The sequence below is a fragment of the Rhinoderma darwinii genome, chromosome 7 (genome assembly GCF_050947455.1).
Source record: "Rhinoderma darwinii isolate aRhiDar2 chromosome 7, aRhiDar2.hap1, whole genome shotgun sequence".
Classification (NCBI taxonomy): Eukaryota; Metazoa; Chordata; class Amphibia; order Anura; family Rhinodermatidae; genus Rhinoderma; species Rhinoderma darwinii.
Genome location: NC_134693.1, coordinates 9714217 through 10002574, shown reverse-complemented (window position 1 = coordinate 10002574; position 288358 = coordinate 9714217). Strand labels below are relative to the sequence as shown.

The 288358-nt window shown below is 41.1% G+C and overlaps 1 protein-coding gene across 1 annotated transcript; it reads left to right on the top strand.

Annotated features, from left to right (window-relative positions):
- The first annotated feature begins 122884 nt into the window (after positions 1-122884).
- On the top strand, positions 122885-266934 carry LOC142657032 (FRAS1-related extracellular matrix protein 1-like). Its single transcript, XM_075832081.1, has 34 exons — positions 122885-123124; positions 123534-123628; positions 126499-126806; positions 127995-128194; positions 132735-133058; positions 133255-133363; positions 134159-134290; positions 135649-135993; positions 136561-136703; positions 138592-138788; positions 139836-139926; positions 141070-141237; positions 142665-142873; positions 147489-147582; positions 148324-148576; positions 152009-152203; positions 153298-153483; positions 154907-155103; positions 160722-160926; positions 162504-162648; positions 164984-165125; positions 168400-168595; positions 178561-178825; positions 194789-195203; positions 222700-222901; positions 223541-223688; positions 224235-224364; positions 245860-245932; positions 260623-260772; positions 262323-262576; positions 263678-263824; positions 264416-264531; positions 266146-266231; positions 266320-266934. The coding sequence occupies exons 1-34, from the start codon at positions 122885-122887 to the stop codon at positions 266511-266513; spliced, it is 6354 nt and encodes a 2117-aa protein (XP_075688196.1). The 3' UTR covers positions 266514-266934.
- Positions 266935-288358: the final 21424 nt, after the last annotated feature.

Here is a 288358-nt window from a genome sequence, read left to right as displayed (position 1 = left end):
GATATGGTCGGCACTTCTATATGGACACTATGGCTGGTATTATTATTTAGGTGATATGGTTGGCCCTTGTATATGGACACTATGGCTGGTATTATTATTTAGGTGATATGGTCGGCACTTCTATATGGACACTATGACTGGTATTATTATTTAGGTGATATGGTTGGCACTTCTATGTGGACACTATGGCTGGTATTATTATTTAGGTGATATGGTTGGCACTTCTATATGGGCACTATGGCTGGTATTATTATTTAGGTGATATGGTCAGGACTACTATATGGACACTATGGCTGGTATTATTATTTAGGTGATATAATCGGCACTTCTATATGGACACTATGGCTGGTATTATTATTTAGGTGATATGGTTGGCATGTCTATATGGACACTATGGCTGGTATTATTATTTAGGTGATATAATCGGCACTTCTATATGGACACTATGGCTGGTATTATTATTTAGGTGATATGGTTGGCATGTCTATATGGACACTATGGCTGGTATTATTATTTAGGTGACATAATCGGCACTTCTATATGGACACTATGGCTGGTATTATTATTTAGGTGATATAATCGGCACTTCTATATGGACACTATGGCTGGTATTATTATTTAGGTGATATGGTTGGCACTTGTATATGGACACTATGGCTGGTATTATTATTTAGATGATATGGTCGGCACTTCTATATGGACACTATGGCTGGTATTATTATTTAGGTGATATGGTTGGCACTTCTATGTGGACACTATGGCTGGTATTATTATTTAGGTGATATGGTTGGCACTTCTATATGGGCACTATGGCTGGTATTATTATTTAGGTGATATAATCGGCACTTCTATATGGACACTATGGCTGGTATTATTATTTAGGTGATATGGTTGGCATGTCTATATGGACACTATGGCTGGTATTATTATTTAGGTGATATAATCGGCACTTCTATATGGACACTATGGTTGGTATTATTATTTAGGTGATATGATCGGCACTTCTATATGGACACTATGGTTGGTATTATTATTTAGGTGATATAATCGGCACTTCTATATGGACACTATGGCTGGTATTATTATTTAGGTGATATAATCGGCACTTCTATATGGACACTATGGCTGGTATTATTATTTAGGTGATATGGTTGGCACTTGTATATGGACACTATGGCTGGTATTATTATTTAGATGATATGGTCGGCACTTCTATATGGACACTATGGCTGGTATTATTATTTAGGTGATATGGTTGGCACTTCTATGTGGACACTATGGCTGGTATTATTATTTAGGTGATATGGTTGGCACTTCTATATGGGCACTATGGCTGGTATTATTATTTAGGTGATATGGTCAGGACTACTATATGGACACTATGGCTGGTATTATTATTTAGGTGATATAATCGGCACTTCTATATGGACACTATGGTTGGTATTATTATTTAGGTGATATAATCGGCACTTCTATATGGACACTATGGCTGGTATTATTATTTAGGTGATATAATCGGCACTTCTATATGGACACTATGGTTGGTATTATTATTTAGGTGATATGATCGGCACTTCTATATGGACACTATGGCTGGTATTATTTAGGTGATATTGTCGGCACTTCTATATGGACACTATGGCTGGTATTATTATTTAGGTGATATAGTCGGCACTTCTATATGGACACTATGGCTGGTATTATTATTTAGGTGACATGGTTGGCACGTCTATATGGACACTATGGCTGGTATTATTATTTAGGTGATATAATCGGCACTTCTATATGGACACTATGGCTGGTATTATTATTTAGGTGATATGGTTGGCACTTGTATATGGACACTATGGCTGGTATTATTATTTAGATGATATGGTCGGCACTTCTATATGGACACTATGTCTGGTATTATTATTTAGGTGATATGGTTGGCACTTCTATGTGGACACTATGGCTGGTATTATTATTTAGGTGATATGGTTGGCACTTCTATATGGACACTATGGCTGGTATTATTATTTAGGTGATATGGTTGGCACTTCTATATGGGCACTATGGCTGGTATTATTATTTAGGTGATATGGTCAGGACTACTATATGGACACTATGGCTGGTATTATTATTTAGGTGATATAATCGGCACTTCTATATGGACACTATGGCTGGTATTATTATTTAGGTGATATGGTTGGCATGTCTATATGGACACTATGGCTGGTATTATTATTTAGGTGATATAATCGGCACTTCTATATGGACACTATGGTTGGTATTATTATTTAGGTGATATGATCGGCACTTCTATATGGACACTATGGTTGGTATTATTATTTAGGTGATATGGTCGGCACTTCTATATGGACACTATAGCTGGTATTATTATTTAGGTGATATGGTCGGCACTTCTATATGGACACTGAGGCTAACATCTTTGCTGCACCCCTCCCCCACATTTCTGTAGTATAAGTATATAACAAGTCATGTTGATTTATATTCCGGAGTCTCCAGTATATTCTGTAGTTTTGTATAATTATTCCAGTTTTCAATAAGTAATTTTAATGGGTTAACAGCAACTCGAGCAGAAAGAAGTCATCGACCAAGGGGCGTTATTCCGGCAGCTCAATTGCAAATTTCAAAGTGTACAGTGCAAGGAGGCCGATTATATTTCAAAAACTTGGAGAAAAATAAATGTGTTTTCAATTATTGGATACGTGCAGACAATTTCCTGTCTGCAGCAGGTGTGCTGATAATTAAATATATGTGCGCCTGCCAGGACCACAGTGTTTACACAATGGCAGGTTACTCGTATTTTACTCTAGTCAATGTTGATGTCATTCAAAGATTTACCTATTACTTCATGCGCAATACTAGAAAGTGTCTAATATAGCAGAGCTGCCGGTGCAAGGCCGCGCATACCGTAAAGGAAGACCATGCGGCTACTATGGGGCCCTTGGTGAATGGGAGCCCATCCATGGACGGTCCAATCCCCTTTGCTACTGGGTTGTAATTCGCAGTCACCAAAAGAGCGAGACTAATAACGGTTCATTTGTTACTTACAGAAGAAGGCACTGTAATTGGAGAGGCTATTGCCAGGGAAGGAAATTCATCCCGGACAGGATATGGGTGTGGGAAGTGTTTCCAGTCAGTGCAAGTGTGGGGAGAACTGTTCCAGAATTGGCCTGTGTGAGTTGTCCGCAGAGTAGCTGTGTGCAGGGAAGCTGAGTGCAGAGGAGCTGTGTGCAGGGAAGCTGAGTGCAGAGGAGCAGGCCAGTGAGTACCATGAGTGGAACCACCGTTGGTGCTGAGGAGACAAGGTGGCCAGATACAGGGAATCTGAGTGGGGGGTCAGCAAAAAAGTGAGGTCTCTAACAAAATAGTGGCAGCATCGCAGATCAACCAGAAAGGGCCATCCATATAGAAAGAGTACATAGTGTCCGGAGAACGTAATACAAAGGGAGGTAAAGACAGCGACCTTCCAGACTATAATGTGAGTTGTCCTGTTGGACTATTGTGATTTTATCTCCAGTTTAAAGTGTAACTAAAAGTTTGACAAACTTCTGACATGTCATAGTGTCATGTCAGAAGTTTGGATTGGTGGGGGTCCGAGCACTGAGACCCCCACCAATCGCTAGAACGAAGCAGCAGAAGTGCTTGTGGGAGCGCTCAACCGCTTCGTGTCTGTTCGGCTTTTTCCGGAAATAAATGTATCGTGTACGGAATCAATAGAAAGTCTATGAGCCCGCACTCCGATACATCGGCTTTCCGGAAAAAGCCGAACAGACATAAAGCGCCTCAGCACTCACACCAGCACTTATGCTGCTCCGTTCTAGCGATTGGTGGGAGTCTCAGTGCTCGGACCCCCACCAATCCAAACTTCTGACATGTCACTATGACATGTCAGAAGTTTGTCAAACGTTTTGCTGCACTTTAGTTAAAAGAGACTGTACTAATATAAAGTTAGACTACCCAAATCATTGCAGTGTCCTGGCTGTCACCGATGCCAGTGACGGACTGACTAGATATATATTCATACTGTTGCTGCCGCACGCTTAAAGTTAATTTGCTGCATATTTGGCCCCGTCCGCCTGCACCTTACAGAGTGGCAGGAACCTGTGCATGACGCTCCTCTAAAGAAACTGCACTGTCAGCAAACAAGAGGGTGGGAAATTGGCCCAAGGGTATAAAAGAGTAAAAAAAACATTGGGCCCTTCTATCCTGTGTGGCAAAACCCAGCAGCATACTGAGGGGTAGAGGAGTAACTTGACGCTCCTGGGCCCCAATGCAAAATCTGTAACAGCGCCCTCAACTACCATGTGCCATTTATAATACTGGGGTCTTCTAATGTGTCTTCATTGAGCCCCCCTGAGGTACCAGGTCTTGGGTGGGACTGCTACCCCTGCACCACAATATCTATGCCTGTTTTTAGCGGTCAACTTTGAACTTTGCTATGGAGCCCGCTTTTGGAAATTATAATTCAGGATATATCTACGTATGATGTTGATTAACTACTTTACTTATATTGAGTTACATTAGGACTCTAGTCACATCCAGAGCTGCATTCAAAACTTGTCTCTTGTTAGCTATCAAGCTTTAAGGCCCTGTTCACACTATTTTTTGCAGGCGGAAAAATCTGCCTCCAAATTCCCGCAGATTTTAACCTGCCTGCACTCTTTGCAGCGTCTTTCGCTGCGTTTTTCGGCCGCGGCCATTGAGCGCCGCGGGCAAAAGGCGCAGCGAAAAACCGCTTTCTCTGCCTCCCATTGATGTCAATGAGGGGGGGGGGGGTCAGAGACAGAAACCGCCAAAGATAGGGCCTGTCGCTCTTTTTTCCCCAAGACCGGTTTTTACCGCTCGCGGGAAAAAACGTCTCCCATTGATATTAGTTGTCACTCAACTTTCTCAGATGCAGATAAACTTATATTAAGCTGCAAGGAATTTTTAGCAACTTGACAGAGGCGGACGCAAGGGTTCACATACTTTACAGTCATGTTTTTGCTTTTAAAGTAGAAGTCTCTTTAATAAAAAAAAACATTATATAAATTTCGAACGAGCAAAGGAAAATCCACAAACCCCCCCCTCTGCCGGCAAAGCAGCAATTTTAGTATAAAGACGCCAAATGTATCCCCTGTTGTTACGTAATAAATACAGCGGATAAAGTGTTTATTATATAATAGATCAGGTTATTTAAAATTCAAGTACAAGCCGCGGCTAATAAGAAGCATGTTCTCATTATCCGTGACAAGCGAAACGACGCACCTGGTCGCGGCCAGCGAGATTTGTATAATTTAATATTACCCCAGTAGCTATTTAATTATACAATAAATACTGCAAATGTGGCCGGGGCCGCAGACGAAACTTCATCTCTGGGACTTAACTTGCACCCGGCTCTATTTATTTAAAGACACCGCGGCGAAGGGTTCAGCTGCCGGCCTGGCAGCGCTGACGATATGTGCGCTGATATTAAGTCAGGCTGCAATGCATAAGGTGGTCAGAAAACACTCCATCATTAGGACTTGCTGTTTTCCTTACGGCTTTTGCTTTTCAACGTGGCCCTGGGGTATAAGAAACCAAAAGTTCTGCAGACTTTAAATTAAAAAAAAAAAGAAAAAGAATTGTAAGTCATATAATACATATAATAGTCCCTTTCATGCAGTGAGGCCGGACTCCTATAATAGATCCCAAGACAAAGTAGTCGTGTTCCCTGGTTAGTGGCCTGACTGGGAATTGTGCCCTGGTGGGAAAAAGGGCTCAAAAAGAAAACAAAAATGACAACGGAAAGATTTAAAGAGAACTCGTGCCCTTTACGGAAAATGTTTTTGTAGGATGTAATAATAGTCTACGGGTCAATGGGAGGCAGCTGGATTTCGGCAAGATCCCTCCTGTAATAGACTTTTAATATCGTGATTTTGGCCGAAACGGCACAGGTCAAAAAGATGCATGGAAAATTGCTCCAAATTTTCAACATTTGTCGTCTCTCTCTTCAAAAGTGGGCGGGGTCATAGCAGGCGGTAAAAATGCTGCAAGGCGAACGACGCTGCCAAATGTGAGGCTGAAGAAGTCTCCAATGAACAATTACCACCCGGGTTACTGCTGGAGTTTCCCTTAGGGTATGTTCACTCACACGGGCTAGTTTCCGTAAACGGACGGAAAAATGGCTCCACACCTGTCCACAGGTTGTATGTGATATTGCTGCTGCCAAACTCCATTTACTTCATGGAGCCGATCTGTAGTACCACAACCAACCTATGGACAGGTGTGGCGCTGTTTCTGGAGGAAAGCAGTTATGTTTTTCTAATTCTGTATAATCTTAGGTTTATGTTTAGCACATGGTTAAAGGACTATCTAAATATGAAGCTTTACAAGCAGCTAAGAACACGGGTCCCTCAGGGGCTACATAAAGGCAGCAATATATAAGACCTCGGTATGGTAATATACCCTCCTACCTGCGCAGGAAACATCATCTTATAGATCTTCATTGAATCTTTTAGTAACATTCTCCATTAGGGACACATAACTCAGACATGGCGACGGACGTTCCCCCCTTTGTGTTTTACACGTATATTGTGTACGGAACCAACGTCAATGGAATATTTTATAGACTTTGAATTATCCAGACCAGACGAGCAAGTTATCTATTCATACTGTGTCCACCAGGATTAGGGGTGACCTGATATTAGGGGTGTCTTTCTGCTAATAACTATTCTCATAACAGTTGACATTTTAGGATTGACCTGATTATTGGTCCCAATAGGGACACGGTGTACCTCAATAATAATGGGGTTTTGGATGAATTATTTGTTGGCAGGGCAAATGTCAGGTCATACTGAGCTTGAGGAGGGCCATCGCAATCTGGTTGGAACATGTTTTACATTTGTTAAGTCAAGACTGGGGTAGACAGGTAGGCACACCTACACATGAAGAACAGGTACACCTGAAGAAAACAACACCTGAAGAGCACGTACACCTGAAGAACAGGTACACCTGAAGAAAACAACACCTGAAGAGCACATACACCTGAAGAACACGTACACCTGAAGAAAACAACACCTGAAGAGCACGTACACCTGAAGAACACGTACACCTGAAGAACACAACACCTGAAGAGCACGTACACCTGAAGAACACGTAATCCTGAAGAGCGCGTACACCTGAAGAACACAACACCTGAAGAACACGTACACCTGAAGAAGACAACACCTGAAGAAGACAACACCTGAAGAAAACGTACACCTGAAGAACACAACACCTGAAGAAGACAACACCTGAAGAGCACAACACCTGAAGAACACAACACCTGAAGAACACGTACACCTGAAGAACACAACACCTGAAGAAGACAACACCTGAAGAGCACGTACACCTGAAGAAGACAACACCTGAAGAGCACGTACACCTGAAGAACACAACACCTGAAGAACACAACACCTGAAGAACACAACACCTGAAGAACACGTACACCTGAAGAACACAACACCTGAAGAACACAACACCTGAAGAACACAACACCTGAAGAAGACAACACCTGAAGAGCACAACACCTGAAGAACACAACACCTGAAGAAGACAACACCTGAAGAGCACAACACCTGAAGAACACAACACCTGAAGAAGACAACACCTGAAGAGCACAACACCTGAAGAACACAACACCTGAAGAAAACGTACACCTGAAGAACACAACACCTGAAGAAAACGTACACCTGAAGAACACAACACCTGAAGAAGACAACACCTGAAGAGCACAACACCTGAAGAACACAACACCTGAAGAAAACGTACACCTGAAGAACACAACACCTGAAGAAGACAACACCTGAAGAGCACGTACACCTGAAGAAGACAACACCTGAAGAGCACGTACACCTGAAGAACACAACACCTGAAGAACACAACACCTGAAGAACACGTACACCTGAAGAACACAACACCTGAAGAAAACGTACACCTGAAGAACACAACACCTGAAGAACACGTACACCTGAAGAACACGTACACCTGAAGAAGACAACACCTGAAGAGCACGTACACCTGAAGAACACGTACACCTGAAGAACACGTACACCTGAAGAACACGTACACCTGAAGAAGACAACACCTGAAGAACACGTACACCTGAAGAACACAACACCTGAAGAACACGTACACCTGAAGAAGACAACACCTGAAGAACACAACACCTGAAGAACACAACACCTGAAGAACACGTACACCTGAAGACAACACCTGAAGAACACAACACCTGAAGAACACGTACTCCTGAAGAGCACAACACCTGAAGAAGACAACACCTGAAGAACACGTACTCCTGAAGAGCACAACACCTGAAGAGCACAACACCTGTTTATTAGATTTTTCTCTATCATTGATCTGACCCGTAATGTACAAGTATTAATACAATGTCTTAAAAATCTAAGTCAGTGCATCCTCAGATAGTTGAGCTTCTAGATTTAGCGCCCAACTTGCAAATTAATGCACCCAAACCCTCGCGCCAATTATAGAGTAGTCCATTGGGCCTATCCAATCACTAAGTACCTTGTAATGTATTTACAAAGTGATTCAACTTTTTATGTAGCTTAAATCTATAAGTAACTTTTTTGTTTGGGGAACTATGGGGGTCCCGGCCCACAGACTGACAAGTATATGACACGTCAGAAGATAAATGTAAGTGGAATTATTCTTCATATTGATGCCGCTCTGACTCCCGGGACCCCCAGCAAATAGATGATTCTGTCGGGGAGGAGCCCTCTGTGTCCGGACAGATGAAAGGTCATACACGGACGGCTCGAGTTCACCAGAACGGGAACGGCTCTCCATTTTGGCTCATACAGGAGGGTCCCGAGCGAGTGACAGGGGGTGTCTCCATGAGATAACCGCTGTAATGTCTGCAGGATCTATACCGCTCTGTGTGATAATAATAATAATATAGAAAACTACGGATATAAAATAAGAACAGTCTGGGTTTCGCTCTTCTGCGGCATTGGACGGACATTTTCAGAGTTGTTCTCAGTCTGAACCTCCCCACAGTTCAGCGCTGTCACAGTCCGTTAATTCAGTATAAATACTTGTGACATTTCGCCTCCTCTGCCACATGGATATCGCTATTGGGCAGCGCACGCTCATGGAAAGTTTGATCTGTTTGCTCAGTCAGGATCCATGGTGCAGCTGTGCAGCGCGGCCCCCGTCATGTGCGCCCCCGTCATGTGCGCCCCAGTGTCATGCCCACAGCCGGCTCCTGCCTATTAATGGCATCTGATGCTGATCCCTGCGCTGCACAATTATAGGAACATTAATAGAAGAGAATTGATGTGTCGGCTTTTATTGTACATAATCCTGACGTTACACTGACTGTATATTCTCCGCACACACTTGTATGAATGGACGCCATGTGTCCGGCCGGGACAGAGAAGAACTGCTCCCCCCTCTGTGATACTCTATGCTTATATCCTGCTCCCCCCTCTGTGATACTCTATGCTTATATCCTGCTCCCCCCTCTGTGATACTCTGTGCTTATATCCTGCTCCCCCCTCTGTGATACTCTATGCTTATATCCTGCTCCCCCCTCTGTGATACTCTGTGCTTATATCCTGCTCCCTCCTCTGTGATAGTCTATGCTTATATCCTGCTCCCCCCTCTGTGATACTCTATGCTTATATCCTGCTCCCTCCTCTGTGATAGTCTATGCTTATATCCTGCTCCCCCCTCTGTGATACTCTATGCTTATATCCTGCTCCCCCCTCTGTGATACTCTATGCTTATATCCTGCTCCCCCCTCTGTGATACTCTGTGCTTATATCCTGCTCCCTCCTCTGTGATACTCTGTGCTTATATCCTGCTCCCTCCTCTGTGATACTCTATGCTTATATCCTGCTCCCTCCTCTGTGATACTCTATGCTTATATCCTGCTCCCTCCTCTGTGATACTCTATGCTTATATCCTGCTCCCTCCTCTGTGATACTCTATGCTTATATCCTGCTCCCTCCTCTGTGATACTCTATGCTTATATCCTGCTCCCTCCTCTGTGATACTCTATGCTTATATCCTGCTCCCTCCTCTGTGATACTCTATGCTTATATCCTGCTCCCCCCTCTGTGATACTCTATGCTTATATCCTGCTCCCCCCTCTGTGATACTCTATGCTTATATCCTGCTCCCCCCTCTGTGATACTCTGTGCTTATATCCTGCTCCCCCCTCTGTGATACTCTATGCTTATATCCTGCTCCCCCCTCTGTGATACTCTGTGCTTATATCCTGCTCCCTCCTCTGTGATACTCTATGCTTATATCCTGCTCCCCCCTCTGTGATACTCTGTGCTTATATCCTGCTCCCTCCTCTGTGATACTCTATGCTTATATCCTGCTCCCCCCTCTGTGATACTCTATGCTTATATCCTGCTCCCCCCTCTGTGATACTCTGTGCTTATATCCTGCTCCCCCCTCTGTGATACTCTATGCTTATATCCTGCTCCCCCCTCTGTGATACTCTATGCTTATATCCTGCTCCCCCCTCTGTGATACTCTATGCTTATATCCTGCTCCCCCCTCTGTGATACTCTATGCTTATATCCTGCTCCCCCCTCTGTGATACTCTATGCTTATATCCTGCTCCCCCCTCTGTGATACTCTATGCTTATATCCTGCTCCCTCCTCTGTGATACTCTATGCTTATATCCTGCTCCCCCCTCTGTGATACTCTATGCTTATATCCTGCTCCCTCCTCTGTGATACTCTATGCTTATATCCTGCTCCCCCCTCTGTGATACTCTATGCTTATATCCTGCTCCCTCCTCTGTGATACTCTATGCTTATATCCTGCTCCCTCCTCTGTGATACTCTGTGCTTATATCCTGCTCCCCCCTCTGTGATACTCTATGCTTATATCCTGCTCCCCCCTCTGTGATACTCTGTGCTTATATCCTGCTCCCTCCTCTGTGATACTCTATGCTTATATCCTGCTCCCCCCTCTGTGATACTCTATGCTTATATCCTGCTCCCCCCTCTGTGATACTCTATGCTTATATCCTGCTCCCTCCTCTGTGATACTCTGTGCTTATATCCTGCTCCCCCCTCTGTGATACTCTGTGCTTATATCCTGCTCCCCCCTCTGTGATACTCTGTGCTTATATCCTGCTCCCTCCTCTGTGATACTCTATGCTTATATCCTGCTCCCTCCTCTGTGATACTCTATGCTTATATCCTGCTCCCCCTCTGTGATACTCTATGCTTATATCCTGCTCCCCCCTCTGTGATACTCTATGCTTATATCCTGCTCCCCCCTCTGTGATACTCTGCTTATATCCTGCTCCCTCTCTGTGATACTCTGTGCTTATATCCTGCTCCCCCCTCTGTGATACTCTATGCTTATATCCTGCTCCTTCCTCTGTGATACTCTATGCTTATATCCTGCTCCTTCCTCTGTGATACTCTGTGCTTATATCCTGCTCCCCCCTCTGTGATACTCTATGCTTATATCCTGCTCCCCCCTCTGTGATACTCTGTGCTTATATCCTGCTCCCCCCTCTGTGATACTCTATGCTTATATCCTGCTCCCCCCTCTGTGATACTCTGTGCTTATATCCTGCTCCCCCCTCTGTGATACTCTATGCTTATATCCTGCTCCCTCCTCTGTGATACTCTGTGCTTATATCCTGCTCCCTCCTCTGTGATACTCTATGCTTATATCCTGCTCCCCCCTCTGTGATACTCTATGCTTATATCCTGCTCCCTCCTCTGTGATACTCTATGCTTATATCCTGCTCCCCCCTCTGTGATACTCTATGCTTATATCCTGCTCCCCCCTCTGTGATACTCTATGCTTATATCCTGCTCCCTCCTCTGTGATACTCTATGCTTATATCCTGCTCCCCCTCTGTGATACTCTATGCTTATATCCTGCTCCCCCCTCTGTGATACTCTATGCTTATATCCTGCTCCCCCCTCTGTGATACTCTATGCTTATATCCTGCTCCCCCCTCTGTGATACTCTATGCTTATATCCTGCTCCCCCCTCTGTGATACTCTATGCTTATATCCTGCTCCCCCCTCTGTGATACTCTGTGCTTATATCCTGCTCCCTCCTCTGTGATACTCTATGCTTATATCCTGCTCCCCCCTCTGTGATACTCTATGCTTATATCCTGCTCCCCCTCTGTGATACTCTATGCTTATATCCTGCTCCCCCCTCTGTGATACTCTATGCTTATATCCTGCTCCCCCCTCTGTGATACTCTATGCTTATATCCTGCTCCCCCCTCTGTGATACTCTATGCTTATATCCTGCTCCCCCCTCTGTGATACTCTATGCTTATATCCTGCTCCCTCCTCTGTGATACTCTATGCTTATATCCTGCTCCCCCCTCTGTGATACTCTATGCTTATATCCTGCTCCCTCCTCTGTGATACTCTATGCTTATATCCTGCTCCCCCCTCTGTGATACTCTATGCTTATATCCTGCTCCCTCCTCTGTGATACTCTGTGCTTATATCCTGCTCCCTCCTCTGTGATACTCTATGCTTATATCCTGCTCCCCCCTCTGTGATACTCTATGCTTATATCCTGCTCCCTCCTCTGTGATACTCTATGCTTATATCCTGCTCCCCCTCTGTGATACTCTATGCTTATATCCTGCTCCCCCCTCTGTGATACTCTATGCTTATATCCTGCTCCCCCCTCTGTGATACTCTATGCTTATATCCTGCTCCCCCCTCTGTGATACTCTATGCTTATATCCTGCTCCCCCCTCTGTGATACTCTATGCTTATATCCTGCTCCCCCCTCTGTGATACTCTGTGCTTATATCCTGCTCCCTCCTCTGTGATACTCTATGCTTATATCCTGCTCCCCCCTCTGTGATACTCTATGCTTATATCCTGCTCCCTCCTCTGTGATACTCTATGCTTATATCCTGCTCCCTCCTCTGTGATACTCTATGCTTATATCCTGCTCCCCCCTCTGTGATACTCTATGCTTATATCCTGCTCCCCCCTCTGTGATACTCTGTGCTTATATCCTGCTCCCCCCTCTGTGATACTCTGTGCTTATATCCTGCTCCCTCCTCTGTGATACTCTATGCTTATATCCTGCTCCCCCCTCTGTGATACTCTGTGCTTATATCCTGCTCCCCCCTCTGTGATACTCTATGCTTATATCCTGCTCCCCCCTCTGTGATACTCTGTGCTTATATCCTGCTCCCCCCTCTGTGATACTCTATGCTTATATCCTGCTCCCCCCTCTGTGATACTCTATGCTTATATCCTGCTCCCCCCTCTGTGATACTCTGTGCTTATATCCTGCTCCCCCCTCTGTGATACTCTGTGCTTATATCCTGCTCCCCCCTCTGTGATACTCTATGCTTATATCCTGCTCCCCCCTCTGTGATACTCTGTGCTTATATCCTGCCCCCCCCTCTGTGATACTCTATGCTTATATCCTGCTCCCCCCTCTGTGATACTCTGTGCTTATATCCTGCTCCCTCCTCTGTGATACTCTATGCTTATATCCTGCTCCCCCCTCTGTGATACTCTGTGCTTATATCCTGCTCCCCCCTCTGTGATACTCTGTGCTTATATCCTGCTCCCCCCTCTGTGATACTCTATGCTTATATCCTGCTCCCCCCTCTGTGATACTCTATGCTTATATCCTGCTCCCTCCTCTGTGATACTCTATGCTTATATCCTGCTCCCCCCTCTGTGATACTCTATGCTTATATCCTGCTCCCCCCTCTGTGATACTCTATGCTTATATCCTGCTCCCCCCTCTGTGATACTCTATGCTTATATCCTGCTCCCCCCTCTGTGATACTCTGTGCTTATATCCTGCTCCCCCCTCTTTGATACTCTATGCTTATATCCTGCTCCCCCCTCTGTGATACTCTATGCTTATATCCTGCTCCCCCCTCTGTGATACTCTGTGCTTATATCCTGCTCCCCCCTCTGTGATACTCTATGCTTATATCCTGCTCCCCCCTCTGTGATACTCTGTGCTTATATCCTGCTCCCCCCTCTGTGATACTCTATGCTTATATCCTGCTCCCCCCTCTGTGATACTCTGTGCTTATATCCTGCTCCCCCCTCTGTGATACCCTATGCTTATATCCTGCTCCCCCCTCTGTGATACCCTATGCTTATATCCTGCTCCCCCCTCTGTGATACTCTATGCTTATATCCTGCTCCCCCCTCTGTGATACTCTGTGCTTATATCCTGCTCCCCCCTCTGTGATACTCTATGCTTATATCCTGCTCCCTCCTCTGTGATACTCTATGCTTATATCCTGCTCCCCCCTCTGTGATACTCTATGCTTATATCCTGCTCCCTCCTCTGTGATACTCTGTGCTTATATCCTGCTCCCCCCTCTGTGATACTCTATGCTTATATCCTGCTCCCCCCTCTGTGATACTCTGTGCTTATATCCTGCTCCCCCCTCTGTGATACTCTGTGCTTATATCCTGCTCCCTCCTCTGTGATACTCTGTGCTTATATCCTGCTCCCCCCTCTGTGATACTCTATGCTTATATCCTGCTCCCCCCTCTGTGATACTCTATGCTTATATCCTGCTCCCTCCTCTGTGATACTCTATGCTTATATCCTGCTCCCCCCTCTGTGATACTCTGTGCTTATATCCTGCTCCCCCCTCTGTGATACTCTGTGCTTATATCCTGCTCCCTCCTCTGTGATACTCTGTGCTTATATCCTGCTCCCTCCTCTGTGATACTCTATGCTTATATCCTGCTCCCCCCTCTGTGATACTCTATGCTTATATCCTGCTCCCTCCTCTGTGATACTCTATGCTTATATCCTGCTCCCCCCTCTGTGATACTCTATGCTTATATCCTGCTCCCCCCTCTGTGATACTCTGTGCTTATATCCTGCTCCCCCCTCTGTGATACTCTATGCTTATATCCTGCTCCCCCCTCTGTGATACTCTGTGCTTATATCCTGCTCCCCCCTCTGTGATACTCTATGCTTATATCCTGCTCCCTCCTCTGTGATACTCTATGCTTATATCCTGCTCCCCCCTCTGTGATACTCTATGCTTATATCCTGCTCCCCCCTCTGTGATACTCTGTGCTTATATCCTGCTCCCCCCTCTGTGATACTCTATGCTTATATCCTGCTCCCTCCTCTGTGATACTCTATGCTTATATCCTGCTCCCCCCTCTGTGATACTCTATGCTTATATCCTGCTCCCCCCTCTGTGATACTCTGTGCTTATATCCTGCCCCCCCCTCTGTGATACTCTGTGCTTATATCCTGCTCCCCCCTCTGTGATAGTCTATGCTTATATCCTGCTCCCCCCTCTGTGATACTCTATGCTTATATCCTGCTCCCCCCTCTGTGATACTCTGTGCTTATATCCTGCTCCCCCCTCTGTGATACTCTATGCTTATATCCTGCTCCCCCCTCTGTGATACTCTGTGCTTATATCCTGCTCCCCCCTCTGTGATACTCTATGCTTATATCCTGCTCCCTCCTCTGTGATACTCTATGCTTATATCCTGCTCCCCCCTCTGTGATACTCTATGCTTATATCCTGCTCCCCCCTCTGTGATACTCTGTGCTTATATCCTGCTCCCCCCTCTGTGATACTCTATGCTTATATCCTGCTCCCCCCTCTGTGATACTCTATGCTTATATCCTGCTCCCCCCTCTGTGATACTCTATGCTTATATCCTGCTCCCCCCTCTGTGATATTCTGTGCTTATATCCTGCTCCCCCCTCTGTGATACTCTATGCTTATATCCTGCTCCCCCCTCTGTGATACTCTGTGCTTATATCCTGCTCCCCCCTCTGTGATACTCTGTGCTTATATCCTGCTCCCCCCTCTGTGATACTCTATGCTTATATCCTGCTCCCCCCTCTGTGATACTCTGTGCTTATATCCTGCTCCCCCCTCTGTGATACTCTGTGCTTATATCCTGCTCCCCCCTCTGTGATACTCTATGCTTATATCCTGCTCCCTCCTCTGTGATACTCTATGCTTATATCCTGCTCCCCCCTCTGTGATACTCTATGCTTATATCCTGCTCCCCCCTCTGTGATACTCTATGCTTATATCCTGCTCCCTCCTCTGTGATACTCTATGCTTATATCCTGCTCCCCCCTCTGTGATACTCTATGCTTATATCCTGCTCCCCCCTCTGTGATACTCTATGCTTATATCCTGCTCCCCCCTCTGTGATACTCTGTGCTTATATCCTGCTCCCCCCTCTGTGATACTCTGTGCTTATATCCTGCTCCCCCCTCTGTGATACTCTGTGCTTATATCCTGCTCCCTCCTCTGTGATACTCTATGCTTATATCCTGCTCCCCCCTCTGTGATACTCTGTGCTTATATCCTGCTCCCCCCTCTGTGATACTCTATGCTTATATCCTGCTCCCCCCTCTGTGATACTCTGTGCTTATATCCTGCTCCCCCCTCTGTGATACTCTATGCTTATATCCTGCTCCCTCCTCTGTGATACTCTATGCTTATATCCTGCTCCCCCCTCTGTGATACTCTATGCTTATATCCTGCTCCCCCCTCTGTGATACTCTGTGCTTATATCCTGCTCCCCCCTCTGTGATACTCTATGCTTATATCCTGCTCCCCCCTCTGTGATACTCTATGCTTATATCCTGCTCCCTCCTCTGTGATACTCTATGCTTATATCCTGCTCCCCCCTCTGTGATACTCTATGCTTATATCCTGCTCCCTCCTCTGTGATACTCTATGCTTATATCCTGCTCCCTCCTCTGTGATACTCTGTGCTTATATCCTGCTCCCCCCTCTGTGATACTCTATGCTTATATCCTGCTCCCCCCTCTGTGATACTCTGTGCTTATATCCTGCTCCCCCCTCTGTGATACTCTGTGCTTATATCCTGCTCCCTCCTCTGTGATACTCTATGCTTATATCCTGCTCCCCCCTCTGTGATACTCTATGCTTATATCCTGCTCCCCCCTCTGTGATACTCTGTGCTTATATCCTGCTCCCCCCTCTGTGATACTCTATGCTTATATCCTGCTCCCCCCTCTGTGATACTCTGTGCTTATATCCTGCTCCCTCCTCTGTGATACTCTATGCTTATATCCTGCTCCCCCCTCTGTGATACTCTATGCTTATATCCTGCTCCCCCTCCACAATGTGATACTCTGCTTAATTATATACAAAATATGAACGTAATAAATTCAGAACATTTTACAATAAGGAATGTAGAACGGTGCGATTGTCTGAGACTCTACATCACACATCAAACATAGCAGGCTTAGATACACAGCTCAGCAGACAGTATCACACATGATAGGCTTAGATACACAGCTCAGCAGACAGTATCACACATGATAGGCTTAGATACACAGCTCAGCAGACAGAATCACACATGATAGGCTTAGATACACAGCGCAGCAGACAGTATCACACATGATAGGATTAGATACACAGCTCAGCAGGCAGTATCACACATGATAGGATTAGATACAGCTGCTCAGCAGGCAGTATCACACATAATAGGATTAGATACACAGCTCAGCAGACAGTATCACACATGATAGGATTAGATACAGCAGCTCAGCAGACAGTATCACACATGACAGGATTAGATACATGGCTCAGCAGACAGTATCACACATGATAGAATTAGATACATTGGCTCAGCAGACAGTATCACACATGATAGGATTAGATACACTGGCTCAGCACACAGTATCACTGATGATAGGATTAGATACACTGGCTCAGCAGACAGTATCACACATGATAGGATTAGATACAGCAGCTCAGCAGACAGTATCACACATGATAGGATTAGATACAGCAGCTCAGCAGACAGTATCACACATGATAGGATTAGATACAGCAGCTCAGCAGACAGTATCACACATGATAGGATTAGATACAGCAGCTCAGCAGACAGTATCACACATGATAGGATTAGATACAGCAGCTCAGCAGACAGTATCACACATGATAGGCTTAGATACACAGCTCAGCAGACAGTATCACACATGATAGGATTAGATACAGCAGCTCAGCAGACAGTATCACACATGATAGGCTTAGATACACAGCTCAGCAGACAGTATCACACATGAGAACCCATGAACGGAATCCAACCTGAAACAAACGGAAGCCATAGGTTTCCGTTTGCATCACCATTGATTTTAATGGTGATCAATCCGGTGCAAATGGTTTCCATTTGTCGCCGTTGTGTAAGGGTTGCGTCATTTTGACAGAATTAATAGCGCAGTCGACTACGGTATTGATCCGATCAAAACGACGGAGCCCTTGAACAACGGAGACAAACTGAAATCATTTGCACCAAATCCGTCACCATTGAAATCAATGACGATGCAAACCTATGGCTTCCGTTTGTTTCAGTTTGGATTCCGTTCATGGGTTCCCCTGACACAGATGTGAACGAAGACTTTACTATTAATCTTCATCCTTTATTCCTCACTTCTCAGCGCTACAATGGATACAATGTATCATATAAACCTATTATTTATCTTGGATACATTCCATCTATTAAACATATTAATATGTTGCACTACATTTCAGAGCCTAATGATCTGGGCCTTGGCTGGCATCGCTGATTCCACGTCCATTAGTTTATACTTCTCTCTAAAGCTTCGCACGTCACGCAGTCCATAAAACATTGATAATGGCTGAGACGTTATAACGACACACGAGCCATTCGACAATTATAGATTCCCTGTACGAGCAGCTATAGGCCTGGCATCCTCTAAAGGCAATTGAACCATATGGATGGAAGCATTGGGTGCAATGAGCCCCAGGGTCCCTTTAGCCAGTTCACTTGAAATGTAGAGTCTGTCCTGTCCTATCACCCAGCAGCAATAGAACGATGAATTCCGGAGGGGCCGGCGTTCTGCCAGCAGCAGGTGTTGGTCTGTCCTCTGGGATATAGGCAGCAGGCATGGGCACTGATGTGTGCCCACGACAAGATGTTTCAAATCTGCTCTCATTGCGACGGTTCCAGCATCTGGGAGAGCGCTGTGAGTCACCCAACTGCAACCACCAAAAACCAGTTGCCTTCCTTTCTATAATAATAAATTAAAATATCACTTTGAACTGAGCTGGTTTCATTGGGGAAGAAAAAAAACTTTTATTTGAAACCATATGTTATCAGCAGGACTGTCTATACAAAGAAGGACATGAAGATCAGGAGCCTTGATTATTCCTTGTATAATGACACACTGACACTTGGGGTACAGGATAATGACACACTGACACTTGGGGTACAGGATAATGACACTGACACTTTGGGTACAGGATAATGATACACTGGCACTTGGGGTACAGGATAATGACTCTGACACTTGGGGTACAGGATAATGACACTGACACTTGGGGTACAGGATATTGATACACTGACACTTGGGGTAAAGGATAATGAAACTGACACTTGGGGTACAGGATAGTGACACTAACACTTTGGGTACAGGATAATGACATGGATACTTGGGGTACAGGATAATGACACACTGACACTTGGGGTACAGGATAATGATACACTGACACTTGGGGTACAGGATAATAACACTGACACTTGGGGTACAGGATAATGATACACTGACACTTGAGGTACAGGATTATGCCACTTGGGGTACAGGATAATGATACACTGACACTTGGGGTAAAGGATAATGATACACTGACACTTGGGGTACAGGATAATGATACACTGACACTTGGGGTACAGGATAATGATACACTGACACTTGGGGTACAGGATAATAACACAGTGACACTTGGGGTACAGGATAATGATACACTGACACTTGGGGTACAGGATATTGATACACTGACACTTGGGGTACAGGATAATGATACACTGACACTTGGGGTACAGGATATTGATACACTGACACTTGGGGTACAGGATAATGATACACTGACACTTGGGGTACAGGATAATAACACAGTGACACTTGGGGTACAGGATAATGATACACTGACACTCGGGGTACAGGATAATGATACACTGACACTTGGGGTACAGGATAATCATACACTGACACTTGGGGTACAGGATATTGATACACTGACACTTGGGTTACATAGTAATGACACTGACACTTGGGGTACAGGATAGTGATACACTGACACTTGGGGTACAGGATAGTGATACACTGACACTTGGGGGTATCTGAGGTCATATTACTTATGCTTTTATGAATTTAGCCCGATCCTCACCGATTGTCACATATATTTTGTACAGTAATCGTTTCCAGTCTTTTCTTCGTTTTCATGACTCTCTACAAATCTGAGCTGTGTCCGCATTATGGAAATGAGATTGCAAGCTCCAAGGACCAGAGCCCGTGTGGATGAGTGAAGCCTCTGTCCAGCTCTGCATAATATGTCATGCGGTATAAATAAAGCATAATCATAATGAAATACATTTCCTCTCGATAATAGTTTTACTCCATAATACGTTGGAGAGGAGGATGAGCAATGTGGTCACGGCTGAATAGATAACCCTGGTTTCACGCTTCATTGACTGAACAGCAAATTCAGTCTCTACTCAATCTTGATGCGTTACACAATTTATAAGCAAAATCTGCAAAGAAGCCGTGTAAACGTAGCTTAACCTTTTATCGCATGGAATCGCTGGCGCTGACTGGAGCTTCGCCGTAATATCCACATTCATGTCCTGTTATTTTTTAATGTTCTACATCTTGTGTCTTTGTCTGATGTCCTAATGTTTAGACTTCTTAAACTCCTTGTCATAGTCATTTATTCATTTCGTTGTTTCACATTGTAATTTAATGCCGGAGAATCAAGATACTCGAGAAAATAAATTTATTTTTAATCAGGAAAGTGAAGTTCCTGGCTTTTTCTTTTATTTGGAATTGAATTAAAAAGGGTTAGTAAAAAAAAAAAAAAGTTGTCAGATGTTTGGATAAAGTATAAAAAAAAAGTACAAAAAAAGTACAAAAAGTAACTGGACTCCTGGAGATGGATGATGGTCCATTGATTGTGGGATGTCATCTACTGACCGGCATCTCATAAAATGTGGGAGACAGCCAAAACTTTCTTTCTTAGACATAATAGTTCCAGAGCATCCCCTCCCCCCTTAAAATAAAAATAATAATAAAAAAAAGCAATAAATATAAGTAAATTCTTCCAAAATCTGGGTGAGTGCCAATATGGCCACGCCTGGGGTTATCACAAGAAGCGGCATTGTGGTTGGTGCTGATATATGGGTATTGTTAGGGTACCTAGACAACCTGGAAAAATGGGCAAAAACATGACAGATTAATTTTAATGTTGATGAATATAAAGTTTTGCACTTAGGACGCATATTATAGTATGAATTCATATACATTAAATGGAATAAAACTGGGGATACCAGAACAAGAGAAGGAGCGGGGTATTCTGGTAACAAATAAGCTAAGCAGCACTCAATGTCAGGCAGCAGCTGCAAAAGCAAATAAGAATTTATGGTGTATAAAAAGAGAGATAAAATCCTGTGATTTAAATGTAATATTACCCCCAATAAAAATCCCTTGTAAGGCCACATTTTTTGGGCTCCATGTTGTAAAAAGGATACAGGAGAACTGGAGAGGGTTCAAAGGCGAGCAACTAGATTATTAAATGGGATGGGAGGTGTCTCGAAAAATTTGACTTGTTCAGCATGAAAAAGAGAGGCCTTAGGCTTCATTCACTTCTACGTCAGGGCTTTGTTCTGGTGTTCCGTCAGAGCTTCTCTTCAGAACGGAGCCCTGACTGAAACAAACCGAAACCATAGGTTTCCGTTTCCATTACCATTGATTTCAACGGTGAAGGATCCGGTGCAAATGATTTCCGTTTGTCTCTGTTGTGCAAGGGTTCCGTCGTTTTGACGGAATCAATACCGTAGTTATCAATGGTGATGCAAATGGAAACCTATGGTTTCCGTTTGTTTCAGTCAGGGTTCCGTTCTGACGGGAAGCTCTGACGGAACGTCAGAACGGAACCGTGACGCAGATGTAAACGAAGAGGTGATCACTGTCACAGATCCGGCCGAAAATACCGGAAACAATAGCGTGGCACGCTGCTATTCTGGACATTCCGATGGAAACCCGACGAAACCCATTAAATCAGTCAATGTGTCCCGTCGGCCGCCGCTGGTGTCCATCGTACAACTGAATCGGCGCTGCCAGTATTTTCGTTGTTCAGCTCCTCTGACTGATTAGAACAATGGAAAGACCAATGCAGATGTGAATGTGTGGTCAATACGGAGAACTAGCACATAGTCTGTACTTTCCAAGGACTTTAAAAAGGATCAGGGGGCATTCATTGCGTCTGGACGATCGGCTTTTAAGACATCAATACAGGAAAGGGTTCTTTACAGTTAGAGTAGTCCAAACTATGGAATGCCCGACCCCAAGAGATACTAATGGCAGATACTATGTCAGCATTTACGATAGGGCGAGTTGATTATTTACTGACGAATGGCATTGAGGATTAGGACTAAGCTAGCAATGAAGGACGTGTAATTGATTAAAAAATAGTTGAACTTGATGGACTTGTGTCTTTTTGCAACCTAAGTAACGATGTATATATGGCACTATTATATGTCTCTATATCTATACACTATGGACACTATTATTAGGCAGCCACCTAGAGGGATGGGGCATCGTTTATATATGAAACAAACAAAGACATTGCTCTACTTTTACATTGGAAGTCTGTATGATAAATAAGAATTCTGGGAATTAGTGGGGGACGGGGACGGGGGGCAATTCAATGAATAATTGGCCACCTATTTATTGTGCTCACCTTGAGGGGCTGAGGGTGCATTCTAAGATTCTGACCTGGGAAACAAGAGAGCTTGTCCTACCTCTGGTGCATGGGGTACTATATGGGGAGGGGGAATGTGCCCTTTGCCTGGTTTGCATGAAGGTATTTCAGGTGTTTTATAGTTGTATAAATGAATTAATTATAATAACTTTTTCAGCATTTGAAATTTTGTGATACGTAGATGGACAATTAAAAAACCTTAAATCAAAAATGTCATATGAATATTTCTGTATTTGCAGGGGCTGCTGCAGTCCAGCTATTAAAGGTAACTAAAAACTTTTAAAAAACTTTTGACACGTCATAGTGATATGTCCAAAGTTTTGATCGGTCGGGGTCCGAGCACTAAGACCCCCACCGGTCGCTAAAACGAAGTGGCAAAAAGCCTGGGTGAGTGCTGTGCTGCATCGTTTCTGATCGGGTTTACTCGTAGCGGTGTAGAGGGTCAATAGAGAGTCTATAGATCTGTGCACCACTCGTTAGGCTTTCCGGGGAAAACCGATCAGAAAGTGGCGCAGTGCTCACCCGAGCGTTCTGCCACTTAGTTTTAGCGATCGGTGGGGGTCTCAGTGCTCAGACCCCCACCGATCAAAGCTAAGACATGTCAAAAGTTTTTTAAAAGTTTAGTTACACTTTAATGTCCCATGTAGAGGCTGCAGTTCTGCTATGGGGGGACTGTGGTTGAACTTTATCTCATGTCAATGTGGCTTGTATTGTTCTGGTAAACAATACCTGGATTCTAGGATCTAGGGGTACTGTGGCTGGCACTGCTATGGGAGCACTGCGGCGTGTACTGTTGTGTCGGGACTGTGGCTGGCATTGCTCTAGGGCACTGTGGCTGGAATCACTTTTGGGGCACTATGCCTGGCATCACTCTAGGGGCACTCACTGTGGCTGGCACTGCTATGGGAGCACTGCCGCGAGTCCTGTTGTGTCGGGACTGCGGCTGACATTGCTCTAGGGCACTGTGGCTGGAATCACTTTTGGGGCACTATGCCTGGCATCACTCTAGGGGCACTGTGGCTGGCACTGCTATGGGAGCACTGCCGCGAGTCCTGTTGTGTTGGGACTGCGGCTGACATTGCTTTAGGGCACTGTGGCTGGAATCGCTTTGGGGCACTGTGCCTGGCATCACTCTAGGGGCACTGTGGCTGGCACTGCTATGGGAGCACTGCCGCGAGTCCTGTTGTGTCGGGACTGTGGCTGACATTGCTCTAGGGCACTGTGGCTGGAATCGCTTTGGGGCACTATGCCTGGCATCACTCTAGGGGCACCGTGGCTGGCACTGCTGCAAAGCAAAATTGGCATCATCAACGTCTTTACTATATAACAAATTGATGTTTTATTATTCATTCATGAAAATGTACGAGCAATTTCAGCTGCATGAATATTGCCTCATTATTAGTTACTATTATTATTATTATTGTTGTTATTATTTTTGTGCATTCAATTTCCTGTTTGCAAAAAAATGTGAATAATTAAAATAACCAAATGTTTAATAAAAAAAAAAATTCTGGCCGAAGTTCAGTATCTGGCTTCAGAACATTTGTTTCTTGATATTTGAGATATGTACAACATGTTCACAGAGAATTCTCCAACAGAAAACACTAAAGTTCAGACCAAGTCAATTAATTCACAGATTGAATGGATACGAGCCCAGAATCCGGTACCTCGTGGAGGCCTCTCCGAATCCACTGCCAAGAGATATGTTTATAAATTCAGTAGACGTAACTATTGGGTACTTATGGCTCCTGTAACCTTATGTGATCTTACAATGTTACGGTTCCTCATAGATAATTAAGATGGTTTTTTTGTTGTTTTTTTAAGACCATAAGACCGTGTTAGACCTTGTTCACACTTGCGGCAGGACAGCATATAGTGTATTTTACAGCAAGTGTAAAGAAAGTATTATTAAGCTTTTTTATTTTATTATAACTATATGGAACCTACATCCTACTGTGTGTGATGTGGTTGGGATTATCTGCCCTGGTCACATGATCTTAGTATGGATGTAAAGTCATCAAGAGAGAGGAGAATACGTGAGAGGAGTGTATCAGAAGTTTATTATGTTACTACGTGCCTTCTTTGCACCAATTTTTCAGACACATGACCGACCCCTAATAAATAGGCCACACCCACAATGACCCTTGAATAATAAAAGGTGTGCATGGACTGTACTGGAACACATGGACTGTTGTCTTTATGCAGGGCACAACACCTAAGTTATCAGCACCCCAGACTTTGCCAACTTCACAGACCTTACCAGTTTTATAATTCCAAAAGTGTAAATCCTCAAAATTGGGACATTTAAAACCCGCAAGCTTTCTGCCCAGTAATGTCACCAAAACAGCTGAAAATGTAAATTTGCATCAATTTGGTTGCTTTTGAGAGCCAGTTCGCTGGATTATCCCTCCAAATTCAGGACTGCTGGTAAGTATGCGGCTCCCCAGAATTTACCATCATGTATATACGCAGTGTCTCCACCAGCAGAATAGTGAGTGCAGCTCTGGAGTATAATACAGGATGTAACTCAAGATCAGTACAGGATAAGTAATGTAATGTATATACACAGTGACTCCATCAGTAGAATAGTGAGTGCAGCTCTGGAGTACAATACAAGATGTAACTCAGGATCAGTACAGGATAAGTAATGTAATGTATGTACACAGTGACTCCACCAGCAGAATAGTGAGTGCAGCTCTGGAGTATAATACAGGCTGTAACTCAGGATCAGTACAGGATAAGTAATATAATGTATGTACACAGTGACTCCACCAGCAGAATAGTTAGTGCAGCTCTGGAGTATAATACAGGATGTAACTCAAGATCAGTACAGGATAAGTAATGTAATGTATATACACAGTGACTCCATCAGTAGAATAGTGAGTGCAGCTCTGGAGTATAATACAGGATATAACACAGGATCAGTACAGGATAAGTAATGTAATGTATGTACACAGTGACTCCACTAGCAGAATAGTGAGTGCAGCTCTGGAGTTTAATACAGGATGTAACTCAAGATCAGTACAGGATAAGTAATGTAATGTATATACACAGTGACTCCATCAGAAGAATAGTGAGTGCAGCTCTGGAGTATAATACAGGATATAACACAGGATCAGTACAGGATAAGTAATGTAATGTATGTACACAGTGACTCCACTAGCAGAATAGTGAGTGCAGCTCTGGAGTATAATACAGGATGTAACTCAGGATCACTACAGGATAAGTAATGTAATGTATATACACAGTGACTCCACCAGCAGAATAGTGAGTGCAGCTCTGGAATATAATACAGGATATAACTCAGGATCAGTACAGTATAAGTAATGTAATGTATGTACACAGTGACTCCACCAGCAGAATAGTGAGTGCAGCTCTGGAGTATAATACAGGATGTAACTCAGGATCAGTACAGGATAAGTAATGTAATGTATGTACACAGTGACTCCATCAGCAGAATAGTGAGTGCAGCTCTGGAGTATAATACAGGATGTAACTCAGGATCAGTACAGGAGAAGTAATGTAATGTATATACACAGTGACTCTACCAGCAAAATAGTGAGTGCAGTTCTGGAGTATAAAACAGGATGTAACTCAGGATCAGTACAGGATAAGTAATGTAATGTATGTACACAGTGACTCTACCAGCAGAATAGTGAGTGCAGCTCTGGAATATAATACAGGATATAACTCAGGATCAGTACAGGATAAGTAATGTATGTATGTACACAGTGACTCCACCAGCAGAATAGTGAGTGCAGCTCTGGAGTATAATACAGGATGTAACTCAGGATCAGTACAGAAGAAGTAACGTAATGTATGTACACAGTGACTCCACCAGCAGAATAGTCAGTGCAGCTCTGGAGTGGGTGGAGCAGGACGTGTGGAGAGAGCTGCTGAGACATCCGTGAAGGCCTTGGAACTAGGGACTTTCCTTATCCTAACTGCCCAGGCCTCATAACTTCTGCCTGGGCTTGGAAAGTACCCTGAGGGGGGTTCCATCCTAGGATGGAGCCTCAGACCTCTACCTCCCGGAGCATGCTGGCTGGGAATATGCAAATGGTCTCGGGGGTGAGGAGATCATCTCGGGGCAAGGCTGTCCTGGCTCCACCCGAGGCTGGAACCCTGGATAAGGGTATGGAGACGCAGTCTGGCAGGGTGATAGAGATGTAGCCTGGAGAAGGACCAGCACTATCCAGACATTTGGATGCCAGTCTAATGGGGGATTGGGGACAGCTGAGGACCGGAGAGATGGTGCAGAATTTCAGCTCCCGTCTGGCCATGCGGTTGGAGGAGTATCGGGACCTCAGGAAGTCGCTGCAACGGCTCCGAGCGGACTTGGCAGTCGCCAGAGAAAGGGCTGCAAAGGCCTCAGGAGGTAAGAGGTCCCAGTACCGTTTACAAATTAAATCTTTGTTGGAGGAAATAAAAGAAGTGGAAGAGACGTGAAGAGATTGTGTCTGGGAAGAAAAAACGTACACACCACCACATGGTGCAAGATAAACCTGATAGGTAGGTTAATTAGTAGTGGTGGTAAGTTATAGCACTCACCTAAAGAAGTTTGTACTGGCAGGTACAACTTAGGGATGTAGGCAGTAGTAAAAATAGGTTGCAGCTTTCAATATCCAGAAGCCGGCATCAATTGTATTGTGCCGCAAGAAAAGCCATTTAAAAAAGTAAAAATGACTCATTTTTTGGCCTGATGAAGAAGCAGGTTCTGCGTTGAAACGCGTTGCCCTTGTTTGCAAAATAAATCCATCTATTGTTACTTCTTTGTGTGGCGCTTTCCTATATCCATTTTGAATACATATTTTTTTCTGAAAAATATATACTTTTTAAGTGAAGAGATTGTGGCAGGCGGAGGGGTGTTTGGAGAAAAATTTAAAAATGAAGAGAGGTTTGCCGAGATGGCAGCACCTATAAAAATAGAATGTATGGAGAAAGACAGCAGAGCCCCAGAAACAGCAAAGAAAAATGTGCGGGAGAAAATGGAGAGTGAAACAGTAAAGTCCAGAGAAGACACAGACTCTGAGGCATCGAGAAGCAGTGAGGAGGAGGAGGGTGGACGCACAGCTGGGAGAGCTAACGAGAGCTGTGAAACTGACAGTGAGCGGCCTCCAGGATTACTTACACAGATCCGTAATGTGGAGTCGCCGGTATCCTTCCAGGGATTTTGTTTCGGTGCGGAGTTACCCGCAGAGGAGGAAAAGAAAAAGAAAAAAAAATTTAAGAAGAAAAAAAAGGAAAAGGAAAAAAAAATCTGCTAAAGGTTCATATAAAATGGTGTACACAGCAAGGTCTTTCCTGTGCTCTGAGCCAGATGAAAGTCAGGATCGGGGCACAGGTCCCGCAAGACCCCCAGCTCCAGCCTCTGCAGTGGGGCTGGAGCAGGAATGCGGGGAGAGTGTTACAAGTCCGGCAGTAAAACACGTGGTGGTCAAAATGGCGCCGGACGCCAACCCCTGCAAAGGGGGCAGTGATGGTGGCCTGGTGACGCCAGGGGGGTGTGTCCCCGTGTCCGGTGGATAGCGAGCCCGGGAAACTGGTCTGTGATGCGAGTCAGGGGTCGGGAGAACAGGTAAACTGAAAACCGGATGTGGTGTCTGAAAGCCGGAAGTCTATCGGTGTCGCAGTAAAACCGGCAGACGTTCCGGACAAGGGCGGTCACAGAGGAGGCTCCGGCTCTGTTGGCCACTCCTCTGTGGGAGGGGCGAGTGGTCCGGCACCGGAGGTGGCTCCAGTGACGTCAGTGGCTCCTTCATCCGCATCGCTGCAAAGCGGTGTAGGCGAGAAGGGAGCTGCTGGCGTCGGGGACAATGGTGGCCCCTCTCCCAAAAATCTTCCTTACATAGAACAGATGGAGGTTAATGAGGCAGAGGGCACTGCGGGGACACCGCTTATAACATCTGGTGGCGTCCCTGCAAAGGTGCCTGATGATGCGGAGACTGAAGCAATGTCTAGCCACACAAAATGTAAAGCAAAAATATATAATATAGAACCAGGCCTGGCCGGAAGGATGACTGCAGGGGGACCTGGTGGGTTAAATAAAAAAGTTGCGGCTGTTGATGTGGAAACTGCTGGGGGTATGCAGGTGTCTGTAAATAAAGTTGCTGGAGTGTCTGCTGGTAATGGGGTGTTGAGTGCTGTGTCTGTAGGTGGTGAGGTGGTAGGTGGAGGGGATGGGATATCAACCAGGGTCAATGGGCCTGGCGCTCCTCTTGCTTTGACATCCGGTAGGTCTTATGCTGGTGTCGCAGCGGGGGAACAGCGGGCCCACCCATCTTCATCCTCAAAGGTCCGGGGATGGTAACTTGCAACAACGTCTTTTGGACGCTTTAAGAGAGGGAAAGCAAACCCTAACCATAGGGGGAGTGAAGAAGGACCTGTCTTTCTGGATAGACAGATATGGTCTAAATGCCTTCCGAGAGCAACGTGGAGATCAGTGGTCGCTCCCAACAGCCGGGCAGGCTGTAGCCAGGAGGAATGTGGTCCGTCTCCAGTGGCGTGGCACTGATGCGGGCCCTCCCAGAAAGAGGGTGGTGGAGCTGCTGCTGGGGATGAGTTTCAAGGCGAGTGACATGTTTGCCTTGATAAATCCTCATGGCTCTGTCGAGTTCGACATCAGCTTTGTTCACCTAGGGGGCCTTGAGGTCTTCTGGGGGAACTACGAACTGATGAAGGATGAGCCCGGCTGGCGAGACTTTGTTGCACAAGCAATTTCTCTCCAAAGTGGACCCAAGAGAGTGACCGTTCTTACCCGTAACGAGTCACTCTCTTGTATTGATATCATGACCTGGTTGGGAAGGTACAGAGAGGTAGTAAAGATGCCACAGAAGAACTTAGATGAGTTTGCCATCTGGTCAGGGGCCTGGACGTTCATGGTAAAACTAAGGCGTCTGGGACAGACGGTGTTCCACATACCATCGTCTGCTTTCCTGGGAAGAGATCGGATCCTTGTCTTCTACCAGGGGCAGCCGAAGCTGTGTCACCGGTGTGGCAACCCCTCACATTTGAGTGCATGCTGCAAGGTGCAGAAGTGTGCTCATTGTGGGGGGATGGGTCATTGTGTGACCAGATTTGCTGCAACCTGTGTGGTGACTTAGGTCACTTGTTCAGTCGGTGTCCTCGCACGTTCGTCAATGCTTGTTCCAAACCTGCGGAGGATGAAAGGAGGGAGGCCTCCATGGGTGAGGGTTCGGGCAGAGATGATGGGGCACAGGGGCAGGGGAAGAACGTGAAGAGTGGTCCCCCTTCTCACCAGAGAAGGGCGGAGAAGCGAAGGAAGGAGAGGGAGCGGAAGGTGCTCCAGGAAACTGGGACGACCTCTGATTCGGATCTGGATGCCCCCCCCTGAAGCTGATGCCCCTGGGGAGGCCGAATTGAACGAGGAGATGAGGAGGATCCAAAGGGAGCAGAGGGCTGGGGACTCTCAGTCCTCCCACTATGAAAGTGTGGGGGAAGAGGAGAGGACTCAGCCTACAGCAAAAGGGACACCGGGAAAAAGCCAAGGGCCAAGTACATCTGGCCCCGCCTTGGCCCAGGATGGTAAATCCTGTACCCCCTGGTGCGCTCTACTGATCGATACCATGCTCTCGTGGACGTTCCAGCCTCTCATACTAAGACGGAGGGCATGGTAGGGCGCCTTAGAGTCGTTGAGCCTCCCCTGCTGCAGGGGCCGTTGTCCCCAGAAGGGGAGGTTGACCAGGAACTTGGGGATGAAGATGGGAATAGGGTGGTGAGTATGGACTCCTCAATTTGCAAAAAGTGAGGCAAAGAAGGGGGGGGGGTCCTCGTCAGATAAAGGGGGGGTGGGAAGAAGAAAGCCGTCTAACTCAAACATCCATAATGGAGGCACCCACTCCGTTGACGCTGGCATCAATTAACGTTGCCAGCATTAAGTCAGATAGGGCGAGATTTGCAGCCTTTGATTTTCTTGGCTGAGTTAAAGCCGACATTTTGTTTTTGCAGGAGACCAGGCTGTCACTTTTGGCAGACGTAGTTAAATCTAGGAGGGAGTGGCGACGCGGGCCCTCCTACTGGTCTCTTGCGGCTGAGCCCTATAGCGGAGTGGCGGTCCTTTTCACCGCACCGGTAACATGCCGACGGATGATTGAGTTAGAAATGGGGAGGTGCTTGATCTTAGATGTCCTCATGAGGGGACAGGAATTAAGATTAATCAATATATACGGACCCCAGAGCAAATGGGACCGTAAAAGTCTCTTCATGAGGATTAAGCCTTTCCTTTTTTCAGGTCGACAAGTTATCTTTGGAGGGGACTTCAATACTGTCGTGAGGCCCCGAGATAGAGGAGGTTCCGGAGATAAAAAATTTACCTATGATAGTGTAGCATTAAAAAGTAAAGTTAGCAATGCTCGCCTGGTGGCTATCCACATCAGGCATACATCAGGCATACCCCAGGCCACTCGGGTTTCACCTATCAAAGAGGTAGTTGTAGGTCTAGGATAGACAGGTTTTTTTTGAAGGAGGAAGCCATCTCTTCACCAGTGTCCGTTGTTGAGGTGGAGTTCTCCGATCACTGTATGATTATTTTCTCTTTGAACATTGCAGAGTCCCTCCAGATGGGAAGAGGTATATGGAGGCTGAATTCTACTCTCTTGGAAGAAACGGAGATAAGACAGGACTTTGAGGATGTTCTTCAGAGCCAGGTACCTGTGTTGGATCTAAGTAGTACTAAGTCTGAGTGGTGGGAGTTGTTTAAAGGCCGGCTGGCAGGATTTTTATGCAGGCTCTCGAGCCTCAGGACCATGAGTAGGTACCACCTATATCAGGAACTGAGGAAGAAACTCGAACATCTGGTCTCAACCGGGGGTAGTGGGGAGGAGATCTCCGGGGTGAAAGCTTTGCTCAGGAGGTGTCAGTTAGATAGGCACGCATCTTTAGTTCTTGAGAGGGATTTCGGGAGGTACCGCTCACCCGACCCCTAAAGGAACTGTAAAATGTCAGTGAGTTGTAAGGTTGTGACGGGACAGATTGATAGTACAGGATCTCTGAAATCAGGGATCTTGAAGGTCATCAGATCCTTTCACTCGCACCTCTTGGGGAAGAAAGATCCAAACCGAGACGAGATGTCGGCTTTCCTGGCTGAAACCATCCCTGAGCCCGGGGTAGACCCCTCTCTTGGTGTTTTGATGGATTCAATCAACGAGGAGGAAGTGGGACTGGCGAGTGATGGGCTTGCCCTCAAAAAATCACCAGGGTCGGATGGCTTAACATCCGAGTTCTATAAAACCTTCAAGGGAACCCTAGTTCCCCTCTTGACTGAGGTGTTTAATGAGTGCCTTTCCTCGGGTACTTTGCCAATGTCAATGAGGAGATCGGCCTTGATCATTTTATCAAAGGTTAAAGACTCGACCTGTATTGAGAATTGGCGTCCCATAGCGCTTCTCAATACAGACAGAAAGGTTCTTGCAAAAGTACTGTTTAATCGGCTGGTGAAGTTTGCATCCCGGCTACTTTCACCGGGCCAGCATTGCTCTGTTGCAGGCCGCAGCACATTTAGTGCTGTCCTCAGTGTCAGAGAAGCAGTGGAGCAGGGAAATTCTGGTCGGTGGGAGGGGTACATTCTGTCCTTTGACCAAGCTAAAGCTTTTGACTGGGTGAATCATGAGTACCTTTGGTCGGTCCTTCTGTGCTACGGCCTACCAGAAGGGTTTGTAAATTGGCTCCAGACCCTATATGCTGGGGCAGAGACTTTTGCGCTAGTGAGCGGTTGGGTTAAAACCCCCTTTGAGGTTGGGTCTGGTGTCCGCCAGGGTTGTCCCTTGAGCCCTTTGCTATATGTGTTCGCTATCGAGCCTTTTCTCAGAAGGATTGATCGTGGACCATTGGCGGGAGTCAGGGCTAGCCTGGTAGGGCCAGAGGCCGCTCAGAGGGTTGTTGCGTACGCGGACGACATCTCCATCTTTGTCTCCTCGAAAGGGGAGCCAGAATGGGTGATGTCTGAAGTGGAACGTTACTCGTTGGCATCTGGGTCCAAGATCAACCGGGATAATTACAAAAGTCTCTGGCTGGGAGGAGGGGGTCCTGGTTTTGGCCTCCTGGACACCCTTCCAGAGCCTCAAGGGTCTGCTAAAATTTTAGGAGTGGAATTTGTCCTAGGTGATTACCCCAAGAAAAACTGGGAGGGTAGGCTGACTCTAGTTGCCCAGAAGGTCGACCAATGGAAGGGTTGGTCCTTAACCCTGAGGGAAAGGGTTCACTTGGCAAGGCCTACCTGGTGCCCATGTTGCTTTACCTGGGCAGTGTGTGCGTTCTGCCAGAACCTCTCTGGACTCGGGTCTACAGCCGGTTCTTCCAGCTGTTATGGGCGGAACAGGCTTAACCTAATCAAGAGGGAGGTTACCTACCTACCAAGGAAACTAGGCGGGTTAGGTATGGTTAACCCGGTGGTGTTCCTAGTGAACACCTTTATTAAGATCAACCTGGCAAACCTCTGGCAATAGAGGCCTCCTTGGTGGATATCCTCCTGCAGGGGGTGGTTTCGGCCCTTCTTCCAGGAATGGGAGACAGGAGGGCAAATGAAAGACCTGCGCACACCCCATGGACATCTCCCAGATTATGCCACCTTGGTTCTGAAGGTTGTTCGTTGGTGGGGTTTGGGAGTGTGGGAGATCAGGACCATGTCGAGAAAATTTATTGACAGTAGGGTCCTGATGACCCACTTCCAGAAGCCCCTGGCGCTCAAAGACTGCCCAAGTAGTGACCTCGAGGTGGGATTGATACTTTTGAATTCGAAGAGGATTCCCCAGAACTTTGGGGATCTGGCTTGGCGTTGCTTCCATGGGAGACTGTATGTGAGGGGCAATCTAAAATGCAGGAACTCTGATGATAGGGGTTGCCCCAGGGAGGAGTGCAGCGGAATGCTGGAAAGCATGGAGCATTTTCTGCTTCATTGCCCTTTTAATACAGAGGTACGCAAAAGGGTAGGGGCCTCCATAGGTTGGCCTGGCCTAACCAGCCTCTCTTTTGCTGGTTGGGCCTATGGGGTGTTCAGAGACCTTGTTGGAAGGGACCGGTGCACTATGTTTTTAGTTAGCATAGTAGTTAGGCACTTTATATGCTTATATGTTATAGGTGCTTAGTTTCAATGCAGCAAAAAATCCTTCTCAAGGAAGAGGTCGTTAGCAACATCCTGGGTGACCTGGTGAAGGTTAAATCTTTGGAGGTCGGCAGATTGGGTGCATCTAGAGCCTCTCGCCTGTGGAGGGGCTTCTCCTTTACGGTGCCCTAATGTGTCGGTTTCCATGAGGGGAGGGGGATTGTCGCCCGTGCTCCGCTGGTGGTAGGGGTCTGCGTTCCTCCGGGGCATCTTAAAGTAAGCAATAGGGTCAGGATAGGGAAAGGGAGGGTCAGCATAGCGTTAGTTTTTCTGCAAGGCAAGATGGAGGGCTAGCAGTAGGGCAAGGCGATAGGGCAAGCGATAGGGATGGTGCGTCGGTGGGCAAGGACCTCGGTCTCTGGGGGGGTGCTGGGGGGGCTCTCCCCTTCTCTCTCTCTGGTGGTGGGCTGGCATGAAACAGCAGAATTTTTGTTTTGTTTTGAGTTGACAGGAAGAAAGGCTTACAAGCGGCCAAACTTGGTGCTTTTGGGTATGGATTGGATAGGAGTGCTGTGGTAAATTGTATATATTTGTGGTGACTGTAGTTTTTGTATATAATAAAAACTGTTAGATTAGGGTTATATGGGGGGGGGGAAACAGGTTGGGAGGGGGGTTGGGGGGGGGGGGTGTGCCCGGCCCAACCCTAGACTATGCAGACATGAGGAAGACATGGGGCGAGATGCTGGCTAGGGTGGTGAGGGGTAGATAAGGATGGTTAGGGAGAATCTGCCGATGCTGCTGCAGAATCAACTGTAGGCTCTGGTGCCGATGTGTCCTCGCTCGTCTGACACGATGCAGGACCTGGGGAAGTGACGTCACAGCGTGATCTGCCAGAAGCTGGGCGTTCTGAAGAGAAGTGGATGACACTTCTATACACAACGCCCAGCTAGTAATAGTAGTAAACACGCTCCGATGTACGCACATAATACACGCCCACTTGGACTTTTACTTTTAAACACGCCCACTTGGACTTTTGCAAGCCTCATTTGCATAAATACAAAAATGGTCATAACTTGGCCAAAAATGCTCGTTTTTTAAAAATAAAAACGTTACTCTTATCTACATTGCAGCGCCGATCTGCTGCAATAGCAGATAGGGGTTGCAAAATCTGGTGACAGAGCCTCTTTAAGGAGCCCTAGGGTTTCCGGACATCACAGATGGAATTATTCTGCTCAAGACCCCCCTATATCAACTTAGGCGACCCATCTAAGGGTATGTTCACACGGCAGCGTCCGTAACGGCTGAAATCACGGAGCTGTTTTCAGGAGAAAATGGCTCCATTTACGTCTGAAGAAGTGACAGGCACTTCTTTGACGCGGGCGTCTTTTTTACGCGCCGTCTTTTGACAGCGGCGCGTAAAAAAAATTACCGTCGGCACAGAACATCGTAAGACCCATTCAAATGAATGGGCAGATGTTTGCCGACGCTTTTGAGCCGCATTTTCGGATGTAATTCGGGGCTAAAACGCCCGAATTACGTCCGCAAATAGTGTGTGTGAACCCAGCCTAATACTTATTCATATAAATGGCCACACATTACTTCTATTGCAGGGGATATTTCTGCTGCGGCTTCCTTCTGCAAAACAGTGGTTTACTTAGAGTATTTAGAGTCACAGTGATCAGCTGATCGCTACGGCTACTCCCATATTAAAGTGATCTGTCATAAGACTATCCCTTTAAGGCTAATATCTTGTCATTTAATGATTTGTATTTGGCAATGTAAAGCCTAGCGCATCCCACATTTGCTCATCTTTACTTGTCAGCCGAAAGAGTTAATTATCTAGTGACCTGATATATTTGTGTTGAGCATTGAAGAATTCTTGCTTCGTATTTCCCTGGATAGATTGGGCCTATAAACAGTAACGAGAAATGTTTTCTCTGCTTTGGACAAAAAACTGAAGTGAAATCTCCCAGGAGAGAGGCTTGTGGGCGGCTTTGTACTGCAGTCGCCCTGCTACTCATCCAAGTTCCTTTTATCTCCCGGAATCTCTGCTGTTGTCTACACTGACCAGAGCTGAACTCGAGGTTGTGCTGCCAAGAGGTAGGGAAGGTAGACGCAACATGTAGTTTTAATTTTAACATTAAAGTTACTGCTGAAGTCATGTTTTACCGGAGGCGTTTGTGTTATTTAGATTAATTCAGCCAGCACAAACCAGTCCTTTGACATTCCAAATCCTCCAGTCCTCAGCAGCTGCTCCTGGCATAAAGCCGAAAAACTTCTTGACTTGGCTTGCGCCAAACCATATCCAGTCTATACTCTTCTGTTGGCTGCGACTACTTGTTTGGACACTGAGCACTGAAAAATACACAGCAAGAACATTCCTTGCAATAAGTAGGATCTATTTTATAATTTCCCGTTATAACAGTCCTGTATATTATATCTTGTGGTGCAACAGAAGCGAAGTTATTACAAGATCAGCACAGTTGATTTTCCGTCATCAAAACATATATGTGTTATAACGCCATGAGCAGGGGGTTTATTATGTACGGTAATAACTTACTTGAATTGGATAGATGGTCCTCGGTGGCAGTGGCGTAACTTGAAGCTCCTGAGACCCAATTCAATATATATCACCGGGCCCCCCACCTACCATTTATAATACTGGTGTCTCCTTATGTGGTAGAGGGGTTTCTGGGACACCCTGCAACTGCTACTACTGCACCTCCTATAGTTCTGGGCGATGCCTTTTCATCTATGGCTTGTCCGTAAGTCCATCTATCATGGAAGACAGACGCCATTGTTCTTGTACAGTGAAATTATAAACTTCCCTGCAGGTTATAAAGTAATGTATTCTATATAACTTGAATCGTAATATGTATAGCAGGTGTCTTGTATTAATTCAGCAGATTGACTTGCATATAAAACATTGAAATATGCTGGAGAAAGACATGGGGTCCAGCGGAAGCATAAAAGGGGAAAAAAGGGAGAAAAGGCACTAGATCATAATATATACCTTACTTACACACCGACATCAATGCCATAGGCTGAAACGTAAACGCCTGTCTTAAACTTTGACCTATTCACACTGAGTTTGTTGGCGCTGTTCACACTGAGTTTGTTGGCACTGATTTTGATGCGGAAACTGCGTCGGAATCAGTGCAAAAAACGTGCGAAATTGCCCTCCATTGATTTCAGTGGGAAGCAGAGGCTTTTCTTTTTCCCAAGCGGTTTTTGTTCACTTGGTTTAACTCGCAGAAAAACCTGCGACGCTCGTTTCTTAGCATTTTTCACAGCGTTTTTTCCCCCGCGATCCTTGCATTAGCTTCAATAGCCGTGAGCGAAAAACGCTGAAAAAAAAAGAGGAAAAATATGTGCAGGCAGTTCAAAATCTGCCTTAAAAATTCCTGAAGAAATTCTGAGGCACATTTTTTTCTGCCTGCAAAAAACGCTGTATGAACAGGGCCTTGGATTGTAAGGGTTCACCTGACCATAGGAGTTCAGTATGAGGTTCCTTCCCATATTTATCCCTCATGACATAGTTACAAGGATGAAGGGAGAAAACTCAAGGAATAGGTAAAAACAGACCCGAGGTCAGCACAGGCAGCAAAGAATTCAAAATAGGGATGAGGTCAGGACAGGCAGCACAGTGTTAAGAATGAACAGAGATCAGGACAGGCAGCTAGCTGTTCAGAATAGACCCGACCTTAGGACAGGCATCACAGTGTTGAGAATAGACCCAAAGTCAGCACAGGCATCACATTGTTGATATTGGGCACTTGAACAGGACAGGAACCCCAGTGTTAAGAATGAAACTGAGGTCAGGACAGGCAGAAAATTGTTCAGAATAGACCCAAAGTCAGGACAGGCACCACAGTGTTGAGAAATAATCCAATGCCAGGACAGGCAGCACATTGTTTAGAATGGACCAGATATCAGAACAGGCAGCATGGTGTTGAAAATAAATCATAGACCAGGACAGGCAGCACAATGTTAAGAATAAATCAGTGGTCAGGACAGGCAGCAAAATGGTAAGAATAAATCATATTCCAGGACAGGCAGCAAAATGGTAAGAATAAATCATATTCCAGGACAGGCAGCACAATGTTAAGAATAAATCAGAGGTGAGGACAGGTAGCACAATGTTGACAATGGACCAAGGACAGCACAGGCAGCACAATATTTAGAATAAATCAGAGGTCGGGACAGGCAGCACAATGTTAAAGTGTAACTAAACGTTTAACAAACTTCGGACATGTCATAGTGACATGTCAGAAGTTTTGATTGGTGGGGGTCCGAGCACTGAGACCCTCATTAATTGCTAAAATGAAGGAGCTGGAGCGCTCGGGTGAGCGCTCAGCCACTTCGTGTCTGTTCTGCTCTTTCCGGAAATTAATGTATCGGTGTCCGGGCTCATAGACTTTCTATTCAGTCCGTACTCCGATACATTCACTTCCGGAAAAAGCCGAACAGACACGATTGGTGGGGGTTTCAGTGGTCAGTTTCAGTGGTCGGACCCCCACCAATCAAAACTTCTGACATGTTTCTACGACATGTCAGAAGTTTGTTAAACGTTTAGTTACCCTTTAAGAATAAATCAGAGGTCAGGACAGGCAGCACAATGTTGACAATCGACCAAGGACAGGACAGGCAGCACAATGTTGACAATGGACCAAGGACAGGACAGGCAGCACAATGTTGACAATGGACAAGGTCAGGACAGGCAGCATAATGTTAGGAATGAACCAGATGTCAGGCAGTATAATGTTGAAAAATCAGAAAAAGAAATGTCGACAGCCCACTGCGAACACTAATGCCACCTAAGCCACTAAATATAAATAAATAAATATGCACTAAAGCTAAATCTACTTATAATAGGGAGGTTCTTAGTGCACATTTTGATCAAAAAGTGTTTGCCCACCTGCCACGACAAGGCGACCTCTGTAAGGTGAGGACCTACGCTGCACATACACCCAGACAGGCAGTATAATGTTGACATTGGGCCAAGGTCAGGACTGGACCCGAGGATAGGACAGGCAGCATGGTGTATAAAACAGACATAATTCTGAACAGGCAGCAAAGCTTCAAAGTCTGAATACAGTCCTAAAGTTGCTGAGGCTCCGAGACTAAGGGTATGTGCACACGATGAGAGGCTTTTACGGCTGAAATGACAGACTGTTTTCAGGAGAAAACAGCTGCCTCGTTTCAGCCGTAATTCCTCCTCCTCGCATTTTGCGAGGCTTCTCTGACAGCCGTAAATTTTGAGCTGTGCTTCATTGAGTTCAATGAAGTTCGGCTCAAATTACGTCTGAAAGAAGTGTCCTGCATATAATGTATATAATTGTCCTGCATATAATGTATATAAGTGTCCTGCATATAATGTATATAAGTGTCCTGCATATAATGTATATAAGTGTCCCGCATATAATGTATATAAGTGTCCTGCATATAATGTATATAAGTGTCCTGCATATAATGTATATAAGTGCCCTGCATATAATGTATATAAGTGTCCCGCATATAATGTATATAAGTGTCCCGCATATAATGTATATAAGTGTCCCGCATATAATGTATATAAGTGTCCTGCATATAATGTATATAAGTGTCCTGCATATAATGTATATAAGTGTCCTGCATATAATGTATATAAGTGCCCTGCATATAATGTATATAAGTGTCCCGCATATAATGTATATAAGTGTCCCGCATATAATGTATATAAGTGTCCCGCATATAATGTATATAAGTGTCCTGCATATAATGTATATAAGTGTCCTGCATATAATGTATATAAGTGTCCCGCATATAATGTATATAAGTGTCCCGCATATAATGTATATAAGTGTCCCACATATAATGTATATAAGTGTCCCGCATATAATGTATATAAGTGTCCCGCATATAATGTATATAAGTGTCCTGCATATAATGTATATAAGTGTCCTGCATATAATGAATATAAGTGCCCTGCATATAATGTATATAAGTGTCCTGCATATAATGTATATAAGTGTCCTGCATATAATGTACATAAGTGTCCCGCATATAATGTATATAAGTGTCCCGCATATAATGTATATAAGTGTCCCGCATATAATGTATATAAGTGCCCTGCATATAATGTATATAAGTGTCCCGCATATAATGTATATAAGTGTCCTGCATATAATGTATATAAGTGGCCCGCATATAATGTATATAAGTGTCCTGCATATAATGTATACAAGTGTCCCGCATATAATGTATATAAGTGTCCTGCATATAATGTATATAAGTGCCCTGCATATAATGTATATAAGTGTCCTGCATATAATGTATACAAGTGTCCTGCATATAATGTATATAAGTGTCCCGCATATAATGTATATAAGTGTCCCGCATATAATGTATATAAGTGTCCCGCATATAATGTATATAAGTGTCTCGCATATAATGTATATAAGTGTCCTGCATATAATGTATATAAGTGTCCTGCATATAATGTATATAAGTGTCCTGCATATAATGTATATAAGTGTCCCGCATACAATGTATATAAGTGTCCCGCATATAATGTATATAAGTGTCCCGCATATAATGTATATAAGTGTCCCGCATATAATGTATATAAGTGTCCCGCATATAATGTATATAAGTGTCCCGCATATAATGTATATAAGTGTCCCGCATATAATGTATATAAGTGTCCCGCATATAATGTATATAAGTGTCCTGCATATAATGTATATAAGTGTCCCGCATATAATGTATATAAGTGTCCCGCATATAATGTATAGAAGTGTCCCGCATATAATGTATATAAGTGTCCCGCATATAATGTATATAAGTGTCCCGCATATAATGTATATAAGTGTCCCGCATATAATGTATATAAGTGTCCCGCATATAATGTATATAAGTGTCCCGCATATAATGTATATAAGTGTCCCGCATATAATGTATATAAGTGTCCCGCATATAATGTATATAAGTGTCCCGCATATAATGTATATAATTGTCCCGCATATAATGTATATAAGTGTCCCGCATATAATGTATATAAGTGTCCCGCATATAATGTATATAAGTGTCCCGCATATAATGTATATAAGTGTCCTGCATATAATGTATATAAGTGTCCCGCATATAATGTATAGAAGTGTCCTGCATATAATGTATAGAAGTGTCCCGCATATAATGTATATAAGTGTCCTGCATATAATGTATAGAAGTGTCCCGCATATAATGTATATAAGTGTCCCGCATATAATGTATATAAGTGTCCTGCATATAATGTATATAAGTGTCCCGCATATAATGTATATAAGTGTCCCGCATATAATGTATATAAGTGTCCTGCATATAATGTATATAAGTGTCCCGCATATAATGTATATAAGTGTCCCGCATATAATGTATATAAGTGTCCCGCATATAATGTATATAAGTGTCCCGCATATAATGTATATAAGTGTCCCGCATATAATGTATATAAGTGTCCCGCATATAATGTATATAAGTGTCCCACATATAATGTATATAAGTGTCCCGCATATAATGTATATAAGTGCCCTGCATATAATGTATATAAGTGTCCCGCATATAATGTATATAAGTGCCCTGCACTTCTTTTGCTGAGGCTGTATTTTTACGCGTCGTCGTTTGACAGCTGTAAATGACAGGTCGTCTGCACAGTACGTCGGCAAACCCATTCAAATGAATGGGCAGATGTTTGCCGATGTATTGTAGCCCTATTTTCAGACGTAAAACGAGGCATAATACGCCTCGTTTACGTCTGAAAATAGATCGTGTGAACCCAGCCTAAAGCTGGCCATAGAGATCAGATGTCAAGGGGGCAAAAGATTCCCGACCGGTTGATACCATTGCAAAAATTTACACTTAAAGAGGCTCTGTCACCAGATTTTGCAACCCCTATCTGCTATTGCAGCAGATCGGCGCTGCAATATAGATTACAGTAACGTTTTTATTTTTAAAAAACGAGCATTTTTGACCATTTTTGTATCACGCTGTCCTGCATCACAGGTCCTGCATCGTGTCGGACGAGCGAGGACACATCGGCACCAGAGGCTAGTTGATTCTGCAGCAGCATCAGCGTTTGCAGGTAAGTAGCTACATCGACTTACCTGCAAACGCCGATGCTGCTGCAGAATCAACTGAAGCCTCTGGTGCCGATGTGTCCTCGCTCGTCTGACACGATGCAGGACCTGTGAGTGACGTCACAGCGTGATCTCTCGAGAACACGGCTGTGTCTGCACTGCCAGAAGCTGGGCGTTCTGAAGAGAAGTGGATAATACTTCTCGTCAGAACGCCCAGCTAGTAAAAGAAGTAAAAACGCCCCGATGTACGCACATAATACACGCCCAGTTGTACTTTTACTTTTAAACACGCCCAGTTGTACTTTTGCAAGCCTCATTTGCATAAATACAAAAATGGTCATAACTTGGCCAAAAATGCTCGTTTTTTAAAAATAAAAACATTACTCTTATCTACATTGCAGCGCCGATCTGCTGCAATAGCAGATAGGGGTTGCAAAATCTGGTGACAGAGCCTCTTTAAGTATCTCTAGATACAACAGGGAGAAGAAACAAGGCTGAAAAAGATGAATATAGCAGATTGTTTGTTGGTTATTCGTAACTTGCATAAAAATCCTGAATAATGAAGGGACAATGATTAGGTACAACTTCTATTTTGGCTGATGTTTATCCTATTGTGCGGGGTCGGTCTAAGCAGAACAAGGAACGAATCCGATCCGGTTTCTGACATTCCAAGCAAAATTGCCAAGTTGGGTGATGATGCGAGGGTGTCAGTCTCAGAAATGGCAGCCCTAGTGGATACTAATCTCCCTAACAGCCGGGAGAACAGCCCAGCTAGTAGTCGGCGGGATGGTAATGCAGGTAAGCCAAGACAATTGATAGTTGTAGGGGATTCTATAATCAGGAAGACGGATAGAATAATTTGTCGCCAAGACCGCCTCAACCGAATGGTTTGCTGTCTCCCTGGTGCCAGGGTTCGGCATGTGGTGGAACGGGTGGACAAATTGCTGGGAGGGGCTTGTGATGATCCAGCTGTTGTGGTCCATGTCGGTACCAATGACAGAATAAATGGTAGGTGGAGGAGCCTTAAGAATAATTTTAAAGAACTAGGCTACAAGCTGAAGGGAAGGACCTCCAAAGTAGTATTCTCAGGAATACTGCCTGTGCCATGCGCATCACAGGAAAGACAGCGGGAGCTCAGGGAGTTAAATGCATGGCTGAAGTCTTGGTGTAGAGGAGAAGGATTTGGGTTCCTAGAGCACTGGGCTGACTTTTCATTGGAGTACAAACTGTATTCTGCAGATGATTTGCACCTAAATGGAAGGGGGTCCGCTGTGCTGGGGGAGAGAATTCTAGCTGGGGTGGCGGAGTATTTAAACTAGGGCTGAGGAGGGAGGTCAATGTAGAAAAAAAAGGGGTAGTTAGGTTAGAGAGGGGTCGGACTATATTGGTGGGGGGAGAAACAGACGGTGGGGAGAGGACTAGACAACAAGATAAGGAGATCCTTTCGTTACAAAACAGCAGTGAAAATAAAAAGGCCCAAATGTCAAATAATCACATTTCTGATACTGAAAGTGAAACATTTAAAGGCAAGTTAAAGTGTATGTTCACAAATGCCAGAAGTCTGGCAAGCAAAATGGGGGAGCTGGAGGCCTTGATACTGGAAGAAGATATAGATATAGTTGGTGTTGGTGAGACATGGCTGGACTCTTCACATGATTGGGCTGTAAATCTACAGGGTTTTACACTGTTTCGGAAAGACCGGACGTATAGGAAAGGTGGTGGTGTATGTCTGTATGTGAGAAGTGATATGAAGGCAGTGGTGTATGTGAGAAGTGATATGAAGGTGAGTGTGAATGAGACAATAGTGGGTGAATACTGTGAGGAGGTTGAAACCTTGTGGGTGGAACTAGAAAGGGAGGTAAACACTGAATTACTTTTGGTGTAATCTATAGACCCCCCAATATAACTGAAGAGATAGAAGGTCAAATATATAAACAGATGGAGCGAGCTGCACAGGCGGGCACTGTAGTGATAATGGGAGATTTTAATTTCCGGGATATTAATTGGTGTCATGGTTCAGCTTCAACTGCAAAGGGGAGACATTTCCTCAACCTGTTGCAGGAAAATGTTATGGGCCAGTTTGTGGAAGACCCGACTAGAGGTGAAGCTCTGTTGGATCTGGTAATTTCTAATAATGCAGATCTTGTTGGGAATGTCAATGTTTGTGAAAACCTCGGAAACAGTGATCATAATATAGTTAAATTTTACCTATACTGTAAAAAACAAACACAGGCTGGGAGGACAAAAACACTTAATTTTAAGAAAGCCAATTTCCCCAGGATGAGGGCTGCAATTCAGGATATGGACTGGGAAGAACTAATGTCAAATAATGGGACAAATGATAAATGGGAGATTTTCACATCTACTTTGAGTTATTATAGTGCAAAATTTATTCCTACAGGTAACAAGTATAAACGACTAAAATTAATCCCCACATGGCTTACACCTTCTGTGAAAAGGGCAATACACGACAAAAAAAGGGCATTTAAAAAATACAAATCTGAGGGTACAGCTGTAGCCTTTGTAAAATATAAAGAGCTTAATAAAATCTGTAAAAAGATAATAAAATCAGCAAAAATACAAAATGAAAGGCAGGTGGCCAAGGATAGTAAAACAAATCCCAAGAAATTCTTCAAGCATATAAATGCAAAATAGCCAAGGTCTGAACATGTAGGACCCCTAGATAGTGGTAATGGGGAGTTGGTCACAGGGGATCAAGAGAAGGCAGAGTTACTAAATGGGTTCTTCCGCTCTGTATATACAACAGAAGAAAGAGCAGCTGATGTAGCTGGTGCCAGTGCTGTTAATATATCAGTTGATATACTGAATTGGATGAATGTAGATATGGTGCAAGCTAAATTAAATAAAATAAATGTGCACAAGGCCCCGGGACCAGATGGGTTACACCCTAGAGTTCTTAAGGAGCTTAGTTCAGTTATTTCTGTCCCCCTCTTCATAATATTTAGAGAGTATCTCATGACTGGTATAGTGCCAAGGGACTGGCGCAGGGCAAATGTGGTGCCTATTTTCAAAAAGGGCTCTAGGTCTTCGCCGGGTAATTATAGACCAGTAAGCTTAACATCAATTGTGGGGAAAATGTTTGAGGGGCTATTGAGGGACTATATACAGAATTATGTGACAATAAATAGTATTATAAGTGACAGCCAGCACGGTTTTACAAAGGACAGAAGCTGTCAAACCAACCTGATTTGTTTTTATGAAGAGATAAGCAGAAGCCTAGACAGAGGGGCCGCTGTGGATTTAGTGTTTTTGGACTTTGCAAAGGCATTTGACACTGTCCCCAATAGACGTCTAATGGGTAAATTAAGGACTATAGGTTTAGAAAGTATAGTTTGTAATTGGATTGAGAATTGGCTCAAGGACCGTATCCAGAGAGTTGTGGTCAATGATTCCTACTCTGAATGGTCCCCGGTTATAAGCGGTGACCACAGGGTTCAGTGCTGGGACCACTATTATTCAACTTATTTATTAATGATATAGAGGATGGGATTAATAGCACTATTTCTATTTTTGCAGATGACACCAAGCTATGCAATATAGTTCAGACTATGGAAGATGTTTGTGAATTGCAGGCAGATTTAAACAAACTAAGTGTTTGGGCGTCCACTTGGCAAATGAAGTTTAATGTAGATAAATGTAAAGTTATGCATCTGGGTGTAATAATCTGCAGCATCATATGTCCTAGGGGGAGCTACACTGGGGGAGTCACTTGTTGAGAAGGATCTGGGTGTACTTGTAAATTATAAACTAAATAACTGCATGCAGTGTCAATCAGCTGCTTCAAAGGCCAGCAAAATATTGTCGTGTATCAAAAGAGGCCTGGACTCGCGGGACAGGGATGTAACATTACCACTTTACAAAGCATTAGTGAGGCCTCATCTAGAATATGCAGTTCAGTTCTGGGCTCCAGTTCATAGAAAGGATGCCCTGGAGTTGGAAAAAATACAAAGAAGAGCAACGAAGCTAATTAGGGACATGGAGAATCTAAGTTATGAGGAAAGATTAAAAGAACTAAACCTATTTAGCCTTGAAAAAAGACGACTAAGGGGGGACATGATTAACTTATATAAATATATGAATGGCACATACAAAAAATATGGTGAAATCCTGTTCCTTGTAAAACCCCCTCAAAAAAAAAGGGGGCACTCCGTCCGTCTGGAAAAAGAAAGGTTCAACCTGCAGAGGCGACAAGGCTTCTTTACCGTGAGAACTGTGAATCTATGGAATAGTCACCGCAGGAGCCGTCACAGCAGGGACAGTAGATGGCTTTAAAATAGGCTTAGATAATTTCCTAGAACAAAAAAATATTAGCTCCTATGTGTAGAAGTTTTTTACTCCCCCTTTCCCATCCCTTGGTTGAACTTGATGGACATGTGTCTTTTTTCAACCGTACAAACTATGTAACTATGTAACTATGAAACCTCTGATCGCGTTTATAGCCCCGATTCCTGGTGGAAATCCAGAGTTGAAAATTCTCCTCCGTTGTATAATCTTCCACATACAAGTGGAGGCTGAAGGCATCTCTGACCCTTGTAGGAGCAATGACTGATCAATGATGTGCCCTAACGTCAAAAAGACGGCTACAGAAGCTTCGTGTTAAGAGTCCAGAAAACAGTAAAAAGTCACATGGCGCAGGGCTAAGTGTGTGTGGGTGGGCATTTGCCCCCTGTTGCTTTTCCTTGTACATCAGAATCAGAATCATAAAATGTGATAGCTACTTGTCTTGCAGTCTTTCCATGACAACCAGTTACTGACAGGCCAGTGTTGTACCTAGATCAAAATGGGCCCCTCAATACGGTGCCAGGTTTTGCACCCAGGACAGAAGGGCCTGGTTTTAGTTTCCACCATCATGCCCAGTTCCTCTGGAGAGGGTAACCCTGCGCAGGTTCTCACTACCCCGTAGCCAAAGGGATGGGACCAAGAAAGACATGCTCTATGTTCAAGGGCCCCATAGCAGCCAAATGGCCTATCTCTATGGTAAGGACAAAAGAGACCAAGCTAGGACTCGAAGTCTCATTCAGCCAACCACAAACCTGACATAAATCCCGGTCCTCTACCCTGGGCACGTTCCTCATCATTACCGTCAAGTATAAATCTTTCTGCCAATTTGATTAATGTCACCGGTTGCTGCATATTTTGCCAGATTGAGAACATGACAGGTTCATTATTATTATTATTATTATTGTTTTTGGCGCCTCGTAGCTTTAAGAGCAGCGGAATTCAGCTCAATTCTCACTGGGACAAATCTATTAGTGGCAATATTTTAGACATGACACAAAATAGCCCCGTGTGTGGTCTCCGTCTGCTGGAGAGTAAATCTTCACGTCAGCTTAGACTCCGAGACGAACCTCCAAATGCAGAGCGCTCTATCTTTTATTCATTGGCAGCCACGGAGCTCTAGGAGGTATGTAAATCACACTTTTATTTAAACAAACACAGCTGGATCTGCGCCTCTTCATGTTACTGTTCTCTAATGAGACATAGCAACACAGTGTCCAGACATTTTATTATATAACTCTCAAGCTCCCAAAATGAGAAGATTGGCTGTTGTCTTTGATGTACATATGTTCTGGAGTCCTCGCACTACCGCGGCTGATAGGAAATTATTAAGAGCAGGGAGATTTGTTAGAAAGGGCGAATTGAAACACAGCAGAAATACCGGTTAGCGCAATCAATCAATTATTTAAAGGGGGTTTCCACCTAAAACTTAAAGGGGTAAGCCAGGATTAGAAAAACATGGCGGCCTTCTTCCAAAAACAGAGCCGGACCTGTTCACAGGTTGTGTGTGGTATTGCTGCTTACTCCCATCCTGCAATACCTGGCACAACCCATGAACAGGTGTGACAGGTGTGGTGCTATTTCTAGAAGAAAGTAGCCATGATTTTTTAATTTTGTACAAACTGTCCTGAGAGCCGCAATTGGTTTGTTGCAGGCTAATGTGGGGATTGGAGTCTAAGGAATCTTCCCATACTTCATCCTTAACCCTCACAAAAAGGTATGGACTTTTGCCGGAGGGATCTGCAGGTCGTGATCCCCAGAGTAGTCACCGTTTGGCAGTAGGTGCACTGAGGAAAGCTGAAGCATAGTCAGGAACGGAGCCAAGGGTTGTCATCAGAAGAGCGATGTGACAAGCCGGTGACAAGATGAGGGACAGAACCAGGAGTAGAACAACAGGTGCCAGGCGACAATTCAGAAGGAGCGAGACGGGAGCCGATTCCAGCCGTGGATGCAAGCCAGCAATGGATGGGGAGTTTGGTTGCACAGCAAGAAAGTCCTTTTTTTGTTGACTGAGACTAATATATTTCTATGGAGCGAGAAAAGTCTATAATGTAGCAGTCCTTTTCAGATGAATGACATCAATGTACCTCTATATCAGAAGAATGGTCTATAATGTAGCAGTCCTTTTCAGATGAATGACATCAATGTATCTTTATATCAGAAGAATGGTCTATAACGTAGCAGTCCTTTTCAGCTAAATGACATCAATGTATCTCTATATCAGAAGAATGGTCTATAATGTAGCAGTCCTTTTCAGCTGAATGACATCAATGTATTTCTATATCAGAAGAATGGTCTATAATGTAGCAGTCCTTTTCAGATGAATGACATCAATGTATCTTTATATCAGAAGAATGGTCTATAACGTAGCAGTCCTTTTCAGCTGAATGACATCAATGTATCTCTATATCAGAAGAATGGTCTATAATGTAGCAGTCCTTTTCAGCTGAATGACATCAATGTATCTCTATATCAGAAGAATGGTCTATAATGTAGCAGTCCTTTTCAGATGAATGACATCAATGTATCTCTATATCAGAAGAATGGTCTATAACGTAGCAGTCCTTTTCAGCTGAATGACATCAATGTATCTTTATATCAGAAGAATGGTCTATAACGTAGCAGTCCTTTTCAGCTGAATGACATCAATGTATCTCTATATCAGAAGAATGGTCTATAATGTAGCAGTCCTTTTCAGCTGAATGACATCAATGTATTTCTATATCAGAAGAATGGTCTATAATGTAGCAGTCCTTTTCAGCTGAATGACATCAATGTATTTCTATATCAGAAGAATGGTCTATAATGTAGCAGTCCTTTTCAGCTGAATGACATCAATGTATCTCTATATCAGAAGAATGGTCTATAACGTAGCAGTCCTTTTCAGATGAATGACATCAATGTATCTCTATATCAGAAGAATGGTCTATAATGTAGCAGTCCTTTTCAGATGAATGACATCAATGTATCTTTACATCAGAAGAATGGTCTATAACGTAGCAGTCCTTTTCAGCTGAATGACATCAATGTATCTCTATATCAGAAGAATGGTCTATAATGTAGCAGTCCTTTTCAGCTGAATGACATCAATGTATCTCTATATCAGAAGAATGGTCTATAATGTAGCAGTCCTTTTCAGATGAATGACATCAATGTATTTCTATATCAGAAGAATGGTCTATAATGTAGCAGTCCTTTTCAGATGAATGACATCAATGTATCTTTATATCAGAAGAATGGTCTATAACGTAGCAGTCCTTTTCAGCTGAATGACATCAATGTATCTCTATATCAGAAGAATGGTCTATAATGTAGCAGTCCTTTTCAGCTGAATGACATCAATGTATCTCTATATCAGAAGAATGGTCTATAATGTAGCAGTCCTTTTCAGATGAATGACATCAATGTATCTCTATATCAGAAGAATGGTCTATAACGTAGCAGTCCTTTTCAGCTGAATGACATCAATGTATCTTTATATCAGAAGAATGGTCTATAACGTAGCAGTCCTTTTCAGCTGAATGACATCAATGTATTTCTATATCAGAAGAATGGTCTATAATGTAGCAGTCCTTTTCAGCTGAATGACATCAATGTATTTCTATATCAGAAGAATGGTCTATAATGTAGCAGTCCTTTTCAGCTGAATGACATCAATGTATCTCTATATCAGAAGAATGGTCTATAACGTAGCAGTCCTTTTCAGATGAATGACATCAATGTATCTCTATATCAGAAGAATGGTCTATAATGTAGCAGTCCTTTTCAGATGAATGACATCAATGTATCTTTACATCAGAAGAATGGTCTATAACGTAGCAGTCCTTTTCAGCTGAATGACATCAATGTATCTCTATATCAGAAGAATGGTCTATAATGTAGCAGTCCTTTTCAGCTGAATGACATCAATGTATCTCTATATCAGAAGAATGGTCTATAATGTAGCAGTCCTTTTCAGATGAATGACATCAATGTATTTCTATATCAGAAGAATGGTCTATAATGTAGCAGTCCTTTTCAGATGAATGACATCAATGTATCTTTATATCAGAAGAATGGTCTATAACGTAGCAGTCCTTTTCAGCTGAATGACATCAATGTATCTCTATATCAGAAGAATGGTCTATAATGTAGCAGTCCTTTTCAGCTGAATGACATCAATGTATCTCTATATCAGAAGAATGGTCTATAATGTAGCAGTCCTTTTCAGATGAATGACATCAATGTATCTCTATATCAGAAGAATGGTCTATAACGTAGCAGTCCTTTTCAGCTGAATGACATCAATGTATCTTTATATCAGAAGAATGGTCTATAACGTAGCAGTCCTTTTCAGCTGAATGACATCAATGTATCTCTATATCAGAAGAATGGTCTATAATGTAGCAGTCCTTTTCAGCTGAATGACATCAATGTATTTCTATATCAGAAGAATGGTCTATAACGTAGCAGTCCTTTTCAGATGAATGACATCAATGTATCTCTATATCAGAAGAATGGTCTATAATGTAGCAGTCCTTTTCAGATGAATGACATCAATGTATCTTTATATCAGAAGAATGGTCTATAACGTAGCAGTCCTTTTCAGCTGAATGACATCAATGTATCTCTATATCAGAAGAATGGTCTATAATGTAGCAGTCCTTTTCAGCTGAATGACATCAATGTATCTCTATATCAGAAGAATGGTCTATAATGTAGCAGTCCTTTTCAGATGAATGACATCAATGTATCTCTATATCAGAAGAATGGTCTATAACGTAGCAGTCCTTTTCAGGTGAATGACATCAATGTATCTTTATATCAGAAGAATGGTCTATAACGTAGCAGTCCTTTTCAGCTGAATGACATCAATGTATCTCTATATCAGAAGAATGGTCTATAATGTAGCAGTCCTTTTCAGCTGAATGACATCAATGTATTTCTATATCAGAAGAATGGTCTATAATGTAGCAGTCCTTTTCAGCTGAATGACATCAATGTATTTCTATATCAGAAGAATGGTCTATAATGTAGCAGTCCTTTTCAGCTGAATGACATCAATGTATTTCTATATCAGAAGAATGGTCTATAATGTAGCAGTCCTTTTCAGCTGAATGACATCAATGTATTTCCATATCAGAAGAATGGTCTATAATGTAGCAGTCCTTTTCAGCTGAATGACATCAATGTATTTCTATATCAGAAGAATGGTCTATAATGTAGCAGTCCTTTTCAGCTGAATGACATCAATGTATCTTTATATCAGAAGAATGGTCTATAACGTAGCAGTCCTTTTCAGCTGAATGACATCAATGTATTTCTATATCAGAAGAATGGTCTATAATGTAGCAGTCCTTTTCAGCTGAATGACATCAATGTATTTCTATATCAGAAGAATGGTCTATAATGTAGCAGTCCTTTTCAGCTGAATGACATCAATGTATTTCTATATCAGAAGAATGGTCTATAATGTAGCAGTCCTTTTCAGCTGAATGACATCAATGCATTTCTATTTTAGAAGAATGGTCTATAACGTAGCAGTCCTTTTCAGCTGAATGACAGCAATGTATTTCCATATCAGAAGAATGGTCTATAATGTAGCAGTCCTTTTCAGCTGAATGACATCAGTGAATCTCTATATCAGAAGAATGGTCTATAACGTAGCAGTCCTTTTCAGCTGAATGGCATCAATGTATCTCTATATCAGAAGAATGGTCTATAAAGTAGCAGTCTGTAAAGGATCTGCCAGGCACAGCTTCGGGGTTAACTCCCATAGGTAATCAGTCGGCACCTGAGTCTATGTCTCTGAGACTGACTCCAGCTTCCACCACTCAGGCTGGCAGGCTTAGGAGTGGGAGAGCCTATCGCAGCCTGGCCAGACTCAGCTAGCTCCCGCTCTCGGTCTATTTATACCTGCCTTTCCTGTTCCTCCTTTGCTTGTGATTCTTCTCGTGTGGTTTCCTGGCCTTGCTACAGCTTCTGACTATTTGATCCTGCTCCATACTGACCCTGACTTTCTGACTACTCTCCTGCTCTGCGTTTGGTACCTCGTACACTCATGGTTTGACTCGGCTTGTTCACCTCTCTTGTTGCTCACGGTGTTGCCGTGGGCAACTGCCCCATTTCCCTTAGCTTTGTGTACCCTTGTCTATTTGTCTCGTGCACTTACTGAGCGTAGGGACCGCCGCCCAGTTGTACCCCGTCACCTAGGGCGGGTCGTGGCAAGTAGGCAGGGACAGAGTGGCGGGTAGATTAAGGCTCACTTGTCCGTTTCCCTACCCCTATCATTACATAATCACAAGCACCTTATGTAATGATAGGGGTAGGGAAACGGACAAGTGAGCCCTAATCTACCCGCCACTCTGTCCCTGCCTACTTGCAACGACCCGCCCTAGGCGACGGGGTACAACTGGGCGGCGGTCCCTACGCTCAGTAAGTGCACGAGACAAACAGACAAGGATACACAAAGCTAAGGGAAATGGGGCAGTTGCCCACGGCAACACCGTGAGCAACAAGAGAGGTGAACGAGCCGAGTCAAACCAGGAGTGTACGAGGTACCAAACGCAGAGCAGGAGAGTAGTCAGAAAGCCAGGGTCAGTATGGAGCAGGATCAAATAGTCAGAAGCTGTAGCAAGGCCAGGAAACCACACGAGAAGAATCACAAGCAAGAAGGAACAGGAAAGGCAGGTATAAATAGACAGAGGGCGGGAGCTAGCTGAGTCTGGCCAGGCTGCGATAGGCTCTCCCACTCCTAAGCCTGCCAGCCTGAGTGGTGGAAGCTGGAGTCAGTCTCAGAGACATAGACTCAGGTGCCGACTGATTACCTATGGGAGTTAACCCCGAAGCTGTGCCTGGCAGATCCTTTACACAGTCTTTTTCAGCTGAATGACATCAATGTATTTCTATATCAGCAGAATGGTCTCTAACGTAGCAGTACTTTTCCGCTGAATGGCATCAATGTATCTCTATATCAGAAGAATGGTCTATAATGTAGCAGTGCTTTTCAGATGAATGAAATCAATGTATTTCTATATCAGAAGAATGGTCTATAACGTAGCAGTCCTTTCTAGCTGAATGACATAAATGTATTTCTATATCAGGAGAATGGTCTATAATGTAGCAGTCCTTTTCAGCTGAATGACATCAATGTATTTCTATATCAGAAGAATGGTCTATAATGTAGCAGTCCTTTTCAGCTGAATGACATCAATGTATCTCTATATCAGAAGAATAGTCTATAATGTAGCAGTCCTTTTCAGCTGAATAACATCAATGTATTTCTATATCAGAAGAATGGTCTTTTAAATAGTTTTTTATCTGCCTGACGAAGACGCCGGTCCGGCGTTGAAACGCGTTGCAGCCCACATATATTTTATTCTTTTATGTTTCACAGTTGTCACTCACGTTATGTGAAAATAAAAAATATTTTTATCAAAAAATGGGGTCTAGAGTGAACGAAAATCCTGCTACACAGAAGCGCCCGAAACAAGGAGCTTTTTTCTATATCCCGAAAAACAAATCAATGTATCTCTATATCAGAAGAATGGTCTATAACGTAGCAGTCCTTTTCAGCTGAATGGCATCAATGTATCTCTATATCAGAAGAATGGTCTATAACGTAGCAGTCCTTTTCAGCTGAATGACATCAATGTATCTCTATATCAGAAAAATGGTCTATAATAATGTAGCAGTCCTTTCTAGCAGAATGACATCAATATAATAAGCGTATACAAGAACCTCCAGGACATCAGAAGCAAATTAGATACATAGTAAGTAGCATCACCAAGTCATGATGACCTAAATTCCCCTCCAGACAATTATGCTCCATGAAGGTGTAAAAGCAGAATGTGAGACTCCAGCCATATGAGTATGACTACAAGTATGTTGGCCAGATACAGCAATGTCTGTAAATCCTATTACAGTCCATATGTGTGGAGGGTTGTAGGTCAGAATCCTTCGGGTTTCCAGCTAACATCAAACATCTTCATGGAGTCATAACTTTCAACAAAGTGTCTCATTAATAGGAGAAAGCTTATTTTACATGTTACCCTCTTCCTGCCCACCCACTATGTGTACACACCCTAGTCATTCAAATACCGGGACGTGTACATGAGTCATCCTTCTGCTAGAACGGATCATGCCATGCTCTCGCCTGTTAAACGGAACAGGGTTATGATTGGCAGCTCTAGGTTCTGCAATGGCTGGAGGTGCTTCTGGCAGGTAGATCAGAGTTGGGTACTTGGAAATGGATTTTGTGTATTCTGCTGCCCAATACCCATGGCCAATTCCTCTGAATTTTGCAAAACCCGCAGTTTTGATCATGCTAATTCATATATACAATATGTTCTTGTAAAGAAAGACTGCATATATATGTAGGGTGCTTTATATCACCAGTTTTCCCAGGCCAGCAGATAGGTCGGACTCCACCCCCTTATTTTATTTTCCTTTTCTTACAAAGGCTTCAATTAGTAGGTATGCACAGTCATGTCAGTTATATATGATGCATTATGGGAGATTATACATATTTTTATGCCTGTGCACACAGCTGAGAGTCTGTTACAATGTATTAGTGTAGGTAATCATTTGTGAGTTAAACATAGCAGAAGCCCAAATCTCTTTTTCTGCCTTGGACTCCAGGTTGATTGGTCCTACTTAGACTGATACAATGTAACAAATCTATCAGCTGTGTGAGCAAGGCTGGGTTTCATTCACTTGCAGCAGGCAAAGTTCTTAGAAATGGTGAGATATTTTGTCAAATGCTTAGTAAAATAGAATTATTTAAACAAAAAATAAAATGTTTGAGGAGCATGCAAAAAGCGGAGATGGCTGCATTACACAAATCAAAATGGAGTGGGTTCAAGCCCCCAACCTTCCCAAATCCCAAAACAGCCAAAGTCCATCACCCCCCATGGGAAGGGTGAGGTGCTGTGACCATTGGGATACGCTTGTTCCAACCTGAACTGCCATCCTATCATAGGCCTCATATTAGCCTCAAGTTAGGGACGTAACTGGGCGGGCTACCGAGCATATGCCACATGGGCGCCAACAAGCCATTTTTGCCTTCGCCAGGATTTGTAGATGTAGGGATGGTGGCAGCAAACTGAACCTTTGTCCTTGGTTATAAGAAGCCTAGCTTCAGCTCTGTTTAGGTGGATCTCTTCATGGAACGTATGTCTCTGACAGTTCGGATGATGTATCTTGACCATGACCAAGTCCATTACCTCCAATTCTCAAAAATGTTGGGATGTTTTTGAAATCCCTACTAAAATCTAAATGGTAAACCTTTCTCTCAAATACATTGCTTGGCCATTCAAGCCACCTATCGCCAGATAAACATGCGTAGGTTTATCTAGACAGATTTCTTGTATTTTGGTTGACGTTTAACCCCACTTATGCCATCTGAGAGGTCTGTGTGAGATTACAAGCACTGAAGAATGAACCCGGCTGCTTTAATCAGTGCAGCTGGTAAGCATATTATTAGCGCAGAGATTACGAGGGTCTGGTTGAGTGGTGACGCATTGAGGGAGGCAGCAGACGTGTTGAGTAGGAGAGATACTGGGTGAAATCAAAGGGTGGAACTGAGAAGGCTTAGGAAGAACAGAGAATGAAATGATTGTATTGGAAGAGGTCTGATAAAGGGCTTATAGAAAACCTTGTGAGAGAACCCAGTGAACTGATAGAAGCAATAAATGATTTGGAGAGGATCGAGGAAGGCTCAGAAGAGCTCCATGCAAGAGTAGGTCAGACCCCAGGCCTACACATGTGCTCACTCATCCTAACGTTCCTCTGTGAATCTTCCTAAATCTGCACACTGCTATACAAAGGTTAACAAATACAAAGGCCTCAGTGTTTTCTGGAAACTTTGGATAAAATAAATATTAAAAAATGACTGCGCTGGGAATGGCATCTGCTTAGGATCTGTGTCCACAAAGCCTTCCCTGCCGGAGGGTCTTCTCTTATTTACTGACACAAGAGAAGCAATGAGATATAGATATATCTACCTGGGAAATGGTTAAACAAGCAAAAATTAAGATATCAACAAAATATTCATGTTTTTTAATTAGGATGGGAAAATATTTAGATGCAATTACAGTCACAACTGGAACTTTACATCAATAGCACAGTGATCATTCCTAGTTAAATAGTAAAGACTCCTTCCTATATACAAGAATATAACTACTATAATACTGCCCCATATATACAAGAATATAACTACTATAATACTGCTCCTATATACAAGAATATAACTACTATAATACTGCCCCCTATATACAAGAATATAACTACTATAATACTTCTCCCTATATACAAGAATATAACTACTATAATACTGCCCCTATATACAAGAATATAACTACTATAATACTGCTCCTATATACAAGAATATAACTTCTATAATACTGCCTCCTATATACAAGAATATAACTACTATAATACTGCTCCTATATACAAGAATATAACTACTATAATACTGCTGCTATATACAAGAATATAACTACTATAATACTGCCCCCTATATACAAGAATATAACTAATATAATACCGACCCCTATATACAAGAATATAACTACTATAATACCGCCCCCTATATACAAGAATATAACTACTATAATACTGCCCCTATATACAAGAATATAACTACTATAATACTGCTCCTATATACAAGAATATAACTACTATAATACTGCCCCTATATACAAGAATATAACTACTATAATACTGCCCCCTATATACAAGAATATAACTACTATAATACTGCCCCTATATACAAGAATATAACTACTATAATACTGCCCCCTATATACAAGAATATAACTACTATAATACTGCCCCTATATACAAGAATATAACTACTATAATACTGCTCCTATATACAAGAATATAACTTCTATAATACTGCCTCTATACACAAGAATATAACTTATAATACTGCCCCTATATACAAGAATATAACTACTATAATACTGCCCCTATATACAAGAATATAACTACTATAATACTGCCCCTATATACAAGAATATAACTACTATAATACTGCCGCCTATATACAAGAATATAACTTATAACACTGCCCCTATATACAAGAATATAACTACTATAATACTGCCCCTATATACAAGAATATAACTACTATAATACTGCCCCCTATATACAAGAATATAACTACTATAATACTGCCTCTATATACAAGAATATAACTTATAATACTGCCCCTATATACAAGAATATAACTACTATAATACTGCCCCCTATATACAAGAATATAACTACTATAATACTGCCCCCTATATACAAGAATATAACTACTATAATACTGCTCCTATATACAAGAATATAACTACTATAATACTTCCCCTATATACAAGAGTATAACTGGTATAATACTGCCCCCTATATACAAGAATATAACTACTATAATACTGCTCCTATATACAAGAATATAACTACTATAATACTGCCCCCTATATACAAGAATATAACTACTGTAATACTGCTCCTATATACAAGAATATAACTACTATAATACTGCTCCTATATACAAGAATATAACTATTATAATACTGCCCCTATATACAAGAATATAATTACTATAATACTGCCCCAATATAGAAGAATATAACTACTATAATACTGCCCCTATATACAAGAATATAACTACTATAATACTGCCCCCTATATACAAGAATATAACTACTATAATACTGCTCCTATATACAAGAATATAACTACTATAATACTGCCCCCTATATACAAGAATATAACTACTATAATACTGCTCCTATATACAAGAATATAACTACTATAATACTGCTCTCTATATACAAGAATATAACTACTATAATACTGCCCCTATATACAAGAATATATCTACTATAATACTGCCCCCTATATAGAAGAATATAACTACTATAATACTGCTCCTATATACAAGAATATAACTACTATAATACTGCTCCTATATACAAGAATATAACTACTATAATACTGTCCCTATATACAAGAATATAATTACTATAATACTGCCCCTATATACAAGAATATAACTAGTATAATACTGCCCCTATATACAAGAATATAAGTACTATAATACTGCCACTATATACAAGAATATAACTACTATAATACTGCTCCTATATACAAGAATATAACTACTATAACAATGCTCCCTATATACCAGAATATAACTACTATAACAATGCTCCCTATATACCAGAATATAACTACTATAATACTGCTCCTATATACAAGAATATAACTACTATAATACTGCCCCTATATACAAGAATATAACTACTATAATACTGCCCCTATATACAAGAATATAACTACTATAATACTGCTCCTATATACAAGAATATAACTACTATAATACTGCTCCTATATACAAGAATATAACTACTATAATACTGCCCCTATATACAAGAATATAATTACTATAATACTGCCCCAATATACAAGAATATAACTACTATAATACTGCCCCTATATACAAGAATATAACTACTATAATACTGCTCCTATATACAAGAATATAACTACTATAATAATGCTCCCTATATACAAGAATATAACTACTATAATACTGCCTCCTATATACAAGAATATAACTACTATAATACTGCTCCTATATACAAGAATATAACTACTATAATACTGCTCCTATATACAAGAATATAACTACTATAATACTGCCCCTATATACAAGAATATAATTACTATAATACTGCCCCTATATACAAGAATATAACTACTATAATACTGCCCCTATATACAAGAATATAACTACTATAATACTGCTCCTATATACAAGAATATAACTACTATAATAATGCTCCCTATATACAAGAATATAACTACTATAATACTGCCTCCTATATACAAGAATATAACTACTATAATACTGCCCCCTATGTACAAGAATATAACTACTATAATACTGCCCCTATATACAAGAATATAACTACTATAATACTGCCCCTATATACAAGAATATAACTACTATAATACTGACCCCTATATACAAGAATATAACTACTATAATACTGCCCCTATATACAAGAATATAACTACTATAATACTGCCCCTATATACAAGAATATACTACTATAATACTGCCCCTATATACAAGAATATAACTACTATAATACTGCTCCTATATACAAGAATATAACTACTATAATAATGCTCCCTATATACAAGAATATAACTACTATAATACTGCCTCCTATATACAAGAATATAACTACTATAATACTGCCCCCTATATACAAGAATATAACTACTATAATACTGCCTCCTATATACAAGAATATAACTACTATAATACTGCACCCTATGTACAAGAATATAACTACTATAATACTGCCCCCTATATACAAGAATATAATTACTATAATACTGCCCCTATATACAAGAATATAACTACTATAATACTGCCCCCTATGTACAAGAATATAACTACTATAATACTGCCCCTATATACAAGAATATAACTACTATAATACTGCCCCTATATACAAGAATATAACTACTATAATACTGCCCCCTATATACAAGAATATAACTACTATAACACTGCTCCTATATACAAGAATATAACTACTATAATACTGCCCCTATATACAAGAATATAACTACTATAATACTGCCTCCTATATACAAGAATATAACTACTATAATACTGCCCCTATATACAAGAATATAACTACTATAATACTGCCCCTATATACAAGAATATAACTACTATAATACTGCCCCTATATACAAGAATATAACTACTATAATACTGCCCCCTATATACAAGAATATAACTACTATAATACTGCCCCCTATATACAAGAATATAACTACTATAATACTGCCCCTATATACAAGAATATAACTACTATAATACTGCCCCTATATACAAGAATATAACTACTATAATACTGCCCCCTATGTACAAGAATATAACTACTGTAAGGGTACGTTCACACAGGGCGGATACGCTGCGTAGCAGTACACATCGTATTCACCCTGGTGGCCGCAGGGAATTCTGGCTGAATAACTGCATGAGAAACAAAAAAAGGGTGGGCATCGGGGGGAGAAGTAAATAAGGAAAAACCCTGGTAGAAAAGGAGGCACTCGGCTCGACACTAGTATAAAAATTATGGAAATAGTTTATTAGCAAAAATTAAATAAAAGAAAAAGTATCACTGTGTGTGATCCTGAATCCAAAAACAACAAACGTGGAAATCACAAGCCCGGCCGGGTAAAATAATTCACAAAACACAAGTAAAAAAATGTCACCTGCATATACATATACTACGCACATAAATATATGCTACGCATAAAGTGTGTCTTGCACAAACACTAAATATTAGTAATCACATATATATAAAGCATATTAGCAATGGGATTTAATAATATTAATAGACATAAATCCAGCGATGGGAAATTGGGGGTAATCAGTCTGAATAGTGTAATACCATAAAGAATGAAAATATACAGATAGTATCAGCCGCAATTCTCAAGGGACACAAGCTGTATAGAATAGAAGGCAAATCTACATGGTATCCGTTATATAGCAAAAACTGGTATTTTTCAGTCGTTGTTCATAAAACCAGTTCAACGGTCAACTGCATATCAAAAGGACTAAATATTCCGACAGCAACATAAGTCAATCAGACCATATACTTATCGCCATGATGACGCCTTATCAACAGCTGGCTTGACATGAGTTGTGGGTAATCATCCAATAAGTCCAGCCAGTAAGTTGAAATAATAGCCAAGTTTAAGGCCAAATGCAATGAGCGTACGCGGCATATGTGTCCATCAATGCTTGAATTTTTTTTTCCACAACAATAGGTAATGGTTGCCAAGTTAAGGCCAAGAATACGGCAGATCCAGTGATCACAAACAGTATTTGTGTCCATCGAGCCGGCTACAGCTGATACCACGAGTTCCCGGCTTGTGACGTCAGAGCATAGACGGCACGCTGACGCGTTTCGTCACTATGTGACTTCCTCTGGGTGTGCATAGCAACACTAGCATTGAGAACCTAGTTAATTACACCAACGGCCAATCAGTGGCCGACAGTGAAATACAATTCAATTCGATCCATTTCAACCCTAAGGCTGGGTTCACACGACCTATTTTCAGGCGTAAACGCGGCGTATTATGCCTCGATTTACGCCTGAAAATACGGCTCCAATACGTTGGCAAACATCTGCCCATTCATTTGAATGGGTTTGCCGACGTACTGTGCAGACGACCTGTTATTTACGCGTCGTCGTTTGACAGCTGTCAAACGACGACGCGTAAAAATACAGCCTCGTCAAAAGAAGTGCAGGACACTTCTTTGGACGTTTTTGGAGCTGTTTTCTCATAGACTCCAATGAAAACAGCTCCAAAAACGGACGTAAAAAACGCAGCGAAAACGGCGCGAAAAACGCCGCGAAAAATGCGAGTTGGTCAAAAAACGTCTGAAAAGCAGGGTCTGTTTTCCCTTGAAAACAGCTCTGGATTTTCAGACGTTTTTGTTGACTACGTGTGAACATACCCTAAGTTAGTAAAATAGACTCAGGTCAGTGCATACAATGGTATTCAACTTAGATTATAAAATATAAAACACATATTATAGAATCGTCCCTGGTTGGATATCACATGTTGAGAAAAAAAAGGGAAAGAGAATTAGAATTAATGATTAAAGAATAAAAATAAGAAATGAACTAAAAAAGAAGAAAGAAAAGGAAAAAAAAAGAAAAATAATTAAATTAAAGAAAACAGATGAAGAGAGAAAATAGATGCGGACTGGGTCCCAGGAGTCGGACCACACACTGGATACAGTCACGTGGGCAAAGTCCTGGGACCCGGGTCGCACCAAATTGTGGTGCAGTTTTTGTCCGAAGTGTCTACTGCGGAAAACAGTAGTGAAAAAAAATAAAAACGCCCATACTTACCCTCTTCCATCCTGCAGACCGTCCTCCTGGGATGACGTTTCATCCCGTCTGACCACTGCAGCCTGTGATTGGCTGGAATGAAACGTCATCAATTCTGGGTAAGTATATATATATATTTTTTTGTGAGTTGCGATTTTTATGACGGAATCGCTGCTTTTCAACTGCAAAAATCTCAACATTTGCTATTTCTTGTGCCCTTTACCCCCCCCCCCTGCATTGAATTCAATAGGAAAAAAACGCAACAAAAAAGTAGCGGTTACGCAAATACAATTGACATGCTGCGGATTGAAAACCTGCTGCTAAATTTGAGCGTTTTTTTTTCTGCTTAGCATTTACGCAGCGTGTGGATGAGATTTTTTTTCAAGTCTCATCCACTCTGCTGCTACTGCCTTATGCGTCTGATTTTCTACAATGAAATACATTGCGGAAAATCTGCTGTATTTACGCTACGTGTGAATTGACCCTAAGGCCCTGTTTACACTGAGTTTTTTGCAGGCAGAAAATCTGCCTCAAAATTCCCTTTGGAATTTTGAGGCAGACTTTGATCTGCCTGCACTCCGTTTGCCGCTTTTTTCGCTGCGTTTTTCGCTCACACCCATTGGGTGCCACGGGCAAAAATGCCACAAAATACGCTTTCTCTGCCTCCCATTGATGTCAATGGAAAGTCAGAGATGTAAACGCCCAAAGATAGGGCATGTCGCTTCTTTTTACCGCAAGCGATTTTTACCGCTCGCGGTAAAAAAAACGCATCTACCTCCCATTGAAATCAATGGGAGGCATTTTCGGCCGTTTTTTGGCCCGTTTTCCGACGCGGTTTCCGCGTCAAAAAACGTGTGAAAAAAACTCTGTGTGCACAGGGCCTAATACTGTCTCATATTTATCTTAAAGGGGGTGTCTTTCTGTAATCGTTTAGTATTTTATAATTAATTCCTGTTTGTATTTCTAATTTTATAAAATGTTACCACATGAAGTGTTGACACTTTGTGTATCTTTGTCATTGTGGAATTTGATTCTTTTTACAATGTTATATTTTGGGTCTCCAAAAAGTTACACTTTTAAAGTCCATTTCTGGACTGGGAAATGAAGCAGCAGAGTTGAGAAGTTTCCTGAATTCTCTGATTATGCAGCGTGGGGAATATGGGAGATTTTTTGCCATGAAGAACATATTCTGTCCAAACTTGTAAGTTATGAAATGCATTTTTTATCAAAGGCCGGAGTGAGACTTGTGCAGATAAAATTAGCAATGAAATCCATTCTGCATTATCTTAAGAAGACGCCTGGCACTTCGTGAGCAGCCGCTGACCGCTACGTCTATTCCCAAAGGGAGGCCCCTCGACTTTACCCAGTTACATATCACCTGCTTCTGTATGCATATTCTGTACCAAGGATGGATCCGACATATGCTTTGAATGTGAAATGGAAGGCTGGGACTCGGGGTTCGCAGCCAGACCTGTCAGGTGTTATAGTTGGAAGCAAATCACTTGAACATTATTCCTTTTGATGTTAAAACAAAGGCTTCATGTTCTGCCTCTTAAAGAATGAAACTAGCAAAAATGCAAAAGTCACAAAACACACCAAGTAAAAGTAACATTGTTTCCCAATATTCCGTTTGAGAGTAAATTTACTGTCAGTTTAAGTGACAGGGGAAACTTGTGGTGAGAAGAGCATATTTCCTGACATGAATGGCTCCGCGGGGGTGGGACAAGCTCTTCTGGAATCAAGATAGGACTTTCAGAATGATTGTGCTGCCCCTCGGTCCCAAGTGTTATAGGCGCCTCAGTGTAGAAATCTTGTTCTGGGCGAAAAACTGCATCACAGTTTGGTGCGACCACCAGGGCGGATACCACATACCGCGGCCCAGTACCAAATAATCCACGTATTGGTCCGCTGCCTGGTGGTTGGGGATCACTAGTCTAAAGGATTATACAAGGAATATCTGGCACAAGTTGCTTTAAAAAGTGGCAGACATGGCAAGTGCCAGATTTATTATGTGTTGTGGACACTTTTTGATCCTTCCTTCACATGCTAAAAGGTGTAAAAAAAACAAACGTATTAAAATGTATTAAAGTATTACAATACATTGGTGTAAAGAACACCCCCCACCAAAAAGACAACCTAGTCTGCCATCTACTCTTTCTACCCCTCGTTCCGCCCCTGAGGATCTAGCAGCAAAAGCCACAGCAGATCTAGGCTCTGGAGAACTGCATACTCCTAATGAAATCTACAAATACCTATTGATTTTCGTTAAAGTCCTCAAATGCCCCCAATTCCTTCAGAAGTGCTCAAAAGAGACAAACCAGAGAAGCGACACACAAAATCATTCCCACCACTCCCTAATCTCAACTACAATATAATAGCTTCTATCCCCCATCTTGACTGTAGAAATCACTATCTGCAGGCAGTAGGTTTGGTAACTACATGTCCCTTGATGCCAGGCATCAGATACAGAGGTATGACCAGATGACATCTAGCAGGAACTATATTTAGATGTAGATCATTGCAAATTGTGAGTAAAATACTGGTGAGCTGCAGGTGCAGGAAAAGGCACAGGAGAGGCTGCAAACTGTGCCCTGTGCAGCAGCATGCATTTCACAGGCACTGTGCAAATTAAAGTCTGCTGCTTGAAGGGGCAGAGAAAATTGGTTAGCAATAGCCTTACATCATCTAGCATGGAGGTGACAACAGCAGAATACACACAGCTACCAAGATTTGTGGCTGTCATCTAGTGCAAGCCTGGCTTATTTCCATGCAGTGGCCTAGACCCATTCTTCCTGTTATTTTACTATTTGGATATATAAGACATCATGATTACTGATGAGAATTCTCATGGAAGACAATGATTTTCACCAGGGTGCTGAATTAATAAATTTTCTGTATTATCAGATATAAAATCTACATGTAAGAATAGAGAACGTTCCGGACGGGAGCCTAAAATAAATGCTAACAGAAAATCTGCTGGTGCCTATGTGTTTAATCTCGGTTAAATCTCCTAATTCTGGACTAACGGAATTTCTGGACTATCGGATGCCAGATTAAAAGTATGATACCAAACCTATGAATGCTATGCAAAAATTGAAAACTTTTTGGAAGTTACAACATTCATCTCTATTCGAACCTCTTGTATAAATGAGGTCTTGGAAGAAGCTCCACTCCTCCAGCCGTCCACATACAGAGACACATTACTTATATCTGACCATGTTGTGTATCCCACTTAACTGACAGGTAGAGGGCAAATTAGCATAATGAACTATTTACATATTCATTTTTAAGAGCGCTTAGAGGCATTCTTTGTCCTCCCCAGCTTCCGCCACTACTGACCCTATAGAAAGAAGCCTCGATTGTCATATCCAATTAGGCCGGTGGTTCATTTCCAGACAGTGATGTTCATCTTTTTGATTCTTTCAACAACTCTGGGATAACTTGCTGTGACAAGATGCAGCTCAGATATGAGAAGTGAGTCACTTCCCCGCTGCCGCCACTGTCATGAGTCCATGAAACAGAGCTGCAAGGTAAAAATTGTTGGGTCACTTGAAATGTATGCAAATTTGACATTTCCCTGCTGTTTAGCATATCCGCACATCAAACTTTTCTATGCATCTTCCATTCCTATTGGTACAAAAGGCTTAAGGTCAGCGGCAAATTTTTGAGATTTGACGAGACAAGATTGTCGGTTTACTGTGAAAACATATCGCTAAATATCAGCCCCTCTTGGGTCTTGGCAGATACTCAAGTGAAGTTGAGGAACATCATGAAGGGGGACATGTTACCTACACTCATGATGGAAATGCCATCACACAAGACAAGGGGGTGACGAGAGTTAGAAAAAGTCAATTTCCTTTGAAAGTTCAGAAATTCATGAAACTGAATCTGAGGTGAATTTTAGGTTAGCGGAACCAATTGGAAAGGAAATCTGTGAAGTTCTGCTAAAGCAGAAAGTTTATCTGGAATCGTAAGGTGAAGGCTATACGGAAACTTTGGACAAAATATATATCAATAGCCTCCAACCTAAAGTATAACTCCCCTGCACCCAATCTTTCCTGACGACTGACATGTAATGTTAAACAAGACCATGTCCATGGGGAATGAACACAGGCTGTTAGGGTGGGATTGGAGTTACTCTTGTACATAGGGGGAAGTATTATAGTAGTTATATTCTTGTATATAGGGGCAGTATTATAGTAGTTATATTCTTGTATCTAGGGGCAGTATTATAGTAGATATATTCTTGTATATAGGGGGAAGTATTATAGTAGTTATATTCTTGTATATAGGGGGCAGTATTATAGTAGTTATATTCTTGTATATAGGGAGCAGTATTATAGTAGTTATATTCTTGTATATAGGGGCAGTATTATAGTAGTTATATTCTTGTACATAGGAGACAGTATTATAGTAGTTATATTCTTGTATATAGGGAGCAGTGTTATAGTAGTTATATTCTTGTACATAGGAGGCAGTATTATAGTAGTTATATTCTTGTATATAAGGGCAGTATTATAGTAGTTATATTCTTGTATATAAGAGCAGTATTATAGTAGTTATATTCTTGTATATAGGAGCAGTATTATAGTAGTTATATTCTTGTATATAGGGGGCAGTATTATAGTAGTTATATTCTTGTATATAGGGAGCAGTATTATAGTAGTTATATTCTTGTATATAGGGAGCAGTATTATAGTAGTTATATTCTTGTATATAGGGGCAGTATTATAGTAGTTATATTCTTGTATATAGGGGCAGTATTATAGTAGTTATATTCTTGTATATAGGGGGCAGTATTATAGTAGTTATATTCTTGTATATAGGAGCAGTATTATAGTAGTTATATTCTTGTATATTGGGGCAGTATTATAGTAGTTATATTCTTGTATATAGGGGGCAGTATTATAGTAGTTATATTCTTGTATATAGGGGGCAGTAATATAGTAGTTATATTCTTGTATATAGGGGCAGTATTATAGTAGTTATATTCTTGTATATAGGGGCAGTATTATAGTAGTTATATTCTTATATATAGGGGCAGTATTATAGTAGTTATATTGTATATAGGGGGCAGTATTATAGTAGTTATATTCTTGTATATAGGGGCAGTATTATAGTAGTTATATTCTTGTATATAGGAGCAGTATTATAGTAGTTATATTCTTGTATATATGGGGCAGTATTATAGTAGTTATATTCTTGTATATATGGGGCAGTATTATAGTAGTTATATTCCTGTATATAGGAGGCAGTATTATAGCAGTTATATTCTTGTATATAGGGGCAGTATTATAGTAGTTATATTCTTGTACATAGGAGAAGTATTATAGTAGTTATATTCTTGTATATAGGGGGCAGTATTATAGTAGTTATATTCTTGTATTTAGGAGCAGTATTATAGTAGTTATATTCTTGTATATAGGTGGCAGTATTATAGTAGTTATATTCTTGTATATAGGAGCAGTATTATAGTAATTATATTCTTGTATATAGGGAGCAGTATTATAGTAGTTATATTCTTGCATATAGGGGGCAGTATTATAGTAGTTATATTCTTGTATATAGGGAGCAGCATTATAGTAGTTATATTCTTGTATATAGGGGCAGTATTATAGTAGTTATATTCTTGTATATAGGGGGCAGTATTATAGTAGTTATATTCTTGTATATAGGGGCAGTATTACAGTAGTTATATTCCTGTATATAGTAGCAGTATTATAGTAGTTATATTCTTGTATATAGCGGGCAGTATTATAGTAGTTATATTCTTGTATATAGGAGCAGTGTTATAGTAGTTATATTCTTGTATATAGGGGCAGTATTATAGTAGTTATATTCTTGTATATAGGGGCAGTATTATGGTAGTTATATTCTTGTATATAGGGGGCAGTATTATAGTAGTTATATTCTTGTATATAGGGGCAGTATTATAGTAGTTATGTTCTTGTACATAGGGGCAGTATTATACCGGTAGTAGTTATATTATTGTATATAGGAGCAGTATTATAGTAGTTATATTCTTGTATATAGGGGCAGTATTATAGTAGTTATATTCTTGTATATAGGGGGCAGTATTATAGCAGTTATATTCTTGTATATAGGGGCAGTATTATAGTAGTTATATTCTTGTATATAGGGGCAGTATTATAGTAGTTATATTCTTGTATATAGGGGAAGTATTATAGTAGTTATATTCTTGTATATTGGAGCAGTATTATAGTAGTTATATTCTTGTATATAGAGGCAGTATTATAGTAGTTATATTCTTGTATATAGGAGCAGTATTATAGTAGTTATATTCTTGTATATAGGAGAACTATTATGGTAGGTATATTCTTGTATAAAGGAGCAGTATTATAGTAGTTATATTCTTGCATATAGGGGGCAGTATTACAGTAGTTATATTCTTGTATATAGAGAGCAGTATTATAGTAGTTGTATTCTTGTATATAGGGGCAGTATTATAGTAGTTGTATTCTTGTACATAGTGGGCAGTATTATAGTAGTTATATTCTTGTATATAGGGGGCAGTATTCTAGTAGTTATATTCCTGTACATAGGGGGCAGTATTATAGTAGTTATATTCTTGTATATAGGGGCAGTATTATAGTAGTTATATTCTTGCCTATAGGAGCAGTATTATAGTAGTTATATTCTTGTATATAGGGGCAGTGTTATAGTAGTTATATTCTTGTATATAGGGGCAGTATTATAGTAGTTATATTCTTGTATATAGGGGGCAGTATTATAGTAGATATATTCTTGTATATAGCGGGCAGTATTATAGTAGTTATATTCTTGTATATAGGAGCAGTATTATAGTAGTTATATTCTTGTATATAGAGGGCAGTATTATAGTAGTTATATTCTTGTATATAAGGAGCAGTATTATAATAGTTATATTCCTGTATATCGGAGCAGTATTATAGTAGTTATATTCTTGTATATAGGGGCAGTATTATAGTAGTTATATTCTTGTATATAGGGGCAGTATTATAGTAGTTATATTCTTGTATATAGGGAGCAGTATTATAGTAGTTACATTCTTGTACATAGGAGCAGGGCTGGCTCCAGTTTTATGTGGGCCCTTGGGTGACACAGACTTAGTGGGCCCCTTTGCGAGGAAACCCACGGCGGCAGTAAAACAGCAGAAAACATCAGTTTGTGCCCCATGTAGAAGTTAAGCCCTGTTTATGCCCCCTTCATAGGTAGTGCCACACAGCCCCCATCTAGGTAGTGCCACACAGCCCCCCTCTCAGGTAGTGCCACACAGCCCCCCTGGTAGTTAGTGCCACAAAGCCCCCCTCATTGGTTGTGCCATGCAGGCCCTTCCAGGTAGTGCCACACAGCCCCCCTCATGGGTAGCGCCACAAAGCCCCCCTCGTAGGTAGTGCCACACAGCACCCCTCCCTGGTAGTGCCACACAGCTCCCCTCCCTGTAGATAGCACCATTATGGCTCCCTCTAGGAGTGGAATTTCCAGCCAGAGCATTCTCGATGCTCTGGCCTGTGATTCTTCTCCTGGAGGAGCCCCAGACGTCACTGTCCATATAAGGACAGTGACGTCAGGGGCTCCCTCTGGGTATGGAATCCCCGGCCAAAGCATCGGCAACGCTCTGGCCAGGGGACTCGGCTCCTAGGGGGAGCCCCAATGGACAACCACTTTTGAGAGGCACAAATATGCTCAGAGCATTAGTCACTTTCCTTCCCCCACTCTTCTTGACAGCTCATACAAAGTGCATGATCGTCGCTCGTTTTCATGGCCCATATTGGCCGGTATAAATGGAGCTTAATTTTGCAGCTCCTAATCTGTGATCCACTCCGAGGGACGATGAGAGGAACATTTAGAATAAATATAAACAGTTTTAGGTTACATCCATGTTATGTCTTTGTTTTGTAACATTCTGCACTGTAGAGTTCAGTTACTTTGTATCAATAGTTACAGTTATTGGTTTTTAATACAAATGAACCGAACAGATTTATTTCTATATCATTAAATGTAAAGACAAATATTTCTGATGCTCAGTGCACAAGCTGCTCAGGTCTCCTTCATGTTGCAGCACAAATGTAGAAAGTCACCAATATTTTGACACTTTGCCTGCCCGGCTCTGATACCAGCTGGCTGTGACTTCCCATCTGCATTTTCCTTCTGTATTTTAAAGACTGGTTTGATGCCAATGCACTGGACCTCATCCATTTACTCCTTTTTAAAACTCAAGTTTTAGCCAACTCTAACGGCCATTTTTCATGGGGATGGAGAAGCCGCCGCTGCTCTAACAAGGTTACTGCATAAAAGGAATTCATACATTAGCTAAAGAGGAAAGAGCAAATTACATTGAAATGATCTGACTGCTTCACATGAGGTTCACTATTTAATAAATGTGCCCATTTGAGCAACAGTTTATTTACAAATAGATATATTTATTATGTTACCATGTTTTTAAAAAAAATATTATTATTATTATTATCTTCAGCAATATTTTTTATTATATTAATAATAATGATAATAATAATTCTGATAATAAAAACATCATAAAATAAATATAATAATAAACATAATACAAAGGGTAGGTTCAGATGCAGCAGAATATTTCAGCTATTTTCATTGTATAGAGTTAAAGGGGTTGTCCAGGCTGGGGGCTGTTTTTTATACTGATGACCTATCCATAGGATAGGTCATCAGTATATGGGTGGTGGGGGTCAGACACCCGGACCCTACACCGATCAGCAGTTTCGGGCGCGGGAGGCTATGCTGTGGTCGCTGCTGGAAACAGATGGTCCGGTCACAGTATAGCGTCCAGTATAGGTCCAGTGAATTGGATCAGGGCTGCAGTAACCCAGCACGGCCGCTATACAGTGACCGGAGCCATCTGCTTCCGGCACCGACCACTTAATAGCTTCCAGTGCCTGGAGGTAGCGGGAAACAGCTGATTGGTGCAGGGTTTTGGTGTGGGACCCCCACTGATCCTATACTGATGACCAATCCTGTGGTTAAGTCATCAGTATAAAAAGCCTGGACAACCCCTTTAAATCCACTGGGTAAATAATTTCTGCAACATAATGGGCATGCTGTAGATTTGAAAATCTGTACCTTGCATTAAAATCCTGGTTGATCTTATCCACTACTTGTGGATTGGGCTTAGGTAACCCCGTCCACATGTTTTGTAGTGTAAATTATCCCGTTAATGCTGCAATGTCTCAACATAACCTGAAAATAATAATAATAATAATAATAATAATAATATAATGATGATCTAATAAACATAAAAATATGATATCAAATAATAGTTTGTGTATGCGGAGAGCAGCTGCAAAGAGCGTCTCCCACTCTGGAGGACCCAGAACATCCATTCATCAGTCTATTATTTTCAGTAGAAACTGTGTCATCCTTCATTTCTCCTATGGTGGCGCTGCAGGAAATTGAAACACTTGCTGCCGCAGATCACAGATGATCGCTGGGGCTCCAGCACTTACTAAATTTTAGGGGACCCTTAAAACAAAAAGTGATTGTGCAAACAACAGAACCCCTTTAATTTAGCTAAAAGTTTCAGTCCAAACTATTAAACCCGACATGACACAGACAGACATAATGCGAGTCACTTATCATCTCGGCTTGGGGTGGTTGATGGTTGCAGCAGCAGCAATGGGGGCACAACTATTATTTATTCTGCCCTGTATACCGCTCCTGTATTGTCGTTGACTTGGATATTAATCAAGCGTGCCCGGAAAGTGCCCCCCAGCACACAATGGATTGGACCACCGTTGCAATTCAACCCTCTGGCTGCAAGCTCGCTGATTAAAAAGCAAACAGCCAGCAGTCCTGCGCCATCGCCGTCCAAGCGCCGGCATCGGGTTTAATTTTCATGATTGTTCCATTCACTATTCATGAGTTGTATAATATTCCAAACTGTAATTTCCACAGATTAATTCTTGATAATTATGCAGCATATGAACCCACGCACGAGATTTCTTCTTCCGTACGCTCCGTCCTGAGGCAGGGAAGGCAACGTCGAAGCTTTTTCTGATTTCAACTGGAAAACAAACTAATTATGTGGAAATATGTTAATACGTTGTGCTGCGGGGAGCGGCCCTGTCTGTGAAGAAATGTTTCTTGTGTTGGGCGCTCTCTGTTATTTCTTCCAGGAGGAGCTGCCCTTTCTTAATGCATGAACATTATTGACTGGCCCATGATTCTTTACATCAAATAAAGGCCATTTGCATAATTTGGTATTACTTCCGTCTGGTGAGAATGTGCAGGATACCCTGAGAACAGGCAGGACCGGCGGCCCCCGATGATCGGGGCAGACAACGCTTGTGTCAGGGCGCAGGAGCCTGTTCACTTGGATTTACGTCCCCTGTCGTCTTAGGCTTTTATGTAGTAATTGTGTCTGTGCTATTAGTATATTACTGATTATGTGCATCTCATTAGGACGTCTTATGTGTCACCGCGATATCATTAGTGAGGAGCGAATATAATGTCTACGAAGCCAAGCAACAAATTACTGTCAATGCCAATTATCTATCTATCTCATATCTATCTATCTATCTATCTATCTATCTCATATCTATCTATCTATCTATCTATCTATCTATCTATCTATCTATCTATCTATCTATCTATCTATCTATCTATCTATCTATCTCATATCTATCTATCTCATATCTATCTATCTATCTATCTATCTATCTATCTATCTATCTATCTATCTATCTATCTATCTATCTATCTATCTATCTATCTATCTATCTATCTATCTATCTATCTATCTATCTATCTCATATCTATCTATCTCATATCTATCTATCTCATATCTATCTATCTATCTATCTATCTATCTATCTATCTATCTATCTATCTATCTATCTATCTATCTATCTATCTATCTATCTATCTATCTATCTATCTATCTATCTATCTATCTATCTCATATCTATCTATCTATCTATCTATCTATCTATCTATCTATCTATCTATCTATCTATCTATCTATCTATCTATCTATCTATCTATCTATCTATCTATCTATCTATCTATCTAATATCTATCTATCTAATATCTATCTATCTAATATCTATCTCATATCTATCTATCTATCTATCTATCTATCTATCTATCTATCTATCTATCTATCTATCTATCTATCTATCTATCTATCTATCTATCTATCTATCTATCTATCTATCTATCTATCTATCTATCTATCTATCTATCATAGCTAGCCCAATGTGTCTGCTGCACCCCAGCATTAATGTTACTCTGCTACTGTCATGCAGTAATACAGACCCAACAATGTAAGGTAAGTTTCACACAAGTATAATACAGGGGCATTATTAGACAAAAATGTGCCCATATTACATTCATGTGAAATGGACCCAACAGTGCAGAGCCAATGTAGAAGTTCAGCGGAATTACTGTCAAAACTGCCATTGACCAAGAATGAGCCGCTAAAGAGATTTCTTATTTTCTGCCGGATAATCATGATGACTGGACCATTGGGTATCAGATTATGTCAATTTCCTTTAGTCAGACAACATTCAGCACAACAGACGAGTCAGTTTTAGTCCAGAATATTCAGTGTCATCTAAAAAAATTCTCGTAATTCTAGACCTAACAGAAATCTGCGCTTGGATGATGGGTGTTGCAGTGAATATACTAAAAGTAAAGTTACACTCCAGGATCTGTACCCCACTGCCCAGCACCCCCAATCACACGCTAGTCCTGCTCGAGGGTGGTGTGTGGACTCAAGGTATATGTCAGGGTTGATGTGGATGGAGTCCATACGAGCTGCTTTGTTTTTTAGCTGACTGAAGATGTTGACATTGACGTGGACTGTGATTTTGGATATACACAATGTCCCTGTGACAACACTGAACAGTCAGCATACAGGACAAGAAGTGCAGTCATAGGGGCAGTCAAGCATTAGAGGTGAAACCATCAGACCTGTCAATTTAATCATGAATGTCTCTAGGAATAGGGTAGTAAAATAGGTTCGAAATTTCTCTGAGCTGGCTGTTCTAGGCGAAGACAGAAAAAACTCACCCCCTCCTGACCAATTTTGCCTCATGGATGGCTTTATGGATCAAAGGCTTTGCAGCAGTGAGGAAATCAAATTCTTCATTGGTGCCCTGCGAAATTGTCTGCAGACGCCAGGCTGCCATTTATGGCTGTCTGTATCTTACCGAAAGAGCAACAGACACAGGGTGTCCTAAAACAGTCCATACATGCGGACAGGCTGCAGGCAAAACAGCTCTGTTATAGCAGCTCATAATGGTGATTTCAATATTAGGTGTATATATATATATGGGAATTGCTGTATATGCCGTACCTTAAAAGGTGAGTGAAGCCCCAACAAAAAGTTAATTTTTTTTTTAGATTCTAAAAATTATAATTCTAAAGTGAATATTATGCAAAAATGACAACTGCTGTTTATTTGGAAGAATAGCCCAAGTAGTAGACATGTAATTTTCATGGAGGGGTCACGGGTGATGTCACACAGGGGCGGACAAATATTTTGGTCACAGCTCAGCTTATATTAAGACTTGAAGTGTTTTGCTTTGATCTTGGTGCTGAGTTGAGGGAACGTATTCTGCAGATATTAGGAAACAAACGCCGGCTATTATATCTCCAACACGCCATATTGCTCCAAGGACGCATCTGCGATATATAACACCTCCTTTAGGAAAAATGCTGCACTCCCATATGTCAGCCAAAACTAAAAACAGCAAACAGACCCTTATCCTGCAGGTTGTATGTCTATAAATGTTACAACATGAAAGCGTGCATAAATAATTCAATGCAAGTGTCTTCATATTAATCCTATATATTCCGGGGGAAGGGGTGGGCTGCATTGTAAAATATGTTATATCATCATCATCATCGATATTTTTGCTAATTAAATTAGAAATATTAAAGTTTTGGGGGAATTTTGGGCATCGATTGTGCTAATTTTTGCATAAAATAATTAATTCCACTCAGTGGAGGACGTGCCCCATATATAACTTAAAGGGGTTACCCTAACATCATCTAATCAGTGGTGGTCCGATATCCAGCGTCCCCTGGCTGTGTCTGGTATGAGAAATACGAACAATTAAACACAGAATTCGCACGCTCATCTCAATGAAGCGTTTTCTCCCGCACTTGCAGAGTGTAGGCAATCCTGAACTCAAGATCGATATATCTTACCTGTACTGAGACATTGTAACAAACTACCAGGACAAGAGAGACATTTCATAATGCATTTAGCTCACAGAGGAATAGACTGCATACTATTGTAACAAACTCCCAAATTTGCAATGTGTTAGGCTTCGTTCACATCTGTGGCAGGGCTCCGTTCCGTCGGACCTTTCTGTCGAAACGAAGCCCTGACTAACACAAACGGAAACCAGAGGTTTCTGTTTCCATCACCAATGGTTTCCGTTTGTCTCAGTTGTGCAAGGGTTTTGTCGGGTTCCGTTGTTTTGATGGAATCAATAGCGTAGTCGACATGGCACAATTTGGTGGCGGGCAACTTACCTTATGGCAGATACATCACTGATTTTACCTATTTTGTAAATTCACTCTGCACTGTATGCACTAGGTGCTGATTATGAACTTCAGGGCAGGTACAACCATTTACCAATACATTTTTGTCGTTCTCACCTATTTAAACATGAAAAGATTACAAATTATACTTCCTTGAACCTTTTGGGGGTAAATACCTCCTTGTGGCAGTTGCACATCTATGAACGTCTATAATTTGTAATTTCCCAAACTTTATTGTGCAATATCACAATATGTTATCAGTAAAAACTAGAGTCACTGTGTACATACATTACATTACTTATCCTGCATTGTTCCTGAGTTATATCCTGTATTATACTCCAGAGCTGTACTCACTATTCTGCTGGTGGAGTCACTGTGTACATACATTACATTACTTATCTTGTACTGATCCTGAGTTACATCCTATATTATACTCCAGAGCTGCACTCACTATTCTGCTGGTGTAGTCACTGTGTACATACATTACATTACTTATCCTGTACTGATCCTGAGTTACATCCTGTATTATACTCCAGAGCTGCACTCACTATTCTGCTGGTGTAGTCACTGTGTACATACATTACATTACTTATCCTGCACTGATCCTGAGTTACATCCTGTATTATACTCCAGAGCTGCACTCACTATTCTGCTGGTGGAGTCACTGTGTACATACATTACATTACTTATCCTGTACTGATCCTGAGTTACATCCTATATTATACTCCAGAGCTGCACTCACTATTCTGCTGGTGGAGTCACTGTGTACACAGATTACATATCCTGTACTGATCCTGAGTTATAGCCTGTATTATACTCCAGAACTGCACTCACTATTCTGCTGGTGGAGTCACTGTATACATTACATTACTTATCCTGTATTATACTCCAGAGCTGCACTCACTATTCTGCTGGTGGAGTCACAGTGTACATACAGTACATTACTTATCCTGTACTGATCCTGAGTTACATCCTGTATTATACTCCAGAACTGCACTCACTTTTCTGTTGGTGGAGTCACTGTGAACATACTCAGGGCCGGCCTTAGGGGTGTGTGACCTGTGCCATTGCACAGGACGCATCACTCAAGCTGGTGGAAGGGGGCGCTGCGCTGGCTCCCTTCCCCTGCTTGTTTCAGAAGTGCCCGGACCCGGCGAGTCTGCAGATGCCTTTCCGCCCCGGCGCTTCTTGTCTCAGTGGCGTCGCTACCACTGTAGCAGCCGTAGTGGCTGCTAGCAGCGACACCGGTCAAGACCTTCTTCTGGAGTGGAATCCCTGGTCACAGCGTTGGCAAAGCTGTGGACGGGGATTCCGCTTCAGGAGTTGCCCCTGATGTCACTGTCCATATATGGACAGAGACATCAAGCACTCTGTCCAGGAGCAGAATCCCCGGCCACAGGGGATTTTCGCTCTTTCAGGGAGCTACAGTGGCGCTATCTACAGGAAGGGGGGTGTGTGCTTTCTACAAGGGGGCTGTGTGGCACTACCTACAGGGGGTCTGTGTGGCACTACCTGCAAGAGGTTTGTGTGGCACTACCTACAACGGGGTTGTGTGGCACTACCTACAAGGGGCTGTGTGACACTGCCTACAAGGGGGCTGTGTGGCACTACCTACAAGGGGGCTGTGTCTCACTACCTACAAGGGGGCTGTGTGGCACTACCTACAAGAGGGCTGTGTGGCACTACCTACAGGGGGCTGTGCGGCCCTACCTACAAAGGGTTAGTGTGGCACTACCTACAAGGGGGTGTCTGGCCCTACCTACAAGGGGGCTGTGTAGCACTGCCTACAAGTGGGCTACGTGGCACTACCTATAAGGGGGCTGTGTGGCACTACCTACAATGGGGCTGTGTGGCATTACTGATTCTGAGTTACATCCTGTATTATACTCCAGAACTGCACTCACTATTCTGCTGGTGGGGTCACTATGTACATACATTACATTACTTATCATATACTGATCCTGAGTTACATCCTGTATTATACTCCAGAGCTGCACTCACTATTCTGCTGGTGGAGTCACTGTGTACATACATTACATTACTTCTCCTGTACTAATCCTGAATTACATCCTGTATTATACTCCAGAGCTATACTCACTATTCTGCTGGTGGAGTCACTGTGTACATACATTACATTACTTATCCTGTACTGATCCTGAGTTACATCCTGTATTATACTCCAGAGCTGTACTCACTATTCTGCTGGTGGAGTCACTGTGTACATACATTACATTACTTATCCTGTACTGATCCTGAGTTACATCCTGTATTATACTCCAGAGCTGCACTCACTATTCTGCTGGTGGAGTCACTGTGTACATACATTACATTACTTATCCTGTACTGATCCTGAGTTACATCCTGTATTATACTCCAGAGCTGCACTCACTATTCTGCTGGTGGAGTCACTGTGTACATACATTACATTACTTATCCTGTACTGATCCTGAGTTACATCCTGTATTATACTCCAGAGCTGCACTCACTATTCTGCTGGTGGAGTCACTGTGTACATACATTACATTACTTATCCTGTACTGATCCTGAGTTATATCCTGTATTATACTCCAGAGCTGCACTCACTATTCTGCTGGTGGAGTCACTGTGTACATACATTACATTACTTATCCTGTACTGATCCTGAGTTACATACTGTATTATACTCCAGAGCTGTACTCACTATTCTGCTGGTGGTCACTGTGTTCATACATTAAATTACTTATCCTGTACTGATCCTGAGTTACACCCTGTATTATACTCCAGAGCTGCACTCACTATTTTAAGTACCAATATGGCAGAACTGGGGGCCTTCATTAGGCACCCGTTTACCCAATTTAACCCATCATCTGTCCGTGATCACATTGCTGGGGGCCAATAATCGGCTGCATCAGGTGCAGCTCCTTACCCCGCTCTATACTCCCTCCTCCCAAATTCATGGTGAACATCATGTCATTGTGTTAGGAGTTGTATAATAATGAGTTGTGTAGGGGAATGGCTCCGTGGTTTTCTACTGTTGTCTTGCAGCACTGGGTCCCGGCTGTGCATCCAACCAGGGGCCACAAATACATGGACTTTGTTCTCTGTTGTCCTTGTGAGATTCCTTCAGGATCTTTGGTTTTACTCTGGACTCCTATGGTGATTGCCGCGTTATTCCCTGCTAGACCAGTAATCTGTAAATACCTATAATCTGACACTTTTCTGCAGAGGTGAAGCTTGTGTGTCCAGATCCAAAGCTTTACATACACCCCCCCCCCCCCCCCCCCCCCAATGACATTTCACTATATGGGGTATTATCCATTGTAAATTAGAAGGATTCCATCACTGTTCATAGGACGACATAACGTCAGTACAATGTCCAGTATAAAATTAAGGGACCATTTACAAGACTAACATGGGAATACACAACAACGCTCAGGCAAGTAGGGAAAGGGCAGAGCCATTTTTATAGTTCAGGGTGATCTGGGAATAATGAATTAATTATTTACATGTGCGCGTGCTGGCCCTTTAAATCCGGGAACGAGCGTGCGCATCCTAGTGGTCACTGCAGGGCATGCGTCTCCGGTGAGGGAGACATCGTCAGGAAGAGAGAGGTCTGCGGTCGCAGCTGTCAGCAGGTAAGGGGAGGCGGCAGTCCGCGACCGCGGCCATTACAGGTAGTGGCAACTGTGCGGCTAAGGTGCGCCCATTATGTTGTCGAAAAGCTCCATATCGCGCTTGCTCTTTGGCCGGACAGGAGCCGCTACATGTGTCCGTAACCTTAGCCTAAAAAAACGGTTAGTAGCAACTTTTACTATTTTTTTGGAGCCAAAATAACAAACCTTCTTAATGAGCCGGATCCTCTGTATGTAGTTCAGCACCTCAGACACCGTGGGGAGCGACGGGAATATTTTATGTTATTATTTTCTCTGTACGTCTTGAGTTTATTGCTACATTTACTAAATAAAACTTATGATTTGTTGGAAAGTTTACGAGGAGGGGGGTTGACTCTGGGGTACCACGGAAAAAGACTTATATAGGCCAAAGTCTACCCAGACGTATTAAGCTTGTTATAATGTTGACTTTGCTGAGGTCATATTTTCTTTCCCATCCTGACGAAGTGCGTGTGTAAATCCTGACTCCATTTCTCCCGGCAGTTCCCAGCTCAGTGTATTTGATCGCTGTAAACATTACTGGAATGACACAACACGACGATAAAGCTCAGTCATGTTACAGTAAAGCTGATTTTGTCAGATGCAGCAGTGCTGAGTTTGTCCCTTGGCAAAGCTCATTGTGACATTCAGTGGCGGATTAAGTAGACAACAGGCTCTGGGCTGCTCCCCTATACTCCACCGCCGCTCTGACGTTCTTTGTCTATAGTCAACACCATATTTATGTGAGAAACGGGTGTTACGATTCCCCTTGTCAAAGGGCTGTGCCCATACATACTGACAGTTTCCATCCATGGCTGACAGTATCATACTGTGTAGGGACACATCCGCCTGACAATGGGAATGGTAACACCCATTTGTCTATTAGTCCTGGGCTACACAAAGGCTTTTTGTGGAATACAGGGATTTCCTACAACAGACATGTCAGGAGAGGTGATAGCTCTTCTACAAATCCAGTGACTCACAGGTGACATCTTCTCTAATGGGAGTTGTTCTCTTATCTTATCTTCTCCATCTGACAACGAACCATTATGGCGACTTATCCTGATGATTGCAGAGTTTCCTTTCAAGACATCTTTGCTCCTCGATTCTGCAGCCATTTGCAGTTTCTATAAAAACACAAAAAATCAGATACCAAACCCCCTAAATTGTTCCATACACCAGACCAGATCCCTAAGTAAATTCAGACCCCAACACATTAACTCAGACTAATAAATTTGTATCCCAGACCTGACCCTAGGATACATACAGGCCATAGATATTCTAAACTATTGCAGACCCCCCTAAACTAATAAAGACCCCAGAACAAGCACCCTAAATAAATACACACTGTAGACCACACCCCCTGAGTACAGACCCCGGACCTGACCCTCTAAACTAATACAGATCCCAGACCCATGAATACAGAACCCAGACCCCCTAAATTAAGATGGACCCCAGACCCCCTAAATACAGACCCCTAAACTAATACAGACCCCAGACCTGACCCCCTAATCTAATAATGACCTCAGACCTGACTGCCTAAACTAATACACACTCAGACCCCTAAATACAGACCCCAGACCCACTAAACTAATAGACCCGCTAAATACAGACCCCTAAACTAATACAGACCCCAGACCCCTAAATACAGACCCCTAAATACAGATCCCTAAACTAATACAGACCCCAGACCAGACCCCTAAACAGACCCCCTAAATAAACTGATAGGGCACATTCAGACGTGGCGGAATTGCTGTTGAATTCCTCTCTGGACAGTCCGCACTGGAATTCTGCAGCAGCCGTTTTTTACATTTCTTTCTATACATTTTTAGGAAAGTTAGTTCAGACGTTGCGGAAAATAACTGTGCGGAATTTGGCCTGTGTTGCAGAATTTCCCCTCCGCAGCATGCACTGTCTGTTGTGGAGAAGAAGCGGAATTTCACTGCGGATTTCAACCTCTGCAATACAAAAGCTGAAATCTGTGGCAAGTCCGCTGTGATATCTGCAGCGTCTGAATTACCTGTCAAATATGCAAATGTTGGTGCATATTCATTGCGTAATTGCCCCAAATCTGCATCAAAATTTGCAACGGAAAAATTCCGCCACGTCTGAACATGGCTATACAGACTCCAGACTCCCTAAATACTGACCCTTAAACTAATACAGACCCTATACCAGGCCCCAGAATACAAACCCCCAGACCTGACCCCCCTAAACGAATAATGACTCACTAAACTAATACAGACCCAAGACCTCCTAAATACAGACCCCCAAAATTAAACAGACCCCAGACCCCCTAAACTAATAGACTCCAGACCCCCTAAATACAGATCCCTTAACTAATACAGACCCCAAACCCCTACAGACCGCCTAAACTCATACATACCCAAGACCTACTAAATATAGACTCCTAAATACAGACCCCTAGACTAATACAGACCCCAGATCCCTGAATACTAACCCCTTATAAGTACATAGCAGCCCACAGTCTTCTCTATAGAGTCTTGCTGCTGTTCTAGGACCCGTGGTCATGTGACCTTATGTCTGCAGGTCCTTTTACAGGACATACACAATGCAGTTTTGTCACGGCCATGGCCCCACAGGAGCCTCGGTCGGCCGCCTCAAATGCCCCTATGATGATCCGCCACTAGTGACATGTGTGACCGTGGAGTACACAATAGAAAGGGGGCCACATAGCAAAGATCAAACTTGGTCCCCCCCATTATGGTGCTGGATTTTTCCACTCTGGACCTATGGGCCTGGTGCTTATTTGCCCCTTAACCCTTTCTACAACCCCTGGACCAAGTCCGACTGGGGAGGGGAGTGCTAACAAAGGAGATGACACCAACCAGGGCTGGGCTCCATAGCAGCCACATGGTCTTGCTCTATGGTACATATGCCCTTGTGTGTGGCTTTACATAGGACTGCTGCATTACCTTAAGTGTAATCACAAAGTACAAACACAACAGCTGAATGTAAAACTCCACAGAGGTAGCAGAGCCGAGTTTCGCATGCCACAACTCAAAATGATGTCTGATTTTACACAGGACTACAGATAAAGTTGCTGTATTATGGTTTTTTTCATTCACATATTTTTAGACAGATGTAGCAGCGCCGAGTTTCACAGATGTAGAAAAGCTGAGTTTGACATGAAGCGCCTCATAGGGGTGTCATAGTGTATTTACATAGGACTGCAGTTACAATTTATAAGACGTACTCCCGAATAGTTACATGTCAAATTCGACATTGCTTCATCACTATACAAAAGAAGAAACACTCTTTTTGCAATGATACAAAATATCAATCTGTTTTAGTTCCCAGCCCAGATGGTTATAGCGTTTAATGCTTAGACCCTGGAAGTTTTTCATTTTCCTTCCATAAGAAGTGAGGCAGCCCCCTCTAGCACCGAATTTTGGCTTGCGCCACTACGGACGACACAAATCACGAGCAATATCAACCTCTGGAGGAGTCCTAGGGCCTCATCTCCTGCGCTGACGACGTTACCGTCTCTTTTTCTCTGATTTTTATTATTTTATTTTTTTCTAAATTTAATCACAGACCCAACTGGCAGTCCTGCCTAACAAAATGAGAATCCAAGGGGAGGAGGCTCTGAAATATTAAGTCCAACAGAAGCTAATTAGCATTTACTAGCAGCCAACCATTTCTAAGAGGCAGCACAGCTGCGCCACCAAACAGGGCATGCTGACTTGCATATTTGCTGTGCCACCTGAGGTGCCCAGGGGCTGACACCTGCTACTTGGCTCCGTCCACAGCTCGGCTTCCCCCCTTCTTCATATAAAAAGAACTGATTTCAGAGCCCTCATTTCTATGGTCTTCACAGTCAGGATATCGTTGAAATAACACACAGGAAGAAAAGATTCAATAATGTCCCAGATTTCAGGAGAGAGGAAAATTAGCTGGAACCAGAATAATTAGGAAAATCACAAATCTCCTACCCACCTGATATCCGGCTATTAACATACATATTATAAAATGTATAAAAACAGGAAAAAAACATCTATAAATGTAATTTTATATTATAATACAACACAACACATAACAATACAACTAATAATAATAACAAACATAATATAATAACAATCATATTATCATAGTAGGAACACAATAGACACAAATACAATACAATATGAACAAGCTGTAGTAACCATTAGGGCACGGCCACATGTGGCGGAATTGCAGTGGAATTCTCCAGCGGCCGTTTTTTACATTTGTTTCCATACATTTTTAGACAAGTTACTTCAGAAGTTGCGAAAAACTCCGCTGCGGACCATTGGCTGCAGTGCAGAATTTTCCCTCCGCAGCATGCACTGTCTGTTGCGGAGAAGAAGAAGAATTTAACTGCGGATTTCAACCTCTGCAATGCAAAAACTGAAATCTGTGGCAAGTCCGCTGTGATATCTGCAACGTTTGAATTACCTGTCAAATATGCAAATGTTGCTGCAGATTCGTTGTGTAATTGCCCCAAATCTGCACCAACATTTGCAGCGGAAAAACGTGCCCTTACTGTATTTAATTCTGAATGTAACTCCTGTCATGCTCTGGACAGAGCAAAGATCTAATAGTTTCTTCTGGGCTCATTGTCGCCCCCTGCTGAGTAATGAGAGGTAAGGATATCATTTCACCCTTACATATTATAACAATGATTCCTATGTACAAGAATATAACTACTATAATACTGCTCCTATATACAAGAATATAACTACTATAATACTGCTCCCTATATACAAGAATATAACTACTATAATACTGCCCCCTATATACAAGAATATAACTACTATAATACTGCTCCCTATATACAAGAACATAACTACTATAATACTGCCCCTATATACAAGAATATAACTACTATAATACTGCTCCCTATATACAAGAATATAACTACTATAATACTGCCCCCTACATACAGGAATATAACTACTATAATACTGTCCCTATATACAAGAATATAACTAATATAATACTGCCCCTATATACAAGAATATAACTACTATAATACTGACCTCCATATACAAGAATATAACTACTATAATACTGTCCCTATATACAAGAATATAACTACTATAATACTGCCTCCTATATACAAGAATATAACTACTGTAATACTGCTCCTATATACAAGAATATAAATACTATAATACTGCCCCTATATACAAGAATATAACTACTATAATACTGCCCCCTATATACAGGAATATAACTACTATAATACTGCCCCTATATACAAGAATATAACTAATATAATACTGCCCCCTATATACAAGAATATAACTACTATAATACTGCTCATATATACAAGAATATAACTACTATAATACTGCCCCCTATATACAAGAATATAACTACTATAATACTGCTCCTATATACAAGAATATAACTACTATAATACTGCTCCTATATACAAGAATATAACTACTATAATACTGCCCCCTATATACAAGAATATAACTACTATAATACTGCCCCTATATACAAGAATATAACTACTATAATACTGCCCCTATATACAAGAATATAACTACTATAACACTGCCCCTATATACAAGAATATAACTACTATAATACTGCCCCTATATACAAGAATATAACTACTATAATACTGCCCCTATATACAAGAATATAATTACTATAATACTGCCTCCTATATACAAGAATATAACTACTATAATACTGCTCCTATATACAAGAATATAACTACTATAATACTGCCCCCATATACAAGAATATAACTACTATAATACTGCCCCTATATACAAGAATATAACTACTATAATACTGCCCCTATATACAAGAATATAACTACTATAATACTGCCCCTATATACAAGAATATAACTACTATAATACTGCTCCTATATACAAGAAGATAACTACTATAATACTGCCCCCTATATACAAGAATATAACTACTATAATACTGCCCCCTATATACAAGAATATAACTACTATAATACTGCCCCTATATACAAGAATATAACTACTATAATACTGCTCCTATATACAAGAATATAACTACTATAATACTGCCCCCATATACAAGAATATAACTACTATAATACTGCCCCTATATACAAGAATATAACTACTATAATACTGCCCCTATATACAAGAATATAACTACTATAATACTGCCCCTATATACAAGAATATAACTACTATAATACTGCTCCTATATACAAGAAGATAACTACTATAATACTGCCCCCTATATACAAGAATATAACTACTATAATACTGCCCTTTATATACAAGAATATAACTACTATAATACTGCCCCTATATACAAGAATATAATTACTATAATACTGCCCCCTATATACAAGACTATAACTACTATAATACTGCCCTCTATATACAAGAATATAACTACTATAATACTGCCTCCTATATACAAGAATATAACTACTATAATACTGCCCCTATATACAAGAATATAACTACTATAATACTGCTTCTATATACAGAAATATAACTACTATAATACTGACCCCTATATACAAGAATATAACTACTATAATACTGCCCTCTATATACAAGAATATAACTACTATAATACTGCCCTCTATATACAAGAATATAACTACTATAATACTGCCCCCTATGTACAAGAATATAACTACTATAACACTGCCCCCTATATACAAGAATATAACTACTATAACACTGCCCCCTATATACAAGAATATAACTACTATAATACTGCCCCCTATATACAAGAATATAACTACTATAATACTGCTCCTATATACAAGAATATAACTACTATAATACTGCTTCTATATACAGAAATATAACTACTATAATACTGCCCCCTATATACAAGAATATAACTACTATAATACTGCCCTCTATATACAAGAATATAACTACTATAATACTGCTTCTATATACAGAAATATAACTACTATAATACTGCCCCCTATGTACAAGAATATAACTACTATAACACTGCCCCCTATATACAAGAATGTAACTACTATAACACTGCCCCCTATATACAAGAATATAACTACTATAATACTGCCCCCTATATACAAGAATATAACTACTATAATACTACCCCTATATACAAGAATATAACTACTATAATACTACTCCCTATATACAAGAATATAACTACTATAATACTGCCCCCTATATACAAGAATATAACTACTATAATACTGCTCCTATATACAAGAATATAACTACTATAATACTGCTTCTATATACAGAAATATAACTACTATAATACTGCCCCCTATATACAAGAATATAACTACTATAACACTGCCCTATATACAATAATATAACTACTATAATACTGCCCATATATACAAGAATATAACTACTATAATACTGCCCTCTATATACAAGAATATAACTACTATAAGGGCAAAGCCACACGTGGCGGAATTCCTCTTGAATTCCGCTGCGGACACTGCGCAGCGTTAATCCGCAGCGGAGCCGTTTCTCCATTGACTTCCACTTCTTTTTAGTAGGCTTCGTTTAGACGAGGCTGAAAATTCCGCTGCGGAGCATAGGCTGCGGAGCGGAATTTGGTGTCCGCAGCATGCAAGGGATGTTGCGGAGTTGTGGCGGACTGGTTGCGGACTCATGGCGGAATTTCTCCATTGACTTCAATGGAGATTCTAAATTCCGCAATGAAGTCCGCAGATGTCATGCACATGTTATGTGTGCTGCGGATGCGTCTTGCTTTTTTAACATGACATTTCTTCATTCTGGCTGGACCTATGTATTTCTAGGTCTACAGCCAGACTGAGGAAGTCAATGGGACTCCCGTAATTACGGGAGCGTTGCTCTGAGACGTCAGTAAATAGTCACTGTCCAGGGTGCTGAAAGAGTTAAGCGATCGGCAGTAACTGTTTCTGCACCCTGGACAGTGACTACCGATCCCAATATACAGCAACCTGTAAAAAAATAGAAGTTCATACTTACCGAGAACTCCCTGCTTCTGTCTCCAGTCCGGCTTCCCAGGATGACGTTTCAGTCTAAGTGACGGCTGCAGCCAATCACAGGCTGCAGCGGTCACATGGACTGCCGCGTCATCCAGGGAGGTAGGGCTGGATGCCGAAAGAGGGACGCGTCACCAAGACAACGGCCGGTAAGTATGAAATTTGTTTACTTTCACTAGGGAAAGTGCTGTCCCTTCTCTCTATCCTGCACTGATAGAGAGAAGGGAAGCACTTTTCCCGCAGTCCGCAGCAGCTAGTCCGCATCAATTTACTGCACATTTTGGGCAGATCCGTGCGGCATTGATGCGGACAGTTGCGGAGGAAATCCGCCACGTGTGGGCATGCCCTAATACTGCCCCCTATATACAAGAATATAACTACTATAATACTCCCCCTATATACAATAATATAACTACTATAATACTGCCCCCTATATACAAGAATATAACTACTATAATACTGCCCCTATATACAAGAATATAACTACTATAATACTGCCCCTATATACAAGTAAATAACTACTATAATACTGCTCCTATATACAGGAATATAACTACTATAATACTGCTCCTATATACAAGAATATACTACTATAAGGGCATGCCCCCACGTGGCGGAATTCCTCCGCAACTGTCCGCATCAATGCCGCACCTAATCCGGGTTGCGGATTACGGCTGCGGATCTGCCCAAAATGTGCAGTAAATTGATGCGGACTAGCTGCTGCGGACTGCGGTAAAAGTGCTTCCCTTCTCTCTATTATCAGTGCAGGATAGAGAGAAAGGACAGCACTTTCCCTAGTGAAAGTAAACGAATTTCATACTTACCGGCCGTTGTCTTGGTGACGCGTCCCTCTTTCGGCATCCAGCCCTACCTCCCTGGATGACGCGGCAGTCCATGTGACTGTCAAGTCAATGGAGAAATTCCGCCATGAGTCCGCAACCAGTCCGCCACTGCTCCGCAACAGACAGAGCATGCTGCGGACACCAAATTCCGCTCCGCAGCCTATGCTCCGCAGCGGAATTTTACGCATCGTCTAAACGAACACTTCTAAATTTAAGTGGAAGTCAATGGAGAAACGGCTCCGCTGCGGATTAACGCTGCAGAGTGTCCGCAGCGGAATTCAAGTGAAATTCCGCCACGTGTGAACCCAGCCTAATACTGCCCCCTATATACAAGAATATAACTACTATAATACTGCCTCCTATATACAAGTAAATAACTACTATAATACTGCTCCTATATACAGGAATATAACTACTATAATACTGCACCTATATACAAGAATATAACTACTATAATACTGCTCCTATATACAAGAATATAACTACTATAATACTGCCCCCTATATACAAGAATATAACTACTATAAGGGCATGACCACACATGGCGGAATTCCTCCGCAACTGTCCGCATCCATGCCGCACAGAATCTGCGTTGCAGATTCTGCTGCGGATATGCACAAAATGTGCATATCATTGATGCGGACTAGCTGCTGCGGACTGCGGGAAAAGTGCTTCCCTTCTCCCTATCAGTGCAGGATAGAGAGAAGGGACAGCACTTTCCCTAGTGAAAGTAAACGACTTTCATACTTACCGGCCGTTGTCTTGGTGACGCGTCCCTCTTTCGGCATCCAGCCCGACCTCCCTGGATGACGCGCCAGTCCATGTGACCGCTGCAGCCTGTGCTTGGCCTGTGATTGGCTGCAGCCGTCACTTACACTGAATCGTCATCCTGGGAGGCCGGACTGGAGACAGACGCAGGGAGTTCTCGGTAAGTATGAACTTATATATTTTTTTACAGATACATGTATATTGAGATCGGTAGTCACTGTCCCGGGTGCAGAAACAGTTACTGCCGATCGCTTAACTCTTTCAGCACCCTGGACAGTGACTATTTACAGACGTCTCCTAGCAACGCTCCCGTCATTACGGGAGCCCCATTGACTTCCTCAGTCTGGCTGTAGACCTAGAAATACATAGGTCCAGCCAGAATGAAGAAATGTCAAGTTAAAAAAGCAAGACGCATCCGCAGCACACATGACATGTGCATGACAGCTGCGGACTTCATTGCGGAACTTTGAATCTCCATTGAAGTCAATGGAGAAATTCCGCCATGAGTCCGCCACTGGTCCGCAACAGACAGAGCATGCTGCGGACACCAAATTCCGCTCCGCAGCCTATGCTCCGCAGCGGAATTGTACGCATCGTGTAAACGAACACTGCTAAATTAAAGTGAAAGTCAATGGAGAAACGGCTCCGCTGCGGATTAACGCTGCGGAGTGTCCGCAGCGGAATTTAAGTGAAATTCCGCCATGTGTGAACCCGCCCTAATACTGCTTCTATATACAGGAATATAACTACTATAATACTGCTGCCTATATACAAGAATATAACTACTATAATACTGCTCCTATATACAAGAATATAACTACTATAATACTGCCCCCATTATACAAGAATATAACTACTATAATACTGCTCCTATATAAAAGAATATAACTACTATAATACTGCCCCTATATACAAGAATATAACTACTATAATACTGCCCCCTATATACAAGAATATAACTACTATAATACTGCTTCTATATACAGGAATATAACTACTATAATACTGCTGCCTATATACAAGAATATAACTACTATAATACTGCTCCTATATACAAGAATATAACTACTATAATACTGCCTCCTATATACAAGTAAATAACTACTATAATACTGCTCCTATATACAGGAATATAACTACTATAATACTGCTCCTATATACAAGAATATAACTACTATAATACTGCCCCCTATATACAAGAATATAACTACTATAATACTGCTTCTATATACAGGAATATAACTACTATAATACTGCTGCCTATATACAAGAATATAACTACTATAATACTGCTCCTATATACAAGAATATAACTACTATAATACTGCCCCCATTATACAAGAATATAACTACTATAATACTGCTCCTATATAAAAGAATATAACTACTATAATACTGCCCCTATATACAAGAATATAACTACTATAATACTGTTCCCAATATACAAGAATATAACTACTATAATACTGCCACTATATACAAGAATATAACTACTATAATACTGCTCCTATATACAAGAGTATAACTACTATAATACTGCCCCTATATACAAGAATATAACTACTATAATACTGCCCCTATATACAAGAATATAACTACTATAATACTGCCCCCTATATACAAGAATATAACTACTATAATACTGCTTCTATATACAGGAATATAACTACTATAATACTGCTGCCTATATACAAGAATATAACTACTATAATACTGCTCCTACATACAAGAATATAACTACTATAATACTGCCCCTATATACAAGAATATAACTACTATAATACTGCCCCAATATACAAGAATATAACTACTATAATACTGCTGCCTATATACAAGAATATAACTACTATAATACTGCTCCTATATACAAGAATATAACTACTATAATACTGCTGCCTATATACAAGAATATAACTACTATAATACTGCTCCTATATACAAGAATATAACTACTATAATACTGCCTTTATATACAAGAATATAACTACTATAATACTGACCCTATATACAAGAATATATCTACTATAATACTGCCCCTATATACAAGAATATATCTACTATAATACTGCCCCTATATACAAGAATATAACTACTATAATACTGCCCCCTATATACAAGAATATAAGTACTATAATACTGCCCCCTATATACAAGAATATAAGTACTATAATACTGCCCCTATATACAAGAATATAACTACTATAATAATGTCCCTATATACAAGAATATATCTACTATAATACTGCCCCTATATACAAGAATATACCTACTATAATACTGCCCCCTATATACAAGAATATAACTACTATAATACTGCCCCCTATATACAAGAATATAACTACTATAATACTGCTCCTATATACAAGAATATAACTACTATAATACTGCTCCTATATACAAGAATATAACTACTATAATAGTGCCCCTATATACAAGAATATAACTACTATAATACTGCCCCCTATATACAAGAATATAACTACTATAATACTGCCCCCTATATACAAGAATATACACTACCGTTCAAAAGTTTAGGGTCACTCAGAAATTTCCTTATTTTTGCAAGAAAAGCACAGTTTTTTTCAATGAAGATAACATTAAATTAATCACAAAATACACTCTATACATTGTTAATGTGCTAAATGACTATTCTAGCTGCAAACGTCTGGTTTTTAATGCAATATCTACATAGGTGTATAGAGGCCCATTTCCAGCAACCATCACTCCAGTGTTCTAATGGTACATTGTGTTTGCTAACTGTGTTAGAAGGCTAATGGATGATTAGAAAACACTTGAAAACCCTTGTGCAATTATGTTAGCACCACTGTAAACAGTTTTGCTGTTTAGAGGATCTATAAAACTGACCTTCCTTTGAGCTAGTTGAGAATCTGGAGCATTACATTTGTGGGTTCGATTAAACTCTCAAAATGGCTAGAAAAAGAGAGCTTTCATTTGAAACTCGACAGTCTATTCTTGTTCTTAGAAATGAAGGCTATTCCTTGCAAGAAATTGACAAGAAACTGAAGATTTCCTACAACGGTGTGTACTACTCCCTTCAGAGGACAGCACAAACAGGCTCTAACCAGAGTAGAAAGAGAAGTGGGAGGCCCCGCTGCACAACTGAGCAACAAGACAAGTACATTAGAGTCTCTAGTTTGAGAAATAGACGCCTCACAGGTCCTCAACTGGTAGCTTCATTAAATAGTGCCAGCAAAACGCCAGTGTCAACGTCTGCAGTGAAGAGGTGACTCCAGGATGCTGACCTTCAGGGCAGAGTGGCAAAGAAAAAGCCATATCTGAGACTGGCTAATAAAAGGAAAAGATTAATATGGGCAAAAGCACACAGACATTGGACAGAGGAAGATTGGAAAAAAGTGTTATGGACAGACGAATTGAAGTTTGAGGTGTTTGGATCACACAGAAGAACATTTGTGAGATGCAGAACAACTGAAAAGATGCTGGAAGAGTGCCTGACGCCATCTGTCAAGCATGGTGGAGGTCATGTGATGGTCTGGGGTTGCTTTGGTGCTGGTAAAGTGGTAGATTTGTACAAGGGAAAAGGGATTTTGAATAAGGAAGCCTATCACTCCATTTTGCAACGCCATGCCATACCCTGTGGACAGCGCTTGATTGTAGCCAATTTCATCCTACAGCAGGACAATGACCCAAAGCACCTCCAAATTATGCAAGAACTATTTAGGGAAGAAGCAGGCAGCTGGTATTCTATCTGTAATGGAGTGGCCAGCGCAGTCACCAGATCTCAACCCCATAGAGCTGTTGTGGGAGTAGCTTGACCGTATGGTACGCAAGAAGTGCCCATCAAGCCAATCCAACTTGTGGGAGGGGCTTCTGGAAGCATGGGGGGAAATTTCTCCCGATTACCTCAGCAAATTAACAGCTAGAATGCCAAAGGTCTGCAATGCTGTAATTGCTGCAAATGGAGCATTCCAAGACCAAAGCAAAGTCTGAAGGAGAAAATCATTATTTCAAATAAAAATCATTATTTCTAATCTTGTCAATGTCTTGACTATATTTTCTAGTCATTTTGCAACTCATTTGATAATTATAAGTGTGAGTTTTCATGGAAAACACAAAATTGTCTGGGTGACCCCAAACTTTTGAACGGTAGTGTAAGTACTATAATACTGCCCCTATATACAAGAATATAACTACTATAATAATGTCCCTATATACAAGAATATAACTACTATAATACTGCCTCCTATATACAAGTAAATAACTACTATAATACTGCCCCTATATACAAGAATATAACTACTATAATACTGCTCCCCTATATACAAGAATATAACTACTATAATACTGCCCCCTATATACAAGAATATAACTACTATAATACTGCTGATATATACAAGAATATAACTACTATAATACTGCCCCCTATAGACAAGAATATAACTACTATAAAACTGCCCACATATACAAGAATATAACTACTATAATACTGCCCCCTATATACAAGAATATAACTACTATAATACTGCTCCTATATACAAGAATATAACTACTATAATACTGCCCCCTATAGACAAGAATATAACTACTATAAAACTGCCCACATATACAAGAATATAACTACTATAATACTGCCCCCTCTATATAAGAATATAACTACTATAATAATTCCCCAATATACAAGAATATAACTACTATAATACTGCCCCCTATATACAAGAATAGAACTACTATAATACTGCCCCCTATATACAAGAATATAACTACTATAATACTGCCCCCTCTATATAAGAATATAACTATTATAATAATTCCCCTATATACAAGAATATAACTACTATGATACTGCTCCTATATACAAGAATATATCGATTATAATACTGCTCCCTATATACAAGAATATAGCTACTATAATACTGCCTCCTATGTACAAGAATATAACTACTATAATACTGCTCCTATATACAAGAATATAACTACTATAATACTGCTCCTATATAAAAGAATATAACTACTATAATACTGGTCCTATAAAAAAAAAAAAATAACTACTATAATACTGCCCCTACATACAAGAATATAACTACTATAATACTGCCCCTATATACAAGAATATAAGTGCTATAATACTGCCCCCTATATACAAGAATATAACTACTATAATTCTGCCACTATATACAAGAATATAACTACTATAATACTGCCCCTATGTACAAGAATATAACTACTATAATACTGCTCCTATATACAAGAATATAACTACTATAATACTGCTCCTATATACAAGAATATAACTACTATAATACTGCCCCTATGTACAAGAATATAACTACTATAATACTGCTCCTATATACAAGAATATAACTACTATAATACTGCTCCTATATACAAGAATATAACTACTATAATACTGCTCCTATATACAAGAATATAACTGCTATAATAGTGCCCCTATATACAAGAATATAACTACTATAATGCTGCTCCTATATACAAGAATATAATTACTATAATACTGCTCCTATATACAAGAATATAACTACTATAATACTGCCTCCTATATAAAAGAATATAACTACTATAATACTGCTCCTATATACAAGAATATAACTACTATAATACTGCCCCCAATATACAAGAATATAACTTCTATAATACTGCTCCTATATACAAGAATATAACTACTATAATACTGCCCCAATATACAAGAATATAACTACTATAATACTGCCCCTATGTACAAGAATATAACTACTATAATACTGTCCCTATATACAAGAATATAACGACTATAATACTGGTCCTATATACAAAAAAAATAACTACTATAATACTGCCCCTACATACAAGAATATAACTACTATAATACTGCCCCTATATACAAGAATATAAGTACTATAATACTGCCCCCTATATACAAGAATATAACTACTATAATACTGCCCCTATATACAAGAATATAACTACTATAATACTGCCACTATATACAAGAATATAACTACTATAATACTGCCCCTATGTACAAGAATATACCTACTATAATACTACCCCTATATACAAGAATATAACTACTATAATACTGCCCCCCATGTACACGAAAATAACTACTATAACACTGCCCCCTATATACAAGAATATGATGACTATGATACTGGTCCTATATACAAGAATATGATGACTATAATACTGGTCCTATATACAAGAATATAACTACTAGACTACTGCCTCCTATATACAAGAATATAACTACTATAATAATGCCCCTATGTACGAGAATATAACTACTATAGTACTGCCTCCTATATACAAGTATATAACTACTATAATACTGCCCCCTATATACAAGAATATAACTACTATAATACTGCTCATATCTACAAGAATATAACTACTATAATACTGCCCCATATACAAGAATATAACTACTATAATACTGCCCCATATACAAGAATATAACTACTATAATACTGCCCCCTATTTACAAGAATATAACTACTATAATACTGCCCCCTATGTACAAGAATATAACTACTATAATACTGCCCCTATATACAAGAACATAATGATTATAATACTGGTCCTATATACAAGAATATAACTACTATAATACTGCCCCTACATACAAGAATATAACTACTATAATACTGCCCCTATATATAAGAATATAATTACTATAATACTGCCCCCTATATACAAGAATATAACTACTATAATACTGCCCCCTATATAAAAGAGTATAACTACTATAATACTGCACCCTATGTACAAGAATATAACTACTATAATACTGCTCCCTATATACAAGAATATAACTACTATAATACTGCCCCCATATACAAGAATATAATTACTATAATACTGCTCCCTATATGCAAGAATATAACTACTATAATACTGCCCCCTATATACAAGAATATAACTACTATAATACTGCACCCTATGTACAAGAATATAACTACTATAATACTGCTCCCTATATACAAGAATATAACTACTATAATACTGCCCCCTATATACAAGAATATAATTACTATAATACTGCCCCTATATACAAGAATATAACTACTATAATACTGCTCCTATATACAAGAATATAACTACTATAATACTGTCCCCTATATACAAGAATATAACTACTATAATACTGCTCATATCTACAAGAATATAACTACTATAATACTACCCCATATACAAGAATATAACTACTATAATACTGCCCCTATATACAAGAATATAACTACTATAATACTGCTCATATCTACAAGAATATAACTACTATAATACTGCCCCCTATATACAAGAATATAACTACTATAATACTGCCCCCTATATACAAGAATATAACTACTATAATAATGCTCCTATATACAGGAATATAACTACTATAATACTGCCCCTATATAGAAGATTATAACTACTATCATACTGCCCCTATGTACAAGAATATAACTACTATAATATTGCCCCCTATATATAAGAATATAACTACTATAATACTGCCTCCTATATACAAGAATATAACTTCTATAATACTGCCTCCTATATACAAGAATATAACTACTATAATACTGCTCCTATATACAAGAATATAACTACTATAATACTGCTCCTATATACAAGAATATAACTACTATAATACTGCTCATATATACAAGAATATAACTACTATAATACTGCCTCCTATATACAAGAATATAACTACTATAATACTGCCCTTATATACCAGAATATAACTACTATAATATTGCCCCCTATATACAAGAATATAACTACTATAATACTGCCCCTATATACAAGAATATAACTACTATAATATTGCCCCCTATATACGAGAATATAACTACTATAATACTGCTCCTATATACAAGAATATAACTACTATAATACTGCTCCTATATAAGGGAATATAACTACTATAATACTGCCCCCTATATACAAGAATATAACTACTATAATATTGCCCCCTATATACAAGAATATAACTACTATAATACTGCCCCATATACAAGAATATAACTACTATAATACTGCTCCTATATACAAGAATATAACTACTATAATACTGCTCCTATATAAGGGAATATAACTACTATAATACTGCCCCCTATGTACAAGAATATAACTACTGTAAGAATATATTTAGCATTGTGGGTAATTTTCTTTTAATTCTTTATTTATTAGCAGATGAATATTGTTGTATCTAGTGAGGATTATTATATTATAAATTATAATATTTGGACTTTTCGGTTGTGTCCATTTCCTGGCGCAGTTACTAACAGTTGGATTTGCCGCATTTCCACTCTTGTGGTTATTTTTCCTCTGTCTGCAGGGTGGCAGCGCGCTTTCTGATATATTGCTGGATTGCATGTCTTGTCACGGTAAGGAAATCCTTCTCATTGTATTTCTCTCTAACACCATTATAATTTATTACTCACCATTTTTTGGCCAAAACCATTCCCATATTTCCTGTAGCCCCAGGTGTTGTGTGCACTCAGTCTAATCTACAGTCTAACGTTTTCTGTTTTGGTGCGACAGCCAAGATTCACGCTGGCTCCAGTTTCCCACAGAAGTGTTTTAAAGGGACTGTAACCTGAAAAAGAAACCACGCTTAATTGTGTCTAATACAGAGGAATGTATATGCGAGACATACCTACTGGCTGCCATCTGTGTAGGGAAAGTTGTGGCTGACACCTGATCCTGCTCAATGTAATATTTCCTCCAGACCTGACTACAAACTAGTGACGTCAAACATCTGTAAGATTATGTCACGTGTAAATGGTTGAGAGTACCCTTTACAGTCTATATTATACTCCAGAGCTGCACTCACTGTTCTGATTCATGGAAACAGTCAGCAAGCTTGTATCCATAAGACTCCCAACAGCTTAGCAGATTTCCATTAATGCAGTTGGAAGATTTTTCTACCTCAGATTAATATACAGTATGTACTGTATATCATGAAGGAAAGCTGTGTGAAGACACTGTACAAGCCGGGAATTTTGTGAGATTTAATCTCTGAAGCCTGCAGAATTGTAAGCACAGCTCTGGAGTATTATACAGGATGTAACTCAGGATCAGTACAGGATAAGTAATGTAATGTATGTACACAGTGACTCCACCAGCAGAATAGTGAGTACAGCTCTGGAGTATAATACAGGATGTAACTCAGGATCAGTACAGGATAAGTAATGTAATGTATGTACACAGTGACTGCACCAGCAGAATAGTGAGTGCAGCTCTGGAGTATAATACAGGATGTAACTCAGGATCAGTACAGGATAAGTAATGTATGTATGTGCACAGTGACTCCACCAGCAGAATAGTGAGTGCAGCTCTGGAGTATTATACAGGATGTAACTCAGGATCAGTACAGGATAAGTAATGTAATGTATGTACACAGTGACTCCACCAGCAGAATAGTGAGTACAGCTCTGGAGTATAATACAGGATATAACTGAGGATCAGTACAGGATAAGTAATGTAATGTATGTACACAGTGACTCCACCAGCAGAATAATGAGTACAGCTCTGGAGTATTATACAAGATGTAACTCAGGATCAGTACAAGATAAGTAATGTATTGTATGTACACAGTGACTCCACCAGCAGAATAATGAGTACAGCTCTGGAGTATTATACAGGATGTAACTCAGGATCAGTACAAGATAAGTAATGTAATGTATGTACACAGTGACTCCACCAGCAGAATAGTGAGTGCAGCTCTGGAGTATAATACAGGATGTAACTCAGGATTAGTACAGGATAAGTAATGTAATGTATGTACACAGTGACTCCACCAGCAGAATAGCGAATGCAGCTCTGGAGTAGAATACAGGATATAACTCAGGGTAAGTTCAGTCATATATTTACAAGGTGATACTGTACAGTAGTAGTAGTAGTAGTAGTAGTAGTAGTAGTAGTAGTAGTAGCAGAACAATCCATATTACAATCCAATATATTATAGGACCTCGGCTATTATTTAAGCAGTCATTTTTCTTGCTGCGTTGTAACTAAACCCCCCTCATGCACTATCATGGCTTGTAAGGAGTTGCAATCTCACCACAGCAGGAGAGCCATAGGTTGCCAACTTCTTCTTTAAGGTTTGTGTTAGTCAGTAAAGTGCTGACAGTGTCCAAGTAGCCAAATGATTATGGAAAGAGACTACAAACAATGGCAACTTTACTGAAAGCTGAATCTCCATGCAGACTTTCCTCCTCCATCAAAGATACTTGTGCAATGTCTTCTTTTATATTTATCATTGGGGTTGTGTCATTTTGAGAATAATTTGTCTTCTAGAGAGTTGTGATATAAATGGATGATACACTCAGTAGGTGCTGAGCCTTTTCTATTCCGATGCTGCTGCGGGGAGTTCTGGTTATCTAACACCAGCGGATATGAGAAAAGACTTGACGAGAATTTGATAACAATTTGCAAGAACTGCTGGAGACCCCTGAAAACAATCATCCAGCGCTTTGCACCTGCATCAGTATTTTGGCAATGTGCATTTGGAGGCCGTGATAAAACCTTTCATCTGTGTCTTGTCTCTTTGCTTACATGACCTCTAAGCGCGTCGTGTTTGAGAGGAAGTTGTCAGATGGGTGAAGTCACGCCATATTGTTCTATACTGACGTGCCATGGAGGTCACCACCTGGTCCATCATGGGAAGTGAAGCAGAGGACCTTGCGGAGAACATCTGTGCTTTCATTGAGCTGCACAAGAATCCCGGTGTCATGTAAGGATAATGGATTATTCCAACATGGAAACAATTCCCGGCGATTCACACTAGGCTTGGACGTAGCTTGGATTATACAATAATAACATAATCATTTATGACAAGGTGTAAATTATTGTTGCCTTGAAAAGGAACCAGTCATCAGGTAGGTTCCCTTCAAATTAGGATGTCATTATGATGTCTGTAGCCAGTGTGCACATTTCTGACCACTAAATGACCACCCAAAGTTACAGCTAAAAAAAGCAAATCCTCTGCATAGACAGAGATAATTGATACAATTCTTGCTGCCTTGAGTCACCAGTAGGGGGAGCTCACTGCATACTGTTTTATTATAAAGTGCAATGTATAAACAGCATGCAGCATGCAGTGAGCTCCCTCTAGTGGTGGCTACAGGCAGCTAGAAATTTTTCATTTAACTCTAAGTCTATGCAGAGGATTTGGAGCTTAGTTTCAGGAAAAAAAACCTCAGACCGCTATAAAGATATGTTAAGAAATGAGTTAGCACAGAATTTTTAATTTCTTTCGTTAAAACAAAAATTGTGTATAAGGTTAGACCTTAACTTAAAGGAATGTATGAGGAATACACATTCAAACTACCCTCTTCATTCAGTTAGCATCCTTGGGTCAAGTGAATGGGTCGCCGGGTGGTCAGCAGCGTCGCTGTGCAGGGAAAACATAGAAGGGGATGCATCGCTGTGGTCCCTTCATTATGTGGATTAATGCGGGTCCCACAGGTCGGACTCCCACTGATCATATAATCCTAGCAATATGCCATCACTTTATAAGATAGTAATACCCTTTAAGGGGTTAAATGGGTCATCTTATGAAAACAACCCTTGTGCATAAGTCCTAAAAGACGTCATGGATGTGCAGTGTGAGCCACAATATAGAGCGGTCTTCACCAATCCATGTATTACATGGATGGCCTTTGATCTGAACGGTGTCCATGTAATACTACATTTCCCCTGCAGGGGAGGTTGCAGAGGAGATGTCGTCCTCCGCCATTTTTAAAATCTTTCCACCATGGGCTGTGTTACGTATGACAAAAAGTAATTTACATAACAGGGTGGAGTCTGACGTATCAGCTGGTACGGGTGTCATGGAGATAATGACCATGAACTGCTACAATGTAGAAACCATAGTGTAACAATGAATACAGGGGGCAATGAATACAGGGGGCAAGGAATACAGGGGATACAAATCGTGCACACTGTGCAGATGAGGAGTACACACAGACTCTAGGTGGGATCAAATGTTTCATGTTTGGTTGGAGTTCTCCTTTAATCTTCATCTCGTTCTGTTCTGAGACTCTTTTATCGTTTATACTTTTCACTTCCCAAAAGCAATGACCTGGACGGAACTCTGTGAACTCGTGAAGTTGTTTTCTTTTATCAATTATTCACCTCATCTCAGATCCCTGCAGCGGGAAAAAACAGGAGCAACACAGAATTAACCTGCAGTGATCAGCCCTGAAAAAATTGTAAAAATTGCATCCATAATAAGCTATAAAATTAGGCACATAAAAACATTGCCTCCCATTACCCGCTGCCCTAAACTTAACGTCCACCCTTGAATACTTTTTTTTACTATGGAAATAAGTTTAAAATTCTGTGCAGATTCATTTCCTAACATATCTTCATAACGGTCGGAGGTCAGTTTTTCCCATACAGGGCTCCAAATCACCAGCAGACGTAGAGTTAAATGATAAATTCTGTCTGCCTGCAGCCGCCACTAGGGGGAGCTCACTGCATACTGTGTTATTATTGACTTCAATGTATAAACAGTATGCAGCAAACTCCTAAGCTCCCCCTAGTGGTGGCTGCAGGTAGAATTAATTTTATAATTTAACTCTATGTTAATGCAGGTGGTGTTGGGGCTTTGTACCCAAAAAACAAAGTTTTGAACCTGTTTATCTTAAAAGAAAAGTGTTACTTAAGGTTGGACGTTAAATCTTGGGTGAGCAGCAATGGGATGCAATGTCTTTACGTGGACACATTTGTAGTGGCGGTCCACAGTATACAGTTTCCTCACATGAATCTTCCCGGAATCATCTTGATGACCTTCATTAGCCTTCGTTATTCTTCGTGGGTTTGACTAATCATCGCCCCCTCGTTAAGTGGATATTATTTGCATAGAAGATGGAATTTTTCTTACTATGTTGATTTATCATAAAATGTCTTGTCAGGGTCTTTAACATAAAGGGGTCACAGTCACATCTGTTTTACTATAGGAGTCTTCAGTGAGAAACAAAACATATTGGAGTGATAAGCCTCATTACATGATATCAGGAACAGCGGCCAACACCGGAGGAAATATTCTACATATAGAAGAAAAAGCACACACCAAGGAAATAACAAAATATGTCCGTCCGTCCGTCTATCTATCCATCCATCCATCCATCTATCCATCTATCTATCTATCTATCTATCTATCTATCTATCTATCTATCTATCTATCTATCTATCTATCTATCTATCTATCTATCTATCTATCTATCTATCTATCTATCTATCTCATATCTATCTATCTATCTATCTATCTATCTATCTATCTATCTATCTATCTATCTATCTATCTATCTATCTATCTATCTATCTATCTATCTATCTATCTATCTATCTATCGCATATCTATCTATCTATCTATCTATCTATCTATCTATCTATCTATCTATCTATCTATCTATCTATCTATCTATCTATCGCATATCTATCTATCTATCTATCTATCTATCTATCTATCTATCTATCTATCTATCTATCTATCTATCTATCTATTATCTATCTATCTATCTATCTATCGCATATCTATCTATCTATCTATCTATCTATCTATCTATCTATCTATCTATCTATCTATCGCATATCTATCTATCTATCTATCTATCTATCTATCTATCTATCTATCTATCTATCTATCTATCTATCTATCTATCTATCCTGTACCCCAAGTGTCAGTGTGTCATTATCCTGCACCCCTAGTGTCAGTGTCATTATCCTGTCCCCCCAAGTGTCAGTGTATCATTATCCTGTACCCCAAGTGTCAGTGTGTCATTATCCTGTCCCCCAAGTGTCAGTGTATCATTATCCTGTCCCCAAGTGTCAGTGTATCATTATCCTGTACCCCAAGTGTCAGTGTATCATTATCCTGTACCCCACGTGTCACTGTGTTATTATCCTGTACCCCGAGTGTCAGTGTGTCATTATCCTGTACCTCAAGTGTCAGTGTGTCATTATCCTCTACCCCAAGTGTCAGTGTATCATTATCCTGTACCCCAAGTGTCAGTGTATAATTATACTGTACCCAACCCAAGTGTCAGTGTGTCATTATCCTGTACCCCAAGTGTCAGTGTGTCATTATCCTGCACCCCAAGTGTCAGTGTGTCATTATCCTGTCCCCCAAGTGTCAGTGTTTCACTATCCTGTACCCCGAGTGTCAGTGTGTCATTATCTTGTACCTCAAGTGTCAGTGTCTCATTATCCTGTACCCCAAGTGTCAGTGTGTCATTATCCTGTACCCCAAGTGTCAGTGTGTCATTATCCTGTACCCCAAGTGTCAGTGTGTCATTATCCTGTACTCCAAGTGTCAGTGTGTCATTATCCTGTACCCCAAGTGTCAGTGTATCATCATCCTGTACCCCAAGTGTCAGTGTGTCATTATCCTGTACCCCAAGTGTCAGTGTATCATTATCCTGTACCCGAGTGTCAGAGTCATTATCCTGCACCCCAAGGGTCAGTGTATCATTATCCTGTACCCCAAGGGTCAGTGTGTCATTATCTTGTACCCCAAGGGTCAGTGTGTCATTATCCAGTACCCCAAGGGTCAGTGTGTCATTATCTTGTACCCCAAGGGTCAGTGTGTCATTATCCTGTACCCCAAGTGTCAGTGTGTCATTATCCTGTACCCCAAGTGTCAGTGTATCATTATCCTGTACCCTAAGTGTCAGTGTATCATTATCCTGTACCCCAAGGGTCAGTGTGTCATTATCTTGTACCCCAAACGCAAAAAATGTATCACCAATTACATGTGTTTATTACTAGTTTATTTGGCTCGTGTTTCATCTTTGGGAGGAACATATTTTACTTCTAATCTCTGGGATACAAGTTGTGTCTCCAGATCTCACAAAGATAAAAGGGGGAAAAAAACAAATAAAATCAACACGAAGGGCAAACATCCAGCGGAGGAGGAAAATCTGCAGGTGTTTGTTTCTGTTTTTCTTGCTGAATGTTTCTTCTTGTACAATTAGCGACATCTTAGATGTAGAAGACACAGTAAGAATGTCAGAATGTGATAATCGCCCTGGACTGTAATAAACTGGAGGTCCTGGGTGGGATTTGAGCCTCCAGCGTTACATTCTCCTACAGGATCAAAATCGCTGAAGATCATGAAGTCTTCCAGCGTTACCCGCAGTCGGCTGAATATGAAACGCGTAGCCCAAAAATGCCCTGGAGCACTGAGCAGAGTCACAGCGAGCTGAGCTTGTCTGATAGCAGGTAACATTGTAGACGCCCTTGTTGCATTCCTCCTGTGTGATTGATCACCGCCACTTCTTCCATTTTTTTATTCTCATAAATAGTTAAACAAAATAATTTTTGTGGCACAAACAAAACTAACGTTCAGTTGTGCCCTTTAAATAAGAACTTTACATCTTCCTGCAAAAAGTTTCAAAACAATTTCTGATTTAAAAAACCCTTTGCAAATATCATTTTTCGGGGGGCAGTGTCCCCATTCTTGACTCCTACCTATTGGCTTGAGTGAGGAGTAACTGCAAAGAGTATCTCTTGATCTGGAGGACTCAGCACATCCACGCCTTACATGAACAGCCCATTTTATAAGAATGGGCACTGTGTGGTGCCTCATTTCCCCTGTGGTGGCGCTGCAGGGTAATTGAACACTTGTTCCCAGGTTCCTCTGTGGATTACAGCTGATCGCTCGTGGTTCCAGAAGCAGGACAAGCTGTGATCAGCCTATTTAGGGGGGACCTTTCTAACAAAAAGGAATTGTGAAAAGCGGAGAACCCCTTTAACATTATTTTAAATCAACCAGTAGAAATTTGTTGCTAATAAATTAGTTGGGTTTGCCAAACCACTGAATGTTTTCTTATGTCCAGGCAAAATACAGGAAACATTTTCAGAGATATGACGTGATATTGTGATGCCAAGGTATCACTTTAATAAAAAAATAAAAAAAAGTCCAGTCATTTAACCCCTGTAATGCCACAATCAATAGCTATCGGGGCACCACAAGGGAGCGGGGCTCCCCTTTTCTCCACAATCATCAGAAAAAAAATAGTAAATGTAAGACTGAGTTCAGACGTGGCAGATTTCTTGCTGATATTTAATGCAAATTCTGCACCAAACAGACTTTAGGCTAAAAGTCCATTGTGGGACAAATAAGGGCGGGTTCACACATGGCGGAATTGCACTTAAATTCCGCTGCGGACACTCCGCAGCGTTAATCCGCAGCGGAGCCGTTTCTACATTGACTTTCACTTTAATTTAGCAGTGTTCGTTTACACGATGCGTACAATTCCGCTGCGGAGCATAGGCTGCGGAGCGGAATTTGGTGTCCGCAGCATGCTCTGTCTGTTGCGGAGCAGTGGCGGACTCATGGCGGAATTTCTCCATTGACTTCAATGGAGATTCAAAGTTCCGCAATGAAGTCCGCAGCTGTCATGCACATGTCATGTGTGCTGCGGATGCGTCTTGCTTTTTTTACTTGACATTTCTTCATTCTGGCTGGACCTATGTATTTCTAGGTCTACAGCCAGACTGAGGAAGTCAATGGGGCTCCCGTAATGACGGGAGCGTTGCTAGGAGACGTCAGTAAATAGTCACTGTCCAGGGTGCTGAAAGAGTTACGCGATCGGCAGTAACTGTTTCTGCACCCGGGACAGTGACTACCGATCTCAATATACATGTATCTGTAAAAAAACATATAAGTTCATACTTACCGAGAACTCCCTTCGTCTGTCTCCAGTCCGGCCTCCCAGGATGACGTTTCAGTGTAAGTGACGGCTGCAGCCAATCACAGGCCAAGCACAGGCTGCAGCGGTCACATGGACTGGCGCGTCATCCAGGGAGGTCGGGCTGGATGCCGAAGGAGGGACGCGTCATAAAGACAACGGGCGGTAAGTATGAATTTCTTTTACTTTCACTAGGGAAAGTGCTGTCCCTTCTCTCTATCCTGCACTGATAGGGAGAAGGGAAGCACTTTTCCCGCAGTCCGCAGCAGCTAGTCCGCATCAATGTACTGCACATTTTGTGCAGATCCGCAGCCGTAATCCGCAACCCGGATTAGGTGCGGCATTGATGCGGACAGTTGCGGAGGAATTCCGCCATGTGTGGTCATGCCCTAAGAGAGAAAAATTTGATAAAACAATAAGGTAAAAAAAATGACATATTAGGTATCCCCTTAATTATTACAATCTATAAAGAAAAATGTAAATGCAAACAAAAAAAGCCACTAAAAACCAATGGTGGAAAAACATTAAAATAAATAAAAATAAAAAAAAACAATAAAAAAAGAATTAAGAAAATAAAAAAATAAATATAGAAAAAAAAAAAAACACTACGGACAGCAACGTCAGCAAAAAACTAAAATGGTTATAACGGTGAGGTAAAAAAAAAATGTTTAATACTTTTCTATGACCGTCCAATAATCCAGAATATTTGATAATCCGGCAGCTATCAGATCCCATATATGTCGGATTAAAATAATTTTAATGTCTATTAAAAAGCAAAAACCCAGCCCCCGCACCACATGTCTGTAATCCCCCCGTCTTGGTAGGATCTCTCTCTGATAAGTCGCATCGTTCCTGCCGACAACCTGGACTAAGTTTGTAAACTAATATCAAGACGTGAATTCCTTATTTTCTGACTTGGGGTCGGTTAGAGGAGCGAGAGTTTCCTATCTGATGGAATGAGTAACATCTGTGACTCCAGGGCAGGGGGATGAATACTTGGAGGGTGACTCTCATTTCCTCCTTTGTTTTGGGTTCTTTGTCTCAGAAGTTGTAGACAATTCCACGGAATGTGCGCGGTTCCTCAGTTTACAGTGTGCAGTGAGTCCTGGAATCAGTCCTGGCTCAGACATGTGACCGGGAATCTCGCTCCTCAGGTACGTCCATGCTGTTATTTTCCTATTTTGGCTGAACTTTTCCTTCTTGATAGTAAATAGGGGGGGGGGGGGTGTAGCTCCCGGCGAGAGGCCGGATATGGGGGTTTGAGAATTTTTTATTCTTTTTGCACTGGCAGAAGAAAGAGAACTATTTTCAAAGCTCATTCAAACCTCTTCCAGCGCTGCACCATGTACTGGCAGGATCACTACTTTGCTGATATCTTACCCGTAGGGTTCTCAAAGGCGATACCCATAAGTAGCCAGAATGGACGACAAATTGATAATATTATTATTACGCCTCTGAGTTGTAATATTGCACCTATAGAAGTCTATAGGAACTACTGTACCTCCGTTTGTCTCCAATTTCATATTAAGGCATGCTCAGTCGTATCTCCATAATATGGCGCCCGACTTGGGCACTATATGACGGCACAATAAGAAACTCCATGTGCTCCCGTATCCCGGCTCTTGCACCATCTCTGCCGTGTACACGCAGCCCCTGCGATCAGGGTTTGCTATCAAAATATCTATATAGGCATATGCAGGGGTGTGCCAGGCGTGACCAGACACACCCCAAAGCCGCACACCAGAGGAGCTGCCTGTGCACAGGGGCCTCCCATCCACAGGGCCTTGTTCACACGATGCATTTTATTGTGGGGTTTTAAACAGTTGTTATATATAAGTGAATACGATTTGAACAAGTGCTGCCAAGTCTGAGGGTAAGGTAACATGTAGCGGACGGCTGACACACCGGGATAGCGGACATTAGCATTTTATAGCAACTGGGCGCACTTTTTGAATAATTGTTAATATCTTCGGGATTTTTGCAGGTTGAAATTCTGTTGACCTAGAAAAATGTGCCGACATGAACAAATATTCAAACGGCACGACTTATTGCTTTTATACCTTATTGGCTATTAAAATAGACATCTGGATTTTTATGTTTGAAAATAAAAAATAAAAAAAATAAAAAATAAAAAAATAAAAATAAATAAAATAAAAAATATATATATATATAAAAATTCAAAAGCCACTTTACAAAAATGTAATACAAATTTTTCATGAACAGTGTGTTAACTCAATATTAGTAATACTTCACTGATGATTCAAATATTCATAGTCATGCATAAAACAATAAACAATTAAAAACAATTTTTAAAAAATTAAGTAAAGCAAAGTAAAAAAGTCGAGAAACAAATACATAAAATAAAATAAATGAATGTCCAATTTTATTGCATTGTAAAATCATTAGTAAATAGTATAGAATCGTTTATTTGTATTATATGAAAAAAATATGTATAAATATTGTTGTCACTTGAATTTTCCAACATGTTAATATTTGACATCTTCTACAAAAAATTCTCTGAAATTGATTTATAAAAGTTGCGTCTCTTTGGCTGTACGCGCGCTGCTTCCTGTCGCACCCATTGATATTATGATGGATAAAGACGTTCTTCAATGCCAACGTTATAGACTAAAATAGAGAAACCTCTCCAAGTGCCGTCTGGGCAAATGACTGGCGCGCAGGCAGACGACTCTGAAATCTGTTGCTTTAATATTGAGATTCGTTTTTTGGCAGGTGGCGCGCTGCTGTTTTATATAACAAATGCCTGGCAGTTACTTTGATGGCAGTATTGATAATCTGAATAATCCATTCACTTAATGTTCTCTGATTGAAAAGGCGGCGTAACGCTCCGCGATCGGGTTTCAGCGCAGACACACCTGCATGCTCCAGGCTGTCAGGTGCTGAGGAATTTCAGGCATTGTGCGGTCATGCAGCCTTATCTCTGGAATCCGGGGCCCATTAACATCTTAGGGTATGTTCACACGCAAGGGAAAACAGCTCCTGATTTTCAGACGTTTTTTAAGCCACTCGCGATTTTCACGGCATTTTCACAGCGTTTTTTTACGGCCGTTTTTGGAGCTTTTTTCGATAGAGTTAATGAAAAACGCCTCCAAAAACGTTCCAAGAAGTGACCTGCACTTCTTTTCCGCGGCAGTTTTTTTCCGCGTATATAGGGGGCAGTATATAGTAGTTATTTGCGGCCCGAAAAACGTACGAAAATAGGTCGTGTGAACATACCCTAAGGCTGGGTTCACACGTGGCGGAATTTCACTTAAATTCCGCTGCGGACACTCCGCAGCGTTAATCCGCAGCGGAGCCGTTTGTCCATTGACTTCCACTTTAATTTAGCAGTGTTCGTTTAGACGATGCGTAACATTCCGCTGCGGAGCATAGGCTGCGGAGCGGAATTTGGTGTCCGCAGCATGCTCTGTCTGTTGCGGAGCAGTGGCGGACTCATGGCGGAATTTCTCCATTGACTTCAATGGAGATTCTAATTTCCGCAATGAAGTCCGCAGCTGTCATGCACATGTCATGTGTGCTGCGGATGCGTCTTGCTTTTTTAACTTGACATTTCTTCATTCTGGCTGGACCTATGTATTTCTAGGTCTACAGCCAGACTGAGGAAGTCAATGGGGCTCCCGTAATGACGGGAGCGTTGCTAGGAGACGTCAGTAAATAGTCACTGTCCAGGGTGCTGAAAGAGTTAAGCGATCGGCAGTAACTGTTTCTGCACCCGGGACAGTGACTACCGATCCCAATATACATGTATCTGTAAAAAAAAATGAAGTTCATACTTACCGAGAACTCCCTGCTTCTGTCTCCAGTCCGGCCTCCCAGGATGACGTTTCAGTCTAAGTGACGGCTGCAGCCAATCACAGGCTAATAACAGGCTGCAGCGGTCACATGGACTGCCGCGTCATCCAGGGAGATCGGGCTGGATGCCGAAGGAGGGACGCGTCACCAAGACAACGGGCGGTAAGTATGAATTTCTTTGACTTTCACAAGGGAAAGTGCTGTCCCTTCTCTCTATCCTGCACTGATAGGGAGAAGGGAAGTACTTTTACCGCAGTCCGCAGCAGCTAGTCCGCATCAATTTACTGCACATTTTGTGCAGATCCGCAGCAGAATCTGCAACGCAGATTCTGTGCGGCATTGATGCGGACAGTTGCGGAGGAAATCCGCCACGTGTGGTCATGCCCTAATACTCTACCTCTCCTCAAATAGAGAAACTGGAGTCACGTGACTATTTCTCTATACAATCTGCCAACTACACCCACCATCATTTCACATTACTCCAACATTGCGCAGCTGAGATCTGAGACTGCTAATAATAAAATGACACAGATGCCTCATTTCCCTTTGCACCAGTCTAAAGATGATTCTGCAAAACTGGATCTCAAGGTTATTGCAGCAGATAATTACAGAACATTACGGCCGTGCGGGTGATTGCGGCACAGCTGGCTGCCGATGGCCGCGGACAGCCACCCGCATTTTGGGCCCGTGCTCCCGTACAAGGTATGGGAGCACGGTCTGTAAACAGCAAAAGATAGGACGCGTCCTATCTTTTGCGGCGGCTTTCTACTGCACGGACAGCTTCCCGTAAATAAACAGGCAGGTGTCCGTGGACAATAGAAGTGAATGGGTCCATAATAGCTGATGACTAAGGATATTTATCCGAAACGCGTAAGCGAAACCTGTGTTCCTTGGTAATGATGTGGGTGTTTTAAATGTTGAAATGAAGAAGCAAATATTTTATACATTGCAGTGGATTTGTATCGCTGGATTTTCTCCCACCAACCCTGTGTGTATCCCGCTCTGGACTTATCCGTGCCTGATACTGTCATGTGTTAATTGTGGATCAGTGGTTTGTTTGCAGATAAGCTGGTTATTTACCATCTTGGCAGTATTATAGTAGTTATATTCTTATATATAGGGGGCAGTATTATAGTAGATATATTCTTGTATATAGGCGGCAGTATTTTAGTAGTTATATTCTTGTATATAGGGGCAGTATTATAGTAGTTATATTCTTGTATATAGGAGCAGTATTATAGTAGTTATATTCTTGTATATAGGAGCAGTATTATAGTAGTTATATTCTTGTATATAGGGGGCAGTATTATAGTAGTTATATTCCTGTATATAGGGGGTAGTATTATAGTAGTTATATTCTTGTATATAGGAGCAGTATTATAGTAGTTATATTCTTGTATATAGGGGGCAGTATTATAGTAGTTATATTCCTGTATATAGGGGGTAGTATTATAGTAGTTATATTCTTGTATATAGGAGCAGTATTATAGTAGTTATATTCTTGTATATAGGGGGCAGTATTATAGTAGTTATATTCCTGTATATAGGGGGCAGTATTATAGTAGTTATATTCTTGTATATAGGAGCAGTATTATAGTAGTTATATTCTTGTATATAGGAGCAGTATTATAGTAGTTATATTCTTGTATATAGGGGCAGTATTATAGTAGTTATATTCTTGTATATAGGGGCAGTATTATAGTAGTTATATTCTTGTATATAGGAGCAGTATTATAGTAGTTATATTCTTATATATAAGGGCAGTATTATAGTAGTTATATTCTTGTATATAGGGGCAGTATTATAGTAGTTATATTCTTGTATATAGGGGCAGTATTATAGTAGTTATATTCTTGTATATAGGAGCAGTATTATAGTAGTTATATTCTTGTATATAGGAGCAGTATTATAGTAGTTGTATTCTTGTATATAGGAGCAGTATTATAGTAGTTATATTCTTGTATATAGGAGCAGTATTATAGTAGTTATATTCTTGTATATAGGAGCAGTATTATAGTAGTTATAGTCTTGTATATAGGAGCAGTATTATAGTAGTTATATTCTTGTATATAGGAGCAGTATTATAGTAGTTATATTCTTGTATATAGGGGGCAGTATTATAGTAGTTATATTCTTGTATATAGGGGCAGTATTATAGTAGTTATATTCTTGTATATAGGAGCAGTATTATAGTAGTTATATTCTTATATATAAGGGCAGTATTATAGTAGTTATATTCTTGTATATAGGGGCAGTATTATAGTAGTTATATTCTTGTATATAGGGGCAGTATTATAGTAGTTATATTCTTGTATATAGGAGCAGTATTATAGTAGTTATATTCTTGTATAAAGGGGGCAGTATTATAGTAGTTATATTCTTGTATATAGGCGGCAGTATTTTAGTAGTTATATTCTTGTATATAGGGGCAGTATTATAGTAGATATATTCTTGTATATAGGCGGCAGTATTTTAGTAGTTATATTCTTGTATATAGGGGCAGTATTATAGTAGTTATATTCTTGTATATAGGAGCAGTATTATAGTAGTTATATTCTTGTATATAGGGGCAGTATTATAGTAGTTATATTCTTGTATATAGGGGCAGTATTATAGTAGTTATATTCTTGTATATAGCGGCAGTATTATAGTAGTTATATTCTTGTATAAAGGGGGCAGTATTATAGTAGTTATATTCTTGTATATAGGAGCAGTATTATAGTAGTTATATTCTTGTACATAGGGGGCAGTATTATAGTTGTTATATTCTTGTATATAGGGGGCCGTATTATAGTAGTTATATTCTTGTATATAGGAGCAGTATTATAGTAGTTATATTCTTGTATATAGGAGCAGTATTATAGTAGTTATATTCTTGTATATAGAGGGCAGTATTATAGTAGTTATATTCTTGTATATAGGAGCAGTATTATAGTAGTTATATTCTTGTGTATAGGGGGCAGTATTATAGTAGTTATAGTCTTGTATATAGGAGGCAGTATTATAGTAGTTATATTCTTGTATGTAGGGGTAGTATTATAGTAGTTATATTCTTGTATATAGGGGCAGTATTATAGTAGTTATATTCTTGTATATAGGAGCAGTATTATAGTAGTTATATTCTTGTATATAGGGGGCAGTATTATAGTAGTTATATTCTTGTATATAGGGGCAGTATTATAGTAGTTATATTCTTGTATATAGGGGGCAGTATTATAGTAGTTATATTCTTGTATATAGGAGCAGTATTATAGTAGTTATATTCTTGTATATAGGGGGCAGTATTATAGTAGTTATATTCTTGTATATAGGGGCAGTATTATAGTAGTTATATTCTTGTATATAGGAGCAGTATTATAGTAGTTATATTCTTGTATATAGAGGACAGTATTATAGTAGTTATATTCTTGTATATAGAGGACAGTATTATAGTAGTTATATTCTTGTATATAAAGGACAGTATTATAGTAGTTATATTCTTTTATATAGGGGCAGTATTATAGTAGTTATATTCTTGTATATAGGGGGGAATATTATAGTAGTTATATTCTTGTATATAGGAGCAGTATTATAGTAGTTATATTCTTGTATATAGGGGCAGTATTATAGTAGTTATATTCTTGTATATAGGGGGCAGTATTATAGTCGTTATATTCTTGTATATAGGGGCAGTATTATAGTAGTTATATTCTTGTATATAGGGGGCAGTATTATAGTAGTTATATTCTTGTATATAGGAGCAGTATTATAGTAGTTATATTCTTGTATATAGGAGCAGTATTATAGTAGTTATATTCTTGTATATAGGAGCAGTATTATAGTAGTTATATTCTTGTATATAGGGGGCAGTATTATAGTAGTTATATTCTTGTATATAGGAGCAGTATTATAGTAGTTATATTCTTGTATATAGAGGCAGTATTATAGTGGTTATATTCTTGTATATTGGGGCAGTATTATAGTAGTTATATTCTTGTATATAGGAGCAGTATTATAGTAGTTATATTCTTGTATATAGGAGCAGTATTATAGTAGTTATATTCTTGTATATAGGAGGCAGTATTATAGTAGATATATTCTTGTATATAAGGGGCCGTATTATAGTAGTTATATTCTTATATATAGGGAGCAGTATTATAGTAGTTATATTCTTGTATATAGGGGGCAGTATTATAGTAGTTCTATTTTTGTATGTGGGGGGCAGTATTATAGTAGTTATATTCTTGTATATGGGGGGCAGTATTATAGTAGTTATATTCTTGTATATGGGGGGCAGTATTATAGTAGTTATATTCTTGTATATAGGGGGCAGTATTATAGTAGTTATATTCTTGTATATAGGGGGCAGTATTATAGTAGTTATATTCTTGTATATAGGGGTCAGGGCAGTATTATAGCAGTTATATTCTTGTATACAGGGGCAGTGTTATAATAGTTATATTCTTGTATATATAGGCAGTATTATAGTAGTATATTCTTGTATATAGGAGCAGTATTATAGTAGTTATAGTCTTGTATATAGGGGAAAGTATTATAGTAGTTCTATTTTTGTATATGGGGGGCAGTATTATAGTAGTTATAGTCTTGTATATAGGGGAAAGTATTATAGTAGTTCTATTTTTGTATATGGGGAGCAGTATTATAGTAGTTATAGTCTTGTATATAGGGGAAAGTATTATAGTAGTTCTATTTTTGTATATCGGGGGCAGTATTATAGTAGTTATATTCTTGTATATGGGGGCAGTATTATAGTAGTTATATTCTTGTATATGGGGGGCAGTATTATAGTAGTTATATTCTTGTATATAGGGGGCAGTATTATAGTAGTTATATTCTTGTATATAGGGGTCGGGGCAGTATTATAGCAGTTATATTCTTGTATACAGGGGCAGTGTTATAATAGTTATATTCTTGTATATATAGGCAGTATTATAGTAGTATATTCTTGTATATAGAGGCAGTATTATAGTAGTTATATTCTTGTATATAGGAGCAGTATTATAGTATTTATATTCCTGTATATAGGGCAGTATTATTGTAGTTATATTCTTGTATATAGGGGCAGTATTATAGTAGTTATATTCTTGTATATAGGGAGCAGTATTATAGTAGTTATATTCTTGGATATAGGGGCAGTGTTATAGTCGTTATATTCTTGTATATAGGGAGCAGTATTACAGTAGTTATATTCTTGTATATAGGAGGCAGTATTATAGTAGTTATATTCTTGTATATAGGAGCATTATTATAGTAGTTATATTCTTGTATATAGGAGCAGTATCATAGTAGTTATAGTCTTGTATACAGGGGCAGTATTATAGTAGTTATATTCTTGTATATAGGGGGCAGTATTATAGTAGTTATATTCTTGTATATAGGGGCAGTATTATAGTAGTTATATTCTTGTATATAGGGGGCAGTATTATAGTAGTTATATTCTTGTATATAGGGGCAGTATTATAGTAGTTATATTCTTGTATATAGGAGGAGTATTATAGTAGTTATATTCTTGTATATAGGAGCAGTATTATAGTAGTTATATTCTTGTATATAGGGGCAGTATTATAGTAGTTATATTCTTGTATATAGGAGCAGTATTATAGTAGTTATATTCTTGTATATAGGAGGCAGTATTATAGTAGTTATATTCTTGTATATAGGGAGCAGTATTATAGTAGTTATATTCTTGTATATAGGAGCAGTATTATAGTAGTTATATTCTTGTATATAGGGGCAGTATTATAGTAGTTATATTCTTGTACATAGGAGGCAGTATTATAGTAGTTATATTCTTGTATATAGGAGCAGTATTATAGTAGTTATATTCTTGTATATAGGAGCAGTATTATAGTAGTTATATTCTTGTATATAGGGGCAGTATTATAGTAGTTATATTCTTGTATATAGGAGCAGTATTATAGTAGTTATATTCTTGTATATAGGAGCAGTATTACAGTCGTTATATTCTTGTACATAGGAGGCAGTATTATAATAGTTATATTTTTGTGCAATGGTTGCAGTATATAGAAGTTAGTGATATTATGAATATCAGTAACATTATTAGACTAGATAATCAGCTTCCTACCCTTGACATCACTGGGCTTCCAGGGTTTGTTCCCTAGATCTCATGCTGTACATCTCCAACCAGTACGATCATTGTCATTTCCACATTGGTGATTCAATGAGCAAGTAGCGTGGATGGTTGTTTTTTCACTTCTGTCTACATTATAGTTTGGGTTTGTGTTTTTATGTTCATGCCTTCTCAAATGCCAGGACTACAGAATTAAAAGAGTGTCACGTGCCCCAGTAAAGAGCAGGGGCATGTGGCTTTTCTGTTGCGTCACTTACGTGGCACTATGGCTGTACATTTACAGGGCACTGTGGCTGGTCTCATAACATCCCATACATTCTACTCATTTATTTGCAGCGGTGCAATCCCAAAATTTGAGAATTAACTCGCTACCCTGGTCCCCGAGTAGTGGCATTACCCGTCTCTATGATTAGTAGGTGTCTTACTATCTATTTCGTCTTCTATGGTCATTACCTCGCTGCTTCTACGTACTCCTTTAAATTCTTCTCTTTCCTTGTATCTGATCAGAGTTAATTCTCGGTTCTACCGGCTCTGCCACTTTGTCTTAACTGAACCTTAGCTTTAAGAATACGCATTCTGAGTTTGTCCAATGGACGTCTCTGTTTTGCATTGAACAACTATAAGTTAAAACTCAGCACAGGACTTGGCAGAGAACACGGAGATGGCAAGTAATTTCATTAGCCCCAATTATTTTTATTGTGCCTTGGACACACAGCCAAAGAACTTGCTGCCATCTTGGCTCCAAACTGCGCCATGAATTGCAAGTGAAGCGTTTTGGTGGGAGTCAAAGAGACTTATAACCGATTAAGAAATATTAAAATGACAAGCAATTAACTGGATCACGGGGAGAGAGAATGAGGCAGTAAAATAAGTAAAGAAAGGCATATTTATTTACCCATTAATCTGACCCTCTGCCGCACAGTCAGTCTGCTACTCATAAAACAAGGTCCCAATCAGCCCCCCCTCCTGGAACGCTGGTCACAAGTGCATTTACTGTACCTGACAGATGAGCGGCTTATTATAATGTTATTACTGATTAATGTTTGGCTTGGAAAAGCCGGAGACAAGATTTAAGATTCAAAGGTAAATTATTTAATTTTGCTAATAAATGGTGAATTAATGCAAAAACATAAAGTCTGAGATGACACAATGGAGGCACCTCCAAAAAATGAGACTGGAGTGTATTTCACTAATCTGATACTAAATGCACTCGGTTTCTCTATTGCTGCAAAGGAAAATGGATTCTGTGCAGAAGAAATCAGTGGAGTGAATGAGGGGCCGACTTGTGGTGGGTCCCACTGGCCCCACGATCATCTCCAAGCTAATGGCAGGGCCCAGCATTGCATTTTCCACTGAACTGGTGACCCAGGGCCATCTTATGCCTGCCCAGATTCTGTGTCTTTTATGTGGCACCTCAATGGGAAACTTCACTGTAGCAGCATTGTGTCCATGGATGGAATGGTCCAAAATTATAGCTTTTGCCAATCCAGCAATTGTGATCCGGTCAGATTGATAGGAAGATGCTTATTGTTTTAAGGTAATATATTGTGAAGGAGAAATGTTGTTACAATGTAACATTTTCGTACTAAAGGTACACAGATAATGTTAATTGCTGTTTTAATGCAATTTGGAGCATTTCCAGCATTAAAAAAAAATTACCTTTCTCATCTTATTTTGCTTCCCTGTGTCCCCCTTTGTGCTGCTGCTAATCTGTGCTACTGGGGAGGGGCTCTGAGCAGAATCAATCTTTTTTCTCCCTCTAGCAGCTGACATTATAGTCCCTTCTTATCTTCCCTGCAGATAGTTAACACTGGATCCAGAGTAGTGAAGGTATATACTGTGTGACATCCACAGTATGCTCTCCCTTAGAAAGCAGTGAAAAAATAATGAAATAAAACAATAATAACTGAGTGAGTATGTGCAGGGTATATATCAGTTCACAGGATGAAGAGCTTTACAGTCCTAACAAGCTGAGAAGCAGTCTCCCCAGCTATATTACCATGCTACTGAAGAGGCTCTGCTCCTTCCCTGACAAGCAGGCCAGAAAGACATTACTATTGGCTGCTCTGCACTGAACAGAGGATCACTATTCAGAGACCTAGCTGTGAGGAGAGTGACGGAACTTGCGTATCCACCAAAACTCAGCACATTAGGTGGACTTGGGAATTGCTGGTGACGCCATACTATGCAAGCAAATGCCATTACTCTTCACTGGATTGTTTTTTAACATCATGTTTATGGCAAACATTGTTTTTATGATCTATACAATGTATACAATGAATATGATATTTAATGGTGGGACAACCCCTTTAAATCTTTCATTCTATACAGTGCTATAAATGCACTCACTTCTGAACACCATTGTACAGTTTATATATAGAAATAATTTACATAGAAAGTTGAAAAAATTTGTAAATACATACATTACTTACCTTGTACTGATGATGAACTACAGCTTGTATTATACTCCAGAGCTGCACTCACTATTCTGCTGGTGGAGTCACTGTGTACATACAGTACATTACATTACTTATCCTGTACTGATCCTGAGTTACATCCTGTATTATACTCCAGAGCTGCACTCACTATTCCGCTGGTGGAGTCACTGTGTACATACATGACATTACTTATCCTGTACTGATCCTGAGTTACATCCTGTATTATACTCCAGAGCTGCACTCACTATTCCGCTGGTGGAGTCACTGTGTACATACATGACATTACTTATCCTGTACTGATCCTGAGTTACATCCAGTATTATACTCCAGAGCTGTGCTCACTATTCTGCTGGTGGAGTCACTGTGTACATACATTACCTTACTTATCCTGTACTGATCCTGAGTTACATCCTGTATTATACTCCAGAGCTGCGCTCACTATTCTGCTGGTAGAGTCACTGTGTACATACATTACATTACTTATCCTGTACTGATCCTGAGTTACATCCTGTATTATACTCCAGAGCTGCACTCACTATTCTGCTGGTGGAGTCCCTGTGTACATACATTACATTACTTCTCCTGTACTGACCCTGAGTTACATCCTGTATTATACTCCAAAGCTGCACTCTCTATTCTGCTGGTGGAGTCACTGTGTGCATACATGACATTACTTCTCCTGTACTGATCCTGAGTTACATCCTGCATTATACTCCAGAGCTGCACTCACTATTCTGCTGTGGAGTCACTGTGTACATACATTATATTACTTATCCTGTACTGGTCCTGTGTTACATCCTGTAGTATACTCCAGAGCTGCACTCACTATTCCGCTGGTGGAGTCACTGTGTACATACATGACATTACTTATCCTGCACTGATCCTGAGTTACATCCTGTGTTATACTCCAGAGCTGCACTCACTATTCTGCTGGTGGAGTCACTGTGTACATACATTACTTATCCTGTACTGATCCTGAGTCACATCCTGTATTATACTCCAGAGCTGTACTCACTATTCTGCTGGTGGAGTCACTGTGTACATACATTACATTACTTATCCTGTACTGATCCTGAGTTACATCCTGTATTATACTCCAGAGCTGCACTGACTATTCTGCTGGTGGTGTCACTGTGTACATAGATTATATCACTTATCCTGTACTGATCCTGAGTTACATCCTGTATTATACTCCAGAGCTGCACTGACTATTCTGCTGGTGGAGTCACTGTGTACGTACATTACATTACTTATCCTGTACTGATCCTGAGTTACATCCTGTATTATGCTCCAGAGCTGCACTCACTATTCTGCTGGTGGAGTCACTGTGTACATACATTACATTACTTATCCGGTACTGATCCTGAGTTACATCCTGTATTATACTCCAGAGCTGCACTCACTATTCTGCTGGTGGAGTCACTGTGTACATACATTACATTACTTATCCTGTACTGATCCTGAGTTATATCCTGTATTATACACCAGAGCTGCACTCCCTATTCTGCTGGTGGAGTCACTGTGTACATACATTACATTACTTATCCTGTACTGATCCTGAGTTACATCCTGTATTATACTCCAGAGCTGCACTCACTATTCTGCTGGTGGAGTCACTGTGTACATACATTACATTACTTATCCTGTACTGATCCTGAGTTATATCCTGTATTATACTCCAGAGCTGCACTCACTATTCTGCTGGTGGAGTCACTGTGTACATACATTACATTACTTATCCTGTACTGATCCTGAGTCACATCCTGTATTATACTCCAGAGCTGTACTCACTATTCTGCTGGTGGAGTCACTGTGTACATACATTACATTACTTATCCTGTACTGATCCTGAGTTACATCCTGTATTATACTCCAGAGCTGCACTGACTATTCTGCTGGTGGTGTCACTGTGTACATAGATTATATCACTTATCCTGTACTGATCCTGAGTTACATCCTGTATTATACTCCAGAGCTGCACTGACTATTCTGCTGGTGGAGTCACTGTGTACGTACATTACATTACTTATCCTGTACTGATCCTGAGTTACATCCTGTATTATGCTCCAGAGCTGCACTCACTATTCTGCTGGTGGAGTCACTGTGTACATACATTACATTACTTATCCGGTACTGATCCTGAGTTACATCCTGTATTATACTCCAGAGCTGCACTCACTATTCTGCTGGTGGAGTCACTGTGTACATACATTACATTACTTATCCTGTACTGATCCTGAGTTATATCCTGTATTATACACCAGAGCTGCACTCCCTATTCTGCTGGTGGAGTCACTGTGTACATACATTACATTACTTATCCTGTACTGATCCTGAGTTACATCCTATATTATACTCCAGAGCTGTACTCACTATTCTGCTGGTGGAGTCACTGTGTACATACATTACATTACTTATCCTGTACTGATCCTGAGTTATATCCTGTATTATACTCCAGAGCTGCACTCACTATTCTGCTGGTGGAGTCACTGTGTACATACATTACATTACTTATCCTGTACTGATCCTGAGTTACATCCTGTATTATACTCCAGAGCTGCACTCACTATTCTGCTGGTGGAGTCACTGTGTACATACATTACATTACTTATCCTGTACTGATCCTGAGTTATATCCTGTATTATACACCAGAGCTGCACTCCCTATTCTGCTGGTGGAGTCACTGTGTACATACATTACATTACTTATCCTGTACTGATCCTGAGTCACATCCTGTATTATACTCCAGAGCTGTACTCACTATTCAACACAGAATTTTGGACCTAAAAATGACATGATGATAAAAGGTGAAGATTGGCTTCAAAGATGAGAAATAAAGATATTAGTAAACCGAACATCTGAGAATATGTATAATGGGTGGAGTTCCCTTTTAAGAATGTTGCGTCTGCTCATTCACATCCTTAGTTGACCCCCTCTGCCAGATGCGGATGTTCTGCACTGTACGGCCATTACATTATTCATCTTATTAATGGAGTGTTAGTCATCTATAGATGACATTTGTGGTTACTTTTTACTGCGCAGACGCCTGACCGCTGATCTACGGGTGAGTGTAACAGATTTCACAGCATACAACAAGCCCTGATGCCTCTTTATAAATACCAGGGATTCCACTCATCCAAGCAAATAGGTTGCATTAAATAATTCATTGTGCTGACTTCAGTTAGTTGGGTTGTGGGTTCAAGAGAATACCTACTAACACTACACCGAACTGCGGTGAAAAATCAAGGAGCCGTGGTAGCGGCTGGTAATAAATAAATTATTAGTGCATATTTCCAGTGAAATTCTGCGCTGGGACAGGAGCGGGCAGCGCGTGCCAATAAAGGATGTACTGGTTTCCATTCCAGCTGATAATGTAACTCTGTCTGAATTATTCCATAATTGCTGGCGTCTTGGGAACGCAACGGTCTTCAGAGCCGACTCCGTCAGCGCGGAGCGTCTTGTTTTAGGCTTTAACCCAATACACTTCAAACACAACTTAATAAGAACCCCCCAAGAAGAAAAACTTAAGGATCTAGGACTTCGAGTCGTCCTCTCAAGTCTTGTTACCAGTTTCTTAGTTATATATGTATATTGGTGACATAGTGCTCCAATATGGATTGTCACCCAACTTTCCTGAAGTCCTGAATGGCTAATCTGCCTCGTTATTACTGGAAAGGTTGAAGTATCATTGCATAACCAGGCTAGTTTGTCATTCAGGGTCTTGGGAAAGTGGAGTGATAACCCCTATGGAAGCTGTCTGGGCATTGCATAGGCCGTCTATTGGTTTCAAGGGGCATTATGTAATTCTTCATTTCACCTCTGGTGGCACTGTAGGAGAATTGAACACTTGCTCCCAAGTTTCCCTACAGATTATATCCGATCACAAGGGGTCTCAGTAGCGGGACAGCCTATGTTCAGATTATTTTCAAGGGATCCCTTAAAAAAAGAAAAAAAAAAAGAAAAAAAAAAGCCCCTTTAAGTTTAAGGGTATGTTCACACACTAAACTAAAAACGGCTGTAAAATACGGAGCTGTCTTCAAGAGAAAACAGCCTCTAATTTTCAGCCGTTTTTTATGCTTCAGCCGTTTTTGGAGTTGTTTTTCCCATTGAAGTCAATGGGCAGATGTTTGGCGGCGTTCAACCCCGTATTTTCTGCCGTTTTTCGGGGCGTTTACGGCTGAAAATAAGCCGTGTGAACAAACCCTTAGTTTGAGACAAATTATAAGGATATTAAAGACTGTACAGCTGTGAAATGTTCTTTTTTTTAAAAAATAAAAATGTGTTTCCGTGTGATTGATGCAACTTTTTAAATACTTTTTATTAGAAATTATTTTAACTTTTTGAGATGCAGCTGCTTTGTATCCTGTATAAAGAGCAGCTGTATCTAGCGCTGAGACCTATCCCCGTTCCCACGACGGGTGGAGGATCCTTCTCCTTCTCTGAACTGTGCTGTGAGTGACGGCGCAGACAGGCGCGATGACGTCACTACATCGTGCCTGTCTGCGCAGAGCCGCTGGCCGCACAGTGAATGCTGTAGCAAGTCTCCAGCATTGAACCCAACTGAATGTGCGTCCTGATAGAAGCGGGACCAGCGCTGTGTCAACAGGGGGCACTGCGAGCCCCCCAGGCTTAGTGACCGGTCACAGTTTCGACCCCTATAGCTACGCCACTGATATACAGGAAACAAAGCAGCTGTATCTCAAAAAGTTCAAATAATTTTTAATAAAAAGTATTTCGAAAGTTGCACCAATCACACGGATACATTGTTTTATAAGAAAAAATAATGTCAAAAGTGCACATAGCCTATAAATAGTTATTATGGGTCGGACGTCTCTCCATATGTAAAGTTGCCGGTGCCTGACGTATAAGCACCAACTCCAGGTGCCAGTTATATCTCGTGATCCTTTGGCGCCATATATGTTATTTCAGTTGTAATGTTCTGTGACGGTGTTTCCTTTTCTTATTTTCTATAGGAAAACTAAGCCTCATACAAATCACTGAAGATGATCTGCGTTGAACACCTGTGGAAAGTTTTTGTCTTCCTTCACCTATGGACTCGGGAACTGGTAGAAACCTCCAGCCTTGTCCTGACCAACAATGGTCTCCGGGTCGGAAGAGGTCAAACTGTTTACATCACCGAAAATGACTTGAGTTTCAATATCCCACGTGATAAAGATTCCTGCAGAGTAGAAGTGGTTCTGAATGAGCCAACAACACAAAGAGTAGGGACCCTGTCTCCTCAGGTCGGTGTCCCGTTTTAGCAATACCATATGTACCAAAGAGAGCGCCCCCTACAGTTGTTATAGGGCCCATGTAGAGTCGGGATCCCAGTTCACCGTGGCTCCATCTTTCTTCTATCCATCAACTTTGTCTCCACCGGAGCCACAACATTAGCAAGAAAGGGAAGGGGGACCAGTCCAGGGACATGTTGTCCTTACACCAAGAAACAAATGGGGGGTAAAATAATTGTTGGTCCATCATGTCAGGGGATGTGGAGTGAACCGTAACCAGATGAGGGTCTCCATTTGATTTTTACTATAGGACCCTCTCCGCTTTATGTGCACCCCTAAACGACACCATGAAATGTAGAAGTGACTTACTCCGGAGCATTTGTCTGAACTGATAAGATTATTATCCGTCATTTATTTACAGGGATTTGATTGCCATTTCCTCCCGGACGAGGTGAAGTATTCGCACAATGGCTCCCCAATCCTGGACGAGGATCATGTCATACTCAGGGTGTACAGGTAATGTGCGGGCATCTATCTATCTATCTATATATCTATCTATCTATCTATCTATCTCATATCTATCTATCTATCTATCTATCTATCTATCTATCTATCTATCTATCTATCTATCTATCTATCTCATATCTATCTATCTATCTATCTATCTATCTATCTATCTATCTATCTATCTATCTATCTATCTATCTATCTATCTATCTATCTATCTATCTATCTCATATCTATCTATCTATCTATCTATCTATCTATCTATCTAACTATCTATCTATCTATCTATCTATCTATCTATCTATCTATCTATCTATCTATCTATCTATCTATCTATCTATCTATCTATCTATCTATCTCTCTCATATCTATCTATCTATCTCATATCTATCTATCTATCTATCTATCTATCTATCTATCTATCTATCTATCTATCTATCTATCTATCTATCTATCTATCTATCTATCTATCTATCTATCTATCTATCTATCTATCTATCTATCTCATATCTATCTATCTCATATCTATCTATCTCATATCTATCTATCTATCTATCTATCTATCTATCTATCTATCTATCTATCTATCTATCTATCTATCTATCTATCTATCTATCTATCTATCTCATATCTATCTATCTATCTATCTATCTATCTATCTATCTATCTATCTATCTATCTATCTATCTATCTATCTATCTATCTATCTATCTATCTCATATCTATCTATCTATCTATCTATCTATCTATCTATCTATCTATCTATCTATCTATCTATCTATCTATCTATCTATCTATCTATCTATCTATCTATCTATCTATCTATCTATCTATCTATCTATCTATCTATCTATCATCTCATATCTATCTATCTATCTATCTATCTATCTCATATCTATCTATCTATCTATCTATCTATCTATCTATCTATCTATCTATCTATCTATCTATCTATCTATCTATCTATCTATCTATCTATCTATCTATCTATCTATCTATCTATCTATCTATCTATCTATCTATCTATGTCCTTTCTTTCTTTCTTTCTTTCTTTCTTTCTTTCTTTCTTTCTTTCTGTTCTATGTTCAGTTCAGTAGAACTGTGGGGGGGGGGGGGTCTGATGGGGTACAGTCGGGGGGTATATATTAAGCAGCTGTATTACAGCCGTCTGACACCAGCCATAGTATAATTCCCGTCCTTAGAGATTGGGGGATCATGGTTGGAAGTTGTATTCTAATAATACCTGGAAACCCTCATTTCACAAATGACTTTATTTCTTAACCTGACTTTCTATTTGATGTTAAATGACAAAAATGTCGCTGGAGCCGTTGAAAACTGTAAAGAAAAAAAAAAGTGAATTGTTTGTACAGCGAGCAAAGCGATCTCACTTTAAAGCCGATCCAGGATGTTTAAATAAAAGTGTTTCCGTTCTATCAAAGCTGTTTAATTTCCTCCAGGCAGTCGCCCAAGAGATTGGCGCTGAATGGCTCTGCTTGTCATGCAGGTATTTATGCGGAGCGTCTTAGATCTCGTGCTGAAAGGAAAGCTTTTATGAGCCACTAATGTAAAAGGTTTAGAAGAGAAAGGTGTTTACTAAAGATAGGAAGACGCGGATTGTAAATGAAAGTTATCGCGTGACGTCTCGCGCCGACTCCACATGAAAGTCGTCGCATTGAAAGCTGTTCTCTTACTCGCAAATCTAGTCCGAAAAAATAATTTTTACAATTAAGTTGGAGCCTTTTAACGGAATGCGCCATTTTATTATATGACTGTATATTGAAGCAGAGGAGCAGCTATAGGTGGTGCAGAGGTAGCAGTCACACCTGGGCCATATTGGGGCGCCCTCTGCCACATAAAAATGGCACATGATATCGATTTTGCGTTGGAGCCCAAGTGCTTTAAGTTACACCTCTGTATTGAAGGTAGAGTCCAGGTTTACGCTTTTCCATCACATCTCCCAATTTAATTCAACATATAATATTGGGTCACTTTTCTTTACACATCTTGATTTGATGTTGGATGACATCATATTTTCTACTCCAGGCACAACCAAAGCTGCATTTAATATTCTGCTGGTTTCCAGTTAACTCTCAGGCTATGCATCTCTCTGCTGCACCCTGCTGGTTGAAATCTGTACAGAGCATGCTCTATTATATTACATTTTAAGAGATGTAGTCTTCGCAGCATGCACTGGAGAGTAGTCTGATGTACAAAAACCTCTGTATCATGTAATTCACTAATAGATATGTTTCACGTGCCCCCTGCAACTGCTTACCTCTAGGGGAAAAATCGGACTTTTTGGATTCTTGATGGCTTTTCGGACCTTTGAGCGTCTGGCCAGGCCCCATAGAATATAGATTTCTGTGGCGCCAGTCATAATTGGCGGTATCTGACATAAATCTCTCATCTCTTTGGTGAGCATTAAGACTGGACCAGCAAAGTCAATCAAGACTGTGATATATATTTTTGGTTGTTCACCTTAGTAGGGTTAGGGACACTTACATTTTTTTGAAATAACAACCTGTAGGCCATGCTGATGTTATAGGGCCAATAAAGGAAAGAGGACATGGCCCCTGCCATGTATCAATTCCATGTTCCTTTTACTACCTGAAGCAAAAATGTCTATGGTGGTAGATAAGCAGCTGCCAAACACTAGTGGCACCGCTTATCTGGCGATGATACAAGGAATCAGACATGTGCTCTTTGAGGACCATCTGGCGATCCCATTGAACATTGGTGGAATTCATCAAAAAACAAAAAATAATCCCATGACTCTGGCCAACTTTAGAGTTGACATCTTGAGAGTGTATTTTATATTATACTAAAATTTAAATTTAGATACAATATATTTTTTTACCATATATTTTCCTTTATTTTAGGTTTTCTGAGCAAGAGACCATTGTGGAAAGTTTTATACTTGAAATAAAAGTTAGTGAACCCCTGGCCAGTATTGCGCTGGTACAAAACTCCTTAGAAGTTCCAGAGTTTTATGGGATTTCATCCAAACCACTGGATAAGAACATTCTCTTATTTAAGATGAACTCTGATAGACCTAGAACGAGTTGTGTGGTCAGGACCCTTGGGTCTGACTTAAATCTTCCAGCCTATGGTCAAGTTGTGATAGATGAACCGAAACGGGACGGTAGACTTGCATCGGGGTCTCCAGAGAACCTACGAGTGAGGAGCTGTGAGTACAACATTCCCCGTAACAATATCCCCTTAAACGGTCACTTATATATGTGGAGCCTACTAGACAGGTAAGCCAAGAAGGCCAAAGGTGGTCCACTGAAGACCACTGTGCCCATCCAAGGTAGAAATCCAATATTTATTGTAAGAATGGTGTCAAGATCAACCAAGACGTGGCTAGCTCTCAAGTCATGGACACACGTGAGTCATTTTTTTACTCCTGACTTCAACCACCTACGTAGTAGTCATTCTCATCGTAGACATTAATTGTCCACTACCAATGAGTTCTACACTTTATAGATTGATTGAACTATTAAAATTACTCATGGCGCTTAATAGCCTTATTCCCAGATCAGGCAGTGTTCACACAGAGTTTGACCTGCCTGAGCTTTTTTGCCGCAGTTTTCGCAGCATTTTTCATCATGTTTTTCGGCCGCGGCCATTGAAGCTAATGCAAGGACCGCGGGCAAAAAATGCTGCGAAAAACGCTTGGAAACGAGCGCCGCAGGTTTTTCTTCCTCCTGTTGATGTCATGCTGCTTTTTTTCCCCCGCGAGAGGCTGTATGCCTCCTGGGAGTAAAAACGCCTCTGCCTCCCATTGAAATCAATGGGAGGCCATTTCTGACACTTTCTGGCACTGATTCCGACGCGGTTCCCACGTGAAAATCAGCGCCAAAATATTTTGTGTGGACAAGGCCTTAAGGTAGCTGTAGGCAAATATTGCGCCCCATTGGTCCAAATAAACAATTTGATCACATTAACACAAAGACAATCACTTTGATGACTCATTACTGGTTTTATCAAAACCATGACAACCAAAATCCCTTAAAGGGGCTTAAAAGGGTTGTCTAATTTAGAAAACCTATTTTTAAATACCCTAGTGGTGCATTCTGAAATAATAAAGTAAGAACTCACTCAATAAGCTGGAACAGAGAGCAGCTGCTGAGAGAATCTCCATAGACATTTTAATAGGAACATGTAATACTGCATTTGCCCTGTGGTGGCGCTGTAGAATAATTGAACACTTGCTGCCATGTTTCCACGCAGATCACACCTGATCGCTGGGGATCCTTAGCATACTGAATCCAGCAGTTTGGCATTGAAGCTGATTCATGGGGACTGGTAGCAGCCATTCCCATTCATGTTCCTAACATACCTTGTTTTTTCATATTGTATTTATTCCACTCAGACAGACAAGAACGAGTGCGGTGTCCTGGGAATAAGGGATGCCATCCTGGATTAAAGGAAATGAAACTGCTAAAAACCAACTGTGCTGATTTTTTGGAGATGGGAATCAAGTATGAACATCTGAGTCCTCCCTCTCCTGACGTGGATTATATCCCTCTCCAGATAGAATATCGCCGTCAGGACAACAGCAAACAACTGCAGGTCAGATGTGGAGAAACATTAATGATCAAGGAACATGTGAAACAATGAAGGGAACCTCTGCTTCCTCTTCTCCTTATTTACTATTTTTATCTTCTTTCTCATCTTCTTCTACTTCTTCCATGTTTTCTTTTGCTTTTTTTTTTCTTCTTCCTCATCTTTTTCTCCTTTTCCATCCTTTTCTTTCTCCTTTTCTTCTTCTTCATCTTTCATGTTTCCTTTTGCCTCATTTTCCTCTTCCTCTCCTTCCTCCTCTTCCCCTTTGTTATCTTTCATGTTTCCTCTTGCCTCATTTTCTTCCTCTCCTTCCTCATCTTCCTCCTCTTGCTCTTTTTCATCTTTCATGTTTCCTTTTGCCTAATGTTCCTTTCCACTCTTTCTACCTCATCTTCCTCTTTTTCATCTTTCATGTTTCCTCTTGCCTCATTTTCCTCTTCCTCTCCTTATCTTCCTCCTCTTGCTCTTGCTCTTTTTCATCTTTCATGTTTCCTCTTGCCTAATTTTAATTTTCAACTCCTTCTGCCTCATCTTCCTCTTTTTCATCTTTCATGTTTGCTTTCTGTTCTTTTTCCGCTTCCTCTTCTTCTTCCTCTTTTTCATCTTTCATGTTTGCTTTCTGTTCTTTTTCCGCTTCCTCTTCTTCTTCCTATTTTTCATATTTGCTTTCTGTTTTTTTCCCGCTTCCTCTTCTTTTTCCTCTTTTTCATCTTTCATGTTTGCTTTCTCTTCTTTTTCCGCTTCCTCTTTTTCATCTTTCATATTTGCTTTCTGTTCTTTTTCCGCTTCCTCTTCTTCTTCCTCTTTTTCATCTTTCATGTTTGCTTTCTGTTCTTTTTCTGCTTCCGATTCTTCTTCCTCTTTTTCATCTTTCATGTTTGCTTTCTCTTCTTTTTCCGCTTCCTCTTCTTCTTCCTCTTTTTCATCTTTCATATTTGCTTTCTGTTCTTTTTCCGCTTCCTCTTCTTCTTCCTCTTTTTCATATTTGCTTTCTGTTTTTTTCCCGCTTCCTCTTCTTTTTCCTCTTTTTCATCTTTCATGTTTGCTTTCTGTTCTTTTTTCGCTTCCTCTTTTTCATCTTTCATATTTGCTTTCTGTTCTTTTTCCGCTTCCTCTTCTTCTTCCTCTTTTTCATCTTTCATGTTTGCTTTCTGTTCTTTTTCTGCTTCCCCTTCTTCTTCCTCTTTTTCATCTTTCATGTTTGCTTTCTGTTCTTTTTCCGCTTCCTCTTCTTCTTCCTATTTTTCATCTTTCATGTTTGCTTTCTGTTATTTTTCCGCTTCCTCTTCTTCTTCCTCTTTTTCATCTTTCATGTTTGCTTTCTGTTCTTTTCCCGCTTCCTCTTCTTCCTCCTCTTTTTCATCTTTCATGTTTGCTTTCTGTTATTTTTCCGCTTCCTCTTCTTCTTCCTCTTTTTCATCTTTTATGTTTGCTTTCTGTTCTTTTCCCGCTTCCTCTTCTTCCTCCTCTTTTTCATCTTTCATGTTTGTTTTCTGTTATTTTTCCGCTTCCTCTTCTTCTTCCTCTTTTTCATCTTTTATGTTTGCTTTCTGTTCTTTTTCCAGTTCCTCTTCTTCTTCCTCTTTTTCATCTTTCATGTTTGCTTTCTGTTATTTTTCCGCTTTCTCTTCTTCTCCCTCTTTTTCATCTTTTATGTTTGCTTTCTGTTCTTTTTCCAGTTCCTCTTCTTCTTCCTCTTTTTCATCTTTCATGTTTGCTTTCTGTTATTTTTCCGCTTCCTCTTCTTCTTCCTCTTTTTCATCTTTCATGTTTGCTTTCTGTTATTTTTCCGCTTCCTCTTCTTCTTCCTCTTTTTCATCTTTTATGTTTGCTTTCTGTTCTTTTTCCAGTTCCTCTTCTTCTGCCTCCTCTTTTTCATCTTTCATGTTTGCTTTCTCTTCTTTTTCCGCTTCCTCTTCTTCTTCCTCTTTTTCATCTTTCATATTTGCTTTCTGTTCTTTTTCCGCTTCCTCTTCTTCTTCCTCTTTTTCATATTTGCTTTCTGTTTTTTTCCCGCTTCCTCTTCTTTTTCCTCTTTTTCATCTTTCATGTTTGCTTTCTGTTCTTTTTCCGCTTCCTCTTCTTCTTCCTCTTTTTCATCTTTCATGTTTGCTTTCTGTTCTTTTTTTGCTTCCCCTTCTTCTTCCTCTTTTTCATCTTTCATGTTTGCTTTCTGTTCTTTTTCCGCTTCCTCTTCTTCTTCCTCGTTTTCATCTTTTATGTTTGCTTTCTGTTCTTTTCCCGCTTCCTCTTCTTCCTCCTCTTTTTCATCTTTCATGTTTGTTTTCTGTTATTTTTCCGCTTCCTCTTCTTCTTCCTCTTTTTCATCTTTTATGTTTGCTTTCTGTTCTTTTTCCAGTTCCTCTTCTTCTTCCTCTTTTTCATCTTTCATGTTTGCTTTCTGTTATTTTTCCGCTTTCTCTTCTTCTCCCTCTTTTTCATCTTTTATGTTTGCTTTCTGTTCTTTTTCCAGTTCCTCTTCTTCTTCCTCTTTTTCATCTTTCATGTTTGCTTTCTGTTATTTTTCCGCTTCCTCTTCTTCTTCCTCTTTTTCATCTTTCATGTTTGCTTTCTGTTATTTTTCCGCTTCCTCTTCTTCTTCCTCTTTTTCATCTTTTATGTTTGCTTTCTGTTCTTTTTCCAGTTCCTCTTCTTCTGCCTCCTCTTTTTCATCTTTCATGTTTGCTTTCTCTTCTTTTTCCGCTTCCTCTTCTTCTTCCTCTTTTTCATCTTTCATATTTGCTTTCTGTTCTTTTTCCGCTTCCTCTTCTTCTTCCTCTTTTTCATATTTGCTTTCTGTTTTTTTCCCGCTTCCTCTTCTTTTTCCTCTTTTTCATCTTTCATGTTTGCTTTCTGTTCTTTTTTCGCTTCCTCTTTTTCATCTTTCATATTTGCTTTCTGTTCTTTTTCCGCTTCCTCTTCTTCTTCCTCTTTTTCATCTTTCATGTTTGCTTTCTGTTCTTTTTCTGCTTCCCCTTCTTCTTCCTCTTTTTCATCTTTCATGTTTGCTTTCTGTTCTTTTTCCGCTTCCTCTTCTTCTTCCTATTTTTCATCTTTCATGTTTGCTTTCTGTTATTTTTCCGCTTCCTCTTCTTCTTCCTCTTTTTCATCTTTCATGTTTGCTTTCTGTTCTTTTCCCGCTTCCTCTTCTTCCTCCTCTTTTTCATCTTTCATGTTTGCTTTCTGTTATTTTTCCGCTTCCTCTTCTTCTTCCTCTTTTTCATCTTTTATGTTTGCTTTCTGTTCTTTTCCCGCTTCCTCTTCTTCCTCCTCTTTTTCATCTTTCATGTTTGTTTTCTGTTATTTTTCCGCTTCCTCTTCTTCTTCCTCTTTTTCATCTTTTATGTTTGCTTTCTGTTCTTTTTCCAGCTCCTCTTCTTCTTCCTCTTTTTCATCTTTCATGTTTGCTTTCTGTTATTTTTCCGCTTTCTCTTCTTCTCCCTCTTTTTCATCTTTTATGTTTGCTTTCTGTTCTTTTTCCAGTTCCTCTTCTTCTTCCTCTTTTTCATCTTTCATGTTTGCTTTCTGTTATTTTTCCGCTTTCTCTTCTTCTCCCTCTTTTTCATCTTTCATGTTTGCTTACTGTTATTTTTCCGCTTCCTCTTCTTCCTCTTTTTCAACTTTTATGTTGGCTTTCTGTTCTTTTTGCTCTTTCTCTTCTTTTTCTTTTGCTTTTGTTTCCTCTTCCTCTTCTTCTACCTTGTCTTCTTCATCCCAATCTTTTTCATCTTCCAAGTTTGCATTTTCTTCTGTTTCCTCTTCCTATTTCTTCCTTATATTTTTCTAATTTTCCTCATTTTCTGCTTTTGCATCATCTTTTTTTCCCCCTCTCCTTCTTCCTCCTCTCCCTCTTATTCATTTTTCATGTTGGCTTTCTGTTATTTTTCCTCTTCTTCTTCCTCGTTTTTTCTCAGATTCCATCTTCTTTATTTTCTGCTTTTCCATTTCCTTCTTTTCCAACAACTTCTTCCTGATCTTCCAATTTTTTTCCCCATCTTCCTTTCTTTTAACATTTCCTTTCTTCTATTTCATCTTCTGTTTTTTTTCTCAATTTCCTCATCTTCCTCTTTATCTTTTTTGTTTTCTTTATTTTCTTTACACTTTTTCACTTCTGTCTTGTTTCTTTCTGCCTTTCAATCTTATTTTTTTCCTATTTCTTCCTTGTCTTCTTCCTTAGCTTCTACTTTTTCATCTCCAATGGTTTTTTTCTCTTCTTTCATGTTGACTTTCTGTCCTTTTTCCTCTTCCTTTTCTTCTACCTCATCTTCATTGTTTTCTTATTTTTCCTCATCTTCATCTTCTTAATCTTTTAATCTTAATCCTAGCTTTATTTTTCATTTTTTACTTATTTTTCTATTTTATTTTCTTCCACTTTTTCATAATTTTCCTTTTTTTATCTTCTATGCATTCTCTATTTCTTTCTTTTTTTTCTCTCTTTCTTTGTCTTCTACCCCTCCACTGACCCTTGCAGAGTGATAAATATTTCATAATAAATTGCTTAAATTAAATTCAACATTAATCATCTGACCACAAAATTTTCTTCCAGTCTCAAAATATATGGATTCCTGTAAAAATCGCTGGAGCTGTCCCCAACATGCCGCCCCGTGCGGCCTTCATGCCATCTTTTATTTTGGAAATTGACCAGTTTATACTAACACCATTAACCACAGCGACACTCGACGCCGAAGATGATGAGACTCCTAAGAGCAAGCTTGTGTTTAAGATTAGTAAGGCACCGCCACAGGGTTATATCACCCACCTTGATGATCAAACAAAAAAAATTACATCTTTCACGTGGCAGGATCTTTATGAATTGAAAATAGCCTATCAGCCACCGTACACCCCGAACCTGGAGAGACGGAACTATGAGGTGAGACAAAATGTATCCATCAGAACGGGAATACAAGGGTATATGTAAATGTATATGTCCATGGGCCTATGAAAGGAAGAAGAGGCCAAATTCTGGTTGGCATCATCCCCTTCTAACATTGGTGTGACACTTCTTAACTGGGAGGAACTGGTCTAGGAATCTTACCAGCCATATGTAACTTCATTCTTCTTTTTAGGTTGAATTCCAAGCAATTGATAGTCACTTTCTAAGCAGTCCCCCAATAATGGTCCATTTCTCCATAAGAACCACAGAAACAAATGCTCCTCGAGTGTCTTGGAATATGGGTTAGTAGCGAAAGAATATATGATTCCTGAAAGATTTTTGTACCATATCGACTTATATTTTCCTTTTTCAGATGATGGATACTGGGAATGTAGAGTAATAGCAAAAATCTGGTATTTCGACTGATCATTGCAGCAGGAGAGGAGTGTGATGATCTTGTAGGAGGCAGTGACCTGTCCACTCCTGTGATGATGTTGGTCTGGACAGGGCTGCATCAGACAAGGCTAATAGGAAGAGGGGTATGGAGCAAAGTGGTAGATTACAGACTGAGACTTACATAGTGGAAGGATATCCCAGAAGCACAGAGTATTTAATGAATATGCTGATCTTGTGTGACCTGTCCACTCCTGTAATGAATACAGTGGGGACAGGTTTGCTTGTAATAGAGGGAGATTAGTGACTAATAGTTAAATAATGGAAGGGGTACGGTCCCCAAGCAGCACAGAGTATTTCAGTAAAGAAGTGTGCTAATCTTGTGGAAAGTAGTGATCTTTCCACTCCAGAAGAAAACTGGGTAAAGCAAACTGAGGGCGGTCTATGGTTTTGGTATACAAATTCCCTATACAATATTTAGTTCACACTTTAGTCGCCATTTCTATGAAGCTGTGATATCGGAGGTCATTGTATTATTTTACTGGGCACAATTGTTACCTAGTGCATAGATGACATATACAGGTCACTACCTCTGCTGCTGTCAGTCCCATTATCAGACTAGATAGATTTCTTTGCACAGAGCTGCAGTTTGATGTTTCCCCGTAGATTTTGATGATGATTATCAGCAATGAAATGCTCCGCAGGTCTGAACTTACTGGAGGGGCAGTCGCGGCCCATAACCTGGGATGTGCTCCAGATTGTGGATAATGATAATATTCATGCTGTCCGGCTGGTAACTGTGGATGGATTACATCATGGACGTCTAACGCTTAAAGGTAAAGGATTTGTCATTTTCAACTTGTGTTTGCCTGAGACTATTGTTATGCTGGCCAATCATCCGCTTCTCCAAGAGTATAGAGTGTGAAAGGATCAGGGTAATCAGCAGCACAGAGTATTTCAGAAGAGGACTGAGCAGATCTTGTAGGAGGCAGTGAGTTGTCCACTCATGTGATGATGTTAGTGAGGACAGGGCTGCATGTGACAGTGTCATGATGGGAGGAGGGGAAATGGAGACAAGTGGTAGGTCACATCAGCACAGAGTATTTCAGGAGACCAGTGTGGACCTCTATAAGACACTCATGGACCTCTATATGACAGCTCTTGGACCTCTATATGACATTCATGGATCTCTATATGACATTCATGGACCTCTATATGACATTCATGGACCTCTATATGACATTCATGGACCTCTATATGACAGTTCATGGACCTCTATATGACAGCTCTTGGACCTCTATATGACATTCATGGACCTCTATATGACATTCATGGATCTCTATATGACATCTCATGGACCTCTATATGACATTCATGGACCTCTATATGACATTCATGGACCTCTATGTGACAGTTCATGGACCTCTATATGACAGTTCATGGACCTCTATATGACATTCATGGACCTCTATATGACAGTTCATGGACCTCTATATGACAGCTCATGGACCTCTATATGACAGTTCATGGACCTCTATATGACGTTCATGGACCTCTATATGACATTCATGGACCTCTATATGACATTCATGGACCTCTATATGACAGCTCATGGACCTCTATATGACATTCATGGACCTCTATATGACAGTTCATGGACCTCTATATGACAGCTCATGGACCTCTATATGACAGTTCATGGACCTCTATATGACATTCATGGACCTCTATATGACAGTTCATGGACCTCTATATGACATTCATGGACCTCTATATGACAGTTCATGGACCTCTATATGACAGCTCATGGACCTCTATATGACAGTTCATGGACCTCTATATGACATTCATGGACCTCTATATGACAGCTCATGGACCTCTATATGACATTCATGGACCTCTATATGACAGCTCATGGACCTCTATATGACATTCATGGACCTCTATATGACAGTTCATGGACCTCTATATGACATTCATGGACCTCTATATGACATTCATGGACCTCTATATGACATTCATGGACCTCTATATGACATTCATGGACCTCTATATGACATTCATGGACCTCTATATGACAGTTCATGGACCTCTATATAATAGTTCATGAGTTCATGCATTCTACAAAGCTGTATATCTCGATGAGGTCTGATCTCTCATCGCTTTTGTGGCTTCTTTGTGCTGTTTCCTAAAGGATTGAAGGCTTTTATATTCACTGTGCAAGACATCAGGGATGGAGTTGTCCGTTACCATCATGATGACAGCGACACAACTAAGGACTACATTGTGTTCCGTATTTTCGATGGCAGACACAATATTCGCCACAAGTTTCCCATAAACATCCTTCCTAAAGATGACAGTCCACCATTTTTAATCAACAACATTGGGTTTGAAGCCCTTGAAGGTGGCGCCATTGCTGTAGAAAGAGACATGTTAATGGCGTCAGATTTGGACTCCAGTGATGACCATATTCTGTACAATATCACAAGACCACCTAAAACTGGAGAGCTGGTGAGGAGATATTCCACTGAAAGTCCAGGTAAATGAACAATGTTTAGCTATTTGGCAAGAACCTTCTACCCACCCAACCCTGATACCAATGAATATGATAGGGTATGTACATTTTTGCAACTAATTACATTTTCTATTGGTCTTATGCATTTAAAACAAAAAAAAAAGCTACTGTGTAAATAGTCTTGATTAAAAAATAAATCCCCTACCGTTTTGTGTATGCAGCTCTTATACAAACCCTTCTTTCCATGGTTACAGACTCCAAACAAATCCTATGTCTAGTCTGATCCTGCAGTCATGATAATCTGCAGATAAAAGAGAACAATACATGACTGCAGGATCAGACTACACAGGGTTTGTTTGTAGTCTGTAACCATGGAGACACATAGATCAGAATAGGGGCAGCATACACAAAATGATAAGAGATTTTTCATCAAGATTATTTGCAGAGTTGATTTATTTTCAATTTTAGATGCATTGAAAAAAAATGGCTGCACAAGTGTTCATACCCTTTACTGTAAGACGGATAAGACATTATCTTAACATTTTGGTTTTTAAACAATCTTTTTTTTTAATGTGCTCCTTATTAATCTAGGGGTTCCTGTCGAAACGTTCCTGCAGAGAGATCTGTTCCGTGGTCTGATTTATTACAGGCACTTTGGGGGAGAAATATTCCAAGACACCTTTCAATTTGTGTTATCCGACAGTCACGAACCTCCAAACTATTCGGAGAGACAAGTGAGTATAATATTAACTATTGAAGCTTCCGTGAGACAAGAAAACATCCTCTTAATGTTGTAATGACTGAAAAAATAAGACTGTGTTGTCAACTTAAAGGGAACCTGTCATGTTAGAAATGTCATTAGATCTGCAGGCTGCGTGTTATAGAGCAGGAGGAGCAGGGAAGATTGATATATAGAGTGTAGGAAAAGATTCAGTAGAACTTGTAATTTATTCATTTATATCTCTGCTCATGCTGTGTTAAGGAGTCCAGTGGGCGGTCCTAATCACTGATTGACAGCCCTCCCTGTATAAGTGAGCAAAGATAGCTGTCAATCACTGACTCCTAAGTCCAAAATGAGCAGAGGTTTACATCAATAAATTACAAGTTCTACTGAATCTTTACCACAAAACTATATAAAAAAAATCTGCTCTGCTCCACCTGCTCTATAACAGGCTTGTTGGACCTCATTTTCAATGTGACAAGTTGCCTTTAAGGCCCGGGCTACATTTTTTGTAGCGCTACTGACTTATTTTTATGAGGACTGGCTAATATGAATGAGGACTGACTCATATTCATGAGGAGGACTAAGAAATATTCATGAGGAGGACTGACTAATATTCATGAGAAGGACTGACTAATATTAATGAAGACTGACTATTATTCGTGAGGAGGACTGACTAATATTCGTGAGGAGGACTGACTAATATTCATGAGGACTGACTGATATTCATGAGGAGGACTGACTAATATTCATGAGGACTGACTAATGTGAATGAGGACTGACTAATGTGAATGAGGACTGACTAATGTGAATGAGGACTGACTAATATTAATGAGGACTGACTATTATTCGTGAGGAGGACTGACTAATATTAATGAGGAGGACTGACTGATATTCATGAGGAGGACAAAGAAATATTCATGAGGAGGACTGAATAATATTCATGAGGACTGACTAATATTCATGTGGAGGACTGACTAATATTCACGAAGAGGACTTGACTAGTATTAATGAGGACTGATTAATATTAATGAGGAGGACTGACTAATATTCATGAAGAGGAATTGACTAGTATTAACGTGGACTGACTAATATTAATAATGACTGACTAATATTAATGAGGACTGATTAATATTAATGAGGAGGACTGAATAATCATGAGAAGGACTGACTAATATTCATGTGGAGGACTGACTAATATTCACGAAGAGGACTTGACTAGTATTAATGAGGACTGATTAATATTAATGAGGAGGACTGACTAATATTCATGAAGAGGAATTGACTAGTATTAACGTGGACTGACTAATATTAATAATGACTGACTATTATTAATGAGGACTGATTAATATTAATGAGGAGGACTGAATAATCATGAGAAGGACTGACTAATATTCATGTGGAGGACTGACTAATATTCACGAAGAGGACTTGACTAGTATTAATGAGGACTGATTAATATTAATGAGGAGGACTGAATAATCATGAGCAGGACTGACTAATATTCATGAGGAGGACTGACTAATATTCATGAGGAGGACTGACTAATATTCATGAGGAGGACTGACTAATATTCATGAGGAGGACTGACTAATATTCATGAGGAGGACTGACTAATATTCATGAGGAGGACTGACTAATATTCATGAGGAGGACTGATTAATATTCATGAGGAGGACTGACTAATATTCATGAGGAGGACTGATTAATATTCATGAGGACTGACTAATATTCATAAGGACTGACTAATATTAATTAAGAGGACTGATTAATATTCATAAGGGTTAACTAATACTCATAAGGGGGACTGACTAATATTTATGAAAACTAACTAATTATTATGACTGACTAGATTAGGGGTCCACATTCCACCACTGAGTACATGGTCGTCCTTTTCCTAGACTGTTGTCATTCACATCGCTCCGGTAAAGGATCAGCTCCCTAAAGAGACTGTTGGAACAATCCGACATATTTCGGTGAAGGAGAATGAGACCACCCGGATCACCAGACGACATCTTCATTTCACCGATACAGAATCTCCGGACAGTCAGCTCGTCTACACCGTCAGCAAGTCGTGCTACTCCGCCACATCCCCAGGGTGCGCAATGTTCAGTGTCTATTATGGATTATACCATCAATGTAATCAGCCCATAAAGAGTTAAACTATTCGGATTTTCTGACATTTTTGTAACATTTTTACTGTTTTACTCCATTTTTACCTCTAACATTCCGCATCATAATGACACAGCAGCATCAAGTTATATCTATAAAGATTATATATGGTTTTTTTCCCCAGATTTAAAATTTTCTGCTTGTTGTCAGAAAATGGAAACAATGGGGAGCTGTGTGTTAAAATTGTGGTGAAAAAAATTGCAAATTTTGGCGCCTGTGACCTTTTAGTTGTTGTGGGTGGGGCTTAGCGCAAGGGGCGGGACCTTTAAAGGCCCGACACATTTAATTTCAGAGGTGTGCGTCTCTTAATATATTAGGTGCATTTTACCTCAGAGACTCTATTATAAGTCTGACAGAAAACAATAATGGGAGGAATTTATTAAGAGACGGAAAACTTGTCCTGACCTAGTTCTACTTTCACGCAGCAGCAGTTCGTCACAGTGTAGGGAGCAGCTATCAGCCTGGAGTTCAAGACGGGAGAGAGATCTGTGGTTTTAGTGTTTACCTCACTGTGGCATGACGAAACTGATACATTGTAACAAAAGCTCAACAATGATTAGTATTAGGACTGTACAAGTTTTCCGTCTCTGGATGTCTACAATAATGTTCACATTCACTTAAAGAAAGCAGAGGTCTTAAAATGGTGAGGAATCAAAATTCAAAGCATATTAGAAAGTTGATTAACATTTTATTAAACAATGATTAAAGGGGATGTCCAGGATTAGAGGAAACAGGCTCCTTTCTTCCAAAAACAGCACCACTCCTGTCCACAGGTTGTGTGGGGTATTGCAGCTCAGCTCCATTTACTTTAATAGCTCTGAGCTGCAATACCAGACACAACCTATGGACAGGTGTGGCACTGTTTCTGGGGAAAAAAAGCCACCACGTTTTTCTAATCCTGGACAACCCCTCTAAGGCAAGAAGCCATTGACCGTCATAATTAATATACCCTTCTTCTTCCTTACTCTAGTAGCTTACAAGATGCTGGAAAATTAATTTTTGTAGACGCCTCAAGTCTTTTAGAAAAGGATCCATCAATTTCTATGCTCAGATCCTTCACCCAGGTAAATGTATGAGGTTTGTCTCTGACACAAGTATCTGCCTTCATCCATTGTCGGAACACATTGTATTGTGTGTATTTAGTTAGGGGGTCTGGGGTGTATTTTCACGGTCTAGTCTGGGGTCTGTGTCTAGGTGGTTTGGTCTGGGATCTGTATATATTTAGGAGGTCTGGAGTCTGTATTTGATTAGGGGGCCTGGGGGGTCTATATTTATTTAGGGGTCTTGTCTGGGGTCTGTATTCATTTTGAGATTTGATGGGGGTGTTTGTTAATTAAAAGCTTTGTTTTGGGTCTGACCTATATAAATGGGTGGGGTATAATGGAAACATTTTTAGACTTTTCTCTAATTCTCCCTGATGACCAGTCTCAAATATTGGCATGTATGATTCTTACGCATATAAATTTAAGCTCCCATCTACCAAAAAACACCTAATGGGATTGTCTCATGAACACAACCCCTTTTCTGATTGAAGTCGAGCCGATTGAAGCAGTATATGGAAGCAGGTCCAGCTTGAGAAACGCCCAGCAATCAGCTGTGATCGCCAGCCATACATTTCTTCTGCAGCAGCCTCTACAGGGGAAATGTAGTATTACATGCCAGTCAGTCAAATGAATGGTAATCTAACTAATATAAGAATGGGCTGAGTTGGTCAGGGCAAGAGCTGTTTTTTGTTGACGGTTCTCTTCTTTGGCTAATAAAGGGGGACTCCACCTAAAACATTCGATTGTGCTTTCTACTTTATCATTTTCTTCCTGACTCATTTGTATTCTTACATTTACTTGAGACACCAATGAGATTTACACACCTTATACTGATATTCCAGCTATAAGGGATGACCATACCCCCCAACTGTCCTCAACAGACCACCAAATGGCGCAGAGTATGCCCAAAAGAAGAGAGGGTTTTGTGGGCAGAGCCTAAAATTGGCCCGTGAATGGGGAATCAACTATTGGGAGGTAACATTTGGAAGCTCCGCCCCATCATTAACATAAATAAAAAGACTAAATGGTTGGATACATATATTTTATACTGAATATAGTCCAGATATGTGGCAAGAGGGCGGTGGAAAAGCTACAAATGTCTTCTCATGTATTTCTGCTAGTTACATTGTATTTCTCTCTTATATCCATGTCCCCCCTCCCCAGCACGCTGTGAACCATATGAAGGTGGCGTACATGCCTCCAGTACAGGATATCGGTCCTGATCCGCTCTGGGTCCAGTTTGAGTTTTCGGTTAGTGACCAGCATGGAGGGCGGCTGACCGGACTCATATTCAACATTACAGTCATTCCAGTGGATGATCAAACACCAAAGGTAAAAGCACGAGAACTCCTAGAAGAGATTATAATGTTATTATTGTCCAGGCAAAGTGCAACGTGGGGAAACTTAGTGGTCGCTACGTGGAACTAAAGGGGTTTTCTGGCTTTATGAAGATAAGAAGTTGTAAGAGATCTCTTAGAAGGGGGAAATACGTTTTCATTCACTGCTGCACACGTTATACAGTAGTGAGTGAGTACCGTGAGATCTATAGGTGCTGTACATCCATATATAATAGCGGTGCACACATTATATAGTAGTGAGTGAGTACTGTGAGATCTATAGGTGCCGCACCTCCATATATAATAGAGGTGAACACATTATACAGTAGTGCGTGAGTACACTGAGATCTATAAGTGCTGTACATCCATATATAATAGAGGTGAACACGTTATACAGTAGTGAGTGAGTACACTGAGATCTATAAGTGCTGTACATCCATATATAATAGAGGTGAACACATTATACAGTAGTGCGTGAGTACACTGAGATCTATAAGTGCTGTACATCCATATATAATAGCGGTGCACACATTATACAGTAGTGAGTGAGTACCGTGAGATCTATAGGTGCCGCACATCCATATATAATAGCGGTGCACACTATACAGTAGTGAGTGAGTACCGTGAGATCTATAGGTGCCGCACATCCATATACAATAGCGGTGCACACATTATATAGTAGTGAGTGAGTACTGTTTGATCTATAGGTGCCACACCTCCATATATAATAAAGGTGAACACGTTATACAGTAGTGAGTGAGTACACTGAGATCTATAGGTACCACACATCCATATATAATAGAGGTGCACATATTATACAGTAGTGAGTGAGTACCGTGAGATCTATAGGTGCCACACCTCCATATATAATAGAGGTGCACACATTATACAGTAGTGAGTGAGTACACTGAGATCTATAGGTGCCGCGGAGCCATATATAATAGAGGTGCACACATTATACAGTAGTGAGTGAGTACACTGAGATCTATAGGTGCTGCACATCCATATATTATAGAGGTCTGCACATTATACAGTAGTGAGTGAGTACACTGAGATCTATAGGTGCTACACATCCATATATAATAGAGGTGCACACATTATAGAGTAGTGAGCACATTGAGATCTATAGGTGCCGCACATCCATATATAATAGAGGTGCACACATTATACAGTAGTGAGTGAGTACACTGAGATCTATAGGTTCCGCGGAGCCATATATAATAGAGGTGCGCACATTATATAGTAGTGAGTGAGTACACTGAGATCTATAGGTGCCACACATCCATATATATAATAGAGGTGCACACATTATACAGTGTGATCCAACATACATAGTGCTGAGAGTGGCGAATTCCAGTGAACCCCGAGAATCTAAGATCATAAAAACCAACCCAATGTGGTGAGGATTTTTTTTGTCTTCAGATCTTCACCCACCCTGTGAGGACGGAGGAGGGAGCGAGTTGTCTCATTACTGGGGAGAGTCTTGTCATTTCTGATGAGGACACTAAAAGTGAGAATCTGAGAATCGTAATGAAATCTGGACCCCAGCACGGAAACGTGGAGCTTCATGGAGTCAGAATAACTGAGGGGAGCACGTTCAGCCTGGAAGAGCTGCGAACCCTAAAAGTCAGGTACAAAACCAGCACAAAATACACAATGGAGTCATCACAAATTACACCAGAACTACTCAACCTCTCAAAGTGTCAGTGTCCTGTACCCCAAGTGTCAGTGTGTCATTATCCTGCACCCCAAGTGTCAGTGTGTCATTATCCTGTACCCCAAGTGTCAGTTTGTCATTATCCTGTACCCCAAGTGTCAGTGTATCATTATCCTGCACCCCAATTGTCAGTGTAGCATTATCCTGTACCTCAAGTGTGTGTCATTACTCTGTACCCCAAGTGTGAGTGTCATTACTCTGTACCCCAAGTGTCAGTGTCATTACTCTGTACCCCAAGTGTCAGTGTCATTATCCTGTATCCCAAGTGTCAGTGTGTCATTATCCTGTACCCCAAGTGTCAGTGTCATTATCCTGTACCCCAAGTGTCAGTGTGTCATTATCCTGTACCCCAAGTGTCAGTGTATCATTATCCTGTACCCCAAGTGTCAGTGTGTCATTATCCTGTACCCCAAGTGTCAGTGTCATTACTCTGTACCCCAAGTGTCAGTGTCATTATCCTGTATCCCAAGTGTCAGTGTGTCATTATCCTGTACCCCAAGTGTCAGTGTCATTATCCTGTACCCCAAGTGTCAGTGTGTCATTATCCTGTACCCCAAGTGTCAGTGTCATTACTCTGTACCCCAAGTGTCAGTGTCATTATCCTGTATCCCAAGTGTCAGTGTGTCATTATCCTGTACCCCAAGTGTCAGTGTCATTATCCTGTACCCCAAGTGTCAGTGTGTCATTATCCTGTACCCCAAGTGTCAGTGTATCATTATCCTGTACCCCAAGTGTCAGTGTGTCATTATCCTGTACCCCAAGTGTCAGTGTCATTACTCTGTACCCCAAGTGTCAGTGTGTCATTATCCTGCACCCCAAGTGTCATTATCCTGCACCCCAAGTGTATATTTTATGTTATTAACTAATGGAGAATAAGCACGACATTCAATTCGCCCTTTCAGAATTTCCGCATTATCACCCAACAAACCCGTCACTTTACAATTTAAAGGGGAAGTCCAGAGAAAGTGATAAGTCATAGATACAGGTGAATTCTGATTCCAAGAATCTTATGATCTTCTTTTTCAGTGTTTCCAATTCCATAACAGTTGTTATTACTTACCCTCCAATTGTATGGAATTTGACAGTGAAGTAACGAACTTCTGTTTCCACCACAATAATTGCAATACTACCTTCACCTATACGGCTGAATTTTAAAAAATGGGACACGGAGAAGCCCCGCGATATTGACGGACTGTAAGACGGCATCTCTGTCACTATATGGGGCTCTTTGGCACTGTATATGGGCATCTCTATGGCAGGCACTGTATGGGCACATCTCTGTGGCAGGAACTCTGGGGGGGCATGTGAGGTTTAGCAGGGACTTATGGGGGCATCTAAGGCTGGTTCACATTTCTAAAGAAACCTCAGTGGCTTATTCTCATAAAATTTGGAGGGTATAAATATTGATATAGCCGATACATTCAGGTCAATGTTATCATTGTGCCCGTCTATTTATATGGAGAATTTACTGCCCCCTGTAGGAGAGGAGAGTCCCTGTAAGAAGTCTCCAGACTTGCTGCTTTATTAAGGTGGACTATTTCCTAATAAATCCCACCATACAACGACTGATACGTTTCCCATTATGGCAGTAGAATAACGTACTTAACACTTTATTTTTTTTCTTTACAAAAATATTTTTCTTATTGTATCAAAAAACAATTCATTCCCCATCAGTGAGGCATAAATAGTTACATTTATCCAGAAAGTGCTAGAAAGGTTCTTAGAGATTCCAGATGGATTTCAGTCCATGGATTGTGGATCTTGTGCGGAGACTCCACGTGGAGGGAAGATTGGCGCCTTGCTACGCCGGTGTGACGTTTCGGTGTTCCGCTCCCTATCTCGAGTTTCCCGATATCAAACATGACGACTTTATCAGTCGTTACACAATAGCCGGAGTAATAAAATGCTGCGGAGATGCGCTGGGATAAAACACACACTGCATTATAGAAGATTACAATAATCTTCCATCTCTGGAGACGGAGAACATATTGTTTGCACTGATTGGACAGAAGGGTCTCCTTATCCATTATCAGGGACCACCAGAAAAGCGCAGCCGTGGAAGAATAGAAATTCCCATAGGTTCTTCCATATTAAGGCACCGAGGACAGAGGGAGTAAAACCCCCCCTGAGACCAAGACCGGAAAATAAGGAAAAACATCCCACCCTTAAGACATGCCGGGGGCCAAGCTGATCCCTGTATCTGACTGATAGAGAAACACTTTGCCCTGTATTCACCAGGACTGAAAGTCAATAAGACATAGAGAGGACTGTGATCTGTATACGAGGACTGTGATCTGTATACGAGGACTGTGATCTGTATACGAGGACTGTGATCTGTATACGAGGACTGTGATCTGTATACGAGGACTGTGATCTGTATACGAGGACTGAGATCTGTATACGAGGACTGTGATCTGTATACGAGGACTGTGATCTGTATACGAGGACTGAGATCTGTATACGAGGACTGTGATCTGTATACGAGGACTGTGATCTGTTTACGAGGACTGAGATCTGTATACGAGGACTGAGATCTGTATATGAGGACTGTGATCTGTATACGAGGACTGAGATCTGTATACGAGAACTGAGATCTGTATACGAGGACTGTGATCTGTATACGAGGACTGAGATATGTATACGAGGACTGAGATATGTATACGAGGACTGAGATATGTATACGAGGACTGTGATCTGTATAGGAGGACTGTGATCTGTATAGGAGGACTGAGATATGTATACGAGGACTGTGATCTGTATACGAGGACTGTGATCTGTATAGGAGGACTGTGATCTGTATAGGAGGACTGTGATCTGTATAGGAGGACTGAGATATGTATACGAGGACTGAGATCTGTATACGAGGACTGTGATCTGTATACGAGGACTGTGATCTGTATACGAGGACTGTGATCTGTATACGAGGACTGAGATCTGTATACGAGGACTGAGATCTGTATACGAGGACTGAGATCTGTATACGAGGACTGAGATCTGTATACGAAGACTGTGATATGTATAAGAGGACTGTGATATGTATATGAGGACTGTGATATGTATATGAGGACTGTGATCTGTATACAAAAACTGAGATCTGTATACGAGCACTGTGATCTGTATGCGAGCACTGTGATCTGTATACGAGGACTGTGGTCTGTATACGAGGACTGTGATCTATATACGAGGACTGTGATCTGTATACGAGGACTGTGATCTGTATACGAGGACTGTGATCTGTATACGAGGACTGTGATCTGTATACGAGGACTGTGATCTGTATACGAGGACTGTGATCTGTATAAGAGGACTGTGATCTGTATACGAGGACTGTGATCTGTATATGAGGACTGAGATTTATATACGATAGCTGGATCTGCTGGAGCGATGACAAAAACCTCAAAGCGAGGAGCGGAAACATTCCCCCACTGGAAGACTAATAGAAGGCACTTTGGAGACTTGATACACGACATCTTAGGAGAGTAACTTTGCTACTTAGAATACTCAGTAACCAATAGGAACTAGATATCAATTTTGCTATTTCACCACTAGGGGCACTGTTCTATTGATCTAAAGCTCAGCACAGATCTAGTGTTAGGCCAGATCACATCTCATTCTTCTCCTATGTTTAGTATGTATGCCAGGAAAACGCCCGACGTACGTACTAAACATGTCCATAGGTGTCCATTAGCCTGACGGAGGCCAACAGAGTGTCCTTTTGGCTTCGGCGGTATGTACTGGCTTCTACTAGCTAATATACCACTATACATTCTAGCTTTTTTTTTTTTTTAAGAATGGAATAGTGTAGGAGACTGCGCTATTCCATAAATCCGCGCATTTACGCTTTTTAACATGGTATCCTATGGGTCAAATATACCACTGTGTGCATATGTCACAGGTATACGCTTAATAGCCTATGCGTGACAGATGGCATCCGTCACCTATAGGTTATAATGGTATGCTTTTAACCGATACCTCATGAAAGGGTCAGGAGAATTAATGATGTATATGTTTAACGTATACCACTATAGCCTCACTGGCGCTTTCCGATGCATACATATAACGTATACCTGTGACAGATGCCATACAGTGCCATACAGTGGCATCCATCACCCAGGCTACCGTGTTAAAAAAAAGTGTACTGCGCGGTATCCGATTTTTGCGGGATCCCTCTGGATGGTATAGTGTAGTCTACTACGCTGCTCCATCCTTCAAATAAAAGGTAAACCGACCTATATCAGCCCGCGGAGGTTATAATGACGCTCTTATGGCTTCTGTCGGGCTGATGGAGCCCTATGGACACGTTTAGCGTTTTCATCGGGAGCTTCTTAACATACACGATAAACATAGGGCAGAAACATGATCTGTAGAGGGTCTTAGGCATCCGTCACAGCCAGTATGGAATTCTGCGCCTATAGAAATCCTCTGTTTATATTGCTCATGATCTATTATATCGATTCCAAAATGTTACTAATATTAATTTATAGTGGAAATGACGGAACCGATATAGAAGTCCCAGTTTTTGTTTGCAGGTATCAGCACGATGACTCGGAGTCGTTGGAAGACGTGATCGTCTTTGCAGTGACCGATGGAATTAACATCGCGGACGGAGAATTAAAAATCCAGGTGATTTTATGTTAAACTTAAAGGAAGATGTTTTTTAGGAAACCCCTCCGCTATCAAGCAAGCCCTGGATGTAGAGACCTGCATCAAAACCCATTTGCTGTGTAGGTAAATATCTATTGCTCCCTGTTATCAGCCAGTTCAGGCAGGAAGTGGTTGACTGTAATGTTCTTCAATGGGTTCATTGGCAGGAGGAGCAGATGAGTAGCAAACATTATAAGAGGAGGCAGTGGAGTGACCGCAGACTACACAGGGTTTGTTTGTGGTCTGTAATCATGGAGACACATAGATCTGCATAGGAGCTGTATACACAAAGCAGAAGATTTTTAATCAGGACTATTTGCTTCATGGATTGAGACAATGAAAAAAAAAATGTTTCAAAAATGTACAAAGGGTTGTTCAGGATCAAAAAAAGGTGGTTGCCTCCTCTTCAGAAACAGCGCCACGTCTGTCCTTGGGCTGTATCTGGTATTGCAGCTTATTCAAGCAAATAAGGCTAGACTGCAATACCAAACACAACCCATGGACAGATGTGGCGCTGGTTCAGGAATAGAAGCAAACATTTTTTTTCGGAATCTGGACAACCCCTTTAAACGTTGTTTTCATCCGAGAACATTTAGAAGGGTTCCGTATATAAAGAGCCATTGTTGTATATAACAAGTGCACCTAAAGAATAAATATTTCCATAGTTGGTAAGTTTACCTGAAGATTGAATCTCCTTTTTCTGTCTTATTTGGTCCTCAGATCTCCCCTGTAAACGATGAACCCCCAGAGTTGCGGTCTGGCCTGAAGTCCACCCTGTTTTGTCCTGAGGGGGGTCACATCTACATAACTACTGAAAATCTGTACGCAACTGATCCAGACAGCGACGACACGAGGCTCACGTACATGATCGCTCGCACTCCCCTGCATGGAATGATCCAGAGAGAAGGCGTTATAGTGGAAAAATTCACTCAGATTGATGTCATTCGAGGGTTAATCTCCTACAGACATACAGGTAACGTGTTTGTCTTCTGTCCGAAAATCTCAATGTCTTCAGTTTTCTTCTTCTTGTATACGACGTCATGTGTGTTAAGCTGGCTGGAAATAGAACTGTCTGTAGTCTATCAAATCATGGGACTGATAGCAGCGGGAAAGGAGTGTGCTGACCTTGTGGGGGAAAGTAACTTGTGATGATATTGGTGAGGACAGATCTGCATGTGACAGGGGCAGTGTCATGATGTGAGGAGGAGAATGGAGACAAGCAGGAGGTCACAGGCTGAGAGTTATATAGGGGAAGAAGCAGGGCCACCAGCAGCACAGAGTATTTCAGGGTAAGAGTCTGCTGATCATGTGGGGGAAAGTGACCTGTCCACTCAGGTGATAATGTTAGTAGGGATTAATCTGCATGAGAGAGGGGAAGGGCCATGATGTGACTGAGGAGGGAATGGAGACAAGTGGGAGGTCACAGGCTGAGAGTTATATAGGGAAAGAAGCAGAGCCACCAGCAGCACAGAGTATTAACAGAAGTGCTGACCGCATCCCGATATATGACCCATTGTGCTGGTCATTAACCATTGTACTGATGGAGGATTATTTAACCGTTTATGTGTAGCTGTTCGGCTTGCGCTGTATTTCATTCTCCCGTCACCATCTTACTTGCTGACGCACCTGTCAAGACTGATATTCCAAAATGATCTTCCAAAAATAGTTATGATTTACAAACTTTCCTTCGTTCCCTGCCTGGAAGCGCCGAGCAGATGCCTCATAAAGCCGGGTAAATGGTATAAAAAAAGATTTGACTTGATATTTATACTTCGTACAGCGCATAAGGTAAGAGGTCCTAAAGTGTCCCAGCAATGGCATTCTCCTGCCTAGCCTGACGTCGGGCACAGTAGGGCTGGTGTACCCTGGGCAGTGCCCAGATGCCCAGAGAGGTGCTATTCTCATCAATAAAACCTGCGCATGATACTCTCCAGGTAGCATACGGTTGCCATGTCAACTGTACTGTCCAGCGTGCAATAACGTCACTCCACACTGATGTCAGATCAGGAAGAGAATGGAATTGGAGCGACACTTAAAGGAGACCGGCACCTGTTCTGTGTAGCTGGATGATAGGCCCTTAGTCTTATCTCCATTGGTGAGTTTAAGGGGGTTTTGTGATTTTATGTTAATAAAGCTTAATTTCTATATAAATAAAAAGTTTTACAACTTTCTAATGTAATTTGTATTTCCAGTCCTCACCATTTTCAAGATGTCTGCTTGCTGTCAGTGAATGAGTACACTATTGTTTACATTCAGAGGCAACAAACCTGTACATTGCTAGTCCTGCTCTCAGCTGAGAAGTGGATACATTTGTTTCCAGTCTAGACAATGCTCTGTGAACTAAACAGCCTGGACTCCAGACTGATACATTGTAGCAAACTAGCAGAGATATGGGTGCAGCTGTGAAGTAGATACAATTGTATCCAGTCTAGGCAATGCTCTGTGAGCTGAGAGAAGGACTGTCTGTGTATGTGCTTACAGCCCATGAATGTAAAGAGAATTATCTTAGGCCGCATGCCCATGACCGTGCAATTGCGTCCGCATACCACAATCACGGATAGTATAGGACACGTTGTATCCTATGGGCCAATACACACGACCGCGGTTTCCACAGTCCGTACATTGCCAGGAGCGTCGAGCGCAGAAAAAAATAGGACAAGTCATTTTAGGCCTAATTCACACGAACGTGTCCGTTTTGCGCGCGTTGCCGTTCCGTTTGACATCAGTGTTTGGTGCGTGGCTGCGTTATTTTTGCGCGTATTCCATCCTTATGTCACGCGGTTTTGACGTTTACAAAATGAAATGAAGGAGGTGTTTTACTTTTTCTCATCATTTCTTGAGCAACTGTTGCGTGAATCACGCACAGCACACGAATGTGCGTCCGTGTGATGTCCGTGATTTTCACACACCCATTGACTTCAATGGGTGCGTGATGCGCAAAAAACGCTAAAGTATAGGACATGCAGTGAGTTTCACGCAGCGGACACACCATTGACTTGCATAGGTTCGTGCGACGTGCGTGATTTTCACGCGCGTATCATGGACGCGAAATCCGCTCATGTAAATAAGGCCTTACGGACCGTGCTCATTAAACTCAATGCACTCTTGTGTGTGTACGGTCCGAGATTGAGGACGGCCTGCGGATGTCACTCCTCGAGCCGCCCGTGCCGTAATCACGGACCGTACACATCGCTACACACGGCCTTATTCACTGACAGCAAACTAATATCTGAGAAATAATGAAGAATTGAAGCAAAGTATATTCGAAAGATGTAACACATTTTATATATAAGGGGATTAAGCTTTAATAATCTAAAAGCAAGAAACTCTTTAGGGCTCATTCACACGAACGTGAATCTCGTCCGTGTGACGGCCATTAAAACAACAGCCGTCACACGGACTCATGTATTTCAATGGCGCCGTTCACACGACCGTTGTTTCAACGGAGCGTGTGAACGATCCGTTGAAAAATAGGACATGTCCTATTTTACCGCGTGTCACGTATCTCTCCATAGAGGGATCCATGACAACGCGTCCCGCACGAGTCCACCTCCGACGTGGAAAACGGCAGTTTTTCACGTCCGAGATGGACTATGTTCGTGTGAATGTAGCCTTAAGGTAGTCCAGCCCAACCCTGATTAGGACTTAGATATGATCAGTGACATTTAGGGTACGGCCACATGGAGCGGCGCTGATACGGTCGCAACGCGGCCAACAACCGGGCTGGCACTATGTAGGAGCGGCTGTCAAATACCTCGTTAAGGGGTATTCCGGTTACATGGCTCATGCGCACTGCCGCTCCATTCATTCTCTATGGGAGTGCTGGAGATAGCCGAGTGCAGTGTTCGGCTTTTTCCGGCGCTGCCATAGAGAAGGAATAGGGGTTAAATTGTTGTAATTTGCAAAATCGTGCGGCCATAAAGGGTGTATTAATTCATGGCTGCTCGATTTTGCAGATAAAGGGACGGTTTATCCGCATTAACGTGCGGCCACTAACAGGCTGTTTGACAGCCGCACCGAACATGGTGCCGGCGCGGTTGTTAGCCGCATTGTGACCGTGTCAGGGCCGCTCCGTGTGGCCTTACCCGTAACACAATTGTCTATTGGAGTTTACAGTATTCAAAAACCACCTGCTAGACTGCAAAGCTTCTTCTCCTTCCCTCTTCCATGCTTTATACTGCAGCTCTGCTTGTTCAGATTGGTTTATGTACATGAGCTGAAAATCAATAGGACATGGAGAAGAGCGTAAACTTCAAACAGATATGAAGCCATTTACAATCATACATTTTGATCACAGTGTGTAAAGCCTTTCTGTACACCGGAGACCAGTGGTGGGGCGCAGGGCAGAGCTCACGTAAAGTTGGTAGAATTCCTTGGTACTTATCATGTTGTCCTCGTCTTTCAGGAGGGGAGATCGGTGCCTATGTAAGAATGGATACAGTTACACTCATCGTCTCAGATGGGGAATCCGTCTCAGCCGACACCTGTTGCATTGAGGGTCCTCGTCCCCCGCCGATTCCACTTCATGCCAGCCTTCCCGTCTATGATCTTAATATTACCCTCATGCCCATCAATAATCAGCTGCCGGTGATAATCATTGGTAAGTCCAGTGTGACTAATGCGAGTGCAGATCATGGAGCATTTCTCACAATCACTTCAGATACAAGTGCGATTTACCATATGTTCTATAAGGGGGCAAAAATATCACCGCAAATGGCCGCTGGACTGAGCAGCGCGGGCCTGGCCGATATAATGACGGTGCCGCGTCAATATATTATACCACATTACATAATAACTATAGCACATATGAAAAATTGTTAGCTCCGCGGTCCAGTCTTCTGTAAATAGAGCTTAATCATTGTATAATATAAAATTCTGCAACTTTCTAATATACTTTGTGTTTCAATTCTTCATCATCAACAAGATCTCTGCTTGCTGTCAGTGAATGTGAACATTCTGGTTTAGAGGATAAAATCCGGTTCTGATCTAAAACATCTCACAGCTCTAGATTTGCTACAACTGTATTCAGTCTAGACAATTCTTTGTGAAAACACACGATCAGCACAAATCTCTCGCCTTTCCTGATAGTTTGTTACAATGTATCAGTGAAGTCCGGTTTGTTTATCTCACCGAAAACTGTCTAGACTGGATGCAATTACAGAAAAACCCCAGGCCTTATTATTGTTAATATCTGTGCTGCACCCCTAGGCTGAAAACCTTGTCTTGCTAATCGCTGAGGGATTGTTACAATGTATCATTATAGACAATCCCCTGTGAGCAAAACGCAGCCTCTACACAGATCTCTTTCCTGTCCTGGCGTCCAGGCTGATTGCTCTAACCTGCGCTGATACATTGTAAGAACAAACAAGAATAATTATTTTAGGATGGATGGTTTTTTTTGCTTTTGAATTTATCCATTCACTGACAGCAATCAGAGATTTTGAAATAGATAATAAATTGAAACACAAATCATATTAGAAATTTTCAGAACTTTTCATGATATAATGATAAAGCTTTATTTACATAAGACTGGATACTGCCGCGTTAGTGAGGAGGGTACAGAACGTAGGGGGCACCAGACCGGCAGAAGCAGCTGCACTTTCCTGTCCTAGAACAACTTCCATTATTTCCAGGTTCCTGCACATCTGATATTATTCATGGGAGACGGATTTACAAATAATATGCACATTGCAGGAGACGTCTTCGTTGTTGATGAAGGCTTTTCGTCTCCTCTATCTGTAAATCATCTGAATGCATCGGATGTGGACACTCTGGATGATGATTTAATATTCCTTATGGAGACGAGTCCACAGTTTGGATACCTTGAGACCACAATACCCTCTCCGGGGTCAGAGAAGACCATCCCCGAGAGCAAAATCAGTAAGTTATCTTCTATATGTGTATTGGGACCTTCAAGGGAAAATATTTAGTTTTAGTTTTAGCGAAATAGGTCCAAAATTCTGTGCTAATTAATATTATAATATATCTTATAGTCACAGCTCAGTTTTTCTGACACAGAGCTCCAGATCCTCTGCAAAATTGTTCAATTATACAATTCTGACCGCCTGCAGCCACCACTAGGGGGAGCTTCGGAGCTCACTGCATACTGTGTATATGAAATCAATAATAAATACAATAAGCTCCCCCTAGTGGTGGCTGCAGGCACTCATCATTTTATAAATTAGCTTTATAGCTGGGCAGCAGATTTGCAGCTCTGTAACAAAAAAAGTGGAACGCCGACCCCTATAATGACAGAATAACAAATGAATCAGCAATAGAATATGCTAAAAATGATATCTGGTTAAAAGGTGGAGCAGTGATACAGGGAACACAGATAATAACAATTTCTGATAATGACCCCCCCCCCCCCCGACCCCCCGTAAACTGTAGTCTAAAACTGGCCGTGGACAATAGATTTCTATTGATGGATCCTGTGAATTTTCGAATGTCAGAGCCGAACTGTCCACAATGTTTCCCAATGGGGAAATCAAGGATCTGGTTTACGTTAATAAAGCCAAATATTCAATGTTTGCATATATCTTAGCGCCCGCAGAGTTCTGCTGCTGCTGCCTCTTTGGATTGTTTGCTGTTGCAGTGCTGTCGCAGCAGTTTTGCACCTGCCAATTTATTTCCCTTTGTTAGGAGGCGCTGAAAAACGTAATTTCTTTGTAAATAAAGCTTAATAATTGCATCATGAATAGTTCTGCAACTTGCTAATATACTTTGTGTTTCAATTCTTCACCATCTTCAAAATCTCTGCTTGCTATCAGTGAATGTGGCCATTCTTGTTTAGATCCAGAGGCTTAAATCCTGTTCTGACCTAAAACGTCTCACAGCTAAGGTTTGCTACAATTGTATTCAGTCTAAACAATTCTTTGTGAAAACACATGATCGGCACAAATCTCTCTCCTTTCCTGATAGTTTGTTACAGTGTATCAGTGAACTCCAGGCTGTTTAGCTCGCAGAAAACTGTCGAGACTGGACAATCCTTTGTGAGCTAGACAGTCTTAACTCAGGACTGTTACATTGTACCTGCACTGATACATTGTAACAAATTATCAGGACAAAATAAAGATTTATGCGGCTGATGTGTTTAGTTCACAGAGGATTGTGTAGACTGGATATAACTGTAACAAACCCTCAGATGTGAGAAGTATTAGTTCAGGATAGGTTGTTGGCCTCTGTATGTAAACAAGAATGTTTCTATTCACTGACAACAAACAGAGATCTTTAAAATGAAGAGAAATTGAAAGAGACCTATAAGTGTAACTAACAGAGACAAATTTTCCATGTCCCTATCCAGGTTCGTTCAGCCTCCAGCACGTCAGCTCAGGTCACGTCCGCTATGTCCAGTCACATCATCAGCGCATTGAGCCAATATCTGATTTCTTCATGATCTCGGTCACCGATTCTCTCCATAAATCAATGATTGTCCCGTTCTACATCATCATCAAACCCATAAACGATGAGGATCCTCAACTGCATGTCAGGAACATAACGGTAAAGCTCAGTCCCTTGTCCTAGTTATTGTATTATCTATTGTTATTTATAATGGTCACAGCTCATTTTTACTGATACAGAGCTCCAAATCCCCTGCATAGACATAGAGCTAAATGGTAAAATTAGATTAGCCAGCAGCCACCACTAGAGGGAGCTTAGGAGTTTACTGCAGACATTGAATTCAAGCTCCTAAGCTCCCCCTAGTGGAAGCTGCAGGCAGGCAGAATTGAATTATGTATATCTAAGTTTATGCAGGGGATTTGGAGCTCTGTATCAGAAGAACTGAATCAGCCTTGAATGTTCTATAACAGAGTGGACATTCACAATATTGGACCAGGGGCATTTATTTTTTTTATTTACACACATGATTTCTACATTTTTGTCATAACAGATTGCACTCTTATACATTTTATTTTGTAGAAAAAAAAACATTTTAACTATTTTTTATTCCAATCCTTCGGGGGACTTTATTAGTTTTTCGTACTGTACTTCTCCCATATAAGATTCTGCCACGGGGAAACTTAGACATTCACGATTAGACCTAGAAGCTCCACCCTGCAAAATTGGATCCTGGCGATCCGAAGATCAGTCACGTGACCACTTTGACCAATAGAATCAGAGGCAAAAATAACATTTCTCTCTAGTCTTGTTCCATTGTTTTAGATGCTCAGGGCTAATTTTAGGGTTGGCAAACTAGGCATTTGCCCAGGACCCTTCTTTCCTAGTGGCCTCCCAACCAGAGAGTGGAGCATCAGGCTGTGTTCACACGGTAAAGTTAAAACGGATATAAAATACTAAGCTGTTTTCAAGGGAAAACAGCCTCTGATTTTCAGACGTTTTTAAAGCATCAAACACTTTTTTATGCGTTTTTTGGAGCATTTTTTTTACCTGTTTTTCTATTGACACAATGAAAAACGGCTGCAAAAATGTCTGAAGGAGTGACCTGCGCTTCTTTTTATGGGACGTCTTTTTACGTGCTGTTTTTTGAAACTTTCACTGCCCTTGAACACCAGGGATTTTTCCATGAACCCATTTACTGCCCTTAGCCCCCAGGGACTTTATCATTAACCCCTCCTCTATGTGGGCACTGTATGGCGCTATTATGTGGTTACTGAATGGCAGTATTGTGCCGGTCATATATAGCCGTGTTAGGTGGGCACTATATGGTAGTATTTGGATATTGTATGGAGGTATTTTTTTAGACATTAAATGACAAAGTGCGCATGTTTCTGTGTTTATATTAATATTGCATTTTTGACTTTGTAAACATGGTGAGCAGGGAGCCTACTTTACTATGGTTTCCTTTTCTATAAAACCGGCCGTGCAGATGCTTTCAGTTGAGGTCACAGGGGGAGAAGTTGCCTTCACATCTCAGGTCATTGAACGGCGTAGTGTGACCAGTGCTGCAAACACCTGCTGAGTGGGCACAGGATTATCCGCGGGACAGCTGCTAATGATTAGATGACTTTTTTTAGGAAGTGACTTCAAGGCTAAAAATATCTAATGCCGCAAAGTAGCTGAATGGTGGAGTCCACACAGAACATGAACACTTCACAGACTGCCGAATGCGCAGGACTTACAGAATTAATGTAAAGCGATTATAGGGCACTTCCCCTTTAAATAAAAATCCATTAGGACCTGTTCACACAGAGTTTTTTTGTTGTAGGCAGAAAAAATTTGCCTCCGTATTCATTCAGGAATTTTGAAGGCAGATTTTGAACTGTCTGCACGTACTTTTCCACGTTTTTTCGCTGCATTTCTCGTGGGTAAAATACACTGCAAAAAACGCTCAGAAACTGACGTTTTTTCTTCCTGACACTTATTCAATGGGAAGTCAGAGGCGGAAACAGCGTGAGTGGCCAAAAGCCGTCCGGGGGAAAAAAACGCCTCTGCCTCCGAATGAATTCAATGGGGGCGATTTCGGCCATTTTTTGGCGCGTCAAAATCAGCACCAAAGAACTCTGTGTGAACAGGGCCTTAAACTTCCTTCACAAACTTTTTGTTTCCTTTTTTTAGTAAGGCCCCAAGTTTTTTAATAAAATGAGAAATGCGTTTTTAGTGGCATTGTTATGTAATGTATGTACACAGTGACTGCACCACCAGCATATTGAGTGCAGCTCTGGAGTATAATACAGGATGTAACTCAGGATCAGTACTGGATAAGTAATGTAATGTATGTACACAGTGACTCCACCAGCAGAACAGTGAGTACAGGTCTGGAGTATAATACAGGATATAACTCAGGATCAGTACAGGATAAGTAATGTAATGTATGTACACAGTGACTCCACCAGCAGAATAGTGAGTGCAGCTCTGGAGTATAATACAGGATATAACTCAGGATCAGTACAGGATAAGTAATGTAATGTATGTACATATTGACTCCACCAGCAGAATAGTGAGTGCAGCTCTGGAGTGTAATACAAGATATAACTCAGGATCAGTACAGGATAAGTAATGTAATGTATGTACACAGTGACTCCACCTGCAGAATAGTGAGTGCAGCTCTGGAGTATAATACAGAATGTAACTCAGGATCAGTACAGAATAAGTAATGTAATGTATGTACACAGTGACTCCACCAGCAGAATAGTGAGTGCAGCTCTGGTGTATAATACAGGATATAACTCAGGATCAGTACAGGATAAGTAATGTAATGTATGTACACAGTGACTCCACCAGCAGAATAGTGAGTGCAGCTCTGGAGTATAATACAGAATGTAACTCAGGATCAGTACAGGATAAGTAATGTAATGTATGTGCACAGTGACTCCACCAGCAGAATAGTGAGTGCAGCTCTGGAGTATAATATAGGATGTAACTCAGGATCAGTACAGAATAAGTAATGTAATGTATATACACAGTGACTCCACCAGCAGAATAGTGAGTGCAGCTCTGGAGTATAATATAGGATGTAACTCAGGATCAGTACAGAATAAGTAATGTAATGTATATACACAGTGACTCCACCAGCAGAATAGAGAGTGCAGCTCTGGAGTATAATACACGATGTAACTCAGGATCAGTACAGGATAAGTAATGTAATGTATATACACAGTGACTCCACCAGCAGAATAGTGAGTGCAGCTCTGGAGTATAATACACGATGTAACTCAGGATCAGTACAGGATAAGTAATGTAATGTATGTACACAGTGACTCCACCAGCAGAATAGTGAGTGCAGCTCTGGAGTATAATACAGGATGTAACTCAGGATCAGTACAGGATAAGTAATGTATGTACACAGTGACTCCACCAGCAGAATAGTGAGTGCAGCTCTGGAGTATAATACAGGATATAACTCAGGATCAGTACAGGATAAGTAATGTAATGTATGTACACAGTGACTCCACCAGCAGAATAGTGAGTGCAGCTCTGGAGTATAATACAGGATGTAACTCAGGATCAGTACAGGATAAGTAATGTATGTATGTACACAGTGACTCCACCAGCAGAATAGTGAGTGCAGCTCTGGAGTATAATGCAGGATGTAACTCAGGATCAGTACAGGATAAGTAATGTCATGTATGTACACAGTGACTCCACCAGCAGAATAGTGAGCCCAGCTCTGGAGTATAATACAGGATGTAACTCAGGATCAGTACAGGATAAGTAATGTAATGTATGAACACAGTGACTCCGCCAGCAGAATAGTGAGTGCAGCTCTGGAGTATAATACAGGATGTAACTCAGGATCAGTACAGGATAAGTAATGTAATGTATGTACACAGTGACTCCACCAGCAGAATAGTGAGTGCAGCTCTGGAGTATAATGCAGGATGTAACTCAGGATTAGTACAGGATTAGTAATGTATGTACACAGTGACTTTATATGTAGAGTAATTCTATATATAAACTGTACAATGGAGGTTAAAGGTCGGCATATTCTTCTTATAACTTCTCCAATCACCGCAAAGGTTACACGTTACAAAAAAAAGGAAGGAGAAGAAGAAGAAGAAGCAGGATCCGTCTCCGGCGGCCGGTTCTGAAGATGAATGAAGTGTGGAGAAGTGAGGGGAGGCCGAGAGACGCCTTATTGGCAGGTCTGGGGATGGAGTTGCATTTGATCATCACTAGTCCCCTGTGAACTGTGCAGACCACAAAGTGTAAACTGAAGAGAATAGTCCGTGTCTTACGACAGACGCACATGGCACAGGATAAAGGCTCGGTAAATCCCAACTTCCATGTGTGGTTCTCAGCTGGTGTAAATCCCAACCGAGGACGCGAGTGCCACACACAGAGACGCTATATTTAGGATATAACATGTTTATAGAGGAGCGGGGGATCCGGGAAGAGGCCGCTCCGCTCCGTGGGTAGTTTCGGGCAGTTTGGGACAATCATTGTTTGCCTTCTCTTCTGTACATAGACCGTCTATGAGCCGAGTGCTACCATGTCACCCGTCTGTCACACCCCGGGCTCGTTGGGTTGGCAGCAATGTTCTCCATTCAACCCAAGGTCTTACATTCGAGTCCAGCTACATCCGAGCGCGATCCTGCCGCAATCGCCATCCAAGTCTTAGGGTTCAACCAGAGTTCATGCAAATAATTTGGGTCTATTTTTCACCAAAATCGGCAAAAAATAAAACCCTATAATTATCCCTCAGTTGTCTTCAATGCTATAACCACTCCTACAGCTCCCTAAGGGGTCAGTATCCAGCTTTTCCAGACCCTGAATGACACAACTGTCTTGTTATCTAGCGATGCATCGCACCATTCTAGCATCATTTGGCACATTTGTCATTCAGGGGTCTGGGAAAGCTGGGTGGCTGACAAGCTCTATCTGAGCAGTAATGATGGCAAATTAAGTTGTCAACCAGATACAACTTTAGCTGTCAGTGAATGGAAACGTTTTTGTTAACTTTTAAAAGTTGAAACCCTATACAGACCTTAAACTTCTCACAGTTGAGGGTTTGTTACAATTGTATCCAGTCTAGACAATCCTCTGCGAGAAAATACATCAGCAGCAAAAATTACTCTACTGTTCTGAAAGTTTGTTACAATGTATCAGCGTGGGAAGGGTTTAGTCACACTGCTCTCAGTGTATGCCGGAGCTATAATCAGAGGATTTTCTGACGTATACATCCAGCGCCGCCTATCGGCTTCCATTGCAGAAAACGTATACCGTGCGGTATGGAATAGCAGAGTAGATTATGCTATACAGCTCTAAAAAGATATCCTGACGTATACCAGCCTGATGCATGCCAAACGGACACCCTGTTGGCATCTGTTGGGGGTGAATAGGGCCCTATGGATACGTTCTGGGTAAAGATAGTGTGAATAGACCCTAAAATGTATCAGTCTGCAGCCCAGGCGGTAAATCTCACAGAGCATTGTCTAGACTGGATACAATTGTAACAAACTCTCAGCTGTGAGAAGTATTAGCCTGTGGAAGTAAAGTAAATTAGTAAATGGCCCTATTCACTGACAGCAAGCAGAGATTTAAAAACGTTACAGCATTTTAATACAAAGTATATTAGAAAGTTGCTGAACTTTTCACGATTACGCTTGATTTGCATAAAACCTATTTATGTCTTTGGCCTCTTTAAGAAATTTTTGGGATTTTTTTATTTTTTGTATTGAAAGTAAGTGACCCCCGGCTTTGTCTCCTCTCTCCCTTAGATAATTGAAGGGGGAAGCTGCGAGATAGGCCCAGCAACATTAAGCGCAGAAGACCTGGATGTGCCCCCAGATATATTACGCTTCTCCATCGTAGTCCCCCCAGCGCACGGCTTATTATTAAAGGGCCGGCGTGCTACAGATATCAGTTCTGAGATGCCCAGAGACGCCCTGATGGACTCCTTCACCTTGGACGCACTGAAGCGAGGTCTGTCACCTATGTATCACCTGCACATGAGCTCATTTATATAGATATAATGGTCTCGGGGGTGTACGTGCTCCCTCCCCGTGTCCTGTGGGGCAGATGAGATTTCTGGGATCCGTTCTGTGTTTTTGAATCTTTTTTAATTCCTTCTTGTCCGGGATCCAGTGGAATAAAAGCTCCTCGTCCTGTTCGGTGTAATATACGGGCCGTTATTGTCCTCTGCTGGCACCCGGAGGTTACTGCAGGCCCCGGGATTCTTTTTGGGGTCAAGAAAACATTTCCAAAAAGAAAAAAAACAAAGTGACTGATGACACGATTTACCATCTGGATGTGGTAGAAAGTCATGAAGGGCGCGAGAAAAGAAAGACGAAGAACCAAACGGCAAACCGGCCATCAGAAAAAATTATTTTTGTTTTTGTACTTTGTTCCAATAGCAAATTTACAAAAATTTCCAGCAGAGATCGGCTTCAGGGGCCCATATTTATCAATTCCTCAGGTGCATGTGGGCCATCATGTGGCCGGACCTATATCAGGGCAAGGGCTCATTCCGCTTCCGTATGTCGGATCCATTTTTTTATTGAAAAAAAGGGTCCAATGATTTTTTTCACACTTCCGTTTTTCTGTAAACACATTTTTTTTATCCGCATGCCGTTTTTTTTTCCAATACGCAGCACGTTCCGGCGGGTCCGTATGGGTGACATTTTCAACCCATAGAAGCCATTGGGTTTATTTTAGAACGCATGTTCCGTTTTTGTATGGTTCACATGTGCGGATTTGTTCCTTTTATTTTACATTCGTATCTTAGCAACATTACAAAAACAACACAAAAATAAAATAATACCGATGAAAAACGGACAATTCATAGCAAAATGCGGGACAAAAACAGACGCAATGCGGAAACAAGGACGGACAAATCTCATCCACATTGATCAATCTCATCAAATTGCGTAATTTTTTTTAATTCGCAGCACGTCCGTTTATGCTGCGTAATGGCTGTTTTTCCGTTGCGGGTGTTCTCGATTGAATTTGATGGGAAGATAAAACCTGTAACAAAAAGCAGGCGTTGCAATCTTTGCGGCGGAAAAGCTGCGATTCCGCCGCAAAAATCGCAACTCAGAAAAAAAAAGTCTTATACTTACCCAGATCTTTATGCTCCTGCGCCCAGCCCGGCTATATGGGATGACACTTCATCCCATGTGACTGCTGCAGCCAATCACAGGCTGCGGCGGTCACATGGGATGAAACGTTACCCCAGGAGGCCGGGCTGCAGGACGCCAGAGGGACGCGTCGCCATGGTTACTACTATGTCTAGATTATTTTATTTTTTACCTGCTAGTTTCCGCAGCGGACATTCCAGCCGAAAAACCGTACCACAATTTGGTGCGGTTTTTCGTCCGGAATTACCTGCGGGCTCCAGGGCGAATACGCTGTGTACCTATGCGCCGCGTATCTGAACACAGCCTAAAGCGAGATAATACTTATTACTGCCGGGCTCCTGGACAATTACTATACAGCGCTGAACTTCTGTTGCAGTGCGTCCGTTCCTGCGAGGGATAAATTAATGACTTGTTTTCCGATAGGAATGACCATCGTGTACGCGCACGATGATACGGAGACTCGGCAGGACCGCTTTATAGTGCAGCTAACCGATGGCAAACACACCGTCCAGGAGACGCTGCATCTTCATATCACGCCAATCAATGACGAAAAACCGCAGCTCATCAGGTGACAATAACCAAAATAATAATTCTTCATGTTTTTGTCAATAAAATCGGGCATCAAGTATCAAATTGCGCAAGAATGCCGAATAATCAGATGTAGCAGAGTTGAGTTTGTCTTATGCAGGATGCACACTTTAATGTGACCCCAGTAGGTGGTTCGGGTTAGAACAATTTTACTTCATTTCTCATGCAGACGAGGCTGTTCTTACAGAAGTAGTGGAGCTGAATTGGTCATATGTAGCAGAGCTGAGTTTGTCAGATGTTGCATGGCTGAGTTTATTGGACGTAGTAGGGATGAGTTTATTGGACGTAGTAGGGATGAGTTTATTGGATGTAGTAGGGATGAGTTTATTGGATGTAGTAGGGATGAGTTTGTCAGATGTATTAGGACTTAGGATGTAGTCTGTCTGACTGTCAAATGTAGAAAAAGTAAGTTTGTTCGATGTAGTAGATTTCAGTTTTCCGCAAGCCTGAGACTTAGTTTATCAGACGTAGCAGAATTTATTGTACATAGTAAGGCTGCGTTTGTTAGATGTAGCAGGGTTGAGATTGGCATATGAGGATGTAGTTGAGCTAAGTTTGTCAAATGTAGTGGTATCTAAATTTGTGGGATGTAGAAGAACTGAGTCTGTTAGATGTAGTAGCTATGAGTTTGTCAAATGTAGGATGAAGTTGAGTTTCACAGAACTACTGTAGCATGATTACAATTTCCTGATGTAGCAGAGCTGAGTTGGTCAGATTAAGCAGTGCTGAGTTTGCCAGATGAAGAAGATCTGAGTCTGTTAGATGTAGTAGGTATTAGTTTGTCAGCTGTAGGGTGAAGTTGAGTTTGACAGAACTACTGTAGCATGGTTACAATTTTCTGATGTAGCAGAGCTAAATTGGTCAGATTAAGTAGTGCTGAGTTTGCAAGATGTTGGGTTAAGTCGGTCAGTATATGACACAACAATTGCGTGCACCCCCTGAACACAGGTAAAGCGGGCGGACAGATGACGCCTGGTCTAATCACATAATCGTCCAGAGGTAATAAAGGGACTATTGGCATAACATTCCTTAATGATTTTGTTTGCTCATTGGACTATAACACCCAGCAAGTCCCCGCTGAGAAGATTTGTATTTAATATAATGGTGAACGTAGAGATAAGGACCCAGACAAGACGCTCCAGGACTCCAGGGGGCAATTGCCCTTCAGGCTAGTGAGATGTTAATGATTTGGACCACCATGGGAGGGCACTTGTCTGCCACAGACGCCTGGGCACTGAAGTCCGCAGCTGCCACTCAATCCCATAGGACGAGCAGCCGTCAATCACCATTGTGCTTCACAAACTGGGAACAGGCACAAGAATCAAGACCAGGATTTGGTTTCCCAAGAGGCTCTGCAGCAGCTGAGGCCATTCAGTTAACCTCTAGATTGGAGAGGTCTGGACGGGATTCCAGATCTGATAAAAAGTCTTGTCGCTTTCTATAATTAACTTCTAATCTGCTACACATTAGGAATGCCGACCACAAGTGCGTGTGAAATGCGACAATCTGCGTCTCGCGGTTCTCACGTGGAATGTGCGCAGTGCTGCGTTCACCGCTTATCTGCAGGTTAACGGGCATTTACCCCGAAAAAACAAAAATGGGTTCCCAACTAAATCACAACAAAAATGTCCACTAGTGCAGCTCCCACAAGGGTTGTCACCCAGCTTTCCTAGAATCCTGAATGGTATGTTTGCCGAGATATGCAGTGATATGAGATCAGGACATATACATCTATAACTAAGAAGCTTTGACATTCAGGAGTCTGGGAAAGCAGGGTGAAGCCATTTCTGAGCTGTGAAAACTGCCACAGCAGCTCTTATAAGGGTTGTCATCCAGCTTTCCAAGACTTCAGAATGGTATACAATCATAAGAGAGAAGGTGATATATTTGCATAAATAAGTGGTGACACCTTTAAGACGTCTGGGAAAGCTGGGTGACAACCCATAGAAGAAGTAACAATGCAAATGCCATTATGGTACTCATGGAAACTGTCACCCAACTTTCCTATGATCCTGAATGTTATATCTGTCTAGTTATGCAGTGCGATGCGATCAGGGAATATTTCACTGTTTGACCAGGCAGCTTGTGACGGATGACTGCCAGTACGGCTCTCACATGCGCTGTCACCCAGCTTTCCTAGAGCCCTGCTAGTTATACAGTGATATGAGGATTGGGGGTATATACAGTATATATATATTGTATAGCTGGGACGCTTTGTCATCCAGGAGTCAGTGATCGTGCGGTGCTTTCTGTATTGGCGGTATTATTGGTTGTCACCCAGCTCGTAACGTCTTTTGTTCGTCTTTCACGCTTAGAAATGGCGGACTGGAGGTCGATGTGGCCGACAATAAAGTCATCTCCGGCCTGGCATTGGAAGCTGAGGATAAAGATTCGCCGAGGACATCAATTTACTACATTATTAACAACACCCCAACATTCGGGGAGCTGAAAAAAAAGGTTAGTGGGGTGTCGATTTACAGCAAAAGTACCCCCATAACTGTGCCAGTCACAGCACCCACATAACAGAGCCAGTCAAAATGTTCTTATAACAATGCCAGTCACAGTACCACAATAACACTGCTATACACAGTGCCCCATAACATGACCAGCCACAGTGCCCCTTAACATGACCAGCCACAGTGCCCCTTAACATGACCAGCCACAGTGCCCCATAACATGGCCAATCACTGTTTCATATAACATAACTAGTCACAGTGCCCTCATAACAGTGATTTTGTGTGTATCAGTGTGTGTGTGTGTGTGTGTGTGTGTGTGTGTGTGTGTTGCATGACTCTCTATTTCTATATATGTGTAGGTCTTGTGTGTATGTGGTTTTTGTGTCTGTGTATGTATTTGTGCATATATGTGTGTGTGTGTGTGTGTGTGTGTGTGTGTGTGTCTGTGTGTGTTGCATGTCTCTGTATATGTGTGTAGGTCTTGTGTGTGTGTGTGTATCAGTGTATGTGTGTGTGTGTATCAGTGTGTGTGTGTGTGTATCTATCAGTTTATGTGTGTTTGTATTTGTGTGTTTTTGTGTGTGTATCTATCAGTGTATATATATGTGTGTGTGTTGTATGTCTCTGTATTTGTATATATGTGTAGGCTTGTGTGTATGTGGTTTTTGTGTCTGTGTATATGTGTGCAGGTCGTGTGTGTGTGTGTGTGTGTGTGTGTGTGTGTGTGTATCTATCAGTGTATATATATGTGTGTGTGTGTGGGTTGTATGTCTCTGTATTTGTATATATGTGTAGGTCTTGTGTGTATGTGGTTTTTGTGTCTGTGTATGTGTGTAGGTGTTGTGTGTGTGTGTATCAGTGTGTGTGCGTGCGTGTGTGTGTGTGTGCGTGTTGTGTGTCTGTATTTGTATATATTTGTAGGTCTTGTGTGTGTGTGTGTGTGTGTGTGTTGCATGTCTCTGTATTTGTGTGTGTGTGTGTGTGTGTGTGTGTATGTGTTGTATGTCTCTGTATTTGTATATATGTGTAGGCTTGTGTGTATGTGGTTTTTGTGTCTGTGTATATGTGTGTAGGTGTTGTGCGTGTGTGTGTGTGCGTGTTGTGTGTCTGTATTTGTATATATTTGTAGGTCTTGTGTGTGTGTGTGTGTGTTGTATGTCTCTGTATTTGTATATATGTGTAGGTCTTGTGTGTATGTGGTTTTTGTGTCTGTGTATATGTGTGTAGGTGTTGTGTATCAGTGTGTGTGTGTGTTGTGTGTCTGTATTTGTATATATTTGTAGGTCTTGTGTGTGTGTATCTATCAGTGTATATATGTGTGTGTGTGTGTGTGTGTGTGTGTGTTGCATGTCTCTGTATTTGTGTGTGTGTGTGTGTGTGTTGTATGTCTCTGTATTTGTATATATGTGTAGGCTTGTGTGTATGTGGTTTTTGTGTCTGTGTATATGTGTGCAGGTCTTTTGTGTGTGTGTTGTGTGTCTCTGTATTTGTATATATTTGTAGGTGTGTGTGTGTGTGTGTTTGTGTATCAGTGTATGTATTTGTGTATATGTGTGTGTGTTGTATGTCTCTGTATTTGTATGTGTGTGTGTATCTATCGGTGTATATATAGTGTGTGTGTGTGTGTGTGTGTGTGTGTGTGTGTGTGTGTGGGTTGTATGTCTCTGTATTTGTATATATGTGTAGGTCTTGTGTGTCTCTGTATTTGTGTGTGTGTGTGTGTGTGTGTGTATCAGTGTATGTATTTGTGTATATGTGTGTGTGTTGTATGTCTCTGTATTTGTATGTGTGTGTGTGTGTGTGTGTGTGTGTGTGTATATATCGGTGTATATATAGTGTGTGTGGGGGGTTATATGTCTCTGTATTTGTATATATGTATAGGTCTTGTGTGTCTGTGTATTTGTATGTATGTGTGTGTGTATCTATCGGTGTGTATATATTGTGTGTGTGTGTGGGGGGGGTTGTATGTCTCTGTATTTGTATATATGTGTAGGTCTTGTGTGTCTGTGCATTTGTGTGAGATGCTGCATGAATTCCCATGGAATATTTTGGTATTTCAGTTCCCATACTCCCCCCAGGCCCATATGAAGGGTCCCCATTACACAGACTGCATTGTATATAGGGTATTAGCCATACGGCAGGGACAGATGTCCGGCTTTTATAGATGTGTCAGTTGATATATCTGCATTTTTATAGGTTTGGGAATAAAGTAAAAACCTCTGAGATGGGAACGTTCTCTCGTATCTTCACTTTTCTTACCCGTAGAGGAATAAACGGCCGGGAACGAGCTGAGAAAAATATTTCAGTAGAACTCAAAAATCTTCTGTTCAAGGGGAATGTCCGGTTTTAGCAATAAAGGTTTTTCTGTGTACAATAAAAAGACACAATTTCTCAATATATTTTCTGTATCAATTCCTCAAGGTTTTCAAAATCTCTGCTTGCTGTAATTCACTAGGAATGCCATCCTGACAACCTCTGTCTATATGCCCATTTAGTGTATACAGTAGGTACATCATAGAGGGGTCATAAGAGTGGGGGACTCGGCTCCGGTGGACTTGAGTCATGTCTGTGATAAATTATTGAAAGTGACAACCACTATTTTTGATCCGGATTTGTGCTCAGAGCAGTTGTCACTTCCCTTCCCCCACTCTTCTTGGCCTCTCATTAATAAACTCAATATAACACCAGATTAAAGACAATCTGGAATCTGTGCTCGATACTGATATATTCTGGGGGTGACTGTAAATAATTTATTTTGCAAAAATTATTTTTTAAGGACATATCCACCTTCGCAACCATTTTTTTTTATTGCGCCGATCACCTCGAATTAAAAAATAAATCAATATTGCAAAAAGTCTTGATTAAAAATCTCCTACCGTTTTAGGTCCACAGCTCCAATGCAGACCTATGTTTTTTATGGTTACAGACCACAACCAAACCCTGCGCCTTCTGATCCTGAAGCCATTCTCCGTCTGTCCTCTACTTCTCGCAGCGAGAGAACGATGGAGAGGAATAACGCATGACTGCGGTATCAGACAACACAAGGTTTGTATGTAGTCTGTAACCATGGAAACACATAGTTCTGCCTATGCGCTGTAGACACGAAACGGTAAGAGATTTTTAATCAAGACTCTTTACAAAATTGCTTTCTTTTTTTATTTTAGATGCCTAACAAAAACTGTTTGCAAAAGTATTCATACCCCTAGATGTATTTTTAACCATTTAACAGGCTCCATTGATTCTAATTCCACTTTTATTGGGTTCCGGTTCTCTAGGTTGGTTCCGCCTGGGTCACCCTGTATACTGGCATGAGTTTCACGCAGGAAGATATAGACATGAATCATATCTGGTATTTTCACACCATAATCCTCGGTTCCAAGGGACATGACAGTTTCCGATTTTACGTAACAGACGGAGAACACAATATGGCGCCACAAACTTTTTTTATCTCCATTTTAAACATAGAAAAAGGTAAGTTTTATGTGTTGGGGTGTAATATGGGCATATAGCAGAGTCAGACGGCGATCATTCGATATTATTCCAGGATACAAAGCAATTCTATGTCTCTTCTGAGTGGAACAAATAACCCGGGATCCGTCAAAAACATTTGTGCTCTGCAGACATGCAAATTAACATGGCATCCATTATCCGCGTGGCGGAGTCAAGTTTACAAGACGGGCGACAATTGAGTGTCTGTTTTCAATGACCATTCCGACGGGCCATCTGTAGCGATGTCAATTCTATGGCAACCAGTCACCGAGTCCAATTATTTCAATAATAGCAAAAAATGTTCCCACGTGCGGGGCGAGGTCCCGTTCTGTATTTCCTATTATTTAGCCAATGTCTTGAAAAATGGAATTAGGGGGGGAGAAAAATCATTCAATTGGGTTCATTTCAAACGAAATTAGTTGTAAATTAAATCTTAGAATAAAAAAAGTCAAAGATTTATAGATATAAAATGGTAAAAAAAAAAGTAGCAAATAATAAATGATTCCAAATTGTATTAAAATGAATTATTTAAAAAAAAAATATTAGGGCTGTTTTTTAAAATATATTTAAAAAATAATTAGAAAATGAAAAACAAAAACATTCACTTTTTTAAAAACACGCCGAATTTGGTGGCACAACATCGTGTCACATACGAGTCACGCGACCCAAAATATGTCTGATTTGTCTTTTGCATTAGGGTGCGATTTTAGGATTTGCAACACCCAATGGAAATGCACGTTTTTTTGCGACCGTTGCATCGCGTGTGGTAGCACAACCACGTTAAAAATCATTATTTGTTATGTAGCAATGCAACATCCGATCTTCATGTCGCGCGACCGATGTCACTGGCCTAAACCTGTATTTTTTTTTTTTACCTAATTAGTATATTTTCTCAACACTAAAAGGTGTATGATTTTCTTTTTGGATATTTTATAATTTTTATTTTTATTTTTTTTTACATAAAAAGTGAAATATTGCAAAAATATTATTAGTGAATTAAAAGCTAATTTAATTAGTGACTTAGACTAAATTTTGGATTTTTGTATCAAGTTTTTCACAAAAATTCACTAACATTAAAAAAAAATTTTAATTTTTCGAAAGTTAATTTGGAATTGAATTCCGTAAAATGAAGTCAACCTTTAGATAGTTCATAGATGTTGTGCACATGATACTTGCTGCGGTTAAGGCCTGGAACCAAAATAACATTCAAAACTAAAATATAAAATTTTTGTAAATCTACGCCAGGCGTCTTTATGTGTTTGTGAAATTACTTTTGTTGCCAGTTGAGAGATTGGCAAGAGAGAATCAGACACTGCTAATTCCCAGAGGGGGTCTCTGGCAAAAACAAACAAAAAAAAAAATTTCCCCCCATTCATCAACAATGCGAATTGAGCTTAAAACCACTAAGAATCATCAGCGCCATCTGCAAACTGCGATTCCTAAACACTTTGTCAGGGTGCCATGCTCCCCGACATCATAGAAAAAAAACAAAAAACAAGACACAACATTGTAATAAAGAGAGGTGCTTGTTCTGCCCGGCAATTCATTGCATCTCATTTATTTTCCTTACAGCTGAGGCTTTATTTATTAGTAAACAGCTGCATCGGTAACTTTTTGTTTTTCGTGTTTTTTTGTGTTTCTTTTGGCTAGATGATTGCCAACTGGTGCTCCAGATAATCCATTAATCATCGTGCTGTTCTATGCAGGGTAAAAAAAAAAATTGCAAAATGTAAAAGGTCAACAAATTAGAATCCAAAAATAAAGAAATAACAAAAAGTTAGGATGAAAAAAATATTTAATGGTAATTGAAGGTTTGAAAATTGCCACAATTTTTTCCGCATTGGGGATTATGGGTAATTAGGCACGCTACTTCACTTGTTTTTGTTCTTTTTGATTTTTTTATAAACCAATAAGTGGGAATTACCAACTGAGTACCAAAAAGTGCACCCATCGTCTTATTATATCTGATTTTCAATCCATTAGTAAATACTCTTTGTCCGTCCCTTTCCAAAGCTTTTTATTCCTTAATTGTCAATTGTAATGTCTTTATCTATGGGCTACGATTATACTTTGTTTTGTTTAGATGCCTCGTCCATATAGTCCGCTATATGGGTGCGTCTCATACATTAATCATGTGGTCTTTAAAGTGAATTGCTTGGGTACGGTATTCAACATACAATCTTCCCCGTGCCGTTATGAACATATTTATTGCTGATCTCATCTTGTCAACCCCTATTTATATACCTATTAGGGCATACAAACATAATAAAGCTGGTGCCCCCTACCCCGGATACCCCTCTACGAATTTGAAAGACCCATAAAATACTACAATTGCCCTGTAGTGGCCGCTACACTCGCCAGCCGCATCTTTTCCCAGTAAAATCAGCTGTTTGATGGGTTTCTCAAGAGCCAAAGTCGTGGCTTTAACTTCAGGCGCCACTTATCACAAAGAGGACAAAGAGGATCAGCGGAAAAAAATCTGACATCACCGATTTTCTTATGTCTCATAAGGACAGGAACTGCCAGTAAAACTCTAATGTCTATGGTCAGCTCAGGGACATGCATAGCAAAAAGGCCCCTCTAGCAAAATCAATATGCGGCAACCTTGCTGTCAGAACATCCTATCATGCCAGGACAGGAATGGAAATCCTTTTCAACCCCGTTCCCTTCCTTGTAGGACAAATTAAGGGCATGACCCTATGGCCATGTTCCACACACCCCATCAGACAGTGTAATAGGATTGGCCTCTGCTAGACCCTCTTCCTCTCATTGGTCTCATAGTAACTGCATGGTCGGCCTCTCTGGTGTGTATTCCCCTGGGGAAGCTTTACTATGACTCCAGAACAGATCAGTTTGTTGTCATGATGACTACCTATTGGCAACAGTAAATTTTTAATGTTTTGGCCAATTACCATATTACATTTAGACATACAGTATGGTGCCCAATAACAGTGAAAAAAGTGAAAAAGTTTACCAAATAAAACTTTCATACAGTTCCCTAAATAACAATGCCACTGCCATAAACTGCTAAGAAAGAAACTGTACAGTGCCTAAGTAGTAGTGACACAAGATAACTAAATACCGCCAGACAGTGCTCAAATAATACCACCATACAGTGCTCAAATAATACCATCATACAGTGCTGAAATAATACCACCATACAGTGTTCAAATAATACCAACATACAGTTCTTAAATACCACCATACAGTGCTCAACTAATACCACTATACAAGGCTGAAATAATACTGCCATACAGTACTGAAATAATACTTCCATACAGTGCTCAAATAATACCACCATACAGTGCTCAAATAATACCACTATACAGTGCTGAAATAATACTTCGATACAGTGCCCAAATAATACCATCATACAGGGCTCAAATAATACCGCCATATAGTGCTCAAATAATACCGCCAGACAGTGCTCAAATAATACCACTATACAAGGCTCAAATAATACCACCATACAGTGCTGAAATAATACTTCGATACATTGCTCAAATAATACCATCATACAGTGCTCATATAATACCACCATACAGTGCTCAAATAATACCACCATACAGTGCTCAAATAATACCACCATACAGTGCTCAAATAATACCACCATACAGTGCTCAAATAATACCACCATACAGTGCTCAAATAATACCACCATACAGTGCTCAAATAATACCACTATACAAGGCTCAAATAATACCACCATACAGTGCTGAAATAATACTTCGATACAGTGCTCAAATAATACCATCATACAGTGCTCATATAATACCACCATACAGTGCTCAAATAATACCACCATACAGTGCTCAAATAATACCACCATACAGTGCTCAAATAATACCGCCATACAGTGCTGAAATAATACCACTATACAGTGCTCAAATAATACCACCATACAGTGCTCAAATAATACCACTATACAAGGCTCAAATAATACCACCATACAGTGCTGAAATAATACTTCGATACAGTGCTCAAATAATACCATCATACAGTGCTCATATAATACCACCATACAGTGCTCAAATAATACCAACATACAGTGCTCAAATAATACCGCCATACAGTGCTGAAATAATACCACTATACAGTGCTCAAATAATACCACCATACAGTGCTCAAATAATACCACCATACAGAACTGAAATAATACTACCATATAGTGCTCAAATAATACCAACATATAATGCTCAAATAATACTACCATACAGAACTGAAATAATACTACCATACAGGACCCAAATAATACTGCCATACAGTGCTCATATAATAACGCCATACTGTTCTCAAATAAAATCGCCATACAAGGCTCAAATAATACCGCCATACAGTAATCAACTAATAGCTCCATGCAGTGCTCAAATAATACCACCATACAGTGACCACATAACAGCTTCATACAGAAAGTGAATATTGTTGGGGTAAAGCTTTGGATTGCCTTATCATCCGGTGCAACTAACTGGCCATTTCTTCAGCAGAGCATTGTGTTGTCTTGCTGGTCTGTCTGCAGGAAATCTGAAAGGGGTATTTCCATCTTAGACACGTATGACGTATCCACAGGACATGCCATAAATGTATTATAGATGCAGGTCCCAGCTCTGACTCTCGCATCTTTCTCCAGAACCGGAGTCCCCCTCCCCCACTCCTGCGGCCGACACTTTAAGGCTACATTCTGACGAGCGTCGGCGACCTCAGACGTGAAAAACTAACGTTTTTCACGTCCAAAGTGCACCCGTGCGGGACTCGTTGTCACGGATGCCCCATAGACTAGAGTCTATGGTGGGATGCGGGACATGCAGTAAAATAGGACATGTCCTATATTTTCACGGACCCTTCACACGCTCCGTTGAAACAACGGTCATGTGAATGGCCCCATTGAAATACATGAGTCCGTGTGGCAGCCGTTGTTTCAACAGCCATCACACGGACGTGATACGCGCTCGTCTGAATGAGCCCTAAAGGTGGGAATGAATGGAGAGGTGGTCATGTATGAGCGCAGCTCTCTCCATTCACCTCTATGGGAATTATGGAAATAGGTTGAGAATAACTAGTAGGTTGAGAATAACTAGTAGGTTGAGAATAACTAGTAGGTTGAGAATAACTAGTAGGTTGAGTAGTGATGATTTCAGATGGGGAGTTGTGTTTTCAGGGCTCAGTAAGAACATAGACATTGCCGATATTAATGACACATTGTCCGACTCTGATATACCGTGTATCATCCTTATGACTCCCTATGTCACGCATGTCAAGTCTCCACACGTCAATGACACATGTTTCGATCGGGCCCCTGTGATCCGGTAGGAGCTGATCTCCGCGGCGCGCACCTCCAGGCTCCTCTCCATACCGTATGTCTCATTGTGGCCATGCATTCAAATTGGTTTCAAAGGTTTTACAGCAGAGAATTTAGCCAAACACAGCTTGTTGCTCCCTAAGTTCTTTGTCCGTCATCACTTTTAATATAATTAGGAATCCTTTGCCAAAACCAATAAGCTGCGCGACATAATAAAGCCTGTATCTGCTTAACAACATCCAGGCTGGAAGCAAAAGCATTTAACACATTCTGTTCCTTTTCAAGTGCTCACAATGTAGACGCTGAATCATAAGAGCCAACAGGATAAAACCACAGCAATCACTCTTCTGATTTGTTTTGTGATAAAAGAAATAAATGCCAAAGAGAGAGAGGAAAATATATATATACACAGTCCAAATAAAGATTAACACGGCCCTCCCTATAAAACAGAAAAATCAGGCCATGTGCACGTCACCAAACGGAGAATGAATCAATTCCCCAACTTTATTGCATAGAAGGAACCATAGGACAAGTATCAGCACCAGGACCTCAGAATCGATGATAAACGGTTGGTTTAATCACCACCAGGTGAGCGATGTTTCGGTTCACATCTTGACAAAGGTTCAGATGCGAACCGAAACGTCGCTCACGTGATTAAACCAACCGTTTATCATCGATTCTGAAGTCCTGGTGCTGTTACTTGTCCTATGGTTGCCTATCTATCTATCTATCTATCTATCTATCTATCTATCTATCTATCTATCTATCTATCGTCTGGACCATGTTATTATCATACAGTAACTTATAGAGGGTGAACATGTTTTGGCAACTTTAAAAAGTTCCAATAGACCTTGTCCCTTCATTTAATGGAAACAGTTGCAAATAAATATCTAATGTATTCTACATAATAAGTTGAGACAGTTTGTAAATACATCAGCTTGCTGATTGTTTCTAATAACACCCAAGATTAATTGTGAGTGCAGCTCTGGAGTATAAGGGCATGACCACACGTGGCGGATTTCCTCCGCAACTGTCCGCATCAATGCCGCACAGAATCTGCGTTGCAGATTCTGCTGCGGATCTGCACAAAATGTGCAGTAAATTGATGCGGACTAGCTGCTGCGAACTGCGGGAAAAGTGCTTCCCTTCTCTCTATCAGTGCAGGATAGAGAGAAGGGACAGCACTTTCCCTAGTGAAAGTAAAAGAATTTCATACTTACCGGCCGTTGTCTTGGTGACGCGTCCCTCTTTCGGCATCCAGCCCGACCTCCCTGGATGACGCGCCAGTCCATGTGACCGCTGCAGCCTGTGCTTGGCCTGTGATTGGCTGCAGCCGTCACTTAGACTGAAACGTCATCCTGGGAGGCCGGACTGGAGACAGAAGCAGGGAGTTCTCGGTAAGTATGAACTTAATTTTTTTTTACAGGTTGCTGTATATTGGGATCGGTAGTCACTGTCCCGGGTGCAGAAACAGTTACTGCCGATCGCTTAACTCTTTCAGCACCCTGGACAGTGACTATTTACAGACGTCTCCTAGCAACGCTCCCATCATTACGGGAGCCCCATTGACTTCCTCAAGTCTGGCTGTAGACCTAGAAATACATAGGTCCAGCCAGAATGAAGAAATGTCATGGCAAAAAAGCAAGACGCATCCGCAGCACACATAACATGTGCATGACAGCTGCGGACTTCATTGCGGAACTTAGAATCTCCATTGAAGTCAATGGAGAAATTCCGCCATGAGTCCGCCACTGCTCCGCAACAGACAGAGCATGCTGCGGACACCAAATTCCGCTCCGCAGCCTATGCTCCGCAGCGGAATGTTACGCATCGTCTAAACGAACACTTCTAAATAGAAGTGGAAGTCAATGCAGAAACGGCTCCGCTGCGGATTAACGCTGCGGAGTGTCCGCAGCGGAATTTAAGTGAAATTCCGCCACGTGTGAACAGGATATAACTCAGGATCAGTACAAGATATGTAATGTCATGTATGTACACAGTGACTCCACCAGCAGAATAGTGAGTGCAGCTCTGGAGTATAATACAGGCTATAACTCAGGATCAGTACAGGATAAGTAATATAATGTATGTACACAGTGACTCCACCAGCAGAATAGTGAGTGCAGCTCTGGAGTATAATACAGGATGTAACTCAGGATCAGTACAGGATAAGTAATGTCATGTATGTACACAGTGACTCCACCAGCAGAATAGTGAGTGCAGCTCTGGCGTATAAGGGTATGTTCACACACACTATTTACGGACGTAATTCGGGCGTTTTTGCCCCGAATTACGTCCGAAATAGCGGCTCAATAGCGTCGGCAAACATCTGCCCATTCATTAGAATGGGTCTTACGATGTACTGTGCAGACGTTCAAAGAAGCGCTTGTCACTTCTTCAGACGTAAATGGAGCCATTTTCCATGAACTCCATGGAAAACCAGCTCCATTTAACGTCCGTAATGGACGCAGCAAAAAGCGCCTCAACATGCCATTACGGATGAAATTACGGTGCTGTATCTCCTGAAAACAGCCCCGTCATTTCAGCCGTTACGGACGCTGCCGTGTGAACATACCCTAATACAGGATATAACTCAGGATCAGTGCAGGATAAGTAATGTAATGTATGTATACAGTGACTCCACCAGCAGAATAGTGAGTACAGCTCTGGAGTATAATACAGGATATAACTCAGGATCAGTACAGGATAAGCAATGTAATGTATGTACACAGTGACTCCACAAGCAGAATTGTGAGTGCAGCTCTGGAGTATAATACAGGATATAACTCAGGATCAGTACAGGATAAGCAATGTAATGTATGTACACAGTGACTCCACCAGCAGAATAGTGAGTGCAGCTCTGGAGTATAATACAGGATATAACTCAGGATCAGTACAGGATAAGTAATGTAATGTATGTACACAGTGACTCCACCAGCAGAATAGTGAGTGCAGCTCTGGAGTATAATACTGGATGTAACTCAGGATCAGTACAGGATAAGCAATGTAACGTATGTACACAGTGACTCCACCAGCAGAATAGTGAGTGCAACTCTGGAGTATAATACAGGATATAACTCAGGATCAGTACAGGAGAAGTAATGTAATGTATGTACACAGTGACTCCACCAGCAGAATAGTGAGTGCAGCTCTGGAGTATAATACAGGATGTAACTCAGGATCAGTACAGGATAAGTAATGTAATGTATGTACACAGTGACTCCACCAGCAGAATAGTGAGTGCAGCTCTGGAGTATAATACAGGATGTAACTCAGAATCAGTACAGGATATGTAATGTATGTACACATTGACTCCACCAGTAGAATAGTGAGTGCAGCTCTGGAGTATAATACAGAATGTAACTCCAGATCCGTACAGGAGAAGTAATATAATGTATGTACACAGTGACTCCACCAGCAGAATAGTGAGTGCAGCTCTGGAGTATAATACAGGATATAACTCAGGATCAGTACAGGAGAAGTAATGTATGTACACAGTGACTCCACCAGCAGAATAGTGAGTACAGCTCTGGAGTATAATACAGGATGTAACTCAGGATCAGTACAGGATAAGTACACAGTGACTCCACCAGCAGAATAGTGAGTGCAGCTCTGGAGTATAATACAGGATGTAACTCAGGATCAGTACAGGATAAATAATGTAATGTATGTACACAGTGACTCCACCAGCAGAATAGAGAGTGCAGCTCTGTAGTATAATACGGGATGTATCTCAGGATCAGTACAGGATAAGTAATGTAATGTATCTACACAGTGACTCAAACAGCAGAATAGTGAATACAGCTCTGGAGTATAATACAAGCTGTAACTCAGGATCACCCTGTAGACCCCTGTGGTATCTGTAAGTGTACATTAACACGTGACATTTTTGCAGTTTACGCCACAGATTTGTTCTGTTTTTTTGCGGGGACTTTTTTTGGTTAAAATGTCAGGCACATATTTCTATTTTGTTTTTACAAAAAAAAAAATTAAAAAAAGAATGCAACTAAATCTGTGCCGGAAATGCCATAGAAACACAGCTTGTAAACATAATAGCAACCACTGTGAATGTATGGGATCTTTCTACTGGGAGAAAATGGTTTTTTTAAAAACATTTATTTTAGGGAAAAATGTAAGAGAAATAGAGAATATTATTATTTATCCTATTAATAATAATAATAATAATAATAAAAATAATAATTCATTCATGTTTGGTTTTTATTTCAGTATACACTTTACTTTATCCTCATGTTCAATGTTCTTTTTTAGTAAAAAAAAAAATATATATAAAAAAAAAAAAAAGATCAAGTGAATAATTGAATAAAATAATTTCTTAATAAGACGAGATTTTTATGAATGAATAAAAATAAAATTTCCTGAACAAAATGAATCATTTCACAAGTGAAAGGAATCCCCCTCCCCCCAGATAACGGAGATTCTCTGCATTGCACACTGGAGTCCTTAATTAAACAGATGCCTTATTATACATGAGATATGGCAGGGAAATAATAATAATTATCTGTAATCCGTCAATCCTATAGGAACGCTGCAGCTCTGCCAATGATACACAATAATATACAATGTTGTTCCCCATCATTTCTGATCCTTTTGTGCATTCCCTTATCCTCTGCTCCCCGTTTTCTTTCCATAGGTGACATTGTTTTACTCACCAGCCCTGTAACTTTAACAGAGGGTGACAGGGTGACCTTGATGACAGATGTTCTTATGGCAACAGATGGCACGGGAAAACCAGAGAAGCTGCTGTACGCCGTTTCTGTGCCACCTGTTCATGGTCAGATTGAGTACATCAATTTTCCTGGCGTGCCCATTTCCAGTTTCAGCCAGTTGGATGTGGTGGCTCAGAAGGTTCGTTACGTCCACGACAACAGCCGTGAGGCTGGCAAGGACTCATTCAGGTGAGAAGGATTTGCTAAGCAGCGGCTATCGGCAAGTCAGAAAGGGTTAAACATGTTGTAATGCCATCATATGCTGAATGGAATACCAGTCACGTAAAGGAACAAAAATATATATATATGGATGATTCCACTATCTGGGGTGTTGTAGTATCAAGGAATTCTTTGGAGAATGATGTGAGAATTTTCGAAAAATTTCACTTGAGTTCGACTCGACACAAAAACATTCTGTTATTTGTCCTCAATTTAATTTGTGGGAAATTTTTGCAAATATTTTACATATTGGTGTGGTTATTTGCATTGACCCGAATAGTTTATTTTTAGAAGAATTGACAATCTAATGTCTATCGGGCTTCCCAACTCAACACCATCTACCCATGTCGGGTGAAAGCCCTGATGTTGCCCCTGAGATACAGCAATCGGCACTGGAGACCTTTGGCAGCCTCATATCTCAAATGCTTCCTTAGAATTACTGAATGTTATTGAAGACTAAGACATCTTAATTGTCTATCAAAGATTCTTTTGGCCACCAGTTTTCGGACGTCTTTGGCCATCTTTAGGCTAGTCCTACGTGGTGCCAGCAGTCTCGCCTTGCCACGTTACCACCGTCCATTGATTGGGCGTTCTCTTGCCTTGATATCTCGAACCATCATATCTCTTCTATAATGTATTACATCTTATAGCAGACTGGGAACACAATGCATTGACATTCCGTCCTAACACAGGGAAGATCGGTCTTTGTAGCCTTAGACCTGAGATTTTTGGGGATCTGTTAACAAGCTCGTGTCTATAAGAAGAGCTTGAAAGACTTCAAGCATCTTCTATTAGGGGAAACAGTGATTGGACAGGTTATTCGTCCACATGACTAATCCAGTTGTTTCCCTTAAGATAAGGGGCACCAGATGTTTCTGGCAGCCACTTTTCTCCCTACCACTATAGAAATAATATACACGTTTGAGAGTTCCCCTTTCCCATCTAACACGTTGGTACCCGTGGAGAAATGACTACAGCAAAATTCTATCCATTGTGTTTTTGTTGTGGTTTTTCTCCATTGACTTCGATGTGGAAGGCAATTTTTTACACGCCCCATCACAATGTCCTTTTTGGTGGAAGCAATCTCTAGAACCACTTTCCAAAACTGCTTCAATAAGCCATAAACGAATTGGGCATATGTGTACGCCCTCAACCAGAGCTATTCCCCGTATGCCCTGGCGATGGCACAGACACAGCATTTGTGCCTACACAACCACCAGCCGTAGGGCAACCGCCATATTCTCACACCAATGGCCAGCGTTGGAGGAATCCTCTCTCTCCCCAACTTTTAACTCTTCTCTGATCACCATGTTAATAAATGGAAAGAATCTAAACCCTTGAAAAAAATGTCCCGCAAAAAACAAAGCCTTAAATAGCCGCGTAGACTGACGGAAACCAAGGAGGTAAAAACGGGAAAAAATGTTGGCGATCCTAACGGCTAAAACTGGCTTTGCCATTTAGGGGTTAAAAAAAATAAATATGGCTGCAACTGGCACCAAAATGGTAGACAAAATGGCATGTGTGAACCCGGTCTTATACTTCTTACGGTATAAAATACGCATAGGCTCTACTGTAGATATAGTCTGTATACATTTATTGTGACATTGTGGTATACAAGCACTGTCAGCACTGGGAGGTGAGACTTGAGACGTAGTATCCCAGATGGCGGCGGCGGCGTTGTCTCGGAAATTAACATATGTCGTCTATTATTTCGCCTAAACACCATAGTCAACAATGTAAATAGATTTTCTCATAAAGTATCGGCTCCTCTCCAGTCTTCTCATGTGTCCGTATAAACTGACGAAAGACGGCAGAAGAGTCACAGTCTGGGAGAAGGAAGAATTGCTATAGAGGCTGGAGATGCCTCTCACCGGGCAGCGCCGGCTGGGATTGCCCCTCCACAAGTGCCGTGTCACATCTAGGGAAGGTGTCTGACTGCCTCTCAAGGAGCAGAGTTAGGAAGCTCGAAGCTCCAACAAACCCAAAACTGGGGAGACCAAGAGCATATACCGGCAATGGGAGGGGGGGGGGACCTATTCCCTATTTTTTGCCTTCAGGCCATACTATTCTTTAGATGTGGTTTATATACTGTACATTTTGTCAGAACCAAAATTAATTTTGTACAAAAACAAAATGGATTTTGTAAACACGAAATACACAAAAGGATTAGACTTTTACCAAAGTAAATTCTGTCACCAGAGTGATATGACAAGGCACAAAATATTAGGCTCTGTTCACACGCTTAGCAAAAAACGTCTGAAAATACGGAGCAGTTTTCAAGGGAAAACCACTCCTGATTTCCAGACTTTTTTTTTAGCAACTCGCGTTTTTCGCTGCGTTTTTTACGGCCGTTTTTGGAACTGTTTTTCTATAGAGTCAATGAAAAAAGGCTCGAAAAACCGCTTAAGACTTGACATGCACTTCTTCTTCGTGGGCGTTTTTTTTTTACGCGGTCGTAAGAAAATTCCCCATCGGAACAGAACGCCATTTTTCCCATTGAAATCAATGGGCAGATGTTTGGAGGCGTTCTGCTTACGATTTTTCAGCCTGTATTCAGCCGTTTACAGTTCGAAAATAAGCAGTGTGCACATACCCTCACTCTTAATGCAACAAAATAACATTGTGTGTCACAAAAACTGAACAAAATTGCATTCTGTGCCCTAAAAAAGTATTTTGTGTCACACAAAGTTATTCTAGGGGACAGAAGTTTGTTACAAAATGACAATATTTGCCACATAATTGTGTGGTATCCTGTGTCAATTCCCAATATATTGCAACAATAGTTGCAACGAATCACCGCTCCTTAAGTCGTCCTCTTTTGTTCATCGAAATTCTTTTCAGTTTTACCTTTTTTGGGGAAAACTGGGGGACAACCAATGTTCCCTCAATTAAAGCTCCAAATTGCTGCCACCCAGCTTTCCTAGAATCCTGTATATAAGTAATATTGTAGGATTATCTATTTTGTTGACATAGTATCTTATTTCTGCATGGAATGTATCTATTACATATAATGTATCTTTTTGCAAAGCAGCTTTTTGTTTTTTATTTGCTGTTTTTGCAATTTTGCCAGCCCACAATCATAAAAATACTGCCCCCCCCTCCCCCCACTTCCCATGTTCTACTACACAGTGTGTCATAGATTAATTTAATATTGACTAAGCCCTGATCTTAGCATCGGACTCTGCATGCCTTCCATGTAAGCAGACAAGGAACATGAAAGAGATTACGTGTTAAGTATCTGCCAGAGACGGTACCATCTGCGCCGCTCGTCCAACACCCTAAGAACCAGTTATATTAACTTCTGCAAAAACATCCCACTCTCCCGAGCAGCAGCAGCTAAGGTGTGTGCCTGTCAACCCTCACGTCAACCAGATGCCAAAATTCAGATTACTGATAGTCAGGGAAGCATAAAGAAGACGGGTCTTTCTTAAATTCATTTCTTGGGGGGGGGTAATCTTTATTGGGTTAAATAACGCCTCGTTATTCTTCTCCGCAGCTGAGGTTTTTCTCAAAGTGTTTATCTTGTATTGTAACCGGTACCTTCTGGTGGAGAGCGGTGCCAGCTTCCCCTGCCGCTCCCCTCTATATTTCATTCCCACTATTTTTGGAATTGAGCTTCTGGTTCCAGGTGATTTAATCATTATTTTTTCTATTTTTTTGTCATTTTTTTTTTGCGCTTCTTTTAAAACGAACCCATCTGCTCGACACCTGCCAAACTCCTGATCTGCAAGTATTTGGTGACAAACAGCCTGCCAGCCCTAAACAGCAATGTTAATATTTACTATTATAGGATTTCAGCCAGTTTCAACCTTACTATGTAATATGGCCGCATTTTAAACTCTATTACAGCCACAAACGTACCGCGGTTCTTCTGAACTGGATTTATGCTGTGAACATGACAATGTAGTAAATAGTCAGCCATTCTTTGAATAAGTGTCAAGTAATACCACATTTCTCCTGTAGTGGCCGCTGCAGGACAAATGTGCAGCCGGTAGAAGATTCCCTGACAATCACTGGTGATCTATGTGCGTTTCAGCCACGGGACTCAATCGATTACCTGATCGCCAGTGGGTCCTCAGTTAAAGAAAAGATCGTTCACAAGAGAGAAAGACCTTCTGCTCTGCTATTTCTTAGTTATATCTGTTTCTGGGAAGGTTAGATGACAACCAACTTTGCTAGTCCTGTGACTCCCATAAAGAATGTCCTAAAGTCCTGAATGGAAAATCGGGCTAGTTCTCAAGCAGTTTCCTACTGAAGACTGTATTTTCTCTTTCATTTTACTAGATCCGGTTGCATACTGTGCTCTTCTTAGGGTCGGCTAATATTGCAGCGAGCTTGTATTTTGTCTTCTGCCAGGTTAGGCAGCCCATTACCCTCAGATGACATGATTTCTCTGCAGAGGGACAGATGATCACCGAGGGAGAGGGAAGCTGGACGTGCGGCTTATAGACGCTCTCATATAATACGATTTTTAGATCTTAATGAAACAAAAGTATATTTTACTAACTTCAAGGCCGTGTAAGCCAGACAAGACTCATAACACCGTGGAGACACAGCGCGCTGCAAAGTGAAAGGATCCTGTGTCCTAAGAAGAACTTGTCTTTTAAAGGGCAATTCTTGTTAGTGGAAAATCAGCTTCATTACTAAACAAATGTAAAACTTTTATGTTGTGAGGTTATAAATTCCTGATTATACACTTTATACAGCAGCTACAGCCACAAGTGAAAATACATCTTACCATTTATATCCTTATACTTATCACAGTAGTGTAGCTAGTAGGGAGGCAGGGGGAGGGGCGGTGACCCCGGGCCCACTGAGATGGTGGAGTCCACCGGGACCACCCATGCCTGTCTGAGGGGGCGGCAGCGCAGCTGAAACCAGCCACCGTCCCCCTGCACTCATTGTACCTGCGTCTATAGGACTTAAAAGTGTGAGTGGCATTATTTACAGAGGGGGCTATATGTTGGACACCATCTAAAGGGGGAGCTATATGTGGGGTGCTATATGTGGTGCACTATCTACAGGGGGGGCTATATGTAGAGCGCTATATACAGGGGGGCTATATGTAGAGTACTATCTACACAGGGCTATATGTGGGACACTATAGAGGGGCTATATGTAGGGCACTATCTACAGGAGGACTATATGTGGGTACTATTTACAGGGAGATCTATGGAGTGCACTATCTACAGGGGGCATGGTGTGTGTGTGGGACACAGTGTATGGTGCTATTATAATCAGGGACACAGTGTATGGTGCTATTATAATCAGGGACACAGTGCATTGTGCTATTATATTTAGGGGCGTTGAGTGTGGCACCATGAGAATTTTATCTTCGTTTATAGGTGCAGAAATGTTTGGAAAGTAAGACGCTGATGACATATGAGCGGAAAACAGCAGAAATGGGCCCTGGCCGGGAGCAGTCATCATTTAGGTCTGGACCGGATGGAGAAGAAAAGAGAAAAAGAACAACTACAATCTGAAAAGACGTCACGGGTAAGTCACTTAATGTAAATGTTTATTGTGCCTCTAATCAGCACTGTAGTCACTGTATGATCTGCAGTGAGATGATGGGTGGTATGATTTTTTTTGTGAAACAGCAACTCCCAGCATATCCTTACCATTGTTCGGGTCATGCTGGTAGCTGTAGTTTTACACTGTACAAACCTATACGGCAGGGTAGCCTGACTGGTATATGCAGGGATGATGGTTGTTATATACAGGGATTATGGTTGTTATATACAGGGATGATGGTTGTTATATACAGGGATGAAGGGTAGTCCAGCCATCATCCTCGCATTAACCCCCATCATCCATGTGTATACCAGCCATCATCCCCTTATATAACACTCATCATCCCTGTATATAACCCCCATCATCCCTGTATATACCAGCCTGGGACTCTTTGCCTATTATCTGGAACACATTACATGCCTCTTGGGTTTATATATTTCATACACTATGTAGAGCACTGAATGTGCTTTCATGGTTGCAGTTACTCCCAGCCTTACTCATGATACTGTAAAGGATCTGCCAGGCACAGCTTCGGGGTTAACTCCCTTAATTAATCAGTCAGCACCTGAATCTACATCCCTGAGACTGACTCCAGCTTCCACCACTCAGGCTGGCAGGCTTAGGAGTGGGAGAGCCTATCGCAGCCTGGCCAGACTCAGCTAGCTCCCGCCCTCTGTCTATTTATACCTGCATTTCCTGTTCCTCCTTGCTTGTTATTCTTTTTCGTGTGGTTTCCTAGCCCAGCTACAGCTCCTTCTACTTTGTTCCTGCTCCATACAGACCCTGGCTTACTGACTACTCTTCTGCTCTTCGTTTGGTACCTCGCACACTCCTGGCTTGACTCGGCTCGTTCACCTCTCTGGTTGCTCACGGTGTTGCCGTGGGCAACTGCCCCTTTCCCTTGCTTGTATTCCCTTGTATGTTTGTCGTGTTTGTCGTGCACTTACTGAGTGCAGGGACCGCCGCCCAGTTGTACCCCGTCGCCTAGGGCGGGTCGTTGCAAGTAGGCAGGGACAGAGTGGCGGGTAGATTAGGGCTCACTTGTCCGTTTCCCTACCCCCTGGTCATTACATAATAACAAGCCCATACCTAGTCTACCCTGGTCCCTGACACCACTATGGACCCCCGTGAGACCCTGGCTCAGCAAATGCAGGGTCTCTCCCTACAGGTCCAGGCCCTGGCTCAGAGGGTCAACCAGCCTGATGCTACCTTGGTAGTTCCCCTCACCGCACCTCTTGAACCCCACCTCAAGTTGCCCGACCGGTTCTCAGGGGACCGGAGGGCTTTTCTCTCCTTTCGGGAGAGCTGTAGGCTTTACTTTCGTTTAAAGCCTCATTCCTCAGGTTCTGAGAGCCAGCGGGTGGGTATAATTATGTCCCGGCTCCAGGAAGGGCCCCAAGAGTGGGCCTTCTCCTTGGCTCCTGACGCCCCTGAACTTTCCTCCGTTGATTGTTTCTTTTCTGCTCTCGGACTTATTTATGACGAGACTGACAGGACTGCCTTTGCCGAGAGTCAGCTGGTGAACTTACGTCAGGGTAAGAGACCTGTTGAGGAGTATTGCTCTGACTTTAGGAAGTGGTGTGTAGCTTCTCGGTGGAATGACCCTGCATTAAGGTGCCAGTTTAGGTTGGGTCTGTCGAATGCCCTGAAAGACCTGCTAGTTAGCTATCCCTCTTCTGACTCCCTAGACCAGGCTATGGCTTTAGCGGTACGACTTGACCGACGTCTCAGGGAACGACAACATGAACGTTTATGTGTTTTCTCCTCCGACTCCCCCATGATGCCTCCCGAAGTTTCGTTGCTTCGTTCCTCCAGGAAAGACTCAGAGATACCTATGCAACTCGGGGCCTCCGTGTCCCCCCAACAACGTAGAGAATTCCGCAGGAAGAATGGTCTCTGCTTCTACTGTGGGGATGACAAGCATCAAGTGAACAACTGTCCTAAGCGTAAAAATGCAGCCAGAGAACTTCCGCGCCTAAGTGATCATCGGGGAGGTCACTTGGGCGCACAGGTATTTCCAGTAAATAGGAAACGTACTAAGATCTTGCTTCCCTTTCAGGTCTCTTTTGGTGGTAGGTCTGCTACCGGCAGTGCCTTCGTGGATTCAGGGTCCTCTACTAATATTATGTCTGTGGAATTTGCTATGTCTCTTGCTATGCCTCTGATTGATTTGCCTAAACTTGTCCCGGTAGTGGGTATCGACTCCACTCCTCTTGCTAATGGTTATTTTACACAGCATACCCCTGATTTTGAACTCCTTGTTGGCTCCATGCATTTGGAGCAATGCTCTGTACTGTTGATGCAGGGATTATCGTACGATTTGGTTCTAGGCCTTCCCTGGTTGCAGTTGCATAATCCCACGTTTGACTGGAATACTGGGGAGCTAACCAAATGGGGTAATGAATGTTGTACGTCATGTTTTTCTGTTAATTCTATTTCTCCCCCTGAGGAGGCGAATACGCTACCCGAGTTTGTTCAGGACTTCGCTGATGTTTTCTCTAGGGAGGCCTCCGAAGTGTTACCTCCTCATAGAGAATACGATTGCGCTATCGAATTGGTACCAGGAGCTAAGCTTCCTAAGGGTAGGATATTTAATCTTTCTTGTCCCGAACGTGAAGCCATGAGAGAGTATATCCAGGAATCCCTGGCCAAGGCTTACATTCGTCCCTCTTCTTCTCCGGTAGGTGCTGGCTTCTTCTTCGTGGGGAAGAAGGATGGTGGTCTTAGGCCATGCATTGACTACCGTAGCCTGAATAAGGTCACGGTAAGGAACCAGTATCCCCTTCCTTTGATTCCTGATCTCTTTAATCAGGTTCAGGGGGCCCAATGGTTCTCTAAATTGGATCTAAGGGGGGCGTATAACCTTATTCGCATCAAAGAGGGGGATGAGTGGAAGACTGCGTTTAACACGCCCGAAGGCCATTTCGAATACCTCGTCATGCCCTTTGGGTTGTGTAATGCCCCTGCGGTCTTCCAGAATTTCATAAATGAGATTTTGAGAAATTACCTGGGGATATTTCTTGTAGTGTACCTTGATGACATACTGGTGTTTTCCAAGGACTGGTCCTCCCACATTGAGCATGTCAGGAAGGTGCTCCAGGTCCTTCGGGAAAACAAACTGTTTGCCAAAACCGAAAAATGTGTGTTTGGGGTACAGGAGATACCATTTTTGGGTCAAATCCTCACTCCTCATGAATTCCGCATGGACCCCGCCAAGGTTCAGGCTGTGGCGGAATGGGTCCAACCTGCCTCCCTGAAGGCGTTACAGTGTTTTTTGGGGTTCGCTAATTATTACAGGAGATTTATTGCTAACTTCTCGGTCATCGCTAAGCCTCTTACGGACCTCACTCGCAAAGGTGCTGATCTCCTCCACTGGCCTCCTGAGGCTGTCCAGGCTTTTGAGGTCCTTAAGAAGTACTTTATCTCGGCCCCGGTGCTGGTTCAGCCCAACCAAATGGAGCCATTTATCGTGGAAGTTGACGCATCTGAGGTGGGAGTGGGGGCTGTCTTGTCCCAGGGTACCAGGTCTCTCACCCATCTCCGCCCCTGTGCCTACTTCTCCAGGAAGTTTTCGCCAACTGAGAGTAACTATGATATTGGCAACCGCGAACTCTTAGCCATTAAATGGGCATTTGAAGAGTGGCGCCACTTCCTGGAGGGGGCTAGACACCAGGTAACGGTCCTTACCGACCACAAGAATCTGGTTTTCCTAGAATCTGCCCGGAGGCTAAACCCGAGACAAGCTTGATGGGCGTTATTTTTTACCAGATTCAATTTTTTGGTTACCTATAGGGCTGGGTCTAAAAATATTAAGGCTGATGCACTGTCGCGTAGCTTCATGGCCAGCCCTCCTTCGGAGGAAGATCCTGCTTGTATTTTGCCTCCAGGTATAATCATTTCCTCGATCGATTCTGATTTAGTCTCTGAAATTGCTGCTGCTCAAGGTTCAGCTCCCGGGAACCTTCCTGAGAACAAGCTGTTTGTTCCCCTGCAATTCCGGCTAAGGGTACTTAGGGAAAATCATGACTCCGCAGTATCTGGTCATCCAGGCATCCTGGGTACCAAACACCTCATTACCAGAAATTATTGGTGGCCTGGGTTGCCTAAAGACGTTAAGGCCTACGTCGCCGCTTGTGAGGTTTGTGCTAGGTCCAAGACTCCCAGGTCCCGACCAGCGGGCTTACTGCGTTCGTTGCCCATTCCCCAGAGACCTTGGACACATATCTCCATGGATTTTATCACCGATTTGCCTCCATCCCAAGGCAAGTCGGTGGTGTGGGTGGTGGTAGACCGCTTCAGTAAGATGTGCCACTTTGTGCCCCTCAAGAAACTACCCAACGCCAAGACGTTGGCTACCTTGTTTGTCAAACACATCCTGTGTCTCCATGGGGTCCCTGTCAATATTGTTTCGGACAGAGGGGTACAATTTGTTTCATTGTTTTGGAGAGCCTTCTGTATGAAGTTGGGGATTGATCTGTCCTTCTCCTCTGCCTTCCATCCTGAAACCTTAATAACCGGGTCAGTAACTCGTCAGGGGTCTCTCCCTTTTTCTGTAATTTTGGGTTTAATCCACGGTTCTCCTCCGTTTCACCTGGTAGTTCCAACAATCCCGAGGTAGAGGTCGTTCATCGGGAACTGTGCACAGTCTGGGCCCAGGTTCAGAAGAACCTAGAGGCGTCCCAGAGCGTACAAAAAACTCAGGCTGATAGAAAACGTTCTGCTAACCCCCTGTTTATGGTCGGGGATCTGGTGTGGTTGTCGTCTAGGAACTTGCGTCTCAAGGTTCCGTCCAAGAAGTTTGCTCCCCGGTTTATTGGGCCGTATAAGGTCATTGAGGTCCTCAATCCTGTCTCCTTCCGGCTGGAGTTACCCCGTCTTTTCGTATACACGACGTGTTTCATGCCTCCCTCCTTAAACGCTGCTCCCCGTCCTTGGCTCCCTCGAGGAGACCTCCTGTTCCCATCCTCACCCCTGAGGGGGTGGAATTCGAGGTGGCCAGGATTGTGGACAGCAAGATGGTCCAAGGCTCCCTCCAGTACCTGGTCCATTGGAGAGGTTACGGGCCCGAGGAGAGGACTTGGGTACCCGCCCGGGATGTTCACGCTGGGGTATTGGTCAGGAGGTTCCACCTGCGTTTCCCCAGTAAGCCAGGTCCACTTAGAAAGGGTCCGGTGGCCCCTCATAAAAGGGGGGGTACTGTAAAGGATCTGCCAGGCACAGCTTCGGGGTTAACTCCCTTAATTAATCAGTCAGCACCTGAATCTACATCCCTGAGACTGACTCCAGCTTCCACCACTCAGGCTGGCAGGCTTAGGAGTGGGAGAGCCTATCGCAGCCTGGCCAGACTCAGCTAGCTCCCGCCCTCTGTCTATTTATACCTGCATTTCCTGTTCCTCCTTGCTTGTTATTCTTTTTCGTGTGGTTTCCTGGCCCAGCTACAGCTCCTTCTACTTTGTTCCTGCTCCATACAGACCCTGGCTTACTGACTACTCTTCTGCTCTTCGTTTGGTACCTCGCACACTCCTGGCTTGACTCGGCTCGTTCACCTCTCTGGTTGCTCACGGTGTTGCCGTGGGCAACTGCCCCTTTCCCTTGCTTGTATTCCCTTGTATGTTTGTCGTGTTTGTCGTGCACTTACTGAGTGCAGGGACCGCCGCCCAGTTGTACCCCGTCGCCTAGGGCGGGTTGTTGCAAGTAGGCAGGGACAGAGTGGCGGGTAGATTAGGGCTCACTTGTCCGTTTCCCTACCCCCCGGTCATTACAGATACTTCCAAAACACATATATATCTATATTTATTATCCAACTATTGACAACTGTCTGGCCTCATCTGCTTCACACTGTGGTAAACATCTTTGATTTTAATGTGTGTGTTTTTTATCTTTTGTACCAATAAAATTATATATTTTATCAGTATAAGCATGGTTTTGACTCTATTTTTAGGTTTTTATTCAGCCATCATACCTGTTTATAACCCCCATCTTAACTGTATACACTAGCCAGGCTGGTATATACAGAGATAATAGGGGTTATATACAGGGATGATGACTGGTATATACAGGGATAATGTCTGGTATATACAGGGATGATGGGGGTTATATACAGGGATGATGGGGGTTATATACAGCGATGATGGGGGTTATATACAGCGATGATGGCTGGTATATAATTTAGAATGCACCTCTTCAGTTGTAAACATGCGTTAGGGGGGCCCACTGGATTGGGGCCCACTCAGATATGTTTTGCCCCCCCCCCCCCATGTGCTAAACGCCTAGCTACGCCTGTGACTTGTCCATAAGGGCAGTGTTATAGTAGTTATATTCTTGTTCATAGGAGCAGTATTATAGTAGTTATATTCTTGTTCATAGGAGCAGTATTATAGTAGTTATATTCTTGTATATAATAGGCAGTATTATAGTAGTTATATTCTTCTATATAGGGGCAGTATTATAGTAGTTATATTCTTCTATATAGGGGCAGTATTATAGTAGTTATATTCTTGTATATAGGGGCAGTATTATAGTAGTTATATTCTTGTATATAGGGGCAGTATTATAGTAGTTATATTCTTGTATATAGGGAGCAGTATTATAGTAGTTATATTCTTGTATATAGGGGCAGTATTATAGTAGTTATATTCTTGCATATAGGGGGTAGTATTATAGTAGATATATTCTTGCATATAGGGGGTAGTATTATAGTAGATATATTCTTGTATATAGGGGGTAGTATTATAGTTGTTATATTCTTGTATATAGGGGACAGCATTATAGTAGTTATATTCTTGTATATAGGGGCAGTATTATAGTAGTTATATTCTTGCATATAGGAGCAGTATTATAGTAGTTATATTCTTGTATATAGGGAGCAGTATTACAGTAGTTATAATCTTGTATATAGGGGCAGTATTATAGTAGTTCTATTCTTGTGTATAGGGGCAGTGTTATAGTTGTTATATTCTTCTATATAGGTGGCAGTATTATAGTAGTTATATTCTTGTATATAGGAGCAGTATTATAGTAGTTATATTCTTGTATATAGGGGGGAGTATTATAGTAGTTATATTCTTGTATATAGGGGCAGTATTATAGTAGTTATATTCTTGTATATAGGGGCAGTATTATAGTAGTTATATTCTTGTATATAGGGGGCAGTATTATAGTAGTTATATTCTTGTATATAGGGGGCAGTATTATAGTAGTTATATTCTTGTATATAGGGGGCAGTATTATAGTAGTTATATTCTTGTATATAGGGAGCAGTATTACAGTAGTTATAATCTTGTATATAGGGGCAGTATTATAGTAGTTCTATTCTTGTGTATAGGGGCAGTGTTATAGTTGTTATATTCTTCTATATAGGTGGCAGTATTATAGTAGTTATATTCTTGTATATAGGAGCAGTATTATAGTAGTTATATTCTTGTATATAGGGGGGAGTATTATAGTAGTTATATTCTTGTATATAGGGGCAGTATTATAGTAGTTATATTCTTGTATATAGGGGCAGTATTATAGTAGTTATATTCTTGTATATAGGGGGCAGTATTATAGTAGTTATATTCTTGTATATAGGGGGCAGTATTATAGTAGTTATATTCTTATATATAGGGGCAGTATTATAGTAGTTATATTCTTGTATATAGGGGGCAGTATTATAGTAGTTATATTCTTGTATATAGGGGGCAGTATTATAGTAGTTATATTCTTGTATATAGGGGGCAGTATTATAGTAGTTCTATTCTTGTATATAGGGGCAGTATTATAGTAGTTATATTCTTGTATATAGGGGCAGTATTATAGTAGTTATATTCTTGTATATAGGGGGCAGTATTATAGTAGTTATATTCTTGTATATAGGGGCAGTATTATAGTAGTTATATTCTTGTATATAGGGGCAGTATTATAGTAGTTATATTCTTGTATATAGGGGGCAGTATTATAGTAGTTATATTCTTGTATATTGAGCAGTATTATAGTAGTTATATTCTTGTATATAGGAGCAGTATTATAGTAGTTATATTCTTGTATATAGGGGGCAGTATAATAGTAGTTATATTCTTGTATATAGGGGGCAGTGTTATAGTAGTTATATTCTTGTATATAGTGGGCAGTATTATAGTAGTTATATTCTTGTATATAGGGGGCAGTATTATAGCAGTTATATTCTTGTATATAGGGGGCAGTATTATAGTAGTTATATTCTTGTATATAGGGGGCAGTATTATAGTAGTTATATTCTTGTATATAGGAGCAGTATTATAGTAGTTATATTCTTGTATATAGGAGCAGTATTATAGTAGTTATATTCATGTATATAGGGGCAGTATTGTAGTAGTTATATTCTTGTATATAGGAGCAGTATTATAGTAGTTATATTCTTGTATATAGGAGCAGTATTATAGTAGTTATATTCTTGTACATAGGGGGCAGTGTTATAGTAATTATATTCTTGTATATAGGGGCAGTATTATAGTAGTTATATTATTCTGCATAGGGGGCAGTATTATAGTAGTTATATTCTTGTATATATGAGCAGTATTATAGTAGTTATATTCTTGTATATAGGGGCAGTATTATTGTAGTTATATTCTTGTATATAGGGGGCAGTATTATAGTAGTTATATTCTTGTATAAAGGGAGCAGTAATATAGTAGTTATATCCTTGTATATAGGGGGCAGTATTATAGTAGTTATATTCTTGTATAAAGGGAGCAGTAATATAGTAGGTATATTCTTGTATATAGGGTGCAGTATTATAGTAGTTATATTCTAGTATATAGGGGCAGTATTATAGTAGTTCTATTATTGTACGTAGGGGTCAGTATTATAATGGTTATATTCTTGTGTATAGGGGCAGTATTATAGTAGTTATATTCCTGTATATAGGTGGCAGTATTAGGGTATGTTCACACGAGGTCATTACGTCCGTAATTGACGGACGTATTTCGGCCGCAAGTCCCGGACCGAAAACAGTGCAGGGAGCCGGGCTCCTAGCATCATACTTATGTACGACGCTAGGAGTCCCTGCCTCGCTGCCGGACAACTGTCCCGTACTGAAAACATGATTACAGTACGGGACAGTTGTCCGGCAGCGAGGCAGGGACTCCTAGCGTCGTACATAACTATGATGCTAGGAGCCCGGCCCCCTGCACTGTGTTTGGTCCGGTACTTGCGGCCGAAATACGTCCGTCAATTACGGACGTAATGACCTCATGTGAACATACCCTTATAGTAGTTATATTCTTGTATATAGGGAGCAGTATTATAGTAGTTATATTCTTATATATAGGGGGCAGTATTATAGTAGTTATATTCTTGTATATAGGAACAGTATTATAGTAGTTATATTTTTGTATATAGGAGGCAGTATTATAGTAGTTATATTCTTTTATATAGGAGCAGTATTATAGTAGTTATATTCTTGTATATAGGGGCAGTATTATTGTAGTTATATTCTTGTATATAGGGAGCAGTATTATAGTATTTATATTCTTGTATATAGGGGCAGTATTATAGTAGTTATATTCTTGTATATAGGGGCAGTATTATAGTAGTTCTATTCTTGTATATAGGGGGCAGTATTATAGTAGTTATATTCTTGTATATAGGGGCAGTATTATAGTAGTTATATTCTTGTATATTGAGCAGTATTATAGTAGTTATATTCTTGTATATAGGAGCAGTATTATAGTAGTTATATTCTTGTATATAGGGGGCAGTATAATAGTAGTTATATTCTTGTATATAAGGGGCAGTATTATAGTAGTTATATTCTTGTATATAGGGGGCAGTATTATAGTAGTTATATTCTTGTATATAGGGGGCAGTATTATAGCAGTTATATTCTTGTATATAGGGGGCAGTATTATAGTAGTTATATTCTTGTATATAGGGGGCAGTATTATAGTAGTTATATTCTTGTATATAGGAGCAGTATTATAGTAGTTATATTCTTGTATATAGGAGCAGTATTATAGTAGTTATATTCATGTATATAGGGGCAGTATTATAGTAGTTATATTCTTGTATATAGGAGCAGTATTATAGTAGTTATATTCTTGTACATAGGGGGCAGTATTATAGTAGTTATATTCTTGTATATAGGGGGCAGTATTATAGTAGTTATATTCTTGTATATAGGGAGCAGTATTATAGTAGTTGTATTCTTGTATATAGGAGCAGTGTTATAGTAATTATATTCTTGTATATAGGAGCAGTATTATAGTAGTTATATTCTTGTATATAGGAGCAGTATTATAGTAGTTATATTCTTGTATATAGGGGACAGTATTATAGTAGTTATATTCTTGGACATAGGGGGCAGTATTATAGTTTTTTTCTGCCAACTTATTTAACAAACTAGGTAAACACATTTGGTATTTCAAACATTTTGATTTTTGTTCTATTAATTTTGAATAGTTTTACGGTGAGCAATGGATTGAAGGCAAGAGATGGATCATTAGAATTTATCATAGCACAGACGGACAGGATTCCTCCAACTCTCCTGATTAATAAAGGGCTACAGATCTTAGACGGAGCAGCCATTGTTATTACCTCAGATGTTCTGCAGATAATGGACCCCGACAGCCCACTGGAGAAGTTGACTTACACGATTACTGAATATCCACAACATGGTCAATTGTACCTGAGCGGCGCCGTCCTGCAGCAGAACCATTTCACACAGACTGACATCAATAATTTATACCTGTCTTACCGACACTATGGTGGGCCGGCAGAACTAGACCGCTTCTCCTTCACACCCACAGATGATACCAATGTTGGATTTTTGCTTAGCGGCCAATTAAAGAAGGAATCCGCAGTGTTTGTAATACAAGTAAGTAAAATTCTATGGGTTTTCCCATCTTGGACATTTATGGCAAATCCACAGCTCTAACCTCAGCGTAGCATGGCGAGTTACATTCCCAAGTTCCGCAAACAGTGTAGCTCGCCATGCTTCGCTGTTTTTCCGTAACTTCCATTCTCTTCTATGGGAGTTACGGAAACAGTGTAGTTCACCGAGCTCAGCTGTTTCTGTACTCCCGATCACCTCGTCAGACAGTGGCTGGGGAGCCGGACAAGGTAGGACGTGGGAGTCAGAGTGCCCCAGAGTGTAATAAATGTCCAAGAGTGGGACTCGCATTTATCGTACATTTATGGCATATCCTGTGGATATGAAAATAATGTCCAAGATGGAAACACCCGATGTGTATCAGCAACATATGCCCCATAAGGCTGGGTTCACACGTGGCGGAATTTCACTTAAATTCCGCTGCGGACACTCCGCAGCGTTAATCCGCAGCGGAGCCGTTTCTCCATTGACTTCCACTTTAATTTAGCAGTGTTCGTTTAGACGATGCATAAAATTCCGCTGCGGAGCATAGGCTGCGGAGCAGAATTTGGTGTCCGCAGCATGCTCTGTCTGTTGCGGAGCAGTGGCGGACTGGTTGCGGACTCATGGCGGAATTTCTCCATTGACTTCAATGGAGATTCTAATTTCCGCAATGATGTCCGCAGCTGTCATGCACATGTTATGTGTGCTGCGGATGCGTCTTGGTTTTTTAACTTGACATTTCTTCATTCTGGCTGGACCTATGTATTTCTAGGTCTACAGCCAGACTGAGGAAGTCAATGGGGCTCCCGTAATGACGGGAGCGTTGCTAGGAGACGTCAGTAAATAGTCACTGTCCAGGGTGCTGAAAGAGTTAAGCGATCGGCAGTAACTGTTTCTGCACCCGGGACAGTGACTACCGATCCCAATATACAGCTACCTGTAAAAAATATTGAAGTTCATACTTACCGAGAACTCCCTGCTTCTGTCTCCAGTCCGGCCTCCCAGGATGACGTTTCAGTCTAAGTGATGGCTGCAGCCAATCACAGGCCAATAACAGGCTGCAGCGGTCACATGGACTGCCGCGTCATCCAGGGAGATCGGGCTGGATGCCGAAGGAGGGACGCGTCACCAAGACAACGGCCGGTAAGTATGAATTTCTTTGACTTTCACAAGGGAAAGTGCTGTCCCTTCTCTCTATCCTGCACTGATAGGGAGAAGGGAAGTACTTTTACCGCAGTCCGCAGCAGCTAGTCCGCATCAATTTACTGCACATTTTGGGCAGATCCGCAGCAGAATCTGCAACGCAGATTCTGTGCGGCATTGATGCGGACAGTTGCGGAGGAAATCCGCCACGTGGGGGCATGCCCTAACAGTGTGTCATCCACAGATGTCTTCATAACAGTACCGGTAAAAACACAGGGACATATACAAAAACACAGAAAAAGGCCATACTTACAAATGGACACAGCCAGGCCAGAAATGCTGATGAAAGGGCGAGCAGGTGCTTTAAATAATAATAGCCACTCCCACTGGTCTTGAGGGGAGTGGTGTGTGTGGTGCATGGGATGTGTAGTAAGAAATAATAAATGAATAGTGTGTGTGCAAGTGTAATACTATAAGTGAAATATAGGGGGCAGTAATGAGTGAAGTGCCTCAATAGAAATAAATGGATAATGGGGTGCAAGTGAGTGAAACATGGAGGGATAGTGTGTACGTCATGAGGCACAACGTGTATAGCCAGGTAGAAGCCTATTTGTGACGCCTTGATAATTCATAGAGCGGGCTACCCTGCTTGCTATGCCAAACAACAACACACCATGCTCTCCCAGCATCAAAGACCCGGCTGTGTCCAAGAGAAGTGAATATACATAATAATGAAAAATACCTAGGGTATTGGTAATCATTTTGGCCAAAAGGACGCAAGCTCGCAATCCACGACAAGGATCCCCAGACTTGGTGTGTTGTTGTTTGGCATCGCAAGCAGGGTAGCCCGCTCTATGAATTATCAAGGCGTCACAAATAGGCTTCTACCTGGCTATACACGTTGTGCCTCATGACGTACACACTATCCCTCCATGTTTCACACACTTGCACCCCATTATCCATTTATTTCTATTGAGGCACTTCATTTATTACTGCCCCCTATATTTCACTTATAGTATTACACTTGCACACACGCTATTCATTTATTATTTCTTACTACACATCCCATGCACCACACACACCACTCCCCTCAAGACCAGTGGGAGTGGCTATTATTATTTACTACACATCCCATGCACCACACACCACTCCCCTCAAGACTAGTGGGAGTGGCTATTATTATTTAAAGCACCTGCTCGCCCTTTCATCAGCATTTCTGACCTGGCTGTGTCCATTTGTAAGTATGGCCTTTTTCGGTGTCTTCATAACAGTGTATTATCCACAGATATCCCCATAACAGTGTGTCATCCACAGATATCCCCATAACAGTGTATCATCCACAGATGTCCCCATAACAGTGTATCATCCACAGATGTCCTCATAACAGTGTATCACCCACAGATGTCTCCATAACAGTGTATCACCCGCAGATCTCCCCATAACAGTGTATCACCCACAGATGTTCCCATAACAGTGTATCACCCACAGATGTCCCCATAACAGTGTATCACCCACAGATGTCCCCATAACAGTGTATCACCCACAGATATCCCCATAACAGTGTAACTCTTTTTTATTTTATAGAAAAGTACAAAACATAAACTGAAAACAAATACATAACTAATTCCATATAACCAAAAAGTCACAACCAAATTCTTATAAACAAATTTTCTTATATACATCTCTGTATATGAGAAGAGAAAACGATACCAGACCCGGCCACATACACCCAACTCTTATATACTTACATCCAGGGGCGTAACTAGGAAAGACTGGGCCCCATAGCAAACTTTTGACTGGGGCCCCCCCTCCCCTGGGTGTCACACAAACCCCCCCTTGTAGATAGTGCCTTTTTTACAGCCCCCCTGTAGATAACGCCATACAGCCCCCTCTGTAGATAACACCATACAGCCCCCCCTGTAGATAACGCCATACAGCCCCCCTGTAGATATTGCCATACAGCCCCCCCTGTAGATAGCGCCATTCAGCCCCCTCTGTAGATAGCGCCATTCAGCCCCCTTGTAGATAACGCCATACAGCCCCCCTGTAGATAACGCCATACAGCCCCCCTGTAGATAACGCCATACAGCCCCCCTGTAGATAGCGCCATACAGCCCCCCTGTAGATAACGCCATACAGCCCCCTCTGTAGATAGCGCCATACAGCCCCCCCTGTAGACAGCGCCATACAGCCCCCTCTGTAGATAGCGCCATACAGCCCCTTCTGTAGATAGCGCCATACAGCCCCCTTGTAGATAACGCCATACAGCCCTCCCCCTGTAGATAACACCATACAGCCCCCCTGTAGATAGCGCCATACAGCCCCCCTGTAGATAGCGCCATACAGCCCTCCACCTGTAGATAACGCCATACAGTCCCCCCTGTAGATAACACCATACAGCCCCCCCTGTAGATAACGCCATACAGCCCCCCTGTAGATAGCGCAATACAGCCCCCCTGTAGATAGCGCCATGTTTAAATTTTTATGTGATTCAGAGAAGTAAGATTATCAGATCACGATCTGTAAATGTTCTTTTTACTTCTGTATTTGTTTTTATCCTTAATTTGTTAGTTGCATATTTGTTATGTTCCATTTATTCATGTTTGCCCCTTTTATGCTTAGTCTACATTTTTTTTCCAATGACTATTGTATTAGTTATTCCGGATTTAATTAGTACCATAAGATCCAAGATTTGTTTAGTACAAACCGGGAAATACAAGCAGTATAACAGTGCTTTAGTTTGCACAAATTTAGTTGATACTTAAACTTAAACTCACTGTGCTATACTTAATAACACAAAGATACTCCTCCCGTTTTTAACCTATGGGTTAAATTTTCCACCTGTGGAAGATAAGCATCAATCAGTGTCAGCCTATGCCGACCTCTGAACGGCAGCTCGCTTTGTATATCAAGTAGACACAGCATTGGGGGCACTCATATTCTCTTTGCCATGATTAAGAGCAACATGCTTGCTCGAAACGCGTAGGCTAAGGCCATCTAGCCCGCTATATACATACTCCTTGAGACTGCGTCTCCTGCAATTTTTAACCATTTTCCTTAATAAATTTGGGAACGGATTTCCTTTTTAACAAAACACAGCGCCGGATCACTTTCTTCTTTTTCCTGATCTACTCACCGCCGGCCGTAGCGGGGATCCGTGCGAGGTGTTCGGAGACGGAATTACTGGTGAGCTGGAGGTTTCCTCCTTTTTTTTCTTACTACAATCAAGTTCACGGCACATACCTCCGTGCCCACCGGACTATCTTTTACCTTTATTTGAATAATATTTCATGCATTATCGGAAGGATTTACACCAGGAATTCGACTGGATATATTAATCACCAGATGAATATTGTGAATTACGCATGAAATAATTGGAATACGTATTAAGGTGTCTCAAGGAGTTTATATTTGACATCTATTCAACTATTGCAATATATATAACTTAAATATGGCTTGTTTTTAACCACTATATGACCGACCAAATATATACTTGTACGAGTTATTTCTTTTTCAACAAATACTAGAACTGGTTTTCCCAGGTGTAACTATGCCAATACTACCGAATCCCCAACGTTCCAGGGCTGAAATGGTTGCATTAGTATTTGGGGAACCTGGACACACAGATTTGTCCAGCCCCAACTTAAGTAGCAACTTCAAGGAATTGGAGAAACTCTCCTCGCATGAAACCAGGTTATGGTGGGATCTCACCACCTTACGAAACTATATATCAAAGAACATGATCCCAAGAGGTCTCAGACTACGTAAAATGCCAACCAACAAGTACTCAGAAGAATTCACAACTGATTGGAACAAAATTCTATCAGAATGTTCTATCAACCTCATGGTACTCATCACCAAACATGAGGAAATCAAGTTGTCCCAAATCCAAAATGACATTTCCAAAATCAAGGAAGAATTAAATCTACACACCAGCTCACCAGATTTTTTGACCTTACAAAGAAGAACTGACGAACACCTTGCACAATTGGAAAAATCGATTGCGGACATCAAAAAATCAAAATTCTTGAGAGACAGTCAAGACTACAATAATGACGAGGTCTATACTTGGAACAAAGTCAGCTACCACAAACGTAGCAACAAGTCCATTCTCAAAAATCGCAACCATCCACGAAGATTCAACTCCAGCTCACACAGGGTGAGTTTTAGCTCCACAGAGCTGGAAACCACGGATGGGGCAGAGGAAGAGTCTGATCAAGATTTCCCTCAGGGTCAACGTAAACTTAGATCCAACTATGATGTCAACCCTGGTCCGTCAAAAAACGGGGGAAGAGGGGGGGCAAGAAACACAAGCACCCCGGAGAACGCACAATCACGGAGATTAAGGAACCACAGATAATCAAACATCTTGATGTGGTGAACCTATCCTCAGTGCCACTTTCCGCCGCACAAACGAAGGTCCTCTCATTAGGACTCAACTTTGTACCCAACCAGGACTTTGATATATTCAAAACCCTTTTGGACATAAACAAATTTGTCCGAAATTTAACGGTCAAAAGGCATTTTTTAACATCACAGCCTGAAAGTCCAATACATTCTGAGGAGACATCTACTACATCGGATGAAAATCATTATAGGCGACTCATGTTTGTGGAACAACAGACATTATTGCATCTAGAAGACCTTGCTGAGGAACACACTGAAGTTGCCATTAGCAACCAGTCAACCAAGTTCATAACCAAAAATCCTTATTACTATCCAGTACAGTCCCGTACAGAGTCCATGGACCGATTCCAATACATCATGGAAAGAGAGTTACACAGAATTAAAGATGGGACCAAAAATAACGCTCCTACCCACAACCTTACCTTGGCAGAAAAACACGCATTAAAATCTCTACAGGACAATGAAGATATCATCATAAAAATGGCAGACAAGGGTGGTTCCATCACCGTCATGGATAAGGACATATATATTGATCAAATCAACATACTATTAAGTGATACAAACACCTACACTAAATTACAACTAAACCCCACAAAGGTTTTTTCTTTGGAGTTGAATAAATTATTGGATAGGGGTTTAAATGGGGGCATACTTACCAAGAAACAATATGATTATTTGTTAGTGGAATCTCCCAGAATACCTATACTCCATGCCTTACCCAAGACACACAAGGGTACAAACCCCCCTCCTATGAGACCTATAGTCTCAGGTATAGGGTCTCTCACTGAGAAAACATCCGAATGGCTGGATTCTTTTTTACAGCCATTCGTATCCAGGGTACCGGGTCATTTGAGGGACACCAAGGATGTTCTATCCATCTTCCACAACAAAGTTTGGAAACACAACCATACTTGGCTAACCTGTGATGTGGTGTCTTTATACACCAGCATTCCCCATCCAGTTGCCATTACAGCTCTCACCCATCACCTTCACAAATATAGCTCATTTGATGAAACACTACAAGAATTTTTGATAGAAATAACCTATTTCCTAATGACACACAACTATTTCAACTTTGCAGGTACCTTTTACTTACAACAACGTGGGGTGTCCATGGGAGCTAAATTTTCTCCATCTTTGGCAAACTTGGTTATGGCATGGTGGGAAGAGTCCTTTCTCTTTTCCCCCATCAATATGTATGCGGACAAAATCCACTGGTATGGCAGATACATCGATGACCTTCTATTCATTTGGGAGGGAGATGTATCTGCCATTCCTACATTTCTGGAATTTCTAAATGGTAATGATCTCAACCTAAGATTCACCTACACGTTCAATCAAAATACCATCAATTTTCTTGACATAAAATTCATATCTACTGTAGGTTCCTACATTGATACAGAAATCTTCCATAAACCCATCTCAGGGAACACTATCCTCCATGCCACTAGTTGCCATCCAAAACATACCATCATGGCAATACCTGTAGGTGAACTAACGCGTGCAAAAAGGAATTGTAGTACAGAGATGGGTTATGCTAAAGAGGAATCTGAGATGTGTCACAAATTACAAGCCAGAGGTTATAAACACTGGATATTAGACAGAGGTAAAAAAATTGTGGGTACCAAGACAAGAGATTCCCTGTTGGAGGTTGATAATAATAAAAAAACTACCAAGTTGGTTGAATCTAATTCCAACATGCCGACCTTGGTACTGGAATACAGTAATCAATTTAATTTAATTAAAGAAACAGTGCTGAAATATATTCCGCTTCTATTCGAAGATTCCAAATTAGAACAAGTTTTGCAAAATGGGTGTAGAGTGGTATCCCGTAGAGGAACCACCTTAGGCAATAAATTGTCCCCGTCACTTCTAACATGTAGTGACACTAAACCTACTTGGTTAACACACAAGGGCTTTTTTAAATGTGGAACACATCCTTGCAAAACATGTAACATGTCCAAAACCATCAAACATTTTTCTAATTCTAAAGAAGATACAAAGTTTCAAATTAAATCATATATCAACTGCAACAGTACGAACGTGGTCTATATTATCGAATGTACCACATGTAAACTAAAATATGTAGGATGCACAACAAGGAAACTTAAAATACGCATATTAGAACATTTGGGCTATATTAGGAACCCCAATATAACCAATATATCCAACGCTGCCAGACATTTTATATCTTGTCATAACAGAAATATAGACTCTTTTAATACATATGCAATAGAGAAAATTAGGGGTACTACAAGGGGAGGAGACCTCAAACATCTTCTGTTGACCAGAGAGGCTTTCTGGATATACAATCTACAGACACGTTTCCCAGCAGGCTTGAATCTCAAAAAAGAGCTCATGTTTCATTATTAAACATGTCACTTGGTTAACTAACTCTATATAGTTATAGTTTTAACACATGTCATCTCACCAACAAACTCTATATAATTTTTAGAGTCCCCGAGTGTCCATAAAATCCATAGGTTTCAAATACTAAGATAAATTATATTGCATAGATTTATACCTGACTAACCAGATTACAACCATTAGTGTATATAAAACATATCAGACGGAATTCTTACACAAGTTCGTTTAGAAATCGGGTACATTACGAGAGATCATGAATTAGTATGGATCATACTCATCCAGTGCACACAATTCTGGCAGTTAGGATCGAAATATAGATCAAACATTCTTGAACTATTGTTCAATAAAGATATATAAATCAAGTCCCATAGAGCTAGGGGAACAATCCAAGTTTTACGGGACTCAGCGAATCTTCTGGTTAACTAATATATTTGTTAGAACATTCTTGTAACAATTGTTTAACATAGCCGCAGGATGGGAGGTATCCACCTATTTTACATCAAAAACATTCATTCACCTTGACAAGGTGAATCTTGCACTCGAAAAATCTTCATGAATACGCTCTATATTCTTATTTACCTATAAACATTCAGTTTTATAGTAAATTTACAAACTTAAATAAAATATAATATAAAAATGTAGAGAGGAATTGTACTCACTGTTCACACGGAGCGTTTGTCGGACCGCTTCTCGGGCTGCTCAAGGCGGGACTGTGTCCTCAACAAGCTTTTGACTAAGCAAGCCCATTGTCCAGCTAGGGCTGTGCCACATATATTAAAGGCTTGCGGAGGCGATGGGGGTTCTAGTACGAACCATTATGGCAGGTTCCATTCCTAAATATTAGAACATCAGTTCATTTTTTATGCCAAGTACAAATTTTTAAAGAATAACAATAAACCCAAAATGAGGAATTCAAAGAACTATTCATATGTACACCTGAAATATATGCCAGTAAGACATCAAAAATATACTCTTATGACTTGTAGTCTACAAACATACGGAATAAATTATATTAATATGATACTTTCATTCATACGAAACCATGCATGTCTGATTCCCTTAATACAACATAAACATACCTATAAGAGGAACATGATTTTTCATATTTCATACATGCGCGTATATGTTGAATTCCTAAACTCTAAGCCGAATTGGTCATAGTGGCAGGGGGTGGAAAAAATTATTTTTATATTTTTTCCTTTTTTTTCTCTTTCCCCTTATTAATTCTATCTGTAATGACATTTGCCACCATAATGCTTGGTTCATATATCCAGATTTTTTGTTGTATATGTTTAAATTTTTATGTGATTCAGAGAAGTAAGATTATCAGATCACGATCTGTAAATGTTCTTTTTACTTCTGTATTTGTTTTTATCCTTAATTTGTTAGTTGCATATTTGTTATGTTCCATTTATTCATGTTTGCCCCTTTTATGCTTAGTCTACATTTTTTTTCCAATGACTATTGTATTAGTTATTCCGGATTTAATTAGTACCATAAGATCCAAGATTTGTTTAGTACAAACCGGGAAATACAAGCAGTATAACAGTGCTTTAGTTTGCACAAATTTAGTTGATACTTAAACTTAAACTCACTGTGCTATACTTAATAACACAAAGATACTCCTCCCGTTTTTAACCTATGGGTTAAATTTTCCACCTGTGGAAGATAAGCATCAATCAGTGTCAGCCTATGCCGACCTCTGAACGGCAGCTCGCTTTGTATATCAAGTAGACACAGCATTGGGGGCACTCATATTCTCTTTGCCATGATTAAGAGCAACATGCTTGCTCGAAACGCGTAGGCTAAGGCCATCTAGCCCGCTATATACATACTCCTTGAGACTGCGTCTCCTGCAATTTTTAACCATTTTCCTTAATAAATTTGGGAACGGATTTCCTTTTTAACAAAACACAGCGCCGGATCACTTTCTTCTTTTTCCTGATCTACTCACCGCCGGCCGTAGCGGGGATCCGTGCGAGGTGTTCGGAGACGGAATTACTGGTGAGCTGGAGGTTTCCTCCTTTTTTTTCTTACTACAGCCCCCTCTGTAGGTAGCGCCATACAGCCCGCTTGTAGATAACGCCATAAAGCCCCCCTGTAGATTACGCCATACAGCCCCCCTGTAGATAACGCTATACAGCCCCCCCTGTAGATAACGCCATACAGCCCCCCTGTAGATAGCACCATACAGCCCCCCCTATAGATAGCGCCATACAGCCCCCCTGTAGATAGCGCCATACAGCCCTCCCCCTGTAGATAGCGCCATACAGTCCCCTTTGTAGATATCTACAGGGGGGACTGTATGGCGTTATGTACAGGGGGGACTGTATGGCGTTATCTACAGAGGGGGCTGTATGGCGTTATCTACAAAGGGGGCTCTATGGCGTTATCTACAGGGGGGCTGTATGGCGTTATCTACAGGGGGAGGGCTGTATGGCGTTATCTACAGGGGGGACTGTATGGCGTTATCTACAGAGGGGAATGTATGGCGCTAACGCCATAGAGAACGCCATAAAGCCCCCCCTGTAGGGAACGCCATACAGCGTCCCCAACCCCCCAAAAAAATGCGACCTACAGTGTGTCCTACAAAAGACATGTATCCTCTCTCCACAGGATAGGGGATACATGTGTGATCGCTGGCATTGATAGGGAGAACGGGGGACCGAAAATCCCTCCAAGTTCTCCATGACTAACCTCTGCCTTCCGGCGTCTGCGCAGTTCAATAGAAATGAAAGGAGCGCTGGTCACGCATGCGCACAAGCGCGACTGTCGCTCCATTAATTTGTACGGAGCTGCCGACACAGACCCCGGAAGTCCGAGATTTGTGATGGAGAACTTCAGGGGACTTTCCGTTCTCCCTATCGCTGCCAGTGATCACACATGTATCCCCTATCCTGTGGATAGGGGATACATGTCTTTTGTTCAATGGCAGAGCGGGGAGATACCTCCCTGCTCTGCCGTAGTGTTCGGTGGCGTCGCACTGTAGCAGCCATAGCGGCTGCTAGCGGAGCCTCCGGCCATGGTGGGGGCCTGTGCCGGCGGGCGACACGGCTCCCTCATGCCGCGGGCCCCGTAGCAGCCGCTACGGCGGTAGTTACGCCACTGCTTACATCTACACCTCATCTAAAACAAAAACAATAACTAGAACATATACAAACATCATATAAACAATCACTGCATCAACCAAAGGCCTAAAAGAAACATAATAAAAATAATATTGATAATAATAAACAAAACAACATAATAATAGCAAATAAATTATAATAATCCCCATAACAGTGTCATCCACAGATGTCCCCAAAGATTTCGCCATATCAATGTATCATCCAAAAATGTCCCCATAACAGTGTATCATCCACAGATGTCCTCATAACAGTGTATCATCCAAAAATGTCCCCATAACAGTGTATCATCCACAGATGTCCTCATAACAGTGTATCATCCACAGATGTCCCCATAACAATGTATCATCCAAAAATGTCCCCATAACAGTGTATCATCCACAGATGTCCTCATAACAGTGTATCATCCACAGATGTCCCCATAACAGTGTATCATCCACAGATGTCCCCATAACAGTGTATCATCCACAGATGTCCCCATAACAGTGTATCATCCACAGATGTCCCCATAACAGTGTATCATCCATAGATGTCCTCATAACAGTGTATCATCCACAGATGTCCCCATAACAGTGTATCATCCATAGATGTCCTCATAACAGTGTGTTAGTCACACATGTTCCTTAAAGAGGCTCTGTCACCAGATTATTATACATAATGTGATCGGCGCTGTAATGTAGATAACAGTGGTTTTTATTTTGAAAAACGATAAATTTTGAGCAAGTTATGAGCAATTTTAGATTTATGCTAACTAGTTTCTTAATAGACAACTGGGCGTGTTTTTACTTTTTACCAACTGGGCGTTGTGAAGAGAAGTGTATGACGCTGACCAATCAGTGACCAATCAGCGTCATACACTTCTCTCCATTCATTTTTAGCAGTACTCGCAGCACAGCGTGAACTCATTCACAGCGTGATCTCATGAGATCACGCTGTGCTATGATTAAGTCCCACAGAGACTTTACCGAAGTGTCCTGGCTGGCGGTGATGTCTACTCACTCTCAAAACACTTCGGTAAAGTTAATGTGGGAATATGAGACTGCACAGCGTGATCTCGCGAGATCACGCTGTGCTGTGAGTACTGCTAAAAATGAATTGAGAGAAGTATATGATGCTGATTGGTCACTGATTGGTCAGCGTCATTCACTTCTCTTCACAACGCCCAGTTGGTAAAAAGGTAAAAACACGCCCAGTTCGTCATTAAGAAACGAATTAGCATAAATCTAAACGAGCTCATAACTTGCTCAAAAATGATCGTTTTTCAAAATAAAAACCACTGTTGTTATCTACATTACAGCGCCGATCATATTATGTAGGAGACAGGGCACTTTAAGAACACTGTTATGATGGACATTAATGGTTGTCCCCCACATCTGTTACCTGTGTAGAAGAATAACATAACTCGAAGAAGTCTGAATAGTAGATTAAAGTAATCCACACAAGAGGACGGCTCCAGCCATTGTATTTCCAGACATTTTTTTTATTTATTTTCTGAGGGTGAAATGTTCTTTGATTGGCATCTTTATGTCTGGGAAATAATAATGTGACCCCAGAGAGGCGCTATTCTGCCGAAAATCAACCTAATCTTCAATTTCACATGGATGAAAAACCAAAGATAAAATATTTTCCTGTGTGCAGAGAAGTCAAGTATGAAACAAACCTTCCTTGTAAACCGAGGTCAATTTCCCCATAAGTTCCGCTTCTTTACCAGAAACCATGTACGTATTTCCTAAAGGAAATTAAATCTTAAGTACACATATTATTATTTGTGAAGTGGGTTATATTAAGCCTCGTGTCACTCTCTACTGTATATTACTTGACCACTAGAGCGACCAGTAGACTAGACCAGTTATTAAGTTGTGGGTTCCAGGCCTTTTAAGTAAAATATACGAGAAACCATCATTTTCCTGCCATATGTTGGCAGAGATGCGGATCTCTTATATTATATCCTGAGTGTTGAATAGTTTTGAGCTTGAAACGCCTTTCATCATAATCCTGCTGGGACACTATTGTAAAAACTGATCTCCTAAGACTTCTCCAGAATCTTTACCAATGTAGTACACACAATAAAAACCTTCCTGCAAATAAATCACAAACACAAAATTGCTAAGCTCTATTGTGTTACTATAATACTGCCCCCTATATACAAGAATATAACTACTGTAACACTGCTCCCTATATACAAGAATATAACTACTATAATACTGCCCCCTATATACAAGACTATAACTACTATAATACTGCCCCCTATATACAAGAATATAACTACTATAATACTGCCTCCTATATACAAGAATATAACAACTATAATACTGCCCCTATATACAAGAATATAACTACTATAATACTGCCTCCTATATACAAGAATATAACTACTATAATACTGCCCCTATATACAAGAATATAACTACTATAATACTGCCCCTATATACAAGAATATAACTACTATAATACTGCCCCCTATATACAAGAATATAACTTCTATAATACTGGCACCTATATACAAGAATATAACTACTATAATACTGCTCCTATATACAAGAATATAACTACTATAATACTGCCCCCTATATACAAGAATATAACTACTATAATACTGGCACTATATACAAGAATATAACTACTATAATACTGCCCCCTATATACAAGAATATAACTACTATAATACTGCCCCTATATACAAGAATATAACTACTATAATACTGCCCCCTACATACAAGAATATAACTACTATAATACTGCTCCTATATACAAGAATATAGCTACTGTAATACTGCTCCCTATATACAAGAATATAACTACTATAATACTGCCCCCTATATACAAGAATATAACTACTGTAACACTGCTCCCTATATACAAGAATATAACTACTATAATACTGTCCCCTATATACAAGAATATAACTACTATAATACTGCTCCCTATATACAAGACTATAACTACTATAATACTGCCCCCTATATACAAGAATATAACTACTATAATACTGCCCCCTATATACAAGAATATAACTACTATAATACTGCCCCCTATATACAAGACTATAACTACTATAATACTGCCCCCTATATACAAGAATATAACTACTATAATACTGCCTCCTATATACAAGAATATAACAACTATAATACTGCCCCTATATACAAGAATATAACTACTATAATACTGCCTCCTATATACAAGAATATAACTACTATAATACTGCCCCTATATACAAGAATATAACTACTATAATACTGCCCCCTACATACAAGAATATAACTACTATAATACTGCTCCTATATACAAGAATATAGCTACTGTAATACTGCTCCTATATACAAGAATATAACTACTATAATACTGCCCCCTATATACAAGAATATAACTACTATAATACTGCCCCCTATATACAAGAATATAACTACTAGAATACTGCTCCCTATATACAAGAATATAACTACTATAATACTGTCCCCTATATACAAGAATATAACTACTATAATACTGCTCCTATATACAAGAATATAACTACTATAATACTGCCCCCTATATACAAGAATATAACTACTATAATACTGGCACTATATACAAGAATATAACTACTATAATACTGCCCCCTATATACAAGAATATAACTACTATAATACTGCCCCTATATACAAGAATATAACTACTATAATACTGCCCCCTACATACAAGAATATAACTACTATAATACTGCTCCTATATACAAGAATATAGCTACTGTAATACTGCTCCCTATATACAAGAATATAACTACTATAATACTGCCCCCTATATACAAGAATATAACTACTGTAACACTGCTCCCTATATACAAGAATATAACTACTATAATACTGCCCCCTATATACAAGACTATAACTACTATAATACTGCCCCCTATATACAAGAATATAACTACTATAATACTGCCTCCTATATACAAGAATATAACAACTATAATACTGCCCCTATATACAAGAATATAACTACTATAATACTGCCTCCTATATACAAGAATATAACTACTATAATACTGCCCCTATATACAAGAATATAACTACTATAATACTGCCCCCTACATACAAGAATATAATTACTATAATACTGCTCCTATATACAAGAATATAGCTACTGTAATACTGCTCCCTATATACAAGAATATAACTACTATAATACTGCCCCCTATATACAAGAATATAACTACTATAATACTGCTCCTATATACAAGAATATAACTACTATAATACTGCCCCCTATATACAAGACTATAACTACTATAATACTGCCCCCTATATACAAGAATATAACTACTAGAATACTGCTCCCTATATACAAGAATATAACTACTATAATACTGTCCCCTATATACAAGAATATAACTACTATAATACTGCTCCTATATACAAGAATATAACTACTATAATACTGCTCCTATGTATAAGAATATAACTACTATAATACTGTCCCCTATATACAAGAATATAACTACTATAATACTGCTCCTATATACAAGAATATAACTACTATAATACTGCTCCTATATACAAGAATATAACTACTATAATACTGCTCCTATATACAAGAATATAACTACTATAATACTGCACCCTATGTACAAGAATATAACTACTATAACACTGCCCCTATATACAAGAATATAACTACTATAATACTACTCCTGTATACAAGAATATAACTACTATAATACTGTCCTTTATATACAAGAATATAACTACTATAATACTGCCCCTATATGCAAGAATATAACTACTATAATACTGCTCCCTATATACAAGAATATAACTACTATAATACTGTCCCCTATATGCAAGAATATAACTACTATAATACTGCTCCCTATATACAAGAATATAACTACTATAATACTGTCCCCTATATACAAGAATATAACTACTATAATACTGCTCCTATATACAAGAATATAACTACTATAATACTGCTCCTATGTATAAGAATATAACTACTATAATACTGCCCCCTGTATACAAGAATATAACTAATATAATACTGCTCCCTATGTACAAGAATATAACTACTATAACACTGCTCCCTATATACAAGAATATAACTACTATAATACTGCCTCTATATACAAGAATATAACTACTATAATACTGCCCCCTATATACAAGAATATAACTACTATAATACTGCCTCTATATACAAGAATATAACTACTATAATACTGCTCCTATATACAAGAATATAACTACTATAATACTGCCGCCTATGTACAAGAAAATAACTAGTATAATACATACAGTACTGACCTCTGAAAAGAGAGGAACTGTCTCTTTAAGGGCATGCCCAGACATGGCGGAATTCTTCCGCTACTGTCCGCATCAATGCCGCTCAGAATCTGCGTTGCAGATTCTGTTGCGGCTCTGCCCAAAATGTGCAGTAAATTGATGTGGACTGGCCGTTGCGTATTGCGGTGAAAGTACTTCCCTTCTCTCTATCAGTGCAGGATAGAGAGAAGGGACAGCACTTTCCCTAGTGAAAGTAAACAAATTTCATACTTACCGGCCGTTGTCTTGGTGACGCGTCCCTCTTTCGGCATCCAGCCCGACCTCCCTGGATGACGCGGCAGTCCATGTGACCGCTGCAGCCTGTGATTGGCCTGTGATTGGCTGCAGCCTGTGATTGGCCTGTGATTGGCTGCAGCCTGTGCTTGGCCTGTGATTGGCTGCAGCCGTCACTTCGACTGGAACATCATCCTGGGAAGCCGGACTGGAGGAAGAAGCAGGGAGTTCTCGGTAAGTATGAACTTCTATTTTTTTGACAGGTTGCTGTATATTGGGATCGGTAGTCACTGTCCAGGGTGCAGAAACAGTTACTGCCGATCGTTTAACTCTTTCAGCACCCTGGACAGTGACTATTTACTGACGTCGCCTAGCAACGCTCCCATAATTACGGGAGCCCCATTGACTTCCTCAGTCTGGCTGTAGACCTAGAAATACATAATTCCAGCCAGAATGAAGAAATGTCATGTTAGTAAAACCAATACGCTCCGCAGCACACAAAACATCTACATAACATGTGCATGACAGCTGCGGACTTCATTGCGGAATTTTGACTCTCCATTGAAGTCAATGGAGAAATTCCGCAATGAGTCCGCAACAAGTCCGCTACACGTCTGCAACAACCATTGTATGCTGCGGACACCAAATTCCACACCGCAGCCTATGCTCCGCAGCGGAATTGTCCGTAACGTGTAAACGAACCCAACCACAAAGCTGTGGAAGGCAATGGAGAAACGTGTACGCTGCGGATTTCCAGAGCAATTCCGCCACGTCTGGCCATGCCCTAAGAGTATCTCTATCACCTTCGTGTCATCCCCTTTTTTACATGTCCATAAAATGTAGTACCGGTTGTGAATTATAGAATAGGTTGTCTATGTAATGCAGGACAGGACAGGTTCCCCAGAGCGAGAGACGCTTTTTATAACCCTTTAAAGGGACCCGGTCACTAGGTTTGGAGCCAAAAAATCACCAGCATGTCTTATTGCAGCTGGGGCTTAGTGTTTCGAAACTGCCCAGGTCGAAAACCAGTCATTTCAGCAATTGTTAGTAAAATAACTGAGATCAGTATGGGAGCGGCATCGGGCACATCCGTCTAGCGCAGACGACAGTACACTGCACATGCTCAGTGAAGCAAGGTGTGCTGTTATCAGATTCATGTGCGCAATGCTCTTGCCCCGAGTCCTCTCAGTATCTAGTAACTATTGCCTAAATGTCTGGTTTTATTGCGGGCAGATTTGAAAAACACCCAGCGGCAACGACATTCTGGTGGTTTAGTGGCTCCAAACCTAGTGACAGATTCCAGTTAACTGCTATTGTGCGTCCCCATGAAATGTCTAGAGTGCTATCCTTGTCCTAAAAGATTCAAGATACCAACCCAAAAACGAAAAAAATGTAACAGTCAACAAAATTGTATTTTCGACCAGAGTTGAATCCCTGTCGCTCAAATTAGTTTGGAGCTTTGCATTCCCATAAATAATCATGAGTTTGTACTGTGCGGAATTTGTTAGCGTTGGGTCGGGAATGGTCCAAGGTGGTGGTTGAGTGAGGAAGGGGGGTGTACTGGGGTTTGAGATTTGATGGGATAAAAAATAATGCCATTGGATTTGGAGGAGCCGAGCTGACCCTGTGGGATTTTGTACAAGCCGAACATTGTGACCAGGGTTGTAAAGTTGTCCTGTTGTGCACCAGGGTGTCGGATAGACCCCAGCATTCATGTAATAAGACATGTTCAAATAACACATCTTCAACTTTTCAAATTTATGACCTTTGGATCTTGCAGCCTTCTTGTTTTAAGTTCCTGTGGCTCACCAGGGGTAAATATGAGGGTTGGCATTTTGGACGAACCTCAAATCTGCATTCATTGGGGATGGAAGGTGTTGCAGCATTTACTGGTCTCACTGCTCTGGGTTATTATTTCTGTAATGTTGTGTGTGCATTAAGATTTGTGCTCACTAGTAATGAATTTTAGTAAATGACCCCGGGGACTCGTTAATAGTAAATGATTTATTTGCAGTGCATTTCTTAAGGTAATTAGATTAGGTAAAAAAAAAATATTTATTGTCGTCATTTTAACGAGTCTCATCTGTTACATGTTTGCATCACAAATCCATAAATATCTTCATCACTAATTCTTCTACTGGAGCATCCTCTGCCTTCCCGGTATTGGGATCTTATAGGTTCCATCTCATCCATTTTTTCTGAATGTTATTTTTTCTTTGGTTAAATATAACAACATTAATTTCGACTTCTGGTGACAATATAAAAAAACATCCAGTATTTATTTTTGGGTCTATAAGCTTCTCAAGTATATGTACAGGAGTTCTGAGATTGTCTTCACCCATGCCGTAAACAGTATAAGGGCACGGCCAGACATGGCGGACAGTCCGCATTGGAATTCTGCAGCAGCCGGTTTTTACATTTGTTTCTACACATTTTTAGGAAACTTAGTTCAGACGTTGCAGAAAATAACTGTGCAGAATTTAGGCTGCGGTGCAGAATTTTCCCTCCGCAGCAGCTCATGACATTGCGGAGAAGAAGCGGAATTTCACTGCGGATTTCAACCTTTGCAATGCAAAAACTGAAATCTGTGGCAAGTCCGCTGTGATATCTGCAACGTCTGAATTACCTGTCAAATATGCAAATGTTAAACAACCTAAGCAAAAACCTCACACCAAAAATGGCATATACTGGGGTCCCTTGTAGTATATAGACCTAAAAACGAACCAAAATGGGACATAACCCTTAGACAAGTAATGTACTCCAAAGATAAAAGTACAAAAAATCTTTATTAAATATTATGACAATGACAAATAGTACGAAAAGAGATATGATACAATTAACACGGAGACATATGCAACAGGGTCAGATGAAAAAAGACCAAGACCAACAGAATCAACCGTCCACTGAAGACCTATCACATGCTAAGGTATACGTAAATAGTTAGTAAGCCCGGGGGTATGGGGTGGTGAGTCCCATACATAGTGCCATGCTATCAGCTAAGATAACAACGTATAGAGTATATAAATATACGTAGCCTGCAAGTATATAGTACATGTAGTAGTACGTACAAAATCTACACAGTATATATGGTAGTACGTAAAAAGTGCAACTGAAGACGTATGCAGATAATATGACGGCTCAAATAACCAAGAAAAATATGACTGCCACGACTAAATGGAATAGCACAATAATGTGGAGGCTACAAAAAGCTGAAGAAACCTATGCACATACCCAGAGGCTCGACGAAGCCGGTCACAGGGCGAAACGCACGTCGAGGCGCTTGTTCACCCATCCACTCCATTGATCTCCCACGCTCTTCATCATGACTCCTGCAGGGGAAATGCAGTATTACATGGCGGCCATTCAGAGCGGCTCCCCGTTCTGGCTCATATTTTATATATATATATATATATATATATAGCCCTAGAAATCTGATACTTACAGACCCTAAGCCGTCAGGTTTATTGGGTACAGAAGGGGTTAACAGGACTCGCAGGCGAAAGTGCTTATTTCTTAAATTCATGGCCTAGTTTACTAATCAGATGTCACAAGACGTCAGGTAGGGAGCCATCATTTAAGAAACACAGAATGCAGTAAGTGAAGCAACTAATTATCTGACCCTGTTGCATATGTCTACGTGTTAATTGTATCATATCTCTTTTCGTACTATTTGTCATTGTCATAATATTTAATAAAGATTTTTTGTACTTTTATCTTTGGAGTACATTACTTGTCTAAGGGTTATGTCCCAAATATGCAAATGTTGCTGCAGATTCGCAACAAATCGGCAGCAACATTTTCAGTGGAAAAATTCTGCCACGTCTGAACATGGCCTAATAGTAGTTATATTCTTGTACATAGGGGGCAGTATTATAGTAGTTATATTCTTGTATATAGGAGCAGTACTATAGTAGTTATATTCTTGTATATAGCAGGCAGTATTATAGTAGTTATATTCTTGTATATAGAGGGCAGTATTATAGTAGTTATATTCTTGTATATAGGGGCAGTATTATAGTAGTTATATTCTTGTATATAGGGGCAGTATTATAGTAGTTATATTCTTGTATATAGGGAGCAGTATTATAGTAGTTATATTCTTGTACATAGGGAGCAGTATTATAGTAGTTATATTCTTGTATATAGGGAGCAGTATTATAGTAGTTATATTCTTGTATATAGGGAGCAGTATTATAGTAGTTATATTCTTGTATATAGGGGGCAGTATTATAGTAGTTATATTCTTGTACATAGGGGAAGTATTATAGTACCTATATTCTTGCATATAGGGGGCAGTATTATAGTAGTTATATTCTTGTATATAGGAGGCAGTATTATAGTAGTTATATTCTTGTATATAGGGAGCAGTATTATAGTAGTTATATTCTTGTATATAGGGAGCAGTATTATAGTAGTTATATTCTTGTATATAGGGAGCAGTATTATAGTAGTTATATTCTTGTATATAGGGGCAGCATTATAGTAGTTATATTCTTGTATATAGGAGCAGTATTATAGTAGTTATATTCTTGTATATAGGAGCAGTATTATAGTAGTTATATTCTTGTATATAGGAGCAGTATGATAGTAGTTATATTCTTGTATATAGGGGGCAGTATTATAGTAGTTATATTCTTGTATATAGGGGAAGTATTATAGTACCTATATTCTTGCATATAGGGGGCAGTATTATAGTAGTTATATTCTTGTATATAGGGGGCAGTATTATAGTAGTTATATTCTTGTATATAGGGAGCAGTATTATAGTAGTTATATTCTTGTATATAGGGAGCAGTATTATAGTAGTTATATTCTTGTATATAGGGGCAGTATTATAGTAGTTATATTCTTGTATATGGGGGCAGTATTATAGTAGTTATATTCTTGTATATAGGGGCAGTATTATAGTAGTTATATTCTTGTGTATAGGGAGCAGTATTATAGTAGTTATATTCTTGTATATAGGGGGCAGTATTATAGTAGTTATATTCCTGTATATAGGAGTAGTATTATAGTAGTTATATTCTTGTATATAGGTGCAGTATTATAGTCGTTATATTCTTGTATATAGGAGCAGTATTATAGTAGTTATATTCTTGTATATAGGGGGCAGTATTATAGTAGTTATATTCTTGTATATAGGGGGCAGTATTATAGTAATTATATTCTTGTATATAGGAGGCAGTATTATAGTAGTTATATTCTTGTATATAGGAGCAGTATTATAGTAGTTATATTCTTGTATATAGGAGCAGTATTATAGTAGTTATATTCTTGTATATAGGGGGCAGTATTATAGTAGTTATATTCTTGTATATAGGAGCAGTAGTATAGTAGTTATATTCTTGTATATAGGGAGCAGTATTATAGTAGTTATATTCTTGTATATAGGGGCAGTATTATAGTAGTTATATTCTTGTATATAGGAGCAGTATTATAGTAGTTATATTCTTGTATATAGGAGCAGTATTATAGTAGTTATATTCTTGTATATAGGGGCAGTATTATAGTAGTTATATTCTTGTATATTGAGGCAGTATTAGGGCATGACCACACGTGGCGGATTTCCTCGGCAACTGTCCGCATCAATGCCGCACAGAATCTGCGTTGCAGATTCTGCAGCGGATCTGCACAAAATGTGCAGTACATTGATGCGGACTAGCTGCTGCAGACTGCGGGAAAAGTGCTTCCCTTCTCCCTATCAGTGCAGGATAGAGAGAAGGGACAGCACTTTCCCTAGTGAAAGTAAACGATTTTCATACTTACCGGCCGTTGTCTTGGTGACGCGTCCCTCTTTCGGCATCCAGCCCGACCTCCCTGGATGACGCGCCAGTCCATGTGACCGCTGCAGCCTGTGCTTGGCCTGTGATTGGCTGCAGCCGTCACTTACACTGAAACGTCATCCTGGGAGGCCGGACTGGAGACAGACGCAGGGAGTTCTCGGTAAGTATGAACTTATATGTTTTTTTACAGATACATCTATATTGAGATCGGTAGTCACTGTCCCGGGTGCAGAAACAGTTACTGCCGATCGCTTAACTCTTTCAGCACCCTGGACAGTGACTATTTACAGACGTCTCCTAGCAACGCTCCCGTCATTACGGGAGCCCCATTGACTTCCTCAGTCTGGCTGTAGACCTAGAAATACATAGGTCCAGCCAGAATGAAGAAATGTCAAGTTAAAAAAGCAAGACGCATCCGCAGCACACATAACATGTGCATGACAGCTGCGGACTTCATTGCGGAACTTTGAATCTCCATTGAAGTCAATGGAGAAATTCCGCCATGAGTCCGCCACTGCTCCGCAACAGACAGAGCATGCTGCGGACACCAAATTCCGCTCCGCAGCCTATGCTCCGCAGCGGAATTGTACGCATCGTGTAAACGAACACTGCTAAATTAAAGTGAAAGTCAATGGAGAAACGGCTCCGCTGCGGATTAACGCTGCGGAGTGTCCGCAGCGGAATTTAAGTGAAATTCCGCCACGTGTGAACGTGCCCTAATAGTAGTTATATTCTTGTATATAGAGGCAGTATTATAGTAGTTATATTCTTGTATATATGGGCAGTATTATAGTAGTTATATTCTTGTATATAGGGGCAGTATTATAGTAGTTATTTTCTTGTATATAGGGAGCAGTATCATGTAGTTATATTCTTGTATATAGGAGCAGTATTATAGTAGTTATATTCTTGTATATAGGGGGCAGTATTATAGTAGTTATATTCTTGTATATAGGGAGCAGTATTATAGTAGTTATATTCTTGTATATAGGGGGCAGTATTATAGTAGTTAGATTCTTGTATATAGGGGCAGTATTATAGTAGTTATATTCTTGTATATAGGGGCAGTATTATAGCAGTTATATTCTTGTATATAGGGGAAGTATTATAGTAGTTATAATCTTGTATATAGGGGCAGTATTAGTAGTTATATTCTTGTATATAGGAGGCAGTATTATAGTAGTTATATTCTTGTATATAGGGGGCAGTATTATAGTAGTTATATTCTTGTATATAGGGGCCAGTATTATAGTAATTATATTCTTGTATATAGGAGGCAGTATTATAGTAGTTATATTCTTGTATATAGGAGCAGTATTATAGTAGTTATATTCTTGTATATAGGAGCAGTATTATAGTAGTTATATTCTTGTATATAGGGGGCAGTATTATAGTAGTTATATTCTTGTATATAGGAGCAGTAGTATAGTAGTTATATTCTTGTATATAGGGAGCAGTATTATAGTAGTTATATTCTTGTATATAGGGGCAGTATTATAGTAGTTATATTCTTGTATATAGGAGCAGTATTATAGTAGTTATATTCTTGTATATAGGAACAGTATTATAGTAGTTATATTCTTGTATATAGGAGCAGTATTATAGTAGTTATATTCTTGTATATAGGGGGCAGTATTATAGTAGTTATATTCTTGTATATAGAGGCAGTATTATAGTAGTTATATTCTTGTATATAGAGGCAGTATTATAGTAGTTATATTCTTGTATATATGGGCAGTATTATAGTAGTTATATTCTTGTATATAGGGGCAGTATTATAGTAGTTATTTTCTTGTATGTAGGGGGCAGTATTATAGTAGTTATATTCTTGTATATAGGGAGCAGTATTATAGTAGTTATATTCTTGTATATAGGGGGCAGTATTATAGTAGTTAGATTCTTGTATATAGGGGCAGTATTATAGTAGTTATATTCTTGTATATAGGGGCAGTATTATAGCAGTTATATTCTTGTATATAGGGGAAGTATTATAGTAGTTATAATCTTGTATATAGGGGCAGTATTAGTAGTTATATTCTTGTATATAGGAGGCAGTATTATAGTAGTTATATTCTTGTATATAGGGGGCAGTATTATTGTAGTTATATTCTTGTATATAGGGGCAGTATTATAGTAGTTATATTCTTGTATATAGGAGGCAGTATTATAGTAGTTATATTCTTGTATATAGGGAGCAGTATTATAGTAGTTATATTCTTGTATATAGGGGCAGTATTACAGTAGTTATATTCTTGTATATAGGAGCAGTATTATAGTAGTTATATTCTTGTATATAGGAGGCAGTATTATAGTAGTTATATTCTTGTATATATGGGCAGTATTATAGTAGTTATATTCTTGTATATAGGGGCAGTATTATAGTAGTTATATTCTTGTATATAGGGGCAGTATTATAGTAGTTATATTCTGGTATATAGGGAGCAGTATTATAGTAGTTATATTCTTGTATATAGGGGCAGTATTACAGTAGTTATATTCTTGTATATAGGAGCAGTATTATAGTAGTTATATTCTTGTATATAGGAGGCAGTATTATAGTAGTTATATTCTTGTATATAGGGGGCAGTATTATAGTAGTTATATTCTTGTATATAGGGGGCAGTATTATAGTAGTTATATTCTTGTATATAGGAGCAGTATTATAGTAGTTATATTCTTGTATATAGGGGGCAGTATTATAGTAGTTATATTCTTGTACATAGGGGGCAGTATTATAGCAATTATTTTCTTGTATATAGTTGGCAGTGTTTACTGAACTCTTGATGTTTGGTAACATCTGTTCTGGATGTCTCTTTAGGGCTCTATTTACATCACGTTTGAGTCTTCTGTCAGACATATACATCGAGGCTCCTATGTTAAAAAAAAAGATACATATTTTTGCCTAATGCCTCTGCATAGTAAAGTTTAGAATACGCTTTTCTATATAACAAAAAAAAAAGTATATCGACATACAGCAGCTGGACAGAGGTCAGAGTTTACTTTTTCAGCCTGTTGTGTGAATGGAGCCCTATGGATACGTAAGGTGTATACGCCGGGAGTTTTTTCTGGTGTATACACCAAACAAAGAGCTGAAATATAATGTGAGCAGAGCCTAAAACATTATTTTTTTTAAGATGCATTGAATAGTTTTTGGCCCTCAGACACAGTTGTAACATGTTGATGTCCCTGTTCATGGAAATGCTTGGACAGCAGGCTTGATGAGAGACACGGTGCAGCCTCCAGGTAGCCTCCAGCATAAATAATGTAAGGACTTATAAGTGCTGCGTCTTTATATTTCTCCTGTCCTATGATTTACTGCACATACTAAACTGCTTGCGGAGAACTGACAGTTATAACATGTCGGGTAATTCTGCATTCAGAGTCACCGGGGAGAGATACCTCTGGCAAAAGTTCAGGAGTCAGTGTTTTGGAAAGATTTGTATGCCCAGATCCCTTGTGGATGTAAGTCCCATGGACGTGGAACCTTAAAGAAGTTAACTCTTAAAACCTATAGTAATGTTTACTGTGAAATTGAAATCACATTTGACCTTTGGTGTCATTTTTTTTTTTTGCCTTTTATTACATCTAAATTGGGATTTAATACTTGATATGACTTATCGCGGGAAAACAGCTGATTTTGTTGGGGGAAGTCGCAGCCAACCAGCCACTTACCTTGCAGCGACTCCTGCAGAGGAAATGCAGTATTACATGGCGGCCATTCAGAGCGGCTCCCCGTTCTGGCTCATATTTTATATATATATATATATATATATATATATATATAGCCCTAGAAATCTGATACTTACAGACCCTAAGCCGTCAGGTTTATTGGGTACAGAAGGGGTTAACAGGACTCGCAGGCGAAAGTGCTTATTTCTTAAATTCATGGCCTAGTTTACTAATCAGATGTCACAAGACGTCAGGTAGGGAGCCATCATTTAAGAAACACAGAATGCAGTAAGTGAAGCAACTAATTATCTGGACAGAGGCATGAAGGTGAGCGTCTCCCGGGGCCCTGCAAATTATCCAGACAGGTGAAAAAAGAAAATAGTTTTCCCACTCGCAATCTCCGTGGTATAAAATTCAGATTGTTTCTACCTCACAAATGAGTTGCAAAAAATAAGTAAAAGAATGTTTTCTCTTCTCCCCCCTCCGTCACATACAGCGTGCGTCACTGTCGTTAGTTTGGCAAAGTTTTTGTCTGTCTGGTTCACTTTTCTTCTGCATGACTTTAAAATAGTATTAGGCCCTGTTCACATTTGCGTTGGAGGCTCCGTTGCAAATTCTGTCAGATTCGACGGGAAGAATAGCGTTGTGTATCGGGAGGAAGATTTATTACGGCTTTGTTCACACTTGCTTCCATTCAGAAACAGAACCCCCTACCTTTGACAAGGGTAATCCACTACCCGTCACGATATAGCTGTTATCATAAGGAATAATAATAAAAAGTGCGGGCCCTATTTCCACCAACGTCCTCCCACCCCTGACATGACTCCCTACATAACACAAGCCCCACCAAACTATCCAGCCTTAAAGGGGCTTTCCCATAATCATCATTTATCCCCTATTTACAGGATAGGGGATAAATGTTTGATCTGTGGGGGTCCAACCGCTGGGGTCCCCACTGATCCCGAGAGCGAGCGTCCAGGAGTCCCCTATGTGAATGGAGTGGTATTGCACATGGTGCTTCATTCATGGTCTATGGGGCTGCCGGTGATATTCGAGCCGATGATTATGGGAAAAATCCTTTAAGTTAACCTCTCAATAAGTGTTGATGGGCCTTAAAAATGTTTGTTGACCTATAAAGGAGGGAGCCAGGCTTGAGGAGCACCACTTCTTACATTATAATGTATGACATTTATTTTAGTGGGCACCTTAACTTCTCTCATCTGCTAACATTTGACTGGGCGGGTCGGGGCGTAGTTGGGGGTTTACCGGTGCATGAGGTGCTGGAGGGGTGACAAAAAGCTACTTTGCCATGGCCAGGATATTTCGTTACAGGGATAGGGCAGCAAACGTAATCTTTTTCTCAAGGTGATGGAAAGTCGAGCTACGGCTCTGGGGATGGTGGGGGTGTTTGTCCTAGCAGGAATAATATGTAATATATCAATAGAATTACAATTTCCCAGCTTTTCTTTAGGTGAATCATGTGGATAAAATACCTCCAAAAATACTGAACAAGGAGAATCCATCCACTGTAGAGAAGCTGAAAGATGGAAGATCCGCCATTCAGATCACATCCGGGAACCTGAGGGCTTCGGACATTAATAGCGCAGATGAAGACCTTCTATATGTTGTATTGAGATCCCCACTTTTTGGACATCTGGAAAATCCAAAAACAGGTACAGACAATGTGACTTATGTATTCTATATTAACAGTATATTATGAATATTGTCATCAAGCTGGTTTCCAGTCCTATCTCAATACTGTTCTCCATATTTGGTCTTCGATTTGGGTCTTCAGCCTCTTCGATGACTGTGTTGAAGATCTCTTTGATTGTCTACATACATCTTCTTATTGGTGGATCTCCTCTTCCTCCCTGTTCCTCAACTCTTCTGAGCCTAATTGTCTTTATCAATGAGCTGGATCTTCTCATAATATATCCATGATAAGATAAAGCTTTGTTCTGGCCATTGGTGCCTCCATTGGATGGTTGGGCTTCACGAGATCCAGGATCCATGATTTGTTTTCCTGGCACTCTATGGGATTCTCAAAAGTCTTGACACAAGATGTAAATAATAATACTTTTTCTTGTCCTCCTTTATTGCCCACCCTTCACATCCATAGCCTGGACCACAATCACCAAGTTTTACTTCTACTGATGGATTATTGTGGTTTCTTCTGTCCACCTAAGTCCTTCTCAAATGTAGACTTGTCCCAGTGATATTTTATTTTTCTGATGTTCTAAGACGCTCATGAAGCTTCCAAGACTTGGGTGTATAACATATCGGTGTTGTGTTTGTAACTCTCTATTTTGTAGGAGATCATATTGGACGAACATTTACCCAAAGAGAAGTAAATCAGAGAAAGATTTGTTACATCATAAACCCCTCGCATGAAGAAGTGAATTCAGATAGCTTTGAATTTGAAATCTCTGATCCAGCCGGGAATAAGATTCCTCCAGAAACGTAAGAGATCTATCTATCTCATATCTCTCTATCTATCTCATATCTATCTCTCTATCTATCTCATATCTATCTCTCTATCTATCTCATATCTATCTATCTATCTATCTCATATCTCTCTATCTATCTCATATCTATCTCTCTATCTATCTCATATCTATCTCTCTATCTATCTCATATCTATCTATCTATCTATCTCATATCTATCTATCTCATATCTATCTATCTCATATCTATCTATCTATCTATCTCATATCTATCTATCTATCTATCTATCTCATATCTATCTATCTATCTATCTCATATCTATCTATCTATCTCATATCTATCTATCTATCTCATATCTATCTATCTCATATCTATCTATCTATCTATCTATCTATCTATCTATCTATCTATCTATCTATCTATCTATCTATCTATCTATCTATCTCATATCTATCTATCTCTCATATCTATCTAATATTTCATATCTATCTAATATCTCATATCTATCTAATATCTCATATCTATCTAATATCTCATATCTATCATTGTTAATATTTTCAGACTTGAACTGAAATGGTCTGTATTAGAACTGGCTGAATCATATTATCATATTTGTGAGAATGCTGGGACTCTTGCACTGAAAGTCATTAGACGAGGGAGCGGTAAAGATCCAGCGTTTGTTGCAATAAAGGTAAATCTTCATCTTTTGATGGGAAGTGTTTTAGTTTTGTATGTAATTAAATATTGCCGTTATTTGGCAGTATAATATTAAATGGATATTACGTAAACCATTATAGACCAAATTTATATAGTTTTATATCATTTGTTTATGTTTTACTACTTTTACAAAATAAAAACATTTTGTTAAAAAAAAATAGTTTTGTGTCGCCATGTGAGATCCCTAACCTTTTTATTTTTTCATTGATCGAGCGGTGTAAGTGTTTGTTTTATTGCGGGGTGAGATATCGTTTTTATTGGTACAATTTTGAGGTGCATGCAATTTTTTGATCACCTTCTATTCCATTTTGTTTTGGAGACAATGTTATTAAAAAGCAGAAAAAAATATCAATATCAATGTATTGTAATAGTTTGGACTTATGGATGCGGTGATAGCAATTATATTTTTATTTGTTTGTTTTTGTTATTTTACAGGTAAAATGTTAAAATGTGTTTATACATTGTTCAAAACTTTATTAAATTTATTGTTAAATTTTTTTTATGTCCCACTAGGGTACTTGAACTTGCAATCATCTGATCACCGTACTTAAAAAAAAGTCACCTCTTAATAGAAGGACTAAGATAACAGAACTGGGGACCTTCAGAAAGACACCGGCTGCCATGACAATGCATCGGCAACCCGCGATTGCATCACATGGGCTCCCCTGTGCATCAGAAGGGGCTCCCCTGGGGCTTAAATGCTGCTGTTACTAGTGACCGCAGCATCTAAGTGGCAGGGATCTCAGTTATCCCCAATTCAAGATGTTGAGGCGAGGTGTCATCTGTAATACACAGCTGACACCACCAGCGTATGGTGCGGGTTCAGTGTGTGAGCCCGCTGCATACTCACCCCTTGCTGAGACGTACCAATAGGTCATGGTGCAGGTAGGGTTTACCTCCCCTACCCTCTAATGATAATGAAATTACTCTGCTTATCTTGTCCCAGTCTATATAGTCGAGCTGAAAAGCAAGCTGCAGAAAACAGAAAGTGTCAGCCTATTATGTGTGCTCTACTGGCCAGTGTGGAAACTGCATGATTTATTCTTTTCAAAGGGGTTGGCTCATCAGAAACAATCCCTTTCAGATAGAAGCTTTCACAGGTCCAGCTCACGACACCCTTAGCTAACTGCTGAATTTGCTGGCAGATGCCACAGCCAGCCACGCACTTCCCCAGCAGTGAAGTGGCCGCTGGAAGGGGAAATGTAGTATTACATAGATGGCTGAAGTCCGCCAGTGCAGAACCTCCCTCTATGACCTCCATAGGTAAGAGGGTTTATGGACATGAGACGACCAGCAATATAACAGATAGGACACATTCACATGGCAGTATTTTGGTCAGTATTTTGCTTCAGTATTCGGAATCTAAAACCAAGAATGGGTCCAAAACATAGAAGAGGTACAAATCTCTCCTATACTTTTTGTATTTATAGTCCACTCCTGATTTTGGCTTCCAAATACTGATGCAAAAAACTCACCAAAACACTGCAATGTGAAAGAGACCTAATACTCATATCAGTCTTCACAATGGTGAGTACCTAGAAGATGCAAAAAGTATTTCACTGACAGTGACAGTAAAGGCCTAAATATGTCCTTTGTGAGATGTTTAGTATTTAGGCTGGTTTTGCATGACTAAAAAGACAGTAAGATGCCAAGAAAAATGGGAAAGTCTCCAAGAATACAAACTTAAAAAATTCTTCAAGTCATACCAAGCCTTGTACAATAAAGATACATTTACTGTGAAGCTGTGACTGCATCTGCTGTGCATAATGTATAGAAGACGCTGATTTTTCTCAAGAGTTTCTCCCAGCCGGAGGGGATTTAAGAATTAACAGGAGGTGCCATAGGTTATAGCCATGGATGCAACATTGCTTTTTGAAGATAAACACATTTTGTTTTTAAATAAACAAATAGCTTTTTGTATGTTCTCTTACAAATAATTACACTACAGGTCTCTACCTGCTGCTTGCACCATACCTATTACAATATTCATCCAGAGCTTTCTGGTTCATAAATTGGAGAAGTTATCAGATCTACTGTGTGGTGTAGTATAGAGGATCTGTCAGTTATCCTGTGTGGTGTAGTATAGGGGATCGGTCAGCTGTCCTGTGTGGTGCAGTATAGAGGATCTGTCAGCTCTCCTGTGTGGTGTAGTATACAGGAGCTATCAGCTCTCCTGTGTGGTGTAGTATACAGGATCTGTCAGCTCTCCTGTGTGGTGTAGTATACAGGATCTGTCAGTTCTCCTGTGTGGTGTAGTATAGAGGAGCTGTCAGCTCTCCTGTGTGGTGTAGTATAGAGGAGCTGTCAGCTCTTCTGTGTGGTGTAGTATAGAGGAGCTGTCCGCTCTCCTGTGTGGTGTAGTATAGAGGAGCTGTCAGCTCTCCTGTGTGGTGTAGTATAGAGGATCTGTCAGCTCTCCTGTGTGGTGTAGTATAGAGGATCTGTCAGCTCTCCTGTGTGGTGTAGTATAGAGGATCTGTCTGCTCTCCTGTGTGGTGTAGTATAGAGGAGCTGTCAGCTCTCCTGTGTGGTGTAGTATACAGGATCTGTTAGCTCTCCTGTGTGGTGCAGTATAGAGGAGCTGTCAGCTCTTCTGTGTGGTGTAGTATAGAGGATCTGTCTGCTCTCCTGTGTGGTGTAGTATAGAGGAGCTGTCTGTTCTCCTGTGTGGTGTAGTATAGAGGAGCTGTCAGCTCTCCTGTGTGGTGTAGTATAGAGGAGCTGTCAGCTCTCCTGTGTGGTGTAGTATACAGGATCTGTTAGCTCTCCTGTGTGGTGCAGTATAGAGGAGCTGTCAGCTCTCCTGTGTGGTGTAGTATAGAGGATCTGTCAGTTCTCCTGTGTGGTGTAGTATAGAGGATCTGTCAGCTCTCCTATGTGGTGTAGTATAGAGGATCTGTCAGCTCTCCTGTGTGGTGTAGTATACAGGATCTGTCAGCTCTCCTGTGTGGTGTAGTATAGAGGATATGTCAGTTCTCCTGTGTGGTGTAGTATAGAGGATCTGTCAGCTCTCCTGTGTGGTGTAGTATAGAGGATCTGTCAGCTCTCCTGTGTGGTGTAGTATAGAGGATCTGTCAGCTCTCCTGTGTGGTGTAGTATAGCGGATCTGTCAGCTCTCCTGTGTGGTGTAGTATAGAGGATATGTCAGCTCTCCTGTGTGGTGTAGTATAGAGGATCTGTCAGTTCTCCTGTGTGATGTAGTATAGAGTATCTGTCAGCTCTCCTGTGTGGTGTAGTATAGAGGATCTGTCAGCTCTCCTGTGTGGTGTAGTATAGAGGATCTGTCAGTTCTCCTGTGTGGTGTAGTATAGAGGATCTGTCAGCTCTCCTGTGTGATGTAGTATAGAGGATCTGTCAGCTCTCCTGTGTGGTGTAGTATAGAGGATCTGTCAGTTCTCCTGTGTGGTGTAGTATAGAGGATCTGTAATGGCAGGAAGGAGGTGAAGGGAACAAGTGAGCCCTAATCTACCCACCGCCCTGTCCCTGCCTACTTGCAACGACCCGCCCTAGGCGACGGGGTACAACTTGGCGGCGGTCCCTACGCTGTCTAAGTGCAAGGGAGTACAAACAGGGAACACGCAAGGGAATACAGTAGCCCACGGAACGCCGCGAGGAAACGGAGCGGTGAATGAGCCAGTCAGGATCAGGAAGTAGTGGAGTATACAAACGGGAGCACGGAGCAGAAGCAAGCCAGGGGCAGAGCAACGCAGGATAAACGGAACTGAAACAAGGCAGAAGCACGGCAGAAGCAGGCTGGAGCAAGGCAGCAGTGGGGCCAGGAATCCAAGAAGAATAACAAGCAAGGAGGAAGAGAAAACGGCAGGTATAAATGGACAGGGGGCGGGGCTAACTCTGACTGACCAGGCCGCGATAGGCTCTCCCACTCCTGAGCCTGCCGCCCTGATTGGTGGGAGCAGGTGTCAGTCTCAGAGGTCTGGCCTCAGGTGTCGACTGATTAATCCTGGGAGTATACCCAGACGTAGTGCCTGGCAGATCCTTTACAGTACTCCCCCTTTTATGAGGGGCCACCGGACCCTTACTAAGAGGACCCGGTTTAGTGGGGAAGAGAAGGTGGAACCTCCTTATCAATACCCCAGCGTGAACATCTCGAGCAGGTACCCAAGTCCTCTCCTCCGGCCCGTATCCTCTCCAATGGACCAGGTACTGGAGGGAGCCCTGGATCATCCTACTGTCCACAATCTTGGCCACCTTGAATTCCACCCCCTCAGGGGTGAGAACGGGAACAGGAGGTTTCCTCGAGGGGGACCAGGACGGGGAGCAGCGTTTCAGGAGGGAGGCATGGAAGACGTCGTGTATGCGAAAGGATGGGGGCAGCTCCAGACGGAAGGATACAGGTTTGAGGACTTCAATGACCTTATAAGGCCCAATAAATCGGGGAGCAAACTTCCTGGACGGGACCTTAAGGCGCAAGTTCCTCGACGACAACCACACCAGATCCCCTACAACAAACCGGGGGTTAGCAGAACGTCTACAATCAGCCTGAATCTTTTGTACGCTCTGGGACGCCTCTAGGTGCTTCTGAACCTGGGCCCAGACTGTGAACAGTTCCCGATGAATGTCCTCTACCTCGGGATTATTGGAACAACCAGGGGAAACGGAGGAGAACCTAGGATTAAACCCGAAATTACAGAAAAACGGGGAGACCCCTGACGAGTTACTGACCCGGTTATTCAGGGAAAATTCGGCGAGGGGAAGGAATGAGACCCAATCAAATTGACAGTCAGAAATGAAACACCTTAAATATTGTTCCAGGGATTGGTTAGTCCTTTCCGTTTGGCCATTAGTTTCGGGATGGAAGGCGGAGGAGAAGGATAGATCAATCTCCAACTTTTTACAAAAAGCTCTCCAAAATAAGGAAACAAATTGTACCCCTCTGTCCGAAACTATATTGACTGGGGCCCCATGGAGACGCAGAATGTGTTTCACAAACAAAGAAGCTAACGTCTTGGCGTTAGGTAGTTTCTTAAGGGGCACAAAGTGGCACATCTTGCTGAAGCGGTCTACTACCACCCACACCACCGACTTGCCCTGAGATAGAGGCAAATCGGTGATAAAATCCATGGAGATATGGGTCCAAGGTCTCTGGGGAATGGGCAAGGAACGTAGTAAGCCCGCAGGTCGGGACCTAGGGGTCTTGGACCTAGCACAGACCTCACAAGCGGCGATGTAAGCCCTAACGTCTTTAGGCAACCCAGGCCACCAATAGTTTCTGGTAATGAGGAGTTTGGTACCCAAGATGCCAGGATGACCAGATAGAGCGGAGTCATGGTTTTCCCTGAGTACCCTTAGCCGGTATTGCAGGGGGACAAACAGTTTGTCCCTAGGGAGGTTCCCGGGAGCTGAACCTTGATCAGCCGCGATGTCAGAGGCTAAGTCAGAATCAGTGGCAGAAACAATTATACCAGGGGGTAAAATACAAGCAGGATCCTTCTCAGAAGGAGGATTAGCCATGAAACTACGTGACAGTGCATCAGCCTTAATATTTTTGGACCCAGCCCTATAGGTAACCAAGAAATTAAATCTGGTAAAGAACAGTGCCCAACGAGCTTGTCTAGGATTAAGCCTCCGGGCAGATTCTAGGAAAACCAGATTCTTGTGGTCAGTAAGGACCGTTACCTGGTGTCTGGCCCCCTCCAAGAAGTGACGCCACTCTTCAAAAGCCCATTTAATGGCTAAAAGTTCGCGGTTGCCAATATCATAGTTACACTCCGTGGGCGAAAACTTCCTAGAGAAGTAAGCACAGGGGCGGAGATGGGTGAGGGAGCTGGTACCCTGGGACAAGACGGCCCCCACTCTCACCTCGGACGCGTCAACCTCCACAATAAATGGCTCCCTTTGGTTGGGCTGAACCAGCACGGGGGCCGAGATAAAGCACTTCTTGAGGGTCTCAAAAGCCTGGACGGCCTCAGGGGGCCAATGGAGGACATCAGCACCCTTGCGAGTGAGGTCCGTAAGAGGCTTAGCGACGACCGAGAAGTTGGCAATAAATCTCCTGTAATAGTTAGCGAACCCCAAAAAACACTGTAGCGCCTTCAGGGAGGCAGGTTGGACCCATTCCGCCACAGCCTGAACCTTGGCAGGGTCCATGCGGAATTCATGAGGAGTGAGGATTTGACCTAAAAATGGTATCTCCTGTACCCCAAACACACATTTTTCGGTCTTCGCAAACAGATTATTTTCCCGAAGGACCTGGAGGACCTTCCTGACATGCTCCACGTGCGAGGACCAGTCCTTGGAAAACACCAGTATGTCATCAAGGTACACTACAAGAAAATTACCCAGGTAATCTCTCAGAATTTCATTAATAAAATTCTGGAAGACGGCAGGGGCATTACACAACCCAAAGGGCATGACTAGGTATTCGAAATGACCTTCGGGCGTGTTGAACGCAGTTTTCCACTCATCCCCCTCTTTGATGCGGATAAGGTTATATGCCCCCCGTAGATCGAACTTAGAGAACCATTGGGCCCCCTGAACCTGATTAAAAAGATCCGGAATCAAAGGAAGGGGATACTGGTTCCTTACTGTGACCTTATTCAAGTTCCGATAATCAATGCACGGCCTAAGACCACCATCCTTCTTCCCCACGAAGAAGAAGCCAGCACCTACAGGAGAAGTCGAGGGGCGAATGAAACCCTTGGCCAGGCATTCTTGGATATACTCCCTCATAGCTTTACGTTCAGGACATGAAAGATTAAATATCCTCCCCTTAGGAAGCTTGGCACCAGGCACCAAATCGATGGCGCAATCGTAATCTCTATGAGGGGGCAACACCTCGGAGGCCTCCTTAGAAAACATATCAGCGAAGTCCTGAACAAACTCAGGAAGCGTGTTTACCTCCTCCCGGGGAGAAATAGAGTTAACCGAAAGACATGACATCAGGCAATCACTACCCCATTTGGTGAGATCCCCAGTATTCCAATCAAACGTGGGATTATGCAGCTGCAACCAGGGAAGACCTAATACCAGATCGGACGATAATCCCTGCATCACCAGTACAGAGCACTGCTCCAAATGCATGGAGCCAACCAGGAGTTCAAAAACAGGAGTATGCTGAGTAAAATAACCATTAGCAAGAGGAGTGGAGTCGATACCCACTACCGGGATAGGATAAGGTAAATCAATAAAAGGCATCTTTAGAGACATAGCAAATTCCACAGACATGATATTAGCAGATGAGCCTGAATCCACGAAGGCACTGCCAGTGGCAGACCGGCCAGCAAACGAGACCTGAAAGGGAAGCAAAATCTTATTGCGTTTAGTATTAACGGGAAATACCTGTGCGCCCAAGTGACCTCCCCGGTGATCACTTAGGCGCGGAAGTTTTCCGGCTGCTTATTCTTGCGCCTGAGACAGGTGTTCAGTAGATGCTTGTCGTCCCCACAATAGAAGCAGAGACCATTCTTCCTGCGAAACTCTCTACGTTGTCGAGGGGACATGGAGGCCCCGAGCTGCATAGGTACCTCCGAGTCCTCCGTGGAAGAGCGAGGAGACGGGACCTCGGGGGGAATCGCAGGGCAGTCAGAGGGGAAAACATTGAAACGTTCAAGCTGACGTTCCCTGAGACGTCGGTCAAGTCGTACTGCTAGGGCCATAACCTGGTCTAGGGAGTCAGAAGAGGGGTAGCTAACCAGCAGATCCTTCAGGGCGTCAGATAATCCTAACCTAAACTGGCACTTTAGGGCCGGGTCGTTCCACCGAGAAGCTACGCACCACTTTCTAAAATCAGAACAGTATTCCTCAACAGGTCTCCCACCCTGATGTAAGGTCACCAGCTGACTCTCGGCTAAGGCAGTCCTGTCAGTCTCGTCGTAAATGAGACCGAGGGCAGAGAAAAACCGATCAACGGAGGAAAGTTCAGGGGCGTCAGGAGCCAAGGAGAAGGCCCACTCTTGGGGCCCTTCCTGGAGTCGGGATATAATGATACCGACCCGCTGTTTCTCGGAACCTGAGGAGTGAGGTCTTAGGCGGAAATAAAGTCTGCAACTCTCCCGGAAGGAGAGAAAAGTCTTACGGTCCCCTGAGAACCGGTCAGGTAACTTGAGGTTGGGTTCTAAAGGTGAGGTGAGGGGTACTACAAAGGCAGCGTCAGACTGATTGACCCTCTGAGCCAGGGCCTGGACCTGTAGGGAGAGGCCCTGCATCTGCTGGGTCAGGGTCTCAAGGGGTCCATGATAGCGTCAGCGTAGAAGAAATGGTAGACTAGGTAAGGGCTTGTTATTATGTAATGGCAGGAAGGAGGTGAAGGGAACAAGTGAGCCCTAATCTACCCACCACCCTGTCCCTGCCTACTTGCAACGACCCGCCCTAGGCGACGGGGTACAACTTGGCGGCGGTCCCTACGCTGTCTAAGTGCAAGGGAGTACAAACAGGGAACACGCAAGGGAATACAGTAGCCCACGGAACGCCGCGAGGAAACGGAGCGGTGAATGAGCCAGTCAGGATCAGGAAGTAGTGGAGTATACAAACGGGAGCACGGAGCAGAAGCAAGCCAGGGGCAGAGCAACGCAGGATAAACGGAACTGAAGCAAGGCAGAAGCACGGCAGAAGCAGGCTGGAGCAAGGCAGCAGTGGGGCCAGGAATCCAAGAAGAATAACAAGCAAGGAGGAAGAGAAAACGGCAGGTATAAATGGACAGGGGGCGGAACTAACTCTGACTGACCAGGCCGCGATAGGCTCTCCCACTCCTGAGCCTGCCACCCTGATTGGTGGGAGCAGGTGTCAGTCTCAGAGGTCTGGCCTCAGGTGTCGACTGATTAATCCTGGGAGTATACCCAGACGTAGTGCCTGGCAGATCCTTTACAGGATCTGTCAGCTCTCCTATGTGGTGTAGTATAGAGGATCTGTCAGCTCTCCTGTGTGGTGCAGTATACAGGATCTGTCAGCTCTCCTGTGTGGTGTAGTATAGAGGATATGTCAGTTCTCCTGTGTGGTGTAGTATAGAGGATCTGTCAGCTCTCCTGTGTGGTGTAGTATAGAGGATCTGTCAGCTCTCCTGTGTGGTGTAGTATAGAGGATCTGTCAGCTCTCCTGTGTGGTGTAGTATAGCGGATCTGTCAGCTCTCCTGTGTGGTGTAGTATAGAGGATATGTCAGCTCTCCTGTGTGGTGTAGTATAGAGGATCTGTCAGTTCTCCTGTGTGATGTAGTATAGAGTATCTGTCAGCTCTCCTGTGTGGTGTAGTATAGAGGATCTGTCAGCTCTTCTCTGTGGTGTAGTATAGAGGATCTGTCAGCTCTCCTGTGTGGTGTAGTATAGAGGAGATGTCAGTTCTCCTGTGTGGTGTAGTATAGAGGATATGTCAGCTCTCTTGTGTGGTGTAGTATAGAGGATCTGTCAGCTCTCCTGTGTGGTGTAGTATAGAGGAGCTGTCAGCTCTCCTGTGTTGTGTGGTGTAGTATAGAAGAGCTGACAGCTCTCCTGTGTGGTGTAGTATAGTGGATCAGTCAGTTCTCCTGTGTGGTGTAGTATAGAGGAGCTATCAGCTCTCCTGTGTGGTGTAGTATAGAGGATCTGTCAGCCCTCATGTGTGGTGTAGTATAGAAGAGCTGACAGCTCTCCTGTGTGGTGTAGTATAGCGGATCAGTCAGTTCTCCTGTGTGGTGTAGTATAGAGGATCTGTCAGTTCTCCTGTGTGGTGTAGTATAGAGGAGCTATCAGCTCTCCTGTGTGGTGTAGTATAGAGGATCTGTCAGCCCTCCTGTGTGGTGTAGTATAGAAGAGCTGACAGCTCTCCTGTGTGGTGTAGTATAGCGGATCAGTCAGTTCTCCTGTGTGGTGTAGTATAGAGGAGCTATCAGCTCTCCTGTGTGGTGTAGTATAGAGGATCTGTCAGCCCTCCTGTGTGGTGTAGTATAGAAGAGCTGACAGCTCTCCTGTGTGGTGTAGTATAGCGGATCAGTCAGTTATCCTGTGTGGTGTAGTATAGAGGATCTGTCAGTTCTCCTGTGTGGTGTAGTATAGCGGATCAGTCAGTTATCCTGTGTGGTGTAGTATAGAGGATCTGTCAGCCCTCCTGTGTGGTGTAGTATAGAGGATCTGTCAGCTCTCCTGTGTGGTGTAGTATAGCGGATCTGTCAGCTCTCCTGTGTGGTGTAGTATAGAGGATCTGTCAGTTCTCCTGTGTGGTGTAGTATAGAGGAGCTGTCAGTTCTCCTGTGTAGTATAGAGGATCTGTCAGCTCTCCTGTGTGATGTAGTATAGAGGATCTGTCCGCTCTCCTGTGTGGTGTAGTATAGAGGAGCTGTCAGCTCTCCTGTGTGGTGTAGTATAGAGGAGCTGTCAGCTCTCCTGTGTGGTGTAGTATAGAGGAGCTGTCAGTTCTCCTGTGTAGTATAGAGGATCTGTCAGCTCTCTTGTGTGGTGTAGTATAGAGGATCTGTCAGCTCCTATGACATGTCTGTTTTAGTAAGTACTTGTTTTCCAGATTAAATAATTCTTGAGTAAGTTGTTTTTTTTACTTTACGTTATGTCGTTCCTGTGTTAATCCTCCTGGAAATGTATGAATTAATTCACAACTGAATGTTACCATTTCCTTTGTCATTAGGATGTGTCTCTACAGAGTCTGACACAGTTGCCAGTGATTGGACCGTGCCGGACTGTGTACGGACTGACAAAAAATGAAAAAGATCCTGGGTAGTTGGTGGGCGCAATACACAATAATAACTAATTGCCGTTAGGCAAAAAAGCCCTGTTTTCCAACTGCCATGAAAGATAATAAATAAATAAAGTAAATTCTTTAATGTGCTATATATAGCAATAGGACAGACCACATGAAAGTTAAAAATATCACTGCTTGATTGCCGGGTAAACGTATGCAAGACTGCTGTCCATGCACTAGTGTGATACACCTATGAACCAACGTGCCACGACCGCTGACTTAGCCGTCAGTGGTTATAGTGTGTAATTTAGTTTAACCAGCAAGCAGGAATTAAAAATTGAAGAGCCCCCCCGACATGTTTCGTTACTGCTGTAACGTCCTCAGGGGAAATGGGGCTAATGGCGACGCGCCGGGAAATCCTCCCCTCTTGTAAAGTCCGTCTATGACGTAAACCAAAGTACGTCAGTATACACTCCCAATCACCGAGAGCGAAAGAGTACCAGCCTCCACAGCTGATCCGTGGGCCAATAGGAGGCCATTCATGGAACCAATCAGCCATGGGGAGGTGCGCAGGCGCACACTTGCCGATCGGAAACATAGTCCAAAAGAAGTCCTATAGTGATAGACTGATTATACAGCGTCTATGCTGGTACAATAGAGGACCACGCATGCGCAGTGATACAAAATCACAACTTAGAGAAAAATAAGATAAGATTACAGTGTAAGTGGAAAGTATAAAGTAGGCAGTGACGCCTGTGTATGCATAGATGGATAGGACTTCATTTCGCTAAAACGAAGGAAACGGAGCACCGTTGGTAAATGATATAAAGAACCTAATCATACAGTAGGACCTATATGTTTATCCAAGATAAGGACAAACATATGGTCTCCACTTTATTAGGAGATGGGAGCATGGACTAATGGGAAACGGCAGTGTGCGTAGGGCACATACATATCATGAGGGACATAGTCTGAGGAGTCAATAGTTTGTGGACAAATGCACAGCATATGCAAGGATCACGATAAAAGTGACGCATGCGCAGGTAGATGATATCCAGACTTAGAGTAAGTAAGGTATGAATTCATGAATTCAGCGGACTTGTTTTACCTGGAATAAAGATATAACCAAACATCACAGTGCCCGAGGCAGAGCGAGAAGTAAATGATGCAATTAATACATTAGGGAGCATAAGTAGATAAATCTCCATTTCACTCTGCATCGGAATCGGATGCGGATAGGCTACAGGAATTACAAAGTCCATTGGGTTAACTAAATGTCAGATGAATATCAATTGCAAATATTGATTCCAAATTAAGAGGGGAGAATATGGGGGCCGCCATAAAAATGTGGTCCTAGATAGTGTAAACTTTATGAGAGAAACTTGTGAGATTTACTAAAGTATCCATAATCAAGAACAGGTATATGGCTACACTATCCACTAGTATATCAATTAATCAATAAGTGTGTAAAAACACATATAGGAGAGAAACCACAATGCGCATTAGGGACACGTAATCAAGAGCTCCAAATAAAAAACAGAAACAGCGTCAGAGAAAAGCAGTGAAGGTGAACCCCTCATTCAAGCCCTGCGGGGTCAGGGTGCCGAGCCGATGAATCCACCGTGCCTCCTCTTGTAGGAGTCTACGATCTAAGTTACCCGCCCTGGGGCCCAGTTTGAGCTGGGCAACACCCCAGAATTGTAACAATCGAGTATCACCCCCATGAAATTTATGGAAATGCCTGGATAAAGTAGTATCTTCTTTATTATTAATGGTACTCCGATGTTTGGAGATACGTCTCCTCAATTCCTGAACGGTCTTGCCCACGTACAACTTAGGACATGGGCATTTCGCTATGTATATAACTCCACTAGATTGGCAGTTGATAAATTGTTTAATCTCATACAGTTTACCATCCACTGGATTGGTGAAATTCTTAACTGTTGGCATGAGATGGCAAAAGGAACATTTGCCACATGGATGAGAACCTTTGACTGATCTTTTTAGCCAACTAGATGGAGCACTAGATCGTCTAGAATGATGGCTATGTACTAGGAATTCCCGCAGATTTTTCCCCCTGCGGTAGGTAATGCTGGGACTCGCTGGAATTGCATCCCTAAGGTCAGGGTCAGCAGTGAGTATCGACCAATGTTTCCGTAAGATATTAGTGATTTGAGGAGAGCAAACGTCAAAAGTACCTATACAACGTATGGCATTGGATGATCTAGATGTAGTACGTCTGGCATCTTTATCTAGAAGTAAACTAGGTCTATCAGATGCCTTAGCCCTGGCATAGGCCCTATGTAGCCACTTTTTGGGGTAACCTCGGGCTAGGAATTTATAATATAGACCGTCGCATTCAGTTTGGAAGGATAAGTCGTTGGAACAGTTTCTCTTGGCTCTCAAATATTGGCCGATAGGAATTCCTTTTTTGAGAGCAGGTGGATGATAGCTGTCCCAATGAAGGAAGCTGTTAGTGGCTGTTACTTTACGGAAAATGTCAGTTTGGACACTGCCACCAGGGTCCAAAGAGATCTTGAGATCGAGAAAACTAATCTCATGATTATGTATCTCATAAGTGAATCTCATTCCAATTGTATTGTGGTTAAGTATAGACATGAAGTCAGTGAAGGTATTGACATCTCCATCCCAAAGGATGAGAATATCGTCAATATAACGCCCCCAAAATAAAATGTGAGAGGTGAAAAAAAGTAAATCATCTGTGAAAACAATAGTGTCTTCCCACCACCCTAGAAATAAATTGGCGTAAGTTGGAGCACAGACAGTACCCATGGCCGTGCCCTTTGTTTGGTGATAATATTTTTTGTCGAAGACAAAAAAATTATGTGTGAGCAAAAAACGTAAGAGTGATAGAACAAATTCATTGTGTAATTGGTATTGTGTGCCTTTGGTGTTCAGAAAGTGTTTGACAGCAATAAGGCCTAAATTGTGCTGGATATTCGTGTACAATGACTCCACGTCTATACTGGCTAACATGGTGGTAGGGGTAACATGGATCTCTTGGATCCTGGTGACAGTGTCTTTGGTATCTCTTAGATAGGAGGATAGAGAGGAGACAAATGGTGACAAAATCTCGTCTACATACAGGCTAATGCCCTGGGTCAGGTTATCATTCCCTGATACAATCGGCCTACCAGGAAGGGGACGAGTGGCCTTATGGACTTTGGGCAGTGCATAAAATGTTGCCAGAGTGGGCGTTGGATTGTATAGCCGTTTAAATTCATCAGGGGTGATGAGTCTGTTTTTTTTAGCATCATCAAGAAGAGCAAAAAGCTCTACTAAAAATACATCGGTGGGATTGCTCCCAAGAATGGTATAAGTCGTGTTATCATCGAGTAATCTATGGACCATGGCTAACTGATAGCTCCTTACGGATGCTTCATTATCTCCTGGATTTTGAAAAACAAAATCACAATAAAATTGGAGTCCAATTGGAAAAGGAGATAGCTGACATTAGGGTGTTTGAGTCTAGTCCTGAATTTAATGTGGCTGAAAACAAATTACAGAACAATATTGAAAAATTACAGGGAGAAATTAAAGAACGCAAGCACCGGAAATATATCCGTGACCGCAGGGACTTTGATATAGGACAGGTGTATACATACAAAACACGGCAATACCCTCCTCCGAAACGCACCACTGTCTTTACTGATTTCTCTGAATCAGATACTTCTGGTACGGATGAATCAAGGCAGCATAGTGACAGTTTGAGATTGGGAACAAAACGTAAAATTAAGAATAACAGACCAAGTCTGTCTAAAAGAACACCTGTGGCACCAAAGCAAACCACAATAGATTTTCCCTATCGCACTAAGTCATGTGCACCTACCACCTCCAATTCGCAGTCTACCTCCTTTACATCTGTTCCTGTATCTCTCTCAAGCATCTTGAGTATACCGCCCACTCCTCAACCCATTGGCACAAATGTAACCCCATATTCAGGGAACAACGCTGGCAATATCTCTACGACTCCGCCGACTATTTTTCCTTTTTTAGGACCAGTCAATGCACGATGGGGCACAAAACCATAACACCTAGCAATGATACACTGAGGGACGAGGAGATGCAGATATTTAATCTATCCTCTTGTAATTTGAATCCTCACCAAGAAACATTGTTACGTAAGGGACTGTCATATACTCCCACTCCTCCATACGACGAATTTATATGGACTAAGGACATCAACTTGTTTGCGAGGAAATTAGCCCTACATAAATATTTCAAAAGTAGTGCATATGACTGTACCAGTCAGAATCGTGAGGAAGCCAATACACTTAGGGACCTGGAAGATCTACTATATGAAAATGAATTTGGGGCTACCTCGGTTGTCGGCCCTCTCTCATCCCTGAGACCCAAATCTAAACTTACTCCACCCTTCTCACAGTATAGTCACATCGACATCTTTGTTAAAATGGTGTGTCACGATTTAAAGAAACTTAAAGGGGATAGATCAAGGATTTTTGGTAACCTCAGTGATAGTGAGAGAAAGGCCCTGGACGAGTTGTGCAGGAATGAGGAATTGGTTATAAAACCCTCCGATAAAGGAGGTAATATAGTGATCATGGACCAGGGTGACTATGTTGCCATGGTCCATAGATTACTCGATGATAACACGACTTATACCATTCTTGGGAGCAATCCCACCGATGTATTTTTAGTAGAGCTTTTTGCTCTTCTTGATGATGCTAAAAAAAACAGACTCATCACCCCTGATGAATTTAAACGGCTATACAATCCAACGCCCACTCTGGCAACATTTTATGCACTGCCCAAAGTCCATAAGGCCACTCGTCCCCTTCCTGGTAGGCCGATTGTATCAGGGAATGATAACCTGACCCAGGGCATTAGCCTGTATGTAGACGAGATTTTGTCACCATTTGTCTCCTCTCTATCCTCCTATCTAAGAGATACCAAAGACACTGTCACCAGGATCCAAGAGATCCATGTTACCCCTACCACCATGTTAGCCAGTATAGACGTGGAGTCATTGTACACGAATATCCAGCACAATTTAGGCCTTATTGCTGTCAAACACTTTCTGAACACCAAAGGCACACAATACCAATTACACAATGAATTTGTTCTATCACTCTTACGTTTTTTGCTCACACATAATTTTTTTGTCTTCGACAAAAAATATTATCACCAAACAAAGGGCACGGCCATGGGTACTGTCTGTGCTCCAACTTACGCCAATTTATTTCTAGGGTGGTGGGAAGACACTATTGTTTTCACAGATGATTTACTTTTTTTCACCTCTCACATTTTATTTTGGGGGCGTTATATTGACGATATTCTCATCCTTTGGGATGGAGATGTCAATACCTTCACTGACTTCATGTCTATACTTAACCACAATACAATTGGAATGAGATTCACTTATGAGATACATAATCATGAGATTAGTTTTCTCGATCTCAAGATCTCTTTGGACCCTGGTGGCAGTGTCCAAACTGACATTTTCCGTAAAGTAACAGCCACTAACAGCTTCCTTCATTGGGACAGCTATCATCCACCTGCTCTCAAAAAAGGAATTCCTATCGGCCAATATTTGAGAGCCAAGAGAAACTGTTCCAACGACTTATCCTTCCAAACTGAATGCGACGGTCTATATTATAAATTCCTAGCCCGAGGTTACCCCAAAAAGTGGCTACATAGGGCCTATGCCAGGGCTAAGGCATCTGATAGACCTAGTTTACTTCTAGATAAAGATGCCAGACGTACTACATCTAGATCATCCAATGCCATACGTTGTATAGGTACTTTTGACGTTTGCTCTCCTCAAATCACTAATATCTTACGGAAACATTGGTCGATACTCACTGCTGACCCTGACCTTAGGGATGCAATTCCAGCGAGTCCCAGCATTACCTACCGCAGGGGGAAAAATCTGCGGGAATTCCTAGTACATAGCCATCATTCTAGACGATCTAGTGCTCCATCTAGTTGGCTAAAAAGATCAGTCAAAGGTTCTCATCCATGTGGCAAATGTTCCTTTTGCCATCTCATGCCAACAGTTAAGAATTTCACCAATCCAGTGGATGGTAAACTGTATGAGATTAAACAATTTATCAACTGCCAATCTAGTGGAGTTATATACATAGCGAAATGCCCATGTCCTAAGTTGTACGTGGGCAAGACCGTTCAGGAATTGAGGAGACGTATCTCCAAACATCGGAGTACCATTAATAATAAAGAAGATACTACTTTATCCAGGCATTTCCATAAATTTCATGGGGGTGATACTCGATTGTTACAATTCTGGGGTGTTGCCCAGCTCAAACTGGGCCCCAGGGCGGGTAACTTAGATCGTAGACTCCTACAAGAGGAGGCACGGTGGATTCATCGGCTCGGCACCCTGACCCCGCAGGGCTTGAATGAGGGGTTCACCTTCACTGCTTTTCTCTGACGCTGTTTCTGTTTTTTATTTGGAGCTCTTGATTACGTGTCCCTAATGCGCATTGTGGTTTCTCTCCTATATGTGTTTTTACACACTTATTGATTAATTGATATACTAGTGGATAGTGTAGCCATATACCTGTTCTTGATTATGGATACTTTAGTAAATCTCACAAGTTTCTCTCATAAAGTTTACACTATCTAGGACCACATTTTTATGGCGGCCCCCATATTCTCCCCTCTTAATTTGGAATCAATATTTGCAATTGATATTCATCTGACATTTAGTTAACCCAATGGACTTTGTAATTCCTGTAGCCTATCCGCATCCGATTCCGATGCAGAGTGAAATGGAGATTTATCTACTTATGCTCCCTAATGTATTAATTGCATCATTTACTTCTCGCTCTGCCTCGGGCACTGTGATGTTTGGTTATATCTTTATTCCAGGTAAAACAAGTCCGCTGAATTCATGAATTCATACCTTACTTACTCTAAGTCTGGATATCATCTACCTGCGCATGCGTCACTTTTATCGTGATCCTTGCATATGCTGTGCATTTGTCCACAAACTATTGACTCCTCAGACTATGTCCCTCATGATATGTATGTGCCCTACGCACACTGCCGTTTCCCATTAGTCCATGCTCCCATCTCCTAATAAAGTGGAGACCATATGTTTGTCCTTATCTTGGATAAACATATAGGTCCTACTGTATGATTAGGTTCTTTATATCATTTACCAACGGTGCTCCGTTTCCTTCGTTTTAGCGAAATGAAGTCCTATCCATCTATGCATACACAGGCGTCACTGCCTACTTTATACTTTCCACTTACACTGTAATCTTATCTTATTTTTCTCTAAGTTGTGATTTTGTATCACTGCGCATGCGTGGTCCTCTATTGTACCAGCATAGACGCTGTATAATCAGTCTATCACTATAGGACTTCTTTTGGACTATGTTTCCGATCGGCAAGTGTGCGCCTGCGCACCTCCCCATGGCTGATTGGTTCCATGAATGGCCTCCTATTGGCCCACGGATCAGCTGTGGAGGCTGGTACTCTTTCGCTCTCGGTGATTGGGAGTGTATACTGACGTACTTTGGTTTACGTCATAGACGGACTTTACAAGAGGGGAGGATTTCCCGGCGCGTCGCCATTAGCCCCATTTCCCCTGAGGACGTTACAGCAGTAACGAAACATGTCGGGGGGGCTCTTCAATTTTTAATTCCTGCTTGCTGGTTAAACTAAATTACACACTATAACCACTGACGGCTAAGTCAGCGGTCGTGGCACGTTGGTTCATAGGTGTATCACACTAGTGCATGGACAGCAGTCTTGCATACGTTTACCCGGCAATCAAGCAGTGATATTTTTAACTTTCATGTGGTCTGTCCTATTGCTATATATAGCACATTAAAGAATTTACTTTATTTATTTATTATCTTTCATGGCAGTTGGAAAACAGGGCTTTTTTGCCTAACGGCAATTAGTTAGGACTGTGTACGGACACACCACATTTACAAGGGCAATAGTAACACCCAGTTGTCAATTTCTTCATACTGACACATTCTCTTTAGATACCACAGATATGAGGCGAGATATTTACACAGGCAGAGGAGTAGGAGAGCACGGGCTGAAATATTACTATAAGTGCTTAACAATGAAGATTTATATACCATTCAGGTTCTGTGAAAAGCTGGATGACACCTTCTATAGACATTGCAATAGCTGCCATTAGTAATGTTACATAGTTACATAGTTACATAGTTACATAGTTAGTACGGCTGAAAAAAGACACATGTCCATCAAGTTCAACCAAGGGACGGGTAAAGGGAAGGAAAAATTTCTACACATAGGAGCTAATATTTTTTTGTTCTAGGAAATTATCTAACCCTTTTTTAAAGCCATCTACTGTCCCTGCTGTGACGGCTCCTGCGGTGACTATTCCATAGATTCACAGTTCTCACAGTAAAGAAGCCTTGTCGCCTTTGCAGGTTGAACCTTTTTTTCTCCAGACGGAGGGAGCGCCCCCTTGTTTTTTGAGGGGGTTTTACAAGGAACAGGATTTCACCATATTTTTTGTATGTGCCATTAATATATTTATATAAGTTAATCATGTCCCCCCTTAGTCGTCTTTTTTCAAGGCTAAATAGGTTTAATTCTTTTAATCTTTCCTCATAACTTAAATTCTCCGCGCCCCTAATTAGCTTCGTTGCTCTTCTTTGTATTTTTTCCAACTCCAGGGCATCCTTTCTATGAACTGGAGCCCAGAACTGGACTGCATATTCTAGATGAGGCCTCACTAATGCTTTGTAAAGTGGTAATATTACATCCCTGTCCCGCGAGTCCATGCCTCTTTTAATACACGACAATATCCTGCTGGCCTTTGAAGCAGCTGATTGACACTGCATGCTGTTATTGAGTTTATGATTTACAAGTACACCCAGATCCTTCTCAACAAGTGAATCCTCCAGTGTAGCTCCCCCTAGGACATATGATGCATGCAGGTTGTTGGTACCCAGATGCATAACTTTACATTTATCTACATTAAACTTCATCTGCCAAGTGGATGCCCAAACACTTAGTGGGGCCTGGTCTACACTGAATTTGCACGTTATTCATGGTAAAGCAAAGAACCACCACAAACACAAAATTAATTGCAAGCAACTTTTCAACAGTTGCACAATATCCAACTACATCAGATTTTTTGCATCTGTCACGAGGTATAACCCCGTCATTACTCGAGTCGCCACCACAAGAAACCACAAAACAGTTAAAGGGCATTAAGGACCCCACAAAAGTGCAAAGAGTGGGCAATTTCTATGCAGAACAGCAGTACAGGAAAGACTGACACATAGACATCAGAGAGGGAGAATTCATATCTGTACAATATTGCAGATTTATATTCAGCGTCTGGGGTGACTACTCCTTTGGGCACTATAATGGCGGTAATTAGTAGTTGTCACCAAGCACCTGTCACTCTACATGTTGTCCTGTATATAACGCTTTCAGCCGCTCACGCATGACCAAGACTGTTAAGATTTCCAGCGTTCTGCTTTCCAATGCTCTTTATTATAGAAATCTGGAACATATAAGCCTGTGTCATATCTGTTGGTTATTACAAGTTTTGGGGATTTTGTGGCTTCAATTGATATTTTTGTCATCTTGCAAAATCTAGAAAAGTTTGGGGGCTTTCCACAGAAGCGGCCTTGGAGCCGACCTCCCTGCAGCAAAGGCTTTACCTATTTCTGCTTGCCAAATCCGGAAGGTGTTTAGGCTTTAGAGAAATGTATTTATGAGGGGACACCGGTGGCGATGTGTGCAAGGAAATGTAAAGGCTGAGATAAGAGACCGGCTAGAATCTGCTCCACGACGATAAGCCAAGCTAAACACAACGAGTGTGCAAGCAGATAACAAGACAGCTCCGATAAACCCTCCCTGCTACAATCCCTGGTCAGGCCTGGATAGAAGTCCCCTTTAAGCAGTGACCATTTGTTTATTTTACTAGTATTGTTGAGAATTTTTGCTTGTTCAGTTTTTACCCCAATCATACAGTTCAGCGGCTTGAGGTTGCCAAATTTTATTTTATTTTTTATTATTATATATTATTATTATTAATATTGTTATTATTATATTAAGGGAATTTATTATTTTTATTATTATTATTATATTAAGGGTTTTTAAGATTTTATAGTATATAATAATAATAGTAATATTATGTATTATATATTTATTATATTATTATTATATATTATTTATTATATTTAATATTATTTATTATTATTTTTTTTATATTATTTGACATAATAATATAGTACAAATATTTTAAATAATATAAATATTTTGAATAAGAAATTCATAATAAATATATTTTTTTTATATATGATAAAATAATTATTATTATTTTATCATATATAAAAAAATATATAATTTATTATGAATTTCTTATTAATAATTATATTATTTTAAATTTTTCTATATTATTATGTTAAATAATATAAAAAAAATAATAAACAATATTAAATATAATAAATATATAATAATCTATAATAAATATTATTATTATATACTATAAAATCTTAAACCTTTAATATAATAATCATCATCATCATCATCATCATCAAATAAAATAATAGTTAAATCAAAAATAATAATCCTTATCATATAAGATGATGGAATAAATTTATTCAAAATAATATAATTGTAATATAAAATATTTTATTACCTATTTATTATGTAAGTACTAATTGTTATTATTGTCATAATTATTATTTCATTATTTTAATATTAAACTTTCTATCATTTTATGTTAAAACCGCTTTATATCATATTTAAGTTTGTGCTGAGAATTTTATATATGAAGCAAGAAGTAAAAAAGATGAATATTACGTTATATTATAGTCTATTAAATATTTATTTTCATAGGCGCAAGGGATTTCAGCTAGATTGGGACAGGATTTCACACACACCAGCGCAAGTCTTGTGCAGTTTGACCCAGGTTGGTTTTCTCACAATTTTTTGTTTGTCATTTGTGTTCTTTTATTTTTTATTCTTAAATTATATATACATACAGCCTGGAGAGCCCATTCAGCTTGCATGATTATAACTATTACATTTATGTATTGTATATAAATAAAAGGCATGTGTTTTATCTCACTTAAAAACTACATTTATTCAAATCCGCCCTCAATTACATATATATTCAACTTAGTTTATATATAGTGATGGACTATGGTTGTCACCTTACAAATGATAGATTTTCAGTGCAATTTCCAGTGCTAATATGATTTATAGGGTCTATTGATTAAATACTGCAAAATAAAAGTTATCCTTACCCCGCCGATATATTCCCTTTAAGCTTTGCCCCACCCCCACCCCCTGGTTTTGGACCATGAACAATGTGAGATCTGTAAGCTATATGGGAAACTCCAAACCTCAGTCTTCCCTACTGAATCCAGAGTGTTTACAGAGACAAAAAGAGCACAGATGCAGGACTTCCTAAGAGCTGCCGCAATTACGTTAAGACAATACACGCCATGGATGAATGATCAATGCTAATAATCAGGCCCATTTAACAGGCAATCACACAATGTAAAAGGCAAAGTGAACACGTGTCACACAGCTAGTGCCTTAGACCCATGTACAAGGGACAGATAAACAACTAAGATAGATATTACAGCTGCCATATCTATCTATCTATCTATCTATCTATCTATCTATCTATCTATCTATCTATCTATCTATCTATCTATCTATCTATCTATCTATCTCATATCTATCTATCTATCTATCTATCTATCTATCTATCTATCTATCTATCTATCTATCTATCTATCTATCTATCTATCTATCTATCTATCTATCTATCTATCTCATATCTATCTATCTATCTCATATCTATCTATCTAAGTGTGTAACTATAGGCGATACAGGGGTAGCACTAGCACAAGGGCCGTGGTGCATGTACATAAATATAACTACTATAATACTGCTCCTATGTACAAGAATATAACTACTATAATACTGACCCTATATACAAGAATATAACTACTATAATACTGATCCTTATGTACAAGAATATAACTACTATAATACTGCCCCCTATATACAAGAATATAACTACTATAATACTGCCCCTATATACAAGAATATAACTACTATAATACTGCCCTTATATACAAGAATATAACCACTATAATACTGCCCCCTATATACAAGAATATAACTACTATAATACTGCCCCTATATACAAGAATATAACTACTATAATACTGCTCCCTATATACAAGAATATAGCTACTATAATACTGCCCCCTATATACAAGAATATAACTACTATAATACTGCCCCCTATATACAAGAATATAACTACTATAATACTGCTCCCTATATACAAGAATATAACTACTATAATACTGCCCCCTATATACAAGAATATAACGACTATAATACTGCCCCCTATATACTAGAATATAACTATTAGAATACTGCCCCCTATATACAAGACTATAATACTGCACCTATATACAAGAATATAACTACTATAATACTGCTCCTATATACAAGAATATAACTACTATAATACTGCCCCCTATAATCAAGAATATAACTACTATAATACTGCTCCTATATACAAGAATATAACTACTATAATACTGCCCCCTATAATCAAGAATATAACTACTATAATACTGCTCATATATACAAGAATATAACTACTATAATACTGCCCCCTATATACAAGAATATAACGACTATAATACTCCCCCCTATATACTAGAATATAACTATTAGAATACTGCCCCCTATATACAAGACTATAATACTGCACCTATATACAAGAATATAACTACTATAATACTGCTCCTATATACAAGAATATAACTACTATAATACTGCCCCCTATAATCAAGAATATAACTACTATAATACTGCTCCTATATACAAGAATATAACTACTATAATACTGCCCCCTATAATCAAGAATATAACTACTATAATACTGCTCATATATACAAGAATATAACTACTATAATACTGCTCCTATATACAAGAATATAACTACTATAATACTGCTCCCTATATACAAGAATATAACTACTAAAATAATGCTCCTATATACAAGAATAGAACTACTATAATACTGCTCCTATATACAAAAATATAACTGCTATAATACTGCCCCTATATACAAGAATATAACTACTATAATACTGCTCCTATATACAAGAATATAACTACTATAATACTGCCCCCTATAATCAAGAATATAACCACTATAATACTACACCTATATACAAGAATATAACTACTATAATACTCCCCCCTATATACTAGAATATAACTATTATAAAACTGCCCCCTATATACAAGACTATAACTACTATAATACTGCACCTATATACAAGAATATAACTACTATAATACTGCTCCTATATACAAGAATATAACTACTATAATACTGCCTCTATATACAAGAATATAACTACTATAATACTGCCCCCTATATACAAGAATATATCCACTATAATACTCCCCCTATATACAAGAATATAACTACTATAATACTGCCCCCAAGATACAAGAATATAACTACTATAATACTGCTCCTATATACAAGAATGTAACTACTATAATACTGCCCCCTATATACAAGAATATAACTACTATAATACTGCCGCTATATACAAGAATATAACTACTATAATACTGCCCCTATATACAAGAATATAACTACTATAATACTGCTCCTATATGCAAGAATATAACTACTATAATAGTGCCCCCTATAATCAAGAATATAACTACTATAATACTGCTCCTATACACAAGAATAACTACTATAATACTGCCCCCTATATACAAGAATATAAGTTCTATAATACTGCTCCTATATACAAGAATATAACTACTATAATACTGCCCCTATATACAAGAATATAACTACTATAATATTTCTCCTATATACAAGAATATAACTACTATAATACTGCTCCTATATACAAGAATATAACTACTATAATACTGCTCCTATATACAAGAATATAACTACTATAATACTGCTCCTATACACAAGAATATAACTACTATAATACTGCCTCCTATATACAAGAATAGAACTACAATAATACTGCCCCCTATATACAAGAATAACTACTATAATACTGCCCCCTATATACAACAATAACTACTATAATACTGCTCCTATATACAAGAATATAACTACTATAATACTGCCCTCTATATACAAGAATATAACTACTATAATACTGCCCCTATATACAAGAATATAACTACTATAATACTGCTCCTATATACAAGAATATAACTACTATAATACTGCCCCCTATATACAAGAATATAACTACTAGAATACTGCCCCTATATACAAGAATATAACTACTATAAGGGCATGCCCCCACGTGGCGGTTTTCCTCCGCAGCTGTCTGCATCAATGCCGCACAGAATCTGCGTTGCAGATTCTGCAGCGGATCTGCCCAAAATGTGCAGAAAATTGATGCGGACTAGCTGCTGCGGACTGCGGTAAAAGTGCTTCCCTTCTCTCTATTCAGTGCAGGATAGAGAGAAGGGACAGCACTTTCCCTAGTGAAAGTAAACGAATTTCATACTTACCGGCCGTTGTCTTGGTGACGCGTCCCTCTTTCGCCATCCAGCCCGACCTCCCTGGATGACGCGGCAGTCCATGTGACCGCTGCAGCCTGTGATTGGCTGCAGCCGTCACTTAGACTGAAACGTCATCCTGGGAAGACGGACTGGAGACAGAAGCAGGGAGTTCTCGGTAAGTATGAACTTCTATTTTTTTTACAGGTTGCTGCATATTGGGATCGGTAGTCACTGTCCAGGGTGCAGAAACAGTTACTGCCGATCGCTTAACTCTTTCAGCACCCTGGACAGTGACTATTTACTGACGTCTCCTAGCAACGCTCCCGTAATTCCGGGAGCCCCATTGACTTCCTCAGTCTGGCTGTAGACCTAGAAATACATAGGTCCAGCCAGAATGAAGAAATGTCATGTCAAATAAGCAAGACGCATCCGCAGCACACATAACATGTGCATGACAGCTGCGGACTTCCTTGCGGAAATTAGAATCTCCATTGAAGTCAATGGAGAAATTCCGCCATGAGTCCGCAACCAGTCCGCCACAACTCCGCAACATCCCTTGCATGCTGCGGACACCAAATTCCTCTCCGCAGCCTATGCTCCGCAGCGGAATTTTACGCATCGTCTAAACGAACACTGCTAAATAAAAGTGGAAGTCAATGGAGAAACGGCTCCGCTGCGGATTAACGCTGCGGAGTGTCCGCTGCGGAATTCAAGAGGAATTCCGCCACGTGTGGCTTTGGCCTAATACTGCTCCTATATACAAGAATATAACTACTATAATACTGCCCCCTCTATACAAGAATATAACTACTATAATACTGCTCCTATATACAAGAATACAACTACTATAATACTGCCACTATATACAAGAATATAGCTACTATAATACTGCTCCCTATATACAAGAATATAACTACTATAATACTGCTCCTATATACAGGAATATAACTACTATAAGGGCGGGTTCACACATGGCGGAATTTCACTTAAATTCCGCTGCGGACACTCCGCAGCGTTATTCCGCAGCGGAGCCGTTTCTCCATTGACTTTCACTTTAATTTAGCAGTGTTCGTTTACACGATGCGTACAATTCCGCTGCGGAGCAGAGGCTGCGGAGCGGAATTTGGTGTCCGCAGCATGCTCTGTCTGTTGCGGAGCAGTGGCGGACTCATGGCGGAATTTCTCCATTGACTTCAATGGAGATTCAAAGTTCCGCAATGAAGTCCGCAGCTGTCATGCACATGTCATGTGTGCTGCGGATGCGTCTTGCTTTTTTAACTTGACATTTCTTCATTCTGGCTGGACCTATGTATTTCTAGGTCTACAGCCAGACTGAGGAAGTCAATGGGGCTCCCGTAATGACGGGAGCGTTGCTAGGAGACGTCAGTAAATAGTCACTGTCCAGGGTGCTGAAAGAGTTAAGCGATCGGCAGTAACTGTTTCTGCACCCGGGACAGTGACTACCGATCTCAATATACATGTATCTGTAAAAAAAAATGAAGTTCGTACTTACCGAGAACTCCCTGTTTCTGTCTCCAGTCCGGCCTCCCAGGATGACGTTTCAGTGTAAGTGACGGCTGCAGCCAATCACAGGCCAAGCACAGGCTGCAGCGGTCACATGGACTGGCGCGTCATCCAGGGAGGTCGGGCTGGATGCCGAAGGAGGGACGCGTCATAAAGACAACGGCCGGTAAGTATGAATTTCTTTTACTATCACTAGGGAAAGTGCTGTCCCTTCTCTCTATCCTGCACTGATAGGGAGAAGGGAAGCACTTTTCCCGCAGTCCGCAGCAGCTAGTCCGCATCAATTTTCTGCACATTTTGTGCAGATCCGCAGCCGTAATCCGCAACCCGGATTAGGTGCGGCATTGATGCGGACAGTTGCGGAGGAATTCCGCCATGTGTGGTCATGCCCTAATACTGCCCCTATATACAAGAATATAACTACTATAATACTGCTCCCATATACAAGAATATAACTACTATAATACTGCCTCCTATATACAAGAATATAACTACTATAATACTGCTCCTATATACAAGAATATAACCACTATAATACTGCCCTCTATACACAAGAATATAACTACTATAATACTGTCCCCTATATACAAGAATATAACTACTATAATACTGCCTCCTATATACAAGAATATAACTACTATAATACTGCCTCCTATATACAAGAATATAACTATATACAAGAATATAACAGAATATAACTACTATAATACTGCCCCTATATACAAGAATATAACTACTATAACACTGCCCCCTATATACAAGAATATAACTACTATAATACTGCTCCTATATACAAGAATATAACTACTATAATACTGCCCCCTATATATACAAGAATATAACTACTATAACACTGCCCCCCTATATACAAGAATATAATTACTTTAATACTACCCCTATATACAAGAATATAACTACTATAATACTGCTCCCTATATACAAGAATATAACTACTATAATACTGCTCCCTATATACAAGAATATAACTACTATAATACTGCCCGCTATATACAAGAATATAACTACTATAAGGCTGGGTTCACACGTGGCGGAATTTCACTTGAATTCCGCTGCGGACACTCTGCAGCGTTAATCCGCAGCGGAGCCGTTTCTCCATTGACTTCCACTTCTATTTAGAAGTGTTCGTTTAGACGATGCGTAAAATTCCGCTGCGGAGCATAGGCTGCGGAGCGTAATTTGGTGTCCGCAGCATGCTCTGTCTGTTGCGGACCAGTGGCGGACTGGTTGCGGACTCATGGCGGAATTTCTCCATTGACTTCAATGGAGATTCTAATTTCCGCAATGAAGTCCGCAGCTGTCATGCACATGTTATGTGTGCTGCGGATGCGTCTTGCTTTTTTGACATGACATTTCTTCATTCTGGCTGGACCTATGTATTTCTAGGTCTACAGCCAGACTGAGGAAGTCAATGGGGCTCCCGTAATTACGGGAGCGTTGCTAGGAGACGTCAGTAAATAGTCACTGTCCAGGGTGCTGAAAGAGTTAAGTGGTCGGCAGTAACTGTTTCTGCACCCTGGACAGTGAGTACCGATCCCAATATACAGCAACCTGTCAAAAAAATAGAAGTTCATACTTACCGAGAACTCCCTGCTTCTGTCTCCAGTCCGGCTTCCCAGGATGACGTTTCAGTCTAAGTGACGGCTGCAGCCAATCACAGGCCTCAAGACTAGTGGGAGTGGCCATTATTATTTAAATCACCTGCTCGCCCTTTCATCAGCATTTCTGGCCTGGCTGTGTCCATTTGTAAGAATATAACTACTATAATACTGCCCCCTATATACAAGAATATAACTACTATAATACTGGCCCCTATATACAAGAATATAACGACTATAATACTGCCCCCTATATACAAGAATATAACTACTATAATACTGCCCCCTATATACAAGAATATAACGACTATAATACTGCCCCCTATATACAAGAATATAACTACTATAATACTGGCCCCTATATACAAGAATATAACTACTATAATACTGGCCCCTATATACAAGAATATAACTACTATAATACTGCCCCTATATACAAGAATATAACTACTATAATACTGCCCCCTATATACAAGAATATAACTACTATAATACTGCTCCTATATACAAGAATATAACTACTATAATACTGCCCCCTATCTACAAGAATATAACTACTATAATACTGCCCTCTATATACAAGAATATAACTACTATAATACTGCTCCTATATACAATATAACTACTATAATACTGCCCCCTATATACAAGAATATAACGACTATAATACTGCCCCCTATATACAAGAATATAACTACTATAATACTGCCCCCTATATACAAGAATATAACGACTATAATACTGCCCCCTATATACAAGAATATAACTACTATAATACTGCTCCTATATACAAGAATATAACTACTATAATACTGCCCCCTATATACAAGAATATAACTACTATAATACTGCTCCTATATACAAGAATATAACTACTATAATACTGCTCCTATATACAAGAATATAACTACTATAATACTGCTCCTATATACAAGAATATAACTACTATAATACTGCCTCCTATATACAAGAATATAACTACTATAATACTGCTCCCTATATACAAGAATATAACGACTATACTACTGCTCCTATATACAAGAATATAACTACTATAATACTGCTCCTATATACAAGAATATAACTACTATAATACTGCTCCTATATACAAGAATATAACTACTATAATACTGCTCCTATATACAAGAATATAACTACTATAATACTGCTCCTATATACAAGAATATAACTACTATAATACTGCTCCTATATACAAGAATATAACTACTATAATACTGCCTCCTATATACAAGAATATAACTACTATAATACTGCTCCTATATACAAGAATATAACGACTATAATACTGCCCCCTATATACAAGAATATAACTACTATAAGGGCACGGCCAGGCGTGGCAGAATTTTTCCGCTGCAAATGTTGGTACAGATTTGGGGCAATTACGCAATGAATCTGCAGCAACATTTGCATATTTGGCAGGTAATTCAGACGTTGCAGATATCACAGTGGACTTGCCACAGATTTCAGTTTTTGCATTGCAAAGGCTGAAATCCGCAGTGAAATTCCGTTTCTTCTCCGCAACAGACAGTGCATGCTGTGGAGGGAAAATTCTGCACCGCAGCCTATGGTCCGCAGCGGAGTTTTCTGCCACGTCTGAACTTACTGGCCTAAAAATGTATAGAAACAAATGTAAAAAACGGCCGCTGGAGAATTCCACTGCCGATTGTCCACAGCAATTCCACCATGTGTGAACCTGCCCTTATACTGATACAAATCAGTTGCAGTATATGTAGGACACGAGATTACGGGTGTCCTGTAAGTTCTTACATTTGGCCATTACATCGGTTTCCAGACTTGCAGAGCTTTCTTTTTCAAGCAGGGAATATAAAATTCATTAAATTCATAGCTAGAGGATTATAAGAGGACATCTGTTTGGAAGAGCCAGTAAATAATAGGACACAGGTGTGATATGAGAGAAAAGGTAGAAAATGCTAAACCAAAACTAAGAAAATCTATAAAACCAGGAAAGGCAGAGCAAATCTTCACTGACTGTTTGCGGGATGATGATTATTATTATTATTATTATTATTATTATTATTATTATTATTATTATGTTTTTGAGGGAAATTGAGCATAGAATAAGGTAACAACCCTTACCATTATAGTTCCTTACATAAAATCAGTCAGTTTATTGTGCTATCATTATAAGGGCTTATTCAGACGAACGTAAAATACGCGCGTGCAACGCGCGTGATTTTCACGTGCGTTGCCCGTAGCTATATTAGTCAATGGGGCCGTGCAGACATGGCAGCGTTTTTTGCGCAGCGTTGCTCCGTTGCAAAAAACTCACGACATGTCCGTTGATTCAGCGTTTTCAACGCATCACGCACCCATTGAAGTCAATGGGTGCGTGAAAACCACGCATGTCGCACGGAAGCACTTCCGTGCGAACTGCGTATTTGCGCAACAGCTGTCAAAAGGATGAATGTAAACCGAAAAGCACCACGTGCTTTTCTGTTTCCGAACATCCAAACGGAGTGTCTTTGCGATTAGCGAAGCCGGACAAGCGAACCGAACTTCACCGGGTTCGGCCGAACTCGATTTGGCCGAACCCGGCAAAAAAATTATCGGTACGCGACGTCAGGAGATAGTCAATGTCCATGGTGCAGAAAGAGTTAAACTGTTTCAGCACCCTGGACAGTGACTACCGATCCCAATAAACATGAACCTGTAAAAAAAAAACGAAGTTCTGACTTACCGATAACTCCCGGCTTCTTCCTCCAGTCTGACCTCCCGGGATGACAATTCAGGCCAAGTGACAGCTCCAGCCAATCACAGGCCAAGCACAGCCTGCAGCGGTCACATGGACTGGCGCGTCATCCAGGGAGGTGGGGCCCGATGTCGAGAGGCGCGTCACCAAGGACGCGTCACCAAGGCAACGGCCGGGAAGTTCTCGGTAAGTACGAACCATTTCTTTTTTTCACGGCATTCACTGTCGAGGGTGCTGAAAGAGTTAGCTCTTTCAGCACCTTGGACAGTAACGGGCGTCGACTAGACTCATCTCTATGATGGCGGCTGCGCGAAAATCACGCAGCCGCGCATCAGACACGGATGACACACGCAGCTGTCAAATGGTGTTTGCGCGCGCAAAACGCTGCGTTGTTTGTGCGCGCAAAAACGCAACGCTCGTGTAAATACAGCCTAAGGTACATCTATCTATCCCCACTATATAGCCAAAAGTATGTGGACCTCGCTCCTAATTATTGAGTTCAGGTGTTTCAGCCACACTCATTGCAAACAGGTGCATAAAATCAAGCACAGAGCCATGCACTCTTCATAGGAAAACATTGCTAGCAGTATACGTCGAACTGAAAAACTCAGGGACTTTACACGTGGCACTGTCATAGGATGCCACCTTTGCCACAAGTCTCATCCGCTAAATCTTCTACGGTTACCTGTAAGTGTCATTATTATCTGCTAGATCTGCGCTGGTCACCTGTAAGTGTCATTATTATCTGCTGGATCTGCCCTGGTTACCTGTAAGTGTCATTATTATCTGCTGGATCTGCCCTGGTTACCTGTAAGTGTCATTATTATCTGCTAGATCTGCGCTGGTCACCTGTAAGTGTCATTATTATCTGCTGGATCTGCCCTGGTTACCTGTAAGTGTCATTATTATCTGCTAGATCTGCCCTGGTTACCTATAAGTGTCATTATCTGCTAGATCTGCCCTGGTCACCTGTAAGTGTCATTATTATCTGCTAGATCTGCCCATGGCACCTGTAAGTGTTATTATCTGCTAGAACTGCCCTGGTCACCTGTAAGTGTCATTATTATCTGCTAGATCTGCCCCAGTCACCTGTAAGTGTTAGGGTATGTTCACATGCAGTGGTTTCAGACGTAATTCGGGCGTTTTACGCCTCAAATTATGCCTGAAAAACGGCTCCATTACGCCTACAAACATCTGCCTTTTGCTTGCAATGGGATTTACGGTGTTCTGTTCCCACGAGGTGTAATTTTACATGTCGCTGTCAAAATACGGCGCGTAAAATGGCATCAAAGGAAGTGCAGGACACTTCTTGGGACGTTTTTGGAGGCGTTTTTCATTGACTCCATTAAAAAAACAACTCCAAAAACGGCCGTAAAATACGCCGTGAAAAGCGTAAGTTCTTACAAAAACGTCTTAAAATCGGGAGCTGTTTTTGCTTGAAAACAGCTCCGTATTTTCAGACATTTTGCTAAGCATGTGAACATAGCCTTATTATTATCTGCTAGATCTGGCACTGTCATAGGATGCCACCTTTGCCACAAGTCTCATCCGCTAGGTCTTCTACTATTGCAGACAGAGCAGCGGGGGAGGGCTCCTGCTACAACCAGGTACCTTACAGAAAAAATAGGATTAAGGGAGAGAAGTATAATAAGGGTGGCATTACTATTTTTCTTGCTTAACATGTTTGAAAACCCATCAGGATACTGTCCTAATCAAGAGGAGGGAAAAATTACTTTTTATTTGCCCCTGTACAGTCACCACCTCCTTAAATTGACAAATTTGTCAGCTCGTAAGTTAGTAACATCGACACTTTCCCTATGATAAAACCACAACTTTAAGTTAAAAAATAACCGTCTTCACCACACTTCTTATCACAGACACCCTCTTTTTCCCCCATACCCCTTATTAGATTGTAAGCTCCTGGGGTCAGGGAGCCTGTGTCTGTACATTGCAGCATCTTCCACTCCTCCTCTTCTCTAGCTGCCCCTCTCGCTCCACACAACAGCTAACATGTAATTTATAATCCAGTTACCGGTACGAAGCTAATTTATTCATCCTGATGAATTCCTGCAAAATAAAATGTTCCAGTAAATCAAATCCTTGAAACCTACACAGGTCAGCGCTCAATTAAAGGTTGTAGTTTGAGAAGGCATTTCATTAGAAATCCCATTAAATCTTTTACCGCTTTATAAAAATGACATCTGTCCCCCTAACATTTACTTAAATCGTTTACTTAAAGATGTAAAGTGTTTCTTTTTTTTTTTCTGACCGTTTCAGGTTCAGTTGCAGTTTTCAAGTAGGCAGATAGGTGGCGCTGTTCATTGTGATTGCTGACTAAGGGCTTATTGCATCGGCTCTGCCCAACATGTTGCAGCTGCAATGGTTTAAAGGGGTTTTTAGGTTTAGAAAACACTTTTTCAAATACCCTATTAGAGAATTCTGAGTTAATAGAGGGGGATTCTTTTCAGGACCCTCATATTTCAGCTAAAGTGGACACCATTGATTTTAATAACTGTGTAATGCTTCATTTCTCCTGTGGTGGCGCTGTAGGGAAATTGAACACTTATTGCCAAGTTCCTCCACAGATTAAAGTTGACCCAGCAGCGGGACGCCCTGTGATTTGCTTATCGTCGGGGCCCCTTCTAACTAAGTAGATTGGATTTTTTTAAATATAAATATTACAGAGTTTATAAAACATAAGCGCTGCACCATTGTAATGACTATTGCTAATTTTTTCAAATTTTTAAGATTTGCAGCACATTATAGTTTTATATTAATAATATAGTAATATTATTACCTATTCCACTAAGAGTTGCTTCGGACAATCCCTACTTGTTAGAAGGTCCCTTGACAAAACGCTGATCACAAGGTTTCTTCCTGCTAGGATCCCCAGTGATCAGCTGTAATCTGTGAGGAAACCTGTCACTAAATGTTCTATTTCCCTGCAGCGCCCCTACAGGAGAAATGAAGCATTAGGGCACGGCCAGACGTGGCGGAATTCCTCCGCAACTGTCCGCATCAATGCCGCACAGAATCTGCGTTGCAGATTCTGCTGCGGATCTGCACAAAATGTGCAGAAAATTGATGCGGACTAGCTGCTGCGGACTGCGGGAAAAGTGCTTCCCTTCTCCCTATCAGTGCAGGATAGAGAGAAGGGACAGCACTTTCCCTAGGGAAAGTAAAAGAATTTCATACTTACCGGCCGTTGTCTTGGTGACGCGTCCCTCTTTCGGCATCCAGCCCGACCTCCCTGGATGACGCACCAGTCCATGTGACCGCTGCAGCCTGTGCTTGGCCTGTTATTGGCTGCAGCCGTCACTTAGACTGAAACGTCATCCTGGGAGGCTGGACTGGAGACAGAAGCAGGGAGTTCTCGGTAAGTATGAACTTATATGTTTTTTACAGATACATGTATATTGAGATCGGTAGTCACTGTCCCGGGTGCAGAAACAGTTACTGCCGATCGCTTAACTCTTTCAGCACCCTGGACAGTGACTATTTACAGACGTCTCCTAGCAACGCTCCCGTCATTACGGGAGCCCCATTGACTTCCTCAGTCTGGCTGTAGACCTAGAAATACATAGGTCCAGCCAGAATGAAGAAATGTCATGGTAGTAAAAACAATACGCTCCGCAGCACACATAAGATCTGCGGACTTCATTGCGGAATTTTGACTCTCCATTGAAGTCAATGGAGAAATTCCGCCATGAGTCCGCCACTGCTCCGCAACAGACAGAGCATGCTGCGGACACCAAATTCCGCTCCGCAGCCTATGCTCCGCAGCGGAATTTTACGCCTCGTCTAAACGAACACTGCTAAATTAAAGTGTAAGTCAATGGACAAACGGCACCGCTGCGGATTAACGCTGCGGAGTGTCCGCAGCGGAATTTAAGTGAAATTCCGCCACGTGTGAACCCGCCCTTACACAGTGTCCATTCATATCAATGTGTTGTGTGTGTGTAATACAGGACAGGTCCTCCGGAGACGCTCTATGTAACCGCTCTCCACTCCAGTCAAGAGATGAGGATCCTGAACATGGGACCCCCCTCTATTATCCCAGAGTTCACCAATAGGGTAATTAGTGTCTGGCCTATAGATGTCCACAAGCTGCTGATTCCCAGTGTGAATGGGCGTCAACATTCAGTAAAGTGGCCAAAATCCTTCAACGCTGTTTGGGGATTTGTGTCTCGAAATCTTTGGCTCTTCAACTTTTTCGAGGTATCAATGAATTCCCCTTTGATTCCAAAGTATCTGCACACCAGAACCAGTCACAGATGGAGCAGGATCTCAGTGACCCATTCTGGAGGGGGTACAAAGTCTTCTTCATACCCGGGTCTATGTATCTGTGGGGGTCCAAAGACCCCTCTGTCACATAAGAGCACAGCAGTACAAGTAATGACACATAATAGGTGGAGGGGGGCTTTTGGAAATATTGCATCAGGGCCTAGAAGTTTTAAGCTTCACCTCCGGCCAGAGGAGGTGGTACTTGCCACCTCTTCTGACACCCCATTGCTGACCCGATGCTCCCAGCCTTATACTCCTGCTTGAAGACTCTGAAATTTTCAGAATTTAGATTTGGACTGTTTCTTGGTACCTAGAAAGAAGTATTCGGCACTCAGGTTTGAAGCTGAAAAAAATCGTATTTTTTATTTTAATGCCAGTGGCTTGGTGCGACGTTTCGGTCACAATTGACCTTCATCAGGCACTAGCTGACCGCTAGTTTGGGCGCCTATACTACAGGTCAGCCGCCATTTTCCAAATAGCTCCGTTTTGCAGAATACACCATTCCCCAGCACGGCTCAGTGCCTGATGAAGGTCAATTGTGACCGAAACGTCACACCAATCCACTGGCATTAAAATATAAAATAAGATTTTTTTCAGCTTCGAACTTGTGTGTCGAATATTTCTTTCTAGTTGTGATTTGGGTTGGGACCCTATTTCGTGCACCTATCAAGTCTAGTGCGATCTGAACCACAACGCATCTGTTTTTTGGTACCAGCAGGGTTTCCAGACCATTGAGCGTCAGACTAAAGGAATTTTACTTTCTCATGAAGGAAGTCTGGAGCTAGTCATGTGACCCTTCCGATCCCGGGCACCTCTTCAGACCGGTTGATCCATGGCTGCCGGCACTGGAATACCTTCTGCTCAACGACCTTGAGATTTCTAACCTTGAACTTTCCTCATTTCTTTCAGGTGTTTCCACAAAAGCCTGGAATATTTACCTGAAGGATGATGGTCTGGAGGAAAACCACGAATTCTTAAAAATTATTCTAAGATCCCCCGAGAACGCCGTACTGGGCAAAATCAGTGAGGCCACTATCGAAATCATGGATCCGAGACAAGGTGAGGACGGATTCTACTGACCGATTCAGCCAATCAGGTGAACCCTTGTTACCAGGTGTATGCGTGCTACGTCTTTGGTTACACATGGGCTGCATACAGTATTTATATTTGTATATTTAGACCCATTCTTCATGGACCAAGTTATACATTGTAGCAGGTGAATGTCATTAACCCCTACGTGTCCAGTCTGTGCTGATACCTGATGACGTCATTCATAATAGTCATAACCTTTATCTCCATTATTATTATTCTCCATCTCCTCGTGGTGTCACCTCCGAGTATTCTTCATATAGTAATAGTCCTACACCAGGGTCTTAAAGGGGATCTCCGGAATTTCCCCTTATAATTATTTACTATGAAATCTTTTACACTTCTTAAAGGAATTCTTCTAGTTTTATGTAAAAGTTTATTCACCGTAGAATGAGAAATTCTGTAACTTTCTAATATATTTCGGGCAGATTTTCTAAGACTGGCGTTTCGTCCTTGCACCAGGAAGGGAAATCTAAGTAATTGACGCCAGTTCCTGCTTATTCATAGTGAATTTGTTGGGCTGTGGTCTCCACGTCCATTCGCCTAAGCCCCATCCACTTTGTTTAACGTTACCGCGACGGCATAAATTGGCCAACATTTCGCAAATTATTGTGCAAATATGGTGCGCGGCATAATTTGTGACTTTTTAACGCCAGACCGGACTACAGCCGTTCTATATACCTCTATATAATGATGCATTGCATGGTCTAGAATTTACCAGATCTTAGTTCGATAGACGGAGCTGCGAGTTGCGGTCTAATTCACAGAGGCCATAATCTGGGTCAAGAGTGACACCTAGTGGACAAATGTGATATACACGATATCTTCCTGATTATAATGTATATACGCTTACATCAACACTGATCATCATACTATGAAAGCAACCCCGGTGCCTGCAATGGGGCCCATGGAAAAGGGGTTAACTGGGGTTAGGCCTAATCTATTTTCTCATGGGCTGTATGGACCTGCACTGATCTCCTTGTACTTAGGCGATGGTCATGAGGTGTCCTACTGCTGGGACCTCCAGCGATCATGGAGGCTGGTCAAACGGTGTCCTACTGTTGGGACCTCCTCGAACCATGGAGGCTGGTCATAGGGTGTCCTACTGCTGGGACCTCCAGCGATCATGGAAGCTGGTCATTGGGTGTCTTACTGCTGGAACCTCCACCGATCATGGAAACTAGTCATTAGATGTCCTACTGCTGGGACCTCCAGTGATCAGCTGTGATCTGTAGGGGAAGCAGCAGCAAGTGTTCAATTCGCCGGCAATGCCCCCACAGGTGAAATAAAGTATTACACAGTGCCCATTGAAATGAAAGGACTGTCTGAGTAATGTACGAACATGCTGGGTCCTCCGGAGTGAGACCCACTCTTTGTAGCCGCTCTACACTCTGACTACTAGATGAGGACCCCCCCTCTGTTAGCTGCATTGTCAGTGCTACAGTAAATGTCTCTATTTTCCCATTTGCATTACAGTTTATTCTATAATATTATAATAATGGATTTATTCAACTCAATAGGTCAATGCCGGAACCAAAATTCCCAACCTGGAGAGATCTTATATCATGCGATTGTGGGCAGCTCCAGGGGACACCAACTAAGTACTGACGGAGGAAGAGAAGGAAGACTCGCCACGTCTCCAAAGATCACCCAGATCTTGCTTCCCAACCCCCACACATCTGGGCGCTCCAGGAGCCATCTTGCCCAGTCCAGCAACGAGCTGGCTCATCATCGCCCCGGACCAGGGAGGCGCTTCACTGGAAGCGGCGTTCTCGTACGTTAATTTAAGTTTCTGAAAAAAGCAAACTGCATTAATGACTGTAGGAATAAATGAGAAGGTATAACTCATTCTTAATTGATAGTGTTCTTCCCAGCAAATGAAAAACTTCTATGGATTATTGCACAAATCTAATTATCTAATTAAGCTGCTTCAGGTTTGGTAAGTGGTTAAAATAAATTGAGCTTTCCGTTGACATTCCCTCTTAAGAGCGCTCGGTCCTCGGTCGGCTATTTAATTAGCGCAGCCTGATGAAGATGACACGACTCCTGTGATGAGATTAAGACCCTTATTGAGGGCTCGGTAAAAAGCATATTTAGGTCTCAATAATTCAATATTAAGGATGATGAAGCTCAAATCTTCCTACATCCGGATTTCCAGCTACGACGTATAAACTGTAGCAGCTTTTAAAGCAAAAAAAATGTACACCCTAAAAGGGCGACTCCGAGAGATTCCCGGCTACAGATATAGCAGCGCTTACTGCTAATAATCACAGGTTGTACATTTTACTTTTTGTAAACTGTTCTCCTAAAATTCCATGTACATAAACAGTGTTCATCCTGAGCTTCTGAGTTCATGAATAGAATACCAGAACTACGGTGAAGACTGACACAGGCATGGCAGTGGGAAAGAAGAAGTAGGGGGGAGGTAACTGCATAACAATGATGATTTCTATGTCATTCAAGGTCTTGTAATGACCTCAAATAGTAGTCACCCAGAACATTTCCAAGTCTAGATTACATTTGCAGAATGGAGACTTGGGTGCACAGATTTTTGCTACTGGGGACCTATACCTGCCTCTGACCCCATGATCAGGGGCCGGGGTGTAGCTTTAGGTCGCATCGCATAGGTCGGCCCGAGGGGCACCGCAGAAGACACCAGTATTAGAAATGGCACGTGGTATGGGGGGGGGGGGGATTTTGTATTTGAGCCGAGGAGCATCAAGTTATGTCTCTGATTGGGGGTGCGCTGCCTATCCAAGGGGGTACCCGTTATAAGATCAGCAGGACCTATGCGGTTAGGACAAGCACTCCCGGGGGTCAGAGGGTGCGACGTGCTGCGGATTCATTGCATCTCATTTGTCTTTTCTTGGTTTAGTATCATGGGGTTGAACCGAGCAGCAGGAGGGGGGACGTATGGCTGGTCGGAGCATCCCCTCACCTGTCCATTAATGCTGAGGAGCGCCCCCTGCAGGATTCCGCTGTAGTGGATGCCGGGCACCAGACAAGTAACAGTACGAAGCAGGTATAATGTCTATGGGAAACGTGAACACAACTTTTTTTTAATGTGTTTTAAGATGATATTTTATTAAGCATCAAAGAACAACCCCGGCCGCAAATAACTCTAAAATGTTTTACGGTATTGTGTAAATAAAGCTTTCCAACAATGAACAGATCTGCAACAAGATCTCTGCTTGCTGTCAATCAATGGGATTTTTCTAGTTCACATCCAGAGCGATTAATACTTTTCACAGCTGAGGGTTTGTTACAATTGTATCCAGCCTTGGCCCCCAGTCACCATTTGCCCTGGGTAGGTTCCTATTTTATTATGATAGGGGGGGGGGGACAACCTGGGCCGGGCTCCCTTCTCCTTGGGCACATAGCAATAGGAGAATATGGGATCCTGATCTTATATATGACACCCACCTGTGTAATAATGGTGCGTGCGGAGAGGGTCACTGTGACATTGAGTGGCAGCGCCGTCTCCCATTAGATGGGGGTTTGCAGGCTGACGTTACACGCAGGAGCAGAACACAATAAATCAGATTATGTCAGTGAATTGCTTACATCACATAGATCACTTTGATTAATGAATCCCTCTGACTCGGTTTTGTAGGATAAGAAGCCAAGGATATGTCCCGCTGGGTGGACCCCGCACCAGAAATATTGTTATTACCTCAATACTCATCAGAAGTCCACCTGGGAGGACGCGGAGCGCCGCTGTGCGCAAACGTAAGATTGTGGGTAATAAGAGAATTCATAGGGGGAGGGGACAGAACGCTCAGCCAATCAGAGGATGGAAATCATGACAGCAGCAGGAGAAGAGTGTGCTGATCTTGTGGCAGTGACCTGTCCACTTATGTGGTGTTGATGATGATGATGATGATGATGATGATAGTGAGGACAGGGATACATGTGACGGGGTAGTGTCCTAACATGTGGAGGAGGATAGAGACAAGTGGGAAATCAATGTGGACAAAGCAGAATTCGCCTGCAGCACAGAGTATTTCAGGAGAGGAATGTGCTGATCTTGTCGGGGCAGTGACCTGTCCACTCCTGATGATGATGATGATGACGATGATGATAATAGTGAGGACAGGGATACATGTGACAGGGCTAGTGTCCTAATATGTGGAGGAGGATAGAGACAAGTGGGAGATCAATGTGGACAAAGTAGAGTTCAACAGCAGCACTTCAGGGGGAATGTGCTGATCTTGTGAGGAGCAATGACCTGTCCAGTCATGTGATTTTGATAGTGAGGAGAGGACTGCATGTGACTGGGCAATATCCTAATGTGAGGAGGTAAATGGAGACAAGTGGGAGATCACTGTGGACAATGCACAGCTCACCAGCAGCACAGAGTATTTCAGTATAGGAGTGCGCTGATCTTGTGGGGGGGCAGTGACCTGTTTAGTCATGTCATGATATTAGTGAGAACCGGGCTGTATGTGACAGGAGAGCGGAGAGCAATTACATGTCTCTCAAGTGACCTCGATTCTGCAGGACATTCCCTGATTTTGGGTGCCCTCCTGGGTATTCTGGGTGTCCCCACCATGTGCCAAATGATCCCAACAGCTGGGAGGACCGTTATGACTTGGAAACATTCTGCATAGCACAACTAGTAATGTCAATGAGACATAACTAGTCATACAGGCTGCTGCCAGCAATGCACAGGGCAGGAGAGACAGCGAGGGAATGTGGACTGGCATGGGGTGGCCGACTCTGTGATGGGCACACTTTGTTACTGGGCACTAAATGTGTCACTCCCTGGGCACTTTGGCACTATGTGGGTGCTATATGGTTCTGTAGGCACAGTATGGCACCACATAGGCTCTCTTTCTCCATGTCACCATTGGACACTATATATGTCCTAGCTCTATATAATCTATATATGGCACTATGTAGGTCCTTAATACCTCTATATATAGTTTATATATGCCACTATTGGGATAGTGTTGGCACTATGTATGTCCTAGCTCTACATAGTTTATATATGGCACTATTGGGGTAGTGTTGGCACTATATAGCCACTGTTTAGCACTATATATTGGAATTTTTTAGTTTTACGTGGGCACAGTTTGGCAGTCTGTGGGAATATATGGTTCTGTGTGTCCACTGATACTATGTGGGCACTATTCGACTTTCCCCTTTCACAAGGAAACTGAGTGAAAGTTCAAAGACAGAGATATAATGGAAAGAGGAGGGTTCCCAGCAGCACAGAGTATTTCAGGACACGAGTGTGTTGATTTTGTAGGAGGCAGTGACCTGTCCACTCATGTAATTATATTAGGACCGCATGAAATTGTGTTATAGGATAATTCTAATACTTTGTTTTACACATTTCAGAGGCGGCAGCCACATGACCAGCGTGCATTCAGCGGCAGCCATGAGGTGGCTCCGGAAGTTCGCCAACAAAAAGCCATTTTGGATCGGTAAGGCAACGAGTAATCTAAGAGATGAATAATAATATTCTTATACAAACAAAGAACTCTTACTAAACTAATCCCGTCTCCATTTCAGGGCTCCGACTGGTGGGGGATCCCACTAACGGGCAGTGGACGGACGGACGACCTTGGACTTTTAGCAACTTTAAAAAAACGGAATCTCCGATGCCTGAATCTGCAGAGAACTGCGTCCTTGTTGGGAGAAGGGGAGAATGGCAGCTAAGCGGCTGCAGGCGGAGACACCGCTACATCTGCTCCTTCCCCGTATAGGATCCTTCTCCTCGTGGATCTCACCGCCGCCGAGTGTAACCTTCCCGCATTGTAAAGGGTTTACAGCTTCTTATGATCCATCCCTGAAGTGTCATCTCATCACCACGCGCAATACCTGCATTTAATGCAGCCGCTGCCCCGTGCTCCATGGAGGCGGAGGGCGAGTTTTATGCTCTTTTTATGGTCACTCACAAATCTGCTTAATATAATGGAAATCAATAAATCCAGCAATGCTCTGCAGAACTCAAACCGTAAGCAAGGCCGTACGTATCATGTAGCCGCTAAGGGGCCCCTGAGATGAGGGGTCCAGCTCTGACAGCAACATTATAGCAAACAAGTGCAGGGGCGATGGCCAGAGGGGGGGTTCATGCTGCCCATCTCTTCTACGAGGGATAAGAAGGGGGGCTGGGGTACAACAAGCATCAGGACATCCTATCCTAGGATGGTGGGGGGTGACGGAGTGAACCGAAACAGCAGGGGCCCTATTTTTATTCATGCTTTATACCTCCCTCCTGACACTGGTAACTAACATCACATTCTGTTCATTGTAATTAAACTGTATCAGCCAATCCGGTTCCTGCTTTTGTCTAATAATTGCCAATAGATCGGGTTTCCTCTGGTTCAGCACAATCTCCCCCACCCCCCAAATGCAATGACAGTGATAATATATGTGTCAGTTCTACATTTATTAAAAAGAAGATTCCGTCATCTGATTAATTGTGAATTCTTTAGAATATCAATTGGTCAAGTAAAAGTGCAGGTTCATCTTTTAGTTGGTCGGGTTTATTAATGTAAATAATATTAAGAAGTTCTGCAACTTTCTAATAGACTTTGAATTTCAATTCCATGCCTTTTTCAAGTTATCTGCTTGCTGTCAGTGAATAGAAACATTCTTCTTTATATCCAGAGGCTGGAAATCTGTACAGATCTAATGCATCTCACAATTGAAGGTTTGTTACAATTGTTTTCAGAGTAGATATGTGAGCTCAACAGTCCGGATTCCAGGCTGATGATACGTAGACGTGCCCTGATACATTGTAACAAACTAAATACAGGAGAGATGCCCAGATTAATAGTGCCTTATAATACCCATCTGGTGACTACCGTGCCCACATTGTGTCAACATTGCCCTACAGTCTCTGCATCACAGACTCACTACCCCATACTTCTGAACATGCTGTACTGAGCAGCAGAGTTATGCTGCCCCCTGCTGGCAGCAGAAAGTAACATTAGTAATATCTTATTGGTATTACTAGTTGTACTGTATAGCAGGTTTCCAGTTTCCCCCAGCCGTCAAGGTCATTTAGTTCCCAGTGGGAAGGGGGAATCCCAAAAAATCTGGTACTCCTGAATCCGGGAAACTTCAGAGGTATAATTATTCGCCTGACCGTCATCTCAATGGCTGTAGCTTGGAGCCACTGGGTCCCAATGCAAAATCTTTACCCGTCCCCCCTCACCCCAGGAACCTATAACTACACCAATGAGGGGACGAGGCCTATAGTAATAAGTCCGTGCCTCCCGTCTTGCACCTCCAGGCCGGAGCTGCTATGGCGCACCCCACCTGTACCGCGCATCGTGGGAATGTAAATATGCAAATATTCCAGAAAGTGGGTGTTTCTGGGAGCGTTTACGGGGTGTTTGTGGGTTTCGTAAAACTGTCCTCAAAATTAGGATTTATATGTTGTCAGGTAAAGTTATGGTGCTGCCTATTATAGCCTAAGCACTGTCCCCAGGGTGTCAACACAGGACCCCCACCTTAAAGCTCCTGGACCCCTATACAAAATAGGAAAACGATCACACGTCATTCATGTTCCGGTCTCTTCATATGGGGTAGATGGGAACCGCTGCTACTGCAATCTGTGCCCCCTCCCCTATGGTTTCGCCCCCGCTTACAAGCCCCGCAGCTAGCGGGTAAGCCCCTCCTCCGGGCCCCTACAAAGGCCTAGCTGGGGGCTCCTAGACCCGATGCAATAAGGTCCGATATCCCCCCTTCTATCACATTTAGGGTGTTTGATGTCCTTCTATGGGGTAGTAAGGCCTCATATAGCAGGTCACAGACCACAGAGTAACCCCTGTTGCCTCCAGAGCTGTGCTCTGACCTTGACCTATTAAATATTTTCCTCCCGCATAGCGCAGTATACATGACCCATATATATAAAGCGTACGGTGTCCTCGGTGAGGAATTTTGCTGGGAGATCTTTGCGCTTTTCATTTTGTATTCATCAGGGGACGGTATGCAGATCCGGAAAAGTGGTGACAACGCAGATTTATGGCTGGTGCATTACAAAAGGTCGCCATAACCAAGAATAGAGAAGCCTTAATCTCATGCGCCTGACTTAATGTATTCGTGGAGTCGCCGCTCCCGCAGTGGATATTCTATTGTTTAATCAGTGTATTTAATGTAATTACATCACAAACACCGATGAGCGGGGGAGGGGGCGGCGCGGCGAATTTTAATAGCGACTTCTATGTCAGGTGCAGGGAGCGTCTCGTCTGCCATCGGAAATTCTGATCTGTCAGATCCGCGCGTTATCTTATCAGTCACCTGGAGAAGGGGGCGTGGCTGCGCCAAAAACAAAAGCGTAACAAGCCTTCTATCGGGAGAAGTCATTAATACACATTGGCGCAAAGAACATTTCTCCTGAAAAGAAAGTCCATGAGTCGTCGTCTTCTTCCGTGCAGTTTTGTGAAGCCGGATCTTGGATATATCTGTTTCAGGGAAAGCTGGGTGACCACAATGGCCGCCATTGCAGCTTTTACAGTATTCAGAATGACAAAGTGCCAGTGTAGCCAACAATACATCCTCCGCATGCCCAGACCCTGGTGTAACTAGACTGGCTGCTTGTGAGCTATTATGGCCACCATTACGGCTCCAAAATAGGATACCACACAGCTTTCCCAGGCTTCTGAATGGCAAAGCTGCCTGTTAAACAAGCAATATGTATGCCCATAAAGTGCAAAACAAAACAGGTTGGCCGTTTAGAAAAGCTGGGTAACTGACAACTCTTATGGTCACCAATATAGCTCTAAAATAGGGTGCCACATCTTTTCTAGTATTCTGAATGGCAAAACTGTCAGTGTAACCAGCAATACATCCTCCACATACCCAGACCGTGATATAACTAAACTGGCTGCTTGGGAACTATTATGGCCAATAGTAAGGCGCCAATATAGGGTTGCCACACAGCTTTCCCAGGCTTCTGAATGACAAAGCTGCCTGTTAAACAAGCAAACTGTATGCCCATGAAGTGCAAAACCAAACAGGTTGGCCGTTTAGAAAAGCTGGGTAACTGACCACTCTTATGGTCACCAATATAGCCCAAAATAGGGTGTCACACAGCTTTTCCAGTATTCTGAATGGCAAGGTTTCCTATTAAGCAAGCAATAAGTATGCCCATACAGTGCAAAACCAAACATATTTGTCATTTAGAAAAGCTGGGTAACGGACAACTATTACGGTCACCATTAAAGCTCCAAAGGAAGATTCCACACAGCTTTCCCCGTATTCTGAATGTCTATTCGGCATGCATCCTCTTGCTTCTTATAATAGTGGATAAATAGTCTGATCAGTCATTTGGAAAAGCCGGGTGCCTACCGATATGGCCGCCATAACAGCTTTTACAAGAGTTGTTATCCAGCTTTCCCAGACTTCTGAATGGCAATGATATATGGTTGGGCAATAATATATAAGATGTTTTCTCATTGGAGCAGATTCAGGAGTCTTGGAAAGCTGGGTGACAACTCTTGTGCAAGCTGTAATGGCGGCCATATTGGTTGTCACTCAGCTTTTCCAGAAGCAGATGTAACTAAGAAGCGGTTTAAAAGACTTTGTGGCAACTTTACAGAAGATACTTTACTCAAGGGCTTCTATTATATTTCTACTCCTATTGTTTATTATAGGCAGGTGTATAGCAGGATAATGGAGAGTGATTATCTATATATTGATTTTTATCTCATCCCATCCCCCGCCCCTCCCGTCTCCACATGAAGCCCCTAATACGCTGATTGCTTCTTATATCCATCATATATTTTACATTTCTCATATTGTCGCCTTTACTGTCCCCCCGACTCTGACACAAGATGAGAAATGTAACAAAATCCAGATTTCTCGGCTCCGTCCATCACGTTACCGCATTTTGAAAAGGTCAAATCTTAACCGTATCACGCGCCATAATCCCAAATAACGCAAATCCTAAGAGCGGAATCGCCATCTGGGGGGTCATAGAAATCCCAGTTTCTGAAGACGCTCTTAAACCATAATTCAGCAATAGATGGCGGTGAACAGGTGATAAATGTTCCGTTCTTGGAGTAATTGGCCTCTTATAAAGACCCCGAGGATCAGTCACATGAGGGTCACATCGTGGATTTCATCCATTTAAAAGGGACACTCATCAAAAAGTCACCTGTCTTTTAGATCAAATGTTGGAATTTTTTTGGGCAGGATTCCTTTTTTTTTGCAGGGATGGACATCACAAAATAATGAAATATTGCAGTTTTCACATGTGCTGACATCTAGTGGCCAAAAACAAAGCATCTCATTTTACAGCCTACAGTAAAACGAAGTGTTATCACTTTATGATCGCTGGTAGTTAATCCAAAATTGTTGTGCTGCCTCAGATAGGACATGACAGGGAGAGCGTGGACAGCAGGCACAGAGCAGAATGAGAGGGGCGGGGTTATAAGAGATGGTTGATGATGTCACTCCCATCTCAAGTTCCAGACTCCATTGAGTCCACAATGTGCCCCATAAATGAATGATATTCTATTAGAGAAGTTTGTAGACCCTGATGATCAGTAACATTTTACTACTGCTCTTAAGCCCGGTTACTCAGTCTTACATTAGGTATACTTGTGTCCTGGTGGCCCAGTGAACGTAATAGTCAGTAAGATTTATAAAAACGGGGGACAGTGAGTTAAATTATCCCAGGTGACCCAGTGGATTCATTATATTTCTTAGCTAAGTAGATTTACTAATATCTCTGGTGGCCCAGTGGCTTACATATAAATCCTGGTGGCCTTTGAGTCTATTAGTATCCTAATGTGGTTAGTAATATCCCTGGTGGCCCAGTGGCTTCAATATTAATTCTGAAGGCCAGTGAGTGTATTAGTACCCTGATGGCCCAGTGTGGTTAGTAATAATATCCCTGGTGGCCAAGTGGGTTCAATATAAATCCTGGAGGCCAGTGTGGTTAGTAATAATATCCCTGGTGGCCCAGTGCGTTCAATATAAATCCTGTAGGCCAGTGTGGTTAGTAATAATATACCTGGTGGCCTAGTGGGTTCAATATAAATCCTGGAGGCCAGTGTGGTTAGTAATATCCCTGGTGGCCCAGTGCGTTCAATATAAATCCTGTAGGCCAGTGTGGTTAGTAATAATATACCTGGTGGCCTAGTGGGTTCAATATAAATCCTGGAGGCCAGTGTGGTTAGTAATATCCCTGGTGGCCCAGTGGGCTCAATATAAATCCTGGAGGCCAGCAAGTTTAATGATATCCTAATGTCCCAGACTGGTTAATAATGTTCCTGGTGGCCCAGTGGAATTAATAAAATATCTGCCATGTGCATGAGCCCTTAAAGTAAGCATTTAAAATAAGTATTTTAATAGGATTTACATGATCTAAACCTATTATATGAAATACAGCCTCAGAATACCTCACAACACTACAACCTCCATCATGTAAATGTATAAATGGACAAACTCCAACAGAACTGAGAGAACTGCTCAATATCAAACTCATTGACTCTGCTGCCACCTAGTGGCATAAATTAGAATATCTATTCAGAACACATTTATTTGCAGACCTAAGGATAAAACATATTTCTAGCTATTTTTTTCAAAGTTACTGGAAGACTGTCTAGGGTTAAATATTAAAACACTATAATTTTATTTAAAACTCTCATGTCTTACCAAAACTTTTAGGTGTTTTTCCAGACTTTGACCTCCAATGAAATGTAAACCGTAAGAAGAGATTTTATGGCTAGATCTTCCATTGTACGTGGGCTGTCATGTGGGCGCCTTCCCCTCCTCTACTAGTCCATGTAGGTATGAAAGGCCCAGAGGCATGACTATTAAAGAAATATACACAAGACAGAGAGAGGAGAAAAATAACTATGTATTCCGATAGATGACTGGGTGACTAGACTCAGCCTCATAACTTCCAAAATGAATTCCATAAAGGGGTTTTTACAGGATTAGAAAAACATTGGCGTTTAACAACAGCGCCACACCTGTCCACAGGCTGTGTGTGGTATTGCAGTTCAGTCCCATTTACTTCAATGAAGCTGCAATACCAGACATAACCTGTGGACAGGTGTGGGGCTGTTTCTATGCTTTTCTAAACCTGTAAAACCCCTTTAAGGAAGAGCTGCTCTGGGGCACAAACTGCTGCTAGGATAAGTGAAATACTGTGCAAACTAAGACCACAGGAACACTCCTGCACACATAGAAGATTTATTATTGGTGCGGAGTATGACTTTAATGTTTTTTTTCATATAGTGTTCTGATAATAATCCATATATCATCTTATACAGATTCTACAGAAGAAATTCAGTATAGAAGACACGATATAAATATTAAGCTTCAACAATATTTTACATAACACAAGGACACACCTGAAGAATAAACACAGCCGCAGCGCACATTGCGGTCAGTGCACATATATATCTCATAAAGGAGCGGCAGTCATTCCTCACCCTGGCCCTGTGTTTGCCGCTGACACCTTAGTAACAAGGGGTGGGAGACGGCACTTAAAGAGACAAGATCCCAGACACATTAATATTCTTTGGTTATACTGGAATACTCAGCAGAGGTGTATGATGGACGATCACTGCGAATAATCCACTGCGACTTTAAGAGGAACCCAGGATCACATGGCTGCAGCTTGACTGGATGAGGTAGGGAAGACAAAAAGACTCTAATACAATTATTACTGGGATTTCACTATCAATTTTATGCATATTAATAGGGCGTCTGGTTGAGAAAAATAATTTTCAAATGCCCTTTTAGGAGAATTCTGAGTTAATTGAGGGGGGGGGGTCCCATGTTCAAGACATCCGTCAATAAGCCAGAGTGGAGGGCAGCTACAGAGCGTGTCTCTTGCTCTGGAGGATCCAGCAAATCTCTACATTATACCAATAGCCTATTGTGTTCAATGTGAACTGTGTAATGCTTTATTCCTCCTGTGGTGGCGCTGCAGGGAAACTGAACACTTACTGACAAGTTCCTCCACAGATCACAGCTGATCACTGAGGATCTAAGCAGCTAGACACCCTGTGGTCAGCATATTGTTGGGGGACCTTTCTAACAAAAAAGAGATTGTCCAATGCGGAGACCTCCTATAAAGGGGTTCTCTGGTGTTATGTGGATAAAGCTCAATCATTGTATAATGAAAAGTCTAAAAAATTTCTAATATACATTGTTTTTCCATTCCTTACAATTTCATGATCTCTGCTTATTGTCAATGAATGGAAACATTCTTGTTCACAACCAGAGGCTGAAAGTTCGCATAGACCTTAGGGTATGTTCACACACAAAATAAAAAATGTCTCAAAATACGGAGCTGTCTTCAAGGGAAAACAGCTCCTGATTTTCAGACGTTTTTTAATCAAAGTCGCATTTTTTACGGCCGTTTTTGGAGCTGTTTTTCTATAGAGTCTATGAAAAACGGCTCCATAAACTGCTGAAAAAGTGACATGCACTTCTTTTTCACGGACGTTTTTTTTACGTGGCCGATTTGAAAAACGGACTGCCCAAAAAAACCCCTGTTGGAACAGAACGCCGTTTTCCCATTGAAATCAATGGGCAGATGTTTGGAGACGTTCTGCTTCCTATTTTTCTGAAGTTTTTCGAGCCGTTTACAGCCCGAAAAACGTCTGAAAACACTCCGTGTGAACATACCCTTATAATTCTCACAGTTGGGGGTTTGTTACAACTGAATCCAGTCTAGACAATTCTCTGTGAGCACAAATCTCTATCCTGTCCTGATAATTTGCTACAATGTATCAGTTCACATAAAATGTACCAGTCTGAAGTTCATTCCTTTAAGCTCATAGAGGATTGTCAAGACTGGATACAATTGTAACAAACCATCAGCTGTGAAAAGCATTAGGTCAGAATGTGTTTTCGGTCTCTGAGTGTTAACCATAATGTTCCAATGTTCTAAAAGAGAAAAATGAAAAATGAAAAATTCTGTTCAGCCTTTCCTTAGTTTAATATGTGCCTAAAATAGCTGGGTGCCAACCAATAGGACTGTCATGAAGGCCTAATTCACACGAGCGTATTTCATGTCCGTGTTACGCGCGTGAAAATAACGCACGTCACACGGACCTATGTAAGTCAATGGGGCCATTCAGACAGTCAGTGTTTTTCACGCAGCGTGTGTCCGCTGCGTGAAACTCACTGCATGTCCTATACTTGTGCGTTTTTTGCGTATCACGCACCCATTGAAGTAAATGGGTGCGTGAAAATCACGAACAGCACACGGACGCACATCTGTCTGCTCTGCGTGATTCACGCAACAGTTGCTAAAGAAATGATGAGAAAAAGAAAACCACCTCCTTCAGTTTATTTTGCTGACATAAAAAACACATGACATATGTGCGTAAAAACCGCTGACAAGCACCGTACACTGATGTCACATGGAACTGCAACGCAGGGAAAACGCTGTGTTTTATACAAACGCAAAACGGACACGTTCGTGTGAATAAGGCCTAAAGCTGATATCAGGATGTTTCCTAGATTACTAAATATACACTTTGTACATTTAGGGCACGTTCAGACATGGCAGAGTTTTTCCGCTGCAAATGTTGGTGCAGATTTGGGGCAATTACACAATGAATCTGCAGGAACATTTGCATATTTGACAGGTAATTCAGACGTTGCAGATATCACAGCGGACTTGCCACAGATTTCAGTTTTTGCATTGCAGAGGCTGAAATCCGCAGTGAAATTCCGCTTCTTCTCCGCAACAGACAGTGCATGCTGTGGAGGGAAAATTCTGCACCGCAGCCTGATTTCCGCACAGTTATTTTCCGCAACGTCTGAACTAAGTTTCCTAAAAATGTATAGAAAGAAATGTAAAAAACGGCTGCTGGAGAATTCCACTGCCGACTGTCCACAGCGGAATTCAATAGCAAATCCGCCACGTGTGAATGTGCCCTTATACAATGATATTACCCTTGTTCCTGTATTCTCTTATTTTAGGCACCAAGACACCAAAATATTACAACCACTTGGATTTCCTGATCCCTGAGTCAATTTATGTCTCACGTAAGGAATCCCCGGACTGTCAAAGAGAGAATGCCAGAAACTATTGTAAAGATTATTGGAAGCAAATATGTCAGAATCCCTGTGGATAAACCTACAGAGTAAGTGAAATATTTCAACATAATCAGGAGGTAACAGGAAAATAAAAAAAACATCTCAAAGATCAACCCCAGACAGTGCAGTAAACATCCCCTAAGTTCAAGAATATTACTACCTTAATACTGCCCCCTATATACAAGACTATAACTACTATAATACAGCCCCTATATACAAGAATATAACTACTATAATACTGCCGCTATATACAAGAATATAACTACTATAATACTGCCCCTATATACAAGAATATAACTATTATAATACTGCTCCCTATATACAAGAATATAACTACTATAATACTGCCTCCTATATACAAGAATATAACTACTATAATACTGCTCCTATATACAAGAATATAACTACTATAATACTGCTCCTATATACAAGAATATAACTACTATAATACTGCTCCCTATATACAAGAATATAACTACTATAATACTGCTCCTATATACAAGAATATAACTGCTATAATACTGCCCCCTATATACAAGAATATAACTACTATAATACTGTCCTCTATATACAAGAATATAACTACTAGAATACTGCCCCTATATACAAGAATATAACTACTAATATACTGCCCCCTATATACAAGAATATAACTACTATAATACTGCTCCTATATACAAGAATATAGCTAATATAATACTGCCCCTATACACAAGAATATAACTACTATAATACTGCTCCCTATATACAAGAATATAACTACTATAATACTGCCCCTATATACAAGAATATAACTACTATAATACTGCTCCCTATATACAAGAATATAACTACTATAATACTGCCCCTATATACAAGAATATAACTACTATAATACTGCTTATATATACAAGAATATAACTACTATAATACTGCTCCTATATACAAGAATATAACTACTATAATACTGCCCCTATATACAAGAATATAACTACTATAATACTGCCCCTATATACAAGAATATAACTGCTATAATACTTCCCCTATATACAAGAATATAACTACTATAATACTGCTCCTATATACAAGAATATAACTACTATAATACTGCCCCTATATACAAGAATATAACTACTATAATACTGCCACCTATATACAAGAATATAACTACTATAATACTGCCCCCTATATATAAGAATAGAACTACTATAATACTGCTCCCTATATACAAGAATATAACTACTATAATACTGCTCCTATATACAAGAATATAACTACTATAATACTGCTCCTATATACAAGAATATAACTACATAATACTGCCCCCTATATACAAGAATATAACTGCTATAATACTGCCCCTATATACAAGAATATAACTACTATAATACTACTCCTATATACAAGAATATACTACTATAATACTGCCCTCTATATACAAGAATATAACTACTATAATACTGCTCCTATATACAAGAATATAACTACTATAATACTGCTCCTATATACAAGAATATAACTACTATAATACTGCCCCTATATACAAGAATATAACTACTATAATACTGCCTCCTATATACAAGAATATAACTACTATAATACTGCCTCCTATATACAAGAATATAACTACTATAATACTGCTCCTATATACAAGAATATACCTAATATAATACTGCTCCTATATACAAGAATATAACTACTATAATACTGATCATATATACAAGAATATAACTACTATAATACTGCTCCTATATACAAGAATATACCTAATATAATACTGCTCCTATATACAGGAATATAACTACTATAATACTGCCCCTATATACAAGAATATAACTACTATAATACTGCCCCCTATATACAAGAATATAACTACTATAATACTGCCCCCTATATACAAGAATATAACTACTATAATACTGCCTCCTATATACAAGAATATAACTACTATAATACTGCCCTCTATATACAAGAATATAACTAATATAATACTGCTCCTATATACAAGAATATAACTACTATAATACTGCCCCCTATATACAAGTATATAACTACTATAATACTGCCCCCTATATACAAGAATATAACTACTATTAGGCTGGGTTCACACGTGGCGGAATTTCACTTGAATTCCGCTGCGGACACTCCGCAGCGTTAATCCGCAGCGGAGCCATTTCTCCATTGACTTCCACTTAAATTTAGAAGTGTTCGTTTAGACGATGCGTAAAATTCCGCTGCGGAGCATAGGCTGCGGAGCGGAATTTGGTGTCCGCAGCATGCTCTGTCTGTTGCGGAGCAGTGGCGGACTCATGGCGGAATTTCTCCATTGACTTCAATGGAGATTCTAAATTCCGCAATGAAGTCCGCAGCTGTCATGCACATGTTATGTGTGCTGCGGATGCGTCTTGCTTTTTTAACATGACATTTCTTCATTCTGGCTGGACCTATGTATTTCTAGGTCTACAGCCAGACTGAGGAAGTCAATGGGGCTCCCGTAATTACGGGAGCGTTGCTAGGAGACGTCTGTAAATAGTCACTGTCCAGGGTGCTGAAAGAGTTAAGCGATCGGCAGTAACTGTTTCTGCACCCGGGACAGTGACTACCGATCCCAATATACAGAAACCTGTAAAAAAATAGAAGTTCATACTTACCGAGAACTCCCTGCTTCTGTCTCCAGTCCGGCTTCCCAGGATGACGTTTCAGTCTAAGTGACGGCTGCAGCCAATCACAGGCTGCAGCGGTCACATGGACTGCCGCGTCATCCAGGGAGGTAGGGCTGGATGCCGAAAGAGGGACGCGTCACCAAGACAACGGCCGGTAAGTATGAAATTCGTTTACTTTCACTAGGGAAAGTGCTGTCCCTTCTCTCCATCCTGCACTGATAGGGAGAAGGGAAGCACTTTTCCCGCAGTCCGCAGCAGCTAGTCCGCATCAATGTACTGCACATTTTGGGCAGATCCGCAGCCGTAATCCGCAACCCGGATTAGGTGCGGCATTGATGCGGACAGTTGCGGAGGAAATCCGCCACGTGGGGGCATGCCCTTATACTGAACCTATATACAATAATATAACTACTATAATACTGCCCCTATATACAAGAATATAACTACTATATTACTGCCCCTATATACAAGAATATAACTACTATAATACTGCTCCTATATACAAGAATATAACTACTATAATACTGCCCCTATATACAAGAATATAACTACTATAATACTGCCCCCTATATACAAGAATATAACTACTATAATACTGCCCCTATATACAAGAATATAACTACTATAATACTGCCCCCTATATACAAGAATATAACTACTATAATACTGCCCCTTATATACAAGAATATAACTACTATAATACTGCCCCCTATATACAAGAATATAACTACTATAATACTGCCCCTATATACAAGAATATAACTACTATAATACTGCTCCTATATACAAGAATATAACTACTATAATACTGCTCCTATATACAAGAATATAACTACTATAATACTGCTCCTATATACAAGAATATAACTACTATAATACTACCCTATATACAAGAATATAACTACTATAATACTGCCCCCTATATACAAGAATATAACTACTATAATACTGCCCCCTATATACAAGAATATAACTACTATAATACTGCCCCCTATATACAAGAATATAACTACTATAATACTGCCACCTATATACAAGAATATAACTACTATAATACTGCCTCCTATATACAAGAATATAACTACTATAATACTGCCTCTATATACAAGAATATAACTACTATAATACTGCTCCTATATACAAGAATATAACTACTATAATACTGCTCCTATATACAAGAATATAACTACTATAATACTACCCTATATACAAGAATATAACTACTATAATACTGCCCCCTATATACAAGAATATAACTACTATAATACTGCCCCCTATATACAAGAATATAACTACTATAATACTGCCCCCTATATACAAGAATATAACTACTATAATACTGCCCCCTATATACAAGAATATAACTACTATAATACTGCCCCCTATATACAAGAATATAACTACTATAATACTGCCCCTATATACAAGAATATAACTACTATAATACTGCCCCTATATACAAGAATATAACTACTATAATACTGCCCCCTATATACAAGAATATAACTACTATAATACTGCCCCCTATATACAAGAATATAACTACTATAATACTGCTCCCTATATACAAGAATATAACTACTATAATACTGCTCCTATATACAAGAATATAACTACTATAATACTGCTCCTATATACAAGAATATAACTACTATAATACTGCTCCTATATACAAGAATATAACTACTATAATACTACCCTATATACAAGAATATAACTACTATAATACTGCCCCCTATATACAAGAATATAACTACTATAATACTGCCCCCTATATACAAGAATATAACTACTATAATACTGCCCCCTATATACAAGAATATAACTACTATAATACTGCCACCTATATACAAGAATATAACTACTATAATACTGCCTCCTATATACAAGAATATAACTACTATAATACTGCCTCTATATACAAGAATATAACTACTATAATGCTGCTCCTATATACAAGAATATAACTACTATAATATACCGCCTACTATTTTTGTGTTCCATGGGAGCAGTATAAACCTGCATGCAGTGAGCTCCCCCTTGTGGTGACTGCAGGCAGATAGTTTGTTATAATATATCTATTGCTGTATGAAGGAAATTGCAGAGAATTTTGGATACACTATTTAGATGGATGAAATAAAAAACAATAGTTAGATTTAAAGGGGTTAAACTAAGGGCCCCTCCTGAATACGCCATCATTTGCTATTTTGTAAATCTAAGATATGATATATAAGATATCAGAGGTATTTACTTTCTTTGTTACTTTTACAATTTTGATCAGTTACTTGTAGAAATAAATGATCATGCAGTAGATGAAAACCTTATACCACAGGTGCCCGGACAGCTGTAGAGACGCACAGAAGAACGTGTCACACATACAGAAGATCTTTGGTGGAATTCAGGACACAGAATCTTTCAGACAGAGTTTGCTCAGCAGGGATCGGTCCTCGCATGGTCTTCTCCCAGTTTCAGAGGTACAGATCTGTGGTTCGGGTTGTGTCAGGTTATTAAAGTGTTTTGCCCTATATTTTAGAGAAGAAAGAAATCCCTGTATCTTGTCCTGCCCCTTCAAGCCAAGAGCTGTATTCATAGTTCTGCTGGTTGTTATTGGAAACAGTCAGTCTTAGCTGAACCCGTGAAATGCTGGGGTGGGGGGTTGTTGTTTTTACATCAGATTACCATACAATGTCTGTTGTAAAGATGACACTTCCGACTTTCAAGGAAGCAAATCACTAATCTGTTCAGACACTGAGCAAGCAGGGAATGCTGGGAGATTTCAGCTCTGAAGCCTGCAGAATTGTCACAGTGTGGTACACACCTGTGAGAACTCAAAAGCAAAACTTGCAGCAAAAATGGCAAAACTATGTAGAAGTTTGTGCTCTTCTTTATTTTATTTACTGATAGACATTTACCGTTATTAACCCTTTCACATCATAACATACTTACCAAGTTAAATGTCCAAATCATTGGATATTTAAGTCCCGCCCCCTATGTCCAGGACATACTCAGAAACGCCAATTTTTAATACAGTTGATCATAAATCTTACTGCTTTTTGCTGTCCGGTTTGCAGGACTCCCCCACAAATATCAGGACTGCCATTAATGATGTTTTATGCTGCTCTCTCTGTACTCACGGGTCATACACTATTAATATATCGTATGTTATTTTCAGTTTCAGGCGGTGTGTGCGTCTCATGGAGCATCTCTAACCATCTCATCTCTGACTCCACTCCTAGAAGACAATGCGCTCAGTGACCACGGAAAAATACGGTAAGTTGTCCGTGGATTTAGGTTTATATTTATCACTTGCAACCTTCTAAATTGTCACAGCCCCGCCCCTTATTTCTAGCATCACATATAGTCGTATGATCTTGTTTAAAATCAAACTCCACTCAATCTCAAAAATTTCACCAGGTGACTGCAGGTAACCCCAATATTCTTCTTCCCATGTGTCACACTTAGGGCACGGTCAGACGTGGCGGAATTGCTGTGGAATTCTCCAGCGGCCGTTTTTTACATTTGTTTCTATACATTTTTAGGCAAGTTAGTTCAGACGTTGCGGGTAAACTCCGCTGCGGACCATAGGCTGCGGTGCAGAGTTTTCCCTCCGCAGCATGCACTGTCTGTTGCGGAGAAGAAGCGGAATTTCTCTGCGGATTTCAGCCTCTGCAATGCAAAAACTGAAATCTGTGGCAAGTCCGCTGTGATATCTGCAACGTCTGAATTACCTGTCAAATATGCAAATGTTGCTGCAGATTCGTTGCGTAATTGCCCCAAATCTGCACCAACATTTGCAGCGGAAAAACTCTGCCATGTCTGGCCGTGCCCTTGTAGAGGTCCTGGAAGCTGAGATATGAGGAGCTGTTTGCAGGGTCCACACACTGTAGAGCTGGTTTGCTGCCTGTGATATGGTGGGGACATTGTGCTTTTTGTAGCATCTGAAATTACAAGGTTAAGGAGGGGTTAATAGAAGTCAAACTACAATGTATCCAATGAATGTCTTCTCCTTTATCCAGGTGGAAACAGATTGTAGATTTGTTACATGGGACCGAAAAAGAAAAGAAATCCCAGGAACAAAAAGAATCAGGTAATAAAAGAAACAAAAACAAAGACAATGAGCAGAGTTGATAGAAATAGTAAAGAACGGTCACACGAGGCGTTTCTGCCTTTTTTGCCACGTTTTTCTAGGCTGGTTTTTGTCTTTACATTTTTTTATTGTGTGTTTTCTTTTTTTATTTTAAATACTGGTCAAAAAACACTCAGTCGGTATTAGATGCTGGGAATTATCACAGCAGCACAGAGTATTTCAAGTGTGTTGACCTGTGAGAGTCATATAGTAAAAGGTGCAGGGTCCCCACAGCAAGACAAAGTATTTAGGGAGAGCAGTGTGCTAATCATTTACGGTGATCACACACTGATCGTTGCATAGTGAGAGAAGCAGGGTCCCCAGCAGCACAGAGTATTTCAGGAGATGTTTGTACTGATTTTAGGGGCGGCAGTGACCTGTCTACTCATGCGATGTGAGGACAGGGCGATAGGCAATGACAAGACATGAGGAAGGGCATGGAGACAAGTGGAAAGAAACAGACAGGGAGTTGCATAGTGGAAGGAGCAGGGTCCCAGCAGCACAGAGTATTTCAGGTGAATATTTTGTTGATCGTGTCAGATGCAATAAATGGAAAATACATCATAGAAATATCAGTATGAAAATGCCCCATGTGTCTGGGTGAGCTCCTTAGGGCTGCTGTCTATTTGTCGTACCCACAGAAAGGTTATAGGGAAGAATAAAGCACCAGTGAGTGTCAGCTTCTGGGTCTAGGGCTGGACGTCTAATGGAGGCATTTATGTAACAAGCCTCTGATGTAAACATGTGAACTGCGCCTCTTGTATAAGAACAGAAATATGTTGAGTTCTTTAATCTGGGATTGAACCCGGAGCCATCTGTTGGTGGAGGATCCATCTGTCAAGTGATCTGCGAGCGTTCTTTATTGGTGCCGACGATTTGTGATTCCTGTCATTAAGAATGTATATCTCAATCTGTCCTGTTCTGCATAAATCACACTAACGTCTCGCTGGGAAAGCTGCTGACAACTGATATTTAAAGTATATCGGTAAATTATCTCCGATGCACGCACGTCACGCTACATTCCCACACTAATAATCTGCTGTCTTAATGCTTAAAACTTTCTGATATACTTTGCATTTGAATTTTTTGCAATTTTCTAAATCCCTGCTTGCTGTCAGTGCATGGAAACATCAATGTTTACATTCAGGGGCTGAAAAAACTTCCAATAAAGGCCTGCTCACACAGCTGAATGTTTGTTACAATATACCAGTGCAGGTAAACAAAGCAAAAATGTAAAGGGTTATTTCAATCTCATAACTATAGGATGTGCCAATACTTTCTGATTGGGGGTGTCCAACCACTGAAACCTTCAACCATCCCGAAAATGAAGGGGCCGTAGCACTAGTTTAACCGTGTGACCCCCTTTAATTTTTTTTCTGTACAGCATTGTTCCCTATTATTCAAGTGAATGAAGCCATGCTCCCTGCATGACCGAGTGGCCAGGAGCGCCGCCGTGCAGGAAAAACGTTGAAGGGGACGCTGCACTAAACCAGCGGTGTGGCCCCTTTAGTCTAAGGATTGGTGGGGGTCCCACTGCCGGTCAGAAAGTTATAGCATGTACTAGTGATATTTCACCCCTTTATGAGATGGGAGAACCCCTATAAACGTCCCTCCTATTCTAGACTGATCTACAGTGAAACATTGTAGCAAACTCTCAGCTAGGTCAGAATAGGCTATTCAACTCTGAATGTAAACAAGTATTAAAGGGACTGTCCAGTCTTAAATCACTGTATAATAAAAAGTTCTGCAACTTTCTAATATACTTTGTGGTTGACTTACTGTTTTCAAAATCTCTTCTTGCTGTAAGTGAATGGAAACCTACAAAAGGTAGACTGCAGGTTTATTGTATTGCTATGCTTATATATGGTTTATATTAATCTATTACTTATTTTATCAATGAAAACAAGAGGATGCCCCCATCAGTAAAGAAGAGGATTCAGACCAGTCTGACCATGGGGTAAGTTTACTTTTGGGCATTCAGTATATCAGTAAACTACAACCTGTGGCTCTCTGGCTGTTGTAAAACTACAACTCCCATAATGCCCTGATAGCCCTAGATCATTGTAGGTAATTCAATCGTTTTTAATAAGTATATTTATTTGCACCTTCTCTTCAATATATCGGGGGAGGGGCAATATCAGGTAATTGTACCCCTTTTCCCATCAGCCCCAGTTAGCTTGGTGGTTAGTTATTGTGCTGATTCTTTTCATAATATATCTCACATAAGGGTTACAGCTCAGTTTGTTTTTTTTATACAGAGCTCCAAATTCCCTTTTCCCCTCACATATGCATCGAGTTACATGATAAAAAGATGTCTACCTGCCGCCACCACTAGGGGGAGCTCACTACATACAGATATTGTAATGACAGGGATAGGGAAACAGACAAGTGAGCCCTAATCTACCCGCCACTCAGTCCCTGCCTACTTGCAACGACCCGCCCTACGCGACAGGGTACAACTGGGCAACGGTCCCTACACTCAATAAGTGCACGACAGACAACAGACAAGGAAACACAGAACAAAGGGAAACGGGGCAGTTGCCCACGGCAACACCGTGAGCAACAAGAGTAGTAAACGAGCCGAGTCAAACCAGGAGAGTGCGAGGTGCCAAACGTAGAGCAGGAGAGTAGTGAACAAGCCGAGTCAAACCAGGAGTGTACGAGGTACCAAACGCAGAGCAGAAGAGTAGTCAGTAAGCCAGGGTCAATACGAAGCAGGGACAAGTAGTTCAGAAGCTGCAGCAGGGCCAGGAAACCAACAGAGAAGAATCACAAGCAAGGAGGAACAGGAAAGGCAGGTATAAATAGACAGAGGGCGGGAGCTAGCTCCGTCTGGCCAGGCTGTGATAGGCTCTCCCACTCCTAAGCCTGCCATCCTGAGTGGTGGAAGATGGAGTCAGTCTCACAGACTTAGAAGCAGGTGCAGACTGATTACCTATGGGCGTGGATACAGAAGCTGTGCCTGGCAGATTCTTAACAGATATATACAGCTCCCATAGAGTTACATGATAAAATACTGTATACTTGCAAGTTGCAGCCATCACTAGCAGGAGCTCACTACATACAGATAAATACAGCTCCCATAGAGTTACAGTGAAGGAAATAAGTATTTGATCCCTTGCTGATTTTGTAAGTTTGCCCACTGTCAAAGACATGAACAGTCTAGAATTTTTAGGCTAGGTTAATTTTACCAGTGAGAGATAGATTATATAAATTAAAAAAAAACAGAAAATCACATAGTCAAAATTATATATATTTATTTGCATTGTGCACAGAGAAATAAGTATTTGATCCCTTTGGCAAACAAGACTTAATACTTGGTGGCAAAACCCTTGTTGGCAAGCACAGCAGTCAGACGTTTTTAGTAGTTGATGATGAGGTTTGCACACATGTTAGATGGAATTTTGGCCCACTCCTCTTTGCAGATCATCTGTAAATCATTAAGATTTCGAGGCTGTCGCTTGGCAACTCGGATCTCCTGCTCCCTCCATAAGTTTTCGATGGGATTAAGGTCTGGAGACTGGCTAGGCCACTCCATGACCTTAATGTGCTTCTTTTTGAGCCACTCCTTTGTTGCCTTGGCTGTATGTTTCGGGTCATTGTCGTGCTGGAAAACCCAGCCACGAGCCATTTTTAATGTCCTGGTGGAGGGAAGGAGGTTGTCACTCAGGATTTGACGGTACATGGCTCCATCCATTCTCCCATTGATGCGGTGATGTAGTCCTGTGCCCTTAGCAGAGAAACACCCCCCAAACATAATGTTTCCACCTCCATGCTTGACAGTGGGGACGGTGTTCTTTGGGTCATAGACAGCATTTCTCTTCCTCCAAACACGGCGAGTTGAGTTAATGCCAAAGAGCTCAATTTTAGTCTCATCTGACCACAGCACCTTCTCCCAATCACTCTCAGAATCATCCAGATGTTCTTTTGTAAACTTCAGACGGGCCTGTACATGTGCCTTCTTGAGCAGGGGGACCTTGCGGGCACTGCAGGATTTTAATCCATTACGGCGTAATGTGTTACCAATGGTTTTCTTGGTTACTGTGGTCCCAGCTGCCTTGAGATCATTAACAAGTTCCCCCCGTGTAGTTTTCGGCTGAGCTCTCACCTTCCTCAGGATCAAGGATACCCCACGAGGTGAGATTTTGCATGGAGCCCCAGATCGATGTCGATTGACAGTCATTTTGTATGTCTTCCATTTTCTTACTATTGCACCAACAGTTGTCTCCTTCTCACCCAGCGTCTTACTTATGGTTTTGTAGCCCATTCCAGCCTTGTGCAGGTCTATGATCTTGTCCCTGACATCCTTAGAAAGCTCTTTGGTCTTGCCCATGTTGTAGAGGTTAGAGTCAGACTGATTCATTGAGTCTGTGGACAGGAGTCTTTTATACAGGTGACCATGTAAGAGCTGTCTATAATGCAGGCACCAAGTTGATTTGGAGCGTGTAACTGGTCTGGAGGAGGCTGAACTCTTAATGGTTGGTAGGGGGTCACATACTTATTTCTCTGTGCACAATGCAAATAAATATATATCATTTTGACTATGTGATTTTCTGTTTTTTTTTTAATATAATCTATCTCTCACTGGTAAAATTAACCTAGCCTAAAAATTCTAGACTGTTCATGACTTTGACAGTGGGCAAACTTACAAAATCAGCAAGGGATCAAATACTTATTTCCTTCACTGTATATGATAAAATACTATATACCTGCAGCCACCACTAGGGGGAGCTCTCTATATACAGATATATACAGCTTCCATAGAGTTACATGATATCACTCTGCTGCCTGCAGCCACCACTAGGGGGAGCTCACTACATACAGATATATACAGCTCCCATAGAGCTACATGATAAAATACTGTCTACCTGCAGCCACCACTAGAGGGAACTCACTACATACAGATAAATACAGCTCCCATAGAGTTATATGATAAAATACTATCTACCTGCAGCCACCACTAGGGGGAGCTTTCTATATACAGATATATACAGCTTCCATAGAGTTACATGATAAAATACTGTTTACCTGCAGCCACCACTAGGGCGAGCTCATTACATACAGATATATACAGCTCCCATAGAGTTACATGATATCACTCTGCAGCCTGTAGCTACGACGAGTGGGAGCTCACTACATACAGATATATACAGCTCCCATAGAGTTACATGACATCATTCTGCTGCCTCCAGCTACCACTAGAGTGAGCTCACTACATACAGATATATACAGCTGTCATAGTTACATGATATCACTCTGCTGCCTGCAGCCACCACTAGGGGGAGCTCACTACATACAGATATATACAGCTGTCATAGAGTTACATGATATCACTCTGCTGCCTGCAGCCACCACTAGGGGGAGCTCACTACATACAGATATATACAGCTCCCATAGAGTTACATAACAAAATACAGTCTACCTGCAGCCACCACTAGGGGGAGCTCACTACATACAGATATATACAGCTGTCATAGAGTTACATGATATCACTCTGCTGCCTGCAGCCACCACTAGGGGGAGCTCACTACATACAGATATATACAGCTCCCATAGAGTTACATAACAAAATACTGTCTACCTGCAGCCACCACTCGGGGGAGCTCACTACATACATATATATACAGCTCCCATAGAGTTACATAACAAAATACAGTCTACCTGCAGCCACCACTAGGGGGAGCTCACTACATACAGATATATACAGCTCCCATAGAGTTACATAACAAAATACTGTCTACCTGCAGCCATCACTAGG

Bases quoted from the DNA above. Each gene is read 5' to 3' on its own strand.
- LOC142657032 (XM_075832081.1), top strand. From the start codon at position 122,885: ATGATCTGCGTTGAACACCTGTGGAAAGTTTTTGTCTTCCTTCACCTA. The intron at 123,629-126,498 runs GTAATGTGCGGG...CCTTTATTTTAG, and splicing joins GTCATACTCAGGGTGTACAG to GTTTTCTGAGCAAGAGACCA. The intron at 266,232-266,319 runs GTAAGGCAACGA...TCTCCATTTCAG, and splicing joins CAAAAAGCCATTTTGGATCG to GGCTCCGACTGGTGGGGGAT.